The 231,242-nt window shown below is 43.9% G+C and overlaps 4 protein-coding genes, 1 long non-coding RNA gene and 1 pseudogene across 12 annotated transcripts; 2 read left to right on the top strand and 4 right to left on the bottom strand.

The window, feature by feature from the left end:
- The first annotated feature begins 14,999 nt into the window (after window positions 1-14,999).
- On the top strand, window positions 15,000-15,488 carry LOC129462789 (small ribosomal subunit protein uS10-like; annotated as a pseudogene).
- A 6,420-nt stretch (window positions 15,489-21,908) lies between these two features.
- Window positions 21,909-35,635, bottom strand: LOC129462791 (uncharacterized). The gene is made up of 3 exons (XR_008650951.2): window positions 35,541-35,635; window positions 33,676-33,751; window positions 21,909-23,108 (listed from the first exon to the last, which is right to left on the bottom strand). It is a non-coding gene; the product is annotated as an uncharacterized lncRNA (long non-coding RNA).
- A 12,111-nt stretch (window positions 35,636-47,746) lies between these two features.
- CHCHD5 (coiled-coil-helix-coiled-coil-helix domain containing 5) lies at window positions 47,747-53,870 on the bottom strand. Of its 4 annotated transcripts, none has more exons than XM_055243120.2 (4): window positions 52,217-53,870; window positions 50,753-50,893; window positions 50,502-50,667; window positions 47,747-47,921 (listed from the first exon to the last, which is right to left on the bottom strand). In XM_055243120.2, coding segments are annotated over exons 1-4 (333 nt in total). In that variant the 5' UTR covers window positions 52,219-53,870; the 3' UTR covers window positions 47,747-47,897. The 4 variants fall into 4 exon arrangements, with proteins under 4 accessions (XP_055099095.1, XP_055099096.1, XP_055099097.1 ...); XM_055243121.2 differs by lacking the exon at window positions 52,217-53,870 and adding an exon at window positions 51,948-52,179; XM_055243122.2 differs by lacking the exon at window positions 52,217-53,870 and adding an exon at window positions 51,864-51,883.
- Window positions 53,871-60,784: 6,914 nt separating this feature from the next.
- On the bottom strand, window positions 60,785-96,254 carry POLR1B (RNA polymerase I subunit B). Of its 5 annotated transcripts, none has more exons than XM_055243109.2 (16): window positions 96,145-96,159; window positions 95,664-95,912; window positions 90,846-91,013; window positions 90,466-90,612; window positions 88,635-88,767; window positions 86,926-87,062; window positions 85,615-85,838; window positions 84,788-84,959; window positions 79,509-79,680; window positions 78,012-78,293; window positions 72,813-72,946; window positions 68,888-69,058; window positions 68,125-68,281; window positions 64,281-64,477; window positions 63,228-63,481; window positions 60,785-62,215 (listed from the first exon to the last, which is right to left on the bottom strand). In XM_055243109.2, the coding sequence occupies exons 1-16, from the start codon at window positions 96,157-96,159 to the stop codon at window positions 61,333-61,335; spliced, it is 3,495 nt and encodes a 1,164-aa protein (XP_055099084.1). In that variant the 3' UTR covers window positions 60,785-61,332. The 5 variants fall into 5 exon arrangements, with proteins under 5 accessions (XP_055099084.1, XP_055099083.1, XP_063472698.1 ...); XM_055243108.2 differs by lacking the exon at window positions 96,145-96,159 and adding an exon at window positions 70,113-70,247 and having other exon boundaries at window positions 95,664-96,081; XM_063616628.1 differs by having other exon boundaries at window positions 95,664-96,254.
- A 9,404-nt stretch (window positions 96,255-105,658) lies between these two features.
- Window positions 105,659-148,786, bottom strand: TTL (tubulin tyrosine ligase). Its single transcript, XM_055243113.2, has 7 exons — window positions 148,439-148,786; window positions 144,920-144,998; window positions 136,764-136,996; window positions 130,233-130,368; window positions 128,380-128,649; window positions 116,912-117,055; window positions 105,659-109,652 (listed from the first exon to the last, which is right to left on the bottom strand). Exons 1-7 carry the CDS (start codon window positions 148,593-148,595, stop codon window positions 109,538-109,540), a joined length of 1,134 nt encoding a protein of 377 aa, XP_055099088.1. The 5' UTR covers window positions 148,596-148,786; the 3' UTR covers window positions 105,659-109,537.
- A 1,080-nt stretch (window positions 148,787-149,866) lies between these two features.
- On the top strand, window positions 149,867-222,267 carry LOC129462946 (uncharacterized). The gene is made up of 8 exons (XM_063617041.1): window positions 149,867-150,223; window positions 187,319-187,534; window positions 202,456-202,639; window positions 203,811-207,089; window positions 211,782-211,970; window positions 215,819-215,991; window positions 219,896-220,013; window positions 222,076-222,267. Exons 2-8 carry the CDS (start codon window positions 187,329-187,331, stop codon window positions 222,265-222,267), a joined length of 4,341 nt encoding a protein of 1,446 aa, XP_063473111.1. The 5' UTR covers window positions 149,867-150,223; window positions 187,319-187,328.
- Window positions 222,268-231,242: the final 8,975 nt, after the last annotated feature.

Raw genomic sequence — 231,242 nt, forward strand, 5'->3', positions numbered from 1 at the left:
AAATGTTTTCATTTTATATGATATTGCCAAATGTCCACCCAGCACATAAAAGAAAATGCCAGTTTCAAGGCTGGGGATGTTTTTTGATCCCCTTCTGATTACACATGGCTGGTGGCATCATGGCCTATCCATATCTCCTTTACCAACATTAACCCCGGCTTTGGCATCTCTTTAACTCTCAGTAGAATGAAATCTTTGGACGCTGATCTTCAGCAGTGTGGCGTTTTCTTTGCCTTCTCTTTCCAACTCTGTAGTGGCCATTGATTAACAAGCCTGTCTCTCCCTTTCACTGGCCCTTTCCATTCAGACTCTGGCCTCTTTCCTTACTCCATCCTCCTCCCAAACTACGCTTTCTGGAACAGCCCCACAGGGCCCAACTGATGGGTGCCTCCTTCCCCAGGAGTGTGGGGTGTATGGTTGGTTTTGTGGCGAGGTCATCCTCATGGTCACCTCCTTGCTTGTTGATGTTCCCTGCCATTGGCGTGGTGGTGGTTATGGGATCAGCGTGGGTAACCAAACCCTGAAGAGACACAGCTTTGCTGCTAGGAATTTTAAATCTGTAGTTACTTACTGTCTCGGCAAAGGCTGGCTCATAATAGCTCTTGTTGCCAACGGTGTTGATGATGAAACCAGCCCTTGCCCTCACTTTCCAGTGGTTACCCACTTTTGCTTCCTGTCTGTCTGCTTATGCCTGGGCCAAAACAGGGACCACTCAGTGCCTCACTAATGTTTACAGCCCTCTGGATGATTTCTAGCCACCAGCTCTGATGGGCCCTGTGATGAAGGAAGAAGAGAAGAATCAGTAGCAAATGGGAAAAGGAATAATTGCTGTTGCTCTGGGTCCCAGCTCTGAGCTATGAATACCCTTGGCCATTCCCAGAGAGTGCCTCGTCCATCCAGGTGCCGGATTTCCACGCTGCCTAACCACAAGAATAAAGACCAAGGCCGGGGGTACTGGGGCCAGGTGCAGGCTGGCAGGCCTGGCACACAATGGAGGGATAGGGGATGCAGCCTGTTGTGAAATCCAAGATTAGCATCTCCATCTACCCCGTCCACCTCATCTGCCTCTTTCTGTCTCATTTTCTCCTTTGTCCTCAGCAAATTCAGTACTTCCTTCTCACTGTCTCCATCCCTTTTGCCTCCAAACATCTGTGCCTTCCTTCTTGTTCCTACCCATCACTTCCACTGCCTGCTCCCTGAGATAGCAGTCTCTACCAGTCCACCTTCCTTCCCCTCCACCTGCTCTCCTCTATCCTGAAAGGTATTGACCCCTTCCACACCCCTGCTGAAGTTCTTATTGCCCCTTAGCTTCAGACGCCTCAGCCTCTTCTCAGCACTCTTTCTGAAACCTCTGCAATTGATAATGCTAATAGAGCACTTCTCTAGGACTGTCTTCTCCCCTGACACCTGTGTACACCCCACCTCTCCAGTTCCACAACAGTTTCCTTTTACCTTATCCCCAGTATCTGTCCCTCCACATTTTTTTCAGGGGTTTCACCGAATCCATCCCTGCCCTAAATCACCACCTCCACATGCACTTTTCCACCAAGCCTCCATGTCTTGCCCCATAGCTCTCAATGCGAGCTGCATATCTCTTCTGTTAAATATAACATTTAAACCAAAATGTCTCAGCTTCTCACCTCCCACCCTGAGCAACCTCCCTCTCGTGATTCCCCTGCTTCAATAACCAGAGCTGCACCTCTCTTACGTACTCTGAAGCTTCAAGCCTGGTGTCCTTTGAATCCAACTTCCACACGGCATCAGTCTTTACATCCTCTGAGATTTCTCCCAAATCAGTGCCTCTCCCAAATCAGAGTTCCCCACTCTGCCACCTTTTCCAGATTATTGAGTCCTGGGTGGCCCAGTCCTGTACACTCTCCCCATGTGCCTTCATCATGACTCCCTTACGCAGACACCTCTCGGGGCCCTCTGTTTGTGGAATGGGGCCCAGCCATGCAGATTTTCTCCAGTCCACGCCTTCGTGTCCTTCCCCACTGGAGAACCTCCCTCTCCCATGCTCATCCCAGGGCTGACTTCCCTCAGGCCGTGTGCACCTCACCTCTATGCACCCCTTTATCATCTGTGGGAGAAGATCTCTTCTCTAAATTCAACTCAGAAATGCAGATGCCTGCCCCACGCATTGGGTCTGCCATTGTCCTCCCTCTTTGCCTGTATACTTGTTTTGTTTTCCCAGCAAAATCAGAAGCTCCTGGTGCGCCTTTGCATTTCTTCATGCCCTGCTAAGGTGGGGTTGGTAAATTCATAAACTCAGGGGCAAGGCCAGAATGCATATACAACAGGTAGACAAGAAGGACAGTGTTGGCTGCACAAAACCCATCTATAGATTGAATGGACCCGTGGGCTGCACCAGTTTGAGATCCTTAGCCAGGTGCCTGGCCCTATCAGTGAGTCCATGAATCCTTTGTGGTGGATGCCCCAGCGGCAGCAGTCAGTACCCAGCGTCTGGCAGACTGTTGGGGCGGATGACCTGATTTCCCTGGCCTGATGTAGAAGGAGCAGCTTGCCTCAGCAGGCCCAGAGGCGTCAGCTTCTCACTCCGTGGGCTGTGCTGCACCTGAAGTCAGGTGCTGCCACACGGCTCTGGCTTCCTGTGAGATCTAACCAGCAGTCGCTTTTCTCACTCATATACTAAGGAAAGAGTGGGCCTGCCCCTCCTCTACTCATGACCCACTCAAAGCTGCCCAGACCAAGTTTACCTGGAGTTTGTGGGGGTGATTTTGGCTGGGCAGCACCTTTATGCTCTGAAGCATTTGGGAGATGGGGATAGGGGTGGAGACAGAAGGACAAGAGGAGAAAGGCAGAGAGCAAGATGCAGGGGGAAACAACGCCCTGGAAACCGGGGCCCTATTTTCACTCCTGTGGCCTGCCTTCCACCCCTACCCCTCCCACTGCCCCAGGCTAAATCCACATGGCAGCCCTTGACACCTCTCAGGTGCTTCCCAGCCTCCAGTCTCACCCCACCCCACCCAAGCTATAGAGGCAGCAGGACTCAGCTGCTGAACCATGAGTTTCACAAAATCTTTCCCCACTGCAACTGCCTGCAAGACAAACTCCAGACCGTTCTGTCTGGCTGGAGCTTTCCATGACAGGGCCCTCCACTGTCTGTCCAGTTTTATTTTCCTCTGTTTCACCAGGGGAAAAATGTACTCTGCCCAGTCCAGCTTGTCACCACCACCTCCTGTGCACTGAGGCAAGTGGCCTCGCGTGGCTACCTTAGAAAGTTAACTTCTTCAGGAATGTGAGCTGCTCCCAAGTCTATCCCCTCATTCTCCTCCTGGCAGCAAGCCTGGGGAGTGGCATAGTTACCCTAATTCCACAGATGAGGAGAAAGGGGTCAGAAGAGTTCAGGTGCTTCTCAAGACCACAGCACGACAAGCAGGAAGGAGAGCTAGTCTCAACACAGGCCCTTTTTGCTCCACAGTTCAGGGTCTTCCCACGTAACTTTACTTAAAGGAAAATTGTAAGCTCCTGAGAATGTGGGCTAGGCTGTACTTTTTTTGTTTGGCAATGTATACATGGGTGTCTTGGTTCATTCAGGCTGCTGTAACAGAGGACTATAGACCAGGTGGCCTGTAAGCAACAGAAATTCATTTCTCACAGGAAGGCTGGGAAGTCCAAGATCAAAACTCCAGCAGAATCAATGTGTGATCAGGGCCCGCTAGAAAGCGGTTCTGGTTCATAGACAGCTGGCTTCTCACTGTGTCCTCAAATGAAGGAAGGGGAGAGGAAGTTCTCTGGTGGCCTCTTTTATAAGGGCAGCAATCCCATTCATGAGGTCTCCACCCTCATGACTGCATCACCTCCCAAAGGCCGCACCTCCAATGTTATCATATTGGGAATTAGGTATCAACACGAATTTGAGGGAGACTTTTTTTTAACTTTTATTTTTTTAGACAGCGTTTCACTCTTGTTGCCCAGGCTGGAGTGCAATGGCATGATCTCAGCTCACTGCAGCCTCCACCTCCTGGGTTCAAGCGATTCTCCTGCCTCAGCCCCCCGAGTAGCTGGGATTACAGGTGCATGCCACCACACTCGGCTAATTTTTTGTATTTTTAGTAGAGACAGGGTTTCACCATGTTGGCCAGGCTGGTCTTGAAATCCTGACCTCAGGTGATCTGCCTGCCTCAGCCTCCCAAAGTGCTGGGATTACAGGAGTGAGCCACTGTGCCCGGCCACAAACATTCTATCTAGTGACATTTTGTCTATTGCTCGTGGGTTACAACTATAATATGTAACAAAACAAAGCTAGGTAAATAAGAGGAACAGTCATGCATTTTCTTTGGTTTGGTTTTGTTTCTTTTTCTTCTTTTTTGTTTTTGAGACACTCTTGCTCTGTCGCCCAGGCTGGAGTGTAGTGGCACTATCTCTGCTCACTACAACCTCCTCCTCCCAGGTTCAAGTGATTCTCCTGCCTCAGCCTCCCAAGTAGCTGGGACTGCAGGCATGTGCAACCATGCCCGGCTTATTTATTTATTTATTTATTTTGAGTTGGATCCTCGCTCTGTCACCCAAGCTGGAGTGCAATGGCGTGATCTCGGCTTACTGCAACCTTCGCCTCCTGGGTTCAAGCAATTCTCATGCCTCAGCCTCCCTAGTAGCTGTGATTACAGGCACTTGCCACCACCTTCAGCCTATTTTCTTAATTTCTTTCTTTCTTTTTTTTTTTTTCTTTTTGAGACAGAGTCTCACACTGTCACCCAGGCTGGAGTGCAGTGGTGTGATCTTGGCTCACTGCAACCCCCTCCTCCCAGGTTCAAGCGATTCTCCTGCATCAGCCTCCCGAGTAGCTGGGACTATTAATTTCTTAAGTGGTGACCGGGCGCGGTGGCTCGTGCCTGTAATCCCAGCACTTTGGGAGGCTGAGGTGGGCAAATCATGAGGTCAGGAAATCGAGACCGTCCTGGCCAACATGGTAAAACCCCATCTCTACTAAAAATACAAAAATTAGCTGGGTGTGGTAGTGCACCTCTGTAGTCCCAGCTACTCAGGAGAGTAGGACTCTCTAGCTGAGGCAGGAGAATTGCTTGAACCCGGGAGGCAGAGGCTGCAGCTAGCTGAGATCATGTCACTGCACTCCAGCCTGGGTGACAGAGTGAGACTCTGTCTCAAACAAACAACCAAAAAATTTATTAAGTGGTGACATTTCTATACAAAGTGAAGAGATAACCGAGTTCTGTAATTGAATTACATCACTGCTCCCTGCACTTCTGCTCCACCGCGGTATGCCCTGGCCTGCCACTCCCTGCTGTGGCTCCAGAGCCAGTGGTGACCCCCTGCCCAGGCAACAACAGGGAAAAGATGGGCACCTCTAGACCCCAAGATGCAACAATTCCTCTCCTCCCATTCACACCTCTTTTTGGCCAGCATTTCCCTGGCCGGGCTCCCTCCAGCAGTTCAGTTGAAGAGCTAGCCACCTAAAAAAGATTTGCATTACAGTACAGTGTGACAAGAGCCATCATACAGCTGTACACACAATATCGCTGGGGTACCAGGCGGAGTCTGGGGAATCTTTGTGGGGTAGGGACAGATGTGTTAAAGGAGTGAAGGAAAGATATAAAGCACCGAACAGGAAAGCTGCAAAGAGCAGGCCCTAGGAGCTTGAAGTCCATCATCGTCAGTAAGCCCCGCCTTGGCTTCTACTTCTTAATGAGGCCAGACTCTCTCAGTCTGCAGATCACAGCAAGCGGAAGCCCTCATTTGTTTATAGTTTAATCCTAACCTGATCCTAGCTTGGAAGCAAAGCTTCTCTCACTTTAGCAATGACAGTTTCTCCGTACACTTTAGGACCATGGCTTTCCACCTACAAGTCCCAACAAGCACTTTTTAAAAAATGAAATTAAAGAAAATATCAGAGTGCATCCAACAGAGTAAGTATTATTTCATGAAACTTTTGATTCAGTGACATGTGTGTATGAGTCTGGGTGGTAATGTCAGATGTATTTCTCACTGAGGTTTTAAAAGTCAAACTTTAAATGTTTAAAGGAAAACATCCATTCATCAAATATTAAGTATGATCAGAAACTGTATCTTGTTCTAGGGTAAAGAAAAGAGCAAGACTTGGCTCCTTCACTTAGGAAGCTGTGAATCTGGGGGCGAAAAGACAAACATACCACCAGGACAGGATGTGAAAACCACACTGACAAAGTGGCGTCAGAGTGCCTGGAGTTGGGAGGAGGAGTCACCACCTTCCAGGGACCCCAGTGCCCCTGGAGGAGGTGGTGTGTGGGCTGTTCCTGAAGCGGGCTGCAGGAGAAAGCGTGTTCTCGGAGGGGATGGGGGCCTGGACGGACAGCTGTAGCCTGGTGTGGGAATCCACGGCAAGGGGCTGCTGGACAAGGCTTGGGCAGAGGTGCCAGGAGGGACACAGGGGCAATGATGACAGGGAGGAAACGATCAAAGCAGACCAGATATTGACTTTATCCTGTGGGAGATGTGGGAGATATATATGTATACACACACACACAGACACACACACACACACAGTGGCATGATCTCAGCTCACTACAACCTCCGCCTTCCGGATTCAAGCGATTCTCCTGCCTCAGCCTCTCCTGAGTAGCTGGGATTACAGGCACCTGCCACCATACCCGGCTAATTTTTGTACTTTCAGTAGAGACAGGGTTTCACCATGTTGGCCAGGCAGGTCAGACATGTGGGATATTTTTTGTTGTTTCAAAAGGGGATGACAATGGGAGGCAGCGACTTGAGGGCCAAACGTTGCATTTGTCCTCGTTTCAAGGATTTTTCGGGTTTATCTGAACATTCGTCCTGATTAAAACTTAGGTTACAGTGAAGCAGTGGTCTGATAGGAATTCTGCATGTTTTCATTTTGTTCATGTTTCCTCCTTGCCCTCCAGCTAGACCCAGCGTTGGTATGTGGCCACCTTCCTTTCCCACAAAGCCTTTTTGCTTTCCTATTTTTTCTCATTATCCCCACTGAGCACCAACTCCAGCTGTGGAAGGGACCCAGAGGGGGAGCAGTGTTTTCTTCTAACACCTCTCCTCACCCCTGGGGGCTACAGGCAAGCTGGCTTTAGAAAGAGACAGCAGGGCTGAGAACTTGCTTTTCAGCTCAGCAAACAGGGAGTGGCCTAGAAAGTAGAGACAGAAGAGAAAAGCAAAAACAACCACAGGAGCAAACGTTTTGTGCAAAAACATTTTTTAGTCGCAGATCCAGAATATAGAGTCTGCCTTCTCCTAGGTAATCTCTTGGAGCCTAGTAATTGAAAGGGGCAGCAACTATCCAATATCTAAATGTAGCTGTCTAAGGGCTAAAGTTAGGGACTGGAATTTACCAACCTCACCCCAGCCTCATTGTGGACATCTTCCTTCCATGACGTTCGCCTTGACTTGGAACTCTTATATTAAGAGTCATCCAGCAGCGTGATGGACGTCCTTCTGTGTTGTTCATTCCTATGCAGAAGCTGGTCTCCTTTGCTCTTAACACACCAAGCCCCTTTTAACCCTTTGTTCCAAGTGTCTTCTGCTGTCTGGAATTCTCTGGCTCCTTTTCTATACCTACCTAAAATCCCATATCCTCCAGGAAAGCAGCCCACACAGAGTGCCCAGAATTCCTAAAATCTTTTTGGTCTTTAAATCTTTTTGTTTTGTTTTGTTTTTGAGACAGTCTCGCACTGTTACCAGGGCTGGAGTGCAGTGGTGCAATCTTGGGTTACTGCAACTTCCGCCACCTGGGTTCAAGAGATTCTCTTGCCTCAGCCTCCCGAGTAGCTGGGATTACAGGCACCCGCCATCATGCCCAGCTCATTTTTTGTATTTTTAGTAGAAACAGCATTTCACCATGTTGGCCAGACTGGTCTCGAACTCCTGACCTCGTGATCCACCCACCTCGGCCTCCCAAAGTGCTGGAATTATAGGCGTGAGCCACCATGCCCGGCTTGGTCTTTAAATCTTTATGAATGATAAAGGAATTATTCATTCGCTTATGTATAACCTCAGGATGTTAAATGTTTGTCACTGAGATGTTAAGTGTTGTAGATTCTTGGAACTCAGAGACACTAAATCATCCTTCTGTGCCTGGCTCAGAGCTGAGGAAGTAATAGGATTTCAGAATTGAGATCTAATATAAATCTGGTGCAAAACCTGAGTTCAAGTCCCTAGGAGCTTGGGAGCTTCCTTTGCCTCCTTCCTAAAGGGCAATTCCCCATTTGTAAAACTAGACTAGTCATCGTACCTACCATTTAGGGATGTTGCAAGGGTTAAACTAGAAAATGTTTAACCTGTTACTGGGATTAATTATTTTTACTACAAAGTGGTAAGATAGAAGTCAAAGGGTACATTTTATTTGCTTGTTTCTGTTTGTGTTCAACTTTAGCGTTTTCCCCGTCCTTGTGAGTTTTATTTGTATTTATTTTTGAGATGTGAAATATTAAAATTATTTTAAAAGTCAGGTCAGAACAAAAAGAGGACTGGGTGTGGTAGCTCACACATGTAATCCCAGCACTTTGGGAGATGGAGGCAGGAGGATAGCTTGAGCCCAGGAGTTCAAGACCAGCTGGGCAACATAAGGAACCCACATCTCTGCTAAAAACAAAATAAACAAAAAGAGATATTCCTAGAAGTCTCATTCCCCCTCATTCCCTTTATTTCCATCCTGTTCCTACCATGTCCTGCAGGTAGCTAATCTCATCCATCTCTGTTTTTTTTCTTTTTCTGTTTCTTTTTCCTTGAACAAATAGGTAAATGTGGCCAGGCGTGGTGGCTCATGCCTGTAATCCCAGCACTTTGGGAGGCCAAGGCAGGTGGATCACGAGGCCAGGAGATCGAGACCATCCTGGCTAACACAGTGAAACCCTATCTCCACTAAAAATACAAAAAATTAGCCAGGCATGGTGGCGGGCACCTATAGTCCCAGCTACTCGGGAGGCTGGGTCAGGAGAATGGCGTGAACCCGGGAGGCGGAGCTTGAAGTGGGCCGAGATCACACCACGGCACTCCAGCCTGGGCAACAGAGCGAGACTCCGTCTCAAAAAAAAAAAAAAAAAAAAGGTAAATGTTCTGTTTCCTCCTCTCAAAGGTATACTTGAGACCATGTCCTTTCGAGACCAGTTTTTCAGGACTCTGGCCATCTTTTGCGCATGTTGGTTGGGAGGTTGGGAGGTGCTAGGCGGGCAGGAGCTCTGTGACAGTGGCCTTAGTTGTGTCCTAATCCTCCCCTCATTCTTCACATGACTAGCTGTATCATAAATACTTACCCCAGGTCCCAAAGGTGTCTCTATGATTGGTAATGGGGCCACAACCCAGTTCCTGCTACCCAGGAGACTGAGGTTCAGGTTTCCTGCCCTAGTGAAGCATCCCCACCAAGCTCAGCATGGCCTGCTGATTCTCCTGGAGATGGAGGTAATGCAGGTACAAGCTTGGATTTCTGAAGAACCACTCTTGGTGCTTGCAGAGCCACAACAAGTACCGGTCACACTCCTGCAACCTTCACACCTTATGAGAAAACAGCACTTTATGCTTCTAATCTGTATATATATATATAAATATATATTTTTAATCAGATCTGAAGAATCAAGGCCAAAAGACCCCTGGATGTTTCTCTGTAGGACCTCATTTTAAGGAGGGAAAAACCTGAGTAAATTAAAGTTCGCAGCCCTAGGGCGGTGGCCCAAGGCAGTGGAGGCCCACCGCTGGAGGTATTCATTGGAAAAAGCAGTGGGAGTGGAGAATTCTGTCTCGGAGTAAGCTGTCCACAAGTCTGCTCGGAGGCTGTGACTCACTCTGAGGAAAAGGAGTGCCCTGTATTCTGGAGGAGGCTGCTTTCTCCAAATAGGAGATCTGTGGCCAAGGAAGGAAATGAAGCAATCCAAGACTGATCAGCAGCCGTAGGGCAGGCAGAGCTAGACGTCCACACCACCCCCAACTCTTTCTGTTAATATTTGCCCTGTGCCCCCAAGGAACAAACAGCACTAAAGAACTGGATTCTGGTGAGAAGGGAATCAGGCCCTATCTTGGGCCCTCTCTGGACCTTCATTTGCCCATCTCGAAGGTTAAGGGGTGAACTGGACAGGGAGGAAACTAGCAGCCAACTCATGTCCCAACTCAGCCTATGGCTGCATTTTATCTTACTCACAGAACAATTCAAGTTAGGTGCCTTTGCACAAGGCTCTTTTCTCCAGTTCGGCATAGCCACTACCATTTCCTGCCATCTTACCCTAAGTCAGCTTCACAAATTCAGGCTCCCTGCCTGCCCTTTGAAGTTATTTGAAATGGCAACTCCAGCACTAGCAGCAACCAAGTCTCTTCCAGCTCTGGGGTCCCCCCCGAGGATTCTATGCCTCAGAGAAACAGTGAGCAGAAGCAGGGTGAGCAGGCTGCTCCGGGATGAGAAGGAGATGATCCTTAGTCTCGGGATGCTACAGAGGGTGAGTGTGGCAGCATGCCAGGGCTGAGCATCTGCCAGGCAGCACCATCACAGCTTAGGAAGAACTCAAAACAGCCATTTTTTACAGGCTCCTGGTGCATCCTGTTTCTCTAGTGCTGCTGCCACCAGCAAGTGGGCACCATGCCCACTCTGCAGTGGGCAGGAGATGGCGCCTGAGCTCAGGCTGCCCTCTGCTGGGTGAGCACAGAAGCTGCTGTGGGGTCTGAGACCACAGAAAATCCCACAGGGGAAGGAGGCACCCTCTGTCAGATTCTCCACATTTGTGAGGTGGGAATGGCTTGATTGTGGGCTGCTGCATCCCTGCCACGTTCCAAAGAAGACTCAGTCTCTAGGAAGGTAGTCTCAGGTCCTGTAAGTCTGCGTTTAATCAAAATCCCTTTATTTATTTATTTATTTTTTTGAGACAGAATCTCGCTCTGTCACCCAGGCTGGAGTGTAGTGGTGTAATTTCAGCTCACTGCAACCTCCGCCTCCTGGGTTCAAGTGATTCTTCTGCCTCAGCCTCCCAAGTAGCTGGGACTACAGGCACCAGGCACCATGCCCAGCTAATTTTTGTGTTTTTCCTAGAGACAGAGTTTTACCACGTTGGCCAGGCTGGTTTTGAACTCCTGACCTCAGGCAATTTGCCAATATCAGCCTCCCAAAGTGCTGGGATTATAGGCCTGAGCCACCGTGCCTGGCCCCAAAATCCCTTTTCGGACATAGGGCCTAACACAACGATGTGCTCAGTAAATATATATTGAATAAATAACTAGGCCAGCGGTTACCTACGGTAGAAACTGCTTCTGTCTTGTTTGGCAGGGCAACTTTATTGTTTTTCTTCCTCAACTTCCTCTAACAGGCGCTAACCCCGATGTCTACTCGGGGTCCTGCCTGGCTCTCCCAATTCCAAGCTGGTGCTCTGGCCTGGGCATCTTCCTCTGGGCTGCCCAGGGCATGGCTTCTCCTAGTTCCTCAGCCTCAAGCCAGGTTCCTGATGAGATGAGCACAAATCCCCCTTTTCTCTCATCATTTCCTTCTGCTTCTTCCCTTTGAACACCTGGATTCTCGTTCCACCTTGAGCTCACTGGGCTTAGAGATATTCTCTCCTTCCTGAGGCAGCCACAGGGTGTTTCTAGCCCACTTCACTATTAACTGTTGTTACGTGACACGTGGACACATGTTCATGGGGTGGGTGGGCAGCAGGAAGGGCTGGGAACTTCTGGTTTCTAGGAGGGAACTCTGAGGCCCCCCTAGGGTTGTCCTGGGATAGGACCAGGCCCAGTTTGGGGCTGGGGTAGGGCTGCGTGGGACTGAGCTGAATGCCCCATCGAAGATGAACTTTTCTTCAAGCATATTTCAGGTGTTCTCACTTAGCCGTACACAATGATCTCACCAGATTGCGGGGGGGGGGGGGGGCGGAATGGGGCTCCCTCAGGTTTTTCCTATCATACCTATTTATCTTCCAATTTATATTTCCTACTCAACAATAGAGATCCGTTTTTGATTAGCTAGATAAGATACATAAGAAAAATTCGGCCAGGCGCTATGGCTCACACCTGTAATCCCAGCACTTTGGGAGGCCAAGGCGGGTGGATCACAAGGTCAAGAGTTCAAGACCAGCTTGGTCAACATGGTGAAACCCCCGTCCCTACTAAAAATACAAAAATGAGCCGGGCATGGTGATGCATGCCTGTAATTCCAGCTACTCGGGAGGCTGAGACAGGAGAATTGCTTGAACCCAGGAGGCAGAGGTTGCAGTGAGCCAAAATTGCGCCAGTGCACTCCAGCCTGGGTGACACAGCAAGACTCCATCTCAAAAAAAAAAAAGGAAAAATTCAAAGGGCTATAGAGTCAGTAAAAAGTTATAGTTGCCCCCACCCGTTCCCCCATTTCCCTTGCCCAAAGACAGTCTGCTGCCATTTTCTTGTGGATCCTTCTAGAAACAATATCATGAACATAGTTATATGTATATAGGCATGCATTCAGTCAGTATCTGAACACCTGCTATGATTCAGATACTGTTCTTCTATAAAACATGTAAAAATCCTTGTTCTAGAGAACCTACATTCTAACAGGAGGCAAGGAGTCAGAGAATAAATGAGGTAAATCAAATATATGACATGTTAGATGTTGACACATGCAATGGAAAAAACTTATACACAGGGTAGGTGAGTTGGGGTGTGGTCCTGAGTACCTTTCCCCTGGGCTGCCTCTCCTCACCCTGAGAAACCTGGGGCCGCACAGCTGGTGCAGCTCTCAATTCTGGTTTCTCATACGCAGGAACCCCACCCTGCCCTGGTGAGTCACCCCTTCACTTGGCTTCCTGATGTTGGAGGGCAGGCCTCTCTCACTGCCTCAAGGCTGTTCATCATCTTCAGCTTATATCCTGGGTCAACGTTGATGACTACTTTGCTGGCTTTAATTAAGTGGTCTATGGGCCAGGAGAATAAGGATCAACATCATCCGGGGACTTGTCAGAAATGCAAATTCTCAGTCCCCACCCCAATACTACTGGATCAGAAACTCTAGGTTGGGGTCCAGCAATCTGCGTGGTTTTTGTTTTAGTTGTTGTTATTGTTTTAGAGACAGGGTCTTGCTATGCCGCCCAGGCTGGAGTGCAGTGGCTATTCACAGGCACAATCATAGCATGCTGTATGTAGCCTCAAACTCCGGGGCTCAAAAGATCCTTCTGCCTCAGCCTCCCAAGTAGCTAGGACTACAGGCGCACCATACTGCACCCAGCTGAGCAAGCTGTGTTTTAAAAAGCCTTCCGGGTAGCTCTGATGCATGATAAAGCTTTGACGAACCTCTGCTCTGCGGAAATGCCTTACTATCTCACATGCCTACCAGCTGTGGTCATAAGCACACATTTTATATAATCGTACCAAGTTTTGAAAGATCTTTTCCAAGTTAAATCCTAGACAGGTGTACAAATTATATGTTAAGAAGTAACAGATAAATCTTACAGCCCAATTATTTGAAAATAAGAATCAAGTCATTTGAGTCTGGGCCTTCAAAATTTGACATCTAAGAATAGTCATAGAAAATTGACTTGGTCCTAAATTCTTATCCCTAAATCCTGTTTTTTTTTAAATTAAAATATATATATATATATTTTTTTGAGTCAGAGTCTCGCTCTGTCACCCAGATTTGGGTGCAATGGCACGATCTCAGCTCACTGCAACCTCTGCCTCCTGGGTTCAAGCAATTCTCCTCGCACCTCAACCTTTTGAGTAGCTGGGATTACAGGCGCCCACCACCATGCTCGGCTAATTTTTGTATTTTTAGTAGAGATGGGGTTTCACCATACTGGCCAGGCTGATCTCGAACTCCTGACCTCATGATCTGCCCGCCTAGGCCTCCCCAAGTGCTGGGATTACAGGTGTGAACCACTGCACCCAGCCCCAAATCCTGTTATTAAAAAGATGACAAAATTTGAGCCTAGGCAACATATCAAGACCCCATCTCTACAAAATTTTTTTAAGAAATAGCCAGGTGGCTGGGCGTGGTGCCTCACTGTGTAATCCCAGTACTTTGGGAGGCAGAGGTGGGTGGATTATGAGGTCAGGAGTTCAAGACCAGCCTGACCAATATACTAAAAATTCAAAAATTAGCTGGGCATGGTGGCACACGCCTGTAGTCCCAGCTGCTTGGGAGGTTGAGGCAGGAGAATCACTTAAACCCAGGAAGTGGAGGTTGCAGTGAGCCGAGATCATGCCACTGCACTCCAGCCTGGGTGACAGAGCAAGACTCCATCTCAAAAAAAAAAAAAAAAAAAAAGAAATAGTAAGGCATGGTGGTGCATGCCTATAGTCTCAGCTACTCAGAAAGCTGAGGCAGGAAAATCACTTGAGCCCAGAGGTTCAAGCCTTCAGTGAGCTACAATTGCCACTGCATTCCATCCTGGGCAACAAAGAGAGTCTCTGTCTCTACTAAAAAAAAAAAAAAAGAAAGAAAAGAAAAAATTTGGAAATAAATGAAATTAAAAGTGCATAAAATATAAGTTATTAAAATACTGCTAAATAGTAATAGATAATTTATCTTCCTCTTTACACTCTGCAGAAGAAACGGTGAATGGTACTTATTAGGCAATGTGTAAAGCACTTGACGTGTGTAATCTTATCACATCAGCACAAATGACATACGATCCAAAGAACATTTTTGGCTCCAACTTACAGATGGGTAAGCAGGCTCAGGGACGATCTTTCCTGATAGACATTTAGCAGCAGAGAGGGCCAGGAATTGGGTTCTGTAATCTCAGTTTGTGCTCATTTTACTGGAAGCCACATGTGTAGATACTGGTATTATCTGAGCCTAATCCCTGGAATCTCTATGGTCAATTGGAGAGAGGCTTAGGGAGGTCAGGGGATAGATAGGTCTTGGCCAGAGTCCACCTCACAGTGGGTCAGGTAGGATCCCAGGCACACCGTGTGGCTATTTTGCCAGCCTTGCTGTCCTTATCCGAGGAATGTGTTCTGTCGTAGTGGGAATGCCCAATTAGAATCCTTGAAAGGGCCACCTACAACCAAGATAATAACCTAAAAACAATTCTGTGGAGGAAGACGCGGTCGTCGGTGCTGAGGATTTCTGGTCCGCACGCTCCTGCTCCTGACTTACCGCTGTTCACTCTCACCGAGGAACAAGTCAGTCAGGAAGCCGCGCAGCAACCATGGCTTTTAAGGATACCGGAAAAACACCAGTGGAGCCAGAGGTGGCAATTCACAGAATTCGAATCACCCTAACAAGCCGCAACGTAAAATCCCTGGAAAAGGTGTGTGCTGACTTGATCAGAGGCGCAAAGGAAAAGACTCTCAAAGTGAAAGGACCAGTTCAAATGCCTACCAAAACTTTGAGAATCACTACAAGAAAAACTCCTTGTGGTGAAGATTCTAAGATGTGAGATCATTTCCAGATGAGAATTCACAAGCGACTCATTGACTTGCACAGTCCTTCTGAGATTGTTAAGCAGATTACTTCCACCAGTATTGAGCCAGGACTTGAGGTGGAAGTCACCATTGCAGATGCTTAAGTCAACTATTTTAATAAATTGATTACCAGTTGTTAAAAAAAAAAAAAAAAATTCTGTGCCTGAGGACATTGCAGAAATTAGTTCCATAAAGATTTGAAAGATGCAGGGCTACTGATTTCCGTAACACCACTATTACCTCACCTATTTGGTCAGTACAAGAGGCAAATGTTGGTGGGGAATGAAGGTGGATTAACACAAACATGTTCATGGGTTTGCTTATCCCGCCCACAGCACTTCCTCCAGCACCATATATTCATAGATTTACAAATGCTTATTCAATTGCAATGATGTCTTACGTACAAATTATTTGTCCATGGGCATGTTTTCATGATAAAAGATGTTAGCTATGGGACACGGCTATGGAGTTCCTGCTTACTACAGGCCACATATCCTAGCAGCAGGCAGCTTCACAGAAGGTAGTGGCAAGACCTGCCGCAGGCTTAATTATGGTGGCAGTGTGCACCCCACATCTATGACTTTACAACGTGTAGTGAACCTTTGGATACCTCTCAGAATTTCCCATCAGGACTTAGGCAGTCATTCCATGAGCTGCTAGAGTATGGACTGCTAATGATTCACAGGTGAAACCTCTTCCAAGAATGTCCTTGGCCCACAGAACAGTCTTACCCAAGGTCATGCACCCTTCCCAGTGTAGGGACACACAGCCTGTTCTAAGGATATGTAATACTTCTGTCCATAATGGCAAGTGATGTTGCCATTGGAAAAATGCTACAATGAAAACAGCATTAGTGGGATGAGAGCACATCCAGGACCCACTGGGCTCCCTGAGCCCAGCCATGTGGTGTAGATGAAGCAGTACAGGTGGGGAAAAGACCACTGCACTGAGGAAAAGAGCTGGCAGAGGCCAGCGTGCTTAAGAACAGCGTCCAGGTCAGGCACAGTGGCTCATGCCTGTAATCACAGCACTTTGGGAGGCCAAGGCAGGCAGATCACGAGGTCAAGAGATCAAGATCATCCTGGGCCACATGGCGAAACCCCATCTCTACTAAAAATACAAAAATTAGCTGGGCACTGTGGCATGTGCCTGTAGTCCCAGCTACTCAGGAGGCCGAGGCAGGAGAATCGCTTGAACCCGGGAGCTGGAGGTCGCAGTGAGCCAAGATCGAGTCCCTGCACTCCAGCCTGGCATCAGAGTGAGACTCCATCTTAAAAAAAAAAAAAAAAAAAAAAGCAGTGTCTGGCAGGCTGTACAGACTGCACTCTGCTCAAGCCAGTTAGCTCTAATGATCCTTTTCAGCTACAAGTGCCAGTGACTGGCTACTCTGTAGAATGGGGTCATCAGGCATCAAAGGAGTCACATAATGGCATTACAAGATGGCCAGACATCCCTTGATCCCAAAGGAACATTTTGTGCCAGCACCTCCAGCTTCATGGAGGCATTGATACACCAAGTCCCTGAGGATGCCTGAAGCTGGTTCACAGATGGAGCCTGCTAAGTTACAGGCTGGTGGATTGTTTTTGGCCCCTGCAGCTGTGCAGCCACAGGGGAAAACAAAAGCTGTTTAAAATTTTGCACACACAAAAAAGGTACTACCCAGTGGACAGAGTTGGGGACAGTGGTGGTTTTCCTGAAAATCCCCTCCAAAATGCTCCTTGCTGCTTTTTCATTGATTTAGAGACGGTGGCCAATGGGCTGGCAGTGCGGGCCTGTGCCTGGAAGCAAGACTAAACGATCAAGTCTCAACCCCTATGGCAGTGAACATTATGGTATCAGACTTTTTTTTTTTTTTCTGAGATGGAGTCTCCCTCTGTTGCCCAGGCTGGAGTGCAGTGGCACGATCTCAGCTCACTGCAGCCTCCATTTCCCAGGTTCAAGTGATTCTCCTGCCTCAGCCTCCCAAGTAACTGGGATTATAGGCTTGTACCACCGTGCCTGGCTAATTTTTTTTTTTTTTTTTTTTGTATTTTTAGTAGACACGAGGTTTTGCCATGCTGACCACGCTGGTCTCGAACTCCTGACCTCAGGTGATCCACCATGCCTAGCTAATTTTTTTTTTTTTTTTTTTTTTTTTTTTGTATTTTTAGTAGAGACGAGATTTTTGCCATGTTGACCAGGCTGGTCTCGAACTCCTGACCTCAAGTGATCCACCACCTCAGCCTCCCGTGCTGAGATTACAGGCATGAGCCACCATACCCAGCCTCAGATTTTATTAATAATATACCACTGCCCTCTTTTTTGTGGACGTGGATGTCCATAAAAATAGCATGAGTGGAATTCAAAACCCGATCAGACTTGTGCCTTCCAGGTAAGGACAACTGAATACACCATCACAGAGGCCACAGCATTCTGTCTACAATGCAGGACTGGGACCCAAAGCAAAGATGAATGACTCCAGCACAGGAAGCTGCCAAAGTCTGGTAAATGGGCCTGTCAGTCAAGGGGCAAAGAAAACTCCAGGGCACATATAAACCCAGGACACCAGATTCTGGCCAGTCCTGGCAAATAGGCTACATAACCTACTAAATGCTCCACTTGGGGATGCAATTAAGCATTGCCTACAGTAGACACCTTTCTGGGTACAGCATGGCAATGTAGGTCCTCACCACAGATAGGAGATAGATGTAACATAAATTTAGGGACTCGCAGATGACCTGTGTTACATACTGAGATTCCCTGAATGTATCTCATCAAATGATGCTGCATTTATAGTCAAGAGTACCCAACACTGGCCAACCACCTCGGACATTGCCAGGACATCTCAGGACCCTCATCACCCACAGGCAATAGATGCCATAAAATGATGGAATGAGGCTGGGTGCCGTGGCTCACACCTGTATCGGGAATACTTTGGGAGGCTGAGGCAGGTGGATCGCTTGAGACCAGCCTGGGCAACATGGTGAAACTCTGTCTCTACATAAAATACGAAAAATTATCCGGGCGTGGTGGTACACCCCTGTGGTTTCAGCTGCTTGGGAGGCTGAGGTGAGAGGATCACCTGGGCCCAGGAGGTTGAGGCTGCAGTAAGCCGTGATTGAACCACTGCACTCCAGCCTGGGTGACAAAATGGGACCCGGTGTCAAAAAAAAAGAGAGAGAGAGAGATGGATACTTGAAGGAGAAGCTAAAAAGGATACGTAGAGAACCAAAGCTCAATTCTCAACAGAGTACACACTTAAAACAGACAATATGGATTCTAAATATTCCAATTCCCCAGAAGGGAACTTCCTTTTTAAATAGAATCTGTGTGAGTTTGAGGAGTCGGGGAGGAGGCCCAGACTGTCTGTAAGAGACCCAAACCAACACAATGTACTCTCCTCATTCCTCCTTTCCCTCCCATGCTTACCCCTGGGGAAACCAAACTACTGGAATTAGCAAGTAGCCAAAAAGTCAGGGGGTGGGAAACTCTAACCTAACGCTTCTTTTTTTTTTTTTTTTTTTTTTTTTGAGACGGAGTCTTGCTCTGTCACCCAGGCTGTAGTGCAGTGGCGCAATCTCAGCTCACTGCAACCTCTGCCTCCTGGGTTCAAGCGATTCTTCTGCCTGAGCCTCCCAAGTAGCTGGGACTACAGGCGCCCGCCACCATGCCTGGCGAATTTTTGTATTTTTAGTAGAGACAGGGTTTCACCATATTGGCCAAGCTGATCACGAACTCTTGACCTCAGGTGATCCACCCCCTTGGCCTCCCAAAGTGCTGGTATTACAGGCATGAGCCACAGCACTCAGGCTTTTTTTTTTTTTTTTGAGATAGGGTCTCGCTCTGTCACCCAGGCTGGAGTGCAGTTGGCACAATCTTGGTTCACTGCAACCTCTGCCTTCCTGGTTCTAGAGATTCTCCTGCCTCAGCCTCCGAGTAGCTGGGACTGTAGCTGGGACTAGAGGCATGTGTCACCACACCTGGCTAATTTTTTGATATTTTTAGTAGAGGCAGGGTTTCACCATGTTAGCCAGGATGGTCTTGATCTCCTGACCTCGTGATCTACGTGCCTCAGCCTCCCAAAATGCTGGGAATGCAGGTATAAGCCACCATGCCTGGCCTAATCTGATGCTTCTTTTACTGTCCAGCTGTGCTTCCTGGATCTGGGCAATTATAGATACTGATGATATTGATCATGAGTATGAAGTGACGACTCCCAAAGTGGTCCCGGCATGGCCCAGTATGTGAGAGAGTGGAAGATGTTCTAGATGGCACAAGTTGCACACACACACATGCACACACACACACACACACAAAGCTGCACTGTTTAGGAATAAACTCAGCCATATGGTATGTATTAGACCGAGTGAGGAATGCAGGGACTAGCTATACCTCTCATGGCCATGAAAACACATCAAAAGCCCAGGATGGTGGTGAAGGAACACCCTAGATCTCTCTTGGCTCTTGCCTGCAGAACACCTGGCTTGGCCTGTCATCTCAGAATCTTTTGGTCACACTGTCCAGGCTATCACCACTGCCCTCAGTCTAACTACTACTCCCATTCTATCAAGAGACTTTAAATCGAGGACCTCTAACTTTAGAAGTGGAGAACTTCTGCCCAAGACATCAGAAAAAAATAATTTTCTGGACACTTAGGTTTCTTCCCTACTTACTCCTATCCTATTGTTGCTGGTATCTCTGGTCCCCTTCCACTACCTAAAAAAAAATAACAAAACTTCCTTGTGTTGCTCAATCTGTCTTACCCCTCCTGACTCTGCTGACCAACCTTTAATAGCTCCTCCTGCCTGGGCTTGATGGCTCATGCCTGTAATTCTAGCACTTTGGGAGGCTAAGCCGGTCGATCACTTGAGGTCAGGGGTTCGAGACCAGCCTGGCCAACATGGTGAAACCCCGCCTCTACCAAAAATATGAAAAATTAATCAGATATGGTGACATGTGCCTGTAATCCCAGCTACTTGGGAGGCTGAGGCAGGAGAATTGCTTGAACTCAGGAGGCGGAGGTTGCAGTGAGCCTAGTTCGTGCCACCGCACTCCTGCCTGGGGGATAGAGCGAGACTTCATCTCAAAAAAAAAAAAAAAAGCTCCTCCTTTGAGTACTTTGGAAGTATTCTTCCAGGAACTATTCCTTCTTTCAGGCTCTTTCTGATACTTAAATTTCCTTTATATTGTTAATCCCAGCCTCCAGTCTCGTGAGAATTGGACCTTGACCTCAAGTCAGCACTGTGCTGCTGCTGTGGTCACCCAAACCCATTAGCAGAATCTAATTCACCCTAAGCAGGATGTAGCATTGAGACTAGGTTGGGCTATGATAGCCAGAGACTTACACTCTTATAAAGTTTTGCCCCAAAAGAATAGCACTTCTTATGGTGGATATCAGGCGTATAATTGCCTACCACACACCCAGTTTGGGCTGTCAAGTGTGAGTGGTAATGAATGATCACATTGCCCTGAGTTTTCTGCCAGCCAGCCAAGTAGGACATCTGAATTAATGACATACCTAACTGGCTTGGCTCTGGATGGGAAGTCTGATTGCAGCCTATCTTTTTCCAAGCAGGCCTAATTGTCCTCCTGGGAGTCATCGTCATGGTTACTCTCATTTACTGTTGCCTAAGAAAAAGGATTTGGTCCAACCCTCTACCAGTACATCTAAGGTAAGTGATGGAGAATTTCCAGGCCAGGCATGGTGGCTCACACATGTAATACCAGCACTTTGGGAGGCCCGAGTGGGCAAATCGCTTGAGCTCAGGAGTTTGAAACCAGCCCGAGCAACAAGGTGAAACTCCACCTCTACCAAAAATTCAAAAATTACCAGATGTGGTGGTGCACACCTGTGGTCCCAGCTACTTGGGAGGCTGAGGAGGGAGGATCACTTAAACCTGAGAGGCAGAGGTTGCAGTGAGCCAAGATTGTGCCACTGCACTCCAGCCTGGGCAACACAGTGAGACCTCTCAAAAAAAAAAAAAAAAAGAATTCCCAGGCTCAGTGCAGTGGCTCACGCCTGTAATCGCAGCACTTTGGGAGGCCGAGGCGGGTGGATCACTTGAGGTCAGCAGTTCAAGGCCAGCCTGGCCAATATAGTGAAACACTGTCTCTACTAAAAATACAAAAAATAGCCAGGTGTGCTACCACATGCCTGTGGTCACAGCTACTCAGGAAGCTGAGGCATGAGAATTGCTTTAACCCGGAGGCAGAGGTTGCAGTGGGCCAAGATTGTGCCACTGCACTCCAGCCTTGGGCAACACAGTGAGACACCATCTCAAAAAAAAAAAAAAAAAAAAGAATATCCAGAAGAATTATCAGCAGGGTATGTGGAAGGTCCAGGGTGGTGGTGTGGAGTGCCAACTCCACAGTGCCCTGGTGACCCTGCATGTCTCCACTTCGGCCATGTAGACAAGGCTCAACCACAGTCTGACTCCCCTTGTGCAAGAACACCCGAGGCTCCTGAAACATGGTGAGATTGTAACCGCCCAGTGGGCTCACTTTGCCCGCTGCCTAGACAGAGCCCATTTTTCAAGACAGGGGAATTACATGGAGAAAAAGTAATTCATGCAGAGCCAGCTGAGCAGGAGACCAGAGTTTTATTATTACTCAAATAATCAGTCTCCCTGAAAACTCAGGGATCAGGAGAGAGATTCAAGATGGCCGAATAGAAACAGCACCAGTCTGCAGCTCCCAGCGAGATCAACGCAGAAGGTGGGTGATTTCTGCATTTCCAACTGAGGTACCCAGTTCATCTCACTGGGGCTGGTTGGACAGTGGGTGCAGCCCACAGACAGTGAGCCGAAGCAGGGTAGGGTGTCACCTCACCTGGGAAGCGCAAGGGGTCGGGGAATTTTCCCCCGACCCAAGGGAAGCTGTGAGGGTCTCAGCTTGAGGAACTTGGGCACATATACTGCACTTGTCCCATGGTCTTCAAAACCTGCAAACCAGGAGATTCCCTCTGGTGACTACCCCACCAGCGCCCTGGGTTTCAAGCACAAAACTGGGTGGCCAACTGGGCAGACACTGAACTAGCTGCAGGAGCTTTTATTTTATTTTATTTTCCATATCCCAGTGGTGCCTGGAAAACCAGCAAGACAGAACTGTTCACTCCCCTGGAAAGGGGGGCTGAAGCCAGGGAGCCAAGTGGTCTGGCTCAGCGGTTCCCACCCCCACGGAGCCCAGGAAACTTAAGATCCACTGGCTTGAAATTCTCACTTCCAGCACAGCAGCAATCTGAGATCCACCTGGGACGGTGGAGCTTGGTAGAGGGAGGGGCGTCCGCCATTGCTGAGGCTTGAGTAGGCAGTTTTACCACCACAGTGTAAGCAAAGCTGCTGGGAAGTTCAAACTGGGTGGAGCCCACTGCAGCTCAGCAAGGCTGCTGTGTTCAGACTGCGAGATTGCTCCTCCCTGGACAGGGCATCTCTGTAAAAAAGGCAGCAGCCCAGTCAGAGGCTTATAGCAGACTTAAACATCCCTGCCTGATGGCTCTGAAGAGAGTAGCAGACCTCCCAACACAGCGTTCCAGCCTGCTAAGGGTCAGACTGCCTCCTCGAGTGGATCCCTGACCCCTGTGTATACCGACTGGGAGACACCTCCCAGTCGGGGCTGACAGACACCTCATACAGAAGAGCTCTGGCTGGCATCTGACAGGTGCCCTGCTGGATCGAAGCTTCCAGAGGAAAGAACAGGCAGCAATCTTTGCTGCTCTGCAGCCTCCACTGGTGACACCCAGGCAAACAGGGTCAGGAAGGGACCTCCAGCAAACACCAGCAGACTGGCAGCAGAGGGGCCTGTTAGAAGAAAAAGAAACAAACAGAAAGGATTAGCACGTCTACTCAAAGACCCCATCCAAAGATTACCAACATCAAAGACCAAAGACAGATAAATCCACAAAGATGGGGAAAAACCAGTGGAAAAAGCCTGAAAAATCCAAAAACCAGAACACCTCTCCTCCTCCAAAAGATCACAACTCCTCGCCAGCAAGGGAACAAAACTGGACAGAGAATGAGTTTGATGAACTGACAGAAGTAGGCTTCAGAAGGGGGGTAATAACAAACAACTCTGAGCTAAAGGAACATGTTCTAACCCAATGCAAGGAAGCTAAGAACCTTGAAAAAAGGTTAGTCGAATTGCTAACTAGAATAACCAATGTAGAGAAGAACATAAATGACCTGATGGAGCTGAAAAACACAGCATGAGAACTTCGTGAAGAATACACAAGTATCAATAGCCAAATCAATCAAACGGAAGAAAGGATATCAGTGATTGAAGATCAACTTAATGAAATAAAGAGAGAAGACAAGATTAGAGAAGAAAGAATAAAAAGGAATGAACAAAGCCTCCAAGAAATATGGGGCTAGGTGAAAAGACCAAATCTACGTTTGATTGATGTACCTGAAAGTGACAGGGAGAATGAAACCAAGTTAGAAAACACTTTGCAGGATGTTATCCAGGAGAACTTCCCCAATCTAGCAAGACAGGCCAACATTCAAATTCAGGAAATACAAAGAACACCACAGAGATACTCCTCAAGAAGAGCAACCCCAAGACATATAATCGTCAGATTCACCAAGGTTGAAATGAAGGAAAAAATATTAAGGGCAGCCAGAGAGAAAGGTCGGGTTACCCACAAAGGGAAGCCCATGAGACTAACAGCAGATCTCTCAGCAGAAACCCTACAAGCCAGAAGAGAGTGGGGGCCAACATTCAACATTCTTAAAGAAAAGAATTTTCAGCCCAGAATTTCATATCCAGCCAAACTAAGCTTCATAAGCGAAGGAGAAATAAAATCCTTTACAGACAAGCAAATACTGAGGGATTTTGTCACCACCAGACCTGCCTTACAAGAGCTCCTGAAAGAAGCACTAAACATGGAAAGGAACAATCGGTACCAGCCACTGCAAAAACATATCAAGTGTAAACAACATTGACACTATGAAGAAACTGCATTAACTAATGGGCAAAACAACTAGCTAGCATCATAATGACAGGATCAAATTCACACATAACAATATTAACCTTGGGTTGGGCATGGTGGCTCATGCCTGTAATCCCAGCACTTTGGGAGGCCAAGGCGGGCGGACCACGAGGTCAGGAGTTCGAGACCCCTGACCAACATAGTGAAACCCTGTCTCTACTAAAAATAAAAAAATTAGCTGGGCCTGGTGGCAGGTGCCTGTAATACTCGGGAGGCTGAGGCAGGAGAATTGCTTGAACCCAGGGGGCGGAGGTTGCAGTGAACCGAGATGGTGCCATTGCACTCCAGCCTGGGCAACAGAGCGAGACTCCATCTCAAAAAAAAAAAAAAAAACCACAATATTAACCTTAAATGTAAATGGGCTAAATGCCCCAGTTAGAAGACACAGACTGGCAAATTGGGTGAAGAGTCAAGAACCATGAGTGTGCTGTATTCAGGAGACCCATCTCACATGCAAAGACACACATAGGCTCAAAATAAAAGGATGGAGGAATATTTACCAAGCAAACGGAAAGCAAAAAAAAAGCAGGAGTTGCAATTCTAATCTCTGATAAAGCAGACTTTAAACAACAAAGATCAAAAGAGACAAAGAAAGGCATTATGTAATGGTAAAGGGAACAATGCAGCAAGAAGAGCTAACTGTCCTAAATATATAGGCATTCAATACAGGAGCACCTAGATTCATAAAGCAGTTCTTAGAGACTTACAAAGAGACTTAGACTCCCACACAATAACAGTGGGAGACTTTAACACCCCAGTGTTAATATTAGATCAATGAGACAGAAAATTAAGAAGGATATTCAGGACTTGAACTCAGCTCTGGACCAAGCGGACCTAATAGACCTCTACAGAACTCTCCACCCCAAATCAACAGAATATATATTCTTCTCAGCACCTCATCACACTTATTCTAAAACCGACCACATAATTGGAAGTAAAATACTCCTCAGCAAATGCAAAAGACCAGAAATCATAACAAACAGTCTCTCAGACCACAATGCAATCAAATTAGAACTCAGGATTAAGAAACTCACTCAAAACTGCACAACTACTGAACAACTTGCTCCTGAATGACTACTGGGTACATAATGAAATGAAGGCAGCAATAAAGATGTTCTTTGAAACCAATGAGAATGAAGACACAATGTACCAGAATCTCTGGGACACATTTAAAGCAGTGTTTAGAGGGAAATTTATAGCACTAAATGCCCACAAAAGAAAGCAGGAAAGATCTAAAATTGACACCCTAACACCAAAATTAAAAGAACTAGAGAAGCAACAGCAAACACATTCAAAAGCTAGCAGAAGACATGAAATAACTAAGATCAGAGCAGAACTGCAGGAGATAGAGACACAAAAAAACCCTTCAAGAAATCAATGAATCCAGGAGCCGGTTTTTTGAAAAAATCAACAAAATAGATAGACTGCTAGCCAGACTAATAAAGAAGAAAAGAGAGAAGAATCAAGTAGTCATAATAAAAAATGATATAGGGGATATCACCACTGATCCTACAGAAGTACAAACTACTATCAGAGAATACTATAAACACCTCTATGCAAATAAACTAGAAAATCTAGAAGAAATGGATAAATTCCTGGACACATACACCCTCCCAAGTCTCAGCCAGGAAGAAGTCGAATCTCTGAATAGACCAGTAACAAGTTCTGAAATTGAGGCAGTAATTAATAGCCTACCAACCAAAAAAAGTCCAGGACCAGATGGATTCACAGCCGAATTCTACCAGAGATACAACGAGGAGCTGATACCATGACTTCTGAAACTATCCCAAACAATAGAAAAGAGGGAATCCTCCCTAACTCATTTTATGAGGCCAGCATCATCCTGATACCAAAACCTGGCAGAGACACAACAAAAAAAATTTCAGGCCAATATCCCTGATGAATATCAATGCAAAAATCCTCATAAAATACTGGCAAACTGAATCCAGCAGCACATCAAAAAGTTTATCCACCACGAGCAAATTGGCTTCATCCCTGGGATGCAACCCTGGTTCAACATATGCAAATCAATAAACGTAATCCATCATATAAACAGAACCAATGACAAAAACCACATGATTATCTCAATAGATGCAGAAAAGGCCTTCAATAAAATTCAACACCCCTTCATGCTAAAAACTCTAATAAACTAGGTATCAATGGAACATATCTCAAAATAATAAGAGCTATTTATGACAAACCCACAGCAAATATCATATTGAATGGGCAAAAACTGGAAGTATTCCTTCGAAAACTGGCACAAGACAAGGATGCCCTCTGTCACCACTCCTATTCAACATAGTATTGGAAGTTCTGGCCAGGGCAATCAGGCAAGAGAAAGCAATAAAGCATATTCAAATAAGAAGAGAGGAAGTCAAATTGTCACTGTTTGCAGATGACATGATTGTATAGTTAGAAAACCCCATCGTCTCAGCCCAAAATCTCCTTAAGCTGATAAGCAACTTCAGCAAAGTCTCAGGATACAAAATCAATGTGCAAAAATCACAAGCATTCCTATAAACCAATAACAGACAAACAGAGCCAAATCATGAGCGAACTCCCATTCACAATTGCTACTAAGAGAATAAAATGCCTAGGAATCCAACTTACAAGGAATGTGAAGGACCTCCTCAAGGAGAACTACAAACCACTGCTCAAGGAAAAAAGAGGACAAAAACAAATGGGAAAACATTCCATGCTCATGGATAGGAAGAATCAATATCGTGAAAATGGCCATACTGCCCAAAGTAATTTATAGATTCAGTGCTGTCCCCATCAAGCTACCACTGACTTTCTTCACAGAATTGGGAAAAACTACTTTAAACTTCATATAGAACCAAAAAAGAGCCCGCATAGCCAAGACAATCCCGGGCAAGAAGAACAAAACTGGAAGCATCCTACTACCTGACTTCAAACTATACTACAAGGCGACAGTAACCAAAACAGCATGGTACTGGTACCAAAACAGAGATATAGACAATGGAACAGAATGGAGGCCTCAGAAATAACACCACACAGCTACAACCATCTGATCTTTGACAAACCTGACACACACAAGCAATAGGAAAAATATTTCCTATTTAATAAATGGTGTTGGGAGAACTGGCTAGCCATATGCAGAAAACTGAAACTGGACCCCTTCCTTATACTTTTTACAAAAATCAACTCAAGAGGGATCAAAGACTTAAATGTAAGACCTAGGACAATAAAAATCCTAGAAGAAAACCTGAGCAATACCATTCAGGACATAAGCATGGGCAAAGACTTCATGTCTAAAACACCAAAAGCAATGGCAACAAAAGGCAAAATTGACAAATGTGATCTAATTAAACCAAAGAGCTTCTGCACAGCAAAAGAAACTATCATCAGAGTGAACAGGCAACCTACAGAATGGGAGAAAATTTTTGCAATCTATCCATCTGACAAAGGGCTAATATCCAGAATCTGCAAAAAACGTAAACAAATTTACAAGAAGAAAGCAAACGACCCCATCAAAAAATGGGCAAAGGATATGAACAGACACTTCTCAAAAGAAGACATTTATGCAGGCAACAGACATATGAAAAAATGCTCATCATCACTGGTCATTAGAGAAATTCAAATCAAAACCACAGTGAGATACCATCTCATGCCAGTTAGAATGGCGATCATTGAAAAGTCAGGAAACAACAGATGCTGGAGAGGTTGTGGAAAAATAACACTTTTACACTGTTGGTGGGAGTGTAAATTAGTTCAACCATTGTGGAAAACAGTGTGGTGATTCCTCAAAGATCTAGAACTGGAAATACCATTTGACCCAGCAATCCCATTACTGGGCATATACCCAAAGGATTATAAATCATTCTATGATAAAGACATATGCACGCGTATGTTTATTGCGGCACTATTCACAATAGCAAAGACTTGGAACCAACCCAAATGTCTATCAATGATAGACTGGATTAAGAAAATGTGGCACATATACACCATGGAATACTATGCAGCTGTATAAAAGGATGAGTTCATGTCCTTTGTAGGGACAGGGATGAAGCTGGAAACCATCATTCTCAGCAGACTATCACAAGGTCAGAAAACCAAACACCACATGTTCTCACTCATAAGTGGAAGTTGAACAATGTGAACATATGGACACAGGGAGGGGAACATCACACACTGGGGCCTTTCGGGGGTTCGGGGGCTAGAGGAGGGATAACATTGGGAGAAATACCTAATGTAAGTGACGGGTTGATGGGTGCAGCAAACCACCAGGGCACGTGTATACCTACGTAACAAAACTGCACGATCTGCACATGTATCCCAGAACTTAAAGTATAATTAAACAAACAAACAAAGAAAGAAAAGAAAACTCAGGGATCAGGGTTTTTAAGAATAATTTGGTGGGTAGGGGTCCAGTGAGTCGGGAGCACTGATTGGTTGGCTTGAGGATGAATTCATAGGGAGTCGAAGCTATCCTCTTATGCTGTCAGTTCCTGAGTGAGTGCCACAAAACTGGTTGGCAGGTCCAGGTGGGGCCAACCACTTGTCAGAAATGGAAAAACCTGAAAAGACATCTCAAAAGGCCAATCTCATGTTCACAATAGTGATGTTATCTTCAAGAGTAATCGGGGAAGTTGCAAATCTCATGACCTTCTGCGTAACGGCTGGTAATATTTAGAGTTCCAGCCCCTCTCATCCTAACTTGGTGGCTGGTGGCCTTTCATTCGTTTTACGAGAACAGATTCTCTTTTGGGAAGGGCTGTTATTTAAACTATAAACTAAATTCCTTCCCAAGGCTAGTTTGGCCTATGCCCAGGAATGGATAAGGACAGTTTAGAGGTTAGAAGCAAGATGGAGTCAGTTAGGTCTGATCTATTTCACTGTCATAATTTCCCATAATTTTGGCAAAGGCGGTTTCAAGATGGGCAGTCTTCTTCAGAACTCTCCCAAGCCAGTTTATCACCTGCTTCTCTGGTTCTGGTAAGCATGAGACTCCATGCCTTGCCCTCCTCTGAGTACAGCTGCAGACTAGAAAACACTTGGCTGGGCCAGGCACGGCGGCTCATGCCTGTAATCCCAGCACTTTGGGAGGCTAAGGTGGGCAGATCACTAGGGGTCAGGAGTTTGAGACTAGCCTGGCCAACATGGGGAAAACTCTGTCTCTACTAAAAATACAAAAAAAAAAAAAAAAACAGCTGGGCATGGTGGCACGTGCCTGTAATCACAGCTACTCAGGAGGCTGAGGCAGTGAGATGAGATCACACCACTGCACTCCAGCCTGGGCAACAGAGCAAGACTCTGTCAAAGAAAGAGGAAGGGAAGGGAAGGCAAGAGAAGGCGAGGGGAGGGGAGGGGAGGCAAGAAAGGGGAGGTTAGGGGAGGGGAGGCGAGGGGAGGGGAGGGGAGGGAGAAGAAGGGAAGGGGAGGCCAGGGAAGGGGAGGCGAGGGGAGGGGAGGAGAGGGAGAAGGAGGGAAGGGAAGGGAAGGGAAAGGAAGGGAAGGGAAGGGAGGGGAGGGGAGAGAAGAAGAGGGGAGGGGAGAGAAGGGGAGGGAAAGGAAGGAGGGAGGGAGGGGAGGAAGGAAGGCAGGAAGGAAGGAAGGAAGGAAGGAAGGAAGGAAGGAAGGAAGGAAGGAAGGAAGGCAGGCAGGCTGGCTTGGCTGTAGCTTAGGAAGGAAGGGGAAAACGCTTGGCTGTAGCCTAGAATTAGCACCCACACTCGAGGAGAGGCGATGATACAAGGCATGTATATGAGGGAGTGGGAATTGGGGGACCACCTAGAATTATGCCTTCCCATCCCTGAGAGCATGCACATAGCTACCAGCTATAAAGCTGCTTGGCTGCAGTGTGGTATGGGCTTCACCTGGCACTCACGTTGCTGCCATTTGGCCCCTTTTGTTTCGGTGTTGCCCTGTGCAAGGGCCACAGGGACCTGGCACCTCTGTCTACTTGCGCTTTCACCATCTGTATAAGTAATATAAACTGCCTGATCTAAAAAATGGCTCCTTGTTGCTTTCCTGACCATGCATGTCAGCCAGGCCTTGCCTTGTGCTTGATACATAGCAGCTGTGGCTCCCTCAGTCTGCTGCTTAGGGGCTGCTGCTTGGCCACCTGACAGGAAGATACTCGGTCTACTAAGGGAGGAAAGAATGATATACTGAAGGAACCACAGGACGTGGCCAAATGTCCAGTAGGTGCTGGGGAGACACACACGGGGCTGGCTCTCCTCATGCTGCATCAAGTGGGACAAAGTTGGATAAAGGGAAGTCTACTGATGCGAGAACGCTGCTGTGGGGTATGGGATTCACACCCCAGCAAGGAGGTGAAGATAGTACTAACACTCCACTCAGCAGTCTCATGGAAGCTTGGAAAAAGCAATATCCCCCAAGAAAGTAGAACTGCCAGAACTGCCGTGCAATAGTGGATACAGGAATGAGATGGCTCAGAGAAGTGGGCATGCTGGAGTGGATATGCTACTGAGGATAGAAAACCCACCAGGTCACCGCAGTCCACAAGAGAGCCGCGGGCACCTTCTGTTTATCCAAGTGAGGAGGAATGTGCTGATGAATGGGGCTACCAGCATCAGCAAGAAGCTTGGTGGTGACTGTGGGCTGATAGTGGGAGATGCTGTTACAGAGCTATGTTGCCAATACTAATAAGGAAGAGTCCTGAAATAATAGAGGCCAAGTGACAACACTTCACTGCCAGAAGAAAGCTGGGTGAGATTGCTGTAATACATGGCAGGAACAGATGTAATGTATGACAGGCAGGGGAGTCTGTTCCCATAGAGAATTATAGAGATGGGCCAGGCGCCATGGCTTACGCCTGTAATCCCAGCACTCTGGGAGGCCTAGGTGGGTGGATCACCTGAGGTCTGGAGTTCAAGACCAGCCTGGCCAACATGGTGAAAGACCCCAGTCTCTACTAAAAATACAAAAAATTAGCCAGGCGTGGTGGTGGGTGCCTGTAATCCCTACTACTCAGGAGGCTGAGGCAGGAGAATCGCTTGAACCCAGGAGGCAGAGGTTGCAATGAGCCGAGATAGTGCCATTGCACTCCAGCCTGGGTAACAGAATGAGATTCTGTCTCAAAAAAAAAAAAAAGAGAGAGAGAGTATTATAGAGATGATAATAGGACATAGTTTTCCTAAGGGCAAGATACAGCTTAATTTATGCAATCAGAGGGAATCAGAAAAGATGATAAAGGCTCAAGACACATCTCAATAAAAAATTATGATCCTTTGATCAGTTTCTAGACCTGAGCCAGTACCCCTTGACTGAATGTGATGCCAGCCCACGTAAGGGAGGATCCTACAACATCATGGCGAATGTATGTGGTAATCATTCCCTCCAATCCTTCTCCAGAAAGACCTGAGGACGTTGTACTCAGGTAAATGTATACTGGGGAAAGGGAATAATCAGACATTTCAGGAACTATTGGACACAGGATCCAAGTTAACATTGAAAATCAGAGACTCAAATATCATCATTAAAGGGGCCAGGTAATACATGGGGTACCAGGCCAGGCCAAGCTCCTGCTGGGTGTAACACAAGCTTCCAAGAGTCCTTTCCTGATGGAATCCACAGGATGCATGTAATTCCTCCAACAACAGGTTATGACAACACATGTGAAACATTGTCTACCAGGGAGGCTCATTAGAGACGCAGTGTGTAAGGTTTTAATGTGGGGAAGGTACTTACATTGGCGTCCACTGTCTGGCATGTACCAAAATTCTAGACTCTCAGAAGGAAAAGAGGTGTTCAGCATAAGCTGAACAGTTTAGATACAGTGAGACACTCTGATTAGAGAATGATGGAAATCCAACTGACTAGATGCCAGCCAAGGACCAACCTTGCAAGCCGACTTTTCCGAGAATAGCAGGCTCAGGCCTGCTGTGTTAACTTTTTTCTACATAGGCTGTTCACTTGGAATTATATATTCAACAAAAATATATTTCAAGAATGACAGTAAAATAAAGACATTTTCAGGCTAACGATATAGAACGTTTGCTCCAAAAAGAACTGCCATAAATTCTGAAGGATGTGCTTATGCAGAAGAGTAATCCAGGAAGATCAGAGATGCAGGAAAGAACAAAGAACACTGATGGTACAGTACACTGTAAGAATGTCTTCTGGGCCCAAAAGAGCAAGAGAAACACAGCATGTAAGGGGGAGAGGATGTGAGGTTAATGTAATCAAATATCCTTACATAGTTGAAGGACAGTAGAGCTATTACTTGATTTTATACATGTTAATTATGAATGTCAAAATATGTAGAGTTAATTACTAGGCCAGGCGTGGTGGCTCACGCCTGTAATCTCAGCACTTTGGGAGGCCGAGGCGGGCGGATCACCTGAGGTTAGGAGTTCGAGACCAGCCTGGTCAACATGGCGAAACTGTATCTCTACTAAAAATACAAAATCTCCTTGTCCCCCTTTTGCCTAACTTGGTCCTTCCAGGTCCCTGACCAACTAGCTGAGCCATTTGCCACAGCTCAGGAGTCCATACTCATACCTACTTCAGGCCGCTTCTCCTGTGCAAAGTGGATGGCCAAATACACTATTCAGCTCTGATTGCTGGGAAGATTTCCCCTCATGACTACTTTGAGGGCCACCTTGAGTAGGGCTGTAGTATGATAGCAGTCTGTTTCAGTGGGTAGCAGTCTATTTCAGCTCACACCAACAAGGCTCAAGATTGTTCTTCCATCAGTTGATCATACACACCTACCTGAGGCTATGGACATCAGCTGAGTGAATGGCTTCAATGCAACCGAGGTGGATGACCTGGGGATCTGAGCCATGTGTCCATTTAACTTACTTATGTTCTCAACCTGCTCCCGAATGACCATTTCTATCATACTTGAAAGGCAGCTCCAGGTGCAAAGTCACTTGATGCCCCATGGTCAATTTCAAAATCTCTTTTAGGGCCCAATGGTATGACAAGAATTGCTTTTCCAATGAATGGCAAATAATTGTCTGTTACAGAAGGCATAGTCTTGCTCCAGATCTCTAGGGGTCTGTGCTGCAATTCTCCCAGTGGACTTTCCAGAAACCCCACATGGCATCTTGATCTACTATGCCTACACTAGCATCACTGGGCCCATTGGCATAAAAGGCAAAGAGCAGGGCAGTTTGCCCCACACCATGGATCTGCTGCAGGGTCTCATTGTTTGGGTATTATTTGAACTAGGAAATAAATGAGTAAATGCTATATTGCCAGTGTGGTATATGATGCCTCAAAATGCCTCTTTCTTAGCAATGGGGGGTGCTTAAGGCACAGCAACTTGTTTCAGACCAGTGGACCCCTACAAATGTCACCAATATGGCAAAGCCTCTGAATTTTAGGGGAAGGGAGTCTTGTCTCCCACCAACTGGCATCTGGTCATTCAGGTCATTCAGAGTACTTACCATATTTTGTTCAACCAAGTCCAGCTGGCATTATGTTCTGTAGAATGTCAAGATGTTCAGGTCCCTGTGGATCATACTGTGATAGAGAAAAGAGTTACCGTAGCACTGTGGCAAGATGGTAAATCTATTCTGCTGCCTTTCCTACACATGAACAAAATAACTTTGAGTCTCTTTACTGATGAGGAATGAAAAGAATGCATTTATCAGATCAATAGCTGCATGCCAAGTGCCACAGGCTGTATCGATCTGTTCAGGTAAAGATCCAGCCTAGCAGCTACAATTTCGGCTATCACTTGGTTAAGTTGATGGAAGTCCACAGTCATCCACCACAATCCGTATGGTTTTTTATACATATGAGCCAAATGGCAATATGATAGGAACCATCCTCCCTGTATCTTTAGTCTTTGATGGAGGTGCTGATCTCTACGATTCTCCAGATGTGTATTATTTTTTATTTATCATCTTGATACTCGATGCTTGTACCTTCCTAACATAATTGGTGAGAGAACAAATATGCAAGTTCTGCTACCTGCTAAGTATATCCACCCCAATTAAGAGACCTGGAAATAACTTCAAGAGGGAACTATGGGTCCACTGGGCAAACATGTGACAAACATGAGGCAGGACTCCGCTTATTACCTTGCCTCCTGTGCCCACTCTAAGCAGGGATCTATAGTGGCATTTCAGATCCTCTGGTACCGATTTCATGAGCCTGGTATTCCATGGCCCTTGAGAAATCTAGGTACTTCCCTTTCTATAGTGGACAGTTACCCTAGAACATGGCTCGGTCCCTTTAACAAAGAGCTAGAGGAATACTTGCTGCATGTATTTGCAGTGGCATTGTCGGGTTCCTCCTCAGGGGGAACTGGGCTGCCCTTCTGTCAACAAGGTCTGAGCTTGAGAACTGACATGTGATTTTTTTTTTTTTTTTTTTTTTTTTTTGAGATGGAGTCTTGCTCTGTCGCCCAGGCTGGAGTGCAATAGCATGATCTCGGGTCACTGCAACCTCTGCCTCCTGGGTTCAAGTGATTCTCCTGCCTCAGCCTCCTGAGTAGCTGAGATTACAGGTGCCCACCACCACGCCCGGCTAATTTTTGTATTTTAGTAGAGACGGGGTTTCACCATATTGGCCAGGCTAGTCTTGAACTCCTGACCTCACGTGATCCACCTGCCTTGGCCTCCCAAAGTGCTGGGATTACAGGTGTGAGCCATGGTGCCTGGCCAGACTTGTGATTTTCATTGTGGAGGATGACATAGGGCTCTGCTCCCCAGATCTTCATTTTTCCTGGTTATACAGTCAAATAATACTCTAGGCAATATCCCCCATGGGATGGTGTTCTCCCCAGGGGACTGTGTGGACCATTGGCCATTGCCACAGGTATCTGTGTATCACGGCACCCTGACTGCCAGTCCAGGCTTGCTGCCCATTCCATTAATTTGTACTCACTTTTTCTCTGATGGTTAAGTGCCTCCACCTGCCTCTGCTATTTCAGAATCCTGTCACTCCCATTAACCCTAGGGAGCCCAGTTCAATGGCATCGTATCTCACTGTCACTCCTAGCCTATGGAGACTCCACCAGTGAGTTTCCCATTGATACCAGAAGCTCCCTCACTAGTGCACTCTACACTACATCTGGGGTGAAGGGCCATGATGTCTGCAACACATTCTCAAATTGTTCAGGGAAAAAAAAAATGTTAAGAACAGAGAGAGGCCGGGCTCAGTGACTTCCACCGGTAATCCCAGCACTTTGGGAGGCTGAGGTGGGAGGATTCCTTGAGCCCAGGAATTTGAGAACAGCCTGGGAAACATAGCAAGACCCCTATCAAAAAAAAAAAAAAAATTAGCTGGGCATAGTGGTGTATACCTGTGGTCCCAGCTACGTGGGAGGCTGAGGCAGGAAGATCACTTGAGCCCAGGAGGTCGAGGCTGCATGATCACACCACTGCTATTGCCACCCTGAAAAATAGCAAGATGCTGTCTCCAAAAATAAAAGAACAGAGAGAGAGAAAAGCAATGAAGCAAATAAGGCAAAATGTCCACAAGAGGAAAATCTGAATAAAGGAGATTATATATATAAAAGTTTGATTTTTTCTTTTTTCTTTTTTTTTGGCTGGGCATGGTAGCTCATGCCTGTAATCCCAGCACTTTGGGAGACAGAGTTGGGCAGATCACGAAGTCAGGAGTTCGAGACCAGCATGACCAACATGGTGAAACCCTGTCTCTAATAAATATACAAAAATTAGCAGGGCGTGGTGGTGCACACCTGTAATCCCAGCTACTTGGGAGGCTGAGGCAGGAGAATCACTTGTACCTGAGAGGCGGAGGTTGCAGTGAGCCGAGATTGCGCCATTGCATTCCAGCCTGGGCAACACAGTGAGACTCTGTCTCAAAAAATAAAAACGTTTTTTGATCACCTTTCCAAACTTTTCCACAGTAACTAGGACACTTGTGTTTTCTACATCTTGTGTCAAATATGATCCTTAGAAGTTCAGCAGGAAATATTTTTACTAGAGTGGCATGCAGTAGCCTCCAGACAACTTCTGATTACATTCCTTTCTGATTTCTAAATGCATCTGTTTTTAACCTTTTACTTTATTTATTCAGTCTCCCGAAGGGTGCATATAGTTTATCCTGAAAGAAGCAATTGATTAATCCTCTCAATCATTTTTTGCCTTGTTTTTATTTCCTGTTTTATTCACATCGAGTTTTAATTTTACTAATTCCTTCTTTCTAATTTTTGTACCTCAAGAGAGCTCAGACTTAGACGGATCAAAATCTGTTTCATAATACACTCTCATCACCATTCTATACACACCCTGCTTTCATTTATTTTGTGTTTTTAAAAATATTATAATAAACACTTGTGTAATCAATGTCCAACCTAAGAAGTAGAAAGAATAAACTATGTATCTTTAAAATACAGGGCTATGGACTTACTTGCACATAGCACCATTCAGTTAATAACTAAAGTTATGCCACTTTTTGTAATAACTCCCTTTTTACAGTATAATGACTGCCCAAAAACACACTAAATAAGTACACTATAAGAAGTAATACTTGACCTTAGGGTTTCCCGCAAAGACACACCCCAAAATCTCCATGCGCAGTTCCCAGCCGGAGGCCTCACGTGGAAGCAGCTGCCTCTGGTCTGTGTGGGACAGCGCCACCTCCTGGTCGGCGGCAGAGTCAGCATCTTAATTCCATGCATACTTCCATGCTGGGAAACGCCCTTGCTTAGCCTTAATTTTGTTTCAAACGTATTTGGCGTGCTATAAGTTTATTTTCTGTAAAGTTTGAGGGCAGTGTAATCATGAGCTCCCAAAAGATTGAAAAATTGGTGAGGACAATGGTGCAAGATGCAAAATGCCCTTTCCCCCATGGTCAAGTCCTGAGTTCCTCTTTTGGGGAAGGCGACATATCTACATTACATGAAGTTCTATGCACAGAATATTTATTTACATTAAACTTGTTGGGCTGGGCGCGGTGGCTCACGCCTGTAATCCTAGCATTTTGGGAGGCCGAGGCAGGTGCATTATGAGGTCAGGAGATTGAGACCAGCCTGGCCAACATAGTGAAACCCTGTTTCTACTAAAAATACAAAAATTAGCCGGGCGTAGTGGCGCGTGCCTGTAGCCCCAGCTACTCAGGAGGCTGAGGCAGGAGAGTTGCTTGAACCCGGGAGGCGGAGGTTGCAGTGGGCCAAGATCATGCTACTGCACTCCAGTCTGGGAGACACAGGGAGACTCTATCTCAAAAAAAAAAAAAAAATTGTTGTTTACTACGGACATAAATATGTTTTCTTTATTTGGTTGACTTTTTTTCTATTAAAATTATTCACGTGTTTTGGATTGAGATAAATGATGTATTTTCTCATTAAAATTAATAGAAATATTTTTTTCATATGCAGGTTTGTCACTTAGCAGCAAGGTTTTTAGGAATGAATTAGTCATTAAGTGAAGGATAGGTATAACTTCAAAAGAAAGGTACAAATATCTAAATGATGGCAACGAAAGAATTAACATTAAAATATCAATCAACCCAAGACTGACACATAAAAATTAATCAAAAAGAGTAAAAACTTTTAAAGACCACATGAATTAGCATGATTCAAAATAATTAGGAATAAAAAAGCAAAAAAAAAAAAAAAACTTGGCCAGGAGTGGTGGCACATTGGGAGGCCGAGGCAGGCAGATCACCTGAGATCAGGAGTTTGAGACCAGCCTGGCCAACATGGCAAAACCCCATCTCTACTAAAAATACAAAAATTAGCCAGGTGTGGTGGCGGGCGCCTGTAATCCCAGCTACTTGGGAGGCTGAGGCAGGAGAATCGCTTGAACCCAGGAGGCAGAGGTTGCAGTGAGCTGAGATTGTGTCACTGCACTCCAGCCTGGGCGACAAGAGCGAAACTCCGTCTAAAAAAAAAAAAAAAAAATTAAGCTTCCTACGAATTGTTGAAGTTAATACATAAATTAATTGTCACAAGATTTCAAACAATACAAAGAGAATGTAAGAACCCCTTGAATATTTCTCTTGTGATTTCAGTTCCTCTCCCAATCCCAAATGAACTCGGGCACAAACATGCATGCACAGTTTGGAATGTATCAGCAATTTTCCTCCAAAATGTGTGTACCATGAACAATAGCTAATGAGGTACCTATTTTTACACTTTCTACTTATTTTAATTTAATTTTTTTTTTTTTAGAGATGGGGTCTCACTATGTTGCCCAGGCTGGTCCCAAACACCTGGCCTCAAGCTATCCTCCCACTTTGGCCCCCTAAAGTGCTGGGATTATAGGTGTGAGCCACCACGCTTGGCCCTATTTCTACATTTTCTTTTCTTTTTAATTTTTCTTTTTTTTTTTCTTTTGAGACAGAATTCCACTCTTGTTGCCCAGGCTGGAGTGCTATGGTGCGATCTTGGCTCACCTCTGCCTCCCGGGTTCAAGCAATTCTCCTGCTTCAGCCTCCCGAGTAGCTGGGAATACAGGCATGTGCCACCATGCCCAGCTAATTTTTGTATTTTTAGTAGAGACGGGGTTTCTCCACGTTGGTCAGGCTGGTCTCGAACTCCTGACCTCAAGTGATCCACTGGCCTCAGCCTCCCAAAGTGCTGGGATTATAGGTGTGAGCCACTGCGCCTAGCCTACGTTTTCTTTTTCTTTTTCTTTTTCTTTTTTTTTTTCTTGAGAGAGAGTCTTGCTGTGTCACCCAGGCTGGAGTGCAGTGGTATGATCTCAGCTCCACCTCCTGAGTTCCAGCAATTCTTGTGCCTCAGCCTCCTGAGTAGCTGGGATTACAGGCATGCACCACCACGTCCGACTAATTTTTGTATTGTTAGTAGAGATAGGATTTCTCCATGTTGGTCAGGCTGGTCTCAAACTCTTGGCTTCAAGTGATCCACCCACCTCAGCCTCCCAACATGATGGGATTATAGGCGTGAGCCACTGCACCCAGCCTAGTTCTACATTTTCTTGCCAACATTAGATATTATCAGACTTTTAAGTTTTTGCCAATCTGAAGGACCAAAAATCTCACTGGAATCTACACCTCTCTAATGGTTAGAGAGATTGCATATTTTTCCTTTCCTCTTTTGTGAGTTGCCTGTTCCTATTGTATCACTGAGGTTTTACTGCTGTAACAAATAACCACAGTATCTCAGTGCCTTACAACAACAAGCATGTAGTTCTTGATCACTTAAATGAGGACTGAGGGTGACCTGTAGCTCTGCTCAGTTTCTATTCTCATTCCTGGTCCCGGGCTGAATGAGCATCATCCTCTAAGGCCACTCCCACGACATAGAGATGAAACACAAAATGCAAAGCTACAAGACGCAGGCCATTTAAAACTTCCACCCAGATGTGGCATATGTCACATCTTTTCACCTCTCATTGGCTAACACAAGTCTCACCAGCCAGCCCTGGCTATGGGTCAAGGAAGTACCCTCCTCCAACAGGGTATGTGATGAAGGTGGAGGTGGGAATGTTTAACATTGACACAGGGAAAGAGTTGATAACTCTTTATGTGATTATTATCTACTAAACGATTCCACTTTTTTTTTTTTTTTAATTATTTTTGAGACAGAGTTTCGCTCTTTTCACCTAGGCTGGAGTACAATGGCATGATCCCGGCTCACTGCAACCTCTGCCTCCCGGGTTCAAGTGATTCTTCTGCCTCGGCCTCCCAAGTAGCTGGGATCACAGGCATGTGCCACCACGCCTGGCTAAGTTTGTATTTTTAGTAGAGATGGTCATCATGTTGGTCAGCCGGGTCTCGAAATCCCATTTATTTATTTATTTATTTATTTATTTATATTGGAGTCTTGTTCTGTAGCCCAGGCTGGAGTACAGTGGCATGATCTTGGCTCAATGCAACCTCCGCCTCCTGGGTTCAAGTGATTCTCCTGCCTCAGCCTCCCGAGTAGCTGGGATTATACGCATGTACCACCACGCCCAGCTAATTTTGGTATTTTTTAGTAGAGATAGGGTTTCACCATGTTGGCCAGGCTGGTCTCGAACTCCTGACCTCAAGTGATCCATTTGCCTCAGCCTCCCAAAGTGCTGGGATTACAGGCACGAGCCATCGCCCTCAGCACAAAAGCCTTGCTTCAAGGTGATTCCACTTGGTATGTGATTCTCCTCCATAAACACAGGTTATAAAGTGTTCCCTCTATGAACTGAGATTCTCTCTCTGACTTTGATCTAATTTAGACAAGTAGAATGAAAACATGGTCTGGCTGACATTTCCACTTCTGGCATCTCTCCAAACTGAGGTGGCCTTGATACCTAAGAAAGCCCCATGCAGATGGCAGCCCAAGGGGAGCAAGGCCAGGGAAAGCCTCTCCCTGTTAGGAAGGACATTCACGTAATTTTCTTCCTGTGCACAATGTGAATTCATATATATATATATATATATATATTTTTTTTTTTTTTTTTTTTTGAGACAGTCTCACTCTGTCGCCCACGCTGGAGTGCAGTGGCGTCGTGATCCCGGCTTACTGCAACCTCTGCCTCCCGGGCTCAAGCGATCCTGCTACCTCAACCTCCCGCATAGCTGGGATTACAGGCACCTGCCACCATGCCCAGCTAATTTTTGGTTTTTTAGTACAGACGGGGTTTCACCATGTTGGTCAAGCTGGTCTTGAACTCCTGACCTCAAACAATCAGCCTACCTCGGCCTCCCAAAGTGCTGGGATTGCAGGTGTAAGCCACCATGCCCAGCCTGAATTCATAAATTCTTGAGAGATGGGAAACGGCATTCTTTAATGAGAATTTTGAATATAGAGGACACTAATAGAAACTAACAAAGTACTTTCATAAAATTCCCAAATGCTCAAAGAAAATTTAAAAGTCGAGTTAAGATCCATAAAATGTGCATGCTCAGGCTGGGTACGGTGGCTCATGCCCGTAATCTCGGCATTTTGGGAGGCCGAGGTAGGTGGATCGTGAGGTCAGGAGATTGAGACCATCCTGGCCAACATGGTGAAACCCCATCTCTACTAAAAATACAAAAATTAGCTGGGCGTGGTGGTGCATGCCTGTGGTCCCAGCTACTCAGGAGGCTGAGGCAGGAGAATCGCTTGAACTCGGGAGGTGGAGGTTGCAGTGAGCTGAGATTGCACCACTGCACTCCAGCCTGGAGACAGAGCGAGACTCTGCCTCAAAAAAAAAAAAAAAAAAAAAAAGTGCATGCCCACAACTGAGTAAAAGACAGGACTGTGATCAGGAAATGCAGAAAATGTTAAATTTTAATGTCATAGGTTAATTTAGAAAACATTGGCAAGTATTTTCTCCTTTTATCATACCTTCCCCCTTTCTCATCTTTGCTGCAAATAAAGTCAAGTTCAGGGACTGCAGGACTTAAGGGGTAGGAGGCAATTCCTTCAAAACAAAAATGAAGGCCGGGTGCGGTGGCTCACGCCTGGAATCCCAGCACTTTGGGAGGCTGAGGAGGGCAGATTACTTGAGGTTAGGAGTTCGAGACCAGCCTGGCCAACATAGTGAAACCCCATCTCTACTAAAAATACAAAAAAATTAGCTGGGTGTGGTGGCGCACGTCTATAATCCCAGCTACTCAGGAGGTTGAGGCAGGAGTAATGCTTGAACCCAGGAGATGGTCCTTGCAGTGAGCTGAGACCACGCCATTGCACTCCAGCCTGGGCCATAGAGTGATTCTGTCTCAGAAAAAAAAAAAAAAGATGAACAGAAAATCCTTCTTTTCTTCTGCTTCACATCTGCAATGGTGCAGGAATCCACAGATGTAACTAGACATAAGTGGTGAACTGCAAGAAGTAGAAGCCTGAAGAATGCAGCCGACATGAAAGGCTTTTATTCATACAGGTGATGTGATCTAAATCACTGACTGCATATTTAGAAAATAGGAAGAGTGTGAGGGACGGCAGCAAGGGTGAAGAATCGCCCCTCACCAGACAAGACTACAACAAAATTAATTGAGTCCTCATTTCAGCTTTAAAATAAACAAAAGGGGCTGGGCATGGTGGTTCACTCCTGTCATCCCAGCACTTTGGGAGGCCGAGGCAGGCAGATTTCTTGAGCTCAGGAGTTAGAGAACAGCCTGGACAAGATGGTGAAACCCCATCTCTACTAAAAAGACAAAAATTAGCTGGGCATGCGTGCCTGTAGTCTCATCTACTCAGGAGGCTGAGGTGGGAGGATCATCTGAGCCCAGGAGGTGGAGGTGGCAGTGAGCTGAGATCACATCACTGCACTCCAGCCTGGTCAACAGAGTGAGACCCCATCTCATAAATAAATAAACAAACAAATAAATAAAATGAACAAAAGGGGAACTGTATACCCAGACTATAAAATAAATAAATAAATAAATAAAAATGAACAAAAGGAGAACTGTATATCCAGGCTTAAGGTAGAGTCAGGCCTTCTAAGAAAAAGAACAGCAACAACAATAACAATGCCAAACCTTCTGCAGGGGCAGGGTACAAAGAAATGGTGGTGAGAATGACAAGCTGGGGAAAATAATGCCTGCTGCAATTCTGGACACATTGGGACTTAGTGCTCCCTTTGAGAAATATATATGAAGGTCCATGGCAGCAGGTGGAAGCCCAAGGCAGAAGCCAGGGCTGGAGATAACCATCTGTGAACCAATGACTTATCTGATATTCCCTAGGAAGGAGATCACTGCACAGAGTAGAGAATAAGAAGAGGCCTGGTGTAAGCCTTGAAGAAAATCATTATGTCACGGCTGGGTGGGAGAAGGTGAAGGCATAGCCAGAGACCTAGGAGGAAACCTGCGGAGTCCATGTAAAGAAGAAAGAAGAGTGGAAATGTGGAGGGCCATTAAAAAATTATTCTGACACTTGTTAAAACAGTATGGAAAACTGTACTCAAGACGACTGTCCCTGTCTCACTTCCCACTGCCCTAGTAATGCTTACTGGGATCAACCTCTAATTCTCTGTCCCAGGGTCTGTTTCTGGGGGAATCTGAGCTAAGACAGTGCATCATGAACCAAGGATTATGATTCAAGCACATATGGCACATTAACAAAAGCTGAGCATATGCCAAGCCATAAAGGCTCGACACATTTCAAAGGATTAAAATCATATAAAATGTTCCCAACCCAATTGCAATTAAGCAAGATAACTAAAAAAAAGAAACCCTCCTTATGTTTAGAAATTAAGAAATATGACTCTAAACTTTCTAAATAATCTGAGGTCAATGGAGAAATCAAAAGAGAGTAGAGAAGGGAAAACAAGGAGCAAAAGGAGGATTGAAAGAAAAAGACATTCAAGGAGCAGGACTACTATCAGCAGAGATGGCAAGAAGGAAACGTGACTGTTGGCTAAGTTACAGCAATGCACTCATGGATTTTTGTTGTTATTACAGTTATTTTATCTTCTATTTTGAAGAACGATTTGTTATTTCTTCACAGTTATGGGACAAGTAAAATTATATATCTTGGAAAAAAACAAACAAACAAAGTCAAGCTTTGTGGCAAATTTAAGTGTATTAGAAAAGAAAGCCAGACGCGGTGGCTCACGCCTGTAATCCCAGCATTTTGAGAGACCGAGGTGGGCATATCACGAGGTCAGGAGATCAAGACCATCCTGGCTAACATGGTGAAACCCCGTCTCTACTAAAAATACAAAAAATTAGCTGGGCGTAGTGGCAGGCGCCTGTAGTCCCAGCTACTTGGGAGGCTGAGGCAGGAGAATGGCATGAACCCGGGAGGCAGAGCTTGCAGTGAGCCAAGATCGTGCCACTGCACTCCAGCCTGGGCAACAGAGCATGACTCCGTCTCAAAAAAAAAAAAAAAAAAAAAGGAAAAAGAAAAAAGGCTGAAAACCAGTGAGCTAAACATTCATTTCAAAGAGGTAGAAACAGACAATTAAATCTAAAGAAAGAAGAAAATAAGAGAACTAGCTGGACGTGGTGGCTCACACCTGTAATTCCAGCACTTTGGGAGGCCAAGGTGGGTGGATCACGAGGTCAGGAGTTCGAGACCAGCCTGGCCAACATGATGAAACCCTGTCTCTACTAAAAATACAAAAATTAGCCGAGTGTGGTGGCGGGCACCTGTAATCCCAGCTACTCAGAAGGCTGAGGCAGGAGAATCGCTTGAACCTGGGAGGCAGAGGTTGCAGTGAGCCAAGATCACACTACAGCACTCTAGCCTGGGCGACAGAGTGAGAATCCGTCTCACCAAAAAAAAACAAAAGAAAACAAAAAAAAAGAACTAGTTAAAAACAAATGTACAAAATAAAGTGTCAACAAAGCCAAAAGCAATTTCTGTGAAGATTAACAAAATTGATAACCCTCTCTCAAAATCGATAAAAAAAGGAAGAGCATACAAATAACCAACGTCAGAAATGAAAAGGGGGTTATCACTACACATTCTACAAACCTTAAAAGATACTATGAGGATATTATTAACAAGTTGATAGCAATTTGAAAATGTAGATGTTTGTTTTAGTCTATTTTCTGTTGCTACAACAGAATACAATAGACAGGGTAATTTACTAAAAAGAAAATTATTTCTTATAGTCTGGAGAGTGGGAAGTCCAAGAGCACAGTGCCTGCATCTGGTGAGGGCCTTCATGCTGCATCATAACATAGCAGAGAGCATCACATGGTGAAAGGGCAAGAGCAGACCAGTTCGGGTCTTTTTTCCTCTTCTTATAAAACCACCAGTCCAATCATGGTGGCCCCACCCTGATGACCTTGTCTAATCTTAATTACCTCCCAAAGACCCCCGCCTTCAAATATCACAACTGACACAAGAAGAGACACTATGAAGTTGTTCCAGTAATTTAAATATAGGCACAATTTTTTTGCAGCCAAATGCTATCAAGAAGTAAAGTCTCCCCATCTCTTTAATCTTAGCTAGACTCATGACTGCTTTGAACAATAGAATGTGGTAAAAGTGATGTATGAAGTTTCCACTTTCACTCTCTTGGACCCCTGAGACCATCATATAAAGAAGCTAGTCTAGCCTATTGTAAGAGAGGACACATAGAGATGTTCTAAAGTGTCGTCTGGATCTCCATTTTGTCTGTTTTAATCACACGTCTTTTAGTTGGATGAGACAGAATCCCACTCAAGCTTACTCAAGCAAGTGGAGTGGGCTGAAAACATCCACCACAGCCCATGGAAACTAGAGCTGGAAACAAAAAGCCACCAGGATCCAGACCCTTTCAGGGACAGGAACTTGCAGGGAGCCAAAAGCCTGTGGGATGTGACCAACTCAGCATTCCACTGAGGGCTATATGATCAAACAGCAAACTGTTTACCATTAATACGGAATGTGGGCAAACTCACTTCTGTGCCTGCCCTAGAAGGTTTGATGAGGGGAATCGCTTCCTGGCGCCGAGTTCCTTGAGGTTATCTACTGGGACATCTAGAGAATGCAGTCTTGCAAGCCTACTCTGGACTGAGCAGCTGACCTCTTCTACTCCTCTTCTCGCTATCTCTTTTGCCTAATAAATACAGAGAGCTGTGTAAAGCTCAGGCCCTTGTCCACTAGAGGCAAGGTGTCCCCTGACCCCTTCTTCCAAATATACTCTTTTGTCTCTTGTCTTTTATTCCCGCGTTCGCCCCCCTTTCTTCAGTCCACCAGGGATTGTGGCAGGTTAGAGGAACTGATCACAATTCTCTCCCCGCTACCTGGGTTTCCTCCTAGCTCAGACAAATCGTATAAAATCTTGCAACCCTGAACTTACAGGATTTCCACCTGGCTCCTAAACCAATGAACAACTTCCTTTGTCTTGGAGATTAATCCCTAGGAGAGACTCCCATAGGCCAGGCTCATTTTTCCAAGCCGAGCATAACCCTCGGGTATCAAATGGCCAGTTACTCAAATTTCCAGAGGTTTGGGATCACCTCCAGGGAGGAGGGCCTCGTCTGAATGGTGAATGTGGGTGCAGGCCATGGGCATGCTCAGCTCAGCACTCTGGGGTCTCCTTCTCTATTGCATACATGCCTGTCTGCTTTCTGTTCTTTAGGACCAGTCCCTACTGGGGAGCCTGTATCAAACAGCAGAAGCCTGTATTCCTGAGAAGCATGAAGAAGCCACAGCAGCCACTGTTGGTGCCTGCCCAGATCCACTCAGCATCTCTTCCGCATGTTTAAGGCTGCTCACTTGATCCCATTATACTCTGCTTACGGCCCTCTTCTGATGGCAGAAGTGAACTTGGCCTATAAAGGGCAGGCCAGAAGTACCAGTAAATGCCCATGAAAATACCCCTTAATGACAGATGGGAAGTTGGTAGATAGACACAATTCCCTTGCTCCTTGATAGGGCAACTGGGTTATGTTCTATAAAGTCCCCCACAGGTCCCCAGTGGGACTGAGTCCCAGTTGCCCAGGGTGGTAACTCGCTTGATAAGGCACCTTTTATTGGCTGTCTTCCTCTCTGTCTCCCTTCTCCATTCCTCTACCAGTGTTTCTGGAATCAAATTCAAATTACCATCTGCACTCAAATTCTGAGTTGGCTTCTGGAAAACTGGAAACTAAGAACAGAAATCCAGTGCATAGGCCAGGTGCGGTGGCTCATGCCTATAATCCCAGCACTTTGGGAGGCTGAGGTGGGCAGATCACCTGAGGTCAGGAGTTAGAGACCAGCCTGACCAACACAGTGAAACCCCGTCTCTACTAGAAATACAAAAATTAGTCGGGCATGGTGGCGGGTGCCTGTAATCCCAGCACTTTGGGAGGCTGAGGCGGGCAGATCACCTGAGGTCAGGAGTTTGAGACCAGCCTGACCAACATGGTGAAACCCCATCTCTACTAGAAATACAAAAATTAGCCAGGCATGGTGGCGGATACCTGTAATCCCAGCTACTCAGGAGGCTGAGACAGGAGAATTGCTTGGGAGACAGAGGTTGCAGTGAGCCGAGATCACGCCATTGCACTCCAGCCTGGACAACAAGAGTGAAACTCCATCTCAAAAAAAAAAAAAAAAAAAAGAAAAAGAAAGAAAGAAAAGAAATCCAGTGCATAGCCTTCTAAGCCATACATCCTTCCATGCAGTTGTTTTCAATAATAAAGCCAGTATTTTCATCTCCATTGCCTAATACCTCTAACTGTTGCCCGGCTGATTCTGAATTCAGCAGGGAAAGAGGCATATTATTTATCACACCCCCAAGCCTCCAAAAAACTGAATACAGACTTGGAGAATGCAGCCAGGCACTGTGTCAAGTGCTTGTAGTGCTAGCTACTCTGGAGGCTGAGGCAGAGGATCACTGGAGCCCAGGAGTTCAAGGCTGCAGTGAGCTATCGCACCACTGTACTCCAGCCTGGGCAATAGAGCAAGACCTTGTCTTTAAAACAGATATATATTAAAAAAAAATAACGACTTGGGGAATGCTAGAGAGGAAGGGAGCGAGGGTCTTTCCCCCATGCACATGCAGCAGGAGTCAGGAAATGGCTGTGTGGCAGAGTTCACAAGGGAGGCAGGGTAGTCTCAACCCTGGGGCACAGCTGCAGAGTCCTGCTCTTCCCAGGCACTTCCTTGGCACACCTAGTAAAGCTGGGGAACAGATGACTCTGCCCAGCCAGCTCTCGTAGGGCCCTCTCAGGTATGGATGGCAGGAATCAAAGCCCAGTATACACAGTCTTTATTTATTGGAAGTCCTGATATCCAGGAAAGCCAGGCCCATGGCCAGGGCTCAGGACTCCATCTGGCCACTCTGCAGGGGAGGGGCAGGGGGGCAGTCATTCATGTCCAGTTTTCCTGCAGTCAGAGGAGTCCTCAGGAGGCAGGAAGTGGCTGTGCCTGTGGAGAAAGCACATCAACATCTAGTAGCACCTCCTCTGTGCCCAGCCTGGGGAGCCTACGTAGACACAACAGAGGGAGACCCTGCAGAGCCCACAGTCTGGAGGGAGAAGGGTGTCGGGCAATGACCTTGGCCCTGAGCCATGTGAAAAAGTCAGCTGTGGTGAAGTGTCATAGGGGGCAGGGAAGGCGCCATTCTGCTGTATTTACTGAGCACCTGCCGTGTACCCAGCAGGCAAAACTCTCTGACTCAAGCAGGGAGAGACAGACAACAAATATGTCAACATTCGAGAAATGCTATGAAGAAAATTTAATCAGGGTAAAGAGCAGAAGTGTGTGCAGAATGGGAGGGCCTTGTACCACTTTGACTGTCAGCCACAAAAACACGGGACATTCTGTAAAGTCTGTATGCCATGCTGTAGGAGATGAGAATGTTTGTGTTCGCTATTGTGTAGACCAGACAACGTGGGAGACCCAAATCTCACTGCCCCTAGCAAGGAAGGAAAAATTGTAACTGGGATGCCATTCCCAGGAATGAGGGGATGATGAGGAGGAGCTGATTATAGTTACTCTGAGTGCACTGGAAAGCCACAAGAAGGTTTTAAAGGGGAGAGATGTGACCTAATTCCCTGGTTTTTTTTTTGTTTGCTTGTTTTTTTGGAAGACAGAGTCTCGCTCTATCGCCCAGGCTAGAGTGCAATGGTACAATCTTGGCTCACTGAAACCTCTGCCTCCTGGGTTCAAGCAATTCTCCTGCCTCAGCCTCCCAAGTAGCTGGGATTACAGGTACCTGCCACCACACCTGGCTAATATTTGTATTTTTAGTAGAGACGGGGTTTCACCATGTTGGCCAGGCTGGTCTCAAACTCCTAACCTCAGGTGATCCACCCACCTCGGCCTCCCCAAGTGCTGGGATTACAGGCATGTGCCATGGCACCCGGCCCTAATTCCCATTTTTAAAAGCTCCTTTGGCTGCCAGGGAAGAGAAGACCGTCAGGGCAGGGGTGACCACAGGGAGACCAGGGAGAGGCTGGTTGCTGGTCCAGGGAGGGAAGCAGCAAATGGCTCTAAGATAGGAGGATGGGATCTTTACTGTTCAGACGCCCAAAAAACTTGAAAGAGAGAAATGTCCCCAGCAGCTGACTGAGGACAGTATGTGATTGTTAGGTAACGTTTCCTGAGGAGAATTAAGTTCCTTCCGGCTCTCAGGGGTCGTAGTTTCTGCCCTGGGGGTCTGAACTATTCACTTATCCTTGCCTTACAGAAACAATTAATGCCTATAGGGCCTGGTAAGAAGGGCATCACCCCCATCTTCAGCCAAGAGCTCCCCTGAGACAGGCATAGGATGTGAGCCTTGATGGAGGGGCTCAGGGACCTTGAGAACTTGAAGACGGGGCGGGAAGTGGGTGGGACATCAGGGAGGTTTTCTGAGAGACGTGCCGTCTAAGCTGGAATAGGAATTAGCCAGGAGATGGATTAGGAAGGGCAGTCCTGGCAGAGGGAAACAGCTAGACAAAAGCAGCGGAGATGTGCACTTGAGTAACTGCATGTTCACTGGGGCTGGAACATAGAGCTTAAGGGGGAAAGTGAGGAGAGGTGGGACCACCGGTCGCAGGGACTACATCCCACAGGGCCCTGTGGGCTGTGCTGGTGTTAAGACTTGGGCTGGTGGAAGTGAGAACCATGGAAAGGTTTGTAAGTAGAAGCAGAACATGGTCAGATTTCCTCTGAGATCAGTCTAGGATGATCACCAAGAATGACTGGAAAGTCAAGATGGAGCATGGGGCCCAGGAGAAGGATGGCCAGGTGGCCCAAGAGAGAAGACAGGGCTGCAGGGACAGAGAGAGGGCCCCAGGAGAGGGTGCTCAGAGGGGCTGGGGCAAGATGTGACTTTCACCTTTGGAGCTCACAGTCCAGTGAGGAGGGCAGTAAACATCTAAAAGAGCATTTTTCAACCTTTTTCCGTTACTGCCTCTCCTCAAGGAGTCATTTTAGACTTTTGTTCTAATTGCCCAACCATGAAACTTACATATCTCAGATATACTGTGTATCTGGTTTACATATTAGATACATTTAAAAGAGTGACCTTTTTTTGGCCACCCCAGCCCAGCCCCTCTCCAGTTGCAGATGAGTAGTGAGAAGGAAGAGAGAGGGTGAGGGAGGAGGTGGATAAAGTCAGCCTAGGGCAGAACAGAAAGAACCCAGCAAGGACCTGGAATTTTGTTCTCAATGTGATGCAAAGCCACTGGAGAGCTTTAAGCATAGGTGTAATGGGACCAGATTTCAGTCCTTACATGCTCACCCAGGCCCTTTATGGAGGCAAGAAAAGAGGGAGGAAGGGAGACCAGGGAGAAGGCTGGGGCAGGTGTCCTGGAGGTGGAGGGTGAGAGTGGTGGTGGATTAAAGCAGGGGCTATATGGGGCAAGAAGTGATGATGTTCTGGATTCTGGATGCATGGCAAAGGCCCGTGTGATGGTGGGGTGGGGCTGAGGATGACTCCAAAGTCTTTACCCTGAACAACCAGAAGAATGAAGGAGATGTTATGGAGAAAAGAGATGAACTGAGGTGAGCCCCTCTTACCTCCACAGTTGTAGGTGAGCGTGGCAGCTGCACCTGCTCAGCGCACTGCAGGAAGCGGCGCATATGCTCTGCACAGTTGCCCACAGCTGCCTCGTTCTGTCGAAGACACTCCTCAAAGGCCTCGAAAGGCTGAGCACAGGCCTGGCGGATCTGGCGGATGATTGGGCTGTGGGGGTAGGGCAGTTCAGCCCCTGGGAGATTCCCACCCCACTGCCCACCCCCCACACTGTCTCATACTTGCCCACACTCACTGGGAGGATGTGCATTGGGCAATGCTCATCTTAAGGTAGTGACAGTCCCGCTGCCAGGATTCTGGCTTGGCCGCCACACACTGGCCATACTGCTCCAGCTCCCGGCCACAGTAGCGAGCGGTGACCTCCAGGGCTGCCTGCCTGTGGGACAGGATGGGCTGAGGATCATTCCAGGCAGCAGGCAAGCACGGGAATTCTTTTGTTTTATTTTTTAGAGACAGGGTCTCACTGTGGCCCAGGCTGGAGTGCAGTGGCATGATCATAGCTCACTGTAGCCACCAACTCCTGGATTAAAATGATCTTCCTGCCTCAACCTCCTAAGTAGCTGGGACTACAGGCATGAGCCACCATGCCCAGCTAATTTTTTATGTTTTGTAGAGACAGGGTCTTGCTATGTTGCCCAGGCTGGTGTTGAACCCCTGGGCTCAAGTGATCCTCCTGCTTAGACCTCCCAAAGTGCTAGGATTACAGGCATAAGCTATGGTGCTTGGCAAAGAAAGGGAGTTCTGGTCTGGGTCTGAAGTAGGACTAGGTGTTCAGGGCAGATGTGAGAGTCTGAAGGATCCTGAGATGGGGCCAAAGAAGTGTAGAGGTGAGGCCCAGCCCTGGGGCTTGTAAAGCAGGAGGGGAGCTTCTGGGGAGACAGTGGAGATTCTAAAACAAGGTCTGATTAATCTAAGGTAGGCCTTCCGGGTCCTAGAAGACAGGCCTTGAAATCCAGGCATTCCCCGGTAGGCCTGGGGATCCTGCACAGAAGACTTGGGGCCTTTAGAAGTAAGATCTAGAATTCCAGGGAGAGAGCTTGAGATCCCTAAATGGGTCTGGGGGTTCTAAAAGTGAGGTTTAGAGGTCCAAGAGGTGGGGTCTCAGGTCCTGGGGAAGAGTGTCTTAGCCAAAGGGTCTTCAAGATGAAACCTAAGGCCCCGGTGCGGGACTCAAGGTCCCAGGGGCGTGAGGTCTGGAAGCCCTGGATGAGGTTGGTGCTCTGGGAATCCCGGGAAAGGTCAGAGTGGTCTAAGAACAAGTCTATGGACCCTATAGGTGAGGACTGGGGTCCTAGGCAGATCTGGAAGGTTCAAAAGGTAAAGTTTGGTGATCAAGGGGGAGGAACCTGGAGCTCTAAGGACGGGTGTAGGAGTCCTAGAGGTCCCTAAATAAGTCTGTAGTCTTAGCATTTCGGTCTGAAAGGCCAGACCTGGAGTACTGGGGGCAGAGCTTGGGTGAAGAGTGACTGGACCGAAGTCCTAACCCGCGCGAGAGGGGGCGGGGCCTAAACGCTTAGAGGGCGGGGCTTGGGCATGAGGAGGGTTGGAGCTCGTGACGGAAGGCGCTGCATCCTGAGGGTCAGATCTCCAAGAAGGAGGGCGGCTGGTCCTAATTCCGGAGGTCCTAAACTAGGTCTAGATGACTGGGTAAGAGAAGGGGAGCGGCAGCACGTATGGGGTAGGCGCTCTCGCTACTCACATCTCGAGACCTTTGCCGGCGTAGGTCCGTCCGGGGGAACGACCCGCCTTTTCCGGTATCGGTTGTCATGGCGGCGCCCAGCCCAGCCTGGTTTTTTCCGGTAGCCAACTGAACTAACAGCTCCGTTCCCTTTACGACTAATGTGTCATGGCGGCGCCCTACCTCTTCTTCCGGCCCGGCTCGTCATGGCGGCGCCCTGAGTAGCCACTTCCGCCCTCTTCTGTCTAAATTGCTTTATCCTTATTTCCGGCTTGCCATGGCAGCGCCCGGGGTTCAACGGAAGTAAGCAATGAAAAGTACGGTGGTGCCTCGGCTCCAAAGAGAATGCGCCTTTGAGTTGCGCGGCACCTCACGGGAATGAGCCGCAGACACAAGCGCTCCATATCTCCGACTGGAGCTGGTGGGAAGCGTCTGCTGTTGCTACAGCGTCTCAACATGTTGTTCCCATTTTGGTTGGGTGCTGTGGCGGTATGCTGTTGGGCTCAGGGTTAGGGGGCCTGATTCCTAACGCCGCGCTGCCACCATCGGCCTTGCGCAGACGCTGATAATCCTCCTGGCACCCTGGTTCTTGTGAGCGCTTGGAACAGGAGGGAAGAAGGAGTCAAACCAAGAGCCGAACTAATTCGGCTTGGGCCTCCCATTTACTCAGCCTGGGACCCAGACGTTTCCCCATCCCTTAGCGTAGGCCAGGACAGACATGGCGTTTAATCCTGACTCCATGAGACTATCAAGGTAGTTACTTCCTCTCTTTGTAATTAATTCCTCCTAGTGTAGCAACATTTCCCCCTCCCTTCTCATCTGTCTTAAAAGTGTGAGGTTAGACCTGGGCGTGAGTTTCCCCACATAAGAGACTGGATATCCCCTGGTCTGAGAACTGAGCATCAGTCCTGCCGTTTAGTTTGCAGATCTTTCAAGACTGTAGTCAAAATGAGCAGAACATTTTGCAGTTCATCATAGAGTTGAAGATGAACGAGATGAACGAGAGCTACTTGACTGTGAACTAGTAACGACCACTTGGAGTCGCAGTGTGTCTGTAAAATGATGATGATGACAGTGACATCATAGAGGACATAGTGCAAGTGAACAGTTTGATACTGAGCTTGGAGCCTCAGGAGTTCTGGATAAGTGAGAGCTGTACGGGAGGCTGTAACCATGAGCTACCCTGGTTGGCAGTTGACATCCGAGGATCAGCACTGGTCATCTGAATCTGCCATGGGCACAGAAAGAAAGCTTTACACCTTGAGATCCCTCCATTCTTCTTAAACTTCCAAGTGTATGTTTGATGGGAGAAGAGGGGAAGGGATCAACATTTAAAGGCTCTGGAAGGAGTCAGATAACTGTTTTTGGCTTAAATGTAGACTGAATCCCTAGATTTTCCTCTACTGGGGGAATGAAATCTTAACCCATCCCGTTCCCTTGTTGGTCTCAGAAACGGATACCCCAAAGATGCATTTGGACGTGCTGAAAGGCCTTAGAAGCTGCCTCAGAAGATCCGTCTAACCTTGTCTTGTTGGGGTGGGGATGCCCAGAGGTGCACAGGGCGGGAGTTTCTGAAATTTTCTTATCTGACCGAGAAAGCAAAAAAAAAATCCAATTGTCTTAAACCCGGTTTCTAGGGATCTCATTAAAGAACTAGGAAAAATTAACCACCTGTTAACAGAAAAACCAAACTGAAATTTTGTTTTGGTTTGGTTTGGTTTTGCTTTGCTTTTGTTTTGTTTTGTTTTGTTTTGTTTTGTTTTGTTTTGTTGAGACGGAGTCTGGCTGTGTCGCCCAGGCTGGAGTGCAGTGGCGCAATCTCGGCTCACTGCAAGCTCTGCCTCCCGGGTTCACGCCATTCTCCTGCCTCAGCCTTCCGAGGAGCTGGGACTACAGGCGCCTGTGAAATGTTTTAAAGAGGTTTATTTTGAGCCAATATGAGTGACCATGGCCTGGGGAACACAGGCTCAAGAGGTCCTGAGAAAGTGTGCCTGAGACAGTAGAATTACGGTTTGGTTTTGTACATTTTAGGTGGACAGGAGTTACAGACAAAGACATAAATCAGTACATGGAAGGTAAAGATTGTGTTCAGCGGGGTGCAGTGGCTCACGCCTGTAATCCCAGCACTTTGGGAGGTCGAGGTGGGCGGATCGCTTGAGGTCAGGAGTTGGAGACCAACTTGGCTAGTATGGTGAAACCCTGTCTCTACAAAAAATACAAAAAATTAGCCAGGCATGGTGACTACAGGCACCTGTAGTCCTGGAGCTACTCAGGAGGCTGAGGCACGAGAGTTGCTGCGGAGGTTGTAGTGAGCCGAGACCACACCACTGCACTCCAGCCTGGGTGACAGAGCATGACTCTGTCTCAAAAAAAAAAAAAAAAAAAAAAACTATAGTATTTTTATAATACATTTTGTAGTACCACTTATAACCACTTGGGTGCGTGGGTTGCCCATTAAACAGTTTACAGTTGACCCTTGAACAACATGGATTTAAACTGTACTGGTCCACTTATACTCAGATTTTCTTCTGCCTCTGTCACTCTGAGACAGCAAGACCAACCCCCCTTCCTCCTCTTCAGCCTACTCAACGTGAAGAGGACAAAGATGAAGGCCTTTATGATGATCCACTTCCACTTAATGAATAGTATATTTTCTCTTCCTTAGGATTTCCTTAATAACAGTTTCTTCTCTCTAGTTTACTATTGCAAGAATACAGTATATAATGCATATAACATACAAAATATGTGTTAATCTACTGTTTATGTCATCAGTAAGACTTCAGATCAACAGTAGGCTATTAATAGTTAAGTTTTGGAGGAGTCAAAAGTTATATGTGAATTTTCTACTGCATTGTTTAAGGGTCAACTGTAGATTTAAGAACTACCTAGGATTGTAGAGTTGACTGATAGCACTGGGACTGATGATAACATCATAACCTGAAGAAGTGTCAACAATGGTGATGGACCCCCGGCAACCCTGGAGTGGGGATGTCTAAAGATAGATGTCATCCACCAGGCAGGAGTTGGTGCTGCCAGTGTGTCATATACTGCAGCCTCTTTTATTTATTTTTATTTTATTTTTTGAGACGGCATCTCGCTTTGTCACCCAGGCTGGAGTGCAGTGGCACGATCTCGGCTTACTGCAACCTCCACCTCCCAGGTTCAAGCGATTCTTCTGCCTCAGCCTCCTGAATAGCTGGGACTACAGGTGCGCACCACCACACCAGGCTAATTTTTGTATTTTTAGTAGAGACGGGGTTCCACCATATTTGCCAGGCTGGTCTCGAAGTCCTGACCTCGTGATCTGCCCACGTCGGCCTCCCAAAGTGCTGAGATTACAGGTATGAGCCACGGCGCCTGGCCTGCAGTCTCTTTTACTACAACAAATATGGGAAAGAGTCACAAGTGTGGCATACGGTGGTGGCTTCTGCATTAGAAACATAGGCCAAGTATAGTGGCTCATGCCTATAAATCTCAGCACTTTGGGAAACTGAGATGGGCAGACTGCTTGAGCCCAGGAGTTTGAGACTAGCCTGGGCAACATGGCGAAATTCTGTCTTTACAAAAAGTACAAAAGTTACCCGGGTGAGGTATGTCATAGGTAGTAGATTTATCCTTCCAACATCAACAACTAAAAAATCTGGACAAAATAGGAGACAACAGAGTTCAGACATTGGAAACAAGCATTGTAGCACAGTGGTCCCCAAGAGAAAGGAGACAAATGAAGTGACACTAGTGGCCCGGCTTATGTCTGGAGAGTTAGTTTCCAGGCTACATAGCCCAGGGGTGTCCCTGAGTTGGGACAAAGTTAAGAATTTGGAGAGGCCAAGGCAGCTAGAGTTTGTAAGGCAGGGTACCAGAGAGTAGCGCGGCACAGGCCTGCAAAGGGTTTCCTGCACGTGTAGCGCACAGCATGCCTGTGAACACACTCCTGGAGACCAAGGGAACCACCAGGAAGGTGCAGGCAGAGCAATCCCTGGAGCTTGCAGTTGTCCATGTTCCACCCCCAGCCATAGTGGAGAACATCACTGTGCACTGGCTAAATTACTCAAAGATACTGCCTCTCTAGTGAGGCAAAATTAGCCCTAATGGCTGCTCTGGTCTCACCTAAGTAAGCTCAGAAACACTGAAGCAAGCCCTCAGTTCGAAGGAAAATGGAAATCTGGTATATGAAATCAAGATCTCCAGATATAGTAAATATAACTCTTATGACAAAAATAGCACAAAGGCCAAGAGACAGGAAAGTGTGTGCTGTTGCTAAGTTGTTCTACTACCTGTGAAGTGATAGAATATTACATAAAAGTGTGACAATTCTAAAGATGTACACTAGAAATTTTAAGAGAAACAACAAAAAATGAAAATGGAGGTAGGGTTAATAAGCCAACAAAGAAGATAAAAGTGAAATAATAAAAAATAAATTAGCCCTGCACGGCCATCTGATTTAAACCCTGTCGCTCCAACTGGAGTGCAGTGGCGTGATCACAGCTCACTGCAGCCTCGACTCCCAGGCTTAGACGATCCTCCCACCTCAGCCTCCTGGGTAGCTGGGACTACAGGTGCACACCACCATGCCTGGCTAATTTTTTTAGTAGAGACGGTGTCTGGCTGTGTTGCCCAGGCTGGTCTCAAACTCCTGGGCTCAAGCAATCATCCCACTTCAGCCTCCCAAAGTGCAGGGATTACAGGCGTGAGCCACTGCACCCGGCCTATGGCCATATGATTTTTGACAGAAGTGCAAAAGTAATTCAATAGAGAAAGGATCATTTTCAAGTAACAGTGCTGGAGCAATTGGAGATCTACTGACAAAAAAAAAAAAAAAAAAAAAAATCGTGATCTAAACCTTACACCTTGTACAAAAATGAACTCTAAGTGGAAAATGGATCGTAGATTTAAATATAAAGCATAAAACTATAAAACCTTTAGAAAATAACATATGAGAAAATCTTTGGGCTAGGTGAAGAGTTCTTAGACACAACACCAAAAAACAGTAAATTGGGCTTCATCAAAATTTAAATTTGTTTCTCTGCAAAATACCTGTGAAGAGAATGAAAAGACAAACTATGGACTGGGAGAAAATATTTGCAAAGCACCTGTGTGACAAAGGCTTTATATCTGGAATATATAATGAAGTCTTGAAATTCAACAGTAAGAAGACAATCCAATTAAAAACTGAACAGCAGACATTTCATTGAAGATATACAGATGGCAAATAAACACATGAAGGGATGTTCAACATCTTCAGCCATTAGAGAAATGCAAATTAAAGCCACAATGAGATATCACTACACATCTATCAGAATGGCTAAAATAAGAAATAGTGGGCTGGTCCAAGTGCAATAGTGTTTGCAACAAATTGATCACAACCACTTACAGATTTATTTGTTCTTTTCCCACTCCCACTGCTTCACTTGACCAGCCTTAAAAAAAAAAGTGACATCACCAAATGCTGGTTGGTCAGAATGCCAAGAAATCAATCACTCATACATTGCTGGTAGGAATGTAAAATGGCACAGCCACTCTGAAAAGTTTGGCAGTTTATTAAATTAAATATGCAGCTACTATATGACCTAGCAATCCCAATCTTGAACATTTGTCCCAGGGAAATGAAACTTACGTTTACACAATAACCTGTATAGTAGTCCTCCTTATCTGCAGTTTTGCTTTCCTTTTTTTTTTTTTTTTTTTTTGAGACTCTAGTCTTGCTCTGTTGCCCAGGTTGCTGTGCAGTGGCGTGATCTTGGCTCACTGCAACCTCTGCCTCCTGGGTTCAAGTGATTCTCCTGTCTCAGCCTCCTGAGTAGCTGGGATTACAGGCGTGTGCCACCACACCCAGCTAATTTTTGTATTTTTAGTAGAGACGGGGTTTCCCCATGATGGCCAGGCTGGTCTCAAACTCCTGACCTCAAGTGATCTGCACACCTCAGCCTGCCAAAGTCCTGGGGTTACAGGCGTGTACCGCCACACCCAGCCAGTTCTGCTTTATGCAGTTTCAGTTACCCACAGTCTGAAAATATGTGAGAACAGTACATTTTGAGGCCACATTCATTTAATAACAGTATAATTGTTCTATTTATTGTTGTCAATTTCTTACAGTGCTTAATTAAACTTCATCAAAGGTATGTATGTATAGGAAAAAATATATAGAGGACATATAGTACATGTAGCACATACGGATAGTGTATATACTATCCATGGTTTCAGACACTCACTGGGAGTCTTGGGATATAATCTTCAAGGATAAAGGAGGACTACTATACCTTATTGTTCAGATCAGCTTTATTGTTAATGCCCAAAACTGGAAACAATCAAAATGTTCAAGGTGAATGGTTAAACTGTGAACATATATATTATGTACATAGTATATCCATACTATGGAGTACTATGTAGCAATAAAAAGGAATGAACTATTGATACATGCAACTACCTGGATGTATCTTAAGGGAATGGAGTGAAAAGGCCATTCTCAAAGGTTATACTTCATGATCCCATTTACGTAAGATTCTTGAAACAAAACTATAAAGAACAGATTAGTGGTTTCCAGGGGTTAGAAATGGGGGACAGAGATGGCTATAAAAGGATAGTATGGCAGAGCTTTGTGATGACGGAACAGCTCTGTATCTTGCTTATGTTGGTGTTTTCGTCAATCTACACAGGTGATAGAATGAAATAGAACTATATACCACATGCAACACAAATGAGTGCATGTAAAATGGGTGAAATTTGAGTAAGTTCTGTGGACTGTCCCAATGTCAATTTCTTAGTGGTGAATCTACAATTAAAAAGCTAAAAAACATCTTTTTTTGGAAATGTTTTTAGTGCTGCTAAAAATGGAAGTGGAGAGATGACAGTAGACCTCGGCTGTGGGATCGTTCAGTAGACAGAACCTGGAATAGTGTGTGAAAGTGTATGGTTGGGATTCTATTAACAGCAGGGGGAAACGTCAGTCAGTAGAATCGAGTTTTTCCTTATTCTTCTCAACCAGTTTCCTGAAGCAAAGCCTATCTTTTCCATTAAATTGTTTTTTCTTTTGCCTTTTTTTTTTTTTTTTTTTTGAGACAGGGTATCATTCTGTCGCCCAGGCTGGAGTGCAGTGGCACAGTCTTGGCTCACTGCAGCCTGGACCTTCCAGGCTCAGGAGACTGTCCCACCTCAGCATCCTGAGTAGCTGCAACTACAGGCATGTGCCACCACACCAGGCTAATTTTTTTTGTAGAGATGGGGTTTCCCCATGTTGCCCAGGCTGGACTCGAATTCCTGGGCTCAAGCAATCTGCTGAGCCAAAGTGTTGGGATTACGGGTGTGAGCCACCGCACCCAGCCTTTTTTAATTTATAAAATAGAGACAGGGTCCTGCTCTGTCACCCAGGCTGGAGTGCAGTGGCACAATCTTGGCTCACTGCAGCCTTGACCTCTTGGGTTCAAGCAATCCTCCCACCTCAGCCTCCCAAGTAGCTGGGACTACAGGGTTGTGCCACTATGCTTGGCTAATTTTTTTTGTCGTTGTTGATTTTTTTGTAGAGATGAAGTCTCAGCCCAGGCTGGTCTAGAACTCCTGGGCACAAGTGATTGCTCCTGCCTAGGCCTCTTAAAATGTTGGCATTACTGGCGTGAGCCACTGCGCCCATCCTGCTAAGCCTATCTTGAAATGATAGATTTTTCTGTCTTTTCCTATCTGCCTTATAATTAGTGACAGACCATCTAAACCAAACTCAGGAAAGAATTACCTTAGGAAAGCTTTCATCATCAAAAAGCATCTTATAATTGCACAAGTATATACAAGATGATCTATTATCAATGGTTTGTAATGGCCAAAGATAAGTCGTCAGAATATTTGCAGAAAAAAGTTATTATGGCCAAAGAATGGAACAACTTAAATACACAGGGGATGGTAAATCCATACAATAAAATACTGTACACAAGAAAGAAAACGTAAGTGGCACTCTACACACTGCTATGAAAGCAGATCAATATAAAAGCAGAAAAAAGCCAAGTATAGAAGTGTAGACTAAATATAAAATACTCACCGGAGGCCAGGCACAGTGGCTCACACCTGTAATCCTAGCACTTTGGGAGGCCGAGGTGGGTGGATCACTTGAGGTCAGGCTTTTTAAGACAGGGTCTTCCTATATTACCCAGGCTGTCCTTGAACTCCTGCACTCAAATGATCCTCCCATCTTAGCCTCTCAAATAGCAGGGACTACAGATGCACACACCATGCCTGGCTTCCAAAATGGATGAATCTTATTTCACTATGCTAAGTGAAATAAGCCAGTCACAGGACAAATATTGCATGATCCCACTATATGAGATATCTATAATAGTCAAACTCGTAGAAACAGGGTAGAAGGGTGGTTGCTAGGGGCCAGGGAAATGGAGAGTTGTTCAACAGGTATAAAGCTTCAGTTATGCAAGACAAGTAAGGTCTAAAGATCTGTTGTACAACATGGTGCCTGTAATTAACAATACTATATTGTACACTTAAAGATTTGTTAAGAGGGTAGGTCTTGAGTTAAGTGTTCTTACCACAGAAGACAAAACAAAAACTCAACAGCAACCAAAAAGCAAAAAACAAAGGGCAGGAGGAAACTTGTGGAGATGACAGATATGTTTATTACCCTGATTGTGGCGATGGTATCAAAGTTGTGTGCATATAGTCAAACCCATCAAATTGTATTCATTAAATATGTAACAACTGTACTTCTATAAAGCTGGTAAAAAACACTGTACCTGTTTTTACTTCAATGTGGCTATAAGAAAATATAAAATTACATTATATTACAGCTTGCATTCTGTTTGTATAGATGGATTAACAGGTGTGTGACAGTCACTGCCTGCTGAGAGCAGGGTGTAGGGAACCTGGGGTTGGAAAGGAGACTTGTCACTGCATGCTCTTCCATTTATCAATATTTCATATTTTGAGAAGACATGAAATTTTCGAACAAAGATACAGAAAATCACTGTCAATAGTTAATCTACCAGAGATATTCAGAAACCTTGCGTTCTTGGTTTTCAGGTCTTGGTTGAGAGTTCTAACACCCTTGAAAAATCTCGAGAGTAACCTGGTAATATCTTCATTGAACTAAAATTACATTTTGCTTTAATCTGATAGTCCTCTTAATCCAAAAGGTCAACATCAAGTTAAACAACATCCAGTTTCACTTTGATGTTCATAGCTGCCAGTTCAGCTACAAAATACCGAAAAACATAAGGCACAGAAACAGTATCGATAGTGTCACTGCGATTACACAGAGTACAGTTGTATTTTCTGTTGCGCATGGCAGACCAAGAAGGGGGTGGCTTCTCCAACAGTGGAGAGAGTAAACTGCCACACTTCACACACACATGGGCTACCGACCGATCCGAGCAGTTGAAGAGGCGGTCATGAAGGAGAAAAGATGTACCGTGAGCTAAAAGCGCATCCCGTTCCATCTCCCCAAAACGGATTCCACCCTGGACATTTCTTCCCCCAACAGGCTGGTTGGTGACTCTGTCTCGGGCTCCAGTTGTCCTTACTTGAAATTTGTCTGAGACCATATGGCGTAAGCGCTGATAATAAACCACTCCTATGAAGATGTCTGCTTCCAGTTCTAGCCCACTGATGCCACTATATAACCTCTCGGTGCCGTGGAAATTGTAGCCAGCAGCCTTTAACATCTCACCAAAGTATTCTAAGGCCGAGTTCTCCTCTGAGAAGATGAAGGGTGTAGCATCATGGCAGAGACCATGCAAAGCTGCAGACTTCCCGGCCATACTCTCAATTAACATCCCAATGGTCATGCGGGATGGAAAACCATGGGGATTGAACAGAATGTCTGGGACCATCCCACTCTCAGTAAAAGGCATGTCCTCAGCTGGCCACAATCTGCTTAAAATGCCCTTCTGCCCATGGCGACTGGCAAATTTATCTCCGATAGTTGGGTTCCGAGGCACTCTCATAGTGATGCAAACACACTTGAATTTTCCACTCCCAGTGTCATTACTGCACACTTTGATGTTATCCACAACACAATTTTCTTTACTCCTAGGAAAAAGTAAACCGTATAAGGTCAACCTATTTGTTTAAACTTACAGAGATAAGTTTCGTTGATATAATTAGTGCTTCATAAAGGATATTTGTAAAACTTTTTTTTTTTCTTTTTATGAGACAGGGTCTCACTCTGCTGCCCAGGCTGGAATGCGGTGGTGTGATTACAGCTTACTGCAGCCTTGACTTTCCAGGTTCAAGCAATCCTCCCACCTCAGCCTCCTGAGTAGCTGGGACTACAGCTATATGCCAGTAGGCCTGGCTAATCTTTAAATTTTTTGTAGAGATAGGGTCCCACTACATTGCCTAGACTGGTCATGAACTCCTGTGCTTAAGGGATCCTCCTGTTTTGGTCTCCCAAAGTGTTGGGATTGCAGGTGTGAACTACTGTGCCTGGCCTGCAAAACTCATTCTTGCCTTTATTCTCCAATACAAACAGAGATGGTATGAATAGAGTTATTGGTGATACTCACTACAGAATTATGTTCATCTGAAAGAAAACTAGCAACAAAGGCAACTGAAAAATTATTATGAAGGCCTACTGAAATAAATTATATTGTAAAATAAACTAAAATAAGACATTTCTAATAAGAGGTATGAGCTCAACATTTTGGCTAGGAAACATTGCTAACATTGTATATGAGAAAGATGACAAAGTTTGGATAATACAGTTTTTAAAAAAAGCACAAATAGGCCAAGCACGGTGGCTCACGCCTGTAATCCTAGCACTTTGGGAGGCTGAAGCAGGTGGGTCACCTGAGCCCAGGAGTTCGAGACCCGCCTGGGCAACATGGCGAAACCGTCTCTATTAAAAATACAAAAAATTAGCTGGGCATGGTGGTCCATGCCTGTAGTCCCAGCTACTTGAAGGCTGAGGCGAGAGGATTGCTTGAGTACGGGAGGTGGAGGGTGTAGTGAGCTGAGATCACTCCACTGCACTCCAGCCTGGCTGACACACTGAGACCCCGTCTCAAAACAAAAACAAACCAGCTTGGATACCCAAACTTACTTATAGTACATCACAAAACTTTCCCCGGTGTTGAGGTTTAGGTAGCTGTAATACGGATCTCCATACTGCAGTTTTGCTCCTATAAACGGCAATCCATCGTCATCTAACTTCTGCAAAACCCGTGGGTCACCAGGTTTGATTCCAAACACCAGGCTACTATCTCCTTGTTTAATTTTTTCAGAGAGGTCTATGAACTCAGACTTGTAGACACTTCCATGGGCAAAGCCTCGTTCCCAAGAGGCCTTATTCACAATCTGTGAAGTAAAAGAATCATTAAAAGACTGAGGCCAAGTGAGGATTTTCAAAATAAAACTAGGTGGGACTCTAATACTTGGTTTAGGATAACTGGCATCACATTTTAACTTTCCTCACATTTTCCAAATCACTGATACTAACTACAAAAACCCAGACATGGCCGGGCACGGTGGCTCACGCCTGTAATTCCAGCACTTTGGGAGGCCAAGGCAGGCAGATCACTTGAGGTCAGGAGTTCGAGACCAGCCTGGCCAACATGGTGAAACCCCATCTCTACTAAAAATACAAAAATTAGCCAGGCATGGTGACGGGTCCCTGTAGTCCCAGCTACTCGAGAGGCTGAGGCAGGAGAATTGCTTGAACCCAGAAGGTGGAGGTTGCAGTGAGCCAAGATCGTGCCACTGCACTCTAGCCTGGGCAACAGAGCAAGACTCTGTCTCAAAAATAAAAAACAAAAAACAAACAAACAAAAAACAAGAAAAAAACCCAGGCACACAGAAATAGCTTAAAATCTAATCATACTTAAATATAAAAGGTAGATAGATCCAAAACCAAACTTCAAAATTTACTCATAATATGCACTCAAATATGCAAGACATATGTGTAACTGAATATTTAGTGGATATTCCTCAAGGCTTGCCCACTTTCAACTTAGACTAAGAACTAATCATTTAATAGAACATCACGTGCCAAATACTAGGTACTTGGGTACACAAAAATATTCCTTCAGTGATTTCACAGTAAACAAACAAGTTAAAAAATAAAAAGATTGGAACAACATTTCCCGGTAAAACTTACCATGGCATCTTCCATATCATAGCCAGTGTAAGAAATCACAGCAACGATGGCATTGGTCCCAATTGGATAGTTATCCATGTCATAATAATCATACATGGAGGGTCTCACCAAGGGACTCTGAGGAGTCTGAAGACGATACAGTTTGTTATCCGATCGGTCTTGATAAGTGAGAAGTGGAAAGCCCATAGTTTGCTTACCTACATGGAGAAAAACCATCCTAGCATTTTCTGCTTCTTTCATCTTGATTATAGGTGTCATACACAACACTGGAAACAACTAAATATTCATCAGAGGAAAATGAATAAATAAATAATCATGGTAGTTATGCTTACTTTAGACTAATACATAAGCTGTGAAAATGAAGTAAACCTAAATGTATCAATGTGACCAGACCAGGAAAACCATGCTGAGTGGGAGAAAGTGCAGACTGACATTTAATACGATACGATTTATGTGCATTTGCAACACACCCCAAACAATTCTATACTTAGTTTATGGATACATGTATGATGTAATAAAAGCTTTAAAAAGGGACAGAAAGGCAGTACACAAATTACAGGATATCACTACTGGGGGAGAAAAGTGGATAGTAATTATTATGTAATTAGATTACTTTCTTACAGCGGAATATGTATTTAATTCTAGGTAGTGGAGCATGGGGTGAGATTCCTCTGTGTACTACCTCACAGTATAGAGAATCATTTTAGAACAAAATGATTTTAAAATATAAATACATACAAATGAAATTTTTTAAAAAAATTATAGACTTAGAGCTTCCAGTAATAAAGGGCTACTCTTACAAGACCACCCTTAACACATAAGTATAAGACGCAGACCCCCAACTACACATATAGCACTGGAGAGTAACCAAAAGCTGTCAGAAGCTGAGAAGATTTTTTACTTGGACAAAAGGAACCACACTGGGTGAATTTCCAGGTTTTTAAGTATTTATGTATTTATTTTTGCCTTATGGCCCAGTGTGGCAGCTACAACTTAGATAGAAACCCACAGTCTTACTGGCTTGAAGAACCAGGAAATAGAGTTCTGAGCATGACAACAATTGGGAAGGGGGAACATTTCAGAAATGAGAGAACCACAAAGGGAGACCCTTAAATTCAGCATATAAATTGGGTCCAAATCTTTGGTGGACTCCCGAACTATGCATGCATGGGACAGATCACAGCAGCCCACCTAAGGCTGAAGAATGTACTTCAACTGCCATGTTCACCAAGTTAAGTACCAGTGAAAACTAAAAACCAATCCTCTTCCCCTGGAGAATTTTTGGTGACATGCACTGAGCCAGGTGATGGACTGTGTATTAAGAAGGAAAGACATAAAATGAAAAGAATTAAAACGTAATTGAAGGTCAAACACCACACTAAAAACAAAACCAATCCTCTTCAGAGGACCTTAACAGGATCCAGGGTTTAAAACATATTCCTTGCAATGTTCATAATACAATCCAATATTACTGGGCATACAAAGAAATGGTGAAACTTGGCTTATACTCAAAGAGACTGATACTGAGATGACCCAGACATTGGAATCTGCAGATAATGATTTTACAACACCCATCATATAAAACTATGCTCAAAATATAAAGGAAAACATGCCCACAATGAATGAAGATAAGAAATCTTAGAGAAGAAGGAAACTGTAAAAAAAGAAACAAGTCAGGCCAGGCGCAATGGCTCATGCCTGTAATCCCAGCAGTTTGGGAGGCAGAGGCGGGCAGATCACTTGAGGTCAGGAGTTTGAGACCAGCCTAGCCAACATGATAAAACCCTGTCTCTACTAAAAATACAAAAAATTAGCTGGGCATGGTGGCACATGCCTGTAATCTCAGCTACTCAGGAGGTGGAAGCAGGAGAATCGCTTGAACCGGGGAGGCAGAGGTTGCAGTGAGCCAAGATCGTGCCACTGCACTCCAGCCTGGGTGACAGAGCGATACCCTGTCTCGAAAAAAAAAAGAAACAAGTAGAAGTGCTGGACTTGAAAAATACAGTCATGCACGGCATAACAATGTTTTAGTCAATGCAGGATGGCATATATACTATGGTGATCCCATATTTTTACTGTACCTTTTCTATGTTTAGCTACACAAATCCTTGCCATTGTCTTACAACTGTAGACAGTACACAGTACAGTTACATGCCACCCAGGTTTGTAGCCTAGGAGCAACAGGCTATACCATATACCAGCTTTGTAGTAGTCTCTGCCATCTAGGTTTGTGTAAGTTCACTCTATGATGTTCACACTATGACAAAATCACATACGACTCACTTCTTCGAAGGTATCCCTGTCATTAAGGGCACAAGACTGTAAGCGAAAATTCAGTAGAAGACAGAATAAAAAGTGACTGTGATAATAGGTCAATAAAAATAATCCAATCTGGGCCAGGTGCAGTGGCTCACACCTGTAACCCCACCATTTTGGGAGGCTGAGGCAGGCAGATCACTTGAGGTCAGGAGTTTGAGACTAGCCAGGCCAACATGGTGAAACTCTGTCTCTACTAAAACACAAAAATTAGCTGGGCATGGTGGTGTGTGCCTATAATCCCAGCTCCTTGGGAGGCTGAGGCAGGAGAATTTATTGAACACGGGAGGCAGAGGTTGCAGTGAGCCGAGATCGTGCCACTGCACTCCAGTCTGGGCAACAAAGCGGGACTCCACCTCGGAAAAAAAAAGATCCAATCTGAAGAAAATAAAGAAAAAAGAGAACAGAAACTCAATGTCTTATGGAACAATATCAAAAGGTTTAAATATATGAATAATTGATAGAAGGGGAGGAAAGAGAGAAAAGGATAGGAGCAATGTTTTTAAAAATAATGACAGAAGAGTTTAGCAATTTAATTAAATTAAAAAAAAAAACAAATAAACAAATTTGAGGCCGGGCGCAGGGGCTCACGCCTGTAATACAGCACTTTGGGAGGCCCAAGTGGGCAGGTCACCTGAGGTCAGGAGTTCGAGACCAGCCTGGCCAACATGGTGAAACCCCACCTCTACTAAAAATACAAAAATTAGCTGGGTGTGGTGGTGAGTCCCTGTAGTCCCAGCTACTTGGAAGGCTGAGGCAGGAGAATCACTTGAACCCAAGAGACAGAGGTTGCAGTAAGCCGAGATCACACCACTGCACTCCAGCCTGGGAGATAGAGTGAGACTCTGTCTCAAAAAAAAAAAAAAAAGAAACACACTATATTCAGAAGACTGCTGCCTTCTAACTAGAAATGACAGAGACTAAGAAGAGACAGTGTAACAACAACTTTTAAGTGTTGGAAGAAAAATAACTGTCAACTCAGAATTGTATATCCAGTGAAAGATTCCTTCAAGTGAAGCAAAATAAAGACATTTTCAGATAAATGAAAACCAAGAGAATTTGTGGCCAGCAACCTGCACTATAAAAAAATGCTAAAGAAAGATTATCAGGCTGAAGGAAAATTGTATGCAAAGAAAACTTGAATCTTGCAGCAGGAATGAAGAGGACTGGAAGTGATAAATATGCGGGTGACTATAATTGCTTGTATTCTTCAAAAAATCAAATAATAAGACCTCAGGCACACCCAAATCTATGGACACTCTATACCTTTTTCTTCAAAAATGTCAATGTCAAAGACAAAGAATGGTTCAAGATTTGTCATAAATTACAGGAAACTAAATAGACATGCCAACTAAATATAATAAGTGATCCTGGGCTGGTTGCTTGTGGCACAGAAAAAAAATAAACTTGCCATAAACTGTATTTTTGGAACAAATGGTCAGCATATGTAAATAAGGACAATAAAAGAGTATGCTAGTATCAAGTTTACTTTCCCGATTGTGACTATAACATCATCCCTCTTCCTTACCCATCTGGCACTGGTACATGTTCCGGGGACTCTGGTTGTGATCAGAGAAAGGGATGAAGTTGGCAATCACACTCAGCAGGCTGTGTGGAAAGAGTTCCTGGTGTGTGGTAACTCCAGCAAAAACCTCATCCTCAAAGATAGCGACATTCATGAAGATCTGGAAGAGCAGGTGTCCAAGGCACAAAATAACGGCAACTGCTTACACATTTACTCTTACCATTTCTCAGAGTTCAGTACTCAAAGACTCAAGAGAAAACCATCCCCACCCAGCATCATGAGTGCTGAAGGGATCAACTGGGAAGCACAGGGAAGCAACCAGTTAGAAATACCACTTGCTTTACATATCTCACTCTAAATCTACCCCAGACCAATTGTGAAGGGGAATAGAAAGAAAAATTTTTAAGTAGCACAAAGCCTATAATTTTGCAACTGCAAATATGTAGGCAAAGACTGAGTGTGAAGCTAATGGAATGTTTTCACTTCACGGCTGAGGCAGAGCCAGGTACAAAGGAGTTCTGGGAGCTAGACAAGATGGGAGGCAGGTCATGTGACCACCAACCCTCTCTCAGGTTCTGTGGAGTGAGATCAGACATGGAAACTAATCTATGCTGATCACAGAGGAGGTAGAAAGTCTGACTTTCTTTCAAATGTCCAACTGTTGTTATAACACTAACAACCCTTTAAAAAGGAAGGGTTAAGTCTCTGAAAGTTGCACACTATACAAACAAGCACATACACTCATCCATCACACATATGTATTTACCTGTTCCATAGTTCCAATTAGCTCTTCTTTGCCCATTTCCAAGTTCTGCACAGGCCGTACCAGTCTACAAGGAGTGGTAAAAAGGAACAATCCTGGGTACAGACTTGGTTTTCCTGTCATGGGTATAAGGACCACTTCCATCCAGGGAGGAATTCTTTTCTCTCTCAACACCTGTTTTTAACAAAAACAGAGTTTAACAAACCTGTCCCACAGCCATGGCTGTCACTGCCAGTCTTATGCCCCATGGAATACCACTCATCCACACTCAGCCATGGTAAAAGCCCTACTTCCTTGGGTGCTCACCCCAGCTAGCAGGCAAATCACTAACTACTGAGGCTAAGGATAAAGCACACCATGAATGCATGTGTTGATACACACGTGTCCTCTGTGATCTAAAATACAGTAGATTACTGGTTTTATTTGTAAATTTAATAAACCAAAATCTCATGGGTGGGCCAGGGGTGGCTTATACCTGTAATCCCAGCACTTTAGGAGGCCTAAGTGGGTGGATCACATGAGCCCAGAAGTTCAAGACCAGCCTGGGCAACATGATGAAAACCCGTCTCTACAAAAATTAAAAAATTACCTGAGTGTGGTGGTATGTGCCTGTAGTCCCAGCTACTTGGGACGCTGAGGTGGGAGAATCACTTGAGCCCAGGAGGTTGAGGCTGCAGTGAGCCATGATCATGCCACTGCACTCCAGCCTGGGTGACAGAGTGACCCTGTCTCAAAAACAAAACAAAAAAACTCCAACAAACTCCTGGGTGAAAGGAGAAATAAAAAATGACAGAAACCTGAAAACAACAACAACAACAACAACAAAAAACCCATGTGTCAGAACTCATGGGGATTCACAGCTAAATGCATTATCATTAAAAATGAGAGGATGTTTGGTGGAGGGGAACACGGGGAGACGTTGGTCAAAGAGTATAAAGCTTCAGTTATGCAACAGAATTAAGTTTCTGGAGATCTCATGTACATCATGTGACTATGGTTAAGAATACTATATTGCATGCTTGAAATTTACTAAGCAAGCAGATCTTAAGTGTCCTCATCCCCTGACCCTCCACAATGCTAACCAAAAAAAAGAGAATGAAAATAAATTCTCTATAAAAAAGACAAAATCTGAGACTAATGAGGCAGGCAGCTCATTTGAGGTCAGGAGTTCGAGACCAGCTGGGGCAACATGGAGAAACTCCATCTCTACTAAAAATACAAAAATTACCCAGGTGTGGTGGTGTGCACCTGTAATCCCAGCTACTTGGGAGACTGAGGCAGAATTGCTTGAACCTGGGAAGCAGAGGCTGCAGTGAGCCAAGATCACACCATTGCACTGCAGCCTGGGCGACAGAGCAAGACTCTGCCTTAAAAAAAAAAAAGGAATGAGTGTTTAATGGTTACAGAGTTTCAATTTGTGATGACAAGAAAGTTCTGAAGATGGTGATGACTGCGCAGCATGAATGTACTTAAAACCCTGAACTGTACACTAGATCAAATCTCATACACTCTCTGAGCATCGAAATAAGTAGTAACAGAATATTCACAAAATTAAACAAGCATCTATAAATCTAGGCTAACACAAATAAATGAAAAACTAATAGAAAAGAAAGCCCTCCCTTACAGAATAGCAACTAATAAACATAGAAAAAATGCTGGTGGGGGAAAACACCATGTGGTAACCATCACAGTAATATTAACTCAGCAAAGAACCAGCAATGGAATAGTAATTCAGCTAATAATTCATCAACTAGTGGGTGAATATATGAAGAAAGGGGGCTCCACATAGCTTTCAGCTATCTCTCCACAAGTTACTTATTACAGAGAAAAACAGAAACTGTACAGTGTATTAACCTAAAGAACACAACTTTGAAGGGATCAGTTAACATGAGTCGTAACAGGACAAACCAATGTCATGTGCTTCCTGAAATATCTTGAATCTCATCATGAGGAAGCAAAACATAAACCTAAATTACAGGAGACCTGTGATTCCCAGCACTTCGGGAGGCCAAGGCAGGTGGATCACTTAAGGTCAGGAGACCAGCCTGACCCTAATGGTGAAACCCTACCTCTACTAAAAATAAAAAAAATTAGCCGGGCGTGGTGGTACACACCTGTAGTCTCAGCTACCAGGGAGGCTGAGGCACAAGACTCTGACTCAAAAAAATAAAAATAAAAGACTGGTGGTTGGCAGCATCTAGGTGGCTTCAGGATGGGGCTTGTCACCAGGAAGACCAAGCCAGGATTAGAGGATTGGGACTTTCAGCCCCACCCTCAACCTCCAGGAAGGGGATAGGGGCTGGAGGTTAAGCTAATCACCAATGGCCAATGATTCCATCAGTCATCCTATGTAATAAAGCCTCCATAACAACCCAAAGGACTGGGTCAGGGTAGCCAGGCACAGTGGTACAGTCCTGTGGTCAGGCTGCTTGGGAAGCTGAGGTGGGAGGATCACTTAAGCCTGGGACATTAAGGGTGCACGGAGCTGTGATTGTGCCACTGCACTCCAGCCTGGGCAACAGAGTGAGACCCGTCTCTTTAAAAAAAAAAGAAAAGAAAAAAGAGAACATTACTGAGACAGCTGGTGGAATCTGAGTATCAACTATGGATCCCACCCACATGACCTTCTCTGATTTTCATAAATGTACTGTGGTTATTGAAGAGAAAGTCCTTGTTCTTAGAAAAAGTATGCTAAAATCTTTATGGAAAATGGGACAATGTCTCAATACTGCTCTCAAATGGTTCAAAAGAAAAAAATTATAAAGAGCATACAGAAGATAAAGCATGTGGGGCAAAGCATAGCAACGGGTGGATCTGGGTAATGTGTATACAGGGGGGTCCCATGTAACATCTTTGCTCTAAGTGTAAAATTATATCAAATGAGCCACAATTCCACTTAACAGGAATATACTCAAAAGAATTAAAAGCACAAGGACTTAAATAGATATTTGTACACTCATGTTCACAGCAGCATTATTTGCAATGACCAAAAGGTAGAAACAACCCAAGTGTCCAACAGAGCACTTAAATTAATAACTAAATTTAGTTTAAACATTTAAACATTTTTTTAAAAATGAAAACATAGGGCTGGGCGCGGTGGCTCATGCCTGTAATCCCAGCACTTTGGGAGGCCGAGGTGGGTGGATCACCTGAGATCGGGAGTTCGAGACCAGCCTGACCAACATGGAGAAACCCCCGTCCCTACTAAAAATACAAAATTAGCCAGGCGTGGTGGCACATGACTGTAATCCCAGCTACTCGGGAGACTGAGGCAGGAGAATCGCTTGAACCTGGGAGGCGGAGGTTGCAGTGAGCCGAGATCGCGCCACTGCACTCCAGCCTGGGCAACAAGAGCAAACTCTGTCTCAAAAAATAAAATAAAATAAAAACATAGAACAGAAAATAAACAACAAACTTAGCCTGTTGCCAAAGGACAATTCTTTCAGTGGCCATTATCAAAGCAACAAATACTCTTCGCTAGGAGGAAATCTCAAAGATAAGTTATTCAAAGAATGTCATTCTACTTTTTAAAAATATATTTTCAAAACCTAGGAGGCAATGGGGTATAACTTCTACCTTGCATATTTTGAATATTATTGAAATATCTGTATTTTGAGATCCCTTATATGCCACTAGTATTAAGAAGGTGAAAAAAAGTTAAAATTAGTTAGATAAGCAGACTGAGGTGCCTCAATGAAACTACCAAAGAATGTATATGGGTCAAATATCTGTCACTGACCCCTATCGATGAGGCCAGTATAAGGCAAGCCTCTGTCACAAGAGGGAATGCACAGGCATTCTGGACATTGTGACCCCCTGACCACTTGATCACTCTACTCTAGACCGCCCAGGGGTTAACCCCAAAACTAGAAAGGAACTGAAAACCTAAGGCCAAGGGATAGGACAATTCACAAAGCCTCAAGCCCACCTTAAAATGACGAAGAGAATCTGCGATGCCTGAAGCAATCTCCTTATCCACCCAGCCAACCATGACGCCGTCCAGCAGGACAGGGTAGCACTCACTGTATGGTCGGTGCGGAGCTCCATCAACGGGAGTGACCCCTGGTAAAGGGAACAAACAGCACAATCACATCAGAATGCTGCATCCAACATGCCAGATTCCCTCCAGATGGGGTCAACAGCTGCTGTATCAGTTCAGATATCAAATTATCCTTGTCTCTAAAACAGGTACAGGCATTATTTCTTTTAATTGCACTTCACAAATATTTCAAGCAGGCTTATCAATGCCGTTTTTCCAACAAAAAGTGTTCCCTTTGTGTCTCTGTGCTGGCATTTTGGTAATTCTTGCAATATTTCAAATATTATTATTATTATATCTGTTATGGTGATCTGTGATTAGTGATCTCTGATGTTACTACTGTACTTGTAGATGTGGTAGAAATAGCAAGACAACTAGAATTAGAAGTAGAGCCTGAAGCTGTGAGTGAATTGCTGCAATCCCATAATCAAATTGGGTTTTGATTATAATCAAATTATGGATGAGGAATTGCTTCTTAGAGGATGAGCAAAAAAAATGTGTTTGTTTTGTTTTGTTTTTGAGACAGGGTCTTGCTCTGTCACCCAGGCTGCAGTGCAGTGGCATGATCATGTCTCACTGCAACCTCAACCTCTTGGATTCAAGCAGTCCTCCCACCTCAGCCTCCCGAGTAGCTGACAGGTGTGTGTCATCATGCTTGGCTAATTAAAAAAAATTTTTTTTTTTGTAGAGACAGGGTCTCCCTATGTTGCCTAGACTGGTCTCGAACTCCTGGGCTCAAGCAATCCTCTTGCCTTGGCCTCCCAAAGTGCTGGAATTACAGGCCTGAGCCACTGTGCCCAGCAGAAACGGTTTCTTGAGATGGGATCTCAAGAAATGAGAAGATGCTGTAAACATTGTTGAAATGACAATACAGGATTTAGATTATTTCATAAACTTAGTTGATAAAACAGCGGCAGGGTTTGAGGGGACTGACTGCAACTTGGAAATAATCTCCTCTGTGGGTAAAATGCTATCAAACAGCATCACATGCTACAGAGAAATCTTTCATGAAAGGAAGATTCAATTGGTGTGGCAAACTTCTTTGTTTTATTTTAAGAAATTGTCACAGGCCGGGCGCGGTGGCTCATACCTGTAATCCCAGCACTTTGGGAGGCAGAGGCGGGTGGATCACGAGGTCAGGAGATCGAGACCATCCTGGCTAACACAGTGAAACCCTGTCTCTACTAAAAATACAAAAAAATTAGCTGGGCGTGGTGGCAGGTGCCTGTAGTCCCAGCTACTCGGGAGGCTGAGGCAGGAGAATGGCGTGAACCTGGGAGGCGGAGCTTGCAGTGAACCGAGATCACGCCACTGCACTCCAGCCTGGGTGACAGAGCAAGACTCTGTCTAAAAAACAAAAAAAAGAAATTGCCACAAGCCAGCTGGGTGCAGTCACTCACACCTGTAATCCCAGCACTTTGGGAGGCCAAGGCGGGCAGATCACCTGAGGTCAAGAGTTCGAGACCAACTTGACCAACATGGAGAAACCCCGTCGCTACTAAAAATACAAAAAAAATTATCCAGGCATGATGGTGCATGCCTGTGGTCCCAGCTACTCAGGAGGCTGAGGCAGGAGAATCGCTTGAACCCAGGAGGCAGAGGTTGCAGTGAGCTGAAATCGTGCCATTGCACTCCAGCCTGGGCAAGAGCGAAACTCTGTCTCAAAAAAAAAAGACATTGTCACAAGCCATCCTAAACTTCAGCAACCACCGCCTGGATCAGTCAGCAGCCAGCAACACTGAGGCAAGACCTTCCACCAGCAAAAAGATTACAACTTACTGAAGGATCAGATGATTTAATATTTTTTAGCAATAAAGTATTCTTAAAATTGAAATATTTACAGCATAGTGTAAACATAACTTTCATATGCACTGTGGGAAACCGAGAAATTCATGTGGCTCACTTTATTGCAGCGCTCTGGAACCAAACCTGCAATATCTCCGGGGTAAGCCTGAATGAAGGCTTTTGTATTGCTTGTGGAAGTTTAAATCGCTTCAGCAAGGACACACAGGAAAGAAGTAGCAAGGGAACAGGGGCCTATGGGAGGGAGCATTTCACTGTATGTCTTAATATTTTTATTTCTAAGCCACCTAAATGCATTAAATGCATTAACCCCCAAAATGTAATTACAGTTGCCGGGCGCAGTGGCTCACGCTTGTAATCCCAGCACTTTGGGAGGCCGAGGCGGGCGGATCACGAGGTCAGGAAATCGAGACCACGGTGAAACCCCGTCTCTACTAAAAAAAATACAAAAAATTAGCCGGGCGTGGGGGCGGGCGCCTGTAGTCCCAGCTACTTGGAGAGGCTGAGGCAGGAGAATGGCATGAACCCGGGAGGCGGAGCTTGCAGTGAGCCAAGATTGCGCCACTGCACTCCAGCCTGGGCGACAGAGCGAGACTCCGTCTCAAAAAAAAAAAAAAAAATGTAATTACAGTTGATCCTCATTATGTGCACATTTGCCTACTTGCTACATTATCTCTGTAACCACAAAATACTGGGGATGCTTTCAAAGTCATTTCAGAACATACAGCAAAAAACTTTTGAGTCCCCTGATGCAGACGCTCCCAGCAGCTGAAGTCAAACAAGACGATGCCATGCTTTCTTGTCAGATCATACTGTAAACAAGTGTCCCTTGCCCAGTCTGTTCACTGGCATGTTTTCAGCATTTTTGTGCTTTTTGTTGGTGTGATTTCACTGTTTAAATAACAGCTTCCAGGCCTGGCATGGTGGCTCACACCTGTAATCCCAGCACTTTGGGAGGCCAAGGCAGAAGGAATGCTTGAGGCCAGGAGTTTGAGACCAGCCTGGATAACATAGCAAGACCCCATCTCTACAAAAAAAAAAAAAAAATTGCCTCCAAGTGCAGCACTGAAGTGCTGCCTAGTGTTCATAAATGCAAAAAGGTTGTGATGTGCCTAACAGAAAAAAATGTGTGTTAGATAAGCCTATAATTACAGTGCTGTTGGCTGAGAATTCAATGTTACCACATGAACAATATACATTTTTAAAGTGTGTCTTTCAACAGAAACACACAAAATACAAGGCTACATATTGATGAGCTAACAAAAACGTTGTAACCCGAGGCTCCAAGGAACCTTGCCCTGTATTTCCCCTAGGCACAATGGTTCAATATTCACTGGTGACTTTAAAGATGAGTACTACAAATAATGAGAATCAACTAAGTAAAAAAAGAACACTCTTCCATGAACCATAAATACATTCTGAAGACATCAAGTGTTTGTTAGAGTGTCACAAGTTACCCACCTCATGTTTCATCTGTCACCACAATATGAACATCTCTATGGAAAGTTAGGTAGTGATTCTGTCTTCTTCTCCAGTGCCAGAGCAAAAAACCCTTCCCCATCTCTTTTTCTGCAGTTGGATATATTTTCTACCTCTCCGCTTTTTCTTTTCTCCTTTCTACCCTCTCCTGGACTTTGACATTTTGAATCACCAGTAACAAAATTCTTTTCCTCATAGAGGATAAATCTTCAAATTACACTGATTACATCTTCTGAATCTTGAGTATTTCTTGATTACTTTCTGTGGGGCCCTCTTCTTACAGGCAACTCTCTCTCTTTTTTTTTTTAGATGGGAGTCTCACTCTGTCACCCAGGCTGGAGTGCAGTGGTGCAATCTTGGTTCCCTGCAACCTCCACCTCCTGGATTCAAGCGATTCTACTGCCTCAGCTTCCTGAGTAGCTGGGACCACAGGCACATGCCACCACACCCAGCTAATTTTTTTGTGTGTGTATTTTTAGTAGAGATGGGGTTTCGCCATGTTGGCCAGGCTGGTCTTAAAACTCCTGACCTCAAGTGATCTGCATACCTCGGCTTCCCAAAGTGCTGGGATTACAGGCATGGGCCACCATGCCCGGCCAGGCCACTCTAACTGGGAGAAGTACTTTTAAGCAGAACTTTCCTGAGTCAATGCCCTTCTAGTTGCTTGAGAACACCTATCATCTGATCCCCATGAACTGGAAGTTTTACTGTATAAATATTAATCCCACTGAGGACCCTGTCCACAGACCACCACAGACAGAACATTTCTAGTCTCCAAATCATAAATGGAGAACCCCGGGACTAGAAGACTGCAGAGAAGGCTGACATCTTTAGGTATGAAGGTAAATTCAAACCAAGTATCAAGCCAAGCAGAGACAGAGACAGCAGCTTTAAGGTTATCAGGAAAAAAGGTTATGTATCTGATGACATCAGGGTAGACTGGAAAACCTCCTTTTAAACTGTCCTCCTGCAAACCAACACTGTTTTCTATTTAGAAATGCAAAGATCCACCAAGAGATGCAAGAAGAAATGACCCAAAAAACTACTCAATAGCTTCTATACTTCTAATATTAATGACTAGTCTATTTCAAATGCTTTGGCATCATTCTTATTCATTTATTTTTCATTTTGGAGATAGGATCTCACTTTCTCACCCAGTCTAAAGTGCAGCAGCGACACAATCACAGCTCACTGCAGCCTCAAACCCCTGGGCTCAAGCAATCCTCACTTCCATTATCTTTTTTTTTTTTTTCCCAAAGAAAACAAAACACCTATAACACTTAGTTTCTCCTGTTTTCACTTTCAAAGAATGCATTCAGCCTTCTATAGAGGAGCCAAGAAAGCAGCCCAACTCCTGCACAGAAGAGTAAAAAAGAATTCTTATAGAAAATCTCTGCTGAATCTCCAAAAGCAGCACAACTTAACAGGTTAAAAACCACGTAATCTTGGCCGGGCGCGGTGGCTCACAACTGTAATCCCTGCACTTTGGGAGGCCGAGGCAGGCACATCACGAGGTCAGGAGATCGAGACCATCCTGGCTAACACGGTGAAACCCTGTCTCTACTAAAAATACAAAAAATCAGCCAGGCATGGTGGCGAGCACCTGTAGTTCCAGCTACTCGGGAGGCTGAGGCAGGAGAATGGCGTGAACCCAGGAGGCGGAGCTTGCAGTAACCCGAGATCGCACCACTGCACTCCAGCCTGGGTGACAGAGCAACATTCCATCTCAAAACAAACAAACAAACAAAAAACAAAAAAATAAAAACACATAACCGAACAAGATGTTTATCACTGTACACTACATACCCAAGTTGCACAGTAAAGCTGGAATAGATGCCGTATACACAAACTGTGTGACAACCTCACATACGGCAGTTAGGTGGTTCATCAGGCCACAGGGCTCCCCGTCTGGGGTATGCACGGGACAAAGGAAGCCCCAGGACTCTGGCAGCAGCCTGCGTACTGTGGTGGTCCTCATCTTGGCAAAATCAGCCCCTCTGTGCACGCAGCGGAAATGGGAGAGGTAGCGTATGAAGTTCAGCTTGTCAGCCACAACACAAAGTCCAGAATCTTGTAGGAGGCCAAGACCTTGACAAAACAAAAGTCATTCAAAAATGGGCCAATCTTTTAAAAAACGGAAATTTTTGAGGCTTTATGACAACAAAACCTCAGAGCATTCTACAGATCATAGAATGAATTATTACAACATTTATTCTCCTAGCTCTGATGAGTGTAAAGAGTTAAGAAAAAATATGTAAAATAATCCCCAGATTTCACAAACTGTATTAGCCCCAACTATTCCCTGTCTCTTCTATGACCTCTTTTGTGGGTGAACATTAAATGAGTTAATAAAATAGCAAGTGGTTAAATTCATCTGAGAGGGTCAGATAATAGACAAGCAAGTAAGCAGGCTAATGAAAGCATCAGCATCAGTAACATGGGTTTAAAAAAAAAAAAAAAAAAAAAAGGCCAGGCACAGTGGTACATGCTATAATCCCAGCACTTTGGGAGGCCAAGGTGGGTGGTTCGCCAGAGCTCAAGAGTTCCAGACCAGCCTCGGCAGCATAGCGAAACCCCATCTCTACAAAAAATACAAAAATTAGCCAGGTGTGGTGGCTTGTGCCTGTAGTCACAGCTACTCGTGGGGCTGACGTGGGAGGATCACCTGAGCCCGGGAAGTCAAGGCTGCAGTGAGCCATGATCCTGCCACTGAACTCTCGACTGGGTGACAGAGTGAGACCCTGAATCAAAATAGAAAAAAAAAAAATTCTGGATTCCCAATTAACACTTTTTAAGTTTCTGGGGTCATTCTCTTTTTTGTTGAGACAGGGTCTCACTCTGTCACCAGGCTGGAGTACAGTGGTGCAATCACAGCTCACTGCAGCCTTGACCTCCTAGGCTCAAGCGACCCTCCTACCTTGGTCTCCCAAAGTGTTGGGATTACAGGCATGAGCCACCACACCTGGCCTCTCAGGTCACTCTGAGGCAAGGCAACTGGTTTAGAGATGGGCATGTACAGCAACCCATCCAGAATTCCTGTTAGGTAAGCCTTCCTCAGAGGTCTAAGTGGTCTTTCATTTTCTAGAAGGAAGCAGAAAAAATGTATTCGGTTATTTGAATTAAATTTTAGCTGTACGGACACCTTGTCTAAAGCCCTTCAGACCTACAGTTGTCCAAGTCATAGTTATGAGAAATTTACTTTTTTCGGGGGGTTTGCTTTTAAAAAGAACTCTCAGGGACAGGCAAATCTACACTAAGCAAATAATTTGAAAAACATAACTAAAACAATCTATTTAATTTTACCTGTTTTAGAACGCAGATTCCCAGTAGCAAAAAGGTATTCAAATGGTTTTGTAAGGTCTATTCCCATTGTAAAAATCCTCATCAAATTGTCAGTGTTCATGGAAACATTGGTCTTCTGAGCCTTCTTATCAAAAGCTATTTTAATAGACACTAACCAACCTTCCAGTTTTTCCTGAAATAAGAAAAAAAAATTAATATAAAATAGTATGTGAGCCAGGTGTGGTGGCTCACATCTATAATCCCAGGATTGGGTGGATTGCTTGAGACCAAAAGTTCAACATGAGACTGGGCAAAATGGTGAAACAAAACTCTGTCTACAAAAAATTCAAAAATTAGCCAGAAAGGGGTGGGGTGAGGGGGTGGGGTGTGCCTGTAGGTCCAGGTACTTGGGAGGCTGAGGCAGAAGGATCACTTGAGTCCAGGAGCCTAAGGTTTCAGTGAGCCATGATTGTGCCACTGCACTCCAGCCTGGGAAACAGGGCAAGACCCTTTTCTCAATAAAATAAAATAGTATGTGTTTCAATTATCACAAACTTCATATTTATTCCCATGTAATCTGTACAATCTTTAACAAAGGTCTACTAACATACATCAAAACCAAAAACCTGAAAGAGGGCTTTTCAGGTGCAGAAAGGATAGCTCTTCAGTGTGACACCCTCCTTCACCCATTATACTTGTTATATACCTAAAACCAATCCCACGAACTACACAGTCCATCTTAATCTATGCTGCCAACACTAAGTGAAACGGCTAAAGCAGCCTGCACAATTCCAAAATTACAGCTAGATTGGAGGAATCAGTTCTGGTATTCTGCAGCACTGTAGGTTGAATACAGTTAACTATATTTGTTGTATATTTTCTCACTGCAGCCTCAACCTCCTGGGTTCAAGGGATCCTCCTGCCTCAACCTCCTGAGTAAGGTGGGACCATAGGTATATGCCACCATGCCTGGCTATTTTTTTTGTAGAGATGGGGTCTCACTTTGTTGCCTAGGCTGGTCTCAAACTCCTGGGCTCAAGCAGTCCTCTTGCCTCAGCTTCCAAAGTGCTAGGATTACAGGCATGAGCCACCACACCCAGCCTTATTGTATATTTTCAAAAAGCTAGAAGAGGGGATTTTGAACGTTCACAACACAAAAAAAGATACATGTTTGAGGTGATTAATGTGTTAATTACTCTGATTTGATCATTATACATTATTTACATATATGGAAATATCACTGTATACCCGATAAATATGTACAGTTATTACATGTCAACTAAAAATAAAAGAAAAAAAGACTATACACCATCAGCGCTTTCTATGGGTGGTTCAGAAACCATTGAAAATACCTAACAGAATGTTTGAGATAGGTTCTCTCCTATATTTGATATTTGGAAGAAAGCCTGGAAGATGTACATAGGTCACTTAATCACTGTATACCTTTTCTAGCAGGCCCCCGAGTCAACACATTAGCCACTATTGATAATCCACCTCTTCAAACTATCAGTGTTTGAACACTCACACTTGGAAGACCTAACTGTTCTTCCAGAAGACAGCACTTGAAGTGACACATTTCATTTCTGTATATTCTCTGGCACTGACACTGCATTTAATATCACTGTGTGGTGCAGTAATATTAAATTTTCAGTACTTGGAAGGAATAAATTTTGGAGAGGTGTGGGAAGAAGGAATATATTTTATAAAATGTTACAATGAATATCACAACTGACAACACACTACTAGAATTTGTAAGTACACTGCTAAAAATCTGTAATGTACAGATAAGGGAATTACCAGAGAGTGAAGGAAGCTGTTAGCTTACCCAACAAGGGTGTTAGCATAGGTTTGGTCTTTATCAAGTGAACCTAGAGGATCAAGTTTGAATGGAAGAGCCTGGCATCAGTGTTCCACCTCTGCTGGTTGCTGTGTAGATTCCTTTCTTGAGCCTACATCTTCCTGTGTCATAAACATTTTTATCAGGTGTACACTGAACACTTCATCTTCACAGTCAAGATGGAATAAGAAGCGCTGGATCTTGACAACTGATTTGTTTGTGTTCTTCTGCCTTGTTTTTCATCAACTATGTCTACTTCCTTATTTGGGTTTAAAATCAAAACCGGAAAAGCTAACTCAAGTGTTTTATGGTTAATCTATAAATAATACAGAAAATATAGTTGCTATTTTTCAATTTTATGTTGCTTATTTCAATGTAAATACAACGTGAATTTTTAACAGTCTATAATTCATCTTATGTCATGGTCATGTATCTTCTGAAGATTGTTTTTAGGCTCCAAACTCAAAGGTTTAAAAGCTTTAACATAGCTGGTAAGGAAATCAGATACTCGGCAATGAATTCTCTGAAAAGCCCCAATTTTCCCTTTGTTTCTCTTGTTACTGAAACAGGTCACCTTAGTAATACCTTGCTACAGAAGACTCATTTCTTTTCTTTTTTTTCTGTTGAGACAGGGTCTTGCTCTGTCACTTAGACTGGAGTGCACTAGCATGATCACAGCACACTGCACCCTCTGCCGCCTGGGCTCAGGCAATCCTCTTACCTCAGCCTGCTGAGTAGCTGGGACCACAGGTATGGCCCATCAGTCCTGGCTAAATTTTTAAAAAATTATTTGTAGAGACGAGGTTTTGTCTCTGGGCTGTTTGCCCAGATTAGTCTCAAACTCCTGGGTTCAAGTGATCCTCCCACCTTGGCCTCCCAAAGTGCTGGGATTACAGGTGTGAGCCACTGCACTAGGCATTTTTTCTTTTTTCTTTTTGAGATAAGGTCTTGCTCTTTTGCCCAGGCTACAGTGCAGTAGCATGATCACCCCTTATTGCAGCCTTGACCTCCTGGGCTCAGGGATCCTCCCACCTCAGCCTCCCAAGTGGCTGGGACCACAGTCATGTACCACCATGCCCAGCTAACAGTTTTTTTTTTTTGAGACAGGGTCTTGCTCTGTCGCCCAGGCTGGAGTGCAGTGGCGTGATCTCAGCTCACTGTAACCTCCGTCTCCCAGGCTCATGCAATTCTCCTGCCTCAGCCTCCTGAGTAGCTGGGATTGTAGGAGCATGCCAGCGTGCCCAGCTAATTTTTATATTTTTTGTAGAGACAGCGTTTTGCCATGTTGCCCAGGCTAGTCTTGAACTCCTGAGCTCAGGAGATCCACCCACCTTGGCATCTCAAAGTGCTGGGATTATAGGTGTGAGCCACTGCACCTGGCCACTGCTAATAGTTTTTATTATTTCTGTAGCGATCTCCCTATGTTGTCCAGGCTGGTCTCAAACTCCTTGGGCTCAAGTTACCCTTCTGCCTCAGCCTCCCAAAGTGCTGGGATTACAGGCATGAGCTACTGTACCCCCGGTCTCATTTCTTTTTCTTTTCTTTTTTTCCTAATTAGGAATTGATGTGGAATGAAGACACATTTATAAGTGTGGAATACAATGAGCCCACCATGCTTCACTTTAAGTAGATGGGAAATGTAAATTAACCTTTACTTGAAAGGTTAATTTAATAACAGATTAAATTAATAAGAGAAAACTTATGCTGCCTGCTTTCAATTTTTGTCAGGAAAATTCTAGGCTGCTGAAATTTTTCAATCTAATTTTATTGACAGAGCAAACAGAAACAAAGATTATTACTTTTGGGGAGAATGTAAATAAGAATTACTAACTAGATAAGAAATTAGAAGGCCGGGCATGGTAGCTCACGCCTGTAATCCCAGCACTTTGGGAGGCCAAGGCAGGTGGCTCACTTGAGGTCAGGAGTTTGAGACCAGCCTGGCCAACATGGTGAAATCCCGTCTCTACTAAAAATAAAAAAATCAGCCGGGCATGGTGGCACACGCCTGTAATCCTAGATACCCGGGAGGCTGAGGCAGGAGAATCACTTGAACCCGGGAGGCGGAGGTTGCAGTGAGCCGAGATTGTGGCACTGCACTCTAGCCTGGGAGACAGAGCAAGACTCTGTCTCAAAATAAAATAAAATAAATTAGAAGCCAGGCACGGTGGCTCACACTTGTAATCCCAGCACTTTGGGAGGCCGAGGCAGGTGGATCACCTGAGGTCAGGAGTTCAAGACCAGCCTGGCTGACATGGTGAAACCCCATCTCTACTAAAAATACAATACATTACCTCTTAGATTACATCTTTTTGGGAATAAGATGCAAAATATAAAATGCCACTGAATCAATATTCTTACGAAATCATTTCTGTGCCATGCCAACTTTCTCTCTATATACATCTACAATCAAATTTCACTACTCACAGTAGTTATGTTCTAGTGAACACTGAATTAACACATACGAAACCACTGCTCCTGGGGAGAAATGCTGGGTTCCTGCAAGTCTCTGGTCATAACATTCTAGTCAACGGATCAATATACAATCTTGTTTAATGCAATCTTTTGTTGAAAGGCACCTTATTTAATATACCTTGTTAATTCGTTAACACTGAACACTAGACAGCACTTTAGCACTATGCTTGGGGACCATTATAAACGGCAAAAACTGGCCAGGCGCGCTGGCTCATGTCTCCAATCCTATCACTTTGGGAGGCTGAAACAGGAGGATCACATGAGCCCAGCAGTTTGCAGCCTGTACAACATAGTGGGACCCTGTTTCCACAAAAAAAAATAAAAAATTAGCCGGGTGTGGTGGTGAATGTTTATAGTCCCAGCTGCTCAGGAGGCTGAGGTGGGAGGATTGCTTGAGCCTGGGAGGTTGAGGCTGAGACCTGGTCTCAAAAAAAAAAACAAAAAAGTCACCAATAAGAAGCACGACAATGTGAAAAACATAGCACTGAATATACCTCAAAAAGGACCCTCTTTATAGTATGAGCTGAAACCGGAAAGCAGAGCATCGCTCTGCCCCGCCTCAGCTGTAACATTTGCCTCAGGAAACACAAGTTCTTCACTGCTCTGCTCATGTGTGTGAATAATCATGAAAGCACCGAGTAGTGACATTAGGGTTACAAATTTATTTTAGCCAGTGAGTGAATTCACAAATACACAATCTACAAATAATGAGGATCAACCATATGTATGAATATAGGCCATTTGCTTTTTATCATTAACACTGTGACCAAGATTTGATGTGATCTTTATATTAAAATATTAAGCAAATTTCCAAACCTGGTGTAAGCTAGGATTTCTGATTCCCTTACTGCTAAATGAACAAACAAAAAAGAGATCACACAAAACGCCAAAACTAGAAACTATAAACATGCAGAAAACAGTACTACTAGACAAAGTCACACCATTCCACAAGTGGTACCACTGGCCAAGGGTGGACATAGCACGCATTTACCTTCAGAAACATAAGGAACAGCTGACCCGGTGTGAGGACTTCTTGGTTCACTAAACTATCAGGATTGTCCTCCATGCACTCTCCTTTGGCTAAAGCAAAGAGCTTTCGCGTCATGAGACAAAGCATATAAAACTTTTCAGTATTGGATTTCAAGTGGATACAGATGCACTGGCTGTCAAAACAGAAAAAAAAAAAAGCTTAAAACAATCCAGTTGGTAATACTACTTAATGTTCTATTAACCAAGATCCCCAATTCATGCTTACTTAACTTTAATTAAATAAAATTAAGCATTCAGTTTTTGAGCCGCACTGGCCACATTTGAAGTGCTTATCATGTGGCTAGTGACTATGCACTGGACAGCACCAGCATGGAGCTGGCTTCTTTAGTAATTATACAGTGGTTATATAAGACAAAGTCCTTGCTTTGGAGAAATAAAGAGACACAATCCCTGTAACTTTCAAACCATACAGAAGAAAAATGTACATCTGTGTACACAGAAAGTAAAAAAGTAAATGTAAATGAATGAAACGTTCACAATTAGTGAATATAAGAATCCAATGTACTATTTGGACATTATTCTGGAAGTCTGAAATGATTTCAAAATAAAAGATAAAAAGTACTATGAAATAAAACACAACTACTAAAAAAAATACAAGTGAGGAGGGGCCACAAAAACAAAGGTAGCCCCCAGCTGGCAAGGACCAGAATTCTACCCCAAGATTCACTCTCATTCCCAAATGACTCGCCCACCCAAACTGCAACCAATACAAAGAACCACTGACAGCCCTCCACCAATCCAAAAACAGTTTAGACAAAGCGCACATACTTAAACAGGAACTCCGCAGCTTGCTCATTTGGGTACCAGTCAGGAACATTGAGTTTCACTCTGAAGCATTCACCTAGGTAGTTAAGGACCTGTTTTTGTGTGGAACAACCCTCCTCCATTACAATCCTTAACATCTGAGAAACACAGTTCCTAAGGAAAGAATCATCCTCTTTTCCTTTGATGAGCTCCTGAAAGATCTGATAATCAGAAAAGCTGACAAGTGCCTAGAATAGAAAATAAAGGGTTTAATTGCTCACTAATAACTAAAATATTTTATCTATTCAGTAATAATTATCTTCTCTAATTTTTTTAATACCCAAGGAAAATTAGCACTCTGCTATTGCTGAATCAAAGTAAACTCTCTCAACTAAAGCATTCTTTGTATGATAGCCAGACAGCAAAATGGCCTCCAGGGTCCTCACCTCCTGGTGTTCACAAACATGTGTAGTTTCCTCCCATGCTGAATCAAGGCTGGCCTGCTTGACCAAGAGAATGTGGTGAAAAAGATGATGGGAGACTCCCAGGGCTAGGTCACAAAGGGCACTGCAGCTTTTGCCTTCTGCATCTTCTGCTGTCTGTTGTCTCAGTTAACTATGTGGAGGAAGACAGCTGCCTCAAGCAGCCTACAGAAAGGGCCATGTAGAGAGCAACCCCATGAGGAGACCTCCTGCCAACAACTAGAACTGATTTGCCAGCCATGTGAGTGAGCCACCCTGGAAGTCCTCAAAATGACTGCAGTCCTGTCTGACATCTCCATGCAACCTCCTGAGACCCTGGGCCACAACTGCCCAGCCAAAGCACTGCCGAACTCCCGACCCACAGAAACTGTGAGACAGAAATGTTTATTGATGTTTTAAGCTATTGAATTTTTTTTTTTTTTTGAGACGGAGTCTCGCTCTGTCGCCCAGGCTGGAGTGCAGTGGCGCAATCTTGGCTCACTGCAAGCTCCGCCTCCCGGGTTCATGCCATTCTCCTGCCTCAGCCTCTCTGAGTAGCTGGGACTGCAGGCGCCCACCACCACGCCCGGCTAATTTTTTGTATTTTCAGTAGAGACGGGGTTTCACTGTGTTAGCCAGGATGGTCTGGATCTCCCGACCTCGTGATCCGCCGGCCTTGGCCTCCCAAAGTGCTGGGATTACAGGTGTGAGCCACCGCGCCCAGCCTAAGCTATTGAATTTTGAGGTAATTTGTTTTGGAGCAGTAGATAACTAGTACAGTATTATTTTAACAAAGAGAATCCATCCAATCTGCACAGGATACTACCCCCAATGAATTTCTTCGTAATAAAAGAAGGCATTCATTAAGTCATACCTTAAGTGCAAATCCCAAAGGAAGAAAAAACAGTTCTTTCCGGTAAATAAAGTTCAACATAACAGTGCCATTTTCCAAGTAGTGGAGGTTCATATTGACAGCGGAATGTTCTTCCCTCACACAGTGCACTGAAACTCCTATTGAACCAAACAACAAAAAAATCAGAAACTCATTGATACTATAATTGCTTCAATCATTTTTTCTGAACAATCTTACCCTCTTAGACACAATTAAAGCCAAATCACTAAGTGTAGCCAAGACTGACAATCAAAAATGTTTCTAAACCTCAGCAAATGTCCTCTTGCATGCAAAATCTACCCAGATTGAGAAACACTAATGGAAAATAACTGAAACTATGAATTTAAGCAAACTTCAAAGTTTCCCTCCAGGACAGAGTCCACGTCTTTTAGCACTTTATATCTGCCTTAAACTGTGGAGTCTGGTCAAGACATGGTGCTTGATCTAATAGTTCCAATGGAGAAAAGTAGAATTTTAGATTTTATTTCAGTTTCAGGCAAAGACTGCTAAGACATACTACAATCAACTGATGCAAAAGAAAATGACTAGACATTCGGGCATGCTGTTTTTCTAGGTATAGTATGTATGGCTATAATTAAGGTCTGATTTTTAGCTTAACTATCAGGACAAATTGTTTAACTGTCAGGGTTGCTCAAGAATATAACATGCTGTCTTAGGCATTGTCAAAGAGAATGCTCAAACAGAGGCCAGGTGGCTGTCAGACAGAGACCCTGAGGGGCGTGCCACAGTGGCCTGAACCAGAAGACATCCAAGGCCCACATTCACCTATGGCCAAGGCAGACTAGCTTTCATCTTCATAAGTAGTAACAAAAATACACATGCTCTTTCAGTTTGCAAAAGTGAAACATAATAGAAAGTTGGTTTTCCACTACGAAATCTTTGTAAATTTTAAAATGCTTATAATTGATAAAAATCATATATATTCAAGGTGGACAATACCTTGAATATACATATACATATATTATAATGATTTCCACAATCAAACTGATGAAAACATCAATCACCACCCATAGTTATCATTTGTATGTATGTGTGCAGGCGTGTGTGGTTGAGACACTTAAAATGTACTCATCAAATTTTAAGTAAGCAGTACAGTATTACTATCGTCACCAGGCTGTACATCGGATCCCCAGAACTTAATTCATCTTGCAACTGCAAGTCTGTATCCTCTGACTAACATCTCTCCATTTCTTCTTCCATCCCAATTATGAAAACTTAACATAGGAATGCTCAATAGAAAAACAACAAAAAACAAAAGAAAGGCCAGACACAGTGGCTCATGCATGTAATCTCAGCACTTTGGGAGGCCGAGGCAGAAGGACTGCTTGAGCCCAAGAGTTTGAGATCAGCCTGGGCAACATGGTGAAACCTCATCCCTACAAAAAAAAAAAAAAATTAGCCAGGCATGGTGGCACATGCCTGTGGTCCCAGCTACTTGGAAGGCTGGGGTGGGAGGATCATGTGAGCCTGGGAAGGTCGAGGCTATGGCGAGCTGTGATCACATCGCTCTGCACTTCAGCCTGGGTGACAGAGTGAGACCCTGTCTCAGGAAAAAAAAAAAAAAAAAAAAAGAAACAAAAATATCAAAGACTATTTAGATGCATCTACTTTAGAAAAAAAAAGGTTTTAAAATTTCCTTAAAAAACATTCTAATAATCTCCAGAACTTACCATACTGAGTATAACCAGGCCCTCTGGTTTTCCATTTTGGTCTTATCATTGCAATGGGAAAATTTCTCCGAGGCATAATCAACATTCGGATGACTTTTTCAATGCCATTGATTATAAAATAGCCCCCCATTTCCTGCCAAAAAGATGAATTGCAACTTGTTAAACAAAGATACACGACTAACTGTAAACATGAACCTCATTCCTAGCCAAAGGTAGTACAACACACAGAACAGGAACACAGAGGTGAAACGTACTACTGATCCCTTGAAAACAGTACACAGACACTGTCTTTGTGTGAATTAACAGTTTTCTCAAGTATATTACAAAGGTCCTAGGGACATGGGAAAAAAGTATGGAAGAAAAATAGGGTACCTCTCTTTATCAGACAGGCTCAACCTAACTTGCCTTTCTGTCCCCTAAAATGACTTCAGTCTTCAAATAACACTAAAAAAAACTTACTCCAAAGAGACGCTGAAAGATAAAACTGGGCCAGGCATGGTGGCTTACGCCTGTAATCCCAGCACTTTGGGAGGCCGAGACAGGAGCATCACGAGGTCAGGAGATCGAGACCATCCTGGCCAACACGGTGAAACCCCATCTCTACTAAAAATACAAAAAATTAGCCAGGCGTGGTGGTGGGCACCTGTAGTCCCAGCTACTCAGGAGGCTAAGGCAGAAGAATGGCTTGAACCCGGGAGGCGGAGCTTGCAGTGAGCCAAGATCGCACCACTGCACTCCAACCTGGGTGACAGAGTGAGACTCCGTCTCAAAAAAAAAAAAAAGAAAGATAAAAACTGTAACCATTTTGCTTCTATACTCGAGTATGGTTTCCCAAATAAGTTCAAAAACTTGATTGTATGAAAGCTCTGGAAACCAGAAATTTGGATTAGCTAAATAGAAAAATATTTTTAATAGCTCTGCTCAATATCACATTTCTGTAATAAACAGCTACTATTTACGAATTGCCTACTATGAAACAGGTATATTATACTAGGTGCTCTATGTTATCATAACATTTAATTCTCATAACAATGAGTGGGGTAGCTATTATACCCATTTGCAGCAGAGGAAACTGAGGCTCAGGGAGATTAACTTCCCCAAACCACAAGACTGATAAGCGGAAGAGTTGTGTGTCAAACCCAGATCTGACACCAAAACCCTCTTCCCACCACATAACACCATCTACCTATTTAGTAGGCACCATCTGTTCATCTTGATTACCTCAACTCAACACTACAAAGCCACTTAATATAGCTGAAAGAAATGATGAAGGGAAGGCATATAAGTCATTTAATATGTGCACAGAATCTTACTGTTAGCAAAGCAGACATTTTTATTTTATTTTTTTAGTGACGGGGGTCTCACTCTGTCTCCCAGGCTGGAGTGCAGTGGCACAATCATGGCTCACTGTAGTCAGGCCTCCTGGGCTCAAGTGATGCTCCCGCCTTAGCCTCCCAATTAGCTGGGACTACAGATCCATGCCACCACCATGCCCAGCTAAATAGACATTTTTGACAATAGCTTTGTGGGTTAAGACAGCTTGAAAAAAAAAAAATTCGTGGAAGTATGTCTCTATCATTCAGAAAATTAGGGAAAAACCTACCAGTTCTTCCCCCTTGAACAATAATATTCTCTAATTTTATAGCCACTTTTTCATACTGTCTAATTTGATAGTCATTCAGAGCCATACACTGTATGCAGGCAAGATACTGGCATCTCTTTCACCTATCCAGAAATTGGAGCAGAGAAAGAAAACACTGACACACTTCTTGTCTTCTTACTCCCAACACAGGCCTTCTCTACTGTCTCACGCCTGGACGCCCGTGATTACCTCTGCCTCCTCATGGTGCTCAATGAGGGCTTGTGGGGGAAGGTTATGTAAGTTGCAAAGCTTGGATTTCACCATGATGGGAACATAGCCAAGAAACTGCTTAATGATTCCTTTTGAGATTCCATTCACTGCCCAGTTGATATCAGCCTAAATGAAAACGAGAGAAAAAGTTACTTAACAGAAATATCTGCATTTGCGAGAACAAATGAGTATTTTCAAAGACTGAGGAAGAAGATCAATTAAATTATTTCATGCCTTAGATTGGGATCTCTTAGACAACAGCACCAAGAAAGCAATTTCTGGCATAAACTTTATTAGGCAGCTGCCCTACTCCCAAATATGTGCAGTGTTGAGTGTCATACAGCGTCACTAGTACTCACTGTCAACTTCCCACGGTAGGTACTCCTTCGGCCCCGGCATTCTGCTGGATAAATGTTGACCTCTTTGCAGATGGTCCCTTTTGGCACTGTAGGTGGACTGATGACAGCATCCAGAATAGTAAAAGAGATACGCTCATCTTTGAAAGTAAATTCAAAGGGAGGTATAGCCTGAAATGCAATTCACACTATTAAATTGCTTGCATTTCCAAAGCATTTTTTCTCTGAGACTCTTCCAAATCTTATGTGTTCTACAAACATTGATGCCTGTGATGCCACCATGACACACCTAAAAAGGACAGTTAAGGCCGGGCGCGGTGGCTCAAGCCTGTAATCCCAGCACTTTGGGAGGCCGAGGCGGGCGGATCACGAGGTCAGGAGATCGAGACCATCCTGGCTAACACGGTGAAACCCCGTCTCTACTAAAAATACAAAAAATTAGCCGGGTGTGTTGGCAGGCGCCTGTAGTCCCAGCTACTCGGGAGGCTGAGGCAGGAGAATGGCGTGAACCCGGGAGCCGGAGCTTGCAGTGAGCCGAGATCGCGCCACTGCACTCCAGCCTGGGCAACAGAGCGAGACTCCGTCTCAAAAAAAAAAAAAAAAAAAAAAAAAAAAAAAAAAAAAGGACAGTTAAGGCTACCTCCAGTTGGCCGGGCGTGGTGGCTCACGCCTGTAATTCCAGCACTTTGGGAGGCCGAGGAGGGAGGATCACGAGGTCAGGAGATCGAGACCATCCTGGCTAACATGGTGAAACCCCGTCTCTACTAAAAATACAAAAAAAATTAGCCGGGCGTGGTGGTGGGCGCCTGTAGTCCCAGCTACTCGGGAGGCTGAGGCAGGAGAATGGCATGAACCCGGGAGGCAGAGCTTGCAGTGAGCCGAGATCGCACCACTGCACTCCAGCCTGGGCGACAGAGCGAGACTCCGTCTCAAAAAAAAAAAAAAAAAGCTACCTCCAGTCTACTCATAACTTCACTAAATACTTAAAACCACAATGCATTATTAGTACAAGATTGTTTTGAGTGACTACATGTGTCAGAGACTGTAGCAGGCTCTAGGGATACAGCTGTGAACAGAACAAAATTCCTGTTCTCTGAACCAAGAGCCTTGTGTATTCTTAACTTGTCTATGTGCATAGCAAGACAAATGGGACTACTGCTAATATAACAAGAATATGGAAACATCCTTTAGGATTTAAGACTAGATGCTTAATGTACGATGGCAACGTCATACTGAAGCCAGAGCCATGCAAAGGAAAAGATGGTGGCCAGGCCATCCCCTTCCACAGAAGTTACTTCTTTGTACCATTCTGTGGGGGAAGCTTTGCTGTTCTGAGGAAGGGGCATCACCAAGCTCTCCTATATATTAATTACAAGCAACCTCCTAGCCTTAGTCTTAGAATAATGAAAATGAAAAAATGGAACCAAGAAAGAATACCAAGGGGGTTCTCCATCCTCACGTGAGTTAACTGACCTTTTATAAATTTTAAAATTTTATCTAAAGCTGGTATTATTTTAGAAATTCATATTTTATTTAAAAATAAAAGCCAGATGCAGTGGCTCACACTCGTAATCCCAATATTTGGGAGACTGAGGGAGGAGGACTACTTGAGCCCAGGAGTTTGAGACGAGCCTGGGCCACACAGGGAGACCCCGTCTCTACAAAAAATAAAAATAAAAAAATTAGCCGGGCATAGTGGTGCGCGCCTGTGGTCCCAGCTACTTGAGAGGTTGAGGTGGGAGGATCACTTGAGCCTGGAAGGTCGAGGCTGCACTGAGCTATAACCATGCCACTGCATTCCTGCCTAGGTGACAAAGTGAGATCCTGTCTCAAAAAAAAAAAAAAAAAATGGAGTTAAAAAAGAGAGATTAGAAGATTTGCTTTCTCAAGACACAGCTGCACTATCTAGAAAGAAATACAGTGAACTGTTGTTATTCATAATAGTTATGTTCTATACAGTTGCCATAAACACTGAATTAGCCAATACCGAAACACTGCTCCTAGGGTAAATACGTGGTTAGCTTCCTGCGAGCCTCTGGTCACATTTCATCAACTGATCAATATACAGTCTTGCATTATATGTGTTTCTGTTTAAGGACAGCTTATTTAATACATATTATTGAGTCCGTAACTCATGCCTGAACAAAGCCTAAGATTTCATCCACTGATCAATACACAACCTTGCATTATGTGGGTTTCAGTTTAAGGACAGCTTATTTAATATATATTATTGAGTCCCTAACTCATGCCTGAACAAAGCCTATGTTAAAGGCATGTATTAATATTTTCCCCAAAAGGCACAGCACAGCCTTCTTGTGCTTAGGAGCTTTATACATAACTTTAATACTTTCATACTTTGCTTGGGGGACATTTTAAACAGCAAAATCACCAACAAAAAGCACAAAACGTGGAACTAAATAGTGAAGACAACCTCTGTTTATAGTTTAAGAACTTAAAACAAGAAGGCCGAGCATCACCTTGTTAGATCTCAGCTGGGAAAATGGACACTAAGCAACTCAACTTTTTCGCTGCTTCTGGGCATGGTGCTTTTGGAGTAGAAGTAAATTTTAGTGAGTAGGTGAATCTGCAAATATAGAATCCCCAAGGAATAAAAACCAATTGTATTTTGAAAAGATTTTGAAAAGACAGACACATAAATTCTGACTCACAGAAAGGAGGAATTCACTCCAAAGAAACTAGGCAAAATTATGTGTTGTAAGTAAAAAATATGGTAACTATTTTTTCCCTTGGCTTTATAAATATTAGTCATTTATGTTACTGTGTTTTACAGAACATTTTCAAATACTATATTATTATGGTCCTAGCTAAGTTGTGGCATCATTTTCTACGCAGGGCCAGATTTTCTTCATCTACTTCAATCAAAACGATTATCACAAGGGACTGAATGCAGACATGAGAATCCAGTTGTCTTTTCATTAAGCCAGACATTAAAAAGATTTTTAATAATGCAATTCATCTAACTTTTTTGCTTTGGAAAATATTTTTCTTAAAAATGTTAACATATAATTGGTTTATTTATTTATTTATTTATTTTTTTGGGAGAGTCTCACTCTGTCACCCAGGCTGTAATGCAGTGGTGCAATCGTGGCTCACTGCAACCTCCGCCTCCCGGGTTCAAGCGATTCTCGTGCCTCGGCCTCCTGAGTAGCTGGGATTACAGACATGTGCCACCACGCCCGGCTAATTTTTGTATTTTTTAGTAGAGATGGGGTTTCACCAGGTTGGCCAGGCTGGTCTGGAACTCCTGACCTCAAGTGATCTACCCGCCTTGACCTCCCAAAGTGCTGGGATTACAGTCAAGAGCCACAACACCCAGCCGACTGGCTTAATTTTAAATTAATTAGTGCTTTTCTAAAATTTCTCAATTTGATTTTTTTTTTTTTAAAAGACAGGTCTCACTCTGTTACCGAGGATGGAGTGCAGTGGCACAATCATAGTTCATTGCAGCCTCAAATTCCTGGGCTCAACTTATCCTCCCACCTCAGCCTCCCAAGTAGCTGAGACCAGCTACTTGGGTGCGCACCACCATGCCCCACTAATTTTTAAATTTTTGTAGAGGTGGGGTTTCACTATGTTATCCAAGCTGGTTTTGAAATCCTGGGCTCAAGTCATCCTTCTGCCTTGGCCTACCAAAGTCCTGGGATTACAGGTGTGAGCCACTGCACCCAGCCCGATTAACTTTTAATTAGGTATTTTTCTCACAGACATGATACTGTAAGAATCCAGGCACAATACAAATAACCCCCACCACTCTAGTCTTTCTAAACAATAAATCTTCATGGCTCCCATATTATTTGCCGAATAGAGTTCAAGAATCAGACTGGCAATCAAAGCTCTCCACATTATCTCTATCCCTATCTCTCACAACACAAATCTTACCCAACAAAACCACAGGTAGGGTCCCCTAAGCATGTGACTCTGCTCTACTCTTCCCCTGGACGAAATGCACGTTTCTCACCCTCTTGAACTCATCTAATCCTGCCCCTTCTCAAACTCCTAGATTAGTTGCGCCGCCCATATGCTCCCACAGTAGCCCACATAATTCCTTGGCAGAGCAGTTCTCAAGAATATTGGCACGAACTGCTTTCATATCTTCACCCCTTCAACCCCCAAACACGACAGGAAGCACTTAAATGCATGAACTGTCTCGTACACGGGACTGCCTCCTCCACATCCTCTGAGCCTCGTGCCTGGAGACAATGGGGATGCTTACTAAACGAAACTTTCCCCCACCATACTCACTTGAATTCTGCTATCATTACTCTACGCTAATAATGCAATTACACTTTTCGATTCAATCTTGCTTTTATGACTCATTTATACCTTCCTCAGCACCTGCTTAATTCATAACAAATGACGAGTAGTTTCTCTCTTTAAAGCTCTAAGAGAAGGAAACTGAAGGATAACCTTGAACATTACACTGTACCTACAAATAAGTTCGGAATCTTTTGAGGTACGTTTTGGAGAGTTAAGTCTTCAAGTGATATATAGCCGTGTGCATTGTGAAGCACACTCCAGATAAGCCACTTCCTCACTCTCACAGCACCCCGAAACTGTCCAAAGTACGGTTCACAATCGCTTTTCACTCCAGAATCACGAATACATCTCTTAAGACGCCTCGACTACAAGTCTCACGAAGCCCAGTTCCGTGTCCTGTTTAACATGTTGTGCTCTCCCGCTTACCCACCGAGCCTGTCAGGATCAAGGAGCACATGCATTTGGGGTCATACTGTGACCTCCCAGCCATCTCCCTGGGATTGGCCTCGCCGCGGCAAGGGCGCCAGCGGACGCCGCGCTCACCTGCACCGCGAGGCCGAGACCCTCGTGCACAGCGTAGTTGAAGGACTCCACATGCGCCCGCGTCAGCTCCTGCAACGCTGTCTTTTGCTGTTCCCGCGGGATTCCATAAGAGGGGTCAGTCAAGTGCTTTAGGCTAGGCCCGCTGGGCAGGTTCCGCCACTGGCTGCCGGGATCCATGTGGCCACCTGCACACCGGACGCCAGTGTCGCTATACGCCGGAAGTAGTGGCCGGAGTCCCGTTTCCGCAGCCTGCTGGGAAATGTAGTTCCCTCTCGTTCCACCCGCCCTAGGCCCTACGGTTTCGGTTTCTTGGGGTCGACGTAGAACCAAAAACGTCGCGAGTGAACGGGACGATTAAGGCCGTGTCCAGCCAGAGCGTGACGGGCCCTCCCTTTCTCCCATTTTCCGCCCCACTTATCTCCCTCCTCTGCGAAAGATGCCGCAGGTGGAAGCCCGCTCCCCGCCCAGTTGAGCATGTGACCTCTTTGGCTCTCATTGGCTCAGTCAATTAGGATTGGAGGAGAGCGGTGTTCTCAGGTTCTCTTCTATTTCCCTTAACCTGTTCCCAGTCCCACGCTGATGCCGACCCTGGGGAGTCATCCGGCCAAAGTCGTTGCTACAACGAAAAAGCGGATGCCGGGCCCCGGGCTGACTCTCTACCCAACTCCTAACTCGCGAGGCTTACCCCTGGGAAGCCAAGGAGTGGTCGGGCCCCGCTAACCTCCTCGCATCTTCCGGACTGGAGTCCTGGGGGAGGCCTGGGGAGGGAGGTGGGAGAGGGGTCGGGCGGTCCCTGATGGAGGGGATGGGGCAGCGGGGCGTCCAACTGGATTTACAGCCTGAACTTCCTTTGCGTTCCTGTGAGCCCCTTACCTCCCCAGAATACTGATTAATCAGAGAATGCCTGCTGGTTTTTCAACTTTATTGTGTGTGTGTTTAACAGCTATATTGCGTTATAACTGGCATACAATAAACCACACATTTAAAGTGTACGCGTTAAGTTTTGACCTATGTGTACAACCATGCAGCCATCACCACGATTAAAACAATGAATTAAACCACCACTACCCAGTATCCTCCTGCCCCTGATAGTCCCTCCTTACTGTCAACTTCCCCTTTCCTAGTTCAGCTGGTACTTTTCATTCCTATATCACTTTTTATAAAAAATTTGAGCCGGGAGTCTGTGTTGCACAGGCTGGTCTTGAATTTCTGGCCTCTAGTGATCCTCTCGCCTTGCCTCCCTAAATGCTGGGATTATAGGCATGAGCCACCGCGCGCGCCCGGCCAACTGAGTAGTTGTAGTTCTTTATATAGCCTATACTAGTCCTTGTCAGATACATGATTTGCAAATATTTTTCTCCCATTCAGTGGGTTTTTACTTTCTTGCTGGTGTCCTTTGAAGCAAAACGTTTTAATTTTGAAGTGTAGTTTTTTTCTTTTGTTGCCTGTCTTTTTATATCATATCTAAGATATCATTGTGTAATCCAAGGTCATGAGGATTTAAAAAAAATTTATGGGTACATAATTAGCATATTTATGAGGTATATGAGATGTTTTCATACAGGCATACAATAATAATCACAGGAGGGTAGATGGGGTTTCCATCACCTCAAGCATTCATCATTTCTGTTATGAACATTCCAACTGTACTTCCTCGGTTATTTTTAAAGGTACAACAAATTATTGCTGACTGCAGTCACCCTGTTGTGCTATCAAATACTAGATATTTTTCAATCATGGGGATTTCCACCTATATTTTCTACTAAGAGTTTTGTAGTTTCAACTCTTACATTTAAGTCTTTGACTCATTCTGAGCTAATTTTTGTATATGGTGTGAGAAAGGCATATCACTTTATTCCTTTGCATGTGGATATCCAGTTGTCCTAACACCATTTGTAAAAAAGACTATTCTTTCCCTCATCAAATTGTCTTGGCCTCCTTATCGAAAATCAATTCACCATAGATGCAAGGGTTTATTTTTGACTCTCAGTTCTATTCTCTTGATCTGTATGTCTATCTACATTTATCTGTATGTCTGTCTACAAACTACACAGATTTGATTAATATAGCTTTGTAATAAATTTTGAAATCAGGAAGGGCACACCTTCCAACTTTGTTCTTCTTTCTCCAGATTTCTTTGATCCTTTGTACTTCAATATGGATTTTAGCGTCAGCTTAGCTTGTCAATTTCTTTCTCTTTTTTTTTTGTTCGTTTGTTTGTTTTTTTGAGACAGAGTTTTGCTCTTGTTGCTGAGGTTGGAGTGCAGTGGCATGATCTTGGCTCACTGCAACCTCCACCTCCTGCCTCAGCCTCCCAAATAGCTGAGATTACAGGCATGCACCACCATGCCTGGCTAATTTTGTATTTTTAGTAGAGACGGGGTTTTACCACGTTGGCCAAGCTGGTCTTGAATTCCTGACCTCAAGTAATCCACCTGTTTTGGCCACCCAAAGTGCTGGGATTACAGGTGTGAGCCACCACACCCGGCCCAGCTTGTCAATTTCTGCAAAGAAGGCTGAGATTCTTGAACAGGATTGTGTTCAATCTGTAGATCAATTTGGGGCCTATTTTCATCTTAACAATAATTACCTCCCAATCCATAAACATGCGACGTCTTTCTATTTATTTAGGTGTTCTTTAATTTCTTTCAGAGATGTTTTGTAGTATTTGGTGTAGAAATGAACTTTTGTTAAATTTATTCCTAAGTATTTCATTCTTTTTGGTGATATAAATGGAATTGTTTTCTTCACTTCAAATTGTTTGTAATATGTAGAAATACCATTGAGTTTTGTATATTGATCTTGTGTCTTGCAATCTTGCTAAACTCTTTATTTGTTCTAACAGCGTTAGTGGATTTCTTAGGACTTTTTCTATATGGTATCTTGTCGTCTGCAAAGAGAGATCATCATACTTCTCCCTTTCCAATCTGAATGCGCATTCTTCTTTCCTTCCTTTTGTCTAATTGCTCTGTCTAGAACATTTAATACAATGTTGCAGTGACAAGAATAAATATACTTGTTTTGTGCCTGATATTGGGAAGAAAGCTCCCAACTGGAGCTTTCACATCACCATTAATATGATGTAGGCTGTGGGTTTTTCCAAAGATGCTCTTTATCATGTTGAGGAAGTAATTTATTTCCAGTTTGTTGAGAGGTTTTTTCCAAGAAAGAGTGTTGTGTATTGCCAAATGCTTTTTCAGTATATATTGAAATGATCATGTGCTTTTTGTCCTTTTTTTCTATTAAAGTGGTGTATTATATTAAGTAAATTTTGTATGTTAAACAAACCTTGCAGTCTTTTTCCCCCTTCTCAATGTTTATTTTAGAATCAGGGAGTACATGTGCAAATTTGTTACAAAGATATATTGGGTGATGCTGAGGTCTGGGGTATGATTGAACCTGTCACCCAGGTAGCGAGCACAGTATCCAATAGGTAGTTTTCAATCTTTGCTCTCCTCCTTCTCTCCTGGCTCTAGTAGTCCCCAGTGTCTGCTGTTCCCATCTTTTTTTTTTTTTTTTTTTTTTTTTCTAGACAGAGTCTCTGTCACCCAGGCTGGAGTACAGTGGCGCAATCTCAGCTCACTGCAACCTCCACCTTCCGGGTTCAAGTGATTCCCCTGCTTCAGCCTCCTGAGTAGCTGGGATTACAGGCGCCTGCCACCACGCCCAGCTAATTTTTTGTATTTTTAGCAGAGATGGGGTTTCACCACATTAGCCAGGATGGTCTCTATCTCCTGACCTCATGATCCGCCCGCCTCGGCCTCCCAAAGTGCTGGGATTACAGGTGTGAGCCACCGCGCCTGGCTTCTTCCCATCTTTATGTCCATGTGTACCCAATGTTTAGCTCCCACTTTTTAATTTTTTTTTGAGACAGATCTTGCTCTGTCACCTAGGACAGAGAACAGTTGTGCGATCTTTGCTCACTGCAACCTCCTCTTCTCAGGTTCAAGCGATTCTTGTGCCTCAGCCATCAGAGTAGCTGGGATTACAGGCATGCACCACCATGCCTGGCTAATTCTTGTATTTTTAATAGAGACGAGATTTAACCATGTTGCCCAGGCTGGACTCAAACTCCTGGCCTCATTTGATCTGCCCACCTTGGCCTCCTAAAAGTGCTGAGATTATAGGAGTGAGCCACCGTGCTCAGCCTAGCTTCCACTTATAAGAGAACACGCGTTATTCCAAACTTTGTAATCTTAGGATAAGTCCCACTTAATCATAATGTATAATCCTTTTTCTATGTTGCTGGGTTTGGTTTACTAGTATTTTGTTGAAGATTTTTTCCATTTGTATTCTCCAGAGATTATTGGTCTGCTATTTGCTTTTCTTGTGACATCTTTGTCTGGTTTTGGTATCAGGGTATTAAGAGTGACCTCATAAAATTGAGGACACTCTTCTCAGTTGAGGAGTATTTTCTTCTCTTCTATTTTTTAGGAGACTCTATGAAATATTGGTGTTAATTCCTTACCATCTGGCTTACAATCTGGTCCTGGGCTTTTCCCTGTGGGAAGTTTTAAAAGAATTATTATTAGTCCAACCTCTCTACTTGTATATTTCTTCATTAATACAGAAATTAACAAAATTTGTTACTGATTTCTGATTTTATTCCAACATGGTCAGAGAACATATGTAGTATAATTTCAATTCTTTTAAATTTACTGAGACTTGTTTTATGGCCTAGCATGTGATCTACCCCAGAGAATGTTCCACATGCACTTGAGAAGGATGTGTATTTTGCTGCTGTTGGATGGAGTGCCTTGTAGATATTTGTCAAGTCTAGTTGGTTTATAGTGTTTTCTATTTTCTTGTTGATCTTCTGCCTAGTTGCTCTAGCTATTATTGAAATGGAGTTTTGAGGGTTCCGACTATTGTAGTTAAATTGTCTGTTTCTTCCTTCAATTCTCTCAGTTTTTATGTCATGTATCTTTAGACAGTATTGCTAGGTACATATGTTTATAATTGTCATATTTTCCTAATGGACTGACCCTTTTATCAATATAAAATGTCCTTGACATACAAGTGGCCAAGAAACATATGAAAAAATGTTCATCATCACTAATCATCAGAGAAATGCAAATCAAAACCACAAGATATCATCTCACAGTCAGAATAGCTATTATTAAAAAGTCAAAAAATAACAGATGCTGAAGAGGCTAAGGAAAAAAAGAGAATGCTTATACACTGCTAGCAGGAATGTAAATTGGTTGAGCCACTGTGGAAAGAAGTTTGGAGATTTCTCAAAGAATTTAAAACAGAGCAGCTGGGCATGGTGGCTCACGCCTGTAATCCCAGCACTTTGGGAGGCTGAGGCAGGTGGATCACCTGAGGTCAGGAATTCAAGACCAGCCTAGCCAACATGGTGAAACCCTGTCTCTGCTAAAAATACAAAAATTAGCTGGGTGTGGCAGCACACGCCTGTAGTCCCAGCTACTTGGGAGGCTGAGGCAGGAGAATTGCTTAAACCCAGGAGGCGGAGGTTGCAGTGAGCACAGATCACACCACTGCACGCCAGCCTGGGTGACAGAGCGAGACTCCACCAAAACAAACAAACAAACAAACAAACAAAAAGAGCTACCATTCAACATAGCCTCCCATTATTGGGTATATATCCCAAAGAAAACAATTTGTTCTACCAGAAAGACACATGCACCTGTATGTTTATCACAGTGCTATTCACAATAGCAAAGACATGGAATCAACCTAAGTGCCCATCAACAGTGGATTGGATAAAGAAAATATAGTACATATCTACCATGGAATACTATGCAGCCATAAAAAAGAATGAAATCATGTCCTTTGCAGTAACATGGAAGCTGCTGGAGGCCATTATCCTAAGTGAAATAACGCAGGAACAGAAAACCAAATATTGCACAGTCTCATAAGTGGGAGCCAAACATTAGATACACATGGACACAAAAATAGCAACAAGAGACACTAAAGACTACAAGAGGGAGAAGGGAGGGAGGGGAGCAAGGATTGGAAAGCTGACTATTAGGTACTATGCTTACTACTTGGGTAATGGGATCTGTACCCCAACCTCAGGACCCATGTAACAAACCTGTACATGCACCTCCAGAATCTAAAATAAAAGTTGGAACTATTAAAAAAAAAAGTCCTTCTTTGTCTGTAGAAACAATTTTTTTCTTAAAGCCTATGTTGTCTGATATTAGTATAGCCGCTCCAGTTCTCTTTGAGTTACTATTTGCATGGTATATCTTTTTCCATCATTTTACTTTCAATCTATTTGTGTTTTTGAATCTAAAGTGTGTTTTGCCAGGTGCATTGGCTGATGCCTGTAATCCCAGCTACTTAGGGGAGACTGAGGCAGGAGGCTTGCCTGAGGCCAGGAGTTCAAGACCAGCTTGGGAAACACAGTACAATCCTATCTCTAAAAAGAAAAAAATATTTTTTTGCAGAGATATCTGCACTCCCATGTTTACCGCAGCCTTGTTTGCAATAGCCAAGATTTGGAAGCGACCTAAGTGTCCTTCAGCAGATGAATGGATAAAGAAAATATATTGCTTATACACAATGGAGTACCGTTCAGCCATAAAGAGATCCTGTCACTTCCAACAACATGGATGGAACTGGAGATTGTCATGTGAAGTGGAATTAGCCAGGCAAGTTTTGAAGTAAGCCAGGCCCTATCTCTAAAAAAATTGTTTTAAATTAGCCAGGTATGGTGGCAGGCGCCTATAGTTCCAGCTACTTGGGTGGCTAAGGTGGGAAGATTACTTGAAACCAGAAGTTCGAGGCTGCAGTGAGCTATCATTACACCACTAGACTCCAACCTAGGCAACAGAGTAAGACTCTGTCTCTAAATAATAAAAATAAAAATAAAATGAAGTGTGTTTTTTGCAGATAGCATATAGTTGGATCATGATTTAAAAAAAAAATCAATTTGCCAAACTCTACCTTCTGATTGGAGTATTTAATTCATTTGCATTTAATGAAATTACTGATAAGGCAGGACTTATCTACCATTTTACTGTTGGTTTCCTATGCCTCTTGCCTTTTTTTTCTCCCCTATTTTTCATTACTTCCTTCTCTTTTCTTATATATTTTCTAGTGTAACATTTCCGCTTCCTTGTCATTTTTTACTATATATTTAAAATTATTTTCTTAGTGGCTGGTGTGTCTTGAGGTGGACTCTTTGAGTCTTTCCTACTTAGAGTTTGTTGAGCTTCTTGGATTCACTTTAATGTTTTTCCTCAAAGTGGGAAAGGTTTTGGCCACTATTTCTTCCAATATATTTTTTATCCCCTTCCCTCTCTCTCACTTATCTATTCTAGGACTCCTATTATGTGTATGTTGGTATGTTTGATGGTGTCTGACGGGTGTCTGAAGCACTGATCATTTTTCTTTGCTTTTTTTTTTTTTATTCTGTTCCTCAGACTGGATAATCTCAAATGACTTCTAATTCACTGATTCCTTCTTTTACCAGTTCAAACATTTTTTAAACTTCTCAAGTAAATCTTTCATTTGCATTTTTGTACTTTGCAACTCTAAAATTTCTACTTGGCTCTGTTTTATAAACTTTCTTTCATTTTGTATTTCTTTTTCTTTCTTTTCTTTCTCTCTCAATCTTTCTTTTCCTTTCCCTCCCTCCCTTCTTTCCCTCCCTCCCTTCTTTCCCTCCCTCCCTCCCTTCCTTCCTTCCCTTCCCTCCCTTCCTTCCCTCCCTTCCCTCCCTTCCTTCCCTCCCTCCCTCCTTCTACCTGCCTTTCTTTCCTTTCTCTTTCTTCCTCTCTTTCTCCCCTTCCTACCTTCCCTCCCCTCCCTCCCTCTCTCCCTCCTTCTGCCTCTGTCCTCTCTGCTTATGCAGACACTTAAGGTCAGACAAAAGAAAGAGCTGGGGAATTCTCAGGTCTCTTCTGGGCATGCGCACAGCCCTACACGTGTGTGGCCTTCTGCATTCTTAGGAATAGGTCGAAAATTTTCAAAATGTCCTATAGACATCTTATTCCCAGCTTTTCCTTCTAAGTCTTTTGGTCAGTTTGTTTGTTTCAACTGTTACAGCCACCTTAGGAAGTTGAGATGTTCAACAATTGCTGTTGATTTTTTTGACAAATGCACCCAGGGAAAAGGTTGTTCACACTGGGTAACCTCTTAGTCACATCAAATAAAGACAAGACCTAGGAGTCAGGACTTACATGGAACTACGAAAAAGGCCAAATGGCAATTCTCTGGTAAAGAAGCTGTGGAGGAGCTCCAATCCCCTTCTGAGCCCTACAGTGGCTGCTCGGCTGCTGGATGTCAGCATGATTGTGCAGCCAAGGCTGTTGTGGAGCTGGGGAAAGGGGGAGTGGGAATAGGGTACATTAAAATGTCAGAAAGCTTGCTCTTCTTACCCAGATGCAACTTTTTTTTTTTTTTTTTTTTTTTTTGAGACAGAGTCTCACTCTGTCACCCAGGCTGCAGTGCAGTGGCATGATCTCGGCTCACTGCAAGCTCTGCCTCCTGGGTTCATGCCATTCTCCTGCCTCAGCCTCCCGAGTAGCTGGGACTACAGGTGTCTGCCACCACGCCTGGCTAATTTTTTTATTTTTAGTAGAGACGGGGTTTCACCATGTTAGCCAGGATGGTCTCGATCCCCTGACCTTGTGATCCGCCCGCCTTGGCCTCCCAAAGTGCTGGGATTACAGGCCTTTTCTTGAATAAATGGATTGCTGCAAGCCTCTGGTTAATGTCTAGACAGTTTTGCTAGTGTTCTCGTTGCTTTTATGGAAGAGAGGGTTTTCAGAGGTTCTTACTCTATTATGCCCACTGATGTCCTCTCATAATTTTTGAAAGGAATTATGCTTGCAACAATCTTCAAGTTCTGCTACTAGGTATTGCACTGGACAGGGGTTCATTTTCCTTTGCCTTTAGGGACTGCTATGGTTTGAATGTGTTCCCCAGAGTAAATGTGTTGGAAACTTAATCTGTACTGCAATAGTGTTGAGAGGTGGGACCTGTAAGAGGTTAGGTCACGAGAGCTCTACCCTCATGAATAAATTAATGATGTTATCCCAGGAGTGGGTTATCACAGGAATGGATTGCTACTTAAAGGGTGAGTTAGACTCCCTTCCTCTCTTGCCATGTGATGCCTTCTGCCATGCTATGAGGCAGCAAGAAGGCCCTCACCAGATATAGCCCCTTGATATTGGACTTCTCATCCTCCAGAACCGTGAGCCGAATATACTTCTCTGTAACATTCTGTTATGGCAATACAAAATAGACTAAGATATGGAGGGATGCTTTGGGGAAAACACTTTTAAAATATGAGCTATGGGAGAACTTAAGGTTAAGGAGGAGGTGTAGTTACTGACAGCAAGTGGGACCAGTCTTTAAGAGAAGTCCTCCAGAGGCTTTGGACCTGTCCACTCTCAGGCTCCGAAGTAGCTGCCTGCCTAGGTGCATGTATGCTTGCGCCCTGCACCCTGCCCATGCAGTCTCTGCTGAGTCCACTGGGAATGTGTCATGCTGTATGTGAAACCTGTTCGGAGTGGGGTGCCTACACCAGGGCTTCTGGCATGGAAGCCTCCTCTCTGCCAGAGGTATATTTATGAAGTGGAAGCAGCCACAGAAGGCAGGCCAGCCATACAAAGGAAAGATGTCCAAAGCATTCAGCCTTATTGCACAAGAAGTTACAAGTTATTAACAATTTGCATTAATGAAACTCTTTCTATCCACAAGACTAAGCACCTGAGGTGTGTGAGGTTTATAGGTATTTAAAAACCTGGCCTTGGTGAAATGTTTTGCAAGAACTTGATACACAAGACACGTAAGAAACGATGGGCTGGGACTTTCGCAGCTGAAAGTCTAAGTGCTTCACTGAGCAGCTCATCAGTTTTGAAGGACAATCTGTTGGCTTATGTATCGGGTAATATCCTGGGGTCAGCAAATTACTGCCACATCTGGCCTGCTTTTATATGGCCTATGAGCTAAGAATAGTTTTTGTATTTTTTAGGTGTTGGATAAAAAGACAAAAAGTATGCAACAAAGGCCCTACATGGTTTGCAAAGCCTAGCAGATTTATTATCCGGCCTTTTACAGAAAGTCTGTCTACCCCTGAGTAACAGCATCATCGATTTGTATTTACTTTATTATTTATTTACTTTTGAGACAGAGTCTCGCTCTGTTGCTCAGGCTAGAGTACAGTGGTGTGAACATGGTTCACTGCAGCCTCACACCTCAGCCTCAAGCGATCCTCCCACCTCAGCCACCACCATGCGCCACCACGCCCGGCTAATTATACGGTGAATTTAAATGACCAGTGATATCCTAGGACAGTCAATACCTACAACAAGAAGCAAAGAGCACAAAAACACTTGAAATATCATTACTTTAGTGTTCCAGGCATTTTAAATACTCATACAATTGCCTTATTTCAGCAGTCATTTCCTCTCCAGTACAGATTTTGTGTCCAGAACCAGAGCCATGTACGTCACTTAATTTTCTCTACAGCACCCGCATGCTACACAGGACCCACTCTGGTGCACGTGTCTTTGCTAGTAGAGCCTCTCACCACACCTGCAAGAGGGCTGGACCTCCCCTTGCTTGACGTAGCCTCCACTGTGAATGAAAACACACTTAGTAGCTTCGATCCCAGTACATTTCCAGCACTCCCAGGTGTTCCATGTATGTGGCAATCATCCCGCAGAGCTAGTGACACATCATGTCAGCTGGTACCTATGTCAGCACCTGCTCCACTATACCATACAGATGCTGAGGCACTTAAATGTTCTTGGTAAAATGGAGTTCATAATTGCCATAGGAGTTGAGTTTTGGGGAAAGGGACTTTCTCTCAATAATTAATACCCTTAATACATATTTAGCAGATTTATAATTTCATGTCTGTCTACATTTGTTGTCAAAGCTTCATAAACTACTTACGTAAATGAAAGCATGTTCGAGTTTCCAAATGCTGCTATGACAAGCAAACAGAGAAACTGCTTAGACAACACCTGCTTGTGCCATAAACACATATGGCAACATCTGGTCATTCTTAAAGAAATGCTTGTGTTTCCAAAAAGAATTTTTTTTTAAGTCATAAGCCTTATGCAATTCTTCCAAGGTAATAATGTGTTTGTCTTTCCTTCTCAAGCATGGTTCAAGGCATCTCAAGGCATATTGCTGTCTGAGGTTCTGATTTAACTGGCTGGGGGGAGAGGAGAAGAGTGGGCACTAACATTTTTTAAAAGCTTCACAAGTCATTCCAGCATGTAGTCAGTGTTGAGAACCTTGGTACTAAAGACTCTTGTGTCTTCCTACTGTCACTTGTCCTCACCAAAAGCCCTTGAGGTAGTCCCTGGGTCAGGCAATGATCTCTTTCATGGGATAAGAAACTAAGGCACAGAGAGGTTAACAGGCTCCTCTGATACTGTGCAGTCAAATGACAGAACCATGATTGCAACTGACATTTCCAAATAAACCACGACTCCTCCCCCAGCAACGGGCAGCACTTACCTGGACCAAAAGTATGAAGCCTAACTGGGAGCCAGGCATGACCTTCTTTGTCAAGGACATCATGGTAGGGAAAGGAACAGTTCTGAACCAATCATTCCACATGAACAGAAATAAATACATAAAGCCAGGCTTGGTGGTGTGCACCTGTAGTCTCAGCTACTCAGGAGGCTGAGACGGGAGGATCGCTCAAGTCCAGAAATTCAAGGCTGCAGTGTGCTATGATTACAACTGCGAATAGCCACTGCAATCCAGCCTGGGCAACATAGTGAGACCACGTCTCTGTAAAAAATATCAAATTTTAAAAATTTAAAAAATATTTTAAAAAAAGAAATAAGTGCCTAAGATACTTATTGGAAGCCACATGAGGAATGAGGCATAATTTTTTCTTTTCGTAAAAGTCTTACTTCCCTCTTACATATGCCATTGAGTCAGGTTTCTCAGAAAATCCATCAAGATTCACAGACTTCCTGACATCTGAATTCTTAGCTCTGTTACTGTGAGGGCTAGAAAACTCGTGAATGTCTCTGTAATTTGGGTCCAAAAGATAATTACAAACCTGTGTTAGCATGTGACAGCAATACAAAAATGCCCATGCCTTCCCTGTCACCCGCCCACCTAGACTTGCCAGGGACCCAGAACCCTACACGTTCTAACTAGGTATACATCTTCCCAGGATCCGATCAGATCTCATTCCCTTCTCAGAATTTCCCAAACACCAACCCATCGGCTGCATTGGGCCTCAAGGATTAATGATTACAACTGACTGTTTTATTTTGCTCTACAGGCAAACTTTTAAATCTGTATTCTGGGTAACCCCCAGGATGTTTATTTTGTAATTCCAAATTTCCATGAGAGCCAATTCACCTGAGACCTTCTCCACTTCACCCCAAGGTAACACCCTCACATACTATCAACTATTGCTGCACCTAAGAAATAATTTCTATCATTATTGCCTTTTTCATTGTAAGTTCTCACATCTCATCATGTTCAAGGAGGCATTGATTTTATCCTCTTTTGTAAAAGTCTCACCTGACTGCAGAAATGTTTTCTTGAGCCAAGTAGAAATGAGGAATGGAGCACACATAGGCATGAAGAAAGAACATAGCACGTTCTGGTGGGGAGGGCAGTTTTCAATGGGTTGCTGTGATTTCCAGGACACTCTAGGAAGGGCCTGTTTACTCAGCTTACACTGAACACAAATGATATCTTGTTCTCCTACTGCTAGTGATGTGGCCTCCTTAAAAGCCTATAAAGTATTAGTTAATCCAGTAAGTGGAAGCCACTTCTAACAGTACACATTTGTTGAGATTTACAAGATGCTGTGTGGAGCTGAAACCACTTCTTTCCCATTTTAGAAGACTTTCCCATTCAGGCAGGACATATACTCACCTGATACCTACAGGCACAGGAACTCGAATCCTTTCTGGAAGGAAACCTGTCCCTCTAGCTACTGCAGAAAATGCTTGGGGCATAAAAAGAACAAAAAGGGGGAAAGCAGCCTTTGTCTGGGGCAGGGCCACTTGGGGAGTGGAATTTTACTGACTCCTGATCCTCAGAGAGGTTTTTACAAACATTTAAAAAAAAAAAGTCAAAAAAAAAAAAAAGGGAACTGGGCAAAGCTACATTTAGAATTTTGATTAAAGCAAAGAAAATTGAGAAAATTGAATCATCATATTTTCAAAGACCTACCATATTCAACCTATTAAGCAAAGCAATATGTCATGTTTTTTTCTCTCTCATGCTTATTTGATGATTACAGGTTCAGGGCAGACTTGCCACTTTGTTTCTAAAACATGCAGAGAGCAGACTTAGAGCAGCATATGCTTTTTTGGGGCCCAACTCGCACAAACCCTGACAGGTGACTGACCAAACACCATCAGGAAGGTGATGAGGGAAACCACCTTCGCTGAGAGGCCAGTGCACAGCACAAAACTAAGGACTGTTGGTGCATGCTTGTCCAGAGCTTAGTGTGGCAGAGTGTTACCGAAGGGATGGGCAGGGAACACACAGGCAACCTCCAATATGCTCTCACGTCCAATCCACAGTCCAGAGCAGTGGGGCTGCAGCCGGGCATGGAGCTAAGGCACTAGGGCTGCAGTGGGTGGGAGGCACCGACCAGAGGTCCCAGTGCCTTGCTGTTTCCGGGGAGAGGGGAAGGAGCTCTGCTCACAAAGCTGCCTTTGTGTACCAAAGTTGTTTTCAAAAGTCTCAACAGCATTGCCCAGAGCTCCACATGGTAAGTCCCCTGAGCAACCCACTCTTCGGGAGCTGCCTCCTCTGCTCACGTGCCTTCTTTCATCTCATCTTTGCGAGTTGCCTTTCTTTCCCCTGCTGTGGGCTGGATAAAGAGCAATCCAGTCATTTCACCGTTCCCTGGAGCAGGACCCCATGCTTTTTCCAAGGCAGCAGGGAGTGCCCCTCCGTCACAGCTTGATGAAGGCAGCTGGCTGGGTCTGAGGTTGCTCCACATCTGGAGGTGGGAAGACACTGGAAATGGCTATGTCCACGATGCCCTGGCATAGTTCTGCATAGAGCTTCCTGAAATGTGTTTTAAAAAATATCATTGAGGATGTTCATCAAAGTACAAGCAAAAAAAATAAATGTTTTTTGTTTTTCAGACAGGGTTTTGCTCTGTCTCCCAAGTTGGCGTGCAGTGGTGCGATCATGGTACATACACTGCAGCCTCAAATTCCTGGGCTCAAGGGATCCTCCCACCTTAGCCTCCCAAGTAGCTGGCACTCTAGGTGTGCACCACCATGCCCAGCTAATTTTTAAATTTTTTGTAGAGACAGGGTCTTGCTATGTTGCCCATGCTGCTCTTGAACTCCTGAGCTCAAGCAACCCTCTCGCCTCAGCCTCCTAAAGTGCTGAGATTACAGGCATGAGCCACCGTGCCTGGCAGTTTTTCTTGTTTTTGTTTTTTACCAAGATCTGCCCTAGAAATTCTATTTCATGACCACATTTCTAAAACTGGTTGCCACTCAGCCAGAGAGAAAGGTCGGGTTACCCACAAAGGGAAGCCCATCAGACTAACAGCAGATCTCTCGGCAGAAACTCTACAAGCCAGAAGAGAGTGGGGGCCAATATTCAACATTCTTAAAGAAAAGAATTTTCAACCCAGAATTTCATATCCAGCCAAACTAAGCTTCAAAAGTGAAGGAGAAATAAAATCCTTTACAGACAAGAAAATGCTGAGTGATATTGTCACCACCAGGCCTGCCCTAAAAGAGCTCCTGAAGGAAGCACTAAACATGGAAAGGAACAACCGGTATCAGCCACTGCAAAATCATGCCAAACTGTAAAGACTATCAATGCTAGGAAGAAACTGCATCAACTACCGGGCAAAATAACCAGCTAACATCATAATGACAGGATCAAATTCACATATAACAATATTAACCTTAAGTGTAAATGGGCTAAATGCTCCAATTAAAAGACACAGACTGGCAAATTGGATAAACAGTCAAGACCCATCAGTGTGCTCTATTCAGGAGATCCATCTCACATGCAGAGACACACATAGGCTCAAAATAAAGGGATGGAAGATCTACCAAGCAAATGGAAAACAAAAAAGGCAGGGGTTGCAATCCTAGTTTCTGATAAAACAGACTTTAAATCAACAAAGATCAAAAGAGACAAAGAAGGCCATTACATAATGATAAAGGGATCAATTCAACAAGAAGAGCTAACTATCCTAAATATATATGCACCCAACACAGGAGCACCCAGATTCATAAAGCAAGTCCTTAGAGACTTACAAAGAGGCTTAGACTCCCACACAATAATAATGGCAGACTTTAACACCCCACTGTCAACATTAGACAGATCAATGAGACAAAAAGTTAACAAGGATATCCAGGAATTGAACTCAGCTCTGCACCAAGCGGACCTAATAGACATCTACAGAATTCTCCACCCCAAATCAACAGAATATACATTCTTCTCAGCACCACATATTGCACTTATTCCAAAATTGACCACATAATTGGAAGTAAATTGACCACATAATTGGAAGTAAAGCACTCCTCAGCAAATGTGAAAGAACAGAAATTATAACAAACTGTCTCCCAGACCACAGTGCAATCAAACTAGAACTCACGATTCAGAAACTCACTCAAAATCGCTCAACTACATGGAAACTGAACAACCTGCTCCTGAATGACTACTAGGTACATAACGAAATGAAGGCACAAATAAACATGTTCTTTGAAACCAATGAGAACAAAGACACAACATACCAGAATCTCTGGGACACATTTAAAGCAGTGTGTAGACAGAAATTTATAGCACTAAATGCCCACAAGAGAAAGCAGGAAAGATCTAAAATCGACACCCTAACATCACAATTAAAAGAACTAGAGAAGCAAGAGCAAACACATTCAAAAGCTAGCAGAAGGCAAGAAATAACTAAGATCAGAGCAGAACTGAAGGAGATAGAGACACAAAAAACCCTTCAAAAAATCAATGAATCCAGGAGCTGATTTTCTGAGAAGATCAACAAAATTGATAGACCGCTAGCAAGACTAATAAAGAAGAAAAGAGAGAAGAATCAAACAGATGCAATAAAAAATGATAAAGGGGATATCACCACTGATCCCACAGAAATACAAACTACCATCAGAGAATACTATAAACACCTCTACACAAATAAACTAGAAAATCTAGAAGAAATGGATAAATTCCTGGACACATACACCCTCCCGAGACTAAACCAGGAAGAAGTTGAATCCCTGAATAGACCAATAACTGGCTCCGAAATTGAGGAAATAATTAATAGCCTACCAACCAAAAAAAGTCCAGGACCAGATGGATTCACAGCCGAATTCTACCAGAGGTACAAAGAGGAGCTGGTACCATTCCTTCTGAAACTATTTCAATCAATAGAAAAAGAGGGACTCCTCCCTAACTCATTTTATGAGGCCAGCATCATCCTGACACCAAAGCCTGGCAGAGGCACAACAAAAAAAGAGAATTTTAGACCAATATCCCTGATGAACATCAATGCAAAAATCCTCAATAAAATACTGGCAAACCAAATCCAGCAGCACATCAAAAAGCTTATACACCATGATCAAGTGGGCTTCATCCCTGGGATGCAAGGCTGGTTCAACATATGCAAATCAATAAATGTAATCCAGCATATAAACAGAACCAAAGACAAAAACCACGATTATCCCAATAGATGCAGAAAAGGCCTTTGACAAAATTCAACAACGCTTCATGCTAAAAACTCTCAATAAACTAGGTATTGATGGGACATATCTCAAAATAATAAGAGCTATTTATGACAAACCCACAGCCAATTATCATACTGAATGGGCAAAAACTGGAAGCATTCCCTTGGAAAACTGGCACAAGACAGGGATGCCCTCTCTCACCACTCCTATTCAACACAGTGTTGGAAGTTCTGGCCAGGGCAATCAGGCAGGAGAAAGAAATAAAGGGTATTCAATTGGGAAAAGAGGAAGTCAAATTTTCCCTGTTTGCTGATGACATGATTGTATATTTAGAAAACCCCATCGTCTCAGCCCAAAATCTCCTTAAGCTGATAAGCAACTTCAGCAAAGTCTCAGGATACAAAATCGATGTGCAAAAATCACAAGCATTCCTATACACCAATAACAGAAAAACAGAGAGCCAAATCATGAGTGAACTCCCATTCACAATTGCTTCAAAGAGAATAAAATACCTAGGAATCCAACTTTCAAGGGATGTAAAGGACCTCTTCAAGGAGAACTACAAACCACTGCTCAACGAAATAAAAGAGGACACAAACAAATGGAAGAACATTCCATGCTCATGGATAGGAAGAATCAATGTTGTGAAAATGGCCATACTGCCCAAGGTAATTTATAGATTCAAAGCCATCCCCATCAAGCTACCAATGACTTTCTTCACAGAATTTGGAAAAACTACTTTAAAGTTCATATGGAACCAAAAAAGAGCCCACATTGCCAAGACAATCCTCAGCCAAAAGAACAAAGCTGGAGGCATCACACTCCCTGACTTCAAACTATACTACAAGGCTACAGTAACCAAAACAGCATGGTACTAGTACCAAAACAGAGAAATAGACCAGTGGAACAGAACAGAGCCCTCAGAAATAATACCACACATCTACAACCATCTGATCTTTGACAAACCTGACAAAAACAAGAAATGGGGAAAGGATCCCCTATTTAATAAAAGGTGCTGGGAAAAACTGGCTAGCCATACACAGAAAGCTGAAACTGGATCCCTTCCTTACACCTTATACAAAAATTAATTCAAGATGGATTAACGACTTAAATGTTAGACCTAAAACCATAAAAACCCTAGAAGAAAACCTAGGCAATACCATTCAGGACATAGGCATGGGCAAGGACTTCATGTCTAAAACACCAAAAGCAATGGCAACAAAAGCCAAAATTGACCAATGGGATCTAATTAAACTAAAGAGCTTCTGCACAGCAAAAGAAACTACCATCAGTGAACAGGCAACCTACAGAATGGGAGAAAATTTTTACAATCTACCCATCTGACAAAGGGCTGATATCCAGAATCTAGGAAGAACTTAAACAAATTTACAAGAAAATATCAAACAACCTCATCAAAAAGTGGGCAAAAGATATGAACAGACACTTCTCAAAAGAAGACATTTATGCAGCCAAAAGACACATGAAAAAAATGCTCTTCACTGGCCATGAGAGAAATGCAAATCAAAACCACAATGAGATACTATCTCATACCAGTTAGAATGGTGATCATTAAAAAGCCAGGAAACAGCAGGTGCTGGAGAGGATGTGGAGAAATAGGAACACTTTTACACTGTTGGTGGGACTGTGAACTAGTTCAACCATTGTGGAAGACAGTGTGGCGATTCCTCAGTGATCTAGAACTAGAAATACCATTTGACCCAGCCATCCCATTACTGGGTATATACCCAAAGGATTATAAATCATGCTGCTATAAAGACACATGCACATGTATGTTTACTGCAGCACTATTCACAATAGCAAAGACTTGGAACCAACCCAAATGTCCATCAATCATAGACTGGATTAAGAAAATGTGGCACATATGTATATCGTGGAATACTATGCAGCCATAAAAAAGGAAGAGTTCATGGCCTTTGTAGGGACATGGATGAAGCTGGAAACCATCATTCTGAGCAAACTATCACAAGGACAGAAAACCAAACACTGCATGTTCTCACTCATAGGTGAGAATTGAACAATGAGAACACTTGGACGCAGGATGGGGAACATCACACACCAGTTCATATGGAACCAAAAAAGAGCCTGCATTGCCAAGACAATCCTAAGCCAAAAGAACAAAGCTGGAGGCATCACACTTCCTGACTTCAAACTATACTACAAGGCTACAGTAACCAAAACAGCATGGTACTAGTACCAAAACAGAGAAATAGACCAACCTAAACCAAGACCCAGGGATGAATAGAAGGAAGCTAGAGGTAGAACCCACAGGGCCCTGATGGGCAGGACTTGAGGGGAAGGGAAGGCAGAGGCAGGATCACTGTCAGGTTCAAGCTTAGTCTCTGGGGGGAGTAGGGGGTGGTGACCGACCGAGATGGGTAAGTCTGGGAGGTAGACAGGGGGACATTCTGGCAGGGAAGGCAGGTGCAGATACTAGTCTGCATCTCTGGGCTGTGATGTAATTTGGTAATTTCAAAATCATGAAGTTGGATGAGATCACATACACAGAGAGGAGACAAACACCCAGGCCTAAGACCAGAGGCACTGGGTGAAGAAGACGGAGCCCAGCTTGCCCACACCTCCCCAGGCAAGCCTGCCCAGCACCACGTGCCCAGCCGCGACAGGAGAGCAGCTCAGCGAGTGCTGTCGGTTGCCTCGAATGCTGCTGACAGGTCCAAGGGGGTGGGGACAGAAAGAGGCTGCTGGAGGTGGCAATAAGGACTTGGCTGGGGACCTGCAAAGAACAATTTCTGTGAGGCAATCAGGATGGGAGCCAGCCTGGAATGGACTAGAGCATGGATGGGAAGAGAGGAATAGAAGACAGCTTGTGCAGAAGGTGCTCTCCAGAAGCTTGGCTGTGAAGGGAACTGGAGAAGGCGTGATCATTGGAACAGGATGTGGCATCAGGGGAGGACATCTTTTTGAATAGTTGGGAAAATCTGCTGGGACTGCATATGCTGACAAGAATTATGAATCAGAGAGAGAAAAAGGTGACAACGTAAATGAGCCAGATGAGAGGACAGGAGCGGGAGGAGGGTAAGGTCTAGAGCACCATGGAGGGACAAACCCCTGATAGAAAGGACAGTGGTTGAGACTGGGCACACCACTGTCGATTTGGTGAGGGAAGGTGTGGAGCCCTGCCTTATTCCGCCCTTAGCCCATCTAACTCGCGTTCGGCCTTCAGATCTCAGTTCCAACATCACTTCCCATCGTGGGCCCTTGGCTCAGTTACGTTACCTTTCAACATCCTTTATTCTCCACTGAAGCACTTGTCCTCGTTTGTAATTGACATCTGCCTGGTCTCTGTCTGCCCACAGTCTCTCCCCACGAAGGGTGGGGCCTGTGTCTCTCTTTGCCCCCACTGCAAACTCATGGCCTCGTACAGAGCCTGGCCAGGTAGGCAGCACCTAATAAGCACTTATCGGCTGCAGAGACTGATGAACAAGATGGAATCATGCCTGTCACAACCATCGGGCAATAGCAAAGGCCTAGCTTCTAAGTAAAGAACAACTTTGGTGTGCTGACATCGTCCCTTGCAGGTACAGGACTTTCTCTTTAATATTTTGAAAAATCACTCAATTTCTTCAAGATGTAGATGGGAAGAGGATCTTCAGAAGAACCCTCAGCACAAGAGAATTGAGTCCGAGTGACTTTCCCTGACACGTAAGGCCTTCCACAGAAGGTCCTCTCTTACCTTCCTTCCTCCTTAATGACTCCATAATGCTCATGCTACAACCAGACTTCTCCCAAGAGGAGCAGAAGTTCCGGAGAGCAGGTTCTCAGGAGCTTCTGTTCCTCTGGACATCTCCCAGACCTGCAGAGCCTGGAAGAGGGTGAGAGCCCGCAGGATGCTACACCTCTTTCAGAAGACTCTCCCCACCAACCTTTGGTGCAGCTGAACCCTCTTTTCTTGCACCCCAGCTCCAGATCCACCATGTCTAAGATGCCTTCTCTGACTCCTTCCTGCCTCAGGAGCCTCTAAACTTCTGGGTCGCCACATCATAGGATCCTGCTCACTCAGCTTGTCACACAGGTCTCTCTGGCAGTAATGAGCTTTAACACTCTCATGGCATCTCCCACCCACCTGAGCACAGGCTATTTGCTTACATTTTTTACTTTTGAGACAGGGTCTCTCTCTGTCACCCAGGCTGCAATGCAGTGGTACAATCATGGCTCATTGCAGTCTCAACCTCCCGGGCTCAAGTGATCCTCCCACCTCAGCCTCCCGAGCAGCTGGGACTATAGGCACACAGCACCATGCCTGACTAATTTCTGTATTTTTTGTAGAGATGGGGTTTTGCCATGTTGCCCAGGCTGGTCTTGAACTGCTGGATTCAAACAGTCTACCTGCCTTGGCCTCCCAAAGTGCTGGGATTACAGGCATGAGTTACCACACTGGGCCTATCTGGTTACAATACACGGGGAAATGGGAAAGGAAATGACTCAGCAAAGCCCCCTGCCAAACAGAGTCCTTCCAAGGGTCTCCTATGACTGTGGCATCCTCCCTCACAGCAGTCAAAGTGTCTACACTTGTACCCACAGACTATCCCAACTGCAGAACCAACTTCCCACTTGTGAAAACACAATGACATGCAGGCTTACTGAGCACATGCAGGGGCACCGTTGACCTCAATGAGCCACACCTTCAGCTCCTCATCCACCATGAAGTCAAAGCCAAAGAGCTGGAAGCTCTGGTAAGGGAGGTGCTTGGTGCTAATGGCAGGCTCCACGCTCAGGAGGCAGTTCCTATGAGGCAGGAGGGGAAATGCTCATTAGAATGGGGAGAAGGAAGGAGAAGGAAGACATGAGGTGTGCTTGAAATATTTTATATGAGATGAATACAAATATTAGCTTTGACTTAATTCTCTCTTTTCCTTTTTTTTTTTTTTTTTGAGACGGAGTTTTGCTCTTGTTGCCCAGGCTGGAGTGCAATGGTGTGATCTCAGCTCATGGCAACCTCCGCCTCCTGGGTTCAAGCGATTCTCCTGCTTCAGCCTCCCGAGCAGCTGGGATTACAGGCATGCGCCACCACACCCAGCTAATTTTGTATTTTCAGTAGAAACAGGGTTTCTCCATGTTGGTCAGGCTGGTCTCGAACTCCCCGACCTCAGGTGATCCACCCGCCTCGGCCTCCCAAAGTGCTGGGATTACAGGTGCGAGCCACCGTGCCTGGCCTAATTCTCTCTTTTCAACTTATTACCATTAGGTTATTCAAGAGAATGTTACTTAGCAAGCATTTGTTAGAAAACTCTGCAACCACTCATGTTCTTCCAGGCAAAAGCCACTTTCCCATGTCTCAAGAAGCAGTAGAGTGCTGAGTCATTGTGGCCTCTATAAATGAAGATTCCTCCAACAGCTGGGCTGCTGCCATGTTTGTTTATAACAAATAAAACATTTCCATGTATTTTTGCCATGTAAAGAATGGACTGCCCTTTGGTGAAGGGCAGGATTTGCAAAAAAAAAAAAAAAAAAAAAAATGTTGACCTCATGATCTCACTACTTCTAGTTCTAATGGCAAATTATTGCTAATTAAAAGATTTAAGAGCTATACATGTTGAAACTAAATGTTGAAACGTAGAAGTATTATTACCAACAATGAATGGAAAAATGGCAGGATTTTAGTGACACAGAAAAAAAGTTGAAAGTGAATCTCGGAAATACAATGAACAAGTACATGAGGTCCCAGGTCAGACCAAAATCTTGGACAAGTGATTGTTCAATGAGATAATTACATAAGGAACTTGTCATAACTCCTGGCACCTAGGAAGCATTTAATAAATGTTACTGTTACGAACAATTTTTCATCATATTTCATTATGATAACCATATATCTATTATTTAGGAATAATAAATACCTCTTATCTACAACTATCTCAGAAAACCTATACCATTTCTGTTTTATAAAGATCTTCCCTGATTTTTCACCCAACTGAATGCTGAGGCAAAATAGTTCTCTCAGTAAATAAAATGTGCTACAATGACTCTGGGGTACCAGAGATAACTGTCCTTCTACACAGCTGTGTATTTGGAAGGAAAAAGATACAGGGACCAGCCGGGCGCGGTGGCTCATGCCTATAATCCTACCACTTTGGGAGGCTGAGGCGGGTGGATCACCTGAGGTCAGGAGTTCGAGAGCAGCCTGACCAACATGGCAAAACCCTATCTCTATTAAAATTACAAAAATTAGCCAGGCATGGTGGCGGGTGCCTATAATCCCAGATACTCCAGACGCTGAGGCAGGAGAATCACTTGAACTCAGCGGGCAGAGGTTACAGTGAGCTGAGACTGTGCAACTTCACTCCAGCCTGGGTGAAAGAGCAAAACTCCGTTTCAAAAAAAAAAAAAAAAAAGAAAGAAAAAGACACAGGGAACTGTCATCCATGTGACCAACTCTAAGACATAGCTCTAGATGCAGGTTTTGACTCATGACTTTAATAAAGAACTGAGGCCTTTGTGAACTTGAAGCCAATGTCAATCCTCCTCCCTCGGGCCCCCACAAACTTCAATCTCCTTTTCTTTTTTCCTAAAAAGAAAAATATTTTAATAGATACGTTTAAACCTTTAAAAACTATTTTGGTTTAAGTGGTTCTTTTAAGATGAGTCATTTAAAAACTAATTATAATAAAAATTTCTTCTCCCATTCATATTCAACCTGCATTGACAAGCACACATCACATTAAAAAAAAAAATCCCTGTTCTACACAAGAATATCCTTAACTTTTGCTTTAATTAAAATATTCTTGGCTGGGCGAGGTGGCTTACACCTGTAATCCCAGCATATTGGGAGGCCAAGGCAGGTGGATCACTTGAGTTCAGGAGTTTGAGACCAGCCTGGCCAACATGGTGAAACCCTGGCTCTCTACTTAAAAAAAAATAAAAAGATTAGTTGGCCATGGTGGCGCATGCCTGTAATCCCAGCAACCCAGCAACTCAGGAGGCTGAGGCAGGAGAATCACTTGAACATGGGAGGTGGAGGTTGCAGTGAGCCAAGGCTGCAGTGAGCCCAGATCATGCCATTGCACTCCAGCCTGGGAAACAGAGCGAGACCCTATCTCCAAAAAAAAAGCAGGAGAAAAGGTCTCACTCTGTCACCCAGGCTGGAGTGCAGGGGCCCAATCATGGCTCACTGCAGTCAGTCTTGACCTCCCCAAGCTCAAGCAATCCTCCCAATTCAGGCTTCTAAGTAGCTGGGACTATAAGCACGCACCACCATACCCTGCTAATTTTTTTTGTATCTTTTAGAGACAGTGTTTCACCATGTTGCCCAGGCTGGTCTTGAACTCCTGGGCTCAAGTGATCTGCCTGCCTCAGCCTCCCAAAGTGCTGGGATTACAGGCATGAGCCACCGTACTTAGCCTGTTTTAATTAGAATATTCTTAAAAATATTATAATTAAGGAAGATTTAAAAGTTTAACAGATGCTCATGGTAAAAAAGAGAAAAAAATACTAAAATATAAAATGGGGGCCTGGAGCAGTGGCTCATGCCTGTAATCCCAGCACTTTGGGAGACTGAGGCAGGCAGATCACTTGAGGTCAGGAGTTCAAAACCAGCCTGGCCAACATGGTGAAACCTTGTCTCTACTAAAAATACAAAAAATTAGCATTGAGTGATGGCACGTGCCTGTAATCCCAGGTAGTCGGGAGGCTAAGGCAGGAGAATCGCTCAAACCCGGGAAGCAGAGGTTGCAATGAGATGAGATCACGCCACTGCACTTCAGCCTCGGTGATAGACCAAGACTCTGTCTCAAAAAAAATAAGATAAAATAAAATTGAAAGAAGTATTACATTCCAACATAAAGAAAAAACTAAGAATCAGAAGCAAATCAAAACTAATTTTTTTTTTTTTTTTTTGCTGAAAGCTCAAGATTAATAATTCACTTTAAAGGATTTTTATCCATCATCAGAGACTTCTACAGTGCATCTTTTTTTGGCTGGAGTGGGAAGTTAGGGGGAGGCTAGCTGGAAAGAAAGAAAACCTGAGAGCTGCTGGGAGCATTTATAGCACCACAGCAGCAACACTCTGAACAGCACTGAACAATGCGGAGAGGATGCTGCAAACTTCCAATAAAGCTTTTGCCTAAAACAGGAATTCTTTTTCCAGCATACTTGATTTATCTGGTGTCAGAATTCCAACCACCTATACTCCCTGAAGAAATGGGACTCCAAGCCCTGTAATTATTCTACTTGGCTCAATGTGAGAATTCAGTAAGGTAAAAGTCTCAGTCATTGTGACAGGGTAGCATTGACATGGTGGATGGTAGAACATTGGGACAGAATGGAGATCCTAGGAACAGACCCTCGCATAAACGGCCACCTGATTGACTGATTGATTGATTTCTGAGATGGAATCTTGCTCTGCTGCCCAGGCTGGAGTGCAGTGATGCGATCTTGGCTCACTGCAACCTCCACCTCCCAGGTTCAAGCGATTCTCCTGCCTCAGCCTCCCAAGTAGCTGGGATTACAGGTGCATGCCACCATGCCTGGCTAATTTTTTTTATTTTTAGTAGAGACAGGGTTTCACCATGTTGGCCAGGCTGGTCTTGAACTCCTGACCTTGTGATCCACCCGCCTTGGTCTCCCAAAGTGCTGGGATTACAGGTGTGAGCCACTGTGCCCAGCCAGCCACCTGATTTGTAACAAAGACACACCACAATGCAGTGGGGAAAGGACAAGTGGCCCTGGGTCAATGGGATATCCTGTGGAAAGACATGAAACTTGATACATAACAACTTCAGATAGATTATAAGTCTAAAATATAAGAGATAAAACCCAGATGTCTACCGACTACAGAAGGAATAAACTGAAATATTTACACAATGGAATATTACACAGTAATAAAAAGGATAAACTACTGTTATGTGCAAGAATATGGATGAATGCCACAGATATAACGCTGGAAAAAGCTGAACATAAAACAAGAAATATGGTATAATTCCATTTACATAAAGTTGAAGAACAAGCAAAATGAATCAAAGGTGATAAAAGTCAGAAAAGTGGCTGTCTTTGGCAGGGAATATATTCATTCATTCATTCATTCATTCATTCATTTAGAGATGGAGTCTTGCTGTGTCGCCCAGGCTGGAGTGCAGTGGTGTGATCTTGGCTCACTGCAAACTCCACTTCCTGGGTTCACACCATTCTCCTGCCTCAGCCTCCCGAGTAGCTGGGACTACAGGTGCCCATTTCTTAGTAGAGACGGGGTTTCACCATGTTGGCCAGGATGGTCTCGATCTCCTGACCTTGTGATCTGCCTGCTTCGGCCTCCCAAAGTGCTGGGATTACAGGCGTGAGCCCCTGCACTCGGCCTGGCAGGGAATACATATTTTGAGGGAGTGAACATCCCAGAAGCAGTCTTCTGGGATGCTGTAAATGTTTTATATTTTTATGTATATCACAGTTAGGTGAGTACATGCATAACTGAAAACTCACCAAACTGTACACTTTGTGCATGTTACACCTCATTTAAAAAATCTTTACTAGACTTAGTAAACTGTAGTAAATGAATACTAATGCTAAAAAACTACTTCCAGGCATATTTAGAAATAAGACCAAGAGAAAAAGGAGACAATAAAAAGTCAGAAGTTGGCAAACTTTTTCTATAAAGGGCCAGACAGTAAATATTTTAGGTTTTACAGGGTATGTACCACCTCTGTTGCATATTCTCATTTTTATAATCTTTAATATATAAAAAACATTCTTTGCCTACAGACCTTACAAAAATAAGCTATAGGCCATATGCAGCCCATACACAGGCATACTCTGGATTACTCTGCCATGGGTAATCTAGATTTTGGAGTTATCAGATAAGGATGTTAAAGAATTGCCATTATCTTCAAGGAAATATGAGGCAAGTGGGAGAATTTCATAAGACAACTATAATATGAAAAAAGAAACAAATGGAAATTTCAGAACTAAAAAGCACACTAACTAAAATCAAGAACTCAATAGGTGAGTTTAACAGCAGCTTTTAAAAGCTTTTACCTTGTAAAAATTGTTAATAGGTTTTAATAGATAAAGAAAGGATCAGCAAACAAAGATGTCAGAAGAAAAGAATGAGTACAACCATGGAGAGATAAAATGATACACAAATGCCATAAAAGTGTGAGAACAGTGAAAAGCATTAACAATCATGTAATTAGAGACCTAGAAGAAGAGGAGAATGGAGCAAAAGACACAACTGAAAGTATAATGTCCATGAATATTCCAAAACTGGTAAAAGATATCAAGCCACAGTGCAAGAAGCACTATGAACCCAAATGCAGGAATATGTACAAAGAAAACTACACACATCTCATAGTAAAATTTATAAAAACCAATGTAAAGGAATCTCAAAAATAGAGAAAAGATACATTAAGAGCAATACTAAGATTTCACCTGACTTCTCAGCAGAAAAGATGGAAGCCAGAATACAATGGTATGCAACCTTCAGAGTGGGAAAAGAAATTAACTGCTTATCTAGAAATCTATTTCCAGAGCAAATGTCCTTAAAGACAAAATATATTTTCAGACAAATAATAACTAATTTATCACAGCAGACTTTACTTAAAAACTACTAAAAATTAGTTTTTTTTTTGAAACAGAGTCTCGCTCTGTCACCCAGGCTGGAGTGCGGCAGCACAATCTTGGCTCACTGCAACCTCCACCCCCCAGGTTCAAGCGATTCTCCCATCTCAGCCTCCCGAGTAGCTGGGACCACAGGTGTGCACCACCATGCCCAGCTAATTTTGCATTTTTTGGTAGAGATGGGGTTTCAGCATGTATCAGGCTGGTCTTGAACTCCTGACCTCAAGTGATCCGCCCACCTCGGCCTCCCAAAGTATTGGGATTACAGGTGTGAGGTACAGCGCCTGGCCTAAAAATGAGTTTCTTAACAATAAGGAAAATAATCCTAGATAAAAGCAAGGGAATGCAGGAAAGGAAGAGAAACAACATAAATGCTCAAAATGTGGGGAACTCTAAATGAATATTAACTATCTATAATCATAGGAATGCTGTCTTGTGAGTTTAAAATATATGTAATATTAATTATTCCTCATGTACCCACCATCCACTATCTTTTTTTTTTTGAGACGGAGTCTCGCCGCTGTCGCACAGGCTGGAGTGCAGTGGCGCGATCTCGGCTCACTGCAAGCTCCGCCTCCCGGGTTCACGCCATTCTCCTGCCTCAGCCTCCCGAGTAGCTGGGACTACAGGCGCCCGCCACCGCGCCCAGCTAATTTTTTGTATTTTTAGTAGAGACGGGGTTTCACCGTGGTCTCGATCTCCTGACCTCGTGATCCACCCGCCTCGGCCTCCCAAAGTGTTGGGATTACAGGTGTGAGCCACTGCGCCCAGCCACCATCCACTATCTTTAAGCCTCTTCCCTGTGTCCCTTTTGCCTTCCTTCTAGGGATAGGAATAACCACTATTTTGAATTTTATGTTTATCACTTCTTTGTTTTGCTTTACATTTTTACCATACATGTGTATTCAGCTAAATAAAACATTATTTAATTTTACTTGTTTTTTAACTTATGTAAGTGAAATAAATTTGTATGCATCTTCTATATAGCTTGTATTTTTTGCATTTTTTTGCTTAATATTATTTGTATAAATATTTATATTTGTATATTTATACTTGTATATTTATATTTGTATATTTATACTTGTATAAATATTAGTTGTATAAATATACTTGTATAAATATTTATACTAGAATAAATATTTATACTAGTATAAATATTTATTTTTGTATAAATCCAGTGAAAATACCCTTCAGGAAGATGGTGAAATAAACACATTCTCAGATGACAGAAAACTAAGAGGATTTATCAGCAGCAAAACTGTTCTAAAAGAAATGCATAAGAGAGAGACTCAGAACTTTAAAACTTAAGGAAGTATATGGGTAAATATAAAAACTCTAAAAGAAATGCTTAAGTCTGAAGGGAAATGATACCAGAGAGAATCTCAGAACTTCGCAACTGAAGGAAAAACAAAAGTACTATCTGGGTAAATATAAAAGAATATTTTTCTCCTTTTATAAAGTGGATTTCTTATAGACAGTATAGAGTTTGGTTTTATAGTTTAAAAATAATCCAACCTGATAATCTATCATACCTGTGCAAATATATATATAAAACTGTTGACAGCAAAAATAATAACATTATGTGGTAAAGATTCCAATGTGTAGATATATACATATGTTAACTATAACAGAGAGCAAGAGTTAGTGAACTATGTTATAAGGTTTTTCCATTTTATTTGAAGTGGTAAATTATTAACTCTAAGAAGGTTGTGAAATAATTGATATGTATACTGTAATTCCTACAGCAAGCACTAAAAAAAAAAAAGAAGACATAGCGCCAAATACTCAACAGGAAAATTAAAATAAAACTCTAAAAATATTTCACATAATTTAAAAGAAGATGGGAAAAGGAGACACAAAAAAACAAAAACAAAAACTACAACAAAGGAGGGGACAGACAACAAATCATAAGATGGCAGATGTCAGTCCAATACAATAATTACATTACATTTAAGTGGTATAAACACAGCAATTAAGTGACAATGATTATCATATTGGATTAAAATTAAAATACAGGGCCGAGCGCGATGGCTCACGCCTGTAATCCCAACACTTTGGGAGGCTGAGGTGGGCGGATCACCTGAGGTCGGGAATTCCAGACCAGCCTGACCAACACGGAGAAACCTCATCTCTACTAAAAATACAAAATTAGGCCGGGTGCGGTGGCTCATGCCCGAAATCCCAGCACTTTGGGAGGCCGAGGTGGACGGATCACGAGATCAGGAGATCGAGACCATCCTGGCTAACACGGTGAAACCCTGTCTCTACTAAAAATGCAAAAAATGAGCCGGACATGGTGGCGGGCGCCTGTAGTCCCAGCTATTCGGGAGGCTGAGGCAGGAGAATGGCATGAACCTGCGAGGCGGAGCTTGCAGGGAGCGGAGATCGCGCCCCTGCACTCCAGCCTGAGCGACAGAGTGAGACTCCATCTCAAAAAAAAAAAAAAAAAAATTAGCTGAGCGTGGTGGCACATGACTGTAATCCCAGATACTCAGGAGGCTGACGCAGGAGAATTGCTTGAACCTGGGAAGCAGAGGTTGCAGTGAGCTGTGACCACACCACCGCCCTCTAGTCTGGGCAACAAGAGTGAAACTCCATCTCAAATAATAATAATAATAATAATAATAATAATAAAATACAAATACAAAACCCAACTATATGCTGTCTACCAGAAAACTACTTTAAATATAGAATATAATACCTAGGAACAGTATAGAATAGAATACAATGAAAATAAAAGGATGGAAACATACTCCAAACATGGAGATATACCATGGAAACATTAATCAAAAGAAAGCTAGATTGGTTATATAAAAATTAGATAAATAAATAAGAAATACTGGCAGGGCATGGTGGCTCAAGCCTGTAATCTTAGCACTTTGGGAGGCTGAAGTGTGTAGATTGCTTGAGCCCAGGAGTTCGAGACCAGCCTGAGCAACATAGTGAAACCCTGTCTCTACAAAAAAAAAAATACAAAAATTAGCCAGGCATGATAGCATGTGCCTGTAGTCCCAGATGCTCAGGAGGCTGACGTGGGAGGATGGCTTGAGCCTGGGAGGCAGAGGTTGCAGTTTGCCAAGATCATGCCACTGAACTCCAGCCTGGGCAACAGAGTCAGACCATCTCAAAAAAAAAAAAAAAAAAAAAGAAAGAAAAAAAAGAAAAGAAAATTACATAATGATAAAAGAGTCAATTCCCTAAGAAGAGATAAAAATCCTAAATCTATATGTATCTAATCACAGATCATCAAAAGACATGAAGCAAAAATAGATAAAATTGAAAGGAGACATATACAAATCCATAATTATACTTGGAGACTTCAGTGCCTCTCTTTTCAACAATAAATAGAACAAGCATCACTTCTCGGCCTTTTGGCTAAGATCAAGAGTAATAAATAGAACAAGCAGAATAAGGCCAGGTGCAGTGGCTCATGTCTGTAATCCCAGCACTTTGAGAGGCCAAGATGGGAGAATTGCTTGAGCCCAGGAGTTCGAGACCAGCTTGGGCAACAGGGCAAAACCCTGTCTCTACAAAAAAAATACAAAAATCAGGTGGCTCTGGTGGCATGCACCTGTAGTCCCAGCTACCTAGGCTACTTACACTTGAGCCCAGGAGGTTAAGGCTGCAGCAAACCATGTTTGTGCCACTGCATTCCAGCCTGGGAAACAAAGTAAGACCTTGTCTCAAAAAATATAAAAATAACAAACAACACTCTGCCCAATTATAGCCAAGTACACATTCTGTTAGTGCACCTGGAACATTAAAAGACCTTCTGGGCTATGGAACAAACATTAGCAACTTTTAAAGATGAAACCAGACAAAGTCTCTTCCTGACCTAATATTTGGATGTTAAACAAAAATTTCTAAATCACATGAATCAAAGATAAAATCATAAGGGAAATTAGAAAATATTTTAATAAAATGGAAATGAAAACATAACATGGCAAAATCTGTGGGATTCTGCTAATGCAATATTTAGAGGGAAACTGATAAAGGGAAACTGAGACATGCTTTTATTTTTTTAAAAAGGAAATATCTCAACCAGCCTGACCAACATGGAGAAACCCTGTCTCTCCTAAAAATACAAAATTAGCCGGGCATAGTGGCACATGCCTGTAATCCCAGCTACACGGGAAGCTGAGGCAGGAGAATCACTTGAACCCAGGAGGCGGAGGTTGCGGTGAGTGGAGATTGTGCCACTGCACTCCAGCCTGGGCAATAAGAACAAAACTCCATCTCAAAAATAAAACAAAACAACAAAAAAAAATCTCAAATCAATTATTTAACCTTTCACCTTAAAAACTGGAATAGGCTGGGCATGGTGGCTCACACCTATAATCCCAGCACTCTGGGAGACCAAGGTGGGAGGGCTGCTTGAGCCCAGGAGCTTGAAACCAGCCTGGGCAAGACAGTGAGACCCAATTCTACAAAAAATAAAAAAATTAGCCAGGCACAGTGGTGTACACCTGTGGTCCCAGCTACTTGAGAGGCTGAGACAGGAAGATCCCTTGAGCCTAAAAGTTTGAAGCAGCAGTGAGCTATGATCACACGACTGTACTCCAGCCTGGGCAATAAAATGAGACACCATCTCTTAAAAAACAAATAAAAAGCACAACTAGAAAAAGAGTAAATTACATCCTCCAAAAAGCAAAAGGAAGAGAATAATAAAGTGCATAAATCAAAGAAGCTGAAAAAAAAAACAATAGAGAAAACCAATAAAACCAAAAGTTAATTTTTTGAAAAGACTGATAAAATTGATAAATGTGTAGTCAATCTGTCCAAGCAAAATAGAGAGAAAATATAAATTAGCCAGGCATGGTGGCTCACGCCTGTAATCCCAGCACTTTGGGAGGCCGAGGGGGGTGGATCACCTGAAGTCAAGAGTTTGAGACCAGACTGACCAACATGCAGAAACCCCGTCTCTACTAAAAATACAAAATTAGCTACAGCGTGGTGGCACATGCCTGTAATCCCAGCTACTTGGGAGGCTGAGGCAGGAGAATTGCTTGAACCTAGGAGGTGGAGGTTGCGGTGAGCTGAGATCGCACCATTGCACTCCAGCCTGGGCAACAAGAGCAAAACCCTGTCTCAAAAAAAAAAAAAAAAAATATGTATATATATATATATGTGTGTATATATATATATATGTGTGTATATATATTATATATGTGTATATATATATTATATATATGTGTGTATATATATTATATGTGTGTATATATAATATATATACAGTATATATATATTATATATATGTGTGTATATATAATATATATATAGTGTATATATATATATATACACACACACACACATAAAACCATTACCAGAAATGAAAGAGGACACATCATTACAGAACCTACAGACATTAAAAGGAAAATAAAGGAATATTACAAAAAAATCTCTGCCCATAAATTAGACAACTTATATGAAACAATTCTTTGAAAGGCATAGACGCCAAAGCTCTTTCAAGAAGAAACACATAATCAAAAAAGATACAATTAAGTTACCTTATTATATGTTTGATTTGTAGTAAGATACTACTTTCTAGGGTAATGTTCAAAGCACTTGTTAGGTACTGATTGAACTCCTTGAAGAACATTTCATTTCCTTCTTCATACTTCCCGTAGTTCTTTGAGTACTCTTTTTGAATGCAGTGATTGGTCAAATGGCAGGTTTTGTCTTGGAAATTATCAACATGATATGGTTCTGAAGCAGTCCGAAGCACACCCTCTCTATAGAGGTAGATATTATACTGATGATCCACCAAGACCCAGCTTCTGCAATTCAACAAAAACACTGCTTTACTCAAGTCATCCAAAGTTTCTGCATATTATATACATCAATCCCCATATCTTGACTTCTTTTATGGGGTAGGTGAGGAGTGGGAGGCAACTAGGGAAGGAGGAAGCTTCTAAAACTATAAGAGGCGTATTATGATTTAGCTAAAATAGTGAGTTATCACTACAATGAGGCAAACAAAACATTTTACCATAAATAACAAGGAAATTTTGATCAAAAGATAAAGCATTTTGAAGAGATTCAGATGGATTTTTTTTTTTTTTTTTTGAGATGGAGTTCTGCTTTTGTTGCCCAGGCTGGAGTGCAATGGTGTGATCTCGGCTCACTGCAACCTCCGCCTTCCAGGTTCAAGCAATTCTTCTGCCTCAGCCTCCTGAGTATCTGGGATTACAGGTGCATGCCACCACGCCCAGGTGATTTTTGTAATTTTTGTAAAGACAGGGTTTCACCATGTTAGCCAGGCTGGTCTCAAAATACTGACATCAGGTGATCCACCCACCTTGGCCTCTCAAAGTGCTGGGATTACAGGCATGAGCCACTGCACCAAGCCCTAGATGGACTGGATTTTAAGGTTAACCTATGAAACCTCCAATGTGTTATGTCTCCTCTTTTAGTAATCTTAAGAGTGTTGCTCCTGAAGATGATCTGACATAGGGTTGATGTTCAAGAAGCGACAAATCGTTATGAAGCAATCAAGGAGACAGAGTCCTTGGCAAGGAGCTGACAGCAAGGCCAAGGGTAAGTTGGAGAGGGAGGGCTGTTTAGCTTTTGAATGCACCACACAACCTCTTTCTCCATGCCAAGCCCTTTGGTCAGAAACTTAAAATCCCCTGAGGTGTGGTCATAAAATCCACAGAGTGGGACACAAATAATGAAGTGAGGAGAAATTATTTGGCAAGGTTGCACAACCTGCTGTGTCTGAATTACGTGTTCCATGCACATCTCTCAGTTTATTCCATGAGCAAGACCATACATTTATATTAATTTCTTTGAATCCACAAGTCATTTTCATAGAAAAGATTTTTTTTTTTTTTTTTTTTGACACAGAAGTCTTGCTCTGTTACCCAGGCTGGAGTGCAATGGCGCAATCTCAGCGCACTGCAACCTCCCCTCCCGGGTTCAAGTGATTCTCCTTCCTCAGCCTCCTGAGTAGCTGGGATTACAGGTGCCTGCCACCATGCCTGGCTAATTTTGTATTTTACTAGAGACGGGGTTTCACCATGTTGGCCAGGCTGGTCTTGAACTCCTGACCTCACGTGATCTGCCCACCCTGGCCTCCCAAAGTGCTGGGATTATAAGCGTGAGCCACTGTGCCCAGCCAGAAAAGAATATTTTTTTAAAAAGAAAATTCATAATCGTAGTAACATTTTCTAGATGGAAAAAAGAAAGAAAAATAGAAAATTAGGTACAGAAGCTCAGTTCCATTCAGCTGTGCTCAATTTTGGTAACATATTAAACATGATCAAACACTTCCTCATATTCCGTGTCCCCCTTCCCACCATATACCATGGCAGTTTTTTCAGATGAATAAAAACAAAAGCTATGGACATGAATGCATTACCGAATGTCAAACTTGCGATGACCTGGCTCAAGCAGCAGAGGGTGTTCGAGATATTTCTGGATCACATGCACTTGGCCCTGGTTGTCTATGAAATCGAGAAGCTCTGAAGCCTCTGAGGAGATGAGAATGCCTTCACCTAACAGGGGAAAAGCAAAAGAGAAACCAGTCCAATTCAAACCAAGAGCTCTCTATGAAGCCAGAAAGGAAATACGAACAGCAAAAACCCCACAAGAGGCTTTCAATGTCCTGCTCACCTTTTCCCCTCCCTTCCTTACTCCAGTCTCCCACACGCTCCCTTCTCCCCTCAAAAGCACCCAGGATTATCCCACCAACTCTTTCTCCATATTGGTTGTCAATGCTATCTTGGCTGGCTACAACCATGAAACCTCGGTTTTACAGAAATTCAAAGTGCCTAAGCACTCAAAATAAATACCATTCTATTACTGGTCACTGGCTACCACAATAAAGACTATAATGACAATAAATCCCCTTCCTTCACTATATCTTATAGAACTACCAGGAAGATAAAGGCATAAAGATGAATGTTCAAGTACATCCCTTGCAGCATTGCAATAGAAAAAAACTGGATACATTGGAATTGTCCATAACATTAAATAATTGATATATCCTTTTTAATAGCTTTAAGTATAATTCATATACCAAAAAATTTATCCTTTTAAAGTGCACAATTCAATGGCTTTGAGTATATTCAAGAGTTTTAAACCATTACTACAGTTTTTGTTGTTATTTGTTTGTTTGTTTGTTCTTGAGATGGAGTCTCACTCTGTCGCCCAGGCTGGAGTGCAGTGGCGCAATCTCAGCTCACTGTAAGCTTCGCCTCCCGGGTTCAAGCGATTCTCCTGCCTCAGCCTCCCGAGTAGCTGGGATTACAGGCGTGCACCACCATGCCTGGCTAATTTTTGTATTTTTAGTACATATGGGGTTTCACCATGTTGGCCAGGATGGTCTTGGTCTTCTGACCTCGTGATCTGCCCGCCTTGGCCTCCCAAAGTGCTGGGATTACAGGTGTGAGCCACCATGCCCGGCCTACTATAGTTTAATTTTAGAACGGTTTCACTACTTCCCCCCAAAAAACTCTGTACCTATTAGCAGTCACTCACTACTCCCTCCTCACTCCAGCTTCTGACAATCACTAATCTACTTTCTGTATCTATGGATGTCTCATCTGGACATTTCATATAAATGGAATCACACAGTATGTGGCCTTTTGTGTCTAACTTCACTTAGCACAAAGTTTTCAAGGTTCATCCCCATTGTAGTGTGTATTAGTATCATGTTCACTCCTTTCTATGGCTGAAGAGTCATTTTTGTTCATTTAGTCATCAATTGATGGACATTTGCATTGGTTCCATTCTTGTCTGCCTCTTATGAATAATGTTGCTATAAGATTTGCATACAAGTTTTTGTGAACATATATTTTCAATTCTCAGGAATACTAGGTATGCAGGTGTGTGCCACCACATTGGCTAATTTTTGTATTTTTTTGTAGAGATGGGGTCTTACTGTTTGCTTTTTTTCTAATTGGATTGTGTGTCTGTTGTTTACTGTTAAGTTTTGAAAGTTGTTTACATATTCTAGATCTGAGTTCCTTGTCATATGTATGACTTAAAAATCCTTTCACCCAGTTTGTAGCTCATTTTTATCCTCTAATGAAGTGTTTCATAGAGCAGAAGTTTTATTTTGATGAGATTCAATTTATCAATTTTTACTTTTATGGATTATACTTTTGGAGTCAAGCTCAAGAACTCTTTGCCAAGCCCTATCTCCTTTTTTCTGAAAAATTATTAGGTCCACGATCCACTGAGTTAGTTTTTGTATGAGGTGTGAGGCTTATGTTGATGTTCATTTATCTGCCTGTTGATATCCACCTTATCTAGTACAATTTGTTGAAAAGTTTATCCTTCCTCTATTGAATGGCTTTTGCACCTTTTTCAAATATCAGATGGGAATATATGTTTTGGTCTATTTCTGAGTTCTCTATTCTCTTCCATTGATTTATGTTTCTTCTGTTTTTGAGAGAGTCTTGCTCTGTCACATAGTGGTGTGATCTTGGCTCACTGCAACCTCCGTCTCCCAGGTTTATGCCATTCTCCTGCCTCAGCCTCCCGAGTAGCTGGGACCACAGGTGCCTGCCACCACGCCCGGCTAATTCTTTGTATTTTTAGTAGAGATGGGGTTTCACCGTGTTAGCCAAGATAGTCTCGATTTTCTGACCTCGTGATCCACCTGCCTCGGCCTCCCAAAGTGCTGGGATTACAGGCGTGAGCCACTGTGCCCTGCCCCTCCATGTAAATTTTAAAAGAAGCTCCATGTCTATACAAAAATCTTGCGAAGATTCTGATAAGAATTACATAAACCTATAGACCAGTTTGGGGTGAACTGACATCTTTACTATACTGTCCTGCAATCCATGAACACAGTATGTCTGTCCATTTCTTTAGGTCCTCTTTGACTTCCTTCATAATCATTTTACTATTTTTAGCATACAGAGCCTATATATGTCTTGTTAAATTTATACCCAAGCATCACATTTTCTCTGGGGTGACTGTAAGTAGTACTGTGGTTTTTTGTTTTTTTTTTTTAGACGGAATTTTTGCTCTCTTGCCCAGGCTGGAGTGCAATGGTGCGATCTCAGCTCACTGCAACCTCTGCCTCCTGGGTTCAAGCGATTCTCCTGCCTCAGCCTCTTAACAGGGATTACAGGCGACTGCCACCAAGCCTGGCTAACTTGTGTATTTTTATAGAGACAGGGTTTCAGCAAGTTGGCCAGACTGGTCTCGAACCCCTGACCTCAGGGGATCCGCCTGCCTTGGACTCTCAAAATGCTGGGATTACAGGTGTGAGCCACTGCGCCCAGCTAAGTAGTTTTGTGTTTTTAACTTTGGTTTCCACATGTTCACTGTTGGCATATAAAAATGCGATTAAGTTTTGTGTGTTGCTCTCATATCCTGTAACATGGCTGAACTCACTCTTTAGTGAGTTGTCATCATTTCTTATTTTAACCATTTTAATAAAAGTGTAGTGACAGCTCATTGTGGTTTAATTTGCTAGAATCTTCTGATCTATGCTTTAGATTTATAGCTGATTTCTACCTGGATCTCATGCTTTCTGTATAAATGAATTCAATTCAGTTCATTAATTCAATGATCCACCTTTCCCAAACGTTAACGCCCTTTTCAACTACCTTGTTCCTGTCATTTGTTCTACCATCTGGTGAGCTTCTTGAACAAGAAACTGCAAATCAACCTGGAAAAGCTCCCTTCTTCTCTTTCCCTACACACATGACTCATGCTGTTTCATCTCCCTTAGGAATCAGATTCAGATTTTTTGATACAACGGTATCAAAAATTATAAAATAAATTTGAATTTTATGTATTGTTTTATACCTACAAAATAAGAAAACAAAAATGGTGATACTTTTAGTGAAAGTTCATCATGAACTGCTCCCTGTTAGCTCATAGCCCTTTGAAAAAGCAAGAGGATAACACAGAGCAAGAGCCATAAAGGCTGCATATCATTTGACCAAGTAATCTCATGTTTCAAACTTACTCTACTGAAATTTTTAAGAAGAAACAAGGGTCAAGGCTGGGTGTGATGGCTCATGCCTGTAATCCCAGCACTTCGGGAGGCTGAGGTGGGAAGATCACTTGAGCGCAGGAGTTCAAGAACAGCCTGGGTAACATAGTGAGACCTCATCTCTACTAAAAATCAAAAAATTAACAGGGTGTGGTGGTGCACGGCTATAGTGCCAGCTACTCAAGAGGTTGAGATGGGAGTGGGCCCGGGCACGGTGGCTCACGCCTGTAATCCCAGCACTTTGGGAGGCTGAGGCAGGCGGATCACGAGGTCAGGAAATCGAGACCATCCTGGCTAATGCGGTGAAACCCTGTCTCAACTAAACATACAAAAAATTAGCTGGGTGTGGTGGCAGGTACCTGTAGTCCCAGCTACTCGGGATGCTGAGGCAGGAGGATGGCGTGAACCTGGGAGGCGGAGCTTGCAGTGAGCTGAGATCACACCACTGCACTCCAGCCTGGGTGACACAGTGAGACTCTGTCTCAAAAAAAAGAGGTTGAGGTGGGAGGATTGCTTGAGCCCAGGAAGTCAAGGCTGTAGTGAACTGAGATCATGCCATCTCACTCCAGCCTAGGCAACAAAGTGAGACCTTGTCTCAAAAAAAAAAAAAAAATATATATATATATATGTATATATATACACATACACACACACACATAAAATAAAAAATTAAAATTAAAAAAGAAACAAGGGTGATCTACAGCAAAGACGTTTACTACTGTTATCTGTAATAGCGGAACAATGGGGTTGTTTCTAAACAAGAATTTTCTGTTATAGATGTAGTGTGTTCCCATGCTCCAGGTGAGAGGTGAAGGTGGCTAGATTAGAGATAGGCAGTGGACATGGTAAACAGTGGCTTCATAATGGATAGAGTTTGAAGGTTGAGCCAACTATACAAAGCATGTAGTAGGTACCAAATAAATACTTGTTTAACAAGAATAAAAGCCATTCATTCATCCTATTGGTTTCATTTTATGGTTTCCAAACATAATAAATATATATCACTTATCTCCTCAACTCCTAAAGCAAAAAGTCTTTGGCATTTTATTTTCTCTTGACTTCCCCCTGCTGCTTGGTGTCCCTCTGAGTCTTGTCTTGGTGAGGGTCCAGGGATCACCAGGTGTCCTCACAGTGGCCATTCTGACTTCAGTCCCAAACCCACAGGAGAACGGATGTCTATTTCCTCTTCCAATTCCGTCATTTACCATTGGAACCACACTAGGGGGCAGTACTTGAGAAAAGGTCACAAGAGGGGAGAGAGAAGTAGGTGAGGTACCTGGCTTGTGGCAAGAGTCCAGCTCTCCCCCTTTCAGGGATACCAGGTGAGGCCTTCCTGTCTCATGGTTGGTGGAAGAGAAGGTGAGGTCCCTTTGACCCGGAATAGAAATGAGTACCAATGGCCAGATGTCTTCCAAGGCAATACAAGAAGTGAGTTCAAAATGGAATGTTGTTTTTTTTTTTTATTTTTTGAGAAGGAGTCTTGTTCTGTCGCCCAGGCTGGAGGTGCGATCTCAGCTCACTACAGGCTCCACCTCCCAGGTTCACGCCATTCTCCTGCCTCAGCCTCCCGAGTAGCTGGGACTACAGGCACCTGCCACCACACCTGGCTAATTGCTTGTATTTTTAGTAGAGACGGGGTTTCACCACGTTAGCCAGGATGGTCTCGATCTCCTGACCTCGTGATCCGCCTGCCTCGACCTCCCAAAGTGATGGGATTACAGGCAGTGAGCCACCATGCCCAGCCAGAATGGTTTTATAAAGAACGTATGAGGGCATTAACATAGACAGAGATTGTTTGTGTGTTCATTACATTGGGAACTGCCTCTATTTTCAGCCTGAGTTAATATTATAAACCTTACCCCTTACATGCATTCATTCAACACATATTTGTTGAGTGCCTATGAGGAAGGTACAAGGATGAATAAGACAGAATGTCTGTGTTTGTGTGAAGCCTACAGAATAATGGGAGAGATGGACAGAGAAGTAGTATAGTGCCAGGAAGAGGTTAATGCCAGGAGGTAAATGAGGCAGGGGAAAGGGAAAGAAAGCAATGGACATGGAGGCTATTTTAGATTAGAAAAGCCTTCCCTGATGAGCCAGCATCTGAGGTGAGAGAAACAAAACAATCCATGTAAGCACATTCTAGGTACAGAGACAAGTTTGGAATATTTGAGAGATACTAGGTAGTCTTTGCATCTACAGTGCAGAGAGCAAAGCTGAGGACAGAAGGAGATGAGATCAGAGATATGGGCAAATGTCAAATGGTGCAGGCTACCATTAGGAATCCGGAGTTCATTCTAATTGCATTAGGAAGCCAGCTGGTAAGTCTCAAGTAGGAAGTAACATGATTAGATTTATGTTTTGAAAACATTATTGTCTGGAAGGAGAACTGGTTGAGAGCAGGCTCTGCAATTACACACACTAAAAAGAATGGGGGTTTTGATTTAGAGGGGAAGCAGTGGAAATGGCAAGAAATAGTCTATTCAGAATATATTCTGAAGGTAGAGCTAGCAAGAATTGCTAATGCATTAGGAGTAGATTGTAAAGAATACAGTAGTCAAGGATGAATCCTAGGTTTTAAGCTTCAGAGACTGAGTGAATAGTGGGATAATATACTAAGTGGAAAGCGTGAAGGAGGAGCAGGCTGGCGTGGGCAAAGCTGGGAAGGAAATGAAAAGTTCTGTATCAGATGTGTTCAGTTTGAAATACCTTTTAGAGATGGTGAGGGTGTCAATGGATTTAGAGCTTAAAGGAAAGGACCTATACTGGAGATACACATTTAGAAGGCATCAGTACATAGATGGGTATTTATAACTATGTAACTTGACACGGTCTCAACCTTCGATGATTCAGATTAAAATAGGGTCATTCATCTAAATACATCACAATAGCAACTTACCAGGAATAGAGAAGGGGACAGCAGTGCCAACTCACCTTTGGCACCGGCTGATGACTTTGCAATCCAAACGTTGCCCTCTCCATCCTCTTTCTTTCTGTTATAAGAAGCGAGAAAAAATTCTCTTTCATCTGTCCTTGAGTTACTGATTGGTGGCTGAATTCCATTCTGTGCTGGAGCAACTGGAGTCTTGAGATTAGTTGGATAAATCACATAGGATTCAGGGAACCATGTGCAGGACTCAGCCAGTTCAGGGCTTGTCTTGATTAGCCTGGCAGATGACAGAAGAGGGTCAGCCTCCCTTCTTAGTGCACTTTGTCACTCCCTTCAGAAAGGCCACTGCTTTCCCCCAGAGATTTTCTGGGAGGCAAAGCATGACTCAGTCTTCTAACACCTCTGTTTGCTCTTAGTCTCCCTGGACAAAGCTCAAATGCATGATTGGGGAGCACACAGCTGTTAGATGCAACTTTAAAGGCATACCCCAGTTAATTCAAAAGGCTTAATGTCCAATGCTTTTGCTCTTTTTAAAGTGCATCTCTAAGGAAACTTAACTGGACATAATCCTGAGCCAATACCTTTTCAACAAATATGTTGTTGAGCCAGACCCATACTAAAAAAATGAAATAGGGAAGAGAGGAAAATTTAAGTAGCAAAAAGACTATCCTGGCCCAACTCTCTATGGGAGAAAAAGCTATGCAGGAATCTGAATTATCTAAAGACTTTTTAAAGCCCTTCTTTTCTTGCTTTTAGCTCAGGCTGGCTTCAGTGACAGAATAAAAAAGGTATCTTTCTAACGGAACATAGGACACCAGTGGTCATAGTGAAATATACCTCCTGCTCCCCAAATACCATAACACCACAGAAGATAAAGTCAGGCAAGGCACTTAGCAATCAGACCCCTGGAGCTAGAGCATTGGCATCACATTTCACAAATTAGGAACCGGGTTATAGAGAAGAACTTCCTAAGATCATAAAGGTAGTGAGGACCAGCCAACATGCAAGCCCCAAACTCCCAAGTCTTTTTTTTTTTTTTCCTTTTTAACAGCTCAAGCTACTACAAAACCCCCAAGTCTTAACTGGAAACCTGCTCTTACTCCCCAGGAATCAGAGACAGGGAGGAACCTGCCCACAGACATGCAATGGCCTTCCCTGAGCTGTGCTCCCTCTTCTGTTTAGAACAGAACTGTTAATGCCAAGTCTGTGTTAAGATTCACCTACAAAATCCAGTCTGTGAACAAATGGTGGAAATAATGACGTTGTAGATAGGTATTAAAAATAAATTTATTTTAAGGCGTAAGGGAAAGAACTGAAAAGCTACTTGAACTTGAAAGAACAAAATCAATAAATTTTTAACTCACTGAAAGTTCAACTCCATATCTGCATTGTCCCATCCAGTGGCCACTAGCCAGCCACATGTGGCTACTGAGCATTTGAAATGTAGTCAGTGTGACTCAGGAACTGAATTTAAAGTTTAATTTTTTATTTTATTTTATTTTTTTTATTTGAGACGGGGTCTCACTCTGTCTCCCAGGCTGGAGTGCAGTGGTGCGATCCTGGTTCACTGCAACCTCCACCTCCCGGGTTCAAGCCATTCTCCCACCTCAGCCTCCCGAGTAGCTGGGATTACAGGCGCCCGCAACCACACCCAGCTAATTTTTGTATTGTTAATAGACAGCATTTCACCATGTTGGCCAAAGTGGTCTCAAACTCCTGACCTCAGGGAAACCACCCGCCTCAGCCTCCCAAAGTGCTGGATTACAGGCATAAGCCACTGTGCCAGGCCTAAAGTTTAATTTGCCTTTAATTTAAAAATGGATGCATTATAAAATATTTTTCCATTAAGCACAACTTTATTGATATGGTGAGATAATACTTCACTTTATTGTTGTATCGCAGCATGCGTGTCAGGGCCATGTGTCATTTCTAGTATCACAAACAAACACATCGCTATTCTATTCAGGGACAATAGATTGATTCAGTTCAAGTGATTTCTGTGCAGTGATGAAACATTATGATATGTTTACTATGCAGACAGCATAAGTTACAGTGCTAGCTACATATACCACAATTGGTAACCAAGGTGAAATAGAATTTCTTCCTAGTTAAAAAAATATTTGGACAAAAATTTAAATTTAAAACAAAGGCATACTACTGATGTGGAACTGAGTAGGGACACAGAAGCTATAAGAGATTAAAAAAAAAAAAGAACTGAAAGGAGGTATGCCACAGATTCACAAGAAATGGTGACTGCAATAAGCTATGGTAAAAGTAAAATGAAAAAACGGTTGTGTAAAGGAGACATTTTTAGCAAATACATAATAAATTTGATAAGTATTTTCCTCTCAATGCTCAAAAAAATTAATGAAACTAGTGGCTAAGATCACAATATCCAACACATTTTTTAAGCGAATGTTTAACAGAGTCTGGGTTTATAATTTTGGGCAACTATAAAATGGCTTGGATTCTTACACAAAAAGAAAACCATTTTAGATGCAAATGTGGTTTTAAAAAACTATTTTAAGGAAAAGACTTAAAAATATAATTTACAAAAAATGAACAATCTTCAGCTGAGTCACAATTGCCCACAGACTACAAAACCTTTCTAACAATATCAAAGATTGACACAAAATTTGAAAAATATTAAGTATTTTTCTTTAGCTTTAGGTGAACTGTGTGACATGAAAGATGCTGTCCAATTAATACTTTAGGTGTTTTGCCTCAAAGGATTTCCAAATATATGAAAAAATGCTGTCGAACTGCAGCTTAAAAAATATCAAACTCGGCCAGGCATGGTGGCTCACGCCTGTAATCTCAGCACTTTGGGAGGCCAAGGCAGGCGGATCACGAGGTCAGGAGATCAAGACCATCCTGGCTAACGTGGTGAAACCCTGCCTTTACTAAAAATACAAAAAATTAGCTGAGTGTGGTGGCAGTTGCCTGTAGTCCCAGCTACTCGGGATGCTGAGACAGGAGAATTGCTTGAACCCGGGAGGCAGAGGTTGCAGTGATACGAGATCATGCCACTGCACTCCAACCTGGGTGACAGAGCAAGACTCCATCTAAAAATAAATAAATAAATAACAACAACAACAAAAACACACACACAAAAACTCATAGTATAGATATTTTAAAATCTTTTACATCTGTCACAGAATTTTACCTACATGCAAAAAATTACTTTCTATCATGACAGATAGGACTTCAGTTAGGTTGTATTAAAATATGGATTTATGGCTGGGTGCAGTGGCTCACTCCTGTAATGCCAGCACTTTGGGAGGCCGAGGCAGGTGGATCACCTGAGGTCAGGAGTTCAAGACTAGCCTGGTCAACATGGTGAAACCCCGTTTCTACTAAAAATATAAAAAACTAGCCATGCATAGTGGTGGGTGCCTGTAATCCCAGCTACTCAGGAGGCTAATGCAGGAGAATCGCTTGAACCGGGAGGCGGAGGTTGTAGTGAGCTGAGATCGCACCATTGCACTCCAGCCTGGGCGACAGAGTAAAACTCCATCTCAAAAAAAAAAAAAAAAAAAAAGGATTTACTACGATTTTAGTAGACTAATGTTTCCTTTACTACTTCATTTTATCGTATGACACATATTGGAAACATTTGCTTCATTGCATTATCTGTTACGTATTGAAAACATTTGTGTTAGGTTTGCTTTTTGTTTGTTTGTTTATGCGAGACAGGGTTTCGTTCTGTCGCCCAGGCTGGAGTGCAGCGGCACAATCTCTGCTCACCGCAAACTCTGCCTCCCCGGCTCAAGAGATTCTTGTGCCTCAGCCTCCCAAGTAGCTGGGACTACAGGCGCACACCACCATGCCCAGCTGATTTTTTTTTTGTATTTTTGGAAGAGACAGAGTTTCACCATGTTGGCCAGGCTGGTCTCGAACTCCTGACCTCAAATGATCCACCTGCCTTGGCCTCTGAAAGTGTTGGGATTACAGGTGTGAGTCACCACATCCGGCCTGGTGTTAGATTTTCTGAAGCAGACTAAGTGTCATGGATACAGTTGTTACAATGGTTCTATATATACTCAATGATTCTCCAGTTCATGGAAAGAGACGACAATGAATTTAATGATACTGTGTTCTCTGCCAGTACTCACTGATGGAGAAGGGGAAGGGTTTTTTTAAATAAAGATTTACTTTTCAACTCCAATTCAGATTTTCTTGAAAATAAAAGGAATGTTTGTCAAATCATCATTTTCACTCAGTAATTCATTATTTCAATAATCAAAATAAAAAATGACTGCCATTTGCATTTTCTCATCTATCTTCATACTGCATATAAACAAGATAAATTTAAAGCTCCAAGGAAGGGAAAAGAAGATCTTATTTATGATCCACCCAGACAGTGTGAGAATTTATGTTCCAACTTCATAAGTTGATAATAATGATTTCACATATTTTTACAACATGACTCAGTATGCAAAAATGTTAATTGTGATAGCATTGTGAAAATTGGCTGCAAAAACTAAAAGAAATCTGAAGAACGCTTTGTTGACACTGACAAATTTAGAGTTACTTCTAAATTTATCAATGTAAATTGACACTATATATAATATATATAAATTATATACTAGTAATTCTAGTATATCGAATTACTAGAATTCAATATATTCAATACATCTTTGAATTTGATATTTACAGTATTGAACTAACACAAGAATTGGTGAATTTACTTAACTTGGACATTATTTTGAAAATAAGCTTTTGCTTCATAGTCAAATCAATTCTTCTAGAAAAGATGAACTAGTTTTGAAAATGTGTGTGCAATATTAAAGGAAATAGATCTTCTGGCTTTCAAAGTTATTGAAAAACTTTTATGTACAACTTGAGTACATAAATTTACTTCTTCAACCATACATTTTTTATGTAATCTAAATTCAGATCAAAGCTTTCCAATGAAAATTTACTGTTTGAATTAAGATGTGCTGCATATGTAAAATTCACATTAGATTTTGAAGACTCTGAATGAAAAAGAGAACATAAAATATAATAGCTTTTTATATTAATTACATGTCAAAATAACATTTTGGATTTATTTAAATATCATAAATTATTTGTTTTTTTTTTTTTTTTTTTTGAGACGGTGTCTCGCTCTGTCACCCAGGCTGGAGTGCAATGGCGTGATCTCGGCTTACTGCAATCTCCACCTCCTGGGCCCAGGCAATTCTCCTGCCTCAGCCTCCCAAGTAGCTGGGACTATAGGCGCCTGCCACCATGCCCAGCTAATTTTTATATTTTTAATAGAGACGGGGTTTCACCATGTTGGCCAGGATGGTCTCGATCTCTTGACATCGTGATCTGCCCGCCTCGGCCTCCCAAAGTGCTGGGATTACAGGCGTGAGCCACCACGCCCGGCAATAAATTATTAATTTAATTGCAGCTGTTACTTTTCTTTTTTTTTTTTTTTTGAGAAGGAGTCTCACTCTGTCTCCCAGGCTGGAGTGCAGTGGCATGATCTCGGCTCACTGCAACCTCCACCTCTCAGGTTCAAGCGATTCTCCTGCCTCAGCCTCCTGAGCAGCTGGGATTACAGGTACCCACCACCATACCCAGCTAATTTTTGTATTTTTAGTAGACATGGGGTTTTACCATGTTGGCCAGGCTGGTCTTGAACTCCTGACCCTAGGTGATCTGCCCGCCTCAGACTCCCAAAGTGCTGAGATTACAGGCGTGAGCCACCACGCCCGGCTTGCAGCTGTTTCTCTGCACTTACTTTAATGTGGCTACTAGGCGGTTTATAATTACATGTGTGGGTAGCATCCTATTTCTGTTGGGCAGTGCTGGTCTGTTGGGCAGTGACCTTGGTTTGGAAGCCCTCATTTCCTGCACAGAACCAAGACCAGGCTCTGCAGGAAGTCCTTTGCTTTTGTCCCATTTCCTCATGGGCCCATTTGGGAAGTAATCAGAAATGGAGATTTATTTACATCTATAAATCAGCAATGCTCAGGAGAGGAAAAGACAGCCTCTGATCTGTACCAGGATAAGAAAAGCCCCTCAGGGTTCTAAGACTATGGCCTTGAAACCTCAAAGAAATTTCTGAAACTCCCTGAAGTGACAGGGGAAGGACTGGGCTGCACAGGGTCCTGCACTGAACCCAACCAAGGCTCTGCGAAGCCTCCCGAGGGTGCACAGTCTCAATGGCCAGGGGTCCCATTTGTGCAGATTAAAACTGTCCTGGTTTAACAGGAGCCATGGGCAACCTGGCTGTCCTCTCTGAACTGCCACTTTGTCCTATAAAATCAAGGAGACTTTATTTCATTTCTAACTCTCTGGAGCCCTTTCAAGCCATACAAAATCATGGGAGAGAGACAAATGGATAAAGGGAATCATCATATCCTGGGATTACTACAAGCCCCTCACAGGACAACTGAGACAAAGATGGAAGCTGATGAGGATGATGCAACCTCCAGCCTGCATAGGTCATGTCACCGTTACAAGGTGATATCACAGATCACACTGCATGCCTCCGAGGGGCAACCAGCAGGTACTGTCACCACCATCCATCCCCATTTTACAGATGAGACACTAGGATTCTGAGTGGTGCTCTCCAAGGTCACAGATATTTGTCACACTTGGTCACGACTCCAGCCCTGTACTCACTCTGCTTCACTATAACTGCAAAATATGCAAATATGGAAACCATTATTTTTTTAGAGTCCTCTGCTTCCTTCTTTGTCTTTAGGGGAAAAATCATAGCAGAAAAGGTTTAATAAATATTTAATAAGAATTTCTAAGTGAATAATCTGAATAAACAAGCACGTCCCACTTCTATTCCTGATTCTAGTGTAACAGTCATTTGCATTCTAAATATATAAACATGTCACAAAATGACTTCAGGAAGCCTCACTCTCCTTCAGGAGTGGGATGAATCATGATAAACCCATCATAGAGAGGAGTGGGTACATAAGTTACCAGGGCCAATGAGTGAACAAAAAGCAGAAATGTTCCTGTGAGCACCTAACCTAGTAAATATCTAGAGCCCAGAAAGAAATGTTAGTGGGAAAAGAGCATTTTGCATTGAGTCATATCTTCCAGTACCTGACTACACACACATGTTCACCAGTCATCATGGAAAGAATACTGGAGGCCCACGACAGCCCTGATTTTAGTGGCCCGACCTAGTGTTTCCCTACTGAAATAACAGTAATAGCAATGACAACTATACTAACAGCAATAATAAGGAGTGCTTTCACTTACACAGTATGAACAGCAAGACAGGCACTATTCAAAGCCTGTAGCTAAATTAGCTCAATTAATCCTCATAACAACCTTAGGTAGTTATTATTATTTCCCCATTTTACAGCCAAGACAATTAAGGTAGTGTCAAATACTCATTATGTACCAGGCCACTGTGCTATTATAAACTTTACATGCATCACCTTATTTAATTCTCATAATAGCCTTACGAGGGAGGCACTGAGGCTTAGAGGGATGAGGAAATCTGCCCAAGCTAGTGAGAAGAAGAGCTGGGGTGAAAACTTACACTTTTGACCCTAGATCTTAATCGTTGTCTAACACCGTCTCCTTCCACTTTGCGATATCGTGGTGATACCTAGCCATAATCCAACTGCTCAGAGATGGGCAGTGCAGTGAATGCTCTTATACCCTGCCCAGATATCCTTTCTGAGGGACCCCTTGCAGCCATGAGAGATGGATGCTACGGGCTATATATGCCCTTCTCCGGGGACCAGCCCCTGCCCAGAAATGCCTGCGAAGCTAAGCCCTCCATCTCTTCCCACAGCCAATGGCTGACTGATACTGGAGCATAGAGGCCTGGTCCTTGCTCAAAATGTGACAACTCTGAGGTGCCATTCACTCTGGTACTCCTTGGAATCAGGAGAGGCAAGACTTCGGCTGAAACCACCTCTTTACTTGGTTCTCCCCCTGCCCTGCCCTGTCCTTGCTTCCCGATGGCTGTCTCTTAAGAACCCTACCCCAGGAAATCACTTACACAGGAGACCCTGAGTCAGGCTCTGCTTCTAGGAGCCTCACCTCAAGAGGCAGACAGGCTTTATCAAGCACCATGTTTTGGACTGCAACCAAAGCAGCTTAGAGGAAGCTTCTGAACTGATATTTGTTGGCTTTTAAAATAAAAGTATGTTTGTCCTTTAAACAACCCCACATTTTTGCCTAAGTGCTTCATTTAGGTAAAAAATGGAAAAACAGCGGTCTTAACACTTACTTCACTAAAGAAGCTTTGCGACACAGTTTGTCAGCGCCCCTGTAGTAATTCACCAACTGTACCAGCCCGGGCTCGTGACCTAGGAAGGAAAGAGGAGGCTCAGAAGGGACACAGGACAGGTGGGGAATGACAATGTCAGCCCCAGCAAGCAGGAGAGAGGACAGCTGTGTCATGCCCAGCTTTTCTCTCTCTCATCTCAGGATTGGCTGTTAGAAAATGGAAAATGGAACAATTTTGTTTCTCTGTCCCCAGGGACCCTCTTTCTCTCAGTATCCCGCTGGCAGCCTTCAGTCTCCCCACAGTGGATATTATAATATCAACATCGTAAGTTTGCCAAAACTGCTGCTACCTTTGTTTTTCTTGTTAGGGTAGAGGGTATTGAGGGTATTTTTTCATTTCACCTCTCCCTGACTGCACACTGCATTCTGCTCCTGGCTTAACACATACAGACTTGTCACTGTGTACAGTAAGGCTACTTTAACAGTCACGCTTTACACATCCGTAACCTGGCTTTCTATACCAAGGAAGGAAGGAGAACTAGAATGATGCTGGTCTCAAGCAAGTCTATCTCTGCAAGCTTCTAGGAGGTGAAGGAAGGTAGTGGAGAGGCCATGTCTATAAAATCAGAAGCCCTGAGAGCTTTCTTCTGTGCCTCATTCCACGGGGAAACTCATTTTCAACAGCTCTTATTACATGTGACCTTTTTTATGGAATTAGAACAGAAAGGATACAAAGAAAAACAAATTTTTATTAAAAATAAAAAGTGTTTTCAGCCGGACACAGTGGCTCATGCCTGTAATCCCAGCAATCTGGGAGGCTGAGGCGGGTAAGTCACCTGAGATCAGGAGTTCAAGACCAGCTTGGTCAACATGGCAAAACCCCGTCTCTACTAAAAACACAAAAACTAGCTGGGCGTGGTGGCGCACACCGGTAATTCTAGCTACTTGGGAGGCTGAGGCATGAGAATCACTTGAACCTGGGAGGCAGAGGTTGCAGTGAGCCGAGATCCCACCACTGCACTCCAGCCTGGGTGACAGAGCGAGACTTCATCTCAAAAATAAAATAAAATAAAAAATACATTGTTTCAAATCTTAATGAAATGCATTGTATTTCCAGTAACAAAATCAAAGTAACACCAAACAAAGGAATTTTCAGTTGAAAATGCCAGAAGAAAGAATAATTTCTCTGAGAATGGCATACAGTCAAATCAAAAGTTTCAGGTAGGCATTAGTTGGCTCTCTCACTGGTCTCCCTGAGCAGACAGACCTGATTCCCACCTGAACTGCCTACGTTCTTATCCACAGGGCACCTGCCTTCCTGAGCCTTTACCTGGCTCTATAAATCTTCTCCTTGGCTTTCATGTAGTACACTTTAAGCAAAAGGTAAATATCCCTTAACAGTGATGGTATGTAACCAATTTTGTTGTAGGATGCTGTTTTCTTTCCCATAAAAACCAAATGTTGGCCGGGCACGGTGGCTCACGCCTGTAATCCCAGCACTTTGGGAGGACGAAGTGGGCGGATCACCTGAGGTCAGGAGTTTGAGATCAGCCTGACCAACATGGCGAAACCTTGTCTCTACCAAAAACACAAAAAATTAGCTGGGCATGGTGGTGCATGCCTGTAATCCCAGCTACTTGGGAGGCTGAGGCAGGAGAATTGCTTGAACCCAGGAGGGGAAGGTTGCAGTGAGCTGAGATTGTGCCACTGCCCTCCAGCCTGGGTGACAGACTGAGACTCTGTCGCAAAACAAACAAAAAACAAAACAAAAAACACACACACAAACAAAAAGCTCAAATGTTTATTGAGCATCTCCTGAATTTGTGGTATCTGTTCAGGATTCAAATTCTGTAGGCTTCTGCTTCTCTTTCCTAGGCTTAAGCACCAGGGTAATGCCAGTCACTCCTACCTCTGCCTGGGCGGAGCCATGTTTGTTGTTTTTAATGTTAGGATTCCACCTAAGCTTTCACAGCTAGGCACTGCGAAGAATATAGAGGGAAGTCAGGAAGTCTGGATGGGGAAGTGGACAATGCAAGGAAGAAATAATTGTTCTCAACTATAAGCAATTCTTCCTCTCCTTTCAGATCATGTATTCTCTTTGCTAGGGTCTTCCTGACATCGGTTAACAAAAGGGAGTCTCCAGGCACAGTCTCCATATTCTAAGATTTCTGGGTGTTCAAATGGGTCCTTCCATGGAGTCACCATTCTACATCATAAACTTGTATACCAATGAAAAGTTGTCCCAAGTACTATTCAAAAGAAAAGAATTCAGCAACTTTACACTGCAGCTCTTCATTCCTCCAACGATTTGAGTTTTACACAGCCCCCTCCCAAAGGCTCTATGTAAGCTGATCAACGACCAGTCAATCCCAAATGGCCTGTATTCAGTTTTTACCCATTTGAATTCTGACCACACCTATTTCTAAAAACTGTTTTCTCTCCTGGACATAGAACACTGCTCTCTCTGGGTTGCCCTCCAAGGCAGAGGTGACTCTTCCTCCGTATCAGTTCTCCCCTTGTCTTTGGAATACAATTGGCCCCCACCTCTGGTGAATTCTGGCAAGGAACATGGCTCCCCAGAGAGAAGCTGCAATTCCCAGTTGACTGTGCAAAGAGGGAGGCCATGAGACTATGCTCAGGTCAATGGGATGTGAGTTGAACCGATCTGGGCAACTTCTGGATGACATCATTTACAAAGGAGCCGCTAGTCCCCTCGTATTTCCTGCGCTTTCCTACCCGTGGACATGTGGGTATGGTGGTGCCCAGCCAGCTTCAACCATGTGGATGAAGGTAATTCCCTCGGGGAGAGCAGGGAAGACAGGGAGGGCGAACGCAGCCTTGTGTAAGATCTTAACCCATTGCAGAACTGCGAAAACACGTTATTTGGTGAAACTAAGGAAAGGTTTATAATCAGACATCCCTCCACGCTTCCCTGGGCTAGGGTCTCTTCTGCAGCTCCTGCTTTTGGAATCCAGGGGTCTTTTCCAAATCCTCTGACCTTTCCTCCGCGCCTTCGGGTGGCAGAAGCCTCAGGGGTTTCAACACCTACAGCTCCCCCTCCCGCGCCCACGCCAAGCAGGGAGAAATCCTCAGTGCAGAAGAGCTGCAAGATGACTCCAGCCGACACCAGCCGCCGGCTCTGCGGAGCCGCGCCCCGCGCCGCGCTCTGCGCGGCGGACCTGCCAGATTTGGGGGCTTCGGCCCGGGGGAGCAGCTATACACGCGCCTCAGGTCCCAGCCCCGGCGGCCGACGTCTCCCGGGCTGCAGGGGCCGGTCATTGTCAGGAGGTAGCTGCGGCCCCGAGTGGCCGCACCGCGACTCCGACTCTAAATCCAAGTTAGGAGACAAGCACTAAAAACGACAGGTTTCGATCTTTCTGGATCCGTTTTTGATATGCCCGAGAAGCGACAGAGGGGAAAATTTATGACCCTTAAAAACAAAAGCGCTGGTTCTAACGGGCCGCGGGAGGCGCGCAGGGCCGCTCCGAGGAGGGCAGACGGGAATTGGGGAAGGGCTCACCCAGTCTCCCGAAGGGCAGCCGATTCCTCTCTCCCAACATCAGGTTGAATCTGGGGTTGTCTCGCCGCAGCCTCTTCCAGTGGCCGGTGGCGAGGAGCAGCCGGGAGACCTCGGCGTAGACGCTGCTGTTCTCATCGCGCACCACGAAGGTGTACATGGCGAAGGGCCGCGCGCCCGGGCCGCCGGGCAACCGCCGCAGGGACCAGCCGGCCAAAAAGGCGGCTCAGCGCGGACCCCGCCCCGGCGCCCGCAGCGGCCCGGCCCCAGCTGCCCGCCCCGGCTACCGCGCCTCTCCGTTGCCGGCGGCGCCGCGCCCGGGCGCCCGCGCGTCTGCCAGAGTGGAAAGCGCAGCTCGCACGCCCGCCCACCCCGGCGCGGCCCCGCCTCTGGCCCGTGATTCCGCGCGGCCCGGCCCCGCCGCGCTCTGGAGGGGCCTGTGGGCCGCGGCGCCCCCTTTCCATACCCTCCCCGGGGCGACGGCGGCGGCGCAGGGTTGGAGATCCGCGGCGGTGGGCGCGGCTTTACTGCAGCGCGCGGACCGTGCAGTGGAACCCGAGCCCGGGCCTGGGGTAGTTCCTTCCGAGCCCAGGGTCGCAGCCGGGGGGCGGTGCTGGCGGAAGATCCCAGTTTGCAGGGCTCGATCTGGGTTTTTCTTCTATTGCCAAAGGACCTTTTATGGATAAAACCCAAAAGTTCTAAGGCCCGGTCCTGTGGCCTAGTGAAGAAGCGCTTCCTCTTCCTCTTTGCTTAACGACTACGGAGACTCGGAGCGTCGGTTTTGTTTGGGTCGAGTGCTCTTTCCTTCGGCTGAGACCAGGGTGGCGCACGGCCAAGGGAATGACCTTAGACTCTGCTGGTAGAAGCAGGTCCCGAACTGGCCCCCTGGAGCCCTGGGCTCCCCTCTCTTCCTGCCTTTTACTGGCATTCAGCCACTTGCTTTCCCTTCTCCGGACCTCGATTTCCCCTTATGAGCGGCGGAGAGTGGCTCTTAAAAGTCCCTTCGGTTCTGATAGCCCACTCTGAAGACTATGCTGCTGCATTTGAGAGACAAAGAGAAGACAATGATCATCAGAGTTCCCACAAACTTCCTACACTCCCTCATAAATTACCCACATCAGCCCTGCGCCTTGCATCTTTTACTCTCCTTTAGAGAAAGAACACCCTGGGGCCTCTCCCCTTCCTGTTCCCCGATGCTCACGGTATCTACGGAGCATGTTGTAAAAGCGCCCCTCTCCTTCCTATTGTTGCCCAAATTCCACAGGGCCGCCAGGCACTCACTCGCTCGTCTTGCGCACCGGCTCCACCTGTAGGCAATCGCTGGCTGTGGAGAGCTTGCTCAGAGCAGAAATGGGGCAGACTCAGAGGTGCTGGGTGCTTGCATTCCCTCCCAGCTGCTCTCCTTCCACGAGGGATAGAGCTGGTCGAGAATGCTCTGGCTCCCTCGCCCTCCGCACGTGCCCAGCGGGGAGGCATGTGTCCTAGGCGTATTGCGGTGGTCCTCTGTAGGGTAGAGCTGCAGTTGTCCACAGCTGTAACTTGCTCATCAAGGCATTTTCTGTTGGCTTCCTTCCTTTCCCTGACTACCGATGTTTCTTGGGATCACCTCCCAAAAAACTACTGTACTTGCGCTCAAATTCTTGTTCCAGGGGGCACCGTTTGGGGGAACTCGAGCCAAGACGCTGTATTCGCCGCTTTTCACAGCTGATCACCTTGAAAGTGACGTCCACTCCCACCATACTGCATCCATTCCTCCTGCGACTCCTACTAACGACTCCTGCGCCACAGGTAGCTTCTCTCTGCCACTCCACAACCGTGAATCTCATTAAGAACACCAGTGACCTTTGAATTTCCAAATCCAGAAGCTACCTTTTTCCTTTTTCTCACTTTTTGTAGTGAGCACCATTTTTGTTTGTTTTAGCTGTAGGTTCTGTAGGGTACTACTTATTCCTCACCCCACTTTTTTTTGAGACAGGGTCTCACCATGTTGCCCAGGCTGGTCTCGAACTCCTAAACTCAAGCCATCCTCCCACCTCAGCCTCCCAAACTGTTGCGATTACAGGCGTGAGCCACCACACCCAGCTTATTCCCTTTTCTTTGTAAGATAACTCATCTTTCCTCCTTGGAACGTGTGTGTGTGTGTGTGTGTGTGTGTGTGTGTGTGTGTGTGTGTGTTAGGGCTGGAGTGTAGCCCGGGCTGGAGTGCAACTGTAGCCCGGGCTGGAGTGCAGTGGCGTGATCTCGGCTCACTGCAACTTCCACCTCCGGGTTTCAAGCGATTCTCCTGCCTCACCCTCCTGAGTAGCTGGGACTACAGGCACAGGCCACCATCCCGGCTACTTTTTATATTTTTAGTAGAGACAGGGTTTCACCATATTGGCCAGGCTGATCTCAAACTCCTGACCTCAAGTGATCTGCCCGCCTTGGTCTCCCAAAGTGCTGGGATTATAGGCATGAGCCGCAGCACCTGACCCCCTTGGAACCCGTTTTTTGTGGCTCTTGTGGGATTAGCAGTGTCTGTTATTGATAAAGGAAGTGAATATCCGGGCTTGGTCCAACAGGATTACTCTCTATCCCTTTTGCCACAGCGACTGATAAAACATAGGAAAGTGGTCCAAATCAGACCAATCTGATGGAACACTATCTGTGTGGGACAGCTTGCCACTGTCTTGCTGTCTTATAGGGGGAGAATCTGTTCTGAAAATTCAGTTTTGCCTCTACCCTAGCATTAAGCCCCTAGCATTAAGCATTAAGCATTAAGCTCCTAGCATTAAGCCATGTGGGTATGTGAATATATTCTTGCCAGTAGAATGTGAGCAGGTGATGTGTATCACTTCCTAGCTTAGACTTTAGAATTTGGATGTGCCCTCTTCTTCTGGAGACAGGACGTACAGTCAGCAGCAATATTGGAACAAAGAATGTAAGGAATTTGCCAAAACTGGCTGTATCCTGGATTATAAAGTAAACTCCAGCAATTTCAAAAGATTGAAATAATTCTAAACACTTTTCTGACAATAGTGGAATTAAGTTGCGTGGAGATTAAATGATATTGTACACGGCTAAATAACCCATGAGTCAGTGAAGAAATCACAACAATATGAGAAAGTATTTTCTAACTGAATGACAATAAAGATATGGCATATCAAAACTGGTAGGATACAGCTAAAGCTGTTTTTAATAAAAATTTACAGTCTAAAGTACATACGTTTTTTAAAAAAGACTGAAAATCATTTAATCTTCCATCTCATGAAACTAGAAAAAGAATAGTAAGTAAAACCCAAAGTAAGTAGAAGGAAAGAAATCATAAGGGAAGAAATCAAGGAAGTAGAAAATAAATGTACAATAAAGAAATCAACAAAGGCAAAGGGGGTATATTTAAAAAACGTAAAATTGTTAAGCATTCAAGACCAACAAATGAAAGGAAGAACAATCAAAGTTAAAATGAAAAAGGTCAGATGCAAGAAGATTTAAAAATATTTTTAAACAAATTTTTTAATGAAAATAGAAACATCACAAGAGATCCTGAAGATATTAAAAACAATAAGATCTGGCCAGGTGCGGTGGCTCACGCCTGTAATCCCAGCACTTTGGGAGGCCAAGGCGAACGGATCACCTGAGGTCAGGAGTTTGAGATCAGCCTGACCAACATGGAGAAACCCTGTCTCTACTAAAAATACAAAAAATTAGCCAGGCATGGTGGTGCATGCCTGTAATCCCAGCTACTCGGGAGGCTGAGGCAGGATACTCTCTTGAACCCAGGAGGCGGAGGTTGCTGTGAGCCAAAATCGCGCCATTGCACTCCAGCCTGAGCAACAAGAGCGAAACTCCGTCTCAAAAAAAAAAAAAAGAAGAAAAGAATAAGATCCTATAAACAATTTTTGCAAATTAATTTGACATGTGGACAAAATAGACTACTTCCTTGAAAAATCCAGTTTACCAAAAATGACACAGAAATACAAAATCTGAATAATTTCACACCTATTAAAGAGATTGATTCTATTCGCAGATAACATATATGTAGAAAATTCTACCAAAAAAACCCCTAAGGACTACCCACACATACATACACACAAAATGTTAGAATTAATAAACAAATTAGAATTAATAGAATTAATAAACAAATTCAGCAAACTTTTGGAACAGCCCAAAATAATCCAAGAAAAAATTAAGAAAACAATTCCATTTATAGTACCATCAAATAGCCCATTTATTAAGGGAAAATTTGAAAAAAATAAAACTGTCACTTTTCACATATGATATGGTTCTATACATAATGGATCCTGAAGAACCTATACTATTTGAATGAATAACTGAACATTGTAAAGTCACTAGATACAAGGTATATATACAGATATAAATTGTATTTCTATATGTCAACAACAAAGAAATAGAAAAAATTTTTTTAAAAGATACAATTTACAGTAGCATCAATATAAATGTGAAATAATTAGGACTATCTAATGAAAGCTGTGCATTGCCTCTACACTGAAAACTACAAAGCATAATTGAGAGAAAATTTAAAAGCACCAAATAAATGAAAGGACGTACCATGTTCATGATTGAAAGACTCAAAATTGTTAAGGCATCACATTGATCTATAGATTCAATACAATCCCAAACAAAATCTCTGCAGAGCCATTCATGGAAATTGACAAGGTAATTCTAAAATTTATATAGAAATACAAGGGACCGGCTGGGCGCGGTGGCTCACACCTGTAATCCCAGCACTTTGAGAGGCCAAGGCGGGCAAATTGCCAGAAGTCAGGAGTTCGAGACCAGTCTGGCCAACATGGTGAAACCCTATCTCTATTAAAAATACAAAAAAATTAGCCGGCCATATGTTTTTTAAAAAAGACTGAAAATCTTTTTTAAGATTTTCATGGTGGCATGATTTTTAAGATTTTAAGATTCCATGGTGGCATGCGCCTGTAATCCCAGCTACTCAAGAGGCTAAGGCAGGAGAATTACTTGAACCGGGGAGGTGGAGTAATTGCAATGAGCTGAAGATTGTGCCATTGCACTCCAACCTGGGCGACAGAGCGAGACTCCGACTCAGAAAGAAAAAAAAGAAAAAAGAAAAAGAAACTCTGACTCAAAAAGAAAAAAAAAGAATAGCAAAGGTAATCTTTAAGAAAGTTGGAGGATTTACACTGCCAGGTATCAAGACCCGACTATCAAAGTTATAGTATGTAAGTACAAAGCTGTAGCAATTAAGGAAGCATAGTTTTAGCATAAAAAGAGAAAAATTAACCAATGTAACAGACCAATGTAACCCATGTAGGGAAAACCCATTTTAAGTTGTCTGGGGGTCTAAGTATAGGACACAAAGAAAAGACATGAAGGGAGGAGTAGTTCAGGATTTTGAGGCTTGCTTTTTAGGAGCACCACTCTTAAGCCCACGTAAGAAAACTTTAGAGGCTCTCACTCCGGCCCTGCTCTAGCCACGTTCTTCCCTACAGATGAGATGTGTGTGAGGTCAAGGAGTTAATGGCCGCCAGGAGACTGTCACCCTCCCACTTTCTAGGATATGCCAGATACCGCGGAACCAGAATTCATTGTCCAAAGATCAAAGCCTATTTCCTGGCCCTGTGCTGGCTTCCTCCCTGGGCCCATGTCCCAAGGGTCAGTGGCACTGCTGGTGTACGCACCCATAGGCCTGGGCAGTGGCCAAGGGGTGGCTGTTTGTGGGTGGGGAGGGATGGATGATCAGCTGTGAAGAGCAGCAGATACAGCGTCCTGGCTTGAGTTCCTCAAAAAGGTGGCCTTGGAACTCACAATTCCATTGTATGTATGTTATAAACAACTTGCTTTATAACAAAGGTGACATTGCAGATGAGTAGGGGCAGAGATGGGCCTACAGATGGAGCTGGGTCAAGGATATCCATATGGAAAACTAATATAACCTTGACTCCTATCACATGCTATACTCAAAAATCAATTGCAAATGCGTTATGATGGAATACATTTAAATGTGAAAGGTAAAGCAATAAAGCTTGCTGGGTGGGCAAAGTGACTCATGCCTATAATCCCAGCACTTTGGGAGGTGAGGTGTTAGGATCGCTTAAGCCCAAAAGTTCAAGGCTACAGTGAACTCTGATGGTGCCACTGCACTCCAGCCTGGGTGACACAGCAAGACCTCATCTTAAAAAAAAGGACTTTTAGAAGAAAACAGGAGAAAATCTTTATGATCTTACACTAGGTAAATATTTCTTAAAAGGACACAAAAATCTCTGTGAATAAAGGAAAAAAATATGAATGGTCAGTCTTCAAATTAACAAGTCTCATTCATCAAAAGACACCATCAAGAGAATAAATAGGAAAGCCATAGAATAGGATATATATGTGTGTGTGTGTGTGTGTATATATATGTACATACATATATGTATGACAAAGGACTCATATCTGGGATATAAAAGGGATTACAAATTAAGAATTAAAAATTGGCAAGCCAATGAACAAAAGAACTGAGTTGAATATTCATAAGGGACAACCTAAGAGGTAAGCCCTGAGCAAAGAGAAGATCTGGAGAAGAGTCATACTGAGAAAGTCAATAAGGGATATGTTTGGCTAAAAAGCAGGCCCATATCTAATAGTCGTATACACATGGGAGCCACATGTCTCAGTGTCTACCATATATCTGAGTATTTAAAAGTTACAACCAAGCCAATAAGCTGCTAAATAAAATGTCTCTCTTGCTACTTTACAATCATACTTTTATAAGGATGACCTGCAAGGGCAGGATTTTTAGAATTCTCAGACTCATAAGAGTTCCATGCCAGAGCCTGGTAATACTGGGAGAGATGGCCTTGGCCCCTGACCATAGTTCAGCCCCGTTTCTTCCCATGCCTGACTCCAGCCTGCACCACAGACGCTGTGCATGCATGCATGGCCTCTTCCTCACCATAGTGAGGAAGTCCAAGCTCCACCCATACATCATCTCCCACAAACAGTCACCCTTTGGCCACTGCCCAGGCCTAGGGGTGCACACACCAGCATTGCCACTGACCCCTGGGACATGGGCCCAGGGAGGAAGCCAGCACAGGGCCAGGAAATAGGCTTTGATCTTTGGACAGTGAATTCTGGTTCCCAGGTATCTGGCATAGCCTAGAAAGTGTGAGGGTAGCAGTCTCCAGGTGGCCATAGCTCCTTGACCTCAAGAATGTCTCATCTGTAGGGAAGAACGTGGCTAGAGCAGAGCTGGAGTGAGAGCCTCTAGAGCTTTCTCACGTGGGCCTAAGAGTGGTGCTCCTAGGAAGCAAGCCTCAAAATCCTGAACTATCCTCCCTCCATCTCTCTTCTTTGTGTCCTATACTTGGACCCCAAAGCAACTTAAAATGGATTTTCCCTCACCCCTACCACCACCACAATCACTCCATGCCTTGCTTACTGTAACTACCTCATAGCTACTCTTCTTGTTCTAGCCCCTCCACCTCTCCCACCTTCCCTGAACACTACCACCAAATTAATCTTTCTAAAGCACAGCATTCATCCAGTCTGTCCACACATCAAATACTGCAGGGGCTCATTGAAGGCAGAACCCCGTTTCAAATTCATGGCTTTTTTTTTTTTTTTTGAGACGGAGTCTCGCTCTGTCACCCAGGCTGGAGTGCAGTGGCGTGATCTTGGCTCACTGCAACCTCTGCCTCCTGGGTTCAAGCAATTCTCCTGCCTCAGCCTCCCAAGTAGTTGGGATCACAGGCGTGTACAACCATCCCAGGCTAATTTTTGTATTTTTAGTAGAGACGGTGTTTTAAAATGTTGGCCAGGCTGGTCTCGAACTCCTGACCTCAGATGATCCACCCACCTTGGCCTCCCAAAGAGCTGGAAGTACAGGCATGAGCCACTGCGCCTGCCCAAATTCATGGCTTTTCATTAGGCCTTTCCACTGTGTCTTTCCTGCCACATCTACCACATTCCCTCAACCAAATTGAAATGCCCTGATCATCATCAAGGTCAAATAACAGTTTGTCAGGTGGAGTTTTAATGTTGAGTGTGTATTAACCCTTCCAAAATGGATGACCACCTACTAGATGGATCATAAAAATCTCTATTCATCCAAACCTTTAATTCTCCAGCATTTTCTATCTCACAGTCACACCGAATAAAACATTTATTATTTCTTCAGCCTGAGAGCTTGGTTGCTCTTAAGCACTTTTTTTTTTTTTTTTTTTGGGACACAGTCTTGCTCTGTCACCCAGGCCAGAGTGCAATGGCGTGATCTCAGCTCAACTGCAAACTCTGCCTCCTGGGTTCAAGCGATTCTTCCACTTCACTCTCCCAAGTAGCTGGGATTACATGCACCTGCCACCACGCCCAGCTAAATTTTGTACTTTTAGTGGAGTTGGTGTTTCACCATGTTGGCCAGTCTGCTCTCAAACTCCTGGCCTCAGGTGATCTGCCCACCTCGGCCTCCCAAAGTGCTGAGATTACAGGCATGAGCCACTGCGCCCGGCTCTCTTAAGCACTTTGGAGGTAGAACTGCCTCACCCTTCACTGGAGGCTTTCAATCCGCACCCTGAGGAATATGCCCACGGCCACTCTTCTATTCTCGGAGAATCCACCTGTGCCAGCCTCACAGTGCTAAGTTCATGTTGTTACATTCATTCACTCTTGAGGTCAAGGACCACGTTAGTTCAGCTCCACACTTCAGCATCTCCCAAAGGGCCTGTTCTATGGAAGGTACTTAAAGATCTTTTGAAGGAGAGAAAGCAAATTTCTAATTGTAAACATTTGGTAAGATGAATTTTTACAACCAGGAAGTTAAACAAGATAATTACAAACTCTCATGAAAGGAAAAGTTTAAATGAAAATGCTTTCTGCCTTCCTTTTGTGGGTTGATGTCAGCAAACTCCCCTTGCATATCTTTTTTTTTTTTTTTTTTTTTTGAGATGGAGTCTCACTCTCTCACCCAGGCTGGAGTGCAGTGGCACGATCTCAGCTCACGGCAACCTCCGCCTCACCTCCTGGGATCAAGCGATTCTCCTGCCTCAGCCTCCCAAGTAGCTGGGATTACAGGCGCATGCCATCACGCCTGGCTAAGTTTTGTATTTTTAGTAGAGACCGGATTTCACCAGCTTGGCCAGGCTGGCCTCAAACTCCTGACTTCAGGTGATCCGCCGGCCTTGGCCTCCCAAAGTGCTGGGATTACAGGCGTGAGCCACCGCGCCTGGTCCCCTTGGATATCTTGCTGCACAAGTGTTTATGGATAATGAGTGTCTTTTTAATACAAAGTTTGTGCATGAGCTCTCCCTATTCAGCTTGTAAATCCCAGCTATGCCCATTCTTCCACAAGAGTGGATTTGGGCTCTTCAATGACAGCTCGAGCTTGTCCAGCAGGGAAAGGCCCTGGAAGGAAGGGTGGTTCTGTATGCAGTTCCTGGAATACACTTCTTCCAGTGAAGTGTCAGGGACGAGACACAGCCAGGTTATCAATAGTGTGTGGAATGGGAGTACACCTGAATATGGACATCCCAGAGGGAGAATGGGGGAGCCCTGCACCCCTCCACAAACACCCACATGAACCTCTACCAAATATTTCAACTCCTCTGGAGACAGTTTTCTCGGCTCAAGCAACCTGTTCCCCTCTTTGCTCTCTTATCATTTAAAATTCCCCAAAGAGGGGCTGGAATTTCTCAAGAGTGTGTTCCAGGCCACCCAGAGCTTGAGACATGGAAAGGGGCTTTAAACTCCAGAACCAGGACCTGGGTTTTGGGCTGGTGTCAATCAGAAATCATAAGGACTGAGGTTTCCATGGGGACGATGGAGCTTGTAGCCATTTTAGTTGGAAAGTGACTGTGTCTGGGCTTGTAATTCTGCAGAGGCCGTGTGACAGAGCAATGAAGACACTGGCACTCTGGGGCCAACCAGTCCTAACATCCCATATCTGCACACACTCTCTGTGTGAATCGAAACAGGTTTCTTGACCACTGTGGGCCTCAAATTCTGTCTTTCAAGAATGGAAGAATGATGTGACAATTGTGAGGATGAAACGACATGTAAAATGCCTAGTACACACCAGGCATATAATAAACTCTGTAAATAAGAAGTTACCAAGTTTAGATGCTGCACTTATATAATAGACTAAAAATACCTCTCTGTTAGGAGGAAAGCAGCCTGTGGAGTGGGGATGTCCCTGCTGGTGAGCAGGAACATTTTCATTTTCTATGCAAAAGGGACTGACCCCAGGCACATAGTTAAATTGGTGAAATTCAACTACACACACACACACACACACACACATAAATATATGTATATACACACACATACTTTTTTTTTTTTTGAGACAAGGTCTCATTCTGTCACCCAGACTGGAATGCAGTGGTGCAGTCGTGGCTCACTCTCACTGCAGCCTCGACCTCCCTGGGCTCAGGTGATACTACGTCAGCTTCCTAAGTAGCTGGGACAGGCATGCACCACCACGCCTGGCTAATTTTTTTGTAGAGATGGGATTTCACCATGTTGCCCAGACTGGTCTCAAACTCTTGGGCTCAAGCAATTTACCTGCCTCAGCCTCCCAAAGTGCTGGGATTACAGGTGTGAGCCACTGCACCCGGCCTTCACACATCTTTTAACACTTTCTCTCACCTATCCCACATCACCAAGGCCCCACTGCATGTCCCAGGTGCTGTCCTTTTAAGACAGCCAGGCAAGCTCTGCACAAGACAGCTTCTCCCCATCAGATTACACCTGACTCTGAGAGTGAGATGAGTATGCAGGTCGTGACCCATGAACATGGACAAGGAAGATACTTACTTCCAACTGCAGAAAGGATCATACAGAGCAATGGAAATGGGAACAGGAAGGCTTGGGGTGGTGTGTTTCAATCATGTCTATGGAACAGAAGGATTGGAGGAAGCCACAAAGTTTATCAGTGGTTGGTAATGCAGGGATTGGGGTTGTTTCTTTGTGCTTTATGCTGAGACAGGTGCCAAGATGTCTCTGCTTCTTAATATATATAATACATTACATAACGTATAAATATTTACTGAACCAATCTGTCACCCTTCTTCACTGCTCTCAGCCAGCTCACTCAGGAAGGCAACAGACACCACATAGACGTACTAGGTTGTAAGGTCCCTTGAGGCAGGTGCCTTGACTTTATGTCCCTCCAAGTATTTCTCAAAACTAGGACAAAAAGATTTTCCATTTGAGTTAACTTATTAATGCTGAGGTTCAGTGACAGGTGCATTATTTTTCCTAGCAGTAAGGATTGTCAACAGAGACTTTTGGAATGACTTACTCTTAAGGCATGCATCATTCATTCAACATTTAACATGTACTTGTTCCAGACAGTGTTGTAGGCGTGGAGGATTAAGACAAAGTCCTTGTCCTCGCATAGCTTATGATTTTAGTGCGTGCCAGATAGAGGAATTTTTTTTTTTTTTTTTGAGATGGAGTCTTGCTGTGTCGCTCAGGCTGGAGCACAATGTCGTGATCTTGGCTCACTGCAACCTCCGCCTCCTGGGTTCAAGAGATTTTCCTGCCTCAGCCTCCTGAGTAGCTGAGACTACAGGCACGTGGCACCACGTCTGTGTTATTTTTGTATTTTTAGTAGAGACGGGGTTTCACCATGTTAGCCAGGCTGGTCTCGAACTCCTGACCTCAGGTGATCTGCCCACCTTGGCCTCCCAAAGTGCTGGGATTACAGGCAAGAGCCACTGTGCCCGGCCTAGATAGAGGAATTTTTAATTGGGGGAGCACATATTCCCACAGTCTTGGCTGCTGGAATTCTGGTTTGGGGTGATGGTTGTGGAAACAGGAATGCCTCCTGAAAACCCTCACATCTCACTATGTAGGAGAAAGTTGCTTATGTCCACGTGTGACCTGAGTCATTTTTCCTCTTATTTCCCTTTCTTTCTAGAGTGGATGCAATGGTTCAAATGTAAAGGAAATAGGAAAGTAACTCAGTGGATTGCATTCAAAGGATAATGCCCAGACCTCCTGGAGTCACAGGGTGCTGGTGACTGTCAGGTGACACCCATGCCTCCCATCCAGAGGCCTCTGGCAAAGCCCCACACTCTCCTTTTGCCTGGGTCGTGCTTGCTGCAATGTGATGCCTGCTCAGGGTCTGCACACAATGTAACAGGCCTGTGAAAACCCAACTTAATTAGAAGTTGGTGGCATCTTTTCAAACAAACACTTCCAGGAAGTAGCCACTCAGCATTCCAGGAAAGACTTAGGCTTCCAGGTTTCAAGGGTAGAAAGCCTAAACCGTAAGAAGGCATATACACAGAGTTGTTGTTGTTGTTGTTGTTGTTGTTGTTGTTTTTGAGACGGAGTCTCACTCTGTCGCCCAGGCTGGAGTGCAGTGGTGCAATCTCAGCTCACTGCAAGCTCCGCCTCCGGGGTTCATGCCATTCTCCTGCCTCAGCCTCCGGAGTAGCTGGGACCACAGGCGCCCGCCACCATGCCCGGCTAATTTTTTGTATTTTTAGTAGAGACGGAGTTTCACCGTGGTCTCCATCTCCTGACCTCGCGATCCGCCCGCCTCGGCCTCCCAAAGTGCTGAGATTACAGGCGTGAGCCACCGCGCCCGGCCTACACAGAATTTTAGGAAAGAATATGCCAGACTGCTTTGTTTAATTGGGATATCCATCACCTTATATCTTTATCTTTTCTTTACACTTTTTTTATTATCTTCTAGCTATTTTGAAATGTATGCACAATTAATGTTAACTATAGTCACCTTACTGACTTATAGAACACCAAGTCATATTTCTTCTAAGTATATATTTGTACCCATTAATCAGCCTCTCTTCATCCTCCTTCGCCCGGTACTCTTCCCAGCCTCTGGTAACCACCCGTCTACTCTCTAGCTTTGTGAGATCTACTGTTTTTTAGCTCCCACACATGAGGGAGAATATGCAGTATTTGTCTTTCTGTGCTTGGCTTAGTTCACTTACCAATATGACCCCCAGTTCTATCCCTGTTGCTGCAAACGACAAGATTTCATTCTTTTTTATGGATGAATAATATTTCATTATGTATATATACTACATTTTCTTTGTCCTTTCATCCGTTGATGGACACTTAGGTTGGTTCCCTGTTTTGGCTATTGTGAATAGTGCTGCAAATGAACATGGTTGTGCAGCTATTTCTTTGATATATTGATCTCCTTTCTTTCGGATGTATACCCAGTAGTGGAAATTACTGAATCGTGGTAGTTCTATTTTCAGTTTAGTTTTTTTTTTTTTTTTTTTTGGCTCCTCCATACTATTTTCCATAGTGGCTGTACTAGTTTATATTTCCACCAATGTTGTTTGAGAGTCCCCCTTTCTCCACAGCCTCACCAGGATCCACTATTCCCTGTCTTTTTTTTTTTTTTTTTTTTTTTTGAGATGGAGTCTCGCTCTTTCACTCAGCCTGGAGTGCAGTGGCGCAATCTCGGCTCACTGCAGGCTCTGCCCCCCGGGGTTCATGCCATTCTCCTGCCTCAGTCTCCCGCGTAGCTGGGACTACAGGCACCTGCCACCTCGCCCGGCTAATTTTTTGTATTTTTAGTAGAGACGGGGTTTCACCGTGTTAGCCAGGATGGTCTCGATTTCCTGACCTCGTGATCTGCCCGCCTTGGCTCCCTGTCTTTTTTATAAAAGCCATTCTAACTGGGGTAAGTTGATATCTCATTGTGGTAAGTTGATATCTCATTGCGGTTTTGATTTGTATTTATCTGATGATTAGTGATGTTGAATACGTTTTCATTTGCCTGTTGGCCGTATTTTAGGAAAAGTCTGTTCAGATATTTTGCCAATTTTTAAGTCAGATTATTTCTCTTTTTTGTTATTGAATTGTTTGAGCTCCTTGTATATTCTGGTTATTAGTCCCTTGTCAGATGAATAGTTTGCAAATATTTTCTCCCATTCTATGGATTGTCTGTTCACTTTGTTGATGGTTTCCTTTGCTGTGCAGAAGCTTTGTAGCTTGACGAAATCCTATTTGCCTATTTTTACTTTATTTTGCTTGTACTTTTGAAGTCTTACACAAAAAATCTTTGACCAGACCAATGTCCTGGAGTGTTTGCCCAATATCTTCTCCTAGTAGTTTCATAGTTTCCAGTCTTAGATTGAAGTCTTTAATCCATTTTGACTTGAGTTTTCTGTATGGTGAAAGATAGGAGTCTAGTTTCATTCTTCTGCACATGAATTTCCAGTTTTCCCAGCACTGTTTATTGAGGAAGGTGTCCTTTCCCTGTTATGTGTTCTTGGTGCCTTTATCAAAAATGAGTTGGCTGCAAATGTGCGAATTTGTTTCTTGGTTCTCTATTCTATTCCATTGGTTGGTCTATGTGTCTGTTTTTATGCCAGTACCATGCTGATTTGGATAGTATAGCTTTGTTGTATATTTTGAAGTCAGATAGTGTGATGCTTTTAGCTTTCTTCTTTTTGCTCAGGATTGCTTTGGCTATTTGGTGTCTTTTGTGGTCCTATACAAATTTTTAGGATGCATTTTTATTGCTATGGAGAATGTAATTGGTATCTTGATAGGGATTGCACTAAATCCGTACATTGCCTTGAATAGAATTATCATTTTAACACCATTAATTCTTTCAATTCATGAGCATGGAATATTCTGGCAATTTTTGATGTCCTCTTCAATTTCTTTCATCAGTGTTTTATAGTTTTTCTTATATTGATCTTTTATATCTTTTGTTAAACTGATTCCTAGGTATTTTGTATTCTTTGTAGCTATTGTATGGGATTGCTTTCTTGATTCCTTTTTCAGATTGTTCACTGTTGGTGTATATAAATGCTACCAATTTTTATTTGTTGATTTTGTATCCTGCATTTTACTGAATTCATTTATCAGTTCTAAGAATTTTTTTGGTGGTGTCTTTAAGTTTTTCTGAGTATAAGACTATGTTGTCTATGTATGAAGCTAATTTGACTTCTTCCTTTCCAATTCTGAAGGTCCTTTATTTCTTTCTCTTGCCTAATTGCTCTGGTCAGAATTTCCAGTATTATGTTGGATAAAAGTGGGCATCTCTGTCATGTTCCAGATCTTAGAGAAAGGTTTTCAATTTTTCCCCAGTCAGTATGATGTTGGTTGTTCGTTTGTCATATATGGCCTTTATTATTTTGAGGTGTGTTCCTTCCATACACAGTTTGTTGAAGTTTTTTTTATCATAAAGGGTTGTTAAATTCTATCGAATGCTTTTTTTAGCATCTGTTGATATGTTCATATGGTTTTTATCCTTTGTTCTGTCAATGTTCTGTCAATGTGATGTACCACATTTGTTGATTTGTGATACAAATCACAAATTTTGATATTGAACCATCGTTGCATCTCTAGCATGAATCCCACTTGATCATGGTAAATGATCTTTTTAATGTGTTGTTTAATTCAGTTAGCTGGTATTTTGTTGAGGATTGTTGTATCTATGTTCATTAGTGATATTGGCCTGTAGCTTTTTGTTGTTGTTGTTGTGTGTCCTTGTCTGGTTTTGGTATCAGGGTGATGCTGGCCTGGTAGAATGATTTTGGAAGTACTCCCTCCTCTTCAGTTTTTAAAAAGAGTTTGAGTAGAATTGGTATTTGTTCTTCTTTAAGTGTTTGGTAGAATTCAGCAGTGAAGCCATTAGGTCTTGGACTTTACTTTGGTGGGAGACTTTTTATTAGAGCTTTGATTCTGTTACACTCATCATTGGTTTGTTGACATTTTCTACTTCTTCATGGTTCAATCTTGGTAGACTGTATGTGGCCAGGACTTTATCCATTCCTTCTGTAGTTTCCCATTTGTTGGTGTATAGTTGCCTGTAATAGTCTTTAATGATTCTTTGTATTTTTGTGGTCTCAGTTGGTATAGCCCCTTTTTTTGTTTCTGATTTTATTTATTCTGTCTTTTTTTCTCAGTCTAGCTAAAGTTTTGTTGATCCAGACTGGTGTGTGTGTGTGTGTGTGTGTATCTGTGTGTGTTTGTATGTATGTGTGTGTTTGAGTCAGGGTCTCTGTTGCCCAGGCTGGAATGCAGTAGCAAGATCTCAGCTCACTGCAGCCTCTGCCCCTGGGCTCAAGTGATCCTCCCACCTCAGGCTTCTGAGTAGCTGGGACCACAGGCACACACCACCATGTCTGACTAATTTTTGTTTTTTTGAAAAGGCAGGGTTTCCCCCATGTTGCTCAGGCTATTCTCGAACTCCTGGGCTCAAGCAACCCACGCACCTTGGCCTCCCAAAATGCTAGGATGACAGGCATGGGCTCCCAAGCCTGGCCTCAGACTGTTCTTAACCTGCAGAAAAGGTAAATCAATCTCATTAAAGAGAAAGAGTAACATATATGCCACAATGTTACTGATTTGCCACAACTGGGCATGGTGCCAGACAAAGAGGGCCAGAGAGGCCAACCTTGTACTGAGCACAAATCACCAACCAAGAGCAGCCCAGTTTCATGGGGGATGGGGCAGCCAGCCTTTAAGTTGGCCTCAGAGATTCCATCTCCTAGTGTTCACACCTTTGTGTCCCCTTCCACATTATAAGCATATTAGTGTTTGTGACAGATAGAATATGGCGAAGTGAGATAGGTCACTTCCAAGATTAGGTTAGAAAATACATTGTGAGCCCTATTTCCCTCTCTCTCTCTCTCCTCCATCTCCCTCCCCATCTGTCATAACTCTCTCTGGGGAAATCAGATGCCACGTTGTAATAATTACAATAATATTTTGTTATTATTAAGTAGCTAATATGTGCCAGGCACTGTGCTAGCCACCTTACAAATACTTTTCCAATTAATCCTTACTATTGACCCATGAGGTTAATACCATTATTATTCTATACATATTACGAAGGAGAAAATGAGGCCTCAAGAAGTGAAGTAACTTGCTCAGAAGTTGGTCCCAACTCTGACTCCAAAGTCCACGCTCCTAACCACTCTCAGTGTGCTAGGGCAATAGCAGCAACAAAGAACAAAAATCTCAGAACCCAAGCAATTTATAGTTCAGTGAGTGAGATTAAGCATGCACAAAGGGAACAATTAGAGAAAAATTACAAATGAAAATACAAATTTGAGATAATTTGCCCTCCTCACTCCCTTAGGCGATAATGACTAGAGGTGCTAAGGAAATAGGAATGTGGGGCAAGGGGAATAATCAGGAAAAATTTCTTAGAAGAAATTAGTTTTGATTCAGATTTAGAATGGAAGGCAACTGAAAATATCATCTGAGCTGGTTCCAACATGCATTGACCCAAGGAAAAGTCAAAGGCATCAGCATCTCTTTTACCTAGTTTTTCCCTAATGCTCATCTGCCTCCAAGGTCAATTCCTAGTTTTGATATTGTACAATAGCATCGCTTCTCGGCCTTTTGGCTAAGATCAAGTGTGATATTGTACAATAGCTATGCAAGATGTGACCACTGGGGAAAATTGAGAAAAGGGTGTATGTGACTTTCTGGTCCTTTTTTTTTTTTTTTTTTTTCGATTTTCTGCAAATGTATAACTATTTCAAAATTAAAATTTTTTTTTTTTTTTTTTTGGTTGGGGGGATAACTATTTCCCAGCCAATCAGTTGTCTACCGGCTCTTAACTCCATTCGCGCCCCTTGCATGCGTTTCTGTATCACAGGGCGGCTGGAAACCTGCAAACCACATCTCCTAGACTCTCTTTTCAGTTGATTTTAGGTTCTGCCAGTAGGAGTCACTGGCAGTAAATTGGAAGATTATCAAAGCCACAGACTTTTTCTTTTATTCTTGAGGCAGCAGTGTATCCCAGCAGCCTCAGTAGCCCGGTGATTGTGGGTCCTGGAAAACACCTTTCCTTTTCTTTCTCTATGTTAGGCGGCTGGTATTACCCTGCAGTTACTGATCTTTGGGTAATCTCATTTCCCCTTTCAATCCTTCAGCCCTTCCAACATTTTTTTTTTTTTTTTTTTTTTGCAATGGAGTTTCGCTCTTGTTGCCCAGGCTGGAGTGCAATGGCGCAATCTCGGCTCGTTGAAACCTCCGCCTCCCGGTTTCAAGCGATTCTCCTGCCTCAGCCTCCCATGTAGCTAAGGGATTACAGGCATGCGCCACCACGCCTGGCTAATTTTTTTGTATTTTTAGTAGAGACGGGGTTTCTCCATGTTGGTCAGCCTGGTCTCAAACTCCCGACCTCAGGCTGCCCGCCTCGGCCTCCCAAAGTGCTGGGATTATAGGTGTGAGCCACTGCGCCTGCCCCCAACATTTTTTAAAAACACTTTGAGATATAATTTACATACAACAAAGTTCATCCATTATAAGTAACTGCAAAAATTTTGGCAAATTCATGCGACCATCACTATAACTTAGCTTTAGGACATTTCATCACCCCCCAAAAATTTCCTCATGTCTGTTTATGGTTAATTTCCACTCTCACCTCAGCCCTCTGGAACCACAGTCTTGCTTTCTGCCTCTATACATCTCTCTTTTCTGAATATTTTATATAAATTGAATTTACAAGGTGTCGTCTTTTGTGTCTGTTCTTTATCACTTAGCATAATGTTTTTGAAGTTCATGTGTTAGTGCATATCAGTAGTGTGTGACTTTTAATTGTGGCACAGTATCCCATTATATGAAAATACTACTACAATTTGTTTACCTGTTCATCAGTTGATGGGCCTTTGTGTTTTCAGTTTTTGGCTATAAGAAATAATTCACAGATATGTCTGTATGTGGACATACATTTTCATTTCTTTGGGGTAAATTCCTAGGAATGGAATGGCTGTGTTGTATGGTAAATTTGTGTTTAATTTTTAAAGACCCTTCCAAACTATTTTCCAGAGTGGATCTACCATTTTATATTTCCACCAGCAATGCACAAGGGGTACACTTTCTCTGCATCTTTGACAACACTTGGTACTGTCTGTCTTTTTTATTATAGTTGACAAGTATCTGTATAGTGGTATCCAGTGGCTTTAATTTGCATTTCACTAATGATTATGTTGCTGTTGAGTATCTTTTCATGGCTATTTGCTTTTCAGCCATCTGTATTCTTCTTTGGTGAAATGTCTATTAAATCTTATGCTCATTTTTAATTGGCTTGACTTCTTGTTGTTGAGTTGTATGAGTTCTTTATATATTTTGGATACAAGCCCTTTATCAGATATATGTCTGGTAAACATTTATCCCAGTCTGTGGCTTTTAAAAACTATCTTCTTTATGGTATCTTTTAGAGTGCAAAAATTTTAGATTTTGGTGAATTCTAATTTACTTATTTTTTCTTTTATAGATCATTCTTTTGGTGTCATACTTAAGAATTCCTTGCCCAACTCAAGGTTATGAAGTTTTTCTCCTATCTTTTTTCTAGAAGTTTTGTAATTCTAGCTTGTACATTTAGGTATGTAATCCATTTAGTGAATTTTTGTGTAAAGGACAGGGTCTAAGGTCTTTTTTTTTTAAAGTCAATATGCCATTGTCCCAGACTATTTGTTAAAATATTATCTTCTCCTTGTTAAATTTTCTTGGCAACTTTGTTGAAAATCAATCCTTTCACCTCACCCTCCCAAGTAGCTGGGACTACAGGCCTACATCACTGCGCCTGGCTCTACACCTGCATTTTTGAAGGATACTTTTAAATTCTGGATATAGAATTCTTGGATAATTGTTGACGGTTCCCCCAGCACTTTGAATATTTTTACACAACTACCTTCTAGCCTTATTTTTGAGGAGAAGTGGCTGCTAATTGTATTACTGTTCCCTGTACATTCTACTTTCAGTGATAAAAGAGTCTTTGGCTTTCAACAGTTTGACTATAATGTGTCTAGTTGTGGTTCTTCTATTTGAAGTTTTCTGAATTTCTTGAATCTGTAGATTAATGCTTTTCATTTAATTTGAGGAGCATTTGGCCATTGTTTATTCAAATATGTTTTTCTGCTCTTTCTTCCTCTCTCATCTGAAATGCCCATTAAGTATATACAGGTACACTTGATATACAGCAGGTCTTCAAGGCTGTGTTCACTTTTCTGCAGTCTTTCCTCTCTTTGTTGTCTAAGATGTTGTCCTCTTGATCTATCTTCAAGTTCACTGATTCATTCTTCTTCCATCTTAAATCTTTTGTTGAACTCCTCTAATGAATTCTTTACTTTGATTATTGTACTCTTCAACAACACATTTACTTTGATTATTGTACTCTTCAACAACACATTCTCATTTTTTATATATTTTTTAAAGAGAGAATCTTGCTTTGTCACCCAGGCTGGAGTGCGGTGGCACTATCACAGCTCACTGCCACCTCAAATTCTTGGGCTCAAGGGATCACCCTGCCTCAGCCTCCCGAGTAACCGGGACCACAGGCACACGCCATGACACCTGGCCGATTTTTAAATCTTTTTTGTAGAGATGGAAGTCTCAACGTCTTGCCCCGGCTGGTCTTCAACTGCTACGCATAGCTTAGTGTTCAGTCGATTATTAGATAAAGATTGTGTTCAAATACCTCAAACCAGTAAGGTTTGCATCATCTGCTGATGCATTTGAACATGGATAGGGGACCACATTAAAAATTTCGGCTGTTGGGGCCAGGTCAGTAATCTCAGCACATTGGGAAGCTGAGGCAGGTGGATTATTTGAGGTCAAGAGTTCGGGACCAGCCTGGCCAACATGGTGAAACCCCGTCTCCATGAAAAATACAAAAATTAGCCAGGCATGGTGGCACGCGCCTGTAATCTGAGCTCCTCAGGAGGCTGAGGCAGGAGAATCACTTGAACCCAGGAGGTGGAGTTTGCAGTGAGCCGAGATCCTGCCACTGCACTTCAGCCTAGGGGACAGAGAGAGACTTCTCTTAAAAAAAAAAAAAAAATTAGGCTGTTCTCAGTCTTCCTAGTGTTTTGCTTTCTGATGCCACCTTTTGAGTCTTCTACACTCACACAAAGCCTTAGTGTCAGCTAGGAGTGTGTGAATAGCTGGAGGATTCTCAGTCTCTGCCATACATGTGCACAGCATCATACAGGAATATGCTTGCCCCAGTTGCAACCTCAACCGCAGGCTAGAAATTTGACCTTGGCTCCCCCCACTCTCCTGCCTCTGGGAAATCAGTTTCACTGACTGATCCTGACTGTGGGTGTCATCCAGTGCTCCTAAGGGAGGGAGCCTCCTTCAATGGCAGTCAAGAAGCTGCTGGTTCTTGTGGGCTGCCCTCCCTGGCAGAACCCCTATGTTGATCAAGCTGGGAGTGGGGGCAGTATGACTGGAATAACTGGGACTTATTCCTCAGATCACAAAGATTAGCAGGGGTTCAAGCATAAACACTTCTCAGATTGTCGTTTTCCTGTGGTCACTTTCAAATTTGCTGAAACTTTTTTTTTCAATTTTGTCCATCTTTATAGTTGCTTTTAAGGAAGATGATTTGATGATCTCCTCACTCGACCACAGCTAGAAGTTCTGCCTAAATCACTATCCCTCCTAATACTTTTGTAATTAATTCCTTGAATCAAATTTCCTCTGTTTCAAATACCTTGAGTGGTGGTTTCTGATTTCCTGACCAGACACAACACAAACACCATAATATTTAGAAACATATTGCAAGTCAAGGAATGGATGATAATTGAATAGGAAATAATCCTCAAAGGTTTGGCACCATTCATATGCCCTGATCTTCCTCACCCTCACACATACACACAAAATACCAGTTTGGTATCACGTTGGTATAGATTTAAATCCAGTCTTAATCTACTTATTGGCTCTGAAATTGTGGGCACAATTTTGAGCCTCCATGAGCTTTGATTTCCTCATCTGTAGAGTGAAGTTAATAATATTTATCTAATAATGCACATGCTAAATGGCCTAGTCATTCCACAGTGTGTACACATATTAAAACACCACGTGGCCGGGTGTGGTGGCTCACACCTGTAATCCCAGCATGTTGGGAGGCCAAGGCGGGCGGATCACTAGAGGTTGGGAGTTCGAGACCAGCCTATCCAACGTGGTGAAACCCTGTCTTTACTAAAAATACAAAAAATAGCCGGGCGTGGTGGCCCAGGCCTGTAATCCCAGCTACTCAGGAGGCTGAGGCAAGAGAATCGCTTGAACTCGGGAGGCAGAGGTTGCAGTGAGCCGAGATCACACCATTGCACTCCAGCCTGGGCCACAAGGGTGAAACTCTGTCTCAAAACAAAAACAAAACCAAAACAAAAAACACAAAAACATCACGTTGCATGCCATGAATATATACAATTTTTACCTGTCAATTTAAAAAAGAAATAAAAAAATACTTACCTAATGAAATCATTCTTGGGAATAAATGAGATGATGTGTGGAAAACACTTGAGACACAATACATATTAAATATGTCTTTAAATAAATTTTCTCTCCAATTTAAGCACCCATTCCTTTTATTGTTCCAGCAGCCTGAATTATTGAACTAGCAGACTGAATATTCACTCAGGAATCAAATTCTTATGAAAATCCACACAGGAGATAACTGGAAAGAAAAAGTTAAATTAAAGTGTTCGGCAATTCATCATTTGGTTTCATTAGTTCCAGGGCCTAATTTCCTTTCAGTTTCCCACAACAGGACTTTTTGAAGACTCACAGTTGAATTTTGTTTTTATGCCTGAATTGATTAAAACTTTTAGTTTCTTTTACAGACTCTAGTCCAGTTCTTATTTCCATGAATAAGCAAGACCTTCAGTACAGCAGAAACAGCAAACCTCTCTTAGCTCCATGCATAAATTATGATGTCTGCTTGTTAGCAATACTCTCTGTGACATCAGCAGCGAGTCAGCTAACAGTTGCTGGGAGATGCCACAGTCTGGAACTCTACTATAGATGGACATAGATTTCTGTGGCTTGGTAAACCATCTGGATTTCTTACATTTAGTGTGAATCCAATTATTTGTTCTTTCCTTTGGAGGGTGAAAAGTGTCTTCCCAACAAGGTAAGTAAGACTGTCCATGTTTTTCTCCTTGTTGATTCTCTATGGTTGGCCACTCTCTCATGATTGTCAATCAAAGGTGGATTATGGGATTTCTACAATTTATGCTCTGAATGTGATGGTGTTGGCTGATCTCTAGATGTATTCAGAAATAGGAATAATCACATTCCTCTTTTCTCTATGTGTTAAGCTCTTTGTTAACTGGGATCGTTTATTTTATAATACATTTTGGTGTCTTAATATGTTTCATTAACATACTTCATGCTAAAAAACATTATGTGAGTTAGCCATTTAAAAACGAAAGACAAGATCTACTAAAGTAAACAAAAACAGTACTAGATACAGCCACCTCTGTTTTTGGATAATTAAGGTGTGTTAGGATTCTACATGTCCTCCTTCCAGCTCTATAAGCGCTTCATATTGACCACCTGTAGCTGTGCAGAAAGGAATGTCCCAGAGAGATTGTGGGTTTTGGGGGGGTGGTGCAGGTGTGCCAGTTGAGCCTCCCAAACATATTCAAAATAGTTTAAGTAGAACAAAAAAGTATGTGTTGAAGGACAAAGGCTTGCCTGAATCTAGGAGCATAAGCAATGTCCTCAGGACTTGCTCTCACTCTCTCGGTCTCTCACTACACTCTCCTCAGTGCTGGTTCTATCCACAAGCAGGCCCCCATCATGGGGGCAAAGTGGCTGTCGGCACCTCCAGGCACATAACCTGGCTCTCAACAGATTTTTGGGGTCAATCCTAATTGGACAAGCTGAGATTATCTGTCTTCCCTGAAGCAATCCATGTAGCCAAGGGAAGGCTCTTAGCTCAGCTTCCCTGGAAGCAGAGCCTGAGACAGTGGTTTGAGGGCACATGACGTGTTGAAGACGTGCCCTTCAGGAAAAACCTACAGGGGAAGGAGAGAAACAGGAGAGGGCAGGAGAAGGAGCTAAGCAAGGATGTGGTGTCAGATTAAGTCTAGCCTGGTCTGATCCACAAGATATAAGCATTGAGGACAAACTGCATCATAGTTGGCCTCCCCTAGAGGCAAGGGGCTTACCTTTTATAATCTATTTCATTTGGTCACTGGCTGTAGTCTGCACCTAGAGGAAAGATCACTCCCTAGGAAAAGTAGCTGTATCATCTCAGGGCAATTCCCTGGAGAGGGGGCAGATGTGAGCTGTTAGCAGCCTATATTGCAGCATTAGGTGCACAGGCTGGTGAAGGGACCTGAGTGGGCACCATGGCATCTACTACTTTAACTTTAGTGGGACTCTTCCTACACCCCCTGATAAAGCATGCTTTTTTCGGAATCCACGGCTTCTAGTCCCACAGAATCTAAAGTTGGTGAGGAACAGAAACACAAATTCCCCAAGTGGGATGGTGAGAAAGGCCATTCCCCTCTCCACCATTTAGTCCCCATTTCAATGAATTCTACCTTTCAGGAACACCACATATCTAATGGCTATTGGTTTAAGGAGTGTGTTGCATCTTGAAGAAAAGCATCCCATCCTCATAGGGCATCGTCTCCAGGTCGGCACCTCAACTGCATTTTTAAGAGGCCATTCCACTGCTGTGTCAGGCTGGAAGCTTCTGAAGGATGCAGCACATGTTAGGAACAGTGGATCCTGTGGTCATGGGCCCATGGCTGCACCTCCTTTGTCATCAAGTGGGTCCCTTGTTTGAAGCTAGGCTTTGTGGAATCTCCTGTCGGTAAATCATTTCCACTGTGAGTTCTCAAATAGTGGTGCTGGCTCTGGCTCTGCAGGCAGGAAAGCCAAACCCTTACCCAGAACTTGTATCAATTCCAGTCAGGATGAGTTGCTGCCCTTTCCAGAGTAGCAAGGATCCATTGTAATAAACTTGTCACCAAGTCGCTGGCTGGTTGCCACAAGGGAAAGTACAGGTGGCTCAGCATCCATCTCTGTTGCTGACAGGCTAGAAAATTACACCAGTCTTGGTGAGAGGAGCCCGTGTTCTTGGGCCTCTGCATAGCCCCCATCTATGCCTTCATGGCTATTTCCTTCCTGAGGCCATGATGGAAGCACCAGGATGGCTGAGGGCAGAGGCTGGTGGGCATCAATTAGTTGAGTCACTCAATTCATGTATTGGCTTAATATCTCATCCGCAATGGATGGTACCTTATGAGCAATAACATGTGCTACCAAGACCCTCATACTTGATGTCCACTCCGATAGGTCCAACAATATACCTCTTCCCCAGACCTCCTTGTCCCTTGATCTTACTATGCTGCTCCTTCCAATCCCCTAATCCACCAGTCAAGTCATTCATCACTGCCTGTGAGTGGATGTATATTCTTACTTTGGGTTATGATACGGTTTGGCTGTGTCCCCACCCAAATCTCATCTTGTAGTTCCCGTAATCCCTACGTGTCATGGGAGGGACCCAGTTGGAGGTGATTGAATCATGGTGGCAGTTACCTCCATTTTGTTCTCATGATGGTGAGTGAGTCTCATGAGATCTGATGGTTTTATAAGGGGCTTTTGCTTGGCACTTCTCCTTCCTGCCATCATTTAAAGAAGGATGTGTTTGCTTCCCCTTCCTCCATGATTGTAAGTTTCCTGAGGCCTCCCCAGCCATGTGAAGCTGTGAGTCAATTAAACCTCTTACTTTTATAAATTACCCAGTCTTGGGCAGTTCTTTACAGCAGCGTGAGAATGGAATAATACAGGTTACTTCTCTCTCCACCCAAAGTGTATGACCAATTGCATAGCCTGAATGTCTGCCCCCTGGAGGGATTCTCCTCTTCACTCTTATCTCTGAGTGGGTCAACCATGCAATAGCAGTGCCTTTTCAGCTGGTACCAACATACTGAGCCAACCCATCCCTGAATCACACTCAGGCCCTTTGCCCTTCTGTCATCTGTTGATAATTGACCCATGTTGCCGTGTGAGATGAGCTGAGAAAAAGTGGATCGTGTGGGTGTCTGGCTCCTTGCTCACGCAGCTTAGTTATTTGCTCTGGATCTGCTTGGACATGATCTTGGATGTGCCATTTCCACCTTTCAATGGATTGCTGCAGGCTCTGCTAAACCTTATGACTCTGGGTCTGACAGCGTGCAGTTCATGATGGGCAGTTCTGACCACATGATCACTTGATGGCCCACAGTCAGAGGCACCATCTCACCACACCCTGGTAGCATGTGAGGGGCTGTTTTTTAAATGATGTCTAGTTCTCTGCTGCAGATACATAACTTGCTGCAGAACCCTGTATGTCTATGCTGAGATTCTCCTATTGGGGTTCCACATGGTATCACTTTCTAATTCTAATCCGTGAGGTATGTCCATTCACTTGGCCTAGGCAGCAGTTCTGTCTGTACTATAGCCCAAATATGCTGCAGTGCCCTTTTCTGCTCGGAGCCTCTATCAAAATTAACAGCTTGTTACTAATATCCAATAAATGGGTTGGAATGAGATTCCCAAGTGTGAAATAGTCTACCTTCAAAATCAAAAGGGGTCTACCAAGCCCTGTGCCTCTTTCTTTAGTAGTAAGATGTTCAACGTGAAAAACTTGTTCCTGCTTTGGAGGGCCCATCCTGACATGTCCCACACTTTTGGACTTCTAAAATTGTCATCACTGTGCAAACCCCTGAATCTTTATGGGACTTGCTTCCCAACCTCATGAAGTGCGTATGTTTCACAAAGGCATCCCAAGTACTTGCCAGTTCACGCTCATCAGGTCCAATTAATGTGTTGTCATCAATAAAGTGGACCAATGTGACATTTGGAGGAATGTCCCAGATGGTCCAGCTCTCTTTTGGTTATACTGAGACAGAGATCAGGAGAATTAACATAGCCCCTGGGTGGCCGGGCACGGTGGCTCACGCCTGTAATCCCAGCACTTTGGAAGGCCGAGACAGGCAGATCATGAGGTCAGGAGATCGAGACCATCTTGGCTAACATGGTGAAACCCCCTCTTTACTAAAAACACAAAAAAATTAGCCGGGCATGGTGGCGGGTGCCTGTAGTCCCAGCTACTCAGGAGGCTGAGGCAGGAGAATGACGTGAACCCAGGAGGCGGAGCTTGCAGTGAGCCGAGATCGCGCCACTGCGTTCCAGCCTGGGCCACAGAGTGAGACTCCTCTCAAAACAAACAAACAAACAAACATAGCCCCTGGGCAAGAATGTGAATGAATGCTATGAATGTGAACTATTTCTGATCCTTCTTCCTGTTGAGTAGAATAAAACCTCCTTTGCCAGATCTCTAGCCACATACTAGATTACTAGCAGCTGTGTTAACGTGCTTTAGTAGTAGGGATAGTACATTGTTATAGTAGCTCCATTTGAGGTTATTACTTGGTTAATGTTGCAGCTGGCCACTGTGATGCACCTTAAATCCAGGTGTGCAGGAGTCAATCTGGTAAATTACTTGGGAACATAATGGGAACCACCAGTGATGGATCTTCTTTTTTCCTTTTTTTGAGATGGAGTCTCGCTGTGTCGCCCAGGCTGGAGTGCAGTGGCCGGATCTCAGCTTACTGCAAGCTCCACCTCCTGGGTTCATGCTATTCTCCTGCCTCAGCCTCCCGAGTAGCTGGGACTACAGGTGCCTGCCACCATGCCTGGCTAATTGTTTTGTGTTTTTAGTAGAGATGGGGTTTCACCATGTTAGTCATGACGGTCTCGATCTACTGACCTCGTGATCTGCCCACCTCAGCCTCCCAAAGTGCTGGGATTACAGCCGTGAGCCACCATGCCCGGCCGGATCTTTTGTTTTTGAGGATGGCACTCATCTTCGTCATTACCCCCGGGATGCACTATTGTTCTTGATATATGATACTGGCTAAGGTTGTGAGTGCAGTTTCAGGGTGGCTCTTTGATCTTCGATCTCTACTGAGAAATTGAAACACACACACAAACACATGAAATCAAAGAACATACAGAAGGCTGAAACCAGCTACTCCAGTAATGGAGAGTCACAATCCCTTGCATTATATGCATGTGCATGCTTTAAGGCCACACAGTTGGAATCAGATTGCTAAAAAAGTCAGTTGAATAGCAGCTTACCAAACCGGGATGGGAAAGTTTCCCTGATAAGAGTTCATGAATAGCCTGGATGAGAGGTTCATTTTTGGGTGTGTATCATCCAAACAAAGGGAAGTTGCACTGGGCTGATGAGGTAATTGAAGGTGTGTGAGATTGGAAGCTGATCTTGGGGGACTGCTTTTTGCCTTGGAGGCAGAACTAACCAAGACGTGGTCACAAATCTGTGCTCACTTCAGCCAGTGATGTCTTGAGACTGATTATCTTTTACTTTTTGGAGAGCAGTCCCCTTATTTGTGATGCTTCTGAGATGTAAAGTCAATGACGATGCTGCTTAGCTAAAGAGTTTTTGTATTAGTTTGTCCTGGCTAATTAATATGATTAGGGAGTTAAAAATTTGCAGAATTTATTTTTTTCTTTCTCTAGAGAAAGATGACCAAATTACTTTAAATAGTAGACCCTCTGATTTTGTGTGTCATCTCAAACATACTATAATAAATTATCTGGCACCTAGAATTCTATTGTAATAATATCTGTTGTTTTGTCTGCTTGGTACCCTCCTTTTGCAACAAAGCCCTGATTTTCAATGTAGAATCATCCTCCCTGACTTTTAGCAGATATGTTTAGTGGGACCACACCCAATGCTGGATGCAGGGCTGGGCACATAGAAGATACCTAGCCAGTCAGCATGTTCTCTCCATGAGGCTAGTGCTATTTCTCTACCCACATCCCTTCACCAGGTCAGTGCATCCATGCCCAGCTGCTGTGAGGCTTACCTACTGATAATCATAGGTGGACCCCTTTTCTAAAGAATTGCCTGGATGTTTTGCTCACATCTATAATCCCAGCACTGTGAGAGGCTGTGGCAGGAGAATTGCTTGAGCCCAGGAGTTCAAGATCAGCCTGGCTACAAGCTCATTAACTAGAGTGGAATTTCAAAGCCTGATCTACCTCAGGATATGCTTGCCCTTCTGAGGGAGGGAGATGTTATATGTAAAGGAGCAGCAGGGCCTGAATAACAGGGATTAAGAGAACTGGTAGTGTGTACCTAGGAATAGATCTGAATGGCTAGGAGTCAAGGTTGGGTAGAAGGTGAGGCTGCATAAGGAAGCTGTGATGGTTCATATTAGGTGTCAACTTGATTGGATTGAAGGACACCTGGATAGCTGGCATTGTTTCTGGGTGTGTCTGTGAGGGTATTGCCAGAGGAGACTGACATTTGAGTTGTTGGTTTGGGACAGGAAGACCCACCCTCAGTGTGGGTGAGCACCATCCAATCTAGCTGCTAGGCTAGAATGAAGAAGGCAGAAAATAGGATAAGTTTTCTTGTTGACTCTTCTGGCTTGCTTTCTTCTTCCCATGCCAGCCACTTGCTTCCACTCCTCCTGCCCTTGGACCTCAGACTCCAGTGGCTTCCCGAGAGCTCTTAGGCCTTTGGCCTCAGACTGAAGCTGCACTGTTGGTTTCCCTGGTTTTGAGGCCTTCTGACCCGGACTGAGCCACTACTGATTCTCTCTTTCTCCAGCTTGCAGTCACCTTGTAATCATGTGAGGCAGTTTTCCCTAATAAACTCCAACATATATATAGATATAGATATAGGAGATATATATATATATATATATATGGAGATTATATATATATATATATGGAGACACATATATATGGAGATATATATGGAGATATATATATATATATATATATGGATATATATATATATCTTATACATCCTATTTGTTCTCCCCCTCTGGAGAACTCTAATACAGAAGCCTTCTCAAGACGGGGGCATCTTTTACATAACACAAGATCTAACACCTGCAACGAGCCTCATAAGAAAGCTCTAATATACTGCTGGGAGGCTCTGGAAGCTTGGAAGAATGAATGGCCCACATTAAATGAATATTTGTTCATTTAAATATTCATCTAGCTTCCTGCTAGAATTTTGGAGGTCCAACAATCTCTTTTTATGTTGTACTGGGTCTGCCTTTTCCACTCCAAACTGACTGACACAGATTTCTCAGGAAATTTGTGGGTCTTTTTGTTTGCTTGCATAATGTGTTAACGACATTAGATGAAACCCTACAAATCTCTCTGGATAAACCCTTTACTATCTTGAGCTCCTGCTGAGAGGCTGAGGAACAATACTCTTAAGCTCCCTAGAGGTTTAATTGTTTGAGACAATCTGAGAGCAACACCCTTAATCTCTTTAAAGGGACATATTCGGTGTGTGACTGAATATGACTGTGATCCTTTGGTCTCTCTGAGATTTTAACATTAGGTTGTATATACATAGAAATAGGTAACTAATGCAGGGAGCATTTAGCATTCTCCTCTATATAGTGGATTTAAAGGCAATTCTCTCTTACTATTCTTTGACTCAGTGTCTTGGTGATTCTCAAGCATTTATTTTTCCATGTAATTTTTGAAATCCTTTTAGCTAGCTCAAACACATTGTGTAAGAACTGCAGCAATATCCATACATTCTTAATGTTGGGAGGATTTTTATTCCTCTGATAGTGAGTCTCCCCATTCAGATACGGTGTCTCTCAATGTACTTAGTTTTAATGTCCACTACAAAATTTTATTCAAGTTAAACTCATGTCTTCGATGTTATTTTTATTTCACTTTGAATTTAGTTGCTATTCAATGACATGGTTCTCCATCTCCATTTATGATTTCTGTGCATAGTGAAAACGTGCAACTATTTAACCAAATATTCTTATTCGTTTAAGATTGTTTTTGTTCCTTTTTTTTTTTTCGAGACAGAGTCTTGCTCTGTCCCCCAGGCTGGAGTGCAGTGGCACGATCTCAGCTCACTGCAAGCTCCGCCTCCCGGGTTCACGCCATTCTCCTGCCTCAGCCTCCTGAGTAGCTGGGACTACAGGCGCCCACCACCATGCCCGGCTAATTTTTTGTATTTTTAGTAGAGACGGGGTTTCACCATGTTGGCCAGGATGGTCTCAGTCTCCTGACCTCATGATCCGCCCGCCTCAGCCTCCCAAAGTGCTGGGATTACAGGCGTGAGCCACGGCGCCCGGCCTGTTTTTGTTTCTTTTCTAAAATATCTTGGATGGTTTTGCCTATTTTCCAACATTTAAATTGATTATTTAAAAAAATTTTTTTTTTTTTTGAGACGGAGTCTCGCTCTGTCACCCAGGCTGGAGTGCAGTCCCGCAATCTCGGCTCACTGCAACCTCTGCCTCCCGGGTTCAAGTGATTCTCCTGTCTCAGCTTCCCAAGTAGCTGGGATTACAGGTGCGTACTACCATGCCTGGCTAATTTTCTTTTTGGATTTTTAGTAGAAACGGGGTTTCGCCATTTTGGCCAGGCTGGTCTCGAACTCCTGACCTCAAGTGATCTGCCCACCTCGGCCTCCCAAAGTGCTGGGATTGCAGGCATGAGCCACCGTGCCCCGCCCCAATTATTTCAATTTTTGATCTAATTATATTGAGCAGAATTTTGAAAAAAGATGTTTAATAATGGTGGCAGATGATATTTCTAGCTTGAAACTGATGTATAAAATTGGCTCTGTGTCTTACTCTTTAGTTTAAAGCTTTCTCTTGATTACTAATCATATTTAATCATTTTACTTGGAAATTTTGAAAAAAGATCAGAAACAAGCTTTTTAGTATTTATTGATTTAATCGTATTATCCTAGTTTAAATTATTGATTTGATATATTGTGATAGTTGAATTTTTTTTAAAATAGTCTTAACTTTTTGGACAGTTTTGTACTTACAGAAAAATTAAGAAATTAGTACAAGGAGCACTATATGCCCTGTACTCAATTGTCTCCTATAACCAACATCTTACATGAGCATGGTATATTTGCAACAATTACTCAACTAATATTGATTTGTTATTATTAGCTAGTGTGAATATTTTATCCAGATCTCCTTAGTTTTTGCCTAATACTATTTTCTGTTCGAGGATCTCATCCAGGACATCACATCATATTTAGTTGTCATGTGTCCTTACACTCCGCTTGGCTGTGACAGTTTCTAAGACTTTTCTTGTTTCTGATGACCTTGACAGTTTTGGGGATACTGGTGAGATTTATTCCTGTTGATGCTGACCTTGATCACCTGGCTGAGATGGTGTCCATTACGTTTCTCCACAGAAAAGTCCCTCTTTCTTTCCCTTTCCTTACTGTACTCTTTGGAAGGAAGTCCTTATGTCAGAGGTGTTTGAACTAGAGTGACTCCATTTTGAGTGAGGGCTAGGAAAGTGAGGCTGAGACTTCCTGGACTGTGTTCCCAGAAAGTGAGGAATTCCTAGCCCCTAGATGTTTATGGTTAAGGGAACAGATTAATAATGTTTACTAAACAGATGCAGACTTGGGAGTGTCCAGATATCCCGATATCTGGAGAACAAGGGCATTCCTAATTTTGCTTTAAACATATGGATTCTTGCAAAATATAGTAATTAAGAAAATTAATGCTTTATCACAAACCCCTGTAGCAGAGCACATCTCCTCAGATCTTTTTTTATCATATATATACATATGTGTGTATATATACACACATATGTATGTATTTATCTCATATATACATATATGTATGTATTTATCGTCTGTGTGTCTGTGTGTGTGTGTGTGTGTGTGTGTGTGTGTGTGTGTATACCAGCATTGTATCTACGGTGGAAGCTTTCCTCCTCTTGCTTTCAGGAACGCCCTGCTCTGTCTATGGAGTAGCTGTGCTTTCACTACTTTACTTTCTTTAATAAACTTGCTTTTGCTTTGCACTGCAGTTTACCAAACCGGGATGGGAAAGAATCCTGAATTCTTTCTTGTGCGAGATTCAAGAATCCTTTCTTAGGGTGTGGATCGGGATCCCGATCCCTTTCCTGTAACACTTATGCACAGCCCACACTTAAGGATTGGAGAGTTATGCTCTCCACTGTTTGAGGGTTAAATATCGACATCAATCATTTAGAATTCTTCTGCATGGGAGATTTGTCTCCCCTATTTATTTATTTGCTCAATCATTGTTCATAGATACTTATTTCATGCTTTGGGTTAGAATCCAATGTTACTTTATGGTGTTGCTCCAGTCATGCCTCCTTTGGCCACTGGAAGTTCTTTCACTTGCTCCTGTGTGCCTTTGACAAACCTCCATCAAAGTGGGTTTTGTTTTGTTTGGGAGCACTTCTTTATTTCCTGCCATTTCAAGAGATTCTGTGCTTACCTTCTCTATTCCTGCTGCAGTCCTCGAATCAGCCATTTCTCCAAGGAATCCTGGTCAGTTGAGTTTGTAATGTTGAAGCACCCTCTCATTCCTCAAACCCGAATTAGTTAAGGAGTACTGTTATTTTTCCATATCATTGGATTTCATATTCTAATATTTTGATTATAATTTTTGTGTCTGTATCCCTTTATAAAAATGGTATATACTCTCGTTTTTTGATATTTCTTACTAGTTTTAAAAATTAAAGCAATGTTAGCCTTATAAGATAAACAATGATGCTTTGCACTTTTTCTAAGTAGTGAAATAGTTTAGGCATTGTAACAATTGTTCATTCTTGAAAGGCCAGAAATAATTCAGGGATTAAAATCTTCTGGATCTATGACCTTTTAAAATATAGGCCTTTATTATTTCACTGTCTCTATAGCTAATAATTCATTCAGGCTTTCTGTTTCTTCTGGGTCACTTTTGTTTATATTTTGACAAGAAATGTTTTTATTTCCCCTTCATTCCTGAAGATATTTTCACTGGGTATAGGATTAGGATGAACTGTTCTTTTATTTCAGCCCTTGAAAATGTTAGCTATTTTCTTATTGTCCCACAAGTTCCTGGATCTCTGTTCATTTCTTTTTTCAGCTATTTTCTCTTTGTCATTCAGTTTGGGAAACTTGTAATAATCTTATCTTCAAATTAATTGACTTTCCTCTGTCATCTCTGTTCTGCTATTGAGCCCATTCAATGAATTTATTTTAATTATACTTTCAGTTCTAAAATTTCAATTTTTTTCCTTCTATGTCTTTTTTTTCTTGAATTGTAATTTTTAAAATTTAAGTGTGTTCAATTACTTGTTGAAGTATGTTCATGATAGCTGCTTCAAAATCCTTGTCAGGGCTTTGTTGGGTATACATGACCTGAATAACATACATTTTTACCTATTAAGTAATTTCTCACCATCAACTACCCTCCCACCCCCTCACTCTTCCAAGTCAACACTGTTTATCACTCCACACTCTACGTCCATGTGTACACATTATTTAGCTCCCACCTGTAAGTGAGAACATGCAGAATTTGTCTATGTCTGACTTTTTTCACTTTAGATAATGGCTTCCAGTTTCATTCATGTTGCTGCCAAAGACATGATTTCATTCTCTTTTTATGACTGAATAGTATTCCATTGTGTATATGTACCACATTTTCTTTATCCAATCATCTGTTGATGGATACATAGGTTAATTCCCTATCTTTTTTTTTTTTTTTTGACAGAGTCATGTTCTGTCGTCCAGGCTGGGGTGCAATGGCACGATCTTGGCTCACTGCAACCTCCCCCTTCTGGGTTCAAGCTATTCTTGTGCCTCAGCCATCAGAGTAGCTGGGATTACAGGCATGCACCACCACACCTGGCTGATTATTTTTTTTTGTATGTTTATAGAGATGGGTTTTCACCATGTTGGCCAGGCTGGTCTCAACTCCTGGCCTCAGGTGATCCACCTGCCTCGGCCTCTCGAAGTACTGGGATTACAGGTGTAAGCCACAGCACCTGGCTGATTCCATATCTTTGCTATTGTGAATAATGCTGTGATAAACATATGAATGCAGTTATCTTTTTGATATAATGATTTCTTTTCCTTTGGGTAGATGCCCAGTAGTGGTATTGCTAGATTGAATGGTAGTTCTATTTTCAGTTCTCTGAGAAATCTCCATACTGATTTCCATAGAGGTTGTACTAATTTACATTCTCACCAAAAGTGTATGACCTTTTCTCTATACCCTTGCCAACATCGGTTATTTTTGTCTTTTTAATAAGTCATTCTGACTGATGTAAAATGATATGTCATTGTGGTTTTAATTAGCATTTCTCTGGTGATTTGTGATGTTAAGCATTTTTTCATATGCCTCTTGGCCATTTGTATGTCTTCTTTCAAAAGTGTCTGTTCATGTCCTTTGCCCATTGTTTAATGGGATTATTTGTTTTCTATTTTGTTGTTGTTGTTGTTGCGTTGTTTGAGTTCCTTGTAAATTCTAGTCATTAGTCCCCTGTCATGCATAGTTTGCAAATATTTTCTCCCATTCTGCAGGTTGTCTGTTCACTCTGATGAGTATTTCTTTTGCTGTGCAGAAGCCTTTTAGTTTAATTAAGTCCCATTTGTCTATTTTTATTTTTGTTGTCCGTGCTTTTGAGGTCTTTGTCATCAATTTTTTGCCTAGATCAATGTCCAGAAGAATTTTCCCCAGATTTTCTTCTAGTGTTTTTGTAGTTTCAGGTCTTACATTTAAATCTTTAATTCATCTTGAACTGATTTTTTTATATGATAAAAGATAGTGGTCCAGTTTCATTCTTGTGCAGGTGCCAATCCAATTATCCCAGCATCATTTATTGAAAAGGGTGTCCTTTCTCCACTGTATGTTCTTGTTGATTTTGTCAAAGATCAGTTGGCTGTAATATGTGGCTTTATTTCTGGATTCTCTTTTCTATTCCATTGATCTATGTGTCTATTTTTGTACCAGTATCATACTGTTTTGGTTACTACAGCCTTGTAGTATAATTTGAAGTCTGGTAATATGGCGCCTTTAGCTTTGTTGTTGTTGTTTTATAGTTGCTTTGGCTATTCAGGCTCTTTTTTGGTTGCATGTTAATTTTAGCATGTTTTTTCTAATTATCTGAAAAATGACATTGGTATTTTGATAGAGATCCCATTGAATATGTAGATTGCATTGGGCAGTATGATCATTTTAATGATATTAAATCTGACCCATGAGCATGGGATATCTTTCTATTTGTGTCATCTACAATTTCTTTCATCAGAGTTATGTAGTTTTCCTTGTTTAGATCTTTCACCTCCTTGATTACTTGGTGTTTTATTTTATTTTATTTTTGCAGCTATTATATATGGGATTGCCTTCTTGATTTTGTTCTCAGCTAGATCCTCATTGGTGTATAGAAACACTACTGGTTTTTATACATTGATTTTGTATTCTTAAGTGTTACTGAATTCATTTATCAAGTCTAAGAGTTTTTTGGTGGAGTCTTTAGATTTTCCTAGATACAGAATCATACCATCAGTGAACAGGAATATTTTGACTTCTTTTACAATTTGGATGCCTTTTATTTCTTTCTTTTGCCTGATTGCTCTGGCTAGGACTTCCAGTACTAATTAGTATGTTGAATAGGAGTGGTGAAAGTAGGCAACCTTGTTTTGTTTGAGTACTTAGAATGCTTTCAGGTTTTCGCCATTCAGTATAATGTTGGCAGTGGGTTTGTCATATATGACCTTTATTAATTTGGAGTATGTTCCTTCTATACCTAGTTTATTGAGGGTTCTTATCATGAAGAGATGCTGTATTTTATCAAATGCTTTTTCTGCATTTATTGAGATGATCATATGGTTTATCATTTCAAATTCTGTTGATGAGATGTATCACATTTATTTATTGATTTGCATATGTTGAGACATCCTTTGCACCCCTGGGATGAATCCCACTTGACCATGGGGTATTACTTTTGGATGTGCTGTTGGATTTGGTTTGCTAGTATTTTTTGAAAATTTTTGCATCTATGTTGATCAGAGATATTGGTGTGGAGTTTTCTTTCCTTATGTGTCATGGTCTGTCTGATTTTGGTATAAGGTATTACTGGTCTCACAATATGAGTTAGAGAGAACTCATTTTTCCTCAAATTTTTTTTGGAACAGTTTCAGGAGGACTTGTATTAGTTCGTCTTTGTACATTTGATAAAATTCAACTATGAATCCGTCTGGTCCTGGGCTTTTCTTTGTTGGGAGATCTTTTATGACTGATTTAATCTAACTATTCATTATTCATCGGCTTAGGTTTGCTATTTCTTCCTGGTTCAATATTGGGAGGTTGCACGTTTCTAGGAATTTATTAATTTCCTCTAAGTTTTCTAGTTTGTAAGCATATAGTTGTTCATAATAGTCTCTGATGATCTCTTGTATTTTCATGGTATAAGTTGCACTGTCTCCTTTATCTTTTCTGATTTTGTTTATTCAGATTTTCTCTTTTCTTGGTTAGTCTAGCCAGTGGTTTATCGATCTGTTTATCTTTTTGAAAAATGAACTTTTCATTTCATTGATACTTTGTATTTTTTTGTCTGTATTTCATTTAGCTCTGCTCTGATCTTTTTATTTCTTTTCTTCTGCTAACTTTACATTTGGTTTGTTCTTGCTTTTATAGGTTCTTGATGTGTGATGTTAGGTTGTTAACTTGTAATCTTTCTTTTTTTTGATGTAGGCATTTAATACTATAAATTTTACTCAGCACTGCTTTTGCTGTATCCCACAGGTTTTGGTATGTTTTGTTTTCATTTTTATTTGTTTCAAAAAATTTTTAAATTTCCAGCTGGGCATGGTGGCTCAAGCCTGTAATCCCAGCAGCCTGGGAGGCCAAGGCGGGCGGATCACCTGAGGTCAGCAGTTCGAGACTAGCCTGACCAACATGAAGAAACCCTGTCTCTACTGAAAATACAGAATTAGCCGGTATGATGGCGCATGACTATAATCCCAGCTACTTGGGAGGCTGAGGCAGTGGAATTGCTTGAACCTGGCAGGCAGCAGTTGTGGTGAGCCAAAACAGTGCCATTGCACTCCAGCCTGGGCAACAAGAGTGATAATCTGTCTCAAAAAAATTAAAAAAAAATTGTTTTACATTTCTATCTTAATTTCTTTTTCTTTCTTTTTTTTTTTTTTTTTGAGACAGAGTCTTGCTGTGTTGGCCAGGCTGGAGTGCAGTGGCACGATCTCCGCTCACTGCAAGCTCGGCCCCCCTGGTTCATGCCATTCTCCTGCCTCAGCCTCCCAAGTAGCTGGGACTACAGGCACCTGCCACCACGCCCGGCTCATTTTTTTGTATTTTTAGTAGAGATGGGGTTTCACAGTGTTAGCCAGGATGGTCTCGATCTCCTGACCTCGTGATCCACCTGCCTCGGCCTCCCAAAGTGCTGGGATTACGGGCGTGAGCCACCGCGCCTAGCCTTATCTTAATTTCTTAATTGATGCCATTGCCTGAGTGATCATTACTCAGGAGCATGTTGTTTAATTTTCATGTTTTTGTATAGTTTCCAAAGTTCCTCTTGGTATTTATTTCTAGTTTTTATTCCACTGTGGTCTGAGAGGAACTTGATATTATTTTAATTTTTAAAAATTTGTTTTGGCCGGGTGCTGTGGCTCACGCCTGTAATCCCAGCACTTTGGGAGTCTGAGGTGGGCGGATCACCTGTGGTCAGGAGTTCGAGACCAGCCTGGCCAACATGGTGAAACCCCATCTCTACTAAAAATACAAAAATTAGCCAGGCGTGGTGGCAGGTGCCTGTAATCCCAGCTACTAAGGAGGCTGAGGCAGGAGAATCGTTTGAACCCGGGAGGCGGAGGTTGCAGTGAGCCGAGATCACGCCATTGCACTCCAGCCTGGGAGGCAAGAGTGAGGCTTTGTCTCAAAAAAAAAAAAAAGAAAAGAAAAATTTGCTTTGTGGCCTGACAGAGGTTTGTGTGGGAGAATATTCCATGTGCTGATGAGAATGTATATTTTGCAGTTGTTTGGTAGAGTGTTCTGTAAATGTCTGTAAAGTCCAATTTAAGTTCAATGTTTCTTTGTAGATTAACCATTTCTTAAACTGCCTCTATTTCATATAGTTTGTGAGTCCATCCGCCATTGTTTGAACCTCTGAATCTATCTCATTGTACCTTTGTCCCATTTTTTAATGTTTCTGCTAAGTCACAACCTATCCCATACTTGTGAGGTCCTGAAAATATCTCCCCCAACTTATCCCTTTGATATTTTGCAGATTTCTTTCTCATCATAGAAGTAAAATTAGATGAACATCAAGTTAAAGAGAAGTAGGTTTCCATGTCAGTCAGTGTGAGTTAAACTGTGTTGTAACTTCTGTTCACAGACTAAGAGAGATGGAGTCTTTCCTCTTGGATGACATCAGCTCTGTGATACAGAACAAAGGCATTGAGAGAATCATCTCACCAATGATTGTTCAGCTTTGCCATCTGCTCATCTCAATGGAGAGGAAAGAAGTGGAGAATGAAGTATTTGCCTCGTTGGAGAAGATGGCTGAGGAATTGGCTAAAGCTTGTGAAGACTTCGTGCAAGTTGCCAAAAGGTAATTCTTTCAAAGAACACAATAAATTTTCACTCTGACAAATTTGCAGAAGAAGGAAAGTGTAACTAGAGACTTATTATAATCTTCTTAAGTGCTTTTGGAAGGAAGTCAGATGAGAAAAAAATTAATTGATAAAACGCAAAGACACAAAGCAAATTTATTTAATAGGTTGTTATTTATTACTTGAGGTATAATTGAAGTATGCAAACATTTCAGAGTTAGTTGACTGAGTTTTCCACTAAGAACAAGTTCTACGTGCCATGAGAGGGTTTCTAGATTATTATTTCATTTCACAGATGAATTATTTTCTATTATAGGGATAAGAATTTTCAGAATTGTCTAAACACAATTTTCATGTCTGTCTTTTAGTGCATTTGAGCCTGATTCTTTATTAGTAAACCTGCATGCAAATTATTTTCATATTAAGTTTCAATTCCAGGGTTAATACAAAATAGCCTAGTTATAACAACAAAACCAAACTCTATTAATAAAAACTGAATACCATCACAAAAATGTTACTTTTTTCTTTTTTGCCCAAAACTTCATGTAGGTGTTGGAGCAAACTGCCTATGTTTGAGTCTTAGCAACACCATCAATTTATGCAATCCTATAAAAATTCCACAAGCTTTCTTTTTTAAACGGAGCTTGAAAAGTTGACACCAAAGTCTATATGAAAAAACTTAAACATAAGAACAACTAGGAGAACCCTGGAATAAAAAGCTGTGGAGTGAGAATAGCTTGTCAGGTATTAAAAACACATTCTAGATCCTCTTTTAGGAAAGTATGTGATACTGTCATATGAAGAGACAGATTGACCACTGGAACAGAATAAAAAGCCCAGAAACACACAACTACACATGGTTCTGTACACCACAAAGAGTGGACTTCAGTGCACGGAAATTTAAAAACGAACCAGGCTGGCCGGGCGGGTGGCTCATGCCTGTAAACCCAACATTTTGGGAAGCTGAGGCAAGTGGATCGCCTGAAATCGGGAGTTCAAGATCAGCCTGGCCAGCATGGTGAAACCCCGTCTCTACTAAAAATACAAAAATTAGCCAGGCGTGGTGGCGGGCGCCTGTAGTCCCCCAGCTACTCCGGAAGCTGAGGCAGGAGAATCGCTTGAACCCAGGAGGCGGAGGTTGCAGTGAGCCCAGATAGCGCCATTGCACTCCAGCCTGGTGACAGAGCGAGACTCCGTCTCAAAAAAAAAAGAAAAGAAACGGGCCGTTAAGAAGTCCTGTGGAGAAAGCAGGCTATAACGAATGAATCTAACAATATTACAAACGCATGATACAGCCTCACTGAAAGAGTTGCGGGGAGAAGGAGGAGCTGACCTAAGCAACTTTGGAAGACAGCTTTTTGACTGGATACTCTAAAACTAAAGAAAAATTGTATATTAACACAGTATTCTAGGTAGTAAATTTGTTTCTCAGTAATTTTGAAACTACAAGTATAATAAATAGATAAATATGTTGTAGATAATGAAAGTCGGGGTCTCGCTCTCAGAAAAAAAAGTTACAAATAAGCAAGGGGGGAAAGTTAGAATGAGCCCTGTGGAGTAGAGTGGGAGGTATCAGTATGAATGTGTGCATGTCTATGTACACACATATATAATACACTAATCTGTGTTTAGCTATATTTTTTTGCTCTGTCTTCTGAGAAGCCCTAGAAGCAGTGACACCCCAGTATTTCTGGAGAAATGCCTGAGAAATTCTAGGTCTGGAGCCAGGAATAAACAAAATAAGGCTGGAACATCTTGTAGCACCAGAAGGAAAAGAAATGTTGGAGACGTGTAAGAAGGACATGTGGTGGGCTGAATAATGGCCCCCAAATATGTCCAGATCCTAATCCGCAAAACCTGTGAATATGTTACTTACATGGCAAAGGGACTTTGCAAATATGGCTAAGAACCTTTAGATGGGAGATGATCCCGGATGATCTGGGGGCCCGAGGGAGTCACAGTCGTCCTTATAAGAGGGATGCAGGAGGATCAGAGAGAGGAGAAAGGAATGTGAGGATGGAAACAGAGATCAGAGTGATGTGCTTTGAAGATGGAAGAACAGGCCACAAGTCAAAGTACACAGGCAGCCACAGAACCTGAGAGAAGCAAGGAAACAGATTCTCTTCTCAGAGCCTCCAGAAGGAGCCAGCCTTGCTGACACCTGACTCTGGTCCATTGAGTTCACTTTAGACCTCTGACTTCCAGAACTGTGAGATAATAAATTCCTGTTGTTATTAAATTTGTGGCAATTTGTTATAGCAGCAATAGAAAGCAAATACAGGACACAGCCAGTCTGAAAGAGCCAATGGCTGAGGCTAGGCCAATTCGAGCAGTAAAATAAGTAATGAGAGGTGGAGCCAGCTGGACTTCCTGGGTGGAGTGGGGACTTGGAGAACTTTTCTGTCTTACAAGAGGATTGTAAAACGCACCAATCAGCACTCCGTAGCAAGGATTCTAAAACATATCAATCAGCACTCTATAAAATGCACCAATCAGTGCTCTGTAAAAGGCACCAATCAGCACTCTGTGAAATGCACCAATCAGCGCTCTGTAAAACACACCAATCAGCAGGATCCTAAAAGTAGCCAGTCGCAGGGAGGATTAAAAAAAGGGCACTCTGATAGGACAAAAACCAAATATGGGAGGGGACAAATAAGGGAATAAAAGCTGGCCACCCCAGCCAGCAGCAGCAACCTGCTAGGGTCACCTTCCGTGCTTTCCGTGCTGTGGAAGCTTTGTCCTTTCGCTCTTTGCGATAAACTTTGCTACTGCTCACTCTTTGGGTCTGTGCCATCTTTAAGAGCTGTAACACTCACCGAGAAGGTCCACAGCTTCCCTCTTGAAGTCAGCGAGACCGAACCCACTGGCAGGAACCAACTCTGGACACAGTAACAATAGTATTGCATATAAACTAAGGAATAAAATAAATATCCATGAGCCTATACTACATTTTACACAATAGGGAGGGAATTCTACGCTTCGAAAGTGTTACGCATGAAAGACAAGAAAAGCCCAACAACCAGTCAATAATTGAAGACTGAGAAAACATGATTAAATGCCACATGATATCCTGGCTGGATCCTGCAACAGAAAGGTGACGTTAGCAGAAGAACTGGTGAAACCCAAATAAAATTCGTCATTCGTTAGGAGTGGTGTACCATATTAATTTCTTAATTTTGATAAATGTACCATGATGGTATAAGGGAAGATGGGTAAAAGGTATACAGAGTAAGGCCACAGGCATTTACCTTGAAGATATGCCTCCATGAGTATGTTAATACATATATATAAAGTTATTTATTTCAGCGTTAATTGTAATTGCAGGCCAGGAGTGGTGGCTCATGCCTGTAATCCCAACACTGTGGGAGGCCAAGGCGGGTGGATCACCTGAGATCAAGAGTTTGAGACCAACATGACCGACATGGTGAAACCCTGTCTCTACTAAATACAAAAAATTAGCCAGGCATGGTGGTGCATGGCTGGAGGCAGGAGGCAGAAGAACAGTTTGAACCCAGGAGGCGGAGGTTGCAGTGGACTGAGATTGCACCACTGCACTCCAGCCTGGATAACAAGAACGAAACTTTGTCTCAAAAAAAAAAAAAAAAATTGTAATTGCAAAACATCTGGAGCAACACAGATGCCCAAACATAGGAAATTCATTGAATAAACATTTAATGATTTAATATTCGTTGAATAGTACATCCACACATTAGAATATTATACAGCTGTTAAGAAAAAAAGGACGATCTTTATAAGCAGATCTGGAGTGATTTCCAAGATATAATGTATGTGAAAAAATAAAGGAAATATGTAGTGTGTATGGTAGATGCTGTGATGCAGCACTGAGATCCCGTTGGGAACTGAGGACTTAGTGCTGCTGGCAGAAAGCCCTCAGATGTCAAACCACTGTGGGATCTGCCTCTACTGAAAAGAACTGGCTTGCCTAAGGGTACATTTTTTCCTGGGGTGGCCCACGTTTAATGACTGATAGACGCGTGGTATAAAGACCCCTGGCTTTTCACCTATCATGGGACAACTCTGAAGGGCCATCCCAGTTTCAGAATTCTCCACAAGGTTAGCTGAGGCTCTGCTGAGGCCGCACGGCAGCTCAGCTTCTCCCTCTGTCCAATCCTGCTCTGACCCTTTCCTTCCTAGGGATTAATCCTAGGACACTTTCTAGTAAGTCTCCTGCTCACTAATCACCATCTCAGTGTCTGCATCCCAGAGCCAGCCTGTGACAGTATGCTACCTTTTGTATAAGAAATAAGGAAGAAATTAGCAAATATATACAATCATCTTGTTATTACCAAAGAAACACAGCAAAGGTAAAGCTGACACTAAAAGAGATTGGATCCGTACTGAAGTCAGTACGCTGAGATGGAGGCAAGCAGGAGAGAGGGACACACTCTGCCTATATGTTTTTATGTGATTTTCACTTTGGGAACCATATTAACGTTTTCTATGTGTGCAAAAACATTTAAATCTTCAAGGATGGGGAAAAAACAAAACATAAACTAATGTATCTAAATAGATTATAAGTTAATGACATAATCACACTGAGGAAAAATAAGAGGAGTGAAGGCAAATAACTTTTAAACAAGGTACTTTAATAATCTTCAGTCTAAAGGCGAAGAAACCTGCAAACTTATATTGAACTCCATTATGTGAGTTTTCAAAATGGTATGGGTTAGAAATTCTGAAATTACTTCCTGGGTTCTGTACTCATGGAACAAATGAGTAAATGTATCGAGGATATTGGGAGGCAGGTTTCTCACTAATGGAGAAGGGAGATAATACATATGGAATGATGGTAGGACAGGGAGATCCCTGTGGTGTTGTATTAAAATTGGAGGTATCAGCATGAACTCATATTTGTGTGTCTATACACTGGTGCATGTGTATTTCCTTCCTCTGTCCACTGGGAAGACTCAGAGGCAATGATACCAAAGAGCAATGAGCATACCTGTTGCCCAGATCTTAGTTTCTAAATACCATTTGTTACCAAAAGAGCCTGGAATCTTTGGAGAAACAGCTGAATCTAAGACTGGGGTAAGAAAAAATAAATGATGAACCTGGAATATCTTGTTTACAAAAAAGTAAGAAAAGGATTTTTTAGAAAAACTGATGGGAACATATCAAAAAGACACAAGGAGTCAACCTGAAGGGGCAAATTTGGGACAAATATGGCCCGCTATGGGATAATATGAGCATCAAAACAACATGATGATAATGGATTACAACCCATGAAATAAAGTAAGAATCGATGAGTTCATTATGATAATAAATGAACAAATAAAGAAGGGGATACTCTTCCTTATAGTAGCATGACAACAAATGAATGTAGAAGGAATCATGCAGTTAGATAATTATCGTTTGGCAACTATCATAATAACTGTTTTAGGCAATGTTATTTACGGATGCTAAAATTAGTGGGCAAAAGTTGAACAAGGAGCTGGATGCTTATACTGTCTCAAGGTGGCTTCCTGCAAGGTTTTCATTGCTTACAAAGGGGAAAATAGTTTTACAGAGGAGAGTTGTGGCAGGTATCACCTTATCCACGTGATCTAAGTTAACGTTACTATTATTGGGACAAAAACAGCCTCATGTGCTTGCTAATGCAATGCACTGAGAAGAACGCAGTGTCACTCCTGGAGAATTACTTCCCAAATGTATAACCTGAATCTATTAATAAAACATCAGACAGACCTGAATTGAAGGACTTTCCACAAATAACTGGCTTGTACTCTTCCTAAAATATCAAAGGTCAAGAAAGAGAAAATCTCAGGGACTCTTCTAGAGATAATTAAGCCCTGGGGGGACACTGTGCACTTGCCTAGTTTCAACTGATTGGAGCTCTTCTTTCTGGGATTCCTCCAAGTGGGTTGGGGGCTGGTTTCTGATGTTCTAGTCCCAATTGCATAGGGATCAAGGAATCATGTTCGAAGAGGTCCTCTGAATTGGAGCTGACTCATCCTAAAAAGAGAAGAAAAGCAGAGCAAAGGGTTTTATAGTGATCCCTGTGGAACATTCTGAAAATGTAGCTGTTTATTTTTTTAATTGAAAATAATTGTATATTTTCATGGGAGGTACATAGTGATGTGATACAATGTATAGTGATCAGATCAGGGTAATTAGCATATTCATCATCTGAAATATTTGTCATTTCTTTTGTTGGGAACATTGAATTATCCTCCTTCTAGCTTTTTGAAACCATATATTATTGTTAACTATAGTCATTGTACAGTGGTACAGAACACAAGAATTTAGTCTTTCAATCTAGGTGTAATTTTGTATTCTTTAACAAGTCTCTCCTTGGCCATCCTTTCCCCCTACTCTTCCCACCCTCAATTCTACTTTTTACTTCTATGAGATCAATTTTGTTTTTTTAGCTTCCACATGAGTGAGAATGTTTGGTGTTTAACTTTCTGTTCCTGGCTTATTTCACCTAACATGATGTTTTCCAGTGGTTGCGTTACTGAAACACCAGGGTTTCAGTCCAGGTTCTGCTGCTTACCACAAAGAAAGCCAACCACTGAGACAACGATTATTGCCAAGGAAGAAGGCTTTAATCAGGTGCTGCAGCCTAGGAGATGGGATGAGTCTCAAATCCATTTCCCCGACCAATTAAAATTAGGGGTTTATATAGCAGAGAAGAAATCCAGCAGTGAGTAAGAAAACAAGAACTAGGGAGGGCAAGAACTAGGGAGGGGCAAGGAAGCAATCATGACGAATGGGAGGCCTGGTGTCTCATGTCTGGATGTGGTGATCTGGTGAGTTTCTGTTCTTCGATGCTTTTTGAAATGCCTGGGGGAATCCTTTCCTGAGGAAGGAATTCAGATAAAACAAATGTAAGTTTCAAGTTTTAGGACCAGAAGGGTCAATTTCTATGTTTACTCCCCACCACCCCCACACCCCCCCCCAAAAAAAAAACTGTCTATGGGAGTATTGGGTCAGTTTCAGTTGGCGGAATCCAGTTCTTTGTCATTATAGGGCTGAAGTTCCTGTTTCCTTGTTGTCAGCCAGGGGCTGCTGGTCTTTGCTCTTGGAGGCTGCCTGCATCCTATATGGCCCCCTCCAGCAATGGCAGGTCAAATTCCCCTCATGCTTTGAAACCCTCTAACTTCTCCTTCTGCAGCATCTCTCTCACTCACTTGTCTGCTAACCTTTTCTGCTTTTAAGGGCTCATGTGATTACATTGGGCCCACCTGGATAGACCAGAACCCACTCCCTATTTAAAGGTCTCAATTGCATCTGCAATGTCCCTGCACAGCAGTACCTAGATTTGAGTTTGTTTGACTAACCAGGGGACAAGAATCTTGAGGGGGGAGGCACGGCGGCAGGGACAGGATGCATCTTTAGAATTCAGTCAACCACAGTGCTTTATAGTTAGATGTAGTGCACATTCTCAGATTGGTAACAGTTAAGAAACTTTGAAATATTGGCTTTGCATCAGATAATGGTACAGATGGTCCCAATTTACCATGGTTCAATTTACAATTTTTCCACTTTATGATGGGACAAAAGTGATATGCATTCAGTAAAAACTGTACTTTGAGTACCCATACAACCGTTCTGTTTTTCACTGAGTACGGTAGTCAATAAATTATATGAGATATTCAACACTTTATTATCAAATAGGCTTTGTGTTAGATGAGTTTGCCCAATTGTAGTCTAATGTAAGTATTCTGAGCACATTTAAGGTGGGCTAGGCTAAACTATGATGTTTGGCAGGTTAGGTGTATTTGCATTTTCATTTTTTGTTTTTCTATTTTTTTCTCAGAGATAAAAGAGTTTCAGTGTGGTGGCTCATGCCTGCAATCCCAGCACTTTGGGAGGCCGAGGAGGGTGAATTGCTTGAGCCCAGGAGTTGGAGATCAACGTGGGCAACATGGCAAAACCCTGTTTCTACCAAAAATACAAAAAATCTGCCAGGCATGGTGGCTTGCGCCTGTGGCACCAGCTACTTGGGAGGCTGAGGTGGGAGGATCGCTTCAGCCCAGGTGGTAGAGGTTGTAGTGAGCTGAGATTGTGCCACTGCACTCCAGCCTGGGTGACCCTGTCTCAAAAAAAAAAAAAAAAAAAAAAAAAGAGAGAGTTTCTACTGCCCAGGCTGAATTGCAGTGGCATGATCTCAGCTCATTGCAACCTGCACCTCCTGGGCTAAAGCAATCCTCCCACCTCAGCCTCCTGAGGAACTGGGACTACAGGTTTGTGTCACCACACCCAGCTAATTTGTGTGTGGTTTTTTTTTTTTTTTTTTTTTTTGAGACGGAGTCTTGCTCTGTCGCCCAGGCTGGAGTGCAGTGGCGCGATCTTGGCTCACTGCAAGCTCTGCCTCCTGGGTTCATGCCATTCTCCTGCCTCAGCCTCCAGAGCAGCTGGGACTACAGGCACCCGCCACCACGCCCGGCTAATTTTTTTTTTGTATTTTTAGTAGAGACGGGGTTTCACCGTGTTAGCCAGGATGGTCTCAATCTTCTGACCTCATGATCTGCCCGTCTTGGCCTCCCAAAGTGCTGGGATTACAGGCGTGAGCCACCGTGCCCGGCCGCTAATTTGTTTTTTTAAAGACAGGGTCTCACTATGTTTCCCAGGCTGGTAAATGCATTTTCAATTTACAATATTTTGACTTACAATGAGTTTCTTGGAACATAAACATAAACTCAATGTTTAATTTTAGAATTGTGATGATTGTTCTGTAGTTTTGAGAATGAATACCTTCACTAGTATTTAGTGTGGATTTAGGGAATCCACACTAAATCATTCTGGGATAAAGGGGCATCATCCCTGGGGCTGTCCACACACACACACACACACACACACACACACACACACACACACACACACCCCATAGAGACAGTTAAGAAAGCAAATGTGGAAAAATCATAACAATTGGTTAATCTAGTTAAAGGATATATTGGAGCGGCGGTCCCAACCATTTTGGCACAGGGGACTGGTTTCATGGAAGATAATTTTTCCATGGATGGGTGTTGGGGAGTGTTGGGGAGGGGGTGGATGGTTTCAGGATGAAACTGTTCCGCCTCGGGTAATTAGGCATTAGATTCTCATAAGGAGGGCACAATCTAGATCCTTCATGTGTAGAGTTCACAATAGAGTTCGAGCTCCTATGATAATCTGACGCCGCCGCTGATCTGACAGGAGGCAGAGCTCAGATGGTGATGCTCACTTGCCTGCCACTTACCTCTTGCTGTGTGGCCCGATTCCTAACAGGCCACGGACCGGTACAGGTCCACAGCCCAGGGTTTGGGGATCCCTGTATTACTTTATATGGTACAATTCTTTCACCTTTTATAAGTTTGAAATTATAGGAAATAATAAGTTACAAAAATACTGTTGAAAAATATTCATGCTCAAAAGTTATGAGAATTAGATAAAAAGAGTATTTAAAACTGTACGTGGGTTCTCAAAAAAATAGAATTAATATATGACAACAATGCCCCTTCTGAGTATATATCTGAAAGAATTGGAAGTAGGGACTGGAACCAATATTTGTACACCCATGTTTGTAGCAGCATTATTCACAATGACCAAAAGGTAGAAACAACACAAATGTCCATTGAAGGGTGAATGGATGAACAAAAGTGTGGTGTATTCGAACAACGGATTATTATCCAGCCTTAAAAATGAAGGAAATACTGACGCATGCTCCAACATGGATGAACCTTCAGGACAATATGCTCAGTAAAACAAGTCATTCACCAAAAGACAAATACTGCATGATTCCACTTATATGAGGTGCCTAGAGTAGTCAAACTCATAACGAAAATAGAATGGTGGTTTCCAAAGACCCCAGGGGTCAGGAGCAGAGTTTCAGTTTGGGATGTTGAAAAAAGTTCTGGAGATGGAGGGTGGTGATGGTTACAAAATAATGTGAATATACTTAATGCCACTGAATGATACAATTAAAAAATAGTTAAAATGGTATTTTTTTTTGAGACAGTTTCGCTCTTTTTGCCCAGGCTGGAGTGCAGTAGTGTGATCTTGTTTCACTGCAGCCTCTGCCCCCCCAGGTTCAAGTAATTCTCCTGCTTCCTGAGTAGCTGGGATTACAGGTGTGCACCACCATGCCCAGCTAATTATATTTATTTATTTATTTATTTATTTTTTGAGTTGGAGTCTCACCTGTCACCCAGGCTGGAGTGCTGTGGCGTGATCTGGGCTCACTGCAACCTCCGCCTCCCTGATTCAAGCAATTCTCTGCCTCAGCCTCCCGAGTAGCTGGGATTACAGGTGCCCGCCACCACGCCCTGCTAATTTTTTTATTTTAGTAGAGATGGGGTTTCACCATGTTGGCCAGGCTGAGCTCGAACTCCTGACCTGAGGTGATCCGCCAGCCTCGGCCTCCCAAAGTGTTGGGATTGCAGGCGCGAGCCAGCGCGCCTGGCCTAAAATGGTAAACTTTATCTTACGTATATTTTACCATAAAAAAAAGATATAGAACTAGGGTGAAGATGGGGGAAACTGTACATGGTGTGACCCATGTAAAAAAAAATCATGGAAAGAAATTGCCAAAATATTTATAATAACTTATTTAAGAGTTTGAGAGCAGAATGATTTTATACTAATTTAATACTACTTTGTACATTTGAAGTTTTCTAACAATGCATTTTATTACAAAAAAGGCACACTAAATTTTGGGAGAAGCTAAACATCATTTTTGTCTGTTTCTGTGCAAATGCCTCTGTTGTATTGTCTGTTCCTGGCAAGGTGAATTATTTATACACAGCATTATCTGTACTCATGACCGTGGGAAACAATCCAGCCCATCTATTAGGGCAGTACTGCAGATAATTCGTATTGGTCTGGCTCCTCTTACTTTCAGAACAAGCTCCTTGAGCAGTTCTCAGGGAAGTCCAAATGGAGTCAATCAGCACAAAACGTGCTAAGTGTTTGGCTGGCAGTCTGAGCCTTCCCTTCTGCTACGTAAGCTCTCAGGAGGCCAGAAGGAATTTGCCGCACCAGCAGTCCCTGGACCAGAGTTTGGCAGTAGGGCGGAGCTTTAGGCAGGACCTTTCAAGAACAGGCCAACATAGTATGTGTTTTCTTTTGCATACAAATACATGATGAACATCAAATATATCATATAATGAATATGAATGAGTTGAAGGAAGGAAAGAATTACCTATACACCTACAACCTAGAGATAAGCATTGTGAACATTTCCATATACTGTATATTTATTCCAGATAGTTTTCTTTTCTTGCTCTCCTTTTCACTCCCTCTTCCTATCCTTTTCCTTCTCCCGTCTCTCATTTTCCTTTTTAAAAACTCATATAAAGAAATATCTGTGTAAGTATGTCTACCCATATGCAAATATACACATGCATATGCATGTATATGTGTATATATAAAACAGGTCACACGATTGATAGGCCCCTGCACTGCACATCCCCTGAGGGGTCCCATTCACTCCAGGGCTAGGTGAACAGTACCTCTGGGGTAGTAGAGTGCACGGCATAAGCATCACAGCAGCCCTGGGAAAGATGGTGGTTTAACTCATCTCCCCCTCCACTTCCAACTCCAGTCTACACCAAGATCAAAGAGGAACTCATGTTTTCTTCTTCGGTGGTTTTGAACTTACCTTTAGATCCCTTATCCATTTAGAGTTCACTTTTATTGGATCTCTATTTTATATTTTTCTAAATGACTACCCTGTATCCCAGCAATATGAGATGCCACCTTTATCTTTCATCTTTTCATATGGAGTAATTTTTAAAAATTGAATACAGTACAGTGTGTGTCTTAGTCTGTCTTGGCTGTTATAACAAAGCTCCATAAACTGGATAGCTTATAAATAACAGAAATTTATTTCTTACAGTTTTGGAGACTGGGAAGTCCAAGATCAAGCCACCAGCAGATGTGGTGTCTAGTGAGGTCCTGCTTTCTAGTTCATAGATGTCATCTTCTAGCTGTGTCCTCACATGGGGGAAGAGGCAAGGAGTCTCTCTTGGGCTTCTTTCAGAAGGGCACTACACCCATTCATAAAGGTTCTGCCCCCAAAACTTAATTACTTCGAATAATTACCTCCCATACCTCCCTTTTATTTAATACTATTACATTGGGGGTTAACATTTTAACATATGAATGGGGGGTACATACAGATATTCAGACCATAGAAGTATATATGCAAAATTACAGTAGCTCTAGATAGTATTATCTCCTTCTAGGAAGAGAAGGAAATAAATTAAATTAAAATTAATTTTATTTTATTCTGGTGGGCAGCTAAAGTAGGGACAGCTCACCCTTATCTAATTAAAGTCTTGAAATAATTCAAGACTAGTTTCAATCTTGTGAGATGTTTATTTCCAGTATGTTCCTCCTCCTAAGGGATGGATTTTCTGAAAACCTAAAGTATTTATCAAGTTCCTTCCATATTGATGAGACCTGCACTCTAATTTTTGTTTTCTCAATGCTGTGATACTACTGGTCTCAGCATAGCTGCTGCCGTCTGCATGGTTTTTCTGCCTCTTGACCTGTGTTACTTAGGAAAAGGTGCTGGATGCTGGCAGCCTTGGTAGCTCTCCAGGACCTTAAAACAACTGTTTTATTTTACATTTTAAAATTGTTGGGGTTTTTTTGTTGTTGTTTTTTATAGACAAGGTCTCGCACTGTTGCCCAGGCTGGAGTGCAGTGGCATGATCATGGCTTACTGCAGCATTAACCTCCTGGCCTCAAGCAACCCTCCCACCTTTTCCTCCCAAAGTGCTGGGATTACAGACATGAGCCACTGTTCCTGGCCTAAAAATATTTTCTCCATCTTCCACAGGTGTTCTTAGTGGAAAAGTTGGTCTAATACCTTCATGGTTTGAAGCAGAAGTTTGAGAACATTCACTGTTATATCTCAAATCAGTGGTCTGAAAGATGAAGCCAACAATATCGTGCAAACCAGAAAGTAAAAGCAGAAATTATGCATGACAAAAATAGTTGAATTGGAGGATAAATCCAGGACACTCAACTTGCAAATCATGGAGCTTCTAGAAGGAGAAAAATGAAGAGATTCGGGAGAGGCAATAATGAAACAAATGGTAGAAGAAAATTTCTTTGAGCCAATTTGTGACCCAAATGTGTAGATTATAACTGTACCTGGGTGCTGGGTGAGACACATTGATAAGATTCCTGAAATCCTAGTGCTTTCAGACAAAAGAAAACTTATTTATGGACGGAAATCACTTAGACTAGCCCCAGGTTTCTCCTTTGCAGCTCTGGAAGCCTGAAGATGTGGGAATTAAGTCTCCAGGCTGTGAGTGGAAGGGCCTGCAACTCAGAATGTTCTACCCAGAGAGCTCATCATTAAGCAGACAGTGGGAAGGATAAGCATGCAGATCTGCAAGGACATAGTGAATGCATCTCCCCAACTGAGAAAAACATCCAGAAACAACTCTACCTAAATCACAGAGAGCAGAAACTCCAGATAAGAGAAGGTGAAGAGACAGGATAATAGTATGGTATCCTGGCTGTTAAGAGTCAAATTTCTTAGTCTCTAAGCTGCAAAGCTAAGGGAGATTCTAATTGCAGCCTCAGATGAAGAACATTCAATTATCTCAGCCAAACTTAAAAGCAGGGGTGGAAGTGAGGGGAGAAAAAAGGACAGAAACATATTTTGAAGGGCTGAAGGAAGAGTGAGTAGAGTGGGGAAGTTTTATTGAAGAGTTTCTATTGACTTTCTCCACATGATGTAGCTTGTACTCAAGTCATATTAGGACACAGCCATTGCATTGCCTTAGAGGTGGACCCATGTGTCTCTCACGTGTGCACCTCTGATTCTCTATGGCTTTGTTTTCCTCCCTTCCATTTTAACATTCAGAAATGAGAAAACCCAGAAAACTAGGCTGGCCAGGTGAGGGCCTCAGCTTCGCAACTGAGCAGCTGTCAGGAAGTGGCACAAAGCCATATTTATGGGCTGAGGGACCTGCATGTCAATGGGAGCTGATGGACAAATTATCTCCCAGGAATCAAAAGTAAAGGAAGGGAAGGAGACAGCTGGCATGCGTTCTCTGCCCTCCCCCTGGTCCCCCAATGTCTCCACATTTCACTGTGCTGGGTTATTTGGGGCTAGTAGTATGATTCTCTGCACTGTAAATTCAGGGGATATTTCATGTGTAGGTGGCTGGGATGTTTGGGGCAGGAAGGGATGTGGGGCATTGAAATTTATTGCCACTCTGTAAGGGACCTGAAGCTGGGAGGAGTGTCTCAACAGTCACTCCCCCTGGCACTCCCATGTCCTCGTAGCCTACAATTCCAAGGGCACACAGCTCTGCCCCATTTCTAAAGAATAACTATTAAAAGGGTGGGAGCTGGAGGGAGTGGGACTTTTATGTATTAATGTATTTTGTGGGGTGAGGGGTTACTATTGAAAGAGAAATGTTTGAGATCACATGAACAAAACAGTTGCTGTGGACATCTGTGTTCATTCATGGAAACTGATTTTTGTTACATAAAACCTCACCTCTTGATAGCATGGATTAAAATGAGATTCTAGATACTGTTTTCTTTCTTTAAAAATAGATTTATTGTTTTTTGTAGTAATTATTCATGTTCATTGCAGAGAAAATTAGAGTAATTAAAATAGAAACAAAGCAGATTTTAAAATGCCAAGATATAACCATAGTTTGAGGATTATCCTTCTAGAAAGACTTCTCTATGTCCACCTGTATACAACTGAAAACAAACAGCATCTTGCCATACATACATGCTATTCTGTAATTTGGGTATGGTACAGTACGGTACGGTACAGTACGGTATGTGTTTTCTCAACACTGCATCTTGGAGAGGATTCCATGACCAAGCCTCCAGTTCCATTGTAATGGCGACTTTGTGCTCTGTAATTTCTGTGTATCATAATTTCCTATAGGTATGTTTCTCTTTTGTAACCTGTTACAAATGTAATGTGTCTGTCCAGGCTTGCCGGAGACTCTGAGGAGGAGTGGCTCAGGGAGGAAGTGGAGGCTGCTGCCCAGTCTCTGACCGTGTTTGGAAGGAACATCACACTGGTGGCTCAGAGACTCCATCTTCAGCCAGAATGTCAGCGCCACCGGGAGGAGCTAGTGACCACAGCTCAGCAGATCCTGGTGAACACCACAAAGGTGAGGCTGGTGTCAGAGCTGGCTGGCTGGCCAGTCTTGACAGAAAGCTCATTGCTGTCCTCAGTAGCAGACGCCTGCCCCAGAGAGAGAAACCTGCCCAAGTTTCTGCCAGGACCACATGCACAGAGTTAATCACCAATTTAATAAATGCTAAATGCAGAACCTGCCTTAGAAAACTGGGTGGACACACTGAGTTAGGGTCTATGATCTTCAATCCACTGTGCAACCCCCTTACCCCCCACACTTAGCCACCAACTTCTAATAAAAAGATTTCATCAGAGGGGTCATTTTCCATCTTGCTTTTGTCCAGGAGCTATGGGGAGAGGCTACAGAAACCTCTGTAACTCTCAGCCTATTTGGCAAACCTGGCTCCAAAGTGAAGGCTCTGCTGCACTGGCATAGCTGGAAGGATCTCAGGAGGCCAGGATGATGCCTCAGCCTTCAAATACTCCCCCTTCTCCATCCTGACATTCCATCATTACCGCACAACGTTGTTCCCATTAGAATCCATACGCCTTGAATATTAGCAAATATTATTGTTCATCTTTAAAACTTTAGTAATGTGGGTTATGCATAGGTATTTGTAACTTAACAGGTCTTTATTAAAGGAAGGTAAGAGATAGGGAGTAGAGAGCGCAGAAGGGTTTGGGGTACCTGCTGATGAGTGGAGGATAGGCGGGAAGGGCAGGCTCTTGGAAGTGCTTGGTACCAGCTCTGTTAGAGGGGGTAGATAGAGCTGTCTGAGAATGGCAGGGTCAGGCTAGGAAAGATTTCTCACAGGCACTGCCTGGACAGGCCACCCCTCCAGCTCCCACCATCCTCATCCAAATAGTAAGTTCTCCCGAAACAGCTTTTGTTGCGTGCGTGATACCACGTATTCCGTCCACTGCTCCACCCCTACCTAAGGACCTGCACTCCAAACCCAGCTTGGACCCCACAGTAAATGTAGTTCAAACGCAGGAGGCCTTAAATTTTCGTAAAAGCAAACGTTTTCTTATAAACACCACTCCTAAGCGACTTTTTTCCCTGAGATTCTACACTCTTTAGTCTTGGGAGGTGAAGGGGACAAAATATTTGTAAAACCAAGGAGGGAGCAGCTGCCATTGCTCTCCCCGTGGCTCAGGAACCGGCAAGCACCTTCGAACCTCTCTGCCTCTCCTTGCCCGAACAGGTCCTGCTCCTTGAAGACGCGGCGATGGCGAGGAAGATGGTGCGGGCGGCCGGTTGGTGCCTGACCTGCCTGGACGCGCTGGAAGCGGCGGGAGACGCAGCCTCGCTGCGCGGCCCCTTCGCCGACCTGGCCGCGGCGCTGCTGCGTCTGGGGGAACTGGCGGCGCACAGGCCAGAGGAACGCCTGGGCCGCGCGGGCCGCCTGCTTCGGGGCTGCGTCCCCGCACTGATCGCGGCCGCCCGCGGCCACCTCCGGCATCCGCGCGATCAGCAGCTGGCCGCCTCCCGGCGCCGGGTTTGCGCTCTGGCCAGGAAGGCCCTCGGCGAGCTCCTGGTGCGGCTGGACCCTGGCGCCACGGCGTCTGCGGCCCGCACGTGGAACGGCGCGCTCGCCAGGCGCCTGAGGCAATTGCACGAGCTGCTGGTGGCGCCCGAGCCCGAGCCCCTGCACCTCGGCCTGCTGGACCCGCCGCTGGCCGCCGTGGTCTGGCACTGCATGCGCCTGGCCGCCTGCTCTGCGCCGCCCGAGAGGCTGCACCTGGTGGCCCGCTGCGGCCGGCTGCTGCAGTTGCGAAGCGCTGGCGCCAGGCGCCTCACGGGGATTGGCGGACCTCCGGGGAGAGGCCGGGGAAGGCCGGAGCCAGGACAAGAGCGCGCGGCGCTGCGGGTCGCGACGGAGGCCCTCTCCCAGGGGTTCCGCACTGGGCTACTCCGCCAGATCCTGGACACCTTCACGGACATGCAAAGTCCTCTCCTAAGGCTGGTCCAGGCGGCGGTGGCGACTCCCGCAGGCAGCTCCCCTTACGTTGGCGAAGCCTTGCGGAAGAGCCTCCAGCTTTTTCTTGCTACTTTCCATGACAGGGCCAAGCAGATGCTCAGAGTGGCTCACTTGGCATTGGTTTGCTGCCCTCGACAAGAAATTGGCAGAGACATGGAGGCCGCCATGGCAGGCATTTGGGGGCTCGTGGTGAGAGTGCAACAGCTTTTCTCAGGAAGCCGCCAAGGGTCTGGCCGGGACTGGAACCCTGCCACCCTGCAGGCCCTGCTTCGGGCCTGGGCCAGGGAATCCGAACGCCTGTTGGCATGTTTTGATGATGTTCTCAATATTCCTGAGTTCCTGAGTGTGTCCATTCAGGAAATGACCAAGCACTTGGACTTCTTTACATGGGCTTTGGAGAGTGGGGATTCCAGTGAGTTTTCCCGATGTGTGGCATATCTACAGGGCCGGGCCACACACATAGTGCAGGTAATGAGCAGGTATGTGGGCCGGGAACGAGATCCCATTTTCCGGAATGGCCTGAGAGTCTTGATCCAGCAGCTGGAGCAATCTTCATTGGTCTTGGGTGCAGCTGCTGAGCGCTGTTCACATGAATATGGCTCTCCGGACACTGATGCATTTTTAACCGTGGCAAAACATCTGATCTATTCAGCTCAGAGCCTCAAAGAGGGGCTGGATGGGACTAAGCACCCAGATATCCTCAGCCCCCTTCGGGACCAAGTCCACAGGTTTGACATTGCTAAGAGACAGCCTTATTTCATTCTCCCCAGCCTCCAGAGCTCTGCAGCACCTGAACTGAAATATCAGAGAGTGCCTAGGTTAGGGGAAAATGACCTAGGCACCTCCTATCCACCAATGGACCATTCTTCCCACCCTTTGATTCCTGACACCTGTCCAAACAGGAGGGGCTCTCCACCCCCTGCCATCAGCAAACTCATCCTTGCTGTAGAGAGCCGTGACCACCAGGCAGTGGCCTCAGCTTGCACCAACCTGCTGGAGCATGATGCAGCTGTGGGTGCAGCCCAAGGGGCCCTGGCTGGAGAGGGGCCACTGGGGCCAGAGAGGATGATGGGACTCCAGGGTATCTCAACACTGGCACCTCCTATTATTGACCTAACAAAAGAGATAGCACATTGCACAGCTGCTAGAACTGATAGGCTTCTGGAAGTGGCTCTCCGGCTGTCTGGCAGGACCAGGGAAACCAGGCAGGGTTTGGCAGCCATGGCTGGTGACTGGTACCCTCTGTGTCAACAGCTGTTTTGCCACAACCCAACAGCTGATCTGCCAGAGAGTACAGCAGTGTTCCTGGAGCTTCATCGGAATTTAGCCTCAGTGGTTCAACTAGCAGCTAAAAATGGTCCCATGGATTTGGATAAAAACAACCTTGATTCAACTCGGCATCTGGAAGTGCTTTTACAAATGCAAGGCAGATTGAAGGAGACAGAGACCCATGCTAAACAGTTGTTGGAAAAGGTTTTGGCCTTTGATGGTCTCCAAGCCCCCAAGTCGTGGGAAGAAAGCGTTGAGGATGGGTGTCTTCTATGGTCAGTGGCTGTCCAAGACCTGCTCCAGTACATGGAGCAGCTCAGTGGGAGAAAAGGCCTGTTCCTACTGCCCCTGCGGCTGGCAATGAAGAACCAGCAGGGATTGCAGGAAGGGTTGGATCATGCAGCAGATGTGTCTCAGAGGCTACAAGAGGCAGCCAGGCTGTCCAGCCTACTGTGTGGGGATGAGCAGGAAAAGGGTGAGGTGTCCTTTCTGTGCAGGGAAGTTCATGTACTCACAGATGCTCTGCTGGATGTGGCACAGATCCTGGCCTCCTCCCCCAAACCATCTCCCAGCCTGTCCACGCGCTTTGAACTTCTCTGTTTGGAGCTCACCCTTCAAGCCAAGGCCTTGACTGGCCACCTCAGCACCATCAACGCAGACTATGAATGTGCCTTCCAAGATGTTATCTGCCCAAGGCCCTCTGTCTGCAAGGACCCCCAGACTACACCAGAAAGCTCCCTGGAAAGAATGGTGTCTGGTATCCAAGCTGTACAAGGAATTGTGGTAGAAGGTCAAGAGTACAGGCCCTGCCAGGAAGACCTCCTTATGGCTCTGGAGAGCATTCTCACCCTCACCAAGGAGGTGGCCCAGAGGATCCCTGTGCTCCGAGAGTACCCAGAGGAGTGGGGAATGCACATCCTAGGCTGGCTTCGATGGGAGTGGGCAGCCAAGGCCCACCATGCTGTGGCCCAGCTGCAGGCCTGGAAAGGTGGTCACACCAAGGCCTGGAGACATCTGGCCCAGTGCTTGAAACCTTGGGAGGAGCCAGCAAGGGCCTCAGAACAGGATTCTATCCAGCCCCAGTTCTTCTGCAAGGAGGATGCAGCTGGAGCCTCTGCAATGGGCATTGTGGATTCTCAGAGTGCTGTCCCCGGAACTCCCCTAGGGAGCTCAGTGAGGACCTGTATTGCTGAGCCAGGTGTCCCTGGGACAACCACAGTGGACCTGAGCATGGTAGGGTACTCAGCATCTTTTCTTCACACCCATCTCAGTTCTCTTTCTATTAACCAAGGACCCTGGCAAGTTCCAGAAAAAGCCGTCTTGGTGTCCATGTGTGCGATTCACACCAGACAGGCAGCACATGCAGACTTTAGGAGCCCAGACTTGGGAAGGAGACTGCCTGGGCTGGGCTGTGCCTGCGTCTACCATTTCCTTGTTCTGAGATCTCAGAGAAGCGTTGTAGTCATTTGGGGCTTCAACATTTTTTTTCTAGAAAATGGGAACTTTGATAATTTCCTGATGAAAAATTAATGAAAGCATGCAAAATATTTGCACTTGCCTAGCATATAGTAAGTATAAATGATGGCTGTAATTATTACTGTCTTCCGTGAAGTTTTTCCTGATGACTCTACCTGGAAGTGATTCCTTTGCTGTGACGGACAGCACTCCTCCTCTGGATGGAGCTGCGGATGCTACCTCCCTCCTCAGTCCGGGTTCTGTTGTTTGAATCCAACTTGAATCAGCACAGGCAAGAAGGATTTATTGGAAGGATATTGGATCTACTGAACACCATTCACACACATTCATTTCTTTCCAGGGTAACAGACAGGATACTTAGGCATCCTGGGTCCCAAACATTTGATTTACTTATTTTTGCCCGTGACCAAAGTCAGTGGGAGTTACCATAGGTTGGCAGTGCCTGAGAAGTTTCCAAGCAGAAATGCTCAGCCCAGCATGTGATGCACAATCTGAGCTATCCCCGTTATAACCTTATGCCTAGCTGCACAGACCCCCTCAAACCATTCCCTGGGTCTTCTCCTGAGATGAAACCAACCAGACCATGTGTTTCTCTGCCCCGCTGCACTTCACTTGCCTCAATATGATGTCATTACCATGTGAAGGGACCTTATTCCCAAAGGAGCAGGGAGGAGAGCACGCACAGTTCCCTTTTTCCCTGCAGCCTGACTCTTCTGTGCCCAGACTCTATCTTCTAGGCTTGCCTCACTCCATATCTCCTGGTCTCATGAATTCAAGTGTCGTGCAGGCTCCTCCTTTTCTTATTGGTTTTTCCATAAGGTCTTCCTGAAACATACTTAAAGCCACTGGATTCACTGACTTAACATATGTTTCTGTCAGTTCACCTGATACATTCCCCTTCTCATCAACATCTGCTGAGGGAGCATCTCTTATAGGTGCAAGGCAGGGTGACGCTGGCCATCCAGAATCGGGAGAGAACAGCAAACTCAGCAGCCCCCATTACCATGCCTGTCCATGAATGGACATCATCTCTCCTGTTGGAGGTTTCTTCTGGATGAAGAGCAAAGCCTCACGATTCCAAGGTTTCTACCCCAGGGAAGCACTGTCCTTGTACACACACAGTTCTAGTGTGAAAAACCACAGGAAAAAGGACTCTGCCTGGAGGGCTTACCGTCAGGTGTGTGGGAGAATCGCCATCCATGACGTGTGTCTGACCCACTCTCCCATTCTCTGGGGCTTCTGCGGTGCAGAGGTACACCCTCCATTCAGCCCGAAACAGTACCTCACACAGCCATCAGAACCTGCTGAGGGAGCTCATGGGTTTGGGAAGGGGTTTATGCATCTTCTGGGCACTTGTAAGTCACCATCTGGGAATTCTTTATTCCAGTTAAGAGGGTTTCCAATAGACGGTCCTAGGTCTCTTTCATTATTGAAGACCCTAAGGACATTTCTAGATTTGGACCTTAAGAGGTTGCTGACAGTTAAATATGGGTTGAAAAGAATATTTCCTAGTTTCCTAACCCTTGGATCAAGGACCTCCAAATCACATTTGCCATTTTCTCCCTTCTTGGTCTTTGGTCATTGCAGTTGAGTCTTAGTGTCAGCTTTCTCTCCCCTTCTCTTCTCTTCACCTACACCTGGTCCCCATCTGGGTGGCTTTCTGACCCTCAGTGTAATTAGTCCCACCCCAGAAGAGGCTTCAGCTCACCCCTCTCAGCATTCAGGGGACATCCCATTCTATCTAAAACAAGGCCAACAAAGCAGTAGAGTACATTGCAAAGTTGTCAGATGGTAGGTATGACTTAATTGAAGAAGCCAACCCAAAAACAATAGCAAAGCCAGGTGACCTCTCAATATGTGCTAGCTCAGAAAGGCTAAACTATCAGCGACTGAACTTTACAGATTCCTTCTTACTCCTTCTTTAGGTCCTTCCTGCCAAGCACAGTAACTGACATATTGCTGGTGCACAGTAAGATATTTTGAATGCTGGCTAGGATGCTGAAGACAGTCTAGAAGAGCAGAAGAGGTTCAAAATTGGGGTAAAAATGATCATAGGAGGCATGGGCAGATTTTCTAGATGTCTCCTAAAAGGAGGGCAGTGTTAAGTTGAGCTTCAAAGAAGTATGCGATTGCAATTGCAAATGAGGATGGGAAGAACTTCCCAGGCAATTACAGCTCTGAGATGAGCTTGAACCCAGAGGTTCTCCCAGTGCTTTTGAGATTTAGATTTACTCCTGATGTGGAAGTGGATACTGTGTGGTTGGAGAGGGAGGCAGCCTGCAGGTAGGCCTCCTCTGTGGATGCTCTTCACCCAGCTCCAACTATGCACCTGACTGGTTGCCACTCTCAGCATTTGGACAACTTCTGAGTGAAGTGTGAGAAATCAGGACACTTGGCAGCCGTTGCCTCTTCTTGCCCCTGGACCACGCTTGGGGCCAAGTGTCCAGGTGGTGCACCCACATGCCAGGTCATGTTACTTAGAGCCTATCCTCTGCAATGTCCTGGTGCCAGACACACATATGTTCTTTCATCTGTCACATGACAGCTGCCCACTTAAACACCCATCTGACCTCTGTAGCTACAGCCAAAGTGTACGATCCGTCCATGTCTTGGTCGATTGAGTGTTGCTATAACAGAATACCTGAGACTCTGTAGCTAATAATGAAAAGAGGCTTATTTGGCTCATGATTCTGGTAGCTAGAAAGTTTAAGACTGGGCATCTGCACCTGGCGAGGGCCTCAGGCTGCTTCAACTTATGTGGAAAGCAGAAATGGAGCCAGTGAGTACCAGTGAGACAGGAAGGGGGTGGAGAGAGGTGCCAGACTCTTTTAAAACAACCAGATCTGGAGACAATTAATGGAGCAACAACTCTCTCGCCTCCCAGGGAGGGCGTTAATCCATTGATGAAGGATCCACCCCAAGATCCAAACACCTCTCACCAGCCCCACCTTCCAACATTGCCACATTGGGGATTCAATTTCAACATGAGCTTGGGTGGGGAAAAACCAACTTTATCCAACCACAGCACCCCAACCTGTCCACGGATGATGAGTTTTCTGATTCCACGATCATTAGCCACAGTGCTTTCCCCAGGTGCTCAACTGTGACGGAGGATGACAAGGACATGGTGACTAACAAGGTGTGGGTGAGGGACACATGCACCCAGCAGGTCTCACCACAGGGCTGGCACAGGTGTCCTTTGATTTCCATTCCTTTCTTGGTGAAATATTTGCTATGTTTATAGCCTCAGAGCAAATAGAACCATGAATTTCTATCTCCCAATTTAGATAGTCTACCGTCATGTTCATGTTCATGACCTTGCACTTTATAACAGCCACATTTTTTTTCCCTTCTGAGGCATGAGTCTGCTACCTTGGGGAATTTGGGGAGAAGCAGGAATGGAGGTGGGCCTGGAGGTTCCTTCCGCCCATGTTCCCTGCCCCACTTGTAGCAAGGGAACAGCCCCTGACCTTGAGGAACTCAGGGTCTACTGGGTGAAGTTAGAAACAACCCTTTGTTACTGGATTTACCTCTAAGTGCAGAGCAACTCGTCTTGATTCCAGGGTCTAGAAAAGGCCTAAGGGAGGCTTCGCTAAAGGTTCAGTAGGAAAATCACCTGGCCTCGCTGTGAGTGCCCAACCCACTGCTGGATATCAGAGGCTGCTCTTTTTCTCTCTCACTAGAAAGTAACAACAACCAGCCGGGCACGGTGGCTCATGCCTGTAATCCCAGCACTTTGGGAGGCTGAAGTGGGCGGATCTCGGGTCAGGAGATCGAGATCATCCTGGCTAACATGGTGAAACCCTGTCTCTACTAAAAATACAAAAAATTAACCGGGTGTGGTGTCACGTGCTTGTAGTCCCAGCTACTCAGGAGGCTGAGGCAGGAGAATCGCTTGAACCAGGGAGGCAGAGGTTTTGTGAGCCGAGATCATGTCACTGCATTCCAGCCTGGGCAACAGAGCAAGACTCCGTCTCAAAATAATAAAAAAAAAGTAACAACAACCAAGTTAACAGGGAAAAAAAATCACAATTATTCACAACAATTATCCCCTTTCATGTAGAATAATAACTGACATGAAAGTGTTTGGGCTCCCAAAGTTGAAACATTCAAAGATGCGTGAATTTCTTCAAGGGGCTACAGACTCCTTTCTCCCATGAAAGGCCTGAACATTTACAGAGGAAAACAAAATGTGATATTTTAACTCTTCTGGGATTTGAGTGTGCCAGATTTCTGTTTATACAAATTCTGGGTGAATGCAGCCTAAATTAATAGGGAATCATTTCATCTCCTCTTCTCACTTGGAGAAGATTGCTGAGAGCTGCTGGAATTGGTAAATTGGAGTTTTTCTTTAAAACAAAAAGATAAAAAGGACATTGATTTCTCTACTGTATTTTAAAGGTCTGAGTGTCAGGAATTTATGAGTTCTAGCCTGTTGTTTTCTTTCAGCGGCAAAGCAGCCCCCAGTCCCTGTCCCCGCACTGCCCAGCCACAGCAGCAGTGCCCACTGAGCTGAACCAGCCCCTCCCAGAGGACGGCAGCACAGACGGGGACAGCAGAATCACCCGGATCACTCGAGCGATGGCCAAGGAGGTGTTCCTGATGGCTCAGAGTTTGAGGAGGAGAGAATGTGTCCTGGTACTTGGGCTTCAGCCATCCGTGGTGATGGGAGGACTGGGGATGGTGTGGGACATGGGGCTCACAACTGCTGCCTTCCAGAGCTGGGGTAGCCCTAGGCAGCTCCCAGGATGGAAGGGCCACACTGGGGGGCCATTCAGCCCTCAGCATTTTATGTACTGTCTTCATTCTGAGCATATCATAAAGTTCACCTCACGTCTCTTTCCCCCTCTTCTTTTGGGCTCAGTTACGAAGGCTTTGTCTTATTCCACCAGTGAGGATAATTTCCCAAAAGCTACAACTTAGTAAAATCAAGGTCTCTTTCATACCCCAAAAGAATGAACTGAAGGGAGCCACTGACATCTTGTTTTGTTTTTGTTTTTGTTTTTGTTTTTTTGAGACGGAGTCTCGCTCTGTCACCCAGGCTGGAGTGCAGTGGTGTAATCTCCGCTCACTGCAAGCTCCGCCTCCCGGGTTCATGCCATTCTTCTGCCTCAGCCTCCTGAGTAGCTGGGACTACAGGCGCCTGCCACCACGCCCGGCTAATTTTTTGTATTTTTAGTAGAGACGGGGTTTCACCGTGTTAGCCAGGATGGTCTGGATCTCCTGACCTCGTAATCCGCCCTCCTCAGCCCCCAAAGTGCTGGGATTACAGGCGTGAGCCACGGCGCCCGGCCTGACATCTTTCTAAATTCCCCGAAATAGACGAAACAAGGACTGCAAGCACCTCAAGGATAGCTATTCAGGGCCGACACAGCCTGGCGAGGAGAGGGCTGCTCCCTACTGGCTTCTGGGGGCCACTTTCAATCATATGTGGCCTGTTCTAACTCTCTTTATCCCTTTTCTTGATTAAATTTTGTTAAGCATTGTTTAATATCAATGCACCAACATGGAAAAAATGAAAGAAGTCCATCTACTGAGTGTGTAAACTAAAAGGAAGCAGTTGAATGTCACCAAGAGCCATTCAGGAAACCCCTTCCAGTGTGGGTCTGCTGGGTACTATTGGCTCCAAAATCCATGGCTGGGCCACATGAGGCCCCACTTTCTCACCCTGGCAGAGAGGGGTGTCTAGGAGAGAAGAGTGGGTGTCAAGGCATCCCCTGACTAGGTGACTGCAAAGCCAAACCCAGCAGCCCCACCACACTTAAGACGGACCTTTTCTTGTCCTGTCTTCCTCCCAACCCCTGCCCACAACAGCCAATCAGCCTGTTTAACACCTGTGTGCCAGCAGTGAGCAAGAGCCACTCCTGCAGTCATTATCCAGGTTAGGAGACTGTAGCGGTAATGTGTGTAAAATAAAATACCCACAGGAGCCTGGCGCGGTGGCCCAGGCCTGTTAATCCCAGCACTATGGGAGGCCGAGATGGGCGGATCACGAGGTCAGGAGATCGAGACCATCCTGGCTAACACAGTGAAACCCCGTATCTACTAAAAATACAAAACAATTAGCCGGGCGTAGTGGCGGGCGCCTGTAGTCCCAGCTACTCGGGAGGCTGAAGCAGGAGAATGGCGTGAACCCGGGAGGTGGAGCTTGCAGTGAGCCGAGATCGCACCAGTGCACTCCAGCCTGGGCGACAGAGCGAGACTCCATCTCAAAAATAAATAAATAAATAAATAAATAAATAAATAAATAAATAAAAAATACCCATAGGAAACCGGGTGAAGGGGGCTCTCTCTCACCCTTCCCTCTCCTGTTCTTTTAGTATTCCTTTTCATTCTTATTCTAAAGACCAGTGCTTCTCAAAGTAGGCAACCAAACCCCATTTAGTACAGGAAGAAAGCTGGTAGACGCAAAGAGCTCACCCACACCCAAGACTTATCCAAAGAGAAGACAAAGAACTCACTTGCTAATTCAAAACAAATTCTCAAGGGTATGAGGACCCACGTATTCTCCTAGGAGGTCGTAAACAACTGGTGGTACCTTAGGTATCTTGGGTGGGTCTTGGTTTGGGATTGCCACATGAGTCTTTAAAAAGGAAGGAGCAGCACAATGCCAAATGACCTGGTACAGGTCTGGCTAGTTTGGGAACAGCCGCTTGAGTCCTGCATTTCAAAAAAGCTTTCCCTATTTGCAGAGGTTTCTCTCACTGGCCTGCCATGGTGTTGGAAATACTTACAATTAGGTACTGGACATGGCTGTACTCACTCCCTTCTGATTGGAATTGCAAATTCTGCTAATGCCAAGTTTATTAGGGTTGCTTTCTTGTTGACTGGACAAGCTGGGGCCACATGCCACACACAGGAGAGGGAACCAAGAAGTGGTTCCCCACCAGGCCAATCACTGAGAAGCACGGGGCAAGCAAAGTGAAGTTCTGCTTCCTGAGTTAGTGTCCATTCCTCATGGCATTTGGGAGGCTCCTCAGCAGGGCAGCTGCAATAGCCTGACGCCACTTTTCATGCTTGCTGACTGACAGCTTGAAAGCCCCACTCCTTCCTGTCCCCCTCCTGCCCCCTATCTGGGCAAGCCAATAAGAAAGCCCAGACACTGCCTCCTTTGGCACCAGTGGGAAGTTTAAGCCACATAACCCTGGCCCATGTGTGGAAGCCCTCATCCCAGCCAGTCAGTGTAAAAGCCAAGCCAGTCTCCTTTCCTTGCTCTCTAAAGCCATGTCAGACCTGGTTGGGAGCCTGCCCTGCTCTGCTGGAAAGCCTCCGTGAGTAACAACCCTTTTCATAACTTCTGGATTCACATATGGCATCATCAGTCCTGACACCTGAACCAGATTTTGGGAGGGGAAGTCTATCCTTTCTGCAGGGTGCCAGGGCCTACAACAGCAGGACTTCTGATGTTTTCTGGGGTTTCGTCTTCTGTGTCTACTTCCTATGGCCTGATGAAGGGCCACTTTCCCCCTCATCCCAGACAAGGAGGTGAGGTTTTGGTGTGCCTCTATATTTACTGGAGCAGCCTATCTTTTATTTGCGTTAGCTGCCTCAACATTCACCATTATGTTGAAGTTTTTTTTTTTTTTTAAGAGACAAGGTCTTGCTCTGTTGCCCAGGCTGGAGTGCAGAGACACAATCATAGCTCACTGCAGCCTCAACGCCTAGGCTCAAGTAATCCTCCCAACACAGCCTCTTGAGTAGCTGGAACTACTGGCACACCACTGTGCCCAGCTAATTCTTTTTTTGTAGAGATGGGGTCTCGCTATGTTGCCCAGGCTAGTCTCAAACTCCTGGGCTCAAGCCATCCTCCCACCTTGGCCTCCCAAAGTGCTGGGGTTACAGGCATGAGCCACTGCACCTGGCTGTGTTTAGGATTTTATTTGAATAGAGGGTTCTGTTGCTTAAAAAAAATAGAGAAGAACAGGAATGGAAAAGTTTATTTAGTCCAAATCTGTCTTTTAAAAGTGAAGAAAAGTGAGTCCCCAAAAGGTCAAAATTTCAAATCAGCTAATGGCTACGGTCTCTGAATCATTAGTTTCCAGCTGGTAAGTTCTACATGTGACTGTAGTCCTTCGGCCCTTGGTTCCAGCCACTATCCCCTTCAACCTCTATGTTTTCCACACCTGGCCCTCCCCAGGAGCCTCATACCTGCCCTGGGCCTGCTGAAAACTAACTCTGGACCTAGCGGAGGCCACAGCCTCTGTGGGGATGGGCTGGATCATGACCAGGAGGCTGGACTTCCTTCTCTTCAGCAGCCCCACCCAGATAAATGGGCCCCTGCCACCTTGTTCTGCTGGCTTTCAGGAGAGTAAACTTCTTACTAACCCAGGAAGATTTGAAGCCTTTGGAGGAGGTTCAGGAGATCACGGTTTAAGCTAAAATGTGTTCATTTCGTGAGCTGAAGTAAGTTGTGTCAAGCAAATTTTGGACACTTTTTGGTTTGCCACCAATTTCTTGATATTCGAACTCTCATTTCTTTGATATAGACCAAAGATCAGCTCATTACCTCTGCTAGAAAAATTGCGACTTCTGGACAAGACTTTGCCAAACTTGTCTGCATCATTGCTAAGAACTGCATAGATCAAAGATGTTCCCAGGAGCTTTTGTGTGTGGTGGAGCAGGTTCAAACAATGAGCAACCAGCTCCGCATCATCTCCAGGTAGGAAGTAGCTCTGCTTTCTCAAGACCTGGGGGTGGGGGTAGGGGTGAGGTAATTCCTTTAAAAAATATACTTCTTTTTATTTTTATTTTTTTAGAGACAGGGTCTCTGTCGCCCAGGCTGGAGTGCAGGAGCGCTACCATGGCTTACTGCAGCCTCAATCTCCTGGGCTCAAGTGATCCTCCCACCTCAGCCTCCTACATAGCTGTGACCACAGGTGCATGCCACCACACCAAGCTGATTTTTTTTTCTTTTTTTTTTGAGATGGAGTCTCCCTCTGTCGTCCATGCTGGAGTCCAGTGACGCGATATCAGCTCACTGCAAGCTCCGCCTCCCAGGTTCACGCCATTCTCCTGCCTCAGCCTCCCGAGCAGCTGGGAATACAGGCGCCCGCCACCAAGCCCAGCTAATTTTTTTGTGTTTTTAGTAGAGACGGGGTTTTACCGTGTTAGTCAGGACGGTCTTGATCTCCTGACCTCGTGATCCGCCCGTTTCGGCCTCCCGAAGTGCTGGGATTACAGGCGTGAGCCACTGTGCCCGGCCCTGATTTTTTAATTTTTTGTAGAGACGAGGCCTGTCTATGTTGCCCAGGTTGATCTTCAACTCCTGGGCTCAAGTGATTGTACCTCCTCTGCCTCCCAAAGTGCTGGGATTATAGGCATGAGGCATCACACCTGGCCTTTTAAAATTTTTTAATCCTCCAAGAGTTTACATTTATTTGGGAAATATTAAACAAATATTGTCAATATTTAAAAATATTACAGAGGGCAAAAAACACAAGCTAGAGCCATTTCTCATTTTATTACAACTACATTATATCTGATGATATACACAAGAAAGAAAAAAAAGATTTAACTTGGAAAGTTAGTTTCTGAGCAAGTGTGAGCATAAAGTTAACGATAAGAAATTTTTAAAAGTCAAGTGTGTTAGAACTTACGTTGCCCTTTAACACTGGTTTCTGCTCCCTTCAAAACACCAAGCTCCAGTGATACTGCTGTGTTTACAACACTGCAGGGTTAATCGACAAACACAAAGGACTGATCTTACTTTAAAGCAATGCCTGGGCCGGGTGTGGTGGCTCACGCCTGTAATCCCAGCACTTTGGGAGGCTGAGGCAGTTGGATCACTTAAGGACAGGAGTTTGAGACCAGCCTGGCCAACATGGTGAAACCCCATCTCTACTAAAAATACAAAGATTAACTGGGCGTGGTGGCAGGTGCCTGTAATCCCAGCTACTCGGGAGGCTGAGGCAGGAGAATCGCTTGAACCTGGGAGGCTGATGTTGCAGTGAGCCGAGATCGTGCCACTGCACTCCAGCCTGGGCAACAGAGCAAGACTCCATCTCAAAAAAACGAAAAAAAAAAAGAAACAGTGCCTGAATTTTGACCATTAACTCTCATTTGTGTTTTTACTAATCATAGCTAACAAAAAACAATTGCATTTTAAAATAAATTAATTGCAAAGTTAATGCACTGCAATTGTCATCTGCCGAAGAAGAACAATGCCAGCACAGTGCTTATGTGAAAGTTAATCTATTTAATATGCTCAAACTCTGGAATTGAGCAATATTCAATAAGTGCTTCCTTAATACAACTTCCCTATTGGTAATATAGAACATCATAATATAATTATGGAATCAGGCTTCATTTCAACCTGAGTCCCTTCGTTTCTACAGCAGCACATTTACCAATAACAAACTTCGTTTAGTAATATTATGTTATGGAAGAGCTTCATAGTTAGAACTATTATCAATTGTTGTAAGGCATAAAAATTGCATTGCCAAAACCAAGGCATATAAATTGTTTTTAAATTAAAAATAAAACCTGGCTTCTGTTCTCCAAGAAATAATATTTCAGGCACATCATTGTTTTAAGATTAGCTACTGGGCCCGGTGCGGTGGCTCGCGCCTGTAATCCCAGCACTTTGGAAGGTTGAGATGGGCAGATCACTTGAGCTCAGGAGTTGGAGACCAGCCTGGCCAACATGGTGAAACTCTGTCTATACTAAAATTAGCTGGGCGTGGTGGGGCCTGCCTGTAATCCCAGCTACTCAAGAGGCTGAGGCTGGAGAATCGCTTGAACCTGGGAGTCAGAGGTTGCAGTGAGCGGAGATCTCGCCACTGCACTGGGCGACGGAGCGAGACTCTGTCTCAAAGATACAGCAACTACAATTAATTTTGGGTTGCAAATATGAGTACTGTTGTAAGGGTACCCGAGACTTGCTTTAATCAGGTAGACATGGATATGAAACATGCAGACATGGAAATGACCATCATGAAGGGGGAAGTCGTTATACTCATAGATGCCTAGAAACAGAAGGCACAGATGCCGTGCAGGGCCACCAGGGAAGCACTAGGGTTGGTCAAAAGGCAGAAGTCAGGAGGAACCATGGGCAAGAGCGTTTGCTGTGGTTTTCACAGGAAGGAATGGGCCAGGCAGGGAAAGCAAGCTAAGGAGTTTAGGATTGGCTAGTTTGAATCATTTCAGTGGGCTCTGGGTGTATAGGGGTTGTCTCTAGCTGTCTGAAACCTGGCCTTGGGGTGATTAGGGCAGGTGACTAGCGGCTTGAAATGTCAGAGCTTGATGAAGGAGGTGGTTGGGGGCTGTGGGCTCTGGATTGGTTGGTTTGCGTATGGAAGGTGTGCTTACAGGTGAATCACTGACTGTCCCTAGGAATTGACTAGCCCTAGGAAGTGGCAGTCTCTGAAATACAGACAATAAAAAGGCATGATTTTTTTAAACACAGGTGTATTTATCAAGCTGTCAATCTTCTAAAGGATCTGGAAGTCCTGAAATTTTGCCAAAGTTAAAGTCACTTAAGTTTCACAGCATTTTCATTCTCAATGGTAGAGAGCAACTTGTTTAACTAAATTTAGTTACATTCAGTTTCAAACAAATACCATTGAGATGTGCAATTCAATTAGGAAGTACGAGCCTGATTTCTGATTAGAACTTTTTTTTTTTTTTTTTTGACACGGAGTCTCACTCTGTCACCCAGGCTGGAGTGCAATGGCGTGGTCTTGGCTCACTGCAACCTCTGCCTCCTAGGTTCAAGCAATTGTCCCGCCTCAGCCTCCCGAGTAGCTGGGACTACAGGCACGTGCCACCACACCCAGCTAGGTTTTGTATTTTTAGTAGAGATGGGGGTTTCACCATGTTGGCCAGGCTGGTCTCGAACTCCTGACCTTGTGATCTGCACACCTCGGTCTCCCAAAGTGCTGGGATTACAGGCGTGAGCCACTGCGCCTGGCCTGATTAGAACTTTTAATCCTAGCCCCCAAAACAGTTATATACAAAATTTCTCATTCCCTTTCATTAGATATGGTAGTTGGCATTTGTTCTGCTTCTCAGTTATTTTCATTGAAAACATACTTCTTAATTTATAGATACTGTCATATTTTCTTAAATTAAAATTGTATTTTAAAAAGTTAATTTAGACCTTTAGAATGTTCTTTCTCTGTGCCGGGCATGGTGGCTTACATCTGTAATCCCAGCACTTTGGGAGGCTGAAGCAGGAGGATTGCTTGAGGCCAGGAGTTCAAGACCAGCTTGGCCAACATGGCAAAACCCCATCTCTACTAAAAATACAAAGATTAGCCATATGTGGTGGTGCATGCCTGTAGTCCTAGCTGCTTATGAGGCTGAGATGGGAGAATTGCTTGGACCTGGGAGGTAGAGGTTGCAGTGAGCTGAGATTGTGCCACTGCACTCCAGCAGCCTGGGCAGCAGAGCGAGACTCTGTCAAAAAAAAAAAAAAAAAAATTCTTTCTCTGAATAGTCCCCAGTCCTCACAGAAGCATCGCAGCTTTCTGAAAGAGAGTCACATTGTAAAACCTCCTAGTACTTATTTGAGATTGCATCTCTTACTTGGAGTAAAATCCACTTTTCTCCTGTAAACTTCCAAGTGTAAAGGCCTCCCTGGCAAGAAGCAAGTCCTCTGAAGAGCTCCTAGTGGAAAATGCACAGCAGCTCCTCCAGGCTGTCTTCAAGACCATGAGGGCTGCAGAAGCTGCGAGTCTCCGGGTAAGTGCTGACTCAGAGAGTGGGTGCCAGCCTGGGGTACACATGCACACCACAACTCAGGGTCACAGGCCCACAGACACATGGCAAGCTGGAGACGTTCACAGCATACCCTACCTTCTTCTTAGTGGCTATATTCAACTTCATTTCTTCCCTACACCTGTCACCTGATTCCTGTGTGTTTCAGTTTGGCTAATTTCTCTCAACCTACCTTCAGTTTCACTGATCATTTCTTCACCTGTATCTAGTCCTCTGATGAGCCTGTGAAAAGCATTCTTTATAGCTGTTACCATGTTTTTCCTTATTTCTAGCATTTCTGTTTGTTTTTAATAGTTTTTATCTCTTTATTGAAATTCTCCATTTTTTGTCCTTTTTTGTCCACTTTTCCCACTCATATTATTTTAATTTTCCTATCTAATAATTTCAACAGGCTCTGGGGTATAGGGGTTGTCTCTAGCTGTCTGGAACCTGGCCTTGGGATAATTAGGGCAGGTGACTAGCGGCCCAGAATGTCAGAGCTTGATGAAGGAGATGGGTGGGGGGTGTGGGCTCTGGATTGATTAGTTCACATATGGAAGGTGTGCTTACAGGTGAATCATTTTGCCCTAGACAAAACCCTATGCATAGATGCAGACTTTTCTTGTGTTGTAGCTCCATGGGTTCTATACACTCACACTAGCCTATTCTTGGCTGTTAGCAGTTTGTTAAAGTTTTGGACTAAATCTTCTTATCAGATTATATGCCAGCCCATCTTCCTCCTGTGCTGTGTTCTATGTAAGCCAGTGCTTATCTCTGTCTCTCCTTGGAGGTGGTTGTCTTTTCTAACTAGTTAGTTGTCCTTCAACCTCAGCTCTCTAATGGTTCAAGAAAGGTTATATTTTTGTGGATTATCTGACTTTTTCCTTCTTGTTAGGGTGAGAACAACACTCTTTTAAGCTTTCTGTATCCTAAGTGGAAGCTGGAAATAGAAAGTATTTAAGTGCGTACCTGAACACCTTGCTTGGGGCCTCTGTGTGTGCTATCCCACATGTGCGAGACCCATCCCTGCTCCTGCACTTCCACCACCCCTGCCTGGCTCCTTGTTATCCTTTAGACCTGAACTGAAGTTCCACCTCCTCAGAAGGGATGACACACCTTCACTATAGCTAAACTAAATCACACTCACTTTCCTCTATCTTAGTACGTTGTATGATTCTTTTATAGTACTCATCGCAGTTTGTAAATATACATTTACTTTCATTCCTTGCATTTATGTATTTGTCTGGCTCTTTTCTTAGAATGTAAACTCCATGAAGCCACAGACCTGGGCTAGTGGTCTAGTGTGTTGAGGTGCTGAAAATAGAATGAGCGTTTTCATTTCAAGTTTAAAGAAACTTTGTACCAGTTAAGTTCATAGCACATAGACAAAACATGCTCAGTGAAAAGCATTTGAAAAATATGCAGATTTCAACTACAAGTTCCACACTCCCTTGAATATAAAGAAAGCTGAGAGAAAAGCTCAGGCCTGGCCCCTGTGGAGCAGCATCTCTCTCTCCCCTGAGCTCTGGCCACAGCCCACAGCTTTCTACTGAGCCCACAGCGCCAACCACAGCACTGAGGCAGGACTACTGCCTTTCCCCCATCTCTGGACCGTTTGGATGCAAGAGAACCTGAGAGCCAGGCTGAGCATCTGCAGCATACACTTGTGTCCTGGCTCTGCTTGGGCCACCGGCCTAAAGACCCATGGATATTTTACATGAAGCAAACCGAATAAAGTAATATCCAAAAAGAGGAAGAACTGGGAGTGGAGGGAAAATTTCTAAAAACCAGCTACATTCTTAGAACTTTCCACTGGCATCAATATAAAGCCCTTTGATGTGTTTTGCCTCTTCTTCCAGAATGGGTAGGCTCCAGTTCAGGGCACCTCTCCAAATAGGAGTCCCTGATCCCTGTACAATTAGGGCTAGAACATCAGAAAGCTGGTCCCTACTCTGCTCAGAGGAATTCCATAAGGAAGACTCCAATCAGCTGAAACTGGGCAAGTGCACAGCGTCCCCCAGTGCTTAATTATCTTTCTCTCCTCCAGAGTTTGAGAGAACCTTCCCCAGATCCGGAGGAATTGGAAGTTGCTGCCTTCTGCCTGCAGTGGAGGAGGAAGCTGCTAAGGCACAGACTTCAAGAAACCTCAACCATGGACTGTGATGAGCTGGGCCTGCGGAAAACAAGCAGTAAACCGCCCCCCCCAACACTCGCTGCCCTGGTTCAGGAAGCATTATAAATCTAAGAGATAGCTCCCAATCAAGTTCGCTGTTGACCTATACTCCGACCTGACACTCTGGCAGCCTGTGGGAGGCGGCTTTTTTTTTTTTTTTTTTTTTTGGAGATAGAGTCTCACTCTGTTGCCCAGGCTGGAGTGCAGTGGCACGATCTCGGCTCACTGCAAGCTCCGCCTCCCGGGTTCGTGCCATTCTCCTGCCTCAGCCTCCCAAGTAGCTGGGACTACAGGTGCCCACCACCACACCCGGCTAATTTTTTGTATTTTTAGTAGAGATGGGGTTTCACTGTGTTAGCCAGGATGGTCTCGATCTCCTGACCTCGTGATCTGCCCGTCTCGGCCTCCCAATGTGCTGGGATTACAGGCGTGAGCGGCCGCGCCCAGCCTGGGAAGCGCGTTTTAAGTTGAATCAGATTGCAGGGTCACAGGGTGACACGGTGGTTTGGATGGGTGCAGTGTGGCCAGGGTCCAGCCTTGCACAAGGCTGCCCTGACAACATTACTTGTTAGGGGACATCCCTGGGCCCCTGGTGAGGCTGATTTCCTCATGAGAAGGACACACGTTTCTTGGCTTGGAAGGAACAGCACATGTAAACTGTGGAAGGAGAGGGAAAACATCCAAGTACCGTTAGCTTAAGCCTTTATTAAGGTGTTATGATGGGAGACCATTCCCAGAATGTTCTGCAGGGAGCCAGGAGCTGAAAGATATATAAGTTAGATAGAGGCAGTGAGTCAGAGCTCCCTTGCTCAGATATGCAGACACTGTTCCAACTCTGAACTGATGGAAAACAGGTGTGCTAGTCAGGGGACAGGATGGAAGGACTACGCATTGGGGCCATGGAGCTCTGGCACTATTTTGTAAATCTGGGTTTAGCATTTGGGATGGAGAGGAATATTTGGGAGCTAAGGCCTTAGCCGATGCAGTAGGAGTTTTTCATTTCTTCGGTGCCTTTCACAAAACCTATTTGGTAAAGGAGAGCAAGGAGACTGATGACCTTCACCTCAGAAAGCTCACGGCCAGGAGCAGAGACCTGAGTCCCGGCCAAGGGTCAGGGAAGGAGGCTGGGGATGCAGACTGGGAGTGGGGGGTGCCCCGGAGGCAGGGGCGAGGGTCTTGCTTGTCTGGGGGTCACTGTAAGCCTCCTAGATTCCACCGCAGCCCTTTGGGACGGGGGGCCAACTGGATACTGCATGAGATTGAATTGCCCTCAGTCGGGTAGGATGATGGCTTGGATTTATAGTAAATAAAGACAAGGATTTTTCCTTTTTTTTTTTAAGCAGGGCACACTTAGATGAGTTTTGACACACATGCCCCCATGAAACCATCATCACAATCGAGATAATGAACATATACATTGTCTTCCAGAGTGTCCTCAAGCCACTTTGTAATCACCCACCTCCTACCCCGTCCCTGTGATAACTAATCTGCTGGTTCTTCACATGTCTGTCTTAGCATAATTTTTTTCAAAGTTCATCCATACTGTAGCATGTATTAGTACCTCATTCCTTTCTATTGCCAAGTATTGCCATTGTTTGGATATACCACTTTGTATTTATCCATTCATGAGTTGATGGACATTTGGGTTGTTTCCACTGTTTGGCTATTTGGAGTAAGACTGCTATGAACATTCATTTAAGTTGTCAAATTTATTGACATAATATTGTTCATAATATTTCTGGCCAGGTGCAGTGGCTCACGCCTGTAATCTCAGCACTTTGGGAGGCCGAGGTGGGTGGATCACCTGAAGTCAGGAGTTTGAGACCAGCCTGGCCAACATGGTGAAACTCCATCTCCATTAAAAATACAAAAAAATTAGCTGGTCATGGTGGTGTGTACCTGTGGTCCCAGCTGCTAGGGAGGCTGAGGCAGGAGAATCACGTGAACCTGGGAGACAGAGGTTGCAGTGAGCCAAGATCATTCCACTGCACTCCAGTCTGGGCAACAGAGCAAGACTTCATCTCAAAAAAAAAACAAAAAAAACTGTTGTTGTTTTTTTTAATTATACTTTTAGTTCTGGGATACATGGATAGGACATGCAGGTTTGTTACATAGGTATACATGTGCCATGGTAGTTTGCTGCACCCATCAACCCATCATCTAGGTTTTAAGCCCTGCATGCATTAGGTGTTTGTCCTAATGCTATCCCTCCCCTTGCCCCCAACCCCTGTGTGTGATGTTCCCCTCCCTGTTTCCATGTGTTCTCATTGTTCAACTCCCACTTATGAGTGAGAACATGCAGTGTTTGGTTTACTGTTCCTGTGTTAGTTTGCTGAGAATGACGGTTTCCAGCTTCATCCACGTCCCTGCAAAGGACGTGAACTCATTCCTTTTTATGGCTGCATAGCATTCCATGATGTATATGTGCCACATTTTCTTTATCCAGTCTATCATTATGGATGCCCGGCCTTCTTCTAGGATTTCTTTTGTCCCACTGCTGAGGCAATGCCTTTTTTGAGTATCTCACTCTATGTCTCATTATTACCTGGTTTATCCACTCTGGATGGTGGAAATGGAAACTGAGGGTTACAGCCCTGTTTGCTCTGGGGATTGTATCCTTTAACCCTTGTCCTAACCGTAGGTGTTTGTTCGCACACGTGTCTGATCAGTACTTAGCTGGAGATTAGGGGAGGACCACTTATGGCTCTCCAGGGTTTTCTCTGTGTGCATCTCTCACCTCTCTCATACTCTGCTTGGCAAATTCTGTCCACCTTGTGCCCTCTGGACTCTCAACTCTGTTCTCAGCCCTGGGAGATTGCTGCTTTTGGACTGGACTCCTCCGTTGCCCTACAACTTAGAAACTTACTCCAGGGAGTAAAACTTGTTTAGTTGAAGGACTCATCATTTTAGTTTCCTCTCTTTTAAGGATCACTGTCCCATGCTGCCTGATGCCCAATATCTGAAGACCATCGTTTTAAATGTTTTGTTCAGTTGTTTGTAGATTGAGATAAGGGGTAGGTGTGTTGGGAAATCTGGTCTTTGTTACTTCATCTTGGCCAGTGATGAAAACTACTCACTCTCTCTTTTTAGCTACTTTTCTTCTGTCTATAGACATGCTTGAGTTTTCTTTTTAATAATTACATTTCCTGGACTCTCTTGCTCTATTCCTAAGTTTCTATAACTTATAGTCCATCATTGTTGTTTTGTTTACCATCCACCAATTCTTCAAAACAGTGGCTTCGTTTTTCATTATTTCCCATTTGTCAGATCCAGTGGGCTTTTCCCAGAACTCGGACTCTTTGACCTCTCAACCCATCCAACTCCAGTGACCTCCTCTTGCCATCTTCTCCTACTGGCCTCCTCTCTGCAGTTTTCTTCTTTGTTGTCCAGGGCTTTTTACTCCTTCTGCTCCATCCTACCTCTACCTATTACATTCTCCATACTGTTGCCATTCTAACCTCTCTAATTTACAACTTTGGGCATGTCTCTTTCTGGCTTCAGACTCTTCCATGGCCTTAACTGCAGGGCTGACCAAGTGTGGCTTGAACTATCCATGATGTCCCTTCTCCCCATGCCCGACCAACCGACAGACAGACAGACACACACACAGTTTCCCTTAGTTCCCAACTTGTGCTCTAGCATTACCAAGCCACTTGTGGATGCCTGGACAGAAATGTCTATTTCATACCTTCATGCTTTTGCTCTCACTGTTTCCTCTTCATAAAATGCCCTGCTCCCTGCCCCAATCCACCTGGCAAGCTTATATTTATGTTACAGGACTCAGATCAATTGTCTTCCTCTGTGAGGCATTTCTTTTTATTTTTTCACTTTGTAGAGGTGGTGGGGGGGGGTCTTGCTATGTTGCCCAGGCTGGTCTTGAACTCCTGACCTCAAGCAATCCTTTGGCCTCGGCCTCCCAAAGCACTGAGAATACAGGTGTGAACCACCACACCTGGCCTGAGGCATTTCTTTAACCCTGACACACACTAACAATTCTATTCAGAATCAACAAGCTCCACCTGGGTGCTTTCTCTGTGCTCTTCACCAACTTCTCCAAGTTCTCAAGACAGTCCTTAAGATAGCATTTGATCTGGCTCCTGCCTCTCCCGCCACCCTCCGTCTTCCCCACCCTTTTCTTATTCTCTTGCTCAGATCTGACAATGTGACTTCATTTAATTTCCTCAGGTATAGAAATGTCCCTTTCTGACTCAGGACCCTTGAACAGCTATTCCTTCTCCGTGGAAAGCATCCCCCATCAGACTTCAGATCTTAGCTTTAAAAAATCACTTTCTTGGAATGTCTTTCTTAGTCGTACTCTGCCCTTACTATTCTTTTTTTTTAGCACTTGTCACAATTTGTATGCATATTGGTGTGATCTTATGGTTTCTTCTCTTGCCTTTCTAGACTGTGGGAACTACAAGGATGGGGACTGTATCTGTTTTGGGGTTTGGTTTTTGTTGTGTCTTACTAGTTTACCCCTAGAACCTGCACAGAGCCAGAGGTGTTCGGTGGGTGTTTGTGAGCATTCTGCAGCATGGCCTCCAGAGGGCGAGCAGGCTCAGCCGTCCTTCCTGCAGAGACCAACCCAGCACAGGCCAAGCCCCTCATTGGAAAAGAGAGGGGAGGGTGCCCAGCAGCCCTGAGAAGTGGCATTCATCACACTTTAATAACATGCTTCACATGCCAGCTCTTCCAAACAACTGTAAACTCATAGCCTATCTGTCCTGTTTGCTGCTGAATCCCCATAAAATACCTTCCTGTATAATCTTGCACACAGTGCAGAAAACTATACATGTGGACACCCCATTTTTCCTGCTCGTATTGTCAATAAACAGAAATAAAATCAGGCTGCGTGTGGTGGCTCACACCTGTAATCCCAGAACTTTAGGAGGCTTAGACAGGAGGATAGCTTGAGCCCAGGAGGTGGAGACCAGCCTGGGCAACAGAGTGAGATCCTGTCTCTAAAAAAAGAGATAAAATTAATACTCAGCAGCAGTGCTCCAGATTTACAGAACCATGAGCCCTGTTTTCTCTATTTCAGTATATTTTCTGGATGTAAACTCTGGATTGGAAGCTGGGCCACGTGATGACATCCATAGGCCCTAGGTACTCTAATGTCCGAAGACCCCACTCTGTCATACAGCATATGACACCCATGTGCATCCATGTTCTACATTGTTTGTGCACTCATATATATATTATCTTAATTATATATAAGCATTATGAGAATAACTTTGCTTTTGAAATCATACATCCACCTTTACAATTTTCTTTTTCTTTCTCTCTCTCTCTCTTTTTTTTTTTTTTTTTTTTTGAGACAGAGTCTCCCTGTCACCCAGGCTGGAGTGCAATAGTGTGTGTGATCTTGGCTCATTCCAACCTCTGCCTCCCGGGTTCAGGCAATTGTCCTGCCTCAGCCCTCCAAGTAGCTGAGATTACAGGTACCTGCCACCATGTCTGGCTAATTTTTGTTTGTTTATTGTTTTGTTTTGTTTTGTTTTGTTTGAGATGGAGTCTTGCTCTGTCGCCCAGGTTGGAGTGCAGTGGCGCGATCTCGGCTCACTGCAACCTCTGCCTCCCAGGTTCAAGCAATTCTCCTGTCTCAGCCTCCCGAGTAGCTGGGACTATAGGCACACGCCATGACGCCCAGCTAATTTTTGTATTTTTACTAGAGACGGGGTTTCACCATATTGGTCAGGCTGGTCTGGAACTCCTGACCTCAGGTGGTCTACCCACCTCGGCCTCCCAAAGTGTTGGGATTACAGGCGTGAGCCACCATTCCCAGCCGAATTTTTTTGTATTTTTAGTAGAGATAGTGTTTTGCCATGTTGGCCAGGCTGGTCTCGAACTCCCGTCCTCAAGTAATCTGTCCACCTCGACCTCCTGAATTGCTAGGGGACCTGGGAATGTGCACACACCTCATGGATAGAGGCCCCTGATTTGAAATCTTGGTCTGTCATGTCATAGCGAGGACTGGCTGAACTCCTGCTGAGGAACAGATGTTGTGTGAGGTACTGGGGAGAGGGAGGCAAATACAAAGAGAGCTCACAGTGCAACAGAGGAGACACAGACAGCCAGTTGAGATGTAATCTGATCAATACCAGGGGAGCACACGGAGAACACTCAGTCCTCCCATGCAGATCCAGATGTGTGATAGACCAAGTGGAGAAGCCACCAGAAAAGGGTCTTGACTTCCAAGCCAACGAGTTTGGACTTCCTGTAGAGATGAGGAAGTCACGGAGGGCTTTTAAGCCAAGGAGTGGCGGGATGCTAGCTGCATTTTATGACAAACCAGTTGCTACATAGAGGACTTCAAATGGTGTTCTCTCCCCGTGTTCCTTGCTCCTTTGAGGTGATTCAGGAGTGGCAGCCAGCACCCCCACCCCAACTTCAGCCAGAATGTCTCCGCTGTTATCCATGTTGTACACTGGGGTTTCACAGAAATGCTTCGTTTGGAAAACGTAGAATATGAACTCCTTGAGGACAGTCTTTTCGTTCACTAAGGAACCAAGTATTGGCCCTGAGTAAGCGCTCAATAAATATTTGATGAGTTAATATGAATATATGATGCATGGAATTGATTTGAGTGTTGGGATAGTTTGAATTATTATTCAGCAATTACTTACCCTGCTACCAGTTCCACTGTGGCAGAGCACACTTTCCTGTAATAGATGTTAGTCTTGGCTGTATAATTTGCTGTGGCAATGAAATGTTAGTGGATGTGATGTGAGCAGAGACTTGAAATGTGCTCATATGGTTGGATTTACCCCTGTATGTTCTTGTGTTTTGCATTAAGAATATGCCTTCAGGCTGGGCATGGTGGCTCACATCTGTAATCCTAGCACTTTGGGAAGCCAAGGCAGGTGGATCACTTGAGGTCAGGAGTTCAAGACCAGCCTGGTGAAAAATAGAAAAATTAGCTGGGTGTGGTGGCACAGGCCTGTAATCCCAGTGACGTGGGAGGCTGAGGAATGAGAATCTCTTGAACCTGGGAGACAGAGGTTGCAGTGAGCTGAGATCGCGCCACTGCACTCCAGCCTGGGCAACAGAGCGAGACTCTGTCTTCAAAAAAAAAAAAAAAAAAGAATATGCCTTCATGAGCCACTGACTAAAGAGAATAGGATGTGGACCTTAGCTGCAGCTTCACAAATGGATATACCTGTGTAACCACCCGCACTCACGCTATAGAGTGTTTTCCAGGTCCCCAGAAGTTCCTTGGGCATCTTGAAAGGAAAATTTCCCCCATCCCTTGCCCCAAGCAAACTTTGATTTGCTTTCAGTAACTACAGATTAGTTTTGACTGCTCTAAAATGTTATATAAAAGGAATCACATGGTAACTTTTGCATCAGAATTCTTTCATCCACATATTTTATATACTGCATGTTGCTCTGTGTGTCAGTAGTTTGTTACATTTTATGGTTGAGTAGCATTTCATTTGTGGATATAGCACATTATCTTCATCCATTTGCATGTTATAGATATTTGGATTCTTTGCAGGTTTTTGCTATTTTGAATATAGTATGAATGTATGACATGTTGTGTGAACATATTTATTATTTCTCTTGAGTAAATACAGTAGTCTTTTCTTCTCTATGAGGGATATACTCCAAGACTCCCAGTGGATGCCTGAAACTATGTTTTTCCTATACATACCTGCCTATGATAAAGTTTAATTTATAAGTTAGACACAGTGAGAGCAATAAACAACAATAACTCATAATAAAATAGAACAATTATAACAATATACTATAATACAAGTAAAATAAGAGTGACTTGAACACAAGCCTGGGGATACTGCAACAGTCAATCCGGTTGCCAAGATAGCTACCGAGTAATGGGCAGGTAGTGTATACAGCGTGGAGACACTGCACAAAGGGTTGGTTCATGTCCCCAGTGGGATAGAGCAGGATGGCATGAGATTTTTATCATGCTACTCAGAGCAGTGTGCAATTTAAAACTTACAAATTGTTTATTCCTGAGATTTTCTAGAGTATTTTTATTTATTTATTTTGAGGCGGAGTTTCATTCTTATTGCCCAGGCTGGAGTGCAATGGCGTGGTCTTGGCTCACTGCAACCTCTGCCTCCCAGGTTCAAGCTTTTCTCCTGCCTCAGCCTCCCAAGTAGCTGGGATTGCAGGCACCTGCCACCATGCCCAGCTAATTTTTTTGTATTTTTAGTACAGATGGGGTTTCACCATGTCGGCCAGGCTGGTCTCCAACTCCTGAACTCAGGTGATCCTCCCGCCTCAGCCTCTCAAAGTGCTGGGATTACAGGCGTGAGCCATGGCACCCAGCCTCTGTTGAGTATTTTTGGACTGCAGTTGACTATGGGTAACCAAAACCAATGAAAGCAAAACTGCAGGTAAGGGGGAACGACTATGCGTAGGCGTGGAATTGTTGAATAAAATGCTACTTGCATTCTTATTTGTATGGGAAACTACAAAACTATTTTCAAAAATGGTTGTTCCATTTGACATTCACACCATCTGTCATTACCAGTCTGTAAATTTGTTCATTCTCAAAGGTGTGTAATGACATCTCATTGTGATTTTAATTTGCATTGCCTTAATGACTAATAACATTGAGCATCTTTTCTGGTCCTATTGGCTGTTTGTATATCTTTTTTTCTTTGCCTTGCTTCTTGTTTTTGTTTGTTTGCTTGTTTTTGTTGTTTTTGTTTTCGTTTTGAGGCGGAGTCTTGCTCTGTCACCCAAACTGGAGTGCAGTGGCACAATCCCGGCTCACTGCAACTTCTGCCTCCTGGGTTCAAGTGATTCTTGTGCCTCAGTCTCCTGAGTAGTTGGGATTACAGGTGCCTACCTCCATGCCCAGCTAATTTTTTGTATTTTTAGTAGGGATAGGTTTTCACTATGTTGGCCAGGCTGGCCTTGAACTCCTGATTTCAAATGATCCACTCGCCTCAACTTCCCAAAGTGCTGGGATTACAGGTGTGAACCACTGCACCTGGCCTGGTTGCTTATTTTCTTAACAATGAGTTATAAAGTTTTCCTATATATCCTGTATACAAGTCCGTTGTGTT

Source organism: Symphalangus syndactylus, chromosome 14, assembly GCF_028878055.3.
Source record: "Symphalangus syndactylus isolate Jambi chromosome 14, NHGRI_mSymSyn1-v2.1_pri, whole genome shotgun sequence".
Lineage (NCBI taxonomy): Eukaryota > Metazoa > Chordata > Mammalia > Primates > Hylobatidae > Symphalangus > Symphalangus syndactylus.

Excerpts from the sequence above, each read along its gene's own strand:
- CHCHD5 (XM_055243118.2), bottom strand. Across the intron at positions 50,668-50,752 it reads GCCCAATGCACATCCTCCCA|CCCAATCATCCGCCAGATCC; the intron begins GTGAGTGTGGGC and ends CTACCCCCACAG.
- POLR1B (XM_055243108.2), bottom strand. The coding sequence starts at position 95,840 with ATGGATCCCGGCAGCCAGTGGCGGAACCTGCCCAGCGGGCCTAGCCTA. Across the intron at positions 88,768-90,465 it reads AGCACCATGAGGAGGCAGAG|GAAATGGGGGGCTATTTTAT; the intron begins GTAATCACGGGC and ends TCTTTTTGGCAG. Across the intron at positions 69,059-70,112 it reads GTGCACACCACCACACCTGG|GTGTTGAGAGAGAAAAGAAT; the intron begins GTAATTTTTGTA and ends TGTTAAAAACAG.
- TTL (XM_055243113.2), bottom strand. The coding sequence starts at position 148,595 with ATGTACACCTTCGTGGTGCGCGATGAGAACAGCAGCGTCTACGCCGAG. Across the intron at positions 130,369-136,763 it reads GTCATCAGCCGGTGCCAAAG|GTGAAGGCATTCTCATCTCC; the intron begins GTGAGTTGGCAC and ends TTCCCCTGTTAG. Across the intron at positions 128,650-130,232 it reads CATCGCAAGTTTGACATTCG|AAGCTGGGTCTTGGTGGATC; the intron begins GTAATGCATTCA and ends GTTGAATTGCAG.
- LOC129462946 (XM_063617041.1), top strand. The coding sequence starts at position 187,329 with ATGGAGTCTTTCCTCTTGGATGACATCAGCTCTGTGATACAGAACAAA. Across the intron at positions 187,535-202,455 it reads TTCGTGCAAGTTGCCAAAAG|GCTTGCCGGAGACTCTGAGG; the intron begins GTAATTCTTTCA and ends GTGTCTGTCCAG. Across the intron at positions 202,640-203,810 it reads TCCTGGTGAACACCACAAAG|GTCCTGCTCCTTGAAGACGC; the intron begins GTGAGGCTGGTG and ends TTGCCCGAACAG.